This window comes from Halichoeres trimaculatus, unplaced genomic scaffold (assembly GCF_033239565.1).
Source record: "Halichoeres trimaculatus isolate MK-OKI-2021-1 unplaced genomic scaffold, fHalTri1.1 fHalTri1_scaffold_8, whole genome shotgun sequence".
NCBI lineage: Eukaryota > Metazoa > Chordata > Actinopteri > Labriformes > Labridae > Halichoeres > Halichoeres trimaculatus.
In genome coordinates, this window is record NW_027437186.1 from 8,106,396 (window position 1) to 8,370,851 (window position 264,456).

Below are 264,456 nucleotides of genomic sequence, written 5' to 3' on the forward strand. Positions count from 1 at the left end.
GGATGAGATATTTTGTCAGGAACTACGGTGTGCATTTCTGTCAACAGGGCGCGCCAAAGTTAACACAAAGCCCAAGTTACAGTGGCCCTGAGAGCTCACAGCACTGCAACTTAAGAAACATATGCAAAAAGACACATGCGCAGCATTTACAAAAGGTGCTCCGCAGATGTGCACCAGTTTTAGGTGTCCTCTGGAAACACTTTCGTGTTGTGGTATGTGCAGCATGTTTTCTAATGTGTTGAGTTGTGGTCTTTGTAGCGCGTTTTCTAAATGCTGAACACGTGTTGTCAAATTGATGAAGATGTTTTCTTAATTTGCTTGTGTTTTGTCTTTTTGCATGTGGTTTCACAAGTTGCAGTGCTCTGAGCTCTCTGGGCCACCGTAGTGATGTCATGTTTATTACGATTACTGAAAGTGCTCCAAAGCTTAATATTTGCTAACACTCTATCTAAAAAAAGTTTCCCTGGAGTATAAACTCTTTAGCACACTTTTTATGTGTCTTTAACCCCGGAGTATCGGTTCTCTCATCTGCCAAAGCCTGAAGAAGACCGAAGTAAGAGGCTAAGTGGATCCTAAACAAGATCTGACCACACCAATGCTCCAGTCTTTACTGGCACACTTTGCCTTTTTCTGGGACCCTCCTGTCCTGTCACTTCTCCAGCTACTCTCTGGCTGCATCAGCTCCTCCACCCTGCTGGAGGGCTGGAGCTGGACTAAAGTGCTCAAGGGGCTTGAGTTTAGAATTACAGAAGTGCTGATTTTCCCTCATCTGCCTGAAATTCAATGTCCATATCCAGCTTTAAAGAGCTATATGATGCAAAATCCACTTCTACATGCTTGAATAGCAAAAATATGCATCTATGGCACGTCTACAGCACCCCCCAATATAAAAAGGATCCATCCTCCGTTCTCACATTTCAGGGGAATTTTCAAACTTGGTCTTGTGTTCCTAAATTCAGTGGGCTGGAAAGAGACTCCAAGCATCCAAGAAACTCTCTTCTATTCCAACCTGGCTTTCCAGAGGTGTGGATCTACTGCAAACTATGGTCTTTGTCAAGTTGCTGTGCTTAGTTTGTCTGATCTGACTCAAAACTAGTCATAGTCAATGCAAGGCCTCTGTGCTACTCGCAATGTGGACAGTGTGCACTTACAATAAATTTTTGCAATAAAAAGAGATGCGTGCACCAGAATTAGCCAAAAAGTTACATTCCAGCTGTAGTCCATTGCTACTGAATCATAGGTCTAGTGTAACTGACAACCACAACTTAAAAATGTGAAAACACAGGACTGTGTGAACAAAGGCACACTTATTGTCATGTGGTTCTGGTTCTGGCTCAGCCTTTGCTGTTACAGACACTTGGTCTCTGACCATCTCTTACTTAATTTCTTACTGCTGTATGTTGGTTGTTTTGTTGGTTAGACTTGCCCTGTGATATTTATGAAAATAAAGCTAGCATTGCAACTGCATGGCTCCCTGTCAAATAGTGTAGTCCCTTTTTTATGCTCTTGAAAATGTCATAAATTTCACAATATTTTACTTTTCAATTTTTTTGAATTCACAAACCAAAATTTTCAGTTGCTTCAAAAGGTTCTCAGGTTTTAAGTTATAATTCAAGTCCTTTATTGAATCAATTCTTTTAATCAAAGGCAGAAATGTATGTATGTATGTAATTGTATGTATTTATATACATATCTCTTTATATGCCTGTATATAATATTTTGTACATTGTACATATTTATGCATAAATTCATATATTTTTATATAAATATGTATATTTGTGTACTTGGATGTATGTACATATACATGGATGTAGACCAAAACGCTATTTAGATACCTATATTGAAGATATCATATTGTTCCTATTTATGAATGAGCGAGAGAGTATATATATATATATCTATCTTTATTTTTTTTCGTTCTTTTTTTACTTTTTGAGATAAGGGTAGGCGTTATAAGCTCTGCTTCAGCCTACACCTTTTCGGTCAGTCTCTGGTTTTTTTGACGACTCGATCATTTTCTGTTTGTTTTTGCCTTTGTATTTCTACTTTCAGTATTTATTTTCCACTGTTAAATTGACCGAATTAAATCAAATCAATTAATTAAAAAATAAAAAAAAATGCATCAGTTCCATGAACTTTTATAACATAATTTTCCTTTCTTCGAGGTAGAATAGTTTACAAATTATATTTCTGTTTTTTTTCTCTTTGTTGTGATAAAAGTATTTTTCTGTATAATTGTTGTCTTTTCTCCTGTATGTTTTGCATGTTTTATCCATACATGGTCTCTACTTCCTGTATATGAAGCCTCACTGTTGGGGAGGGGAGATGTTAGAAAACAGGGAGGGATCTAGAAACCGAAAGTGTTTAGAGAGTTCATTCCACTACACTTCGTGGTGGGGGAACAGGAGTGAAAAGGTGAGCACGGTGAGTGTTAATCCAACACGTATAATTTAATTTGTCAAAGTTTTTGAGGCACTTTTCGACCTATGGACGAGTTAGACTGAACTCAACGGTTTGAATTACGAAAATCACAATAATAACCCACCTTTCTGGGTCGTGACAGAGTCGTGATGTTTAACTCGATTGATTTTACTTAATAAAGTCAAATGAGTCACTCACTAAAGTGAATTCAGCATTTCGGTTATTTGAGTCACTGAGTGAGGGTGAATCTCAAAGCGTTAAACTCCTGTCTCCGTTACCCGTCACCGGAAGTGTGTTCTGATCCGCCATCAGCGTCCTACTTCAGCCTTTGGAGCACCAGGCCTGCGTGGACATTTTTCTTAACCTTTGATGAAAATCTAAAGAACATTTTACAAAATACAAAATCTCAATGAGGATGGAAAGAAACAATGCAAAACAAAAACAGAATGTACTAACAACAAACACAAGATACAGTGGGTTTCAAGTCAGTCAGGCATCCATAAACAAAAAGTGGAATCGAGCAGGGGTATAAACAAACCAAAGTTCCGCATAGAAAAATGTTAACAGTCTAAAATTTGGATTTAGATACCTACAACTATGGTGGGGGACATTTGATATTACATATCATTGGGGAAAGACATGAAAACGTGTTTATCTAAATGTATCATACAAAAATAGATATATACTGTAGGTACAAACATGCTTACACCAATAGTTAAAAATCATATACACCCATAATTTAAAATTAAAATATACGATTTTGAGCTAGCTTACAACAAATCCTTTTAGCTTTTTTTGTCTGTAGTTTATTCAGGGCATAAAAGAATACTTTAAACTCATTCATAAAGCCATGAAAGGAAGGTTTATGATTTTGCCACAGCTTCATTATTGTTATTGGGGGGCAGACCTGTGTAGACTTCAAAGGCTGAACTGATTTGAGACAGCCTGGTCTTTGGAGCATTTCCTGTTTGTCACTCTCGGCGATGCTTATCACAGCCCTGGCCTATCATGCTTACACTACTAACATGACATAAATCACAACTATTTCACCATTTATACTTTATCAATGCCCTTTCCCTTACTAAATTCTGTATGGAAAGCTTTTAGGACAATAATAAACCAAACCCTTAAAACAGGAGTTTTTTTAGTGTTAATAAAGTATAAAACCACAATGTACATTCACATGTAATAAAATCGAACTAAGCCAAAATATACAATTCAAACATCTGAACAAAGGCTAAGGGGGATATTACATCAAATAGAAATTTTGTGCAAGCTGTTTCAGACACAGTTGCCGTTTGTCAGAGTACTGAATTGATTGAATTTGTTGCTTGAATTCTCTGAAACACTTTCAAGTTTCCTCTAATAAATCCTGGCTCAATTAAGTAATTACTACTAATTAAATATTTTACATGATTTAATATGAAGCTACATTAATCAAGCTGTGCACTGAAGACAGAATCATTTTCCAGTTGAAGCTTGAATAACTCACATTGGACACACTTCAGACACCAAGCAAGGCAACAAGGTCTGTTAGTTGGAGATGTAAATATCACTGAACTCCTCTATGGAGTTCACCTCGGGTGGCCCAGGTTCATATCCAGCCTGTGGCTTCTTTCCCACATGTCACTCCCCACTCTTGCCCTGTTTCCAACACTATCCACTGTCCTCCTTTATCCTCCATAAAAAAAGAGCTACAGCTGCATTTGAATATTGCTTCCTCTTTAGGTGAACCAATGCAACACTGCAACTTTACAACCAAGCTATGACCTTAGTCGGGCCTGTGCCTGTGGGGGGCTGGGCTATTGAGAGCTTTGAACTGAGTATTTTCCCTGTGTTCACTGCTTATAGCAAGGAGGGAAATAGTGATGGCCCAGAAGGGAAGTGGGGAGTTTAGCTAAGAAACGCATGTTGTTGCTTTAGAATAGCAGTTACACAACAGTGATACCTTGTTTGGTCCTGCCACTTAGTCTGCAGTTAGCTAGCTAGCTAACTGCAGACTAAGTGGCAGGACCAAACAAAGTATCACTTGCTAAATGCTAGACATAATTGAAATAAAAATGCAACAAAGGAAATAAATTTTCATTATCAACTTCAAGAAGCATGTTGTGTGACATAAACCAATATCATTTGCAATTTTAAACTTGACCTCAAACCATCTTAAAAAATGAAATAGAAATGTGGACTACCTGGTTGTACATCATCTTCAACAGTAGGTGGTAGTGTGCTCTTGCTTCACTGCAATAAACCCAGGAAGTACGACAGTTGAAAAAAAAAAAAGCCCCCCACCCCCCAAGTCCAGTGTACTGAATCATTAGAATCAGTGCATCATAGTGGTGCGTTCACTGAATCATTCAATACTCCCTGCAACTCAAAACAATCCAAAACAATCCAGTTCCAAAACCTTTCTGTTAATTGCCTTCAGTAAATAAATCATTCACTGGCTGACTGGGGCAGAGCTGCCATTCACTACAATCTAGGGATGCACTGATCACAATTTTCTGGCCAATCACCAATCTATAAAAGCCTGACCTGCGGTAACCAATTTGAGCTGATACTGATTTTTATTATATATTTTTTTAATAACTGACAGCATATACCTTCAATGTTCCAATCTTATTTTATTGAAAATTATTTAACAATACCTGTGAAACAATAAAATCTTTATGTTTTAACTCAAACAACCAATTAAGTGTCCTGAGTTTTAGGTCTCAGAGCAAAAAGCAACAACAGCTGGCTGTCAGACCTTCCTGGAGGTATATAAGATCAGTTTCATATGTAAGGATGGGTCGATCACTGATCCCCCAAAATTAAGGAAATTGGCGTTTAGAATGATCAGTCGGGAAACCAGTCAGTGAGTGATTCTGTTGGAGCAGTAGTACGACCACTAGGACACATTTTCATAAAACAATCATGACAGACTATCTTAACCACACAGTCCCTTTCTACAGGCTTATAGTGTGTGTGTGTGTGTGTGTGTGTGTGTGTGTGTGTGTGTGTGTGTGTGTGTGTGTGTGTTTTCATTCAACTAGATAATGGATATCTCTATGGAGGAAGAGGAAGCGTCTCCAGTTTCTGGCCATTTCTCTCCGCCTCCACTCTTAAGAGATGAACCTGGACCTTCAGAAACAAGGTAAGATGACTCATACTGATCAGTCACATCCTGGCTCAACAGTGTATGACAAAAAAAGAGAGATCACACATAATCTCAAGGTTTTAACATGATTTATTAAAATATTAAATCATGGCACAAAATTATTTACCTATGGTAGTCAGTGTGCATGCTGTGTTGGATGTGTGTGAGTGTTTGTGTGTCAGTCAGTAGACCAAATCAACAAACAAAGAAGTGGTCTGAGTCAGCAGGCCATGGAGAGGAGCAGAACTCAGTGAGAAGAGCTGCTTTATAGCCTTTGTGTCCAGCCGCTCAGGTTGCTGGGTTGATGGGTCTGGTTGACTCCTCCACCATCACCTGCAGCACAGAAACACAGCCAGCAAGAAATGCACCTGTGCATATTACACATCAGTTGACTGTTAATCCTCCTCACACTCCATCATGAGTCACCTTCCTGCTCTCTCTCAGACAGAAGTTTAAGTTGGGCTGTTTTTTTTTTCTTTCTTTAAAAACCAACAGAGGAGTTTTCCTCATGTTTTTGTTGAACAGACCTGAGTAGCCCATTAGCTTTCATTGCACACTGTTATTATGTGACTCTGTGCGGTCCAGACTCTAAGCTCATATCCGCACGTAGCTGGGTATTTAGGATATTTTTTTTACGTTTAGGCCTGTCGTCCACACAAAACCGCAGCTTTACGTTACTGAAAACGATGTTTTCTGAAAACTACAGGAAAAGTTGGAAAACTCCGGTGTCATGGTTTTCACCGGGGAACAGAGTTTTTGGTTCCCCAACGCCACAGCTACATTACAGGGGTTCCTTCTGATTGGATGGCACGGGTTTTACATCGGTAAAATGCTGCTAATTATGGGTTTGGCATGCCTTGCGCAGCACTCACTGCCGGATTTGCCCCGCTGTGTGGACAAAAGTATTTTGAATGAGGGGGGATATTTGTCTTTGAAAATACCCTGCTACGCATGGACAAGGCCTTAAACTGAGGGGACAAAATGAGGGCACTGAGGAGGCTAAGGGTGTACGTACACATATTGTTAGTGCTTATCCTCTTTCACTTCACTCTCTACTTTAACAGCTATCAGTTTAGTGTTGTCCGGACTTTATGTTCAGTGTAAGATTAAAGTATAAAAATTATATTATAAAGAAATATGCCTCTGTCAATACAATCAAAATGTTTCTTTTTAGATAAGCATTTCAAATTAAGCATTTTTGAGACAACAAGGAACTTTGTTAAACAGTAATCACAATAACATATTTGATGAAAAAAAAAAAGAAAAGAAAAACTGGAGCCAAAAATGTAAATCTCTATCATTCAGTACTGCAGCTCAGCTATAAACTACATGTGTGTGTGTATTCTAAGATTTTAGTTGTGAAAGTTTCAGATCATAAGACGTCTTGTCTTGATTTTTCTCTATAGACCAATTTACAGTTAACGTCATCAAAAGTATACAGGCAATAAAAGCAGTGTTTAGCTCCATTCATCCAGATGAGTATGTGTTCTTCGAACACTAAATCAAAGCTTGAAGTAGCATAAAAATGTCTGGTTGTCTACTTCTATCAAGGAGCAAAGAGTGAAAGTGCTAACTTTAGACTTTGAAACGTGTCAGTGATTGTAGGCTGATAAGTCACCAGTTAAAAGGGTCACACTTTACACTGAAACACCAGCGACGTCTGCAGCTGTGTTAGTAAATTGCCTTCTTTATCCAACCTCAGATAACAAGGTTTGACCACAAATGAATAGTTTTAAATGCTGATATTCAAAATCTAGTTTTTATTTTGTGTGTTTAAGGAAAAAGTGAACCTTTATATTAGAGCCCGACCGATATGGGATTTTTGGGGGCGATGCCAATACCGATACTGGGGGCAAAAAAAAGCCGATATCCAATATATCGACAGATATCCGATATATCAACCAATATTCAATATATCGGCTGAAATATGTAATAAATTCATTGATATACACAGGATATATACTGTATATAATCACAAATCATTATAATACCCATATGATTCAAGACAGAGACAGAACACTATTAAATTAAAACAAGGAACTTTAATTATAAAACTGTCAACATAAGAACTGTGGTGTAAACCAATGATAAATAAAAACAAGCTGTAAACACAATAATAAAGTAGTCAAACTTTAAACACAAAAAGTAGAAAAAAAAATGTAAACACACAATGAGCAACTTAAACAACGTTAAAACGCCGAATTATAGTCTTACATTAGATAATGGTGGACTTGTAAATTAACAGTAGCATTTAGCTCTGTTTATCTCACAAAAAAGCAACTAACACAACATTAAAACGTCGTTCTATAGTCTTACATTAGATAATGGTGGACGAAGAGGGCAGGCACTGGGGCAGTGTGCAGCCCGACACACAGGAGCAGGAGCCACAGAATCTCCACAGAGCAAAAATTTTTATAATCTGCTACATTTTGGCCGATGTCGATTAATCGGTGACAGGCATAATCGGCTCTACTTTATATTAACAACATGGGTTTTAAGTTCAAAGTGAAAGTATGGTATACTTTTTTTTTAAATTTGAGAGGGTTTCTAGGTTACTGACACAAGTTCGTGTCTTTATATTTCAGTCTGGTAAGTTTCCTCAGATAACGCAGCCACAAGCGTTGAGTGACATGTGTTGAAACTCTTCTCCATCCACTGAATGTCTGTCCACTTGTTGATGTTTTCCATCTGCTCACTGATTTCTCACGAGCCTGTGAGTTGTTTACCATCTGTCAAATTGTGTTATCCAGGTAAAAAATGTGCTTTTTGGTGGTTAAATCCTAATGCTGCTATACACTGCAGTGAGCTGTAACAACATTATTCATGTGAGAGGATTAAAAACATCTTGTGTATTGCAGAGCTGATGGCATCGGACTGAGGGCAGTGTCAGTACGATCCGACCGTTCTGTAAGTCTAAGGAGTTTTTTGTCCAGATTACAACCTTCGCTCTTCAGAGATGGACCTGGTTCCTCAGACTCAGGGTAAGATATGGTTTCTAATCATTGCTTTAATGGAACAATTCATTGAAATATTGCGCAAATAGATTTTAAATAATCATGCACAATGATTACATAATTCAACGTGCTGACCGTGTTTACAGAAAAAAAAATTGTGTGTGTGTGTGTGTGTGTGTGTGTGTGTGTGTGTGTGTGTGTGTGTGTGTGTGTGTGTGTGTGTGTGTGCGCGCGTGTGTGTTCTAAGACTTAAGGTGTTTAAGTCACAGATCCTAAGGAGTCTTCTCTTGATTATTCTATATTAGTTACAGGGGTAAGCATGGGAGATGAATAAAAACATCCTGTGTGTTGCAGATCTGATGAAAACAGACAGAGAGTAGCGCCTGCAGTACGTGCAGTTACTGGCTGTTTGTCTATGAGGAGTGATCAGTCCAGAAGTGAACCTATCCACTTCAGAAATGAGCCTGGACCAGTTGACACAAGGTAAGACCCTGTTTGTGCTCTGAAGTGACCTGACAGTCTCTATTTTTTTCTCCTCTTGTTCTGATCATGGATCACTGCACATCAAGCTCAGACTTCACTCAGTTACACGTTCTGGTGGTTTCAAGATGTGTCAGGATGTTTTAGGCAGTAATAAGTGTTTTCAGGTGGGTTCAGGTGGTTTAGGGCTGCTTTTAGTTTTCATCTATCACGAGGATAGATGTGAGGGGCTGTACTGTTACTGTTATTAGACCAGTGATCTGTGTTATCCTCTCAACTGGATTTACTAGGGCCAGAGCAGATGTGGTGAAGGCCTTCTGTAAACCTTAATGAGTATTTTTAGGGTCAAGGCCTATGGCTGGGGGATATATATAGAACCAGAGGAGGTAGTGGGTTGATATCTCTGAGGCAGAGATACACCTCTGCTCAACAGTAGAGGCCATAGATTGTGTGAACCACCTCTGGGTGAAGGCGCCACTCCCCTGGTGGATGATTGTGATGGGGATGGGAATGAACAAGCTGATTCTGACTCCCTGGTAAATACATTGCCTGCAGCCTGGCCAGACAGGGGGATGCCCAAGTCAGAAGGTTCTGGGATACCTGCAGTAGCTGTGCAGACTCGGTACTGCCCTGATTGTTGAGGTGTAAGGCGGTCGAACACTGTTTAACCTCAGCCTACAGCCTTACTAGGGGTAACATAAAAGGTCCAAACTCAACAAACAAAAGAAACAAAAATGCTGTTTCCAAAAGAGGGTAAGATGGTTGTCACAACCTTGGAGGATGAAAACTTCGCTGCTGTGGCCAATGGTCCCAGGGCTGCTTGTGACTGTTATTATGTTGTTCAACAAATGGTCTTTTTTTTAAGGAAGTTTGCCACAGCTAGCTTCAGCCAATCCCACACCAGCCACAGTGAGGCTGATGAGAAACTCCAATCCACCATCTTTGTTTCAGCTTGTCGTGCAGCTCTGTGCTGTGAGAATAAAGAGAAGTGAACCTGTCAGAGAATTACTGGCCAGAGTACGGACTTAATCTGGAAACATTTGGTTAATGAAAACTTATTTTCTTCGTTGCATTGTTACTTTACCATTTCCCGTGTCGCAGAATGTGTGACTAATTTTGATTTCTGTCAGTCAGCGTATTTGTCTCTGAGTAATTTCTGTCTGTGTTAAGGGTTTAGTTTATCTCCTGAACAGGGTCAGTAGATAATGAAGGTGATGCCCAGTGGAGCAGAGCCGGTGCACAAAATTTACTGCCAGTGATAAAAAAAACACCAAAGCCAAAAAATCATTGAACCTCCATGTTTTTTCTTACAGTGTGTTTCGGGATGTCCCCGGGGATCCAGTTTCTACCAGCACAGGATACTGGTTCTGCAGGCAGTGCCTCATGTCATATGAGGACCAGTCTGATTCACGTGGACTCACCCTCTGCCCCCAGTGTGGAACCAGATCTAGAGTAGAACTTGAATCTCAGATAAAGAGTCAGGGCTGGACATCACAAAGTAAGACCATAGTGACTGTCTACATCTTGTTTCAGTTTTTTTTTTTTTTTGGCGGGGGGGATCCTCGTGCATTTCAGACACACAGAGTCATCATGAATTGGATGTCAAGCCAGTGATTCCCTTTGTGTGATTTCTGTGAAGTGAAATGACCAGGGATAGGTACCGAATTAGTTACTTTTATGGGTACCCACTGAATTCTGCCTTAGGTACCGGGTACCAATTCACGTAAAATCAAAAGGTACCATATCTAGGTACCTAAATGCATCATTGTGACTGTGAGGGAGTGAAAGAGTTGGTGATTTTCCATACTGGACGTGAAAATAGTAGTACAAGGTTATTTATTGAAGAATAAAAATATTAAATTGAAACAAAATTTGATTTTGTTATTAAACAAATTGCTATTTTTTACCACATAAACACAAAAAAGTACCGAAAATTGGTACCGTTGGGTACCGGTACCATCTGCCAGGTACTGGGCATCGGTACCGAATCGTTTGTGTGAAAGGTACCCATCCCTAGAAATGACTAGAAATGCAGCTGAAAATGCTTCTTTTAGAAAAATCAAAAACCACGTGCTCCCTTCACTTCCCAGCCTGTGTTGAATCCCAAAATGTTAAACTGAAGTCTCCTCTCTCTGTGGAACCACAAGTACTTTCGAAGCCCCCATATTGAGTGGCATCCCAAAGCATTAATTGTGCTCAAAGGGGAGAGGAGCAGGGAGACGCAAGCAAGAGCTGGCTTTGTAGAAGTCTCCACTGAAAGACACCCCCATATACTATGTCACATTCAAAAACCCCATTTCCACCAAGGTCTGGTTTTGACCAGGACCTGTAAAATCTGATCCTGTTTGCATTTCCACAGCCAACTTTGCCTCCTCTTGGTAGGCAGCTTGAAGGCCAGATGCCAATAGCAGCATTAGCTACGTAATAAAGTGACGGCATCGCAGCATGACACAGTGTACCCCGCTAATAAATCCAGCGAAGAAGAAAACAAGACTGTTAACAAAGACTGTTTTCCCAACCTCCTACTACAGACTACATGTGAATGTAGAATGTCCTAGGCACTGCATACTGCCTGCTGCTTTTGCATGTAGTATGTGGTGTGACTGTTTTGTTGGGTCTGTTTTGTAGTATACTACTCTGGTTTCAGAAGGCTGAGCTTAAGCTGATGATTTTTTTTTTACCTTTGTCATAAATGCACAAAACAAACTATGGGCAGATCTTGACATTTTATTAACACGTCACCGTGTGGGCTATTTTGTTAATCATATCACAGCAAAAACATCATATTTGATTTTTAATCTTACACCAAAAGTTATATGGTTTATTTAAAAAAAATTGGAAGGGATTGAGTTATTATTTTCACAGCTGGTGGGAAAAAGCACTTCCATTTAATCCATGTACGGTTTAAAAATGTGAATTAGTGATTTATGTGAGCTTTAGGTAAAAACCTCTTTTACAACTAGAAGTGACAAGATTTACCAGTGTTTCTTTAGCATCACTTCACTTCTATCTCTCGGACAGTATAACATTAATACTGCTGTGTTGTTGTAATAATGCCGTCTCATTTCCACAAGATGGCAGTAATTTACCATAACCTGCCACCGGCATTGACAAATAGCATTAGTGCCGTGCATTGTGGGGAATAGATACGGACCAATATGGATTTTTCAGGGTCGATACCGATTATTTGTAGTCAAGGAGGCCGATATCCAATATTTGAAGCTGATATTAATTTGCAGTCAAAGTGAGGATATTGGTGTCAAAATTATGAATAATAAAAATCAAACACTTAACATAAATGCCTTCAAGCACATGTTAATTTAACAGCTCCCAGGCTCAGTAGCACGTTTTATTAAGTTAGATGAAAATGTGAAAAAAAAAAATAGCTTAAGTTTTCTACAGTAAATGAAGTTTTCCAAAATTTCACTGTAATTGCAATAACTGTTATTGCTGCACTGCTGATTGGCTGTTTCCCGAGCCATGGCTCTGCTTGTGGCCAATCAGATAGTACTGTGGGTGGGACAGTGCTGGGGACTGAGTACTGACTGCAGACAGTGGAGCGACTGCATCAGAGCCGCAACAACACAGTTTTAAATTTTTTTTCTTATTGGCCAGATTTTAAAAAAGGCAGATGCCGATATGCCTCAAAATGCCAAATATCGGCCCGGCCGATAATCGGTCTATCCCTAGTGAGAAACAGTATGCCAGGTAGACTGGTCCATTGCAAACTGAGGAATTTTCCTGGATCAGTAGGACATCCGGGGATTTTTCGTATACTGCAGATTTTGCAAGCTTTCACATACTGACTATAACAGACTGAATTTCAACCAAAATAGTAGGCACTAATGTAGTAGGTGGTTTGGAAAACAGCCAAAGACTGGAAGAATAATGGATTGCAGTGTCTCTAGCTCCACCTTCTGGGGTTTCATTGGTATGTCTGGCACCCCAACAGAAGGGCACCAAAAAGTGGGACGGTACGGCTCTGTAATTTTGGGACTTGGGATTAGTCAACAGAAATTCCACAAAATGTGTGCCATACAAAGACAAACCAAACTGAACCAAACTGCTTGGTTGAAACGGGGCTAAAGGTGTACATTGGCACACAGTTTGAGGTTTAGGGGGTTAAAGAAGTTGTTGACAAGGACTCAACTTTTTAACCTTGAACTTTTTTCATGGTTTTGTTTCCAGTCTTTGGTTTTACAGGAAAATGATTAAAAGACTGACAGCTGTTATCTTTTCTCTCTTCTTTGATGAAAGGTGGTCTGCTCGAGGTTTTAATAGAATACAAGATCAGTCTGAGGAGGAAATGTGAACATGTGACTGAAGGAAGTGATGAAATGGGAAGTAGAACCCTCCTCAAGAAGATTTTCACTGAGCTTTACATCACAGAGGGGCTGAGTGAAGAGGTGAACACGCAACATGAGGTGAGTCAACTGGAGAAAGCCTTCAAGAAGAAGATCCTCCAGGACACTCCCATCAAAGTCCAGGACATCTTTAAAGACTTCATTGACCAACAGAAAGTCATTAGAATGGTTCTGACAAACGGCGTGGCTGGTGTTGGAAAAACCTTCTCAGTGCTGAAGTTCACTCTGGACTGGGCAGAGGGCTCGGAAAACCAAGACCTCAGTCTGGTAGTTCCGCTTACATTCAGGGAGCTGAACCTGATCGGAGAGAAGCGCTACAGTCTCCTTAAGCTGCTCCATGTTTTCCATCCAACGTTACAGAATCTGACAGCAGAGACGCTGACTGTCTGTAAACCGTTGTTCATCTTTGACGGCCTGGATGAAAGCAGACTGTCTCTGGCTTTTCCCATCACTCAGCGCGTGTCTGATGTCTCACAGGAGTGCTCTGTAAACGTGCTGTTAACTAACCTCATCCAGGGGAATCTGCTTCCCTCAGCTCTGGTCTGGATCACTACTCGACCTGCAGCAGCCAATCAGATCCCTCCTTCACGTGTAGACAGGGTAACAGAAGTACGAGGCTTCACTGACGCGCAGAAGGAGGAGTACTTCAGGAGGAGGTTCAGTGATGAAGATGTGTCCAACAGGATCATCTCACACATCAAGACGTCCGGAAGCCTCCACATCATGTGCCACATCCCGGTCTTCTGCTGGATCACTGCTGCAGTTCTGGAGCAAATGATGAGCACAGAGCAGAGTGAAGAGCTGCCCAAGACCCTGACTGAAATGTACTCACACTTCCTGCTGGTTCAGACTCAGAGGAAGAAGCTGAAGTATGGTGAAGGACGTCACATGAGTCCTCAGGAGCTGATGGAGGCTGACAGGGGAGTTCTCCTGAAGCTAGGAAAGCTGGCGTTTGAACATCTGGAGAAAGGAGACATCATGTTCTACCAGGAAGACCTGGAGCGCTGTGGTCTGGATGTCACTGAGGCCTCGGTGTACTCAGGAATTTGTACAGAGATCTTCAAAAGAGAGAGTGTGATCTTCCAGCAAACAGTCTACTGCTTTGTTCATCTGAGCGTTCAGGAGTTTCTGGCTGCAGTCTACATGTTCCACTGTTTCACACACAGAGACACAGCCGTACTGAAGGACTTTCTGAAGGGACGAGATGAAGTTTCAGTTCTAGATGACCTCCTTAAAAAAGCAATGCTAAAATCCCTGAGCAGTAGAAACGGTCACCTGGATCTGTTTGTTCGCTTCCTTCATGGACTGTCTCTGAAGTCCAACCAGAGACTCTTAGGGGGTCTGCTAGGTCGCACAGACAACAGTCCAGAGATGATCCAGAGAGTCATTAACAACTTGAAGAAGATGAACAATCACAGGGTCTCCCCTGACAGAAGCATCAACATCTTCTGTTGTCTGACGGAGATGAACGACCGCTCAGTCCATCAAGAGATCGAAGAGTTCCTGCAGTCAGAGGACCTGTCAGAGAAGAGACTCTCCGTCTTCCACTGCTCTGCTCTGGCCTACTTGCTGCAGATGTTAGAGGAAGTTCTGGATGTGTTAGATCTGCAGAAGTACAACACGTCAGTGCAGGGACAACTGAGACTGATTCCAGCTGTGAGGAACTGCAGGAAGGCTCGGTAAGTCCATCAAAGGACAGATCAGGGCAGATTGATTGATGGTTGACTTCTCTAAATACCAACTGAACTGTATCTCTGTGAACACTTTCCCCACCACTCAGGATTAGCGTGATGAATTCAGAGTTGTATATGAAACTGTTTCTCTCTCATGCAGGAAACACACGTCCTCCAACAATTTTTATTATGTGGTGAAAATCTATAACCTTGCAGAGCAGATGGACCTGCCTGCCAGGGAAGAGAGGCGGGAGCTGTGGGAGCAGACTTTCGTACTTGTCAGCGTTCCTTTGATTCTTAAGTTAAATTTATAAAAACGGAAGCTGTCGTCTAACGCCTTTTTCACAGCTGTTTCTCATGATTCAGTAGTTGTTCATCTATTGTTTCTTAGAAGCATCGGCTCACGTAAGCTACGTCATACCGTGGCTTGATGTGAATTGGTCCGTGGTGAGTGTGTTAATCGGAACGGTCGTCCAATCACCAGCTGTGGATTTTTTTTAAAGTCCCGCCTCTGAAAACAAATCGGAAGAGCTGCTACCCAGATGGACTTGTGAAATAATTCCGTGGTGGCTATATGAAACTGTTCGTATGCCGTGTCAGGTTATCATTATATGGCTCAATTTGAGATACAGACGTGGGATCAGATCACATGAACAGACTGTATGATAGTCCATCTGTTCACACTCAACAAGCTATCAGTAGATATTCAACATGACTTTTTCAACAGACAAGTAACACACATTCAACTAACTATCAGTAGACTCCAAGGACCATTTCAAGGCATAAGAGAGTTGGAAGACACTTTTTGTAAAACCTTGAAATGCAAAGTATTGTCCACTAATAGTTAGCTGAATGTATGTTGCCTGTTTGTTGACCAGTTTGTTGACCAAAGATGAATGTATTTCAGGGACAAAGTAATGAGAAATGTTTTTACCTTGTCTGAGGAAGATGAGGTGCTCTGAACCCTGATGGGAACAAAGATGATTAACATTTTCAACAGGATGTGTCAAACTGTTCTTCAGTCTATGAGCTGAACTCAGCATCTTCTTTCAGAGTAACATCTTCTGTTTGGCTCTTTACAGACTCACCAACTGCTCACTGTCAGAGACGCACTGTGAAGTTGTAGCCTCTGCTCTCAAGTCCAACCCCTCCCATCTCAGAGAGCTGGACATGAGTAACAACAACCTGCAGGATTCAGGGCTTAGGCTCCTGTCAGCTGGACTCGAGAGTCCAAACTGTCGACTGAAGACTCTAAAGTAAGTTTACGGATTGGTTTATTGTTTTTTTTTTTTTTTTTCTTTTGAGAGAATGATTGATTTCCTTTCATTTCTCCTAAGCTTTAACTGACTGGGGTTATGAAGGTTTCGTTTTGATCTCTTTGTCTGGTCTTAGATCTGAGGATGTTTGTGAGTCTCATGTAGACAGTTTTTGCTGCTCTCACATCCTGCTCCTTTAGTGGGTAGAGATGATCCGAGTCTTGGTGGGGCTGTGGGGTGTGTGGTAGTGTGTGTGTGTGTGAGGAGGATGGATGTCAATAGATTGAAAACAGGCTGGTGAGACTTTCAGTTTTTCTGCTGACCCCTGCTCCAAAGGATTCATAAGACCATATGAAAAGTCTTTTACATTAATAGGAACACCTGAGTGAAGGAGAGCACAGAGATTTCAAAGTTGAAAACATAAACACATGATATAACACGAGATGAATTCAATTTTCTTTTTCTTTTTTTTCAGACTGAGGTTCTGCAGTTTGTCAGAGGTCGGCTGTGCCTCACTAGCCTCTGCTCTGAGGACCAACCCCTCCCGCCTGAAAGAGCTGGACCTGGGTGACAACGATCTGCAGGATACAGGAGTGGAGCAGTTGTGCAGTTTTCTGGAGAGTCCTCTCTGTAGACTGGAGTCTCTGGGGTCAGTTACCATTTGTTCCCTCTGTGCTGAGATGTATGTGATGAGACAGATCAGAACTCGATTCATTTTTTAGCATTTCCCCACCTTCGTGCTAGTGGTGTGATTAAATTTTGTGGCACAAAACCAACTTTATGTAACATTGGAGTTTGAGAAATGCTAACCATCCTCCTTCTAGTCAGCTGACTCTTACATGCATCACCAGAATCTCTAGCATCCACACAGACTTTCACTCTCCTTGCACACACACCACCTGAGGATCACTGTGCCTTAACACACGACAAAATGAAACCGAAAGTAAAGGGAAAACATACCCAACTGGTTACGCTCACTGTACAGTGGAAGTAAGGCTTGGGGCACTGTTTGACAGAGGCTGTTACACTATAAAAGCCTAAAGTCATGTCTGCTCTGTACTATTGTGTATGTTCTCAGGCTTCCTTAAAAGCCTAAGTGAAATTATTGTAAAAACCTCAAATTGGATTAAAATCCAACGTTTCAGCTTTCACAAACCATTGGAATTTTTCTGATTGTGAAAAACGTTTGAGAAAAATGGTCCTTCAAAGTGCACTAGCAAATGTGTCAGCACCGACACATCCAGCGTTCAATGAGCTAGCAAACATGATATCAAACAGGTTCATTGTTTTCTCAAGCATTATCATTTATTCCCTCTCCAGACTGAAGGACTGCTGGTTGTCAGAGGTCGGCTGTGCCTCACTGGCCTCTGCTCTGAGGACCAACCCCTCCTACCTGAAAGAGCTGGAGCTGAGTGGAAACAATCTGCAGGATTCAGGAGTGGAGCAGCTCTGTGGTTTTCTGGAGGTTGCTTTGAGCAGACTGGAGACTTTGAGGTTTGAGACCAGCTGTTTCCTCTGTGCTGAGATGGATGTGTTGTAAAAGTTAAGTGGAGACTGATGGTCAGACATAAGGCTGATACTCTGCTGCTTCACATGGAGAATCTTTCTGCTAAAGTTAGTTTCCCTCGCTGCTATAGTCCACTGACTGTGGCCGAACAATGCCCAGTTCCACATGTGAAACTTGAATATTAAAGTAAACCTCCTGCACTGGTTTCTTTTCTCCTGAGCCTCTGAAGCAGCTGTTTTTATAGTTTATTCCCAACATACAGACAAAATTTGTTGACGCTCCTGACTCAGCAGTCTAACAGAGAGTATTTGAACTCCATGACTCCTCTTTGTAGATAAATTGAAACAGCAGCAAAATGTCTTTTGTTTCAATAAAAGCTCTTTGTAAGTGTTCACAGATTTGAACCTGCATCCTGTTGTGTTCAGGTGTTTGGAGTTTACATCTTATAAACTTCTACATTGTTGACCGTCTTCAGCTTCCAGCACATTAACACACATGAAATCAAAAACAGGTTCATTGTTTTCTAAAGCTTTATCATTTATTCCTTATTCAGATTGAGGAACTGCTGGTTGACAGAGGTCGGCTGTGCCTCACTGGCCTCTGCTCTGAGGACCAACCCCTCCTACCTGAAAGAGCTGGACCTGAGAGACAACGAGCTGCAGGATTCAGATGTGAATGTACTGTCTGATCTCGTGGAGAGTCCTCTCTACAGACTGGAGACTCTTTGGTTTGTATTTTGTTTATGTCAGTTCATGAGGGTTTGAATGTTTTTAATCAAATACAGAATCATCTGCTGGATCACAGGTGGGGGTCTCAGTTGTCCTGCCTTGTAGAAACATCCAAATTAATTCATGGTTCCTGTGAGAAGTGAAGCAGTGAGCTGCTTTCCTGTTGGTGGTCTGGTTGGATCAGGATTGTAGTCTCTGCTGCTCTTTAAACTGGATGTGCCGTAGACACTGATGAATGACTTCTGCTGTTTGTCTTCTCTCCTCAGGTGGAAACTGTGATGGAACTAGGGTGACTAGATGTTCTGCTTTGTGCAGGACTGCACAGCATTTTAATCACTTTACCCATGCCCGGCTAATTGCAACGGCGTCCCACGTTTGATCAGCTCTGGCTCTTCAAAGTGCAGGCAGTCAACTTCCTCAACACATGACTTTCATTTAATAGCCGAGAGACGGCTTCTACCAGCACCTGTGTCTGCTGTCAAACAGTTGACGTACATGTGGGACCAGGAATTCATCAACCTGTCACCGCCTGCATTCTCCTGACCTCCGCCCACTGACACCAAAAAACAAAGGCAGAGCCTCGGCCACCTGGATGCAGATTTTGGTGGAAAAACAAGGAATTCCCACAGAGAAAATGGGAATGGGAACATCGAGTGCTTTGAGAACTTGATCAGTTATTTCTAGTTGGCCATCAAGTGCAGGGGTTCTCAAACGTTTTAGACCACGGACCCCTTTCAGGTAAGACACTTTTCCAAGGACCCTCTCATTATTGTAACATTGATTAGTCTATTATTGATGCTGTGTAACGGTGTACTATCTATTACCTTGAATCAATAGAATTACGCTACATTTATACTTTCCAAGTTATCAATTTTTTAACTTTGAGGAAAATGTTTGCCGAGGTGTTTTTTGTTTTCAAGGTTTTTTTTTCTTTTTTTCTTTATTTTTTGGGGGGGACCTTGGGACCCCCTTTGAGAACCACTAATCAAGTGTCTCAAAATGGTTGTAGCAATGATTTAAATCACAGCCATGAGCCTGCACCCAACTTTTCTTTTTTCCTTGTTTACAGAGAGTAATTGTGATTTGTTTCTGTGTTGAAAGTTGAAAATCTGATTCTAAACCAAAGTTTTATCATTGTAGGCTAACCGCTAGCATATAAGTTTTATATTTTTATATAACAGAGTGCACTTCAGAGCACATCAGAGCTAAATAGAAATAGATATAAAAACTAAAATTAAAAGCAATAAGCATTGGTCCAAACTCTGAAAGTTGTCTTTGGCAATGTGTAGATTATCATTTTTTAATGGGTGATGATGTAGAGGAACATGTTTATCCTTCAGTTTCTTCAGGCTTCTTATACTTTGAATGTCTGGAATTTCACATCTAGTCTTGAGCACTCCCAATATTTGTTGTTGTCATGCAAACAGGCACTTTACATAGGCTACATAAAAATTAGTAGCCTAAGTGTAAAATATCAATGAAAAGGAAACCTCATTTTCAGCGCAGTTACTTATCGTACTCAGATCAACCAAAACACAACCAAAAAACAACCAACCCAATGTTGTGTGAAGGTAGGGGTGCAACCACAGGACAGTGTTTCAGTTGGTACGTCCCCCTAATCCTTAGGGAACATTATGCTTTGTCAGGTTGCAGTTAAAGCCCGACCGATATGGGATTTTTGGGGCTGATGCCGATACTGATACTGGGGGCAAAGAAAAGCCTATATCCAACATACCGGCCGATATCCAATAGACTAGCCTTGAATGCTCTCCTTGTCTTAACAGTTAGTTTTTATCATGGAGCACTCAAGTGTAGAGTTACATTTTTTTGTAAAGTTACAGCTTACCATGAAGTAAATCAAATTGTTGCCTGCTGATTAATCGGTCAGGCTCTAGTTGCAGTATAACCAAGGGGGACCGCTCTCTGATGTTAGTTCTTGGTTTGGTTCTAACTAACCTTTACATAACCACAGGCTTACATATTTTTACATTCTGTGTTACTCGGGAGGGACAGCCTTCCAGTAGATGTGGGACAGTGTTAAATCCAGACTCACAACAGTTCTGTTTAGCTTTGCATTCAGTAACTTGAAGTATTTTTCTACACTCCTGGATTTAATTTGATCAATCAATGATTATTTTCATGTTTTATGGGATGATTTTATTTTGCCTTCTTGTGATTTTATGGAGCAGTAAAGCACTTTGAATTGCCTTGTGCATGAATGCTGCTCTAGAAATTAACTTGCTCTTGTCTTTCTCATAAAATGAGGCAGTTTTTAGATTTATAAAGTTTATCGTTTAAAGGTTTGTTTTTGGTTACATGAAAATCAATGTGATCCACAAAGATTATTTTACCATAAATCTCCTTTTGTCCCTCTCAGAGAATTTACAAAGATAAATGTGAACTCTCCTATTTTCTTTTCAGAGAGAAATGAGAGTAATGCAGTCAATCAGCAGATACAGACACAAACACAAACTGTTAAATCTGTGAGTTAGAGCTCCAGGTTAGAGGTGTTCACTCCTAGTTTGTTTTCTCCTAACTACAGCAGCCTGTTTAGCTAGGCATGCTGTGCTTTTCCTCTTCTGCTGTCATGACAGTTTGAACTGTTAATCATTGAGGGAGTTGTTCCTACTCATATGTGAACTTTCTTTTGATTTCTACTCTGAAATAAATTCATTATTCTGGTTAATTTTGTGTTTGTCTTTGTCACTGGTAGAGAGACTCGTCATAAGGTAACTGAAATGTATTCTCCATGTTTGGTTCTGTCTCTGGGAACTGAAAGCCAGACCTGTCCCAGTCTCTGTCCTTCAGGTAAGATTTAAACCAGTTGAGAGCAGTGTCAGAAAGTCCCACTCAGTTCTCTAGTCTGTTAGGTAGTATGTCCTGGACCCAGACCCAGTTTCCTCACCAGAATATAGAGGTGTCCCAGTCCCATATTGATATTGGGGATCGGTCCGACATCAGCAAAAAAACAAGTATCGGTATCGTATCGGAATGCATCTAAAATCTCTGATATAAGCAGTTTCTGTTCCCCATTGGTTTACAATAAACGGGTCAGTTTTTCCTCATACCTACTGTTGCTGACTACTGTTCTCTGTTTGAATAATATCACTTAATCAAGCCTTTTCTAACATGACAGACAAACTACAAAATAAGTAATAAAATTATGCATGTTTAATGCTGATATCGTATCGGATTAATATCTGTATCAGCCAATACTCAATGCTGCAGTATCGGTATTGTATAGGAAGTGAAAATGTCATATCGGGACATCCCTACCAGAATAGTTCACTTTCAGCTTGGAACGAGGTGAGCTACTCCTTCAAAAGCACTTTCAAGGCCTTTTTCTAACCCATTAGTGGACATTTTCCAGCTGCTTGGATGTTTACACTTAATCACAGGGCAAAAAGAGGGAGAATCATGTTTTAAAAACACTACCCCGTTTCATGTTGGTACACTGATTTAATAGTGTTATTGCAATATAGCGTTCACGAAACACCTTCCAAATTTAAAAACTCTTAATAGTTACACATTTTATCCCATATTTGAAAACAAAAACAAAAAAACAAGGGTTGACTTTTATATATAATCATACAAACAGTAAACGCTTGATCTGTTTTCCACATTTTTTGTTGAAGACCCCTGAGAACTAAACCAAGAATTTAGACACAGCAATATGTGACAGTAGGTTTTTCTTAATTTCCACAGATCAGTAAATTAAAGTATCCTTGGCCTTCTTTTTTAATCTGGATTGGCCTGTTGGTGTGTTCACACAGCAGGGGGTTACTGGTATCTGGCATTGCTATTTTGTGGGGCTGCAGGCTGAAAAACCCTGGTCTAACATCTGCCTCCATGGCAGCAGGTACAGGCTCTTAAATTCGAATTTGTGAAGAAAAGTCACTCTTAATGTGGATGGTCTTGTTTGGTTTCTAAGTTGTTGTTTTTTGAAGCATTAGAAATAATTTAAGTCTGTTCATAAATGATAAAATTTCCTGCTGGACTTCAATGAGTCTGTAGCACTTTCAGATGCTTAACATTGTGACATAAGACCTATAGCTGTAGGTTCCTCTTCATGTAAGGGATGGAAAGAGAGATGTCATGTGTGCCACAGACAGGAGGGTCATCTGAGGCTAACCTCTGATGATCCTCCACAGAAAACCCTATGAAGGACACCTGGGCGTTTGGTAAAGTTCAACTTCAGTGTCAAAGTTCAGTAAGATGACCCCGTCATCATTTGTCAACAATCATTTACCAGCCTGACATCACACAGCAGAAACACCAGGGGCTGACTAATGACCTGATTCAGTAGCCAATCAGAGGAAATGCAGGACCACCGTCTGTCATCATGTAGACCTGTGACTCGGCAAAAATACCCACCAATACTCAGGCCTGATGCCGAGCCATGACTCAGCAGAAACACAGGAGACATAATGTGACAAACGGCCTGAGCACAAACTTCAGACAAACAGACATCTTTTATAAACAGACATAAGGTCAGTGCTCTTTGTTTTCAGATAAGTGTGTGTGTGTGTGTGTGTGTGTGTGTGTGTGTGTGTGTGTGTGTGTGTGTGTGTGTGTGTGTGTGTGTGTGTGTGTGTGTGTGTGTGTGTGTGTGTGTGTGTGTGTGTGGAGAGAGTATAAATACTGATAAGCTCTCTGTGGTCTTTAGTTTTTGCAGTGAGTGGAGCGTCAAAGACAGAACGACAGAATCATGAAGGTTTACCTGCTTCTGCTGCTGCTGGTGGTGCCTCTCTGCTCAGGTACAACACTTACACACACACACACACACACACACACACCTTTCATTTGTTTCCAAGAAATAAGGACTTTGGCCAACATACAAGGTTCAGGAAAAGGTCTCTGTGCTCTTTGACGCCTAAGTGGCTGACTGGATGTGTCTGTGAGTAGAGTAAGGGAACCATCAGTGCAGAGGTGCATAAGGGAAGTTGTCATTTTGATGTGTTTCTGCTGAATCAGCTTCACCAACTTAGCAGCTCAGCACTGATCTGGTCATGCATGAGCGTGTAGTATCAAATAGTGAGCATTAACAACTACACTGTAGTTGTATAGCAAAGTATTTATTCATTATTTTGTTTATTTATTTATTTATTTGGTACGCAAGGATGTAGAGCATATTTATAAATTCGAGAATAAGGGCTTGAAAAACCTCAGGGATCTAGTGCCACCTGCTGGATGTTATTATTCCTAAGCCCCATCGACCCACCACCACTCTCTGCACAAATGGAACTTTCCAATTGGGGTAATCCATTTAAAAAGGTTTTTTTTTTCTTTTCTTTTTTTCCTTTTTTTTTCTTTTTGTATTTTTTGAAATAATTTCTCTTCTTTTTGTAGTTTATTATTGTTTTTTTCATTATTATTTCGTTTATTTATTTATTTTCTATTTATTAATTTAATTTAATTTAATTTAATTTAATTTAATTTATGGGGGGGGGGGGTGTTTTGTTTCGTTTTGTGTGTTTTATTTCTAAGACTTCATGTATTTCTAAACCACTTTAAATATATATTTTTTTGAGTCCATGAAGCACTCCTTCCTTCAGAGCTAAGAGCTCTGATTTAAAAATGCGAGCACTGTAACAGATCCAGATGTGTAGCAAGATCAAATTACAATTTATCAGTTATGTTTTAATTTTTTTTATTTTTATTAAGACTTTAAATACAATGTGCTTGTGAAATAAGAGACAACATAAAGGACTCTCTTACTGTGAGCTCACTTTCAGCTCTGGATCTGGACTCTAAGTGCTCGGATAAAGATTACCTGGTTGTTTCATGTCATAAAGTCAGCTCAGGCCCCAGATTGAGGTTTTATCTGTTTTGCTAGCAGTAGTGGACAATAATATATATATATATATATATATATATATATATATATATATATATATATATATATATATATATATATATAAATCAGCTAATTAGTTTTCTCTGTACCGTTCTGTGTGCAGTGTGTCAAAGTGGTCGAGATGTACTTGCACACCTCTCTTACACGTATTAGTTGAGATGAGCCACATTTATTATATTTTGTGATTTTAAAAGACCAAAAGGAAGGGGGAAAAAGTTGAATGTTTCTTGTATGTTGAAGAATTCTTTTGGGATCAGCTAATTCAAAAACAGCCATTGATTGATTGATTGACTGTCCAAAACAAAGATGGCAGCCTCTTTGCTGAACCATCAGCTAACAAGGATTATCATATGTCACTCATCTTTATGAATAAATCATCACAGATTGCCTTTGTTTTTGGACAGATGGGGGAGTCTCTGAAAACATATTGATCTTCTCTGGGTCATAGGACATTAAATGAGAACCTCTGATAACCACAATCTAACAATGTCTAGTTGAATTATTCTCTGTGACACAGGTGTGATCTAACCAGGTGTGTTTTTATTACAGCTAAAAAGCATACCATCCATTGTTACGGTCATGACCACCTGATGCTCACCAACCTGCTGATGGAGTGCACTAGCGACGTCGAACAAGCCTGCTTCACTAAAGGTGAATTTTCTACCTGTTCATGGACCTTGTCTCATTTAATGTGTTAGTGAAAACTCTGGAAACAGCGTGGGTGCTCCACCAATCAGGAGCATTCACCTTGCAGATCCCGCCCCCATAGCTCCTGAATAAATGGAAAGTAAAACTCCAGAGGACATTCCCAAATAACTTAGTTCTCTATCAGGACAAACTGTACTGGGTTACAGTTTTTAACAAACAAAATTTCTCATCCTAGCATGAACAAACTTCGACTTTCCAATTTATCACCCATCGACAATGGGCTTCAAACTCTATGTAAGAGACATCGCAGAGACTACATCCATACAGTATTTTACAGGTCACTGAGAACAGAACAGGGGTCGTTTTCCCCAACCTCCTCTATTCTACTATTCTGTTCATCTTCTTTTTCTGTATATTGCTGACGACAATTAGCTTTAGGCGACCCTGAAATCTCCCCCTGAATTTGTTGTTTTTCTAGATAAATGTAAAATGTACCGTAAACCACTGGAAATAATGACAAACACCTCAGTGTCTTTTCTGTTCACACTTTGTTAAACCTATACTCAAGAGTTATTCATGGGTAAATTTTTTAATTTATTTCTGTAAAGCACTTTTTGGTTATTGTAAAGAGCTATAGAAATAAATATTGATTGACTGATTGATTTTATTGCAGCCAATGGTGAAAAAGGCTGCATTCAGACTCCCTACTGTTCAAAGCCTGAGTGGAACTGCTGCTACACAGACCGCTGCAACCAGTGAGCCAATGACAGCCCAGGAATCCTTGACACAGCCAAAACAAATGTTGTGAAATAAAAATGAGATTGAGATTTCCCAGAATGCCATTTTGTGTTTTCCTTTGTTACGAGTGCAAACAGAGTTCATACGCTCAGTGGTTCTGTTTCTGGACTTTGTATCAAGTCTGAGTATCATGAATAAAGCCAGTACCCCCAGGATTATACAAACACCACAGAAATGATAGGGTACACATTCACAGCTACACGTCAGACAGGCCACATCAGATCAGAGGGAGGTCAGTTCATTCATGTTTGTGTTATATAAGTAAGGTTTTTTTTTTTTTTTCATCAGATAAACCAAACTCCAGTCAACAAACCACTGACGTCAAAAGATCTCTTAGATATTCAGTTTTACCAATCGTGATGTAAAAATGTCACAATAGAAACACAAGACACATTTTAAAGTGGTTTGACTTTTTATTTTTAAGACTTCTTTCATGTTTGATCAGGTTAAAAGTCGGTGTAAAGACAATGATGACTGATTCTAGTGAAAGTTAATGCTGATGTTTGGGGTTTTCATTTCTTTTCTCCTGTCTCCTCTCCTCTCCTTTCTTTCTTTCCTCTCTCTGCAGGAAAAAGAGAAGGTAACAGGTTTCAGTCAGGAAAACACATAAATCACAGACACATTATATTGATTAATTTATAACTTGCTGGAAATAAAATAAACAAGAACTGGTATTTACCTTTTGTTTAGGGAGAAGTGACCTATGGCCCTCCTACCTCCTCCTTTTCTCTTTTTTCCTTCCTGAAAGAAAAAAAATAGCAACAGTAAAACATCAGTGAAGAGATAAAGTCTGTCTGAACTTGTGTTGTTAATCTGCCCATTTAATGAACACTTACCTGTTACAGTGAAAGAATGACACCTTTTATAAACTCCTCCCCTTTTGTTTTCTCTTCTGTTTCTAACCATCTAATGTTCTTCTTTTATTGTTACTCATTTAACAGTGGTTATTTATTTATCTTTCTTAAGTTATTTTTATTTTATTTTATTTTATTTTATTCTATTTTACTTTATTTTATTTTATTTCATTTTAATTTATTTTTATTTTATTTTATTTATATTTTGTTTTTTTATGACTCATTTTTCTTTTCCTTCTTAACAAAAGAAAACGCGCAGAAAAGGCCATAATCTGGAACTGTGATTTGAAAAGTGAGGCCCTACTTTCCTGCCAGCGTGGATCTAGACCAGGGTTTTCCAACTCCTACCCTGGAGGGCTGCAGGTTTTCTTTCCAACCAAAAACTCCACCAGCTGATTTTACTGATCGGTCCTTGCTCTCTGCTTGAAGGTGAGGTAATCAGTGAAGTCAGCTGGTGGAGTTTTTGGTTGGACAGGAAACCTGTAGCCTCTCGGCCCGCCAGGGCAGGAGTTGGAGATCCCTGATCTAGACGTATCTCTGCTCCCGTATACATATTTTCCGCCTTCACCCTCCTCACTCAGACCGATGCCTTCATTGGAGCTTCATTGCTCTTAATTAGCTGTGCCACTCCAAGCGGCAACCTTCAGTCTAAGAATATGAGACAATGCGGAAGTGCTAAAATCTGCTGTTTCTCGAGTGTCTGCTTGAGGCTGGCTCAAAGCAGAAATTAACCTATTTACAGCCTGGTTCAAAAAGCGTCTCCTGTCTGAGTTGCTGATTTTACTACCGGCCTCTTATTGGGGAAGCTTGCGATCTAACATCCTCTAAACGGCCGAATTAGAAAAAAAATCAGCCCCTGTACAGTGGATGTCCATGGTAAAATTATTCCAAGGCCGACCCCAGCGCCTCGCTTGGCTGTGTCCAGGCCAATCCCTGCTCCCTGGACTTGAAGAGCTCCTGCTTACCTGGAGTCCCACATCCGGATCTACACTCCCTCTTGCGCGCTACAAAAACTGCTCCCCCTGGTGGCTGGCTGTAGTGTAGGTCAAAAAATCCGGCTCCCCAGTCATCCCCCAGTCATCAGAGCTGTGGTCAATCTTTTAAAAAATGAATACACCTGGTAGAAATGTTTCTCAAGTCCGATTGTTATGGTGATTTGAAGATATCATTTGGCTGCCTTGTATCCAAGTCCTCTTTTTTTCGGAAAAGTTTTGTTTTCATTAGTTATAAGAGATTAAAAACAAGGTTTTACGTGATGTTTAACGATGATTGACAGCTGCTGTTCTTGTGTATTTTTTTCAAGGATTGTAAAATATGTCAAGAGGTAGAGCCAAGAAGTGATAAGACTCTCAAAAGAAAAAAACAATTATTAATTTTGTCACCCGGCTCCACTCAGACTCTCCCAGAATCCCTCACAGTCTTAACTGCGCAGACTCTGGCTGTACAACTGCTGCCAATGGCTGCGCCTGTGACGGGGGAATTTTGGCTTCAAAACTGTACAAAGGTAAATGGTGGAGCCACGCTGTCCACTCTATAAACAGTCTATGATTAATATGAGCATACACACATTTTTTGGTTGTACGCATGTTTGATGAATGAGGGCCATTAGCTGGAGGAAGATGACTGCGGAAACTGGACTCATCTCACCACAAAGTCTTCTTCCAGTTCCTGGCTGTCCCTCTTGTGCGCTTGGGTGATGCTGGGCTAATCTCTGTCTCTCATTGGTCTGGAGCTTTTTGACAGCTTTGAAGGACCTTTAGCCATGATCTCAAAGTGGGCCATGTACATTGCAGGTTAGGGTTAGGACACTGGACACCAGTTTGGTTGGACCACTTCTGCTGAAGCTCCTGTGATGTCATTCATCTGTTTTCCCTGCACACATGGATCAGGATGCCGCCATTTCTTGCTGAAGAAACTCTTGGATGAACAGATCTCGGTTTGTTTTTCAAGCTGTTGGTTGGTCAGTGTTTCTGCAGAGTGGATCCAACTGCTGAAGCACTGTATCTGCACTTCCTCTCGATTTGGTGGCAGCTGTTCCCTTCCTGGCAAAGAATCTGTATCTTCAGGTGTGTTCGCTGCGTTTAGGTTCCTAGTTATTTCTGGAGAACTTGGTAGAGCTTTTCAGTATGCTGGCTTTATGTTGACATGAAGAAAAGCAGCAAAATTTGTGTCTACATGAAAAGCACGACCTTCATTCATGGATCACTGATGCTAAAATGACTACTAATGACTACTTCTGATGTATTTTTATAAAAAAAAATCAGTTTTAAGTTTTGCATGGCTTTTGTGTGGATTTTTTCATCATTTCGGCTGTGACTTTACTAAAAGAATATGCAGTTGCTGAAGATCAAAGGGTGATTGTTTTTGCAATATTTCACGATTGTATGGTTGTTTTGAAACTTCTTACCACCACTGTACATATCACATGATCTGTGGGTTACATTTATTTCATACTCTTTGAACACATTATCATATCCAGAGCTTGAAAAAGGACAAATATGATTCCTTCAGAGTTAAAAAGCCAAAATATAAAACTTTTCTCGATTTGATTGTTGATTGATGTTTTTCCTTGTCCCTGGATTCCTACATTTTCCAATAATGTGATGGCTGCAGAAAAAAAACTAAACAAACCCCAAAATGAATCAGTTTTGACAACTTTTATTTTTGCATTTTTTTGTTGAAATCTTCAGTACAGTCTGTCGTCTGACAGGAATGCATGAAAGAAGACATGATTGGCTCAAAACAGTCACATGAACATTGTCATCATCATCATCATCATTAATCAGTATCATTGTCTTATCTGAACACTGAGACACTTTAATCCAGAAACTCCTAAAAACCCGACCCCCCTCCCCCCTCCCTGAACATCCAGGAGTGTCCCTGAACTCTGTACAAGCCCTTCAGAGAGACGAGCATAGAAAATACTAATGTTAAAGATTAACAGTATTAAAAAGGCAAAAACATGAATGCCCCCCCACCCCTGATAGGCCCTGCCCCCAGAGTGACATCATCATGACATTCAGAAAACATCTTTTAACAGAAATGGTCCAGAAAACATCATCAGCAGTCATCCAGTGAGTCACTGAAAACCAGTCAATCAGAAGAGAGGATAGCGTGAGTATCCTGCATCCTTATTGGCTGAGAGATGTGAGTGTTGGATATGAAAGGTGGCTTTGAATCTTTACAGTGTAGCTGAGGAGCTGCTGCCCCCTGGTTGTGAACAGAAATATACACACAGATTTCTGCAGTATATACAAACAGAGCTGCAACAGAGAGGTCTCACTCTGATCAATTCTTTCAACTCTAGATTCTGTTTCAGAAAAACACTCGAGTCACAGTTTTCATTCTGGAAGTCAACTTTGTGTTCGCCTTACGTCCCGTTTGCTTCCCAGGTACGTTCTGCTTAACTTCAACTTGTTTACGTCAGTGAAAGGTTTGTTTCAGGACCACACCAGAGCCAACACGTCTGCTCTGATCGACAGCTCACCTTTCTCAGGTGAGGCTCTCTTGAAACAGGTCCTTGATGGGTGTCTCCCAGACCTCACCTGAGATGAAAGCACTGTGGTTGGCTGTCAAAAATTCACCTTGGGACATGAGTTAGATTCCTCCACAGGCTTCTTGTAGCTTACATTTTTTACGTAAAGCCTCTCTGCTATGCACTATAAACTTCATATTCACTGCGTATATCACTTTAAATCCTCTGTTCTCCTGAAGGCCTTCACTGTGAAACATCTCTAAATACAAAAGAGGGGAGATTAACGACCAAAAGTGGCATAAAATAAATTTCCTCAGTGTCGCTGCTTGAGGATTTGACACATCAAATTTGACAACTAATTAAACCAGATTCTTCTGATCAATCATCTTTTGAGATTATAAAACATGCAGAGAGGGAGTTTTTTCTCCCAAAACTGTTGCTGAAATTAAAATACGAATTTATAAAACACACTTAAGACTTCTGAACTCGAGACACTTCCTCTTTTACCTGCTTTGTTCTTATTGGAGGAGAAATGTTTCTGTGAGCTCGTGTTCTCAAAGTGTCTCCTCAGATATGATCAGGCATTCTCACCTGTCCTCTACCCTCTGCTGCTCTGATAAATCATGCAAACCAACCCCTCCATCGCACTGTTAAACTATGACACGTTTGTTTGAACATCTGATGGTTGAAAAAGCGTGGAGCTGAGCAGCCACAGGCTCGAGCCCTGACTCACATTAAAGATTCTCGACTTGTGAGGGCCCTCACCTCCACAAACCTTTAAGTGTGACCACTTAGAGCTCTTGGTTTCATATGTTCACATTTAGTTACCAATTGCCTCCATGAACAGTGTGCTCAATGAGCTGAAAGAAGCTCCCGTTACCATAGAAACACTCAACGGTTACTGGATTACTTTGATACTGAAGCGCACTTAAAGACGGTCTTAAGTGGATTTATGAATGAACATCAGAGAAAGTAAAATCCTCCTCACTAATTAACATCAATACTTCTGTCCTGTCTGTGTGTTCACATTTGATTTTCGATTTCGATCCTTTTGACTCTTGATTAACCGTTACAGCTTCATGCCAAACTGACTCTGCAGACTCAGACAAAATGACCGCAGTTTGTCAAAATGTCTTCACAAGGTATAAAAAGCCTGGTCCTCACAAAGATAGCTGTACCGACATCCAACACACACTGACCCTCTGTCTATGAGGGGGGAGTGAGGGGCGGCAGGCCCTCGTCGCTGGGCGTAGCCGTGTCGTCGCTGGGCTCCAGGCTGTCCTTCAGACTCACTGTGCTGTCTGAGGGCGGAGGAGTGGACTCGGAGTGTGGTGGGGTTAACTCTGTAATGGGTGGGGGGATTTCTGTGGGAGGGGTGGTGCCCCAGGAGGGTTCCTGGGTGCCGTTGGCAGTTGGGAGACTGGCAGGTTCCTGTGGGGGTGTCGCTGGGGCGGGAGGGGGCGGAGTGAAAACAGGTTCTGCCCGATGGGGGGCGGAGTTAGAGAGGAGGCCATCAGGCAGGGAAAGGGACGCCTTCTCCACCAGACGCCACTGCATGATGCTGGTGTCCTTCCCCCCCGTGGAGATCAGGTGACTGTCGTTGTACAGGAAGCTGACATTTGTCACGTGACTGCTGTGGGCGCTGTATTTATGACTGGGAGCCTGCAGACACACATGATACAAGTTATTAACTATTTATCCTCAGGTGAAGGCTCTGTTACTTTTTATAGTTTGAAAAGATCCTTCCTGTCTGATAGACTCCGCTTTGGTGCCTTTTCTCACAAATGTGCCTCCATTAACAGGAGTTATAAACAGGAATTTTCAACTGTATGAAGATTTATTACCAAGAAGCAACAAAGAGATAATCTACTCCACACAAATGTCCTTACTTTCTGGCAACCGTATTTTCTGCACTATAAGGCGCACCTAAGAGCCTTCAATTTTCTCAAAAGCTGACAGTGAGCCGTATAATCAGATGCGCATTATATATGGATCAATATTGATTAATCATGGCTACCACGTTCAGGGGGCGTCACCGGAGTAACGGCAGTAAGAACTGGTAAAGAGGAATTCTGCTAAGTGCTAATGTTAGCTCACAGGCTGGCCCGGGCTTCTTCTCTTGTTATTTGTTAGAGCAATACAGCGCCCCCAAAGGTCTGGCATGTGAAATGATCTCTGGAAACTGTTTTTGTGGACGGCAGACACGGTTTTGTCTTTACAGCGCACGGCACAGATAATAGTAGGATAGGAAAATGTGCGGCTCCGTGTGGATGTAGCCTGAGTTTGACTGACTGTTTTGTTGACATTCCCTTTAGCGCAGCTCTGTCTAGCAGATGCATAACGCAACCCCAGCCACTACTATAGCTTCTATCCTATGCGCCTTATAATGCTGTGCGCCCTATATATGAAAACAGTTTTCATATAGGCCATTCATTGAAGGTGCGCCCTATACTCCTAAGCGCCTTATAGTGTGGAAAATACAGTACATTTAGATTATTTTGCTCTCAGCAAATCTCATGGAGATTATGTGTGTGTGTGTGTGTGTGTGTGTGTCTGTGTGTGTGTGTCTGTGTGTATGTGAGATCTTTACCTTGGGAGTTGAGCATGGGTAGGCAAACAGGTGGACTTTACAGAAGTCGTCAGCCAGAGCGATCACTTTCCTGTTGTGAGATCTGATCAGAGCGTTGATGTCGGTCCCATCTGAACCCTCCGGCCACACACCTAACACACACACACAAACACACACACACACACATGGATATACACAAACAGACACACAGTATGTAAATTGAAAGGCATGCACACACTAAAAGCACCTTGTTTTGTATTTGTCCTGGGAAACAAACATTCATAGAAAGTCCTGTTTGCCTTTAGATAGTTAAACTTGTACAGTTGTTGTATTTGATCCAAGTCTCACTTCTAGACACAGCACAAGCACTGGCATCAGCTTCAGTGGTAATACATTAACCAAAGAATAGGCTTGTTGACTGATAATTGGTTCCAAATGTCTAAGGCACTGGTTCAAGTTCAAATGTATGTTTTTAGAGGTGAGCAGGTGTAAAGATCTGAAGATGTAGCGTGACGTATACTAACCAAACACATGGTACCCCAGCACACAGGTGTAGGTCGCCCAGTCGATGTCTTTACAATCTGAACGGTTTCTGATCAGCTTGCATCCGTTGGGGACATCCCCTGAAAAAAAAACAGTGTTCAGTTACTATGCAACATTCACACACACACACTACATTCACTCAGTAACACAAACAGACAGGGGCTTAAGTACTCACAGTAGAGGATCTCATAGTCTCCAGAGTTAGACATGATGAAATTGTTGTCAGGTGACCAGTCCAGGTGTGTGATGTAGCTGGAATGTCCCTGCAGAGATAATTCAGATTTAAGATCACATTTACACACACAGCCCAGCACACAGCAGCCTCTCAGTAAACACACACTGGGACTTATAAGGTCCTTTTTGACTATAAGTTCCAGGAACTAAGTGGTTCCAGTGGCCTATTGTTGTCTGTGTTTCTCATAAAGACTGTGTGAATCAGGCCATTGACTAATAAAGAAAAGATAGAAGTAACTGCACTACACTTTTAGACCAGTAGAGGGCAGTATGACAACAACAAAAGTCATTCAGTAAGAATGACACCATGAAATGCATCGTGCAGCACCACAGTTAGCCTGTTAGCTAAGAGGACACATATGTTGAATTGACCCTTCTCAAACAGCTTTAGATCATCATTCATTACTTGTCTGATGAGCAGATTTAAACAGACACATTAAAGGAATGTAAACTATGATGCGTTCCTGAGGACTTCTTCTGTGTTTGAGCAGCTGTTGTTAACTGGATATCCACTGACACGTTCAGCTGAAGGTCTCCAGTTTACAGGGTCACTCTTTAAACTGGAACACCAGGAGCTGACAGAGACACATTTACACTATCAGGCTCAGAGAAGACCACTGTTTAGGAGGTACTAAACCAAGTCCATCACAGCTAAGGGTCATGTTATTGTGGACGGAGGTAGGGGGAAATAAAAACGCTTGCTGATCCACGAGTGCCTCTGGTCAAAAAGCACCTAATATGGTCTTCTAAATACAGAGACTAGTTTAGTTTACTAAAACTGTGTATCAAGCTTTCAGGAAACTTTCACTCAGTGGTAAAATTAAAGAATGAATAAAAAAGGAAGAGCAGCAAACAGACTTACTGTGCACTTCCCGTATCGGCTGTACTTCCGTCCTCTGTCAGAGACAGTGTACAGGTAGATGAAGTTATCATGAGATCCAACAGCCAACAGAGAGCCATCTGCAGACACACAAAGATGAGAATTATCATCAGGAAATCATTCTGACCCTGTTCTTTTCATAAATTTAATCTGGTTTAAGGCAGAATACTGAGGTTTATTCTCACCCAGTGTCACATTGTTTCAAGTGTGAACCAGCTTAAGAGTTTCATTCAAACTGAACCATCAGTTTTCTTCTTCTCAACAGCAGGTGACATTATGCCTCTTTATTGGCAGGTAAATGCGTTCAGATCAGGACACAAATAAGGGTGCATGTTTGCGTCACCACCACTTCCTTTTTTCAGGGTAATATGAAGGAATAGGACGACGATGTTCAATAAAAACTTCTCTACAAAGCATCATCAAGGTTTCCTGGCCACATCTGAGGTGGATCCCCTCAGTCAGATCAACATCCACGCGTAAAGCAGTAATAACCCAGCCACTGTGTGTCACCATGACTGCAGATAAATACTGACACATCCTGTCAATGTTCTTTGTGTGGGAATCTTACCAAATATGGGCAGATTAAACTAGATCTGAGCCTGTATTGCACTTCCTGCCATACAGAGAATTACTGAAATGTGATGTGCAGCCACCTCCGCTGGGTTCACTGGAATACCACAGACTTAATGAAAGTCATATTATAACAGTACCCACATGCTGACATTGGTTGCCTGTTTTTTTTTTTATTGTTTTCATTGATCAAAGATTTACGTGATAACTTTCAGAGCTTAAAATAAACTTTCTCCTAAGAGATCTTTGGACCCTCAGTGTGCCTTGGGGTGTGCTCTTAGATCAGGAGATGCAGTCTGCTGGATGCTCCAAGATCCCGGCTTATAACCAAAGGTGAGCGACCTGCTCATTTAGAGCCCACAGACTGTGGGACTCTGTGACATTAACAGTAAGAGGGTCCACATCTTCAGCTTCTTTTGAATCTTCTTTCAATTGAATTTTCTGTCTTCTGGTGTCCTACTCTTCTTGTCTGTCCTCCTGTTCCAGTTTTGATCTGGTTTTTCTTTATTGACTAGGAATATGGAAAGTGCTAACAATACACAGGGTTTCCGCTACCTGTAAATGACCATGGCGCACCGCCACGCCAAAATAAAAGCTGTCATGCCTTTAGAGTTGTGATTTTTTTCACCAAGATGTTTCAAATATGAATTAAACTGTACAAGGCTCTTTGGATGCAACCAAAATTGCCTTGACTAAAACTCACACCACGTGAAAGGATCATCGTGGTCAAAAGTGAATTCAGTCGTGCATATTACGCATCAGCTGATCGTTAATCCTCCTTAGTGCTCCTCCAGGAGTCACCTTTCTGCTCTCTTTGGGACGAAGTTGCAGTACCTTCATTCTTTAAAAATCAACAGAGGAGTTTTCCTCCAGCTTTTGTTGAACAAACCTGAAAGCCTGTTAGCTTTTCTACCACTCTAACCAGTGTTACTATGTGCCTCTGCGCAGGGGCGTGTCCAGACTTTTAGAATGGGGTGCAACAATAATGGCAGTGACATAAATAGGGGTGGCCAGAGTGTGCATTATTACAAATTATCACCATTTATCTTCTTTAACTTCACTCTCTACTTAAAAAACTATGAATAACTATGCTTGTTTAACTGTATTATATTCCAGTGTAGGATTTTAGTATGTGCAACAGCCGGCCTTATAAATTTTAAGTAGTTTTTAACAATAAAGATGGATCTCAGCATGGCTGCAAACTTTGTCATTAGATAAGACAAAATTATTTTTGTGTTGAATAAATAATTATTCAAGATCTTAAGGCCTTCCTGACGGCTCAGGTGTGGTAGATCTGCCTAAATATCTGAATAAACATACAAGATGTTTATTTTTGTCACCACTGGGATGTGCTTTAACTACGGATGATTATTTGCATGTAGCTGTGTGAAGGACTGGGTCAATGCCATCACGTAGATGCAGCCGGAATCCCCCAAAACCATCACATCTGGTTTTGTGTCCTTTTGTATCATAAACAAACTAAACAATCTGAATTTTAAGTTTTATTTCAGAGAAAGAAACAGAGCTGAGGAGGAACACACTGAGGCTGAAAGACCTTCACCGTCTGATCCAGAATCCAAACATTTGTATGACTTTCATCAGCACCTAAGTTACCTAAAGATTTATTGTGTTCAAACAGAGTAAGATTTTGTTAAATGTTTGTTTAAGAGTCAGAAGTAAAGTGAACTGCATCCCACTCTTTTAGAAGCTACTCTGAGAGAAAATCCCTGAGTGAAAAAGCTCATAGATCAATAATAATGACAATTAGGGGCAGGAACACATTCAAACAAGCTTGTCTATTTAGTGTTGATGAAAATATGTTGAGTTTGATTGATTTAACAAGGTAGTAAATGTTATCTGTGTGTTCTTTATGTGGGATCATTTGTTCAGTCTTTTCCAACTTAATAAAACCTTAGCGTTTGCAGCATTAAAGGGGATTTTTCCCCAGAGCTATGACGTGAAGCTGATTGTATCAGAGTTATATTTGAGGCAGACTGAGCACTGAACGTTGACTCTACTTCCTGTTATATGATGAAATTCTGACATCCACTGAAATCGACCTTCAAAGCTTTTGAGTATGAATGATGAAATAATACTCATAGTGACTAGCTCAAGCCCTTAACCCTGATCTGTCAGCTTGTCTAGTAAACGGACTTCACCCACCTAAAGAGAAGCGCATCACAGACAGCTGCTCATTCCCATCAGTGTGAATCGCAACCAGGTCAGTGGTCTCAGCGTCCAGAACGTACCACCTGAGACGAAACAGAGAGAGCATCGTGAGACAGACGGACCAGGCAGGCAACTATTATCAGACAGGTGTATGGAGCTATTATTACAGCAAAACTATATGTAACTGTGAAAAATGATCAACAAATGCCTTAAAAGATTCGCAGCTGTCTACTAGCAGCCACAAATATGAGTGAATTGATCAGACATTACAACTCTGGCTCAGAACAATATGATTCTACACATGAAAATAAAACCTGCTGTGGAATTAGTTTCTGAGGTTTAAACGGTTTTAAGGTTTAAAACTCAATCACAGAGAGGAGGAAAATACCTAAAACAATGGAGTCTGAATGTAATCCTCAATCAACACTTCTTCATCAAAACCTTTCCAATGAAAACCTCTCTTAATGAGGAGCGAGTGTGTGGTTTTATTCACTGTTCTCACACTCACTTCTCACACAGGCATCATGCGGAGCGAACAGGCTGTTTGTATGGTTGTTGGGGGATAATTTCAGGGATAAAGTGTGGGAACCCACAGAGTCAGAATTTGCCTTGTGTGTGCCATAACACTGAAGCCCTACCAGCTCTTTCTGACAGCAATAACACATCAACCGCTCACACATCACCAAGCAGTTCAGATTTTAATTTATAAGCTCCAAAGTTGGCAAATATCCGTTTGATCTCAGTGCCAAATGTGCTCGGTTGGAGCTCAGCGGTGGACCTGGTTAGTCATAGTTTGGCAGCACACGTAGTGAACCAGGATTCTTTGCTATAATTGAGTTTCCCACAGGAGCACTTGGGCTTGGAGAGCTCTCTGCATCATACACGTCTGTGATCGCCAGTTCAGCGCAGCAGCATGCTTCGTCATGTTGCACAGAAATGCCAACCGCAGTGCAGGGGAACTGCTGCTTACAGGTCTCAATTTGCAGGTTCGCTTTCATAATGATCAACACTTTCTCATTACAAAGTGTTGCACAAGAAACAATGCACATTAAAATTACAGTCATTAAAGTAATAAATTTACCGTCACCAAAGGGACGGTCAGTAAAAGGAATTCTTAGACCAAGCTCTTTGACAGAGGCTTAAAGTGATACTCGGGGATGGAACAAGTTGGGTCCTATCACAAGGTTTAGGGCAGAAATTACCCCCACAGCAGTGTTTTTGTGCAGCAGAAGCCCAGGGCGCTCACACCAAACACCCCCTCCATGCTCGTCAGACGGTTTCCTCTGCACTCAGACGAGGCCATATTTTACTTGACCAAAAACACAAATAAACGGACTCCCACCGCGAAATCTGATATCGGTCTGCATTCACGCTTTATTTAGAGAATTTTCAGCGCGTTACTTTCACACAAAAACACCGCTAAATAAGGCTCTAGTCCTCATCGTGTCTCTTCGTCCTGGCAGACTTCCTGTGTTTGTTTATATCTGGCACACCGCGCGCGCGGACTGATACACTAAGTGGCGAGCGCCTCGTAGCCAGCTGTGGCTCTGCAGCGGAGGTAGCGCCGTTTTACAACAGGATGAGAACTAGAGCCTTATTTAGCAGTGTTTTTGTGTGAAAGTAATGCGCTGAAAATTCTCTAAATAAATCGTGAATGCAGACTGATATCTGATTTTTTCGGTGGGAGTTCGTTTATTTGTGTTTTTGGTCAAGTAAAATATGGCCCCGTCTGAGTGCAGAGGAAACCAGCAGAGGAGCAGGGAGGGGGTGTTTGGTGCGAGCGCCCTGGACTTCTGCTGCACAAAAACACTGCTGTAGGGATAATTTCTGCCCTAAACCTTGTGATAGGACCCAACTTGTTCCATCCTGGAGTATCACTTTAAAGAGATGTCAAAGTGGTCTCTGAGTCTGTTAACCTAATTTTTTAAAGCAGCGTGGACTACAGCTTCAGGGCTTTAACTGTCACTGCTCTGTCGCTACAAATTTTTAGAGATGCTTCAGGAAAACACGACATGTCTGCAGGACAATCTTAAACCTGAGTCAAACAAACTTAAAGCCAGCACAGGGAGGCTGAAACTGGCGTAATCAGCACATTTTTTGTGGTTTAGCATCAAAATCTGGCAGCTGAGCTGTATACAGCAGAGATATTAGGAGTTTTGTTGAGGCAGGTGGAGAAGCTGTTGCAACGATCAAGGCCTGAGGAGGTGAAGGAATGTGAAATGGTTTCTGTCTTTAAATGATCAAACAGATCAGATTGCAGTAATGTTTCTGAGATGGTAAAAACAGGACTGCACTTGTTTCATTCTGTAAAATGATTTCTTGCAGTGTAATCTGGGACTTGTAGTCTACTGTGAACAACATAAATTGGAGGGTCATGATGGTACTGATCTGTACTGACTTTCCTGAGTGTGTTCCTATGGCCACCACAGCTCCACTGGGATGAAAATCTGCACAGTGTCCGTGTTCCTAATGCAAAGGGAGACAGCTGTCAATCATCCACCAATAATCAAATAACCAATCAGAAAGCAGGGACTGAGTCCATCTTCCTCACCTCCAGTGTGCGGCTCCAGAGAAGACTGTGATTCACAGAGTTCCAGACGCACACCATCCGATCCTGGGCACACGTGAGGAACATCTCCCGGGATGGGTGGGAGGCCAAGCCCCACAGCTCGTCAGTGTGACCCTGAACACATCATGACACACAAAAATACTAAGCGCCTGAACATATCACAAAAAAGACAAGAAGACCTCAACCACATCTCAGGACAAAGAGGCCGAAAAAACAAACAAGGAGAAGAACATTTTGCACAACACAGAAAGATACCCAGAGGCCCTGAACGCATCACAGCATAAAAATAAAACACTGACGCTAGAAAGCACAAAAAGAGGGCTCTCTCATCAAAAGCAAACTAAGATGACTCAGAGAGATCACAACAAAGACTCTGAACATTTCCACAGGAAGCTCCTGGCAGGTGGACTGAAGCAGCCTGTGAAACCACCTACTGAGTCGCTGGAGCTCATCCCAGCTGTCACCTGGTGCAAGGGGCTACACCCTGAACAGGCCACCAGCCTGTCATAGGGCTAACATGTACAGACAGACCAGCTTTCACACACACACTCACTCCTACGGGTAATTTAGAGTGACCAATCAACCTGATGAGCATGTTTCAGGACTGTGGGAGGAAGTCAGGGAAAACAAATGCAGTTACCACTGCAGCCACACTCCTTCACCTGCTGGTTTCTTCCTCTTCTGTTAGTTTAAGTTTAAGCTACTTGAGTCAAACTCTTTCAAATTATCCATAAGTAACAAGAGAAGAGCTCTGAATGTTTAATCCACAACAAACAAAACCCTCAACTCTAGAAAAATCTCTTTGATTCAGCTACAAAATAAACCTGAGGAAGCTTTAAAGGTGTCTGAATGTCTAATGATTCACACAAACGTGACACAAGATGAATTTAAGGACCTGCACACTTCCATTAACTGTGCTCTAAGAGTCTTGTAATAACAATGAGGGGGAAGAGGCTGAAAATCCAAAACAGACACTCACGGGAGGATTTGGTTAAATAAATAGTGAGCTGTATTGTAAATCTTTTATCCTACGTTTTCTTTCAAAGTGGTCCCTCTGAGATCAAATCAGCCTGAGGTGTTACACTGTTGTAGCTGCTTGTAAAAATCAACACCATTAATCAGGGATGTGTTTTACAGTCTTTCTCAGAGCTAGCATAGCTAATCAGTACTGTGATGATTCAGGAGACAAAATGCATTTTTTAATATGAAAACACAGGAAAAGTCCCAGTTTTACTAATATATCATCAGGGCCTGTGTGTACGTCCAACCATTAACAATGAAAACAGACTGTTTATACTAACGGGGAAAAAAACAATTAGCAGGATGCACAAATGAGCCAGCAACAACAGAGCACTGAATTTAATGGTGGTGACCCCACCATTACAGGCGCTTATGGCAGGATTACTGTTTTAAATTATTGTTTTAAAGATGGCGGACATGGTGCTAATGTGTTACCATTTAAGAGAAAACTTGCAAAGAGAATGGGATTAAAAGAATCCTTTGGAAAAGTATGACCGTGTTGAGATACACAGCCAATTTAGATTCTGGAGCAAAGGGCAGCATCCAGTTAGTAAAAATGAAGCCTATGCAGAAGAGCTTTAAGTCGCTGTTCATCGAGAATCAGCTTGAGCCTGGCTGCAGAAAGACTGCAAGTCACATACACACCCAGCCATAAAAACTGACTTTTATGGCATTAGAAGAATTTAAGAAAACATATTTACAGCCTGGTTCAAAAAACAGCTTGGGTCTAAAACGCTGATTTCATTATTGGCACAAACTGTACGGTGAATTAATTTTTTTCCGTCTCTGCTGTTTAGAAGTTATTAGGATCGTTTGATTTTCCAATCAGAGACACAACTCAGGTCATGTGACCGCCGGGCACCCTGTAGCTGCTCGGAGAAAAACTAACAGCCGGGGTCATATCTAATGTGGCTGCGTCTGTTCAGATTGGCTTCAGTTCACGGTTTTAGGAACAGACGGGTGACGTTGCAGAGACTACGTCCATGTTTTATACAGTCTATGTTTTGGAGACACAACAACTGAAGTCTAAAACTGACGAGGCTCACTACTGTTGGTTTTGCAAGCTGCTTTGCTCTCTACTTTTAGACGTCTGGGTCATTTCAAGATGTGTGTGGTGAAATGTTGGAGCTCTTTAAGCAGCTGTTTGTAGAGTCATTCATGGAGTTACTTGGGCATTGCTGCAGTGCTTGTTCTACACCACATTCATTTAATCTGTTCAAGATCTTGAGCCAAACGTGAGGCATTCTTCTTTGTTATCTTATTGACTTACTGATAACAGCTGTTTGTTTTATTCTGTATTCTTACAATTAAATGTCAATTTCTTCAACTAAAAGAAAAAAATTTTTAATCTTCTCTCAGTTACACTGTTACAGCTCGCTATGTTTATCACTGTTTATGCACAGTAGGCACGCGCAATTAGAAAGTATTGGGTAGGGGGTTTCCAGAAGGTTCCCCCGAATTATGTCTTCATCTGCACCTGCCTCGCTTTCATGGTGACATCGTCATGCATGTGGTTAACACCACAGCCAAAGGGCTGCTCCATAACAGTGCATTAAGACTAATGGTCCTGTTTGTGTAAAGACTGGACGTGCATATGAGCCCAGATCATCGACTTTTCCGAAGACTGAAACAACGCATGCCTCTTCACTACAGAAGTCTCTTTAGTTGATGCTTCACTGGCATGCTATGTAAACTCACACCAGAGGCTTTTCTACCTCAAACAACATGATGGAGTCATGATCAGTTCTGCGGTCTCACCTGGACCTCCACCAGGAAGCCGTCATTGAAGGTTCCCCTCAGGATGAAGTTACGAGACGTCCCGACCAGAAACTCCTCCCCCTTCCCCTCAGACACCGCTCGGATGGTTCCATACTGATCTGGCATCTGTGGACACAAGTGGGACCTCAGTCATGTGACCTCTCTTAAAGCTTCTGTAACTGATTTGAGTGAAACTGTGAGCATTATAAGCCAGCTCTTAATCTCAGATCAAAGTCTCAGGTTGATGTCTGTGAGTGAGTGTGTTTATCATTCAGAATCTGACCTCGATGTCCCGGTCTGCTCGCAGCTCGTGGTCCCACAGGATGATTTTTCGGTCCTTCCCTCCTCCTGTCAGTAGAGTGCCGCTCCTCATCTCACACATACAGAAAACACTTCCCTCATGAGCCTTGACCTGTCGGCTGATCTGGAACGCTGCACACACACACACAGACAGACACACACATAAAACAGTATTAAGTGTACGTGTGGTCATCACTGATGTCTGGACTCTACTGGTCAACGTGCTGCAGCCGCCAGCAGGAGGCAGCAGATGTCTCAGAAAAGACTTCCTGTCTGTAAAGGTTTCCTCTTAAAAAAAGGTCTTTTTTACTTCCTGTTTGAACAAATGTGCAGGCGGGTTTGGCTGGGCTGGCACAGACGGTTGTTTCTGAATCACTTTCAGTTTGCTGCACCTTATTGTTCCAGCAGCAGACGAGCTCAGGGTGCAGCACTCCTCTGGAAAAACCTTTAACTCTTGGCACGAGCATCGTCGCTCTTCAATCACTTTCACAACATGTCACCAAAACTATTACTCAAACTGTGCCAGCATGCACGCTTTCTTTGACGTGCTGGACTGGTTTCAGTATGAACAGAGCTGACAGGAGTTGGTCTTCATTTTGCACAGTGTGTTTCAGGCAGTCATTAAGAGATCAGGTTTGACTTCAGGTGAATTTTCTAACCAGTCTGAGTCACTGGAATTGGTTTTGGCGTGTTTTTTCACATGTGAAGCTGATTTTTATAATTCTTATGACATAGGGTAAATGAAAAACAGGACATATTGTGTCCAGTTGGAGGACTGTATTTCATTTTGCAGCTGGGGGCAGCTTGGTGCAGGTCAGGGGTGTGATACAATCAGAGTTTTTCATGCAGCACAGTGAGGAGACATGTTTTAATAACAAGATGAGCAGGTGTGACATGTATCTGTCCGTGTGTTCATAATGCAAGAGTCCTAGATTTCCAAGGAGCCATATTAGTGCAGTAACAACATATTTCTGCTTCCTCAAGTTTTCTGACCACTCAAAGCACTTTAACTCTACAAAACCTGAAATCTAGAGACATGTTTATGTCATTTTTTTTGTTAAAAATTGCCTTGTTAGACTTAAATGAGCCAAATTTACCCGACAAATCCAGAAAAATGTCTTATCTCAAGACAGTTAAAGAGAAAAATGATGTGCAAATTGCTTGTAAAGAGTAAAAAAAATATGTTCATTCCAAGATGAGAAAATATAACCTTGTCTTTAAAATGATTTCTCATCATTTTTCATTTTTTCATTGTTTAACCAGCCCCTGCTTGTGATGTGACATAAAATCCAGGTGGTGTTTGTAGGGTATCTAAAGTCTGTTTTCTTTTTGACTTGCATGAGAAAACATCAGTGTCAGTTGCTTGTAAAACAGGTGTGGCCCTGTGAAAGTTCTGGGAGGAACTTTGACAAAAGAAGAAATAAAAGATTACGTGCAAACTTTGCTCTGTTAAACTAGAAAACACTCAAAGATCATATTTATTTGTGTATCATATCTCACGAGTGCACAACAACTTAGCACAGTGATACATGGATCTCTGTCTCACCTCATGTCTGCAGGGGAAGGTGGGAACTGTTTGAATAATAGTTGGCATTGACTGTTGAAGAGTATTCTGGCTTGAAACGCCCTTCCCTAATGTAATGGTGCATCCAAAAGAACTGCCTCATTGCTTTGTACCAACACACAAAAAACCAGTCCAGGTCTCCTCACCTCTGGGTCCTTTCCCAGTTGGAGTCTCGCCCAGGTGCCTGGTCCAGACCAGCAGGATTCCTCCAGAGTCTCCAGTGAGGATGTCTCCAGTACTCAAGAAGGCCAGACACTGAATGAACTTTGGCTTCTCGTATTTCTGTAAAGAGAAAGGAAACAGAGTGAAGATGCATTCTGCACTTAAAGTTGTTGTAGAGGTTTCTCTCAGTCCCCATTAAGACAAAGGTTGAAAACAACCAAGAGTGAAGTACAACTGTTAATAGCACCAAAACATGTGCATCATTTGTCCTGAAATCTGCTCTGTCTTAATGTCTGATCTAAAAAACAAACTGCTCTGATGATTTTCAAGCACAAAAACACCTACAGAGTTCTGTTTGCACATGATGGTGTCTGTTAGCATCTCCACCCTGTGCTGCGTATGGCTGTGCTGTGTGCTCTCATCCTGACTAGGGCTGAACGATTTTGGAAAATAATCTAATTGCAATTTTTTTGGACCAATGCGATTGCAATTTAGCATGCGGGGAAGGATGTTTGTCCGCTGCATTATTCACTGAACACAAACAATAAGCCATTCTATAGTATGACCAGCACAACAAAGGATTCGGTCAACATATAAACAAGTCTTTCCTGTAAGCCAGACCTACATGTTATGATGAAATGAGATGAACTGAAGTAAGAATTGATAGGAATAACATATCTTTATTTAACTATTAAATTCACAGTATTTTATTGACTGACTGATTTAACTTCAAACTTTGTAGATGTGTAATATAATTATCATGAATTACTTTAGATAAACTCAGAGATAATCAGAGAAATATGTCAACATGTGGAATGCACTTTTTTATGAAATGAAAAAGAAACACCGGTGAGCAAAAATATCAATGTTAATTGTATAAAAATCTTGCTGATCTTTTGTAAGTTTACTTCAAAATTTCTTTCTTCTCTTTTAAATAGCAGCCCATGGGATTTGAAAATTGTATTTTATAACATTGCAATGTCGGTTTAAATTCGATAAATTGTTCAGCCCTACGCCTAACGCTGCTAAACTGCACCAATATGATGATGAGCTAGATGGAGAGAGTAAGTCTGTACTACTATTTGGGAGTTGTGTCATGACAGACGGGAAACAAGTTCCACTTTATAGTACTCAGCTCTCTTCGTGGAGCAAGCTTGCAAGAAAATCGGCAATGATCCTGAGATGGCTCCAGACTGTTTTAACTTCTGATTATTATAAACACAGTAATGTCAGAGTGATATTAAGTGACTCAATGTAAAAGTGTGTTATTTTTTAGCTTCTCCAGTGAGTTATTGTTTTGATCTCTGTTAGAAGTATTTAACCCTTTGTCTACTTAGTGAATTTGAGAACGTATTTTTGGCCTATTTCACAAGTGCAAAAGCTGCCAATCCCTCAGTGAATCAGACCCATTAAGACTCAGATGTGCACTCACCCCAAAGATCCCCTGTTTACGAGCCAGTGAGTTCCCAGACCAGGTCCAAAAGAAGATGTGGGACTTCCCACAGGTGACAATGGTGTTTGCGTCAGTGGGGTGGAACTCCACCGACAGGACCACCTCGTTCGTGGTCTGAAACAAACAGACATTTGTCAACATACTGAGCACCACCATGAAAAATGACCTAAAGTCACAAAATGTTTTAAAAGATGACATCAAAATAGAAATCATACTGATGTGTCATGGCTTGAGTACGCACCTTAATCTCAGCGATCTTCGACTTCTTCTGCCAGTCCCAAACCGTCAACATGTGATCGTTACAGTCATCAATCACACTCAGGTGCTGGCCAGAGTCCTGAGAGAGGGACAGACATGTAAGACAGGGTATAAGAGGAAGACTGGAGACATGACGGAGCCTGAGATGAGGTGAGGACATGATGGAGGAGGAGAAAGAGATGAAGTCATGGAGAGCGAATGATGTGAGGAGCAGATGATGTGAGGGAGAGATTAGGACACTTTTAGAGATGATGTGAGACATGATGTGAGAAGGCGACGAGCTCGTGAAGATTGAAACATCACACATTTGATACTCATCATGTTTTCAGTGATCAGAGGACATTTAAAAACCTTCAGCAGAGTCTGACTATGAACTGTGCAGTGTGGTGTGATACTCACAGCTTTAGAGAAAGCCAGAGAGCCGACCCCTCGCTCGAATGTTCCCAAACCAACAACCTGCAGAGTCGATAGACTGACGCTGTCCCAGATACGAACGTGAGGCTGCAGCGCCTGGAGGAACCAACAAAAGGACAATTTCAGTAGAAAACCAAGAGGAACACGACTATTCAGTGTGTGGAGACTTTTCTGTGCTAAAAATATCAAAGCTGTTTCATCCTTACCCGTCCGTCTTTGTCAACTCCTGCAATCTGTCCTGTAGCAATCCGGATCTTATCAGGATGGATGGCTAGACTGAAAGACAGGGGCAGAAAGGTGATGTCACAGATCTGTCATGACAATCAGCCAACAGGAGACCCCCCCAGCGATCTTTGTGTGTGTGTGTGCTGTCTCACCACTTGACGCAGTCTGTGTGTCCGAGGTAATGTCTCTGAGTTCTTTCTTCGTAGTTAAACAGAACTACGACGGAGGCAATGAAGTAAACAATCTCTCCGGTTGGAAGGAGGTAGACGTTAGCTCTGCAGTCTCTGCCGCGGTAACCATAACTGAAGGTGGGTCAAGGAGAACACCTAGAAAAAACACCATAAAGAGGGGCTGTCCTGGATTCCTATATTATAAACATGTGGATATACAATAACAATACTGGATGTTCAGACAAAACGTTTGCAGATTTTCAAACCTCTACAAACTTGTATGTTGTGGAAATCCCTGAATCCGTTGGTGAATGGATCAAAAAAAGCTATGTTCTAAAACTAGCACGAGATTTTAGTGAGGTCTTCATGAGACTTGCTGAAATGATGATGTCATCCCATAAGGATCCCCTGACTTGTTCATGACACGTTGGAGGGGTGAGCCTCAAACATCAAGGTCTGCACCAAGCTCAGGCCTCCAGAGGGTTGGCCAATCAGAAAGAAGGGGGTTGTGGAACATAGAGCCTTAAAGAGACAGCAGCTAAAATAGAGGCTGATATAAGAGTTTTCTAAAACACCAGTGTGAGAAAAAAGGAGATTTTTCAAACTGAATATCACATAAAAATACTATGGGGGCACCATAGGGCCAGAAAAATACTAAAGAAAAAAATCCATAACCCCTCTCTAAAAAGACCTTTCAAATTCCCCCCGTACAGCCTTAAATGAGCTTCCTGATCCCTATGATCACAAAGCCCTCAGTAGCCCCACCCCCTCCTTAAGGCCTGTCCAGTGAGTAAAGGATACACCCACTCCAGCTTGAGTCTTTCTGGAGGGAGTTCTGTCCTAACATCATCGTAGTTCTCCACGTCTGAAGGGATGAACATGGTGATTGGTCGACCACGCATGAACATCTTCAGGTTCCCCTCTGTGAAGGCACACAAACACAAGGAGATGAAAACGTGTTGAGGGAGAGCCATCTAAAGAGGACATGGTAACTATGACATGCCAAAAGAATCACATCCTAACAGGAACTTTTAAATAAGATCTGGAAACTCTTCAGATATTTATCAAAGACTGATATTCTTCATTTTTCAAACAGGTGTCAGAAAATTTAACTCAACAGGTCTCAACAAATGAATCAAAAAATGTCAAAAATATCAGTCAGGTGCAAGAAGGTGAGGAAGGGACAAACTAAGGGCAGCTGAAGAACAGGTGAAAGACAGGTGAGGGGTCGGTAAAGGGCGGGTAAGGGACAGGAGAGGGGCAGGTTAGACAGCACTGATGACATTCAGGTGAAGCAGGTGAAGCAATTGAAGCAGATCAGACGGAAACACCTGCCCTGTCTGTGTTTACCTCCTTAGGATGGATACAAACATGAAAACTTCAAACTGAGTTCACATGAAATTACTTTTCAATCAAAGGGTGATAGAAGTGTCCAATCACAGGATTTACATTCAGAGGTGGGCGGGGCTTCTGTTTGTATCTGTACACAGGCCTTAAATGCATTTTCAGGTAGCATCTGTTCCGCCTTAAATGGAGGTAAAGGAGAGCAGGGGGCGGAGCCACAGTCAGGTGTGACATCACCTGATCAGTCTGAAGGAGAGCTAGCAGTTGAGTGAGCGAGGCTGACGATGTAAAGCAGAGAGACAGAGAGATGAGATTGGTTCAGAGCAGAAACAGGAGGTCATCAGCCAATCATCCGCCCTCATGTTAGCTCCATGTTAGCTCGTTGTTAGCCTGCAAGCTTACCCTAACAACAGATCAGGACTTACCAGCTAGGCTGTTTTTCTCTCGTGTTGACATTTTAGCTGGTTTGAGACAAAGACATCATCAAAAACACAAACAGAATCCACAAACATAAATAATGAAAGTAACTATAACAAACATACGCATAAACATAAAAAACAACTTAAAGGACAACATAATCTACTCTATCACAAACAAAACCAACTGCTGAACAAAAATACTGAAAACTGAACACTTAAATACAGAAATTGATGAACAGCGAGTTCAGGGAGGTTTTCCATCCGTGCATCTAACAAAGCCCAACAACACAGCAAAAACTGAAACTTTGGTGTTTGTCTTTTTATTAGTAAAAGCATTTATTTATAGAGTTCACATCATTTTTTCACATTTATTACATCCCAGTAGCCCATCTATATGTGTAAACACCTGTAATTACTTTGTACATAACATAGAATGATTGTACTTCTGCTTATTGCACTTCTGCTGAGATGCCAAACCTCAATTTATTACTCATTACTTGTATGTGTATGATTGTGTGTAAAGACAATAAAGTTGAATCTCATCTCATCTCATCTCATCTCATCTAAAAACTTGTCTTATCACCTCAAAAGTCCAGAAAAATGTCTTATTACAAGATATTAGAAGACAAAAAGACACATGAATTTTTGTAGAGAGTAAAAGATCTGCCAATATTTAACTTATTTAGTTTCTAGCATCAAATTATTGTTATTTCAATAAATCTAAACAAAAAAAAATCCTTTTAGTTCCACAGGTGTCTTCTTTGTCTCTATATAATAAGATGTTTTTCTGTGCCTTTTTCCCCCTAGAAAATAAGAAAGACTGTTTTGCAGTGTTGAGTTATCAAAGCTGTCTTTTTGGTTGAGGCTGTATCAGCTGGAGTGCTCTAAAAGCTCCAGTCTCAGTTTTTTTTATGTCCTACAGGTTTGTATTTATGTGCTCTTTATATTAAATGACTCTTGAGAACTAATCTAAAACATCCTGCTGTTCTGTCCAAAAACATAAAATATTTCTGACAGCTTCACATTTGTGTCACCGTCAAACTGAGCTTGACACTGCAGCTGCTACAGAGCCTCGCCAACTCAATCAAAATGAGATGGACTGGATGGAAAACCACGCTGAACTTCCATTACTTGGATTCGTCTGAGATAAATATTCAAACATCACAAATGAGTTCAATCACATGAAATGGGACTTAAAATAAAACAAGAACTATGAAACCAACAGACCTTATGGAATAAGATGCAGTAGGCAGATCATGGTTAAACACGTTTCCAAATGTTATAACTGTAATTCTTAGAGTTTAACACTACACACATCTGCATTTCATGATCGCCTGAATTTAAACTCTTCATGATCATTGTCCTGTCATTACGCTGAGTTCCTTAGTTATCATGGCGGCTTTCAGGCTATTCTCGCATCATGGGGCACCACCACCATCATCATCATCATCGTCATCATCACATCACATGAGTCATGACTAAAGAGGCTTGTTTAAAAATCAAGTAACAATCCTAAATCACACCACGAGAGGCAGAGTAGGTTGTTGCTTTCTTAGCTCCAACACATGGTGACGATGGAGATGAGGATGATGATGATGATGACAACCATAGCACCTTCCAGATAAAGATGAGGGTACCTGTGCACTTACCTTGACTAACCACCAGGTCTTTGTGTCTGAAAGAGAACAGAAGAAAACAAATGAATAAAGTCATGAAAAGAAAACCCAGTCTGCATTCAGAAAACGTAGGAATGTTATGCACCATGGTTCTGAAACAGAACATTGTTTAAAGTCAATGTTTAACTGAATGTAGTGCACAGACTGTGTATGAAATGTTGGAACAAAAATTGGACTTTTTTTTTCCTTAAGTGTTAACTCATTTTGAATTTGATGCCAGAAACAGACATGACTCTGAAGCAGAAATCACTGCATAGAGTCAAAATCACTTTAAATAAAAAAAAAAAAAAAGATCTAAAAGCTCAGCCAGACTGAGAAGAAACTAGAAACGGACCCGTGATTGAAATAAAAATATCTGAAAATGGTTTGGGGATTATGGCAAAAATAAAAATCACCATCCCCCTTTCAAAACTAAAATGTAAAACTTTTTTCCATTTGATAATCTAATTGTTCAGTTTCAACATATGTTGAAATCTATAACTTCTATTTATTACGCTCAGCTCTAAATGACCTGCAAACTTTCAAATTTGTTTTTATGAGCAGTTTAAACAACATCAGATCTTTTTTTTCACTTGGTTGGAGTAAAAGTTTAAAAAGAAGACCAATTAAATCTATTTAAAAAAAAAACATTAAAACAGAAAAAAAAGACAAAAGTAGAAGATTTGGTCATTTCTTGAGCCTAGAATCACTGCAAACAACACAGACAGGGGTGTGAATCCTCTGCTGTCAGTGTATGAATGTGTACGGCAGAGAAACTGAAGGAGGTGGGTGAGCTACTGGGTGCGTTAAATAATGCAGGGGTGAAAGTGTGTATGTGTATGTGGGGCAAAGCCAACTAAAGGTTGAGTTAACAAATTAAAGCCATCACTGAAACTGTGACTTGAATAAGGCCGACTAATAATCTAACCAGTGAGTTAATAATAAACCTGGAAGCAGATTATGGTTTTATGTACGTCTCAGGGTTGGGCACCATGTGTGTCTGCTGAACCGACGGTGTTTACACTCGTCCTCTTGTCGTCTGACCACTCAAAGCACTTTTTCATCACGTCACACTCTTACAGCCACAGCTCTACGGCAGTGAGCCCACAGCACACCAACATCTACGTCTGACTTTACCTCTCTGCGTTCTTCACCACTTTAGAAAGCAGCTTTGAGGTGGACGCAGCTTTCACCAGTTTGTTCCTGGTTTCCTCTGAGGAGTCCCAGGTGCTGCTTTGAGAGCGCTCCATACCTGAGGACCGCTTCACACTTGGTCCCCTGGAACGAACACACACAGACACACACACAGTATGGTAATGTTAACTTTAGGAAGGAGATAAAAGTGATGATCAGGAGGAAGAAAAGTCACTGATGTCTAGATCTAGACTGATCACTGATAATAAATGTTTTTGTGTTGTGTAATTAAATTCCCACAATGAAAACTGAAATCTAATCAGTTGTTCGTGTCTATTTCCAATTAAAAAAAAAGTCTTATAATAAAAATGAGCCACATTCACCTGACAAGTGCAAAAAAATGTGTTTAATTTCAAGATTTTACAGGGTGGGCCAGAGGGATTTACCCACCATATATCTCTATCATGTTTTGATTTTCAGACTAAGGACACGAGCTGGGCTGCACATCTTCAGCAGCACAGTGAAGCTGCTGTGGTCCTCTCCTGAGCTGTGCAAGTCTGCTTTATTGTAGCACAGCTCCTGTTGTCTGCCGCAGTCCAACTGTGAATTTTAGCCGCCCTCTTGTGTGATCCCTCGGGAAAGTTTGTCCGAAACGAGACGTGTTTTTCAGTGTGGTGTCTTTGGACATAATAAGCTTTCAGGTCTGCAGCGAGTGTGAAGCAGAGCAAACACATTGGTTTGATTTTTGGACTTGGTGGTAAAATAAAGAAATACTTTTCAATCCACGTAGGAGTAAACTGATGATTTTCCTTGACGATTTTTTGTTTTAGGGTAGAAGGAGACATGCTATTTTCACCTGTGTGGCACTGGTAATGTTAAGTTTCTAAACACGCCTGCTGGGTAACAATAGGTGTTGTAGTCAATATTTGTCATAATGTTGCAATTTTTGTTAGAACTTGTCAGTGTTAGTAAAAGATGTTTTTCTCTCAGGACCCAAGTCCCAATCACTCAGCAACTGCTTCAGGGCCACGTGAGGGCTGCTTCCAGGCTGCTAGTTAACTAGAGATGATGGGTGGCATTGAAGGGTTAGCACGATCAGATTGATGCCTCGGAGGAGGCTGGACTGACAACAACGCAAATCGTGAAAAAGATGAATGTTTGTCACAAGACTGTCTACAATGTCATGAAATGATACAAGGAGACAGGAAAGACCACCAGCAAGCCAATCCCTGGAAGAAAAGGCTCAGTGATGAGGAAGAGGGTCCAAAGAAATCCTTTTAGAAGCACAGAGCAACAGCAAAGGAAGTGAACATCTCAAAAACTTCACTGAAGAATTGTCAGAAGCAGGAGCTCAGAGAGCACTTGTAATGCAACGGACAACTGAATTCAGCTGCTTTGAAGTTAAATGGGTTTGAAGGGGAAAATGATGCTGCAGGAGATCCAAATTCTCAAAAACAAATTCCTGGTTTGGTCTGATGAGAAGATCTGGTCCGTTCAGGCAGTGTTTAGTTCCCAGGGTGCCAGGGTTTATCAATGAAGTTTACAACACCAACCCAAAGGCTGTAGAAGCCAGCTGGAGTCATGGTGTGGGCTGCTGTTTCGTCTGACGGCTCAAAGTCTCCAGGATGTCTTCACACAAGATGCTGCACCAGCTCACACACCCAATGTCGCTGGTGCAAGCAACACTTTCCAGCTTCTGGGACGAGAACATGTGGCCTCTGTCAAGTCTGGACATGAATCCAATGGACTTTTCTATCTGGTCTACCCTGGAGATGGAGGTCTCAAGAGTTTGTCACAGCAGTGTCACCGCTTTTAGGAGAGCTTTGATGAAGAAACGGTCAAAACTTGATGCAGAGACTGTATGGTCATCTCCAGGTTACGATAAAGGCAAAGGGTGGAGATGTAAATCTTTTTGCTGGCTGAGAATAAGGTAAAGAAACTGCGTTCAGTGTTTTTCATGTTTGTCTGCATACGTTTCTGAAGAGAGCTTAAAAAACTATGGGTACACTTCTTCTGGTCCACCCTGTAAAAGACAGAAATATCACCTAGTAAAGAGAATAAACAATCTTTTTCAAGCAATTGAGGTGATATTTATGTCCTTGAATGTCTTGAATTTAAACATTTTTCTGGACTTATCAGGTAAATGTTGCTCATATTTAGTCTGATAACACAATTTATATGAGAGAGGAGATAGATTCCAGTTAAATCTGACGTGTTAGCAGCAGAAAGTCTTCAGAAACGAGGACCTGCCTCTTTTTACAGATGCACAGTTCATGAACACTTCATTTACACAAAATTCCTGTTTATTGATAAGTTAAACTAGGGCTGCACAAAATGGCCAAAAATCCAATATCTTGATATTTGTAGGCTATATCTCGATACACTGATTTCTCCTCTAAATCACTATATTAATGTTAAATCCAACCCTTTGATGCATAAAATGACATCAGTGTAATGATTCAAGAAGACCTTTTAGTTGGATTTTTAAATTTGGAAGAAAAAAGGGGAAATCTCAATCAGGTTAAGTTTAGCAAACCTTTTATTTTGGCCAAAGTTGGAGATAATATTACTTTCATTTCCATAAATCAGCTTCCTGGATACTGTAGGTCATCCTTAAAGGACTCTAGTGACTTCTGTCTTTGAGCCTGGGGTCTAGTTGAATTGTGTTGGATTTGGGTTTGTTTTCTGATAATATCCCAGTTTGCAGTATTTTGGTATTTAGCTGTAAAATAGCATTAAACTCCTCTGCAGTCATGTTTCCAGCAGTGCACAGCTGAGTGCCGTGACTGAACGGCAAGCAGAGAGGGGGGAGCAGAGTGCGCAGAAAAGCGAAAGTGAAAGTTACTAACATTCTGTTTCTCGTGGAGAGTTGGAAGAGAATCAGGGATCATACGGACAGCTTAGCGAGCCCAAATATGCATCTAAACTTTAGAAAACAGGCCCCACTGATGAGGACTGACGTGTAAGCGATATTTTTTCCTCCCCTCCTAATACCAAAACACAAATGGGCAGGAGATTTTTTCTGGGTGGGCAGGGGAGCATGTGCTCGCTGTGAGAGGAGCACCGGCTGAGCAGCAGAGAGTGAAACGAGCGAATCATCGAAGAGACTTAGGACGCGGTCACACTGGCCAGTCATGCCGTGCCTAAGCACGCTTCAGCCGTAAAGCACGTTTGGAATGGCCAGTGTGACCGCAACTGTACCGTGCTTAAGCATGATTCCCTTCCGTGCTTCGGCACGCTTCGAAGAGGTGGGCTTCGGCACAGTTTAGTTCATGCACTAGCACAAGCACGCGGACAGCGCGTGCGATCCATTACGTATAATCACCGCGAGCGCATCTCTCGACAATCATTTTAAACAAAGCGGGGGCTGTGTCCGGCGAAAACGACTTAATATAAGTCCAAAAGTCTCTAAAGTTGTAGCAGTGCTCTGTGTCTCATTGTGCTGACGCTGATGAGGTCGCGCTTCATGTAAACAGACGCTTCACGATGACGAAGGCGGGTCATGTGCGTGTCTGATACCTGCTAAAGTCTGGTTCATATTGGGGTAGTGTGACCGCCGGCAGTACTCTCCAGCTGGGGAACAGCGCTGCAGGGGGGCAATCGTGCTTAGGCACGGCACGATTTGGATGGCCAGTGTGACTGCGCTATTAGGTTGTGATGTCTGAACATTTAGGTTACTGGTTATACTCGCTGAGTGTGATATAGTCATTTTATACATCTCAAGTGTAAAAACCTGCGATACATCGTGTATATTCGATTTATCCCCCAGCCCTAAGTTAAAGTCTAGTTTTCACTGACAAACAGATTTATGTTTTATGCTTTAGACAGCTAAACCCAAACAAACCCAAACCACCACACAGGAGACGGTAAACTGATGTGTCTAAACACGGTCATTATCCAGCTCAGTCTCCTGTGTGTTTGTGTCTTTGTTTGTCATGTGACGTCGGTGCACATGGCTACTGGCAAACAGGAAGAATGACAGAGCAGAGAGGATGAGCTTGACCAGCAGACGCAGTAAAATTGAATCATCGGTCAGAGATGATGGTGCCCATAAATTGTGTTAAGTGAAACTGATCTCTTAACGTGTTCATCCGGAGGCTGCTGTGGTTTAACTGCTCCTGGTTGGCAATTTGTCTGTGTGTGTGTGTGTGTGTGGGTTTATGTTAAACTGCAAATTCAGTCTGTGATACTAAACATTCAAAATGCAGTGACTCATTTTCATCCTCCTGAGACAGAAAACACAACAGGAAGAAGTCAAACACATGACCCAGGAGGACATTAGTGAGCTGGGGTATGTTAGAAAATTTAGGCCCAGGCTGCAGGAGGCCTGTGTGAAGAGGAAGGGAAAAAGAAGAGGAGGAGAAGACAAAAGATGAGTTCCTGAGGCAAAGCTGGGAGAAGAAAATGTTAGTAGACTTTAAAAACCACTCGCAGCCCAGCCATAGCTTTCTGTTGGTTAAAAAGGAACCAGAGGAGACTCAGTGACCTCCAGGAGGCCTCAGCAAACGCAGGTAGAAAAAGAGAAGGTTTAGAGGAGCAGATTCATTACACACTGGAGAGTAAAAACACACACACACAAAGCACAGTCTGAGCTTTCAACCAGCAAAGTTTACACCTCCATGTGGAGAAACTATAAACTTCAGGAGCTCTGAGAGGACTTCAGGAACTCTAGAAAGCTCTACCATCTTGGAGTCGCCTCAGATTTCCAGAACACTCAGTCAACTTTTGGACACCAGAGGAGGATCCTCAGGTGTCCAGGGGATCTGAGGAGACTCCAGAAAGTAGCTCTCAAAAGTTATTTAGGCCGACGACTGAGGAGCCACAGTCCTGGTTGTCTTTCCGTCTGCCCACACCTGATTAGCTGCTCCTGGTTTAGGGTTTCAGGTGCACCTTTACTTGTCCCAGTTACCTGATACGGTTTTGGCGGGGCAGAGGAGGACTGTGGTTCCTCAGGGGCGGGGTTAGTAACCAAAGGCAGAGAGTTATCAGAGCAGCGTCAGCGAGAAGAAGGGTTAGCTCCAGCTGACAGATTACAAAGTAAAACCTTTTGGGAGGGGTGTGGCCTTTACTGGTGTCAGCACACTGGGCAGTTCTCTGCGGCTGGGGGTTCACAGGGGTCTGGGGGGTCTGGGGAGGGTGGGGGGAAGGGGGAGAGGGAGAAGGGGATGAGTTCTTTAGGCGAGGAGGCTCCTCACGTTCCTGGATCTCCTCCATCTGAGACCGCTGGCTGCCGCTCTCCTTCTTCTTGTCCGTTCCACTGTGGATGAAACCAGCACCGTATGACACCACAAACCACTGATCGGACTCCTTCTACTGCTGTCTACCACTACATCTACTTATTCTACTTTACTTCTACTGATTCTACAATTATACTGCAGCGACTCAAACCACGAAAATCCATCTGAGAGCGCTGGCTGCTGACATCCTCCTTCCTGTCTGCTCCACTGTGGACAAAACCAGGACTGTGTGAGGCCAAAACACTCGTATTCTACTGTGACTCAACTTAATCTAAAGATTTCACTGATTCCCCTCCACATGTGGGACAAGATATTACTCCTGCGCTGCTCAGGCAGCTGACCAACACCTGTATGACCCCCTGATTTTTATCAAACAAAGAATCAAAACAAGCAGCAGAGTCATGAGTGGATCATTAACATTTATCAGATCTGGTCTGCAGGAACTCAGGAGGCTGAAATCAAAGAATGTGAGGACATAAAAGTTCACACAGAACAGAGAGCGTGTGTGTGTTTAACCTCTTAGCGGCCGATGACACCGTCTCCTTCCTCGTGACGGAGGTGGAGTCTCTCTTTCTTCCAGAGTTTCCTCCGTTAGCGATACAGGACATGGAGTAGGCTTCCCGCAGTGCAGCTCCTCCTACAGGTAAGCACACGTACCATCAGCAGCTAACATCTTACATACATGGACTGGATAAAGCACACGGGATTAAAAACCAGAGCTGTACCTTTTCCTCCATGCTGCTTCTTGCTTGAGGAGGAGGCAGAGGTTTCAGAGGCAGCGAGGCGGCGAAGGACATCAGCGAGAGCAGCTTTCATCACCGTCAACTCGTCTTCCTGCTGCTGGACTCGGAGCTCCAGAGCAGAAAGGCGGTCGTTGACATCAGAGACACTCGCTCCAGACATGCTGTCATCTATGAGGAGGCAGAGACAGGAGATCTCAAATATCCGGTCCTCTACTGAGTGACATCACTAAAACGCAATGTACTGTAAGTACAGGTGGCAGAAAGACACAGTCATCAAAGGGAAGCAAAACAAAGAGTCATCAGCAGAGAGAGGAACTGTGGATCTCTGCACATCACATCACATCACAGGACGTCAGTATATGGTCATACACACTCAGCAGCCACACAACAGAATGGAGAAGAAAAGTGACTTAAAACATTGTATGACTGCTGATCTACTGGGTTTTTAACCCACAACCATCTCTAGGGTTTACAGAGAATGGTCCCAAAAAGAGAAAATATCCAGTGAGCAGCAGTTCTGTGGACCAAAATGCCTTGTTGATGCCAGAGGTCAGAGGAGAATGGACAGACTGGTTGGAGCTGATAGAAAGGCAACAGTAACTCAAATAACCACTGGTTACAACCGAGGTCTGCAGAAGAGCATCTCTGAACACACAACACGTCCAACCTTGAGGCAGATGGGCTACAGCAGCAGAAGACCACACCAGGTGACCCTCCTGTCAGCTAAGAACAGGAAACTGAGGCTACAATTCACACAGCAACACCAAAACTGGACAATAGAAGATTGGAAAAACATTGCCTGGTCTGATGAGTCTGGATTTCTGCTCCACATTCAGATGGTAGGGTCAGAATTTGGCTTCAACAACATGAAAGCATGGATCCATCCTGCCTTGTATCAATGGTTCAGGCTGCTGCTGGTGGTGTAATGGTGTGGGGGATATTTTCTTGGCTCACTTTGGGCCCCTTAGTACCAACTGAGCATGGTTTAAAGTCCACAGCCTACCTGAGTATTGTTGCTGACCATGTCCATCCCTTTATGAGCACAGTGTACCCATCTTCTGATGGCTACTTCCAGCAGGATAACGCTCCATGTCATAAAGCTGGAATCATCTCAGACTGCTTTCTTCAACATGACAATGAGTTCCCTGTACTCAAATGTCCTCCACAGTCCACAGATCTCAGTCCAATAGAGCACCTTTGGGGTGTGGTGGCGCAGCAACCTCCAGTCTAAGAATATGAGACAATGCTGAAGTGCTAATATCTGCTGTTTCTCAAGTGTCTGCTTGAGGCTGACTCCAAAAGTATCAGAAGTCACATACACACCAAGCCAAAAAAAGCCATTTACACAGCAGAAATTTATCTGTTTACAGCCTGGTTCAAAAAACTTCACCTGTCTAAGTCGCCAATTTCACTAATGGGCACAAACTGAACGGGGGGTAAATTTTTTTAAACTCTGCAATTTTTTTTAAACTCTTATATGCGGCCATATAACTCTGCAACTCTGGCCGCAATAGCCTATTTGCTTCAAAAATATGTTTCAGAAATAGATGGGTGACGTCAGGGAGACTACGTACATTGATCAAACAGTCTATGGTTGGGACGGGAGATTCTCATCATGGATGTTTATCCTACAAATCTGCAGCAGCTGTGTGATGCTATCATGTAAATATGTGGCAAAAGCTCTCAAGATTATCACCAAGGCACCTTGGTGAATTTATGACACCCAGAATTGAGATGGCTCTGAAGGAAATTGGTTACTTTAAAGTCTGGCTAAAATTGGTTGAAGGTTGAATTTGTTGAATTCTCTGAAACACAACCCAAACCTCTCGATAGATGTTAAACTGACCCAGGTCAAGCTACTGCATTTTGCAGTAAGAGACAAAAAGCTAGGCAGGTTTTGATTTTTGTGTCTCTGGGAAAAGAAAAGTCAATCTGATATTAGATTAGTGCTATCCTCAACAGACCATGGCAAAGTGATCACACAGCATGTAAAGTCTGTGTTGTCACAGATAATGTCGACTGAATGATTGAGGCCACCATTCAGTTAGTCAAAACATCCAGTTATCTGAACGGAAGCAGAAACAGTAGATATGAATATGCTGTCATCTCCAGTGAGTCAGACACTTGGTAAGTGGCACCGCTGGGGCAGAGAAAAGCCACCATGTGAGAGTCAGACTGCAGCTAGTGGAGTTCAAATGGCTGACCCTGAAGCCAGTCCTCAACTTTGCATCAAAATCAGACATTTACTGGGCTGGCACAACCAACAGTTGGACTCTTTGAAGCCAATTTCACTGCTCAAAACAATGTTTTTATTTTATCAAAGATATAAATCATCAAAGGCACAGTTACTCTGCAGATGGGGGATGCTGCTGTCTAAATAACGCTGCCGTGGCTCTACTTCCTGGTTTATACATGTGCATCCAATCATTGGAGGAACCTATGATATAGGTCTGCTTAGTCCCTTTTCTAATGCAGTAACCTCTATGTGAAGCCTGAAGTAAAATGTAACAACTCTAAGCCTGTGTCATAAATGAAGAGTCTCTGTGATGTCAGTCATCTGTTTCTGTAAGGAAGTTTTGAAGCAAATCGTTGACAGGGGCCATATTGAAAACGTGGCAGGCTTTGAGCCTCTTCTCTAACAGGGCGCCCCACCTATTGATCAGCTGAGCTGTGCCTTTGATTGGGCAAATTTATGGTCTCAATATCTTCTAAACCAATGAGTAAGTAAAAATAAATCCCCCTGCACGGTGTGTGCCATTAAAGAAATTAGCTTTTCAGACAAGGGACGTGTTTTTGTCCCAGGCTGTAAACATGTTCATTTCTGCTGTGGAAATGCCTTTTTTGGCTTGGTAGGTATGTGGTTTCTAGTACTCCTGGTACCAGCCTCAGGCGGGCACTCCATGGACCACAGATTTTAGCACTTCTGCATAGTCTCATATTATCTGACTAGTTGCTGTTTGGTAACGACACACCAAAACAACACAGACCGAGAGTGATTGGTCTCCTGAGTAGGATCCTCTGCCGATATTTACAATGTTGATAAAATGCTTTATATTTCCTCTCCTCTCTAAACTTTTTTGTGATAGTTGCTGTGTGATAAAAAGCAAGTTATCTGCTTTGATATAACATTATAATCAAAATAGTTGCATAAAAGCAAACAGAAAACATAGCCAGGGGCCAGAAACAGGTGATTTGACGATCATATTAACCACACTACCTTCATGTGTTTTGAATGAGTACTGCAGAGTGAAACATTAACCCAGAAGTATGTAGTAGTACTCATGACTGTGTCTGCCACTACAGCGTACAGTCAATTTACAAGTATAACCAAGCTTTAGACTTAACATCTCCCTCCTGTTTGCGTTGCTTGAATCTTTTCAGGATCATGCATAGTCAACAATCAGTGTCATTTTACAAATGATCCAACAGAGTACTGCGTTGATAGAGTGTTTCATGCATTAATCTACCTGTGCAGCCTTTTCATAGGTGTCAGGTCTGTTATTAGTTATATCCTTGTCACTCATTTTGTGCAACTTTCAGCAACTTTATTCACTGCTGTGTTAAAAAAACAAAAGTCTTCATTTTTCAAGTTTACTTTATAATTCAACCACTTTGATCATCAACAAACGAATAAAGGCGAATAAAGATGTAGTTCATCTGCAAGCCAATCATTACATACAGACACAATCCAAATACATTAACAACTACAGATCTTATCCAGGCCAATCACCTCGTCCATATACAAAACGTCCACAACAAAACTCTCCAAGTTCACATTGAAAAACCTCTGAATTCAGACTAGAAATCCTCCAGGTTCATCTACCAGTTCAGACTGAAACACTTCCAGTCCAAACCACAAACTACAAGTTCAGACTGAAGATTCCACCCAGTCCAGACCAAAAATTCTCTCACTAGTTCAGACTTGAGAATCTCCTCTAAGTTCACACATGAGACCCTCAAAGTGACGATCAGAAATCTTTCAAGTTCAGAAAAGACTATTTCCCGCCAGAGAACCAGAGAGCTTATCTCCAGTTCTCTGCAGAAACAGATTTATCAATGAGAAACTGTCACACTCCTGGAAACTTCTATCTTCACACTTTGAAGATTTGTGAGCACCTTCACCCACGTGTCTGTAGTAGATCAGAGCTCAGTGTTGACCTTTTTCACAGGTAGATAATATAATACTTTCCCTAGCAGGCAGATATGTACCTGTATGTGCTGATGAACACAGGTAAAATGATCAGATACATAAATATGTGGATTTGATTCACAAGCATGAACAGTACCAGAGGGACACTGTCTCCCCGCTCCTAAATATGTTCCTGTTTGATGCTATAAACCAAAGTTCAACATGTTAACAAACCACTCTAAGACTGGCACGCGCACACACTAGTGCACACTTGTACACACACTCACGCACACGCGCGCACACATACATACACATACAGCTCGATCCTGAATCTCGCAGCTCGTGCTACAGACACATCAGATGCATCAGATTCAGTTTTTTCTTGGTAAAAGGGTCCCAGGGTCTGAAAATTCTCCTTCCCTTTTGAGAGGAGCTGTTAGTTTTGAGGCCCTCTCACCGCCGCAGGGGCGGTGCAGACCTTTTAGATAAATACAGCAGTGACACGTGTAAAGCCGTCACAAGCGCGTGCGGCTCTGAACGTCCCACCGGTGCACGGGCTGGTGACCGGTTGATCTTTGAGGTGCAAGCTACGGCTGGGACTCACCTAGGCTGCCGGTGAATCCGTCCATTTTCCGGGAGAAAAGCGGGAATCCGGGCCGGAGGCCTGCGGGAGGCTGAGCGCACACTGCGGGCCTCCGTCCGGGGTTTTCCACCGCAACTGTCTGAGGAATAAGCGAACCGTGCCGGGTATGTCCCCGCCGCGCTGCCCGCAGTGTCCCTTACGTCCGTTAGGCCGAGGATCGGACGCTTGCCTGCGGGCTGGAAGCAGAAGCCGCTCCTGGAGAATCCAACAGTCGAGACACAGACGAAGGAATCCGCGGAGCCGCAGACACGACGGACCGACGCTGCTGCGCGCTTCCGACTCCGCCTGCTCTGGCAACGCGCGCTTCCCCCGGAGAGGAGGTGCGCGTGTGTGTCTGTGTGTTTGTGTGTGTAAGTGTGCGTAAGTGTGTATGTGTATGGTTGGAGAGGAGGGGGTGAAAGAGAAAAAGAGGGCGGAGGCGAGTTGGAGGGCTGAGGGGGACTCAGGGTAGGTAGGTCAGGTTTCAAGAAATGGTCCGTCTGAGGAAGTGCAGCGCCGCCCAGTGGACACCAGCCCTCATTACACAAACATTGACAACAGGACATGACGTACAGTGAATGATTGTACAACCTCAGTTCCATTGGACTGTTTATACTGGATAATAGTTGATAAGTGATGATAAGTGATTACTTATACTGAATTATATTAGAATGAATTATGCTAGTCAATTATTTAGATATTAATTATACGGTCCATGGATTTAACGGCCATGTGTGTTTCTCATGGAGTACAGTCATCCAATCTTGGTTTTGGTTCTTGTCCCTTTTTTACAGAGATTAATCCAGATTCTCTGAATCTGTTCATGGATTTGTGTACTGTAGAGGATGAAATCTAATAATCATTTGTATTTACTTTTTTTAGACTCTATTTAGGAGTCATTGAACTAGTCCTCGCGCAGCCTCTCGGTGGTGAACCCCTCTCCCATCATCCTCTGTTATGTTAGTTACCCATTGCAAATTAGCCCAATTAGTTGTGATTTTCCTTTTGGTGTTACTTACATTTCTTCACTGTTTTTTTTCAGTGTTTTGTTTCTGGCATCAAATTAAAATTAATACTGTAACTTGGTTGATTAATTGTGTCATTTCAATCATATTTAAACTTTTAAGGATTTGCAGACCACTAAACTGTTTACATCAAAACATAACACAACATCCCAACACCCTTGGAAATAGTATTGTAGAAAATTTGAGTTAAACATAGGATTGAGCAGTAAAACTGGATGAATAATAATTAAGAAGAAAGTAAATACATTTGCTGTAGTGATTTACAATTGATTTTTAACAGGATAGAACACAAGGAAGAATACAACAAAGTGAAAGCAAATTCTTTTTTTTAATTTGATGAATACAAGAAAAAACAAAGAAAATACTTTTTTATTTAAAAACAAAACAAATTAAACGATCCCTTAAAAGAATAAAAATGGTCTGAGTAAAACTCCCAGAACAACAAAAACACAGAAGGCAAAGCAAACAGAAAGCAATGAAACTGCTAAAGCAGGAAATGGAACAAAAATTTGGTTCTTATCGGCTTTATCACCTCAAAATCTTTACTCGTTCGGAAAATATCATGAAATATGAATCCAGTGTCAACACAGGTTTCAACATTTTCAAAGTGGAGTCTGCCCTTTAAACAAAACAATTTTCATGTTTCCTTCTCTGATTGTTACATAGTGTGGAGTTAAAATTAGACAAATAGCCCGATAAATCCAAGAGCTGCTTAGTTTCTTACACCACAGGACGCTGACATTAATCACAGCCACTAACAGTTCAATAGGAGTTTCAATCATGCACAGTTTGGACCATCAGTCCAGAGTTCAGAAAGTGTTGAGTCTGATTTAAAAACAAGCTGCTTTTTGGCAGCTTAGGTTTAATGACCTGTGTGGGGTTTTAGATTTCATTGAAATGAGCTGATAAGTGATGTAGACCAGGTGATGTCTGCAGTGGACAGAAAGCTGTAAGATCTTTGTAAACTTCCCCTGCAGTCTTACATGAGGATGACATCACTGATTCATTCACCTCTCTCTTTGGCTCAGCTGGATTAACAACCTACAGAGTTGTTGTTTTTACATCCAGGGCTAAATTTCTTGTTTGACATTTATGAAACAAACAGATGACGAAGGAAGACACGACTACAATCAATCAGAAACTATTTTAGATAATCAAACCTCTTTCTCACTGCGCTCACTTTCTAGTTTTTCACAGTTCTTGAATAAAAAAGATATTTTTAAAGACTTAGTTGTGTAAATATAAAGGAAATAAGTGTCAAACAAGTCAGACACTTTGTGTCCTGATCACAGGAGAGGACCTGAGAAATACCTGAAAGAGTAGTAATGATGATGATGATGATGATGATGATGATGATGATGATGATGATGATGATGATAAGGATGGTGATGTTGAGGCACTGGTTGGTAAACGACTTCTCATGCCAAGGGTCAAAGTTCAGTTAACATTCACAGAGGGAGTTTGCGTTCATCTTTAAACTGCAGAAGAAGAAAAAACCGTCTGGTGTGGAGCAGTTTCACTTCAGGAACAAATTACGCTCTGCAACACCAACAGATTATCCAGGAGAAGAAGGGAACAACACACGTTCTCTGTCCAGGCTGTTGATGTTCCAACGTCTTTTTTGGTAACAACGCAGCGATGTGATCATCAGAGCAGGACTGCACTGACGACACATAGTGGGAGTTGATACGGCAGAGCAGCTGAAGAGGAAAGATAAAGGGAAAAGGAAGGGAAGGCACATCTGACTCAAGAAACTTGGTCCATGAACTTCGGGTGGAGGCATGTTTAATATTTAAGGCTCATCTCCTGCAGGTGGTGCTTCAGTAGCTGAATCTGGTCTTTAAGATGTCTGCGATCAGAGTCCTGGCCAGGTAGATCCCCACCATCTGTTTATTGGTAAACAGAAAGAAAGGGTGAGCTAATTGAACCGCTAAATAACTACTGAGCCAAAAGAATCACAACACACAGCTGTTTGTCCTTTTCTGATTTAAGCTAGTTCTACTGATTTATTCCTCAAACACTGTCAGGTAAGAGCTTAAAGCTGTACAGTGAGCTGATAAATGACAGAAAATGAATCACTTCTTTTTCTATATCCGTATTTATCAATTTTTTTTTATTAAAATTAAATGAGTCAGGTCTGACAACATTAGACAGTTTGTTCTGCAAGCTTTAGAAAGGAGTTTTTAATCTGATATAAACATGCCCATTAAAGTGTTTTATAACTTGATCTTTTAAAGAAGCAGGTAGTCACTGGGTAAAATAACAGATGTTTTGTTATTTTCTGTTAAATGCAAAAAAAAAAAAAAAAAACGTAATACCAGCTGACTTGCACTCAAATTATCAGCAGTTGGAAATCTGATACCAGTTGACCACTACTTTTAAAGATTGCTTTCTATTTCTACCAAGTCTGTTCTGCTCAGTGCAGCTAAAAACTACACACTGCTCCTTTAGAGGACAAAGGCCATCTAGCCGAGCCAGCCCTTCCACCTCCCTGATAATGCTTGATAAGAGCTCACTGTCATGGACACTCCTCCTCTCAGGTTCTACTTTTTGTTTGTCTACCTCTGACTACCGTCGTCATAGGCAGCTCAATCAACACTTCACAGTGTAACAAACTCCAGTTATACCTGCAGCACAGAGATGACGATGAAGACGATGGCGACCGTATAGAGGTTTCCAGGTAACCAGTCCTCCAACGCAGGGATACAGCCTTTAACGTAGATATGATCACTCCACTCTCTCTGTGCAGATACAGCAGACACCATTAAAGAACATGTTCTGCTGGATGATTTAAAGTTTAAAGTGTGATCCTGTTTTATAGCTATGAGTATTGAATATAATCAACTTCTCATTGAAGCATAAACAATATCTGTAATCCTTAATGACAACTATAAAATCCTGCTATATATCAGATAGTGAAGCTACAACTTCAAGTTCACTAAAAACAAAAAAAAAGAATATGAAACTTTTTAAAATCACAATTCAACTTTTGAATAAAGCAGATTTTTTCAGTTGAAGTAACTGAATCATACATATATATTTTTTTCACAAACTATTGATTACTTCAGTTTATTCAAAGGCCTGACGCAGGTTTTATCATCACGCCTGAACTTCACAGAAACACCAACTCCCTGACCCTCAGACTCAATCAACCATCTCTCCAAATGAAATCTTACCTTTGGTCGGATTCTCACATCATAGCCACACTGAGTGTTCACCACCAAGTCCTGAAACAAGCAGGCTTTTAGCATCCAGACTCAGCAGGGTTAAAGCACTGACATACAGCAGATGCATAGACAGAACCAGTGATGTGTATCAATTATTACTGATGATGACTCACAGCAGGATCTTTAATGCAGCAGGAAAAAGGAACTCCGCATTTCTCTCTGCTGCGATGAGTTTCGTTACAACTGAAGTACACATTCAGATCCCAGTCGTCTGGCTCCTGAGCTCCACAGCAGTGGTTCTGTGAAAAATACAGAAACGTCAAACTTAGTCAGGACCTAGATCTCAATGGTTCATCTCAAGGTTCCCAGACTTCTGGTTAGACAGATGACCAGTGCATGACTCATCAAAGGCAGTAAACTTGTTTCTTCATTTTATTTTGGAATCCACCCAAACGTTGGCCTGACCGCAGGTTGCGTGACTGAACCACAGAGCTTCTCAAATACAGACTTCACTTTGGTAAGACAAGGCTGGATTGAACAAAGGCTGCCACAATATATTTACTCTTCACTCTGTTCATTTCTTAAGTTTCTTAGAGAATTAAAAAATCTTCAAACAAATTAGAGGTGAGCTCCCCACAGACCACACACACGCTGTGCAGAAAAGGAGGAAGTGAGAGCGTAAGAGACAAAAGGGAGAGAAAGAGATTGTCTGCAAATTCTGATCTCTGTTTCATTTAACCCTTCCCCGTGTCATGGTTGAATGATTCACAGCTGTGCTGACAGTGTAATTCAAAGATACTCCACCCTAACACGGCTCATCAGCTTTAGCAAAACTCAGACCTGATCTGACACTTCCAAAAGCTCAGTTTTAGTTTATGGGGTTAAACCAAAGCTAGCCATATCATTCATGCATTTCTGAAATTTCAATCTGAAGTTTTGGAGATACTTGGTGAGGCATCTTCCTGGTAGCTGGTTAGTGAGGTTGAAGTTTAGGTCCCTGAGGTACCAAAGGTCAATAAATAGTTTAACCACAATGTAAAATCTCTACCAAGCTGTTGAAGCTACACAGTGTCTTGTTTCTTTTAGCTTGGTAGACATAGAAAATCAGAAAGACCATTCATTGTGTTCAGAACTCCATGAATGTGTTTACCTGGGAAATGTACCAGACCAGTCAATATAATGAATCAACACAGGAACACGATACTCTTATCAACCAGAAACAGGATCTCTAAGGTTAAACTAAAGGTGCTTAACTTCCAGGAAACTCTTCACTTAGGTGACAATAGCAAAATTCAACCAAACTCAACATGTAGCACTTAAAAAAACATGACACTAAATATTGTTTTTCAGGTAGAAACAAAGTACTCATCATTTTAATGTTAAATGGAAAAGCAGCATAATTAATATGACATATCCTAAAAAAATAAAAGTGAAGTTACCATCCTCTGCAGAGAGTCGATGAGGTTCTGCAGGTCAATGTCGTCTCTGTAAGCTTTGATGTTTGCGAGGAAGAAGTCGTTGATCCACTCTCTGACCTGACTCTGGAAAACCACGGCCAGGACTGCAGCAGTCAGCTCCAGCATGAATATGAAGCCAATCACACCAGAGAACTGGATGAAAACACACACAGAGCAGGTCAAATACAAACACATCAAATGCCTAAAGTTCACAGCTATTTGTAAAGCAGAGTTTCAGCGAACAGGAGAAACAAACATGAGGGGACAGATGTCTTATCGTGAGAAACATCAGCACATCAAAAAGTGTGTTCACAAAAAGTATTAGACAGAGATTCTTGACGTACAAACTTGAGCAGGCAGATGTTTTCTCTTAGGGCTCCCACACATCCAGCAAAGCCCAGGATGAAGGTGATTCCACCGACTGCCAGGACCAACCAGACCGGGTCAAACCCATGGAGCCGGGTCACCTGGGTAAGATCTGACAGGACTCCCTACAAACCATAACACACCAGAAAACCCAAAAAGAGGTCAGTCCAGTCCCATAAATGATATAATAATATTCATTATTATACATCATCTGAAGGTTAAACATTTAAATAATTTAGTTAAATGTTCAGCACTTCTTCTGACAGTATGCTCACTATGATAAACTATGGCACATGTTGTTTTTTCACCTTTTCACTCCATGCCCAGAAACCAGCTGCGATAAAGAGAACTCCGGCCAGCTACGACATAAAGATACAACGAGACCACAGACTGTCAGATCAAATTACAGACATGAATCAGTAATTATTCATTTATGAATAGACACAGAAAAATGAAGGGTCAGCATCAAAACTTCAAGAGTCACTTATTAACAGTCAGTCTAACTCCAGTGTTTCCAGTGCTTGAATTATCACTTTTAGTTAGAACTTTCGGTGTGAACTTCATTAGCGTCAAAGTTACTAAAGTTTTCTGGTTAACAGAAGCAGAGAGGCGCCTTAAGTTCATCCAAACTGAACTGGTGAGTCCAACACAAACTGTGACTCATTTCACAGGAACAAAGATTGTGAAAGATTTCCCTGCTCACTCAACCACAGGATGCAACAGACACTCTTCCTGTTAACGCAGACAGGAAGTGGCTCTGTCTCAGAGGTTCTAAAACACAGTTTATCACCGTCATAAAGAAAATGTAAACAGGTAGCCTGGTCCTCAGGTGTTTTAGGAGATAACTCACCCAGAAGATGATGTTGTAGCTGAACATCAGATATTTGTAGCAGCAGCTGACCTCTGCGTTCTCATATCGGTAGTAGTACATCTGTCACAAAACACAGCTTGTTAAACACCAGGCGCCTTTAACTATGCGCTTTAGACTCTTTTTAGGGGAGTTAAATGTCCCCCCAGTACCCCATAAAAGAATAATTATAGAGACATGTCCCTGGGTATTATGTAAACATGCGTAGTGTAAGTAAACCAGAAGCCCTCATGATCAGACTGTGCATACAGACACAAGAAGCAGCAGGTTTTAGAAGCATTCAGCAGGGAAGACAGCCATTAAGATATTAGACTATTAAATAAGTTGTAAATACTTCTGCAGCGGTGTAAGATTTTAGCGTTCCTGTGTTAGAGTTTAGCATCCAGAAGGGGAGCAGACTATCTGTTTAGTGTTACTTACAGCCTGGAGCATAGCAATTAATGAGACGTGACATAAAGGTGCTGTGAGGACTATCTGGAACAGCTTGTCTTTTTTAGAGATAAAGACTCCATTTCCCATGAGCACTAGCAACCACTGTCATGAGAATATTACTCCTATCAAGGCGTGTGTTTGTTTTCAAGAGCAGCTCTTCTTTCTAACTCTACTTTTCTCTGTTCAAGACAACTTTTCCCAAGATGCAAAGCGATGAGGTAATGTTTTTTATTCATAGTTTCGAGGGGGCAACAACCAACTTTGTAAACTCAGTTTGTAGTTTAGTGTCATGAAGTATCTGAGACGTGTCTGTAACATGTAACGTTAGTGAATCCAGGTTATATCCTACCAGAGCTCATCTACCAACTCCAACCTCACCAATCAGAGCTAACGTAACCTCACTCTTCATTTTATTGATAGACTCTCAAGTTTGAACAGACCACTGCAGAATAACTGCTGACTGTGGGTTGGAATGATGAACATGATCACAAACAGCTTAGCCTGTGTTTTAGCTTGTGCTCTTTTACTCTTCTGTTTAGCCTTCTTTTGCTCTGACATTGTGTTTCTTCTTGGCAGTTCAGTTTCAGAGTCAGCCATTAAAATAGCCCAAGAAACCCCTTTCTTTAAGAAAATAATAGCTCTGGCTTCTTACTACTAAACTTTGCTGACTAGCGTTCAGTTGACAAAGACACTTTGTGCAGTAAACGGATCAGGCAGGTTATCCACAGATACTGAGAAATAGCATTTAGAAATAACAGGCATGAGCGATAATCTTATTTTAAATCATGGATTATGAACAGGCAAATGTTTAAAAGTGAGATTATTCCAACATAATTTAAGTCCTAACTGGAAATTTAAGTGAATGAGTGGTTTATGCTCCAGCATTTGCAAGAAACTCGCCACATCCCTCTCCCTGGGGCTGAGCACCCCTAAAAGCCAATCCTTAATTCGCCCCTGTTACATACCAAGCATTTTTAATTTTCATAACCTCTATAACAACACCTACCATCAACCTGCAAGTTAATATTAACTTGAAGGTTGCATATGCAGCAGGCGGTTCTGCCCTGACTGTTATGACTTTGTAGGGGAACGCATCACTTCCAGGCTGTTTGCGGTTTTACACTATGGGTGATAAGCGGGTAGCAGGCAGACGCTAAACTGTTAACCTTTAATATTAACCGTTGCCTGCCAGTCTTGAAACAATACCAGGAGTAGTTTGTTTGATTACAGAAAACTGGTTATTAGCAAGTAACGAGTGAAAATATCAATTCAACAACAAAATGACACAGAATTTAGTTTAATCCCAAGTTATATGCCTGAAACTACGAAAATAAGTCAGTTAAACACTTTCTGACTTGGACCGATGATAAAATCACACCCTCCCTGTCCGTTAGTCACATCAGCAATCTATAAATTTTCTGTTATAAACCGTTAATGGAGAATTCTAGTTGTGATCAGAGCTAACTATACGACTGCAGCTCAGATTACTGTAAACAAACGGTATAAAGAGCGAACATAACTGGAGGGGTGAGTCTACAAAAGATTAAAATATCATAAAATAGTTAAAATTACCTCGGATCATTTCTTGTTGACACATTTAGATGTTCTTAAACTTTGATAGAAAAAACGCATACACACCCTTCTGCTGTTTCCGCCAGAAATAACAACAGAGCCCTTCTTCCTTTGTTTTATTGTGTGCTGACGATCAAGCCAAAATACGCGCTACCGCCACCTACTGGAGAACGAGTGTGCAGAACTCAGAAAATTAAACCGTGAAATTACTTTTAGATTCTTTTCGATGTTTATTATTTTTATTGATAAGACAACCATTGCGCATCGGCTACATTGCTCTTTTTTGCATATATTCTAAGCTTATGTAGAAGTAGATACATCTATGTTAAAGCCTGCTACAGTTTTCGAGAATTCATTCACAAACAAACTAACAAAAACAAAAAAACAACAATAAAAAAGAAAACAAATTATGTCATTAGAAAACACTGTGTAAATCTGGATACATTTCTCCTTTGTTATTTTAATAATGATAATAATGATATTATTATTATTATTATTATTATTATTATTATTATTATTATTATTATTATTAATAATAATAATTATTATTATTATTATTATTATTATTATTATTATTATTATTATTATTATTATTATTATTATTATTATTTTGTCTATTTATTTTTTTATTTTATGTAAAATTTCTGTTTTATATATTTGTTTCATAGAATGACTGTTCCACCACTAACACAACTTATGGTTCAAGTGTACATTTCTTTCACTAAAAAAGTCAAATGGTTTTTCAACAAATCAAAGTGATTCAAAGTAGAATGAACAGGTAAAACGAAAACCAACAACTTTACATGGAGAAAAGTGTGTCATAGTATCACAAGATTAAAAGGAAATAAAGGAAATAAACATTTATTAAATTTATGTTTTTTTAACTTTTAGTAAAAAGGGAAAATCCCTTTTTTTCTTTATACAGTGTCACTGCTAAAAACAAGATCAATGATGGATGGATGGATAGATGGATGGATGGATGGAAATGAAGAATTACATAAACCAAATTTAAAAAGAAGTTTGTAAATGGGATAACAGAGTAAATGAATGGGCAGCTAAACTAAAGATGTTTGTCTCAGGTTTTACATTGTGATGAATGAATTGTATCTGAATGGAAGGCTGGAGGAACAGATGAATTAAACCAAACTTGTTTATGCAGTGTTTTTGTCTCAAGTTATCTGTGATCTCTCGGATAGACGCCATGACGGCTGCCTGCCTGCGTGTTTATGACTCAGCTATCAGAGATGTGAGGAACTTCTGAAGTCACACCGCCGCTTTTAACAAGGGAACTTTGTCCTTATCAGCTTCCTGTTGGACTGCTGAGGTCACATGTTCACATGGGCAGTAGGTTCAGTCCAGGTAACCCTTGGGAGGGCTCCTCCAACGTGTAGTGCTCTCCTCTTCAGGTTCTCTTACAGTTTTGTGTGTGTGTGTGTGTTGAGGAAACAGTCTTGAGCATGTTGTACTGGTATTAACACAGACAGTCACCATCACAGGAGACTCCTTCTGCTCCTGCATGCAGCACCCATCTGCTCCACCAGACCTCCACATTTATACAGAGTATTTCAAGAACTGAAAGCCAGGAAAGTGTGGATGAACTTGTACTTATAAAGTACTTTTCTAGTCTTTCTGACCATTCAGAGAGCTTTTACATGGTTAGTCACATTCACCCATTCATAAAGTGATGTCAAGAGGCTGCCACAGTGAGGGATTATCAGTACCCTGCATACTGGACACTTGATGTAGGGAGCGTCTACAAAGTGCAAAATAAAAACAAAGAGAAAAACTCAAATGTTCAGGAACTCAAACTTTACTCTTACTGACATCTTTTCAGCCCCCTTCTCTCCACACCCCCTGATCCAAAAACAAATTCTTAGTGTTCTTTATATCCTCACTGTCATTTAGGAGCATATACATAGTTTGTTTCTTTTCTGATGATTTCTTTCATATTTTAACCACAGAAACAGCTTTTGATTGGCTGAAATTGAACAGACACTTGGTTCTTCTTGATGGGGGAAACTTTTTCTGACATCAGACACTTGGGATCAAGGTGGAGAGACAGCTGTTTATCCATAGAGAGACACCAGACACGGCACATTCACTTATCTCTCTCTGTGATTCAGGATCTCACCTGAGGACACAGAAATGCAGGAGACAGGGATTGTGTGCTACGTATTCCCTCCTGAGCCTCAGCCGTCCCATTCAAAGTCCTTTTCTGTTTCCGTAACCTTGTGCTGCTGTAACCATGGAGATGGTGACCCTCTGTTCTCTGTCACCATGGTGATGGAACAGACAGAATTCTGGGTCAGACTGATGTTCAGCTGCACACTTAGTGTTGTGACAACTCCGCAGACACTGTGTGGAGCCACAAACTTCTGAGGACCACGCTCTCTCCACTCAGGGCAGCTCAGTTTGTTCATCTCACACAGGTGTTCCATCTGATTGACCTTTGACCTCTTCGCAGTGCACCAGGTGACACAGAGAGGAGACTGTAGACTTTCTTTCACCTGAGAGGCGATCGATATAAAACAGCTTTGTGCCTCTCAAACTTGTGTGTATGTGTGAGATCTGTTACCGTGACGCCTCACCTCCAGCATCCCGTCACTGTCTCCATGGAAACAGGGCCAGTGATATGACACATTACACAATATTTGGATCATTTTTGCCAGAGACTGTGTGTATGTGTGTGGATGTGGGTGAGTGTAGTGTTTCTGTTTTTTTTAAACACTTGAATCAGTTTGGACACTTTGATGGACTGGATCCTATCCCAGCCGTCATCGGGCGAGAGACAGGGTTCACCTGAACAGGTCACCAGCCTGTCACAGGGCAAGCACACACCATCCACACACTCACACCTGAGGGCAAGTCAGAGCGACTGATCCACCTGATGAGCATGTGTTTGGAGTTGTGTTTAACATGTGAAGGGAGAACATGCAAACTCCACGCAGCTCTTGCTGTGAGGCAGCAGCACTAACCACCGTGCAGCCCGCGTGATAAGATGCGAAGCTAAATCTCTGTGACCTACATAACTGAGCTTCAAAAGAAACGGGACCAGTAGGAACTGCAAATGACCACAAGGTGGAGCTGCTGAGTGCCACACATTCACTGCTGCTCAGACACCCTGCATGCTCCAACAGGTGAGCTCAGGTGAATGTCTGAGAGCGTGTTTCAACCAGCTCAGTATCACTGCATCACATGATTTCACTGCAGATTCACAGCCGCAGCTGAGAGAGATCAGTCAGTAGATATCAGACGACATAACTCTGTGTTCACTCTGAAATAAGATCCATGGACTGCAAAAACATCACCACTCTGGTTCATTCAATCAAAAACATCCATTTAATGTAACATTTGTTTGAGGAATAGACTTCTGTTGAAGGAAAGATGATCGCAGGTCTGTTGCGTAAGAGTTAATAGAACATGTAATCCTCAATAATCCTACAAAATCCTTTCATTAGATGAGACTAATGAAACATGATAATAAGAAGAGGATCAGGGCTCATAAAGAGTGGATTCCCTGACATGAAAAAGCATCTTATCTGTTATTAGCTCAGTAAACAGAATATCAAAGGCTTGTAAATCCAAGTCCTTCAGATATTTCCCCCACAGAAGCCTGAACTGAAACAGAACTCAGACCAGTATGAATCAGAGAGTTCAGTGTTTACCTGTCCTGTATACAGGTGTGCAGGGACTGGACACTGAGCACAGTATGGCAGTAAAAAAAAAACCTATTTGGCAGACTGATCATGAACATGTAGCTCACGGACAGTGCAGCACATCCCCATCAACAGATACACATTAAACATTAATGAACCCAGACATGTTGATTCTGTTACAACAAAATAAACTTTACTGTTAGGATTTCAGATCAATAATATTTTTCTGTACAAAATGTTTCCTCTCTTGGTTTAGTGTCTCTGAAAGCCTAACAAGAACCACAACTGGTCCCTGAACGCCTCGAAGATGGTCCACCCAGCTCTCAGAAACCGCTCCCCACATCTGAGAGCAGCAGCTCAGCTGCTTCACTTGTTGCTGGGCTGAGCGGCAATGTAGAGAGCCACCATGCAGTAGAGCGCTCCCCCCACCGTCAGGCCCATGGTGGTCCGGTAGAGCATCTTATCCATGAGACCCCTCTTCAGGTGAACTGGAAGGCCGTCTGACTTCTGACAGAGACAGAGGAAGGAAAAGGTCGCTATGGTTATTATTTCCTCACTCTGAACGTCACATGATGCTGATCAAGAATACATGAGGACAGATCATTTATAGTGCTCACCCCAGGACCCCTGCAGGATGCCATATGTCCTATCTTTAGTGCTGCCTTATAGGGATGAGTGTTGGCAAGAAGCTCACGATACAATATGAATCACCAGGGTTGGAAATTAAATTGGAATATTGGTGAAAAACATGAGTTTTTGGACGATTAATGCAGTTTTAGGAGCAGCGCTGTCTATGCCCCGATGGATCCCATTATACGGATGTCAGCTGCACGATTTTGGATCTAAATATCTCCCGAAGCACTGCTTGGATCAGGAAAACCTTCTGGGTGAGTATTTTGTTCTATTTCATTCTATAAACAATGTAAAAGCTGTATAAACTGAACTTATCCTTTAAACTACTGTGACATTAAACTGATGCTGCAAAAATATATTGGGTGAATGACATGGTCAGTTGGCAAAACTGCTAAATATCACTTTGTGTAACCACTGTTACTCATAAAAAATCTAATATTGCGCAAAACATGACTATGATTATTATCTTATCAGTCTACTACACTGTAAAAAATTAAACTTAGAATGATTTTGAACCAACTGACCCAAGAATAGAGAGAAAACATTGAAGTCTACAGCATCAAAACCCACATCATCAAGTTTAGAAATAAAATATTTTGAAAATACTATGACATTATATTTGTTATACAGTTTATGAGAAACATACAGCGGGGCAGCTCTTCAGTGCCATCTACCACAGTGGAGGTGCTGAAGATGTTTTCTACTCTTCAACTAACTTAAAATATGAGTTTTTCTTTTAAAAAATATTGCTATCAAGATTTAATATTTTATCACAGGTCAAAGTATCAAAATACATTTCATATTAATGCCCCCCCCCCTTCTGAAAAAACTTTGGAAATTTTGCAGGTAAATCCTTACCCCATTGGCAGCTCTAGTCTCATTTTTGTCTTTTAATATCTAGAATTAAGACATTTTTTTGTACTTGTAAGGTTAATGAGGCTCATATAAAGTCTAATGAAAGAGTTTTTTAAAATCAGAATCAGATAAACGCTTGCCCAGATTTCAGTTTTTGCAGAGTGGTGCCTTAATACCAGAACCCCTTAAGAGCCTTTAAAAACTTTTTGAGGTCACATGAACCTTTATTAAGAGCATTTTGAATGTTTTTGATACCAATGGAGCCCCCAAAAACCCTCCTTTAAACTGATCCAACTGTTCTGAATAATATTTATTTGTTCATTATCCAGAACAAGTTCCCCCTCTGACCACTTTGCCCACTGAAGCAAATTAGTTTTAGTACTGACATAATAACTGAAACCAGCTTTGATTCAGCAGACAAAACCTCTTATTTGTGTTTACAGATCACAGGCAGGGGAACAAAATCCAGTCTGTGTTTTACACCTCAGTAACTCACAAATTAAGCAGCATCACACTTGAGGTCGTGATGTGGTGCTGAATATCATCATGGCTGTGATTCGGTCAGACAAGTGTTGGAGATAATCACGACTACAAGTGTGAGGCTGCTTCTCCAAACAGTTCTTCAAGCTGCCCTCGATACTAGAAAGTTAAAACCAACAAAAGATGTTTTATTAATTCGCTGAATATTAATTTGGCTCCACAGTGAGTAAGGGAATATGAATGGGACGGGAGTGTTGTCCACAGGACACGTAATGTCTGATTGAGTCAGTCACTCTTTTGTGGCCTGTGTGGTCTGATCAAATCCAGATACAAGTGATGTAGATTAAAGCTGTTCAGAACATGAGGTGAGGTTGAGTGAAGCTCAGTTTAATTCAGGTCTACGTCTTCCTTCATATCAGCTTTTATAGAAAGCTTTCAAAGCTCCAATCAGAAAGACCCGTTTCATCAGGTTACAGATTTGTTTGTCTTTCAATGTATTAATGGTAAGATGAGGAGTCTGACTTAGATTAAAAATTAGGGATGGGTACCTTTCACATTTGAAACGATACGGTACCAATGCCCAGTACCTGGCAATAGGTACTGGTACTCGGCGGTACCAATTTTCGGTACTTTTTTGTGTTTCTGTGGTAAAAAATACCAATTTGTTTAGTAATAAAATACTTTTTTTTGGACTACACATATTTATTCTTAATTAAATAACCTTGCAATGCTGTGTTCATGTCCAGCATGGAAAATTGGCCACCCTTCCACTCCCACACAGTCACAAGGATGCATTTAGGTAACCAAACATGGTACCTTTTGATTTTATGTGAACCGGTACCCACTACTTTTGACAGAATTCGGTCGGTACCTATAAAAGAACCTAATTCGGTACCCATCCCTATTACAAATAGAAGGGGACATTTGAACTCTTTCCTTTAACAGCTTTCTATTCCCTTTTCAGTCACCTCATGTTTAGTTCATTTATTTTGACAGGGGCGGAGTTCAGTCATTCAGCTGTACCAGAGCTAGCTATTGGCTCATTCTCATCTGTAGTCCCTGTGCAGCAACACGCCACTCATGATCACTAGACAACAACAACAGGTACCTTCATAGCAAAATGACCTGTTGAGATCAAACTATTAAACACTGCTCAATAAAACAACTACACAACAGTACACAATCACACTACAGGCGTAAAGATCTGTACCACAAAGGGAACAACATAACTGAAAACAAAACATAAAGAAGTTACTTGATAGCATCAGACATTTTGGTAGTAACATGCCATCAAAGCAGTGATAGAAACAGTGTTTAAGTCAGATGAGTACACGATTGAGTTGATTTTAGCCTAAGTTTCCTCAGATCTAAACTAAACAAAGCTGTAGAGCTCTCTGATTTCACTCTGCCATTAGTTCGAAGAAGCTGTTACTCTTACGGAGAGGGTAAGATCTGTGGGGTGTGACACAGCCACCTCTGTTGGCTGTCCCAGTTGTTCTTCCACTATCTGCATGCAGTGATATCAACTCTTTTAATGGGGCAGAAGCCAGATTACTGATCAATTTACATGCTAAACAAGCATCAGTGAAACCCACAACACTTTCAAAAGTTTTGAGGTTATGCCTCTAAATGATATTGAGTATCGGTAACTTTCTGGCTTCTTGTCCAGAACCATCAGTGTTGTAATAGTAATTTTATTGCCTTTGTTTTCAATGCTTGAGATGCCCCATATCCTGCTTCTTCAATAAGCTTCCAGACACTTTTGTCATCACACCTTCAGGCAAACTTCTAGGCCTCTGTCTCAATGTGGATTCCTGCAGCAGACAGAGGGCGTGAAGAGTACCTTAGGGGGCGTTTCTCTCAAGCATAAATGTTTAGCACGAACTATGTTCGAGGTCTTTCTTTACTTTGACCGCTCGCGTATTGACTGACCTTTTTCTTTGTAAAGGAAAAAATAAAACCTTGCTGGCCGGCAGAAGTCTCTATTTCATTCTTCACCAGAAACAGGAACATTTCCACAACAGTGTTTGCCTGCACAGTGCTTTGAACTGTTGAACTGTGTTGTTGTTGTTGTTTCAGGGCGCTTAAACACTGATTTAATTATCTTGGAGGTCAAGTAACTGGTGATAAAATGAACAAGAGATTTGTTGATTCTTTTAGGTTTTTCTGACAAATATTTTTAATATATGTAATAAATGGCCACAAGAGCTGAGAGAAGAACTGGCGCCTGTGTAAGGCAGTGTTTATGCCAAACACAGTGGATAAGGTAGCGAGTGGCTTTGCCCGTATTTGACCAAACTCCTGCACCTTCCTGTTGGTCAAAGGGTGTATTTATTTGTCAAACAGAAAACGTAAACAACATTTTTTTTCAGCATATGAACACTGCAAGCTTCAAATTGTGCATTTTCTGCACCATTTTATGATTTGAGAAATCCATCCTGTCGTCTGTTTCAGTGAATGTATTTTAACCTCTAACCTGAACACCTTTGACCAATCACATCAAAGAAAAATCCTTTTTTCATAATCTATCAAGAAACCATTTTATTCCGACAACATGTCAATATAGTTTCATTTAAATGATAAATATGTAGTTTTGGATAAAAATTACTTAATTTAATGTGGAAAAAGAAGCTAACTGACTCAGACTGACCAAATCGGTATAATCAAAAAAATTATGAAGTGAATTTATTCATATCTTAATCCATTTAATGAGAAACCGTGTGGCTGACAGGAAGTATACAGAGTTACCCCCCTCACCTGTCTGTGTGTGTTTACTGAACGATGGGGGAGGGTTACTCTTCTACTACTAACTGTGTTTACTGTGATCATACACAGAAACAACAACATACACCTGTGTCCTGATTATTTAGCAGAATTTTACATTGCAAATTTCCTGGAAAGACGTTGTCAGGCAGCAGTCAATGTTTGCTCACCGAGAGGTTTAAGCGTAGTGCAGAATATAAACAAACAGCTGAGTTGGCTCACAGCTCTCTGCTTTAAATATCTACAGGTCACAGCACAGCAGCTGTGACGTTTATGTTTACAGCAGCTGATATGTAGCTCTGCTGCACTTTAGTCTCAGGTTGTCACTCCATCTGCAGATAAAATAAAAGTCAATCCTTCCCTCACCACATACACAAAAATATACACACTAAAACAGGCAGTTGGTAACAAATCTCTTCAACATTTACATGACATCAGGGAAAAGAAACGAGACCTACCCACTTTCCCATCCAAAACAAACAGACTTAGTCCTGACTCCTGTTATCTTATAGAGCGGGTCCTGACTTTAAAGGAGCTGCACATCAGAATCTTATGCATCAGAATATCAAAAAAGACACACTCCTTTAATCCTGTTCCCTTTTCCGTCCTCTCATCAGTCTCCCTATCAAGCCCTCTTCTCACCCAACTTCTCCTCACCCTCCTACCCTCCCCAACTTCTTATTCTCCTGACTCCTCTTCTCATTGTTGCCAGGTTGTTACTTAATCGTACCCCACTGCTGATGACATCAAAGTTACCTGGAAGACTTTCTGAAGATCTGGGACTCGGTTGGCTCCCATGTACTCTGCTTGGCTTCCTCCTTCCGTCGCCAGTTTGGTTGGAGACGCAAAGGTGATGGGAGGACTGACAGGTGGGACACCTGGACGCAGACCCTGAGAAGGACAGATGGGGAGTGAAGTAAGTAAACATCACATCGGCAGATACCTGTGGATATGGTAAATACATGCTGCCATGGGTAAGTGGGTAAAATTATTAAAACTAGCAATGGTTATCCTAGAACACAAACAGACTACAGTTGATCATATTGACTAATCTGGAGGTGATCATATTTACTGAGCTGCTATCATTCGAAAACAAAGCGACCATAGCGTGTTGATTTATCACTACAGCTTAGATAAGCCTACCTCATCTGATCAATGAATAAAATGATCTATTCCCGATTATTTCAGACCCCCATATCGTCAGTCAGGACTTGTTTCTGACTGGATTAGCATTAGCAGCTGTCCTCCTCCCGCTGCTAACAAGGTCATGCGGTGTGTACGGCTCACCTGCGGGTTGTAGGCGGCAGCAGGAGCTCCAGTGAGCCGCTGCGTTACTCCGTTCAGTTTGTAGTACATGTCTGACTTCAGAGAAAACGCTTTAAAACACGGAAATTAAACCTGTTACTGTGTCACGGGGGCACAGCGGTTTACTGCTCAGCTTCCTCCTGCTTGCGGCACAGCTTTGCGTAATGACGTCACAGCAGGGCATAAAGACCCGTCGCTGGAAGGTGTCCAATTGTTTGCCTGTCTAGAATATGATAAAATAAAATAAAATAAAATAAAATAAAATAAAATAAAATAAAATAAAATAAAATAAAATAAAATAAAATAAAATAAAGCTATTGATAACTTGGTGGGGTCAAAAACATTCAATTCTTGTTGTTGCTGCACCACTTAAAAACCTAATACTGAAGCCCTGTTATCATTCTTTGAGTTAAATAAGTAAATGTATTTAGATAGTTAAGTCAAATTGAAATATTACGAGGGTTAGTTTGAACAAATTTTATGGTTTAAACATGACCTTGATTGAGGAATTTGCCTATAATTTTGCTTGTAAGACATTAAATATCTTAGCAGTAAGTTCATCAAAGTTGATTTTTGTCTGTTTCTCTGAATGGTCATAGAAATGTCAAAAACTCTGATTAAAGGCTATGAATACACTTTAGGTTCATTATATTAACATGCTAAATCTCAGATTACCTGAAACGTGGTGATCCAAATTAACAGTACCCTTATTTGAAAGATTTAAACAAACCTGAATTTCTTTTCTTCATTATGATACATGCAAACATCGTTCATATTTGTATGTATTATTTAATTTACAATATATCATGCATTAAAATGTATGCCATTATTCTAAAATAGCACTCGCGCACTCATTTAGAAACAGACAAACAATGAATAAAAAGGCTAAAGATATTTAATTTAACTGATCAAAAAAAAAAATAAATAAATAAAATACAGACTTCCTATGTGAGCATGCTGCTGTGTTCCCTAAATTAATCTGGCGGCACTAATAATTTTGTTACCCTGGCTTGGTAACCCCAGGGGTCTCATGGCAACTAAGAAATATGGAAAACGGATAGTTAGTGCACTTCTGTACAAAATGTCATTTCATGCAGGCTCAGAGGAAGGTGCATATCAGCACAGTGGCATATAAAGAATACATACTACACTAAAATATAAATAGAAATAATAAAATAGCATACTGCATGTTAGAAATATACTGTACAGTAACATATAAACATATAAATATACAAATATAATTTACAATAATGAAGAGCTGGCTTTAAAACTCAAGAGTAAGTGAGGGAGTGTGTTACAGTGAGCTCAGCAGTCTGATGGCATGGGGGAAGAATAAAGCCACTACAAAATCTTGCTGTCCTGGTCCTGATGCTGCAGAACCTCCTCCCAAAGGCCAGCACAGACACCAGTCCATGGCCGGGGTGAGTGGGGCCTCTGATAATGTTCTTGGCTCTGGTCAGGCTGCTTTTGTGCCATGTCCTGGATGGGAGGAAGTTAAGTCGTAATGATTTTCTCCCCTGTCCTCACCACTCTGTGCAGGGGTTTGCAGTCCAAGATCCTACAGGATCCTGACCAGACAGAGATGCAGCTGGTGAGAATGCTCTCTATGGTGAAAGCACAGTGATTTAAGTAAGTATCTCACAGGTCAAATCTGCATTTCAGTTCCTTTTTTGCTGCGTTTGTGGTCTATTTTGAATGTGCAGTGTAAGTAGAATGATTCTCATATATGAAAACATCATGGCAGTAAAGTTATGGCAAGGATTTAGCTGTTCAAAGACCACAGTGCTCAAAATGAAACATTTTTCCAGCTCCATATGATTGGAAACTGAATATGAGGATAAAACCGTCTTTTAAATCTGTGGTGTCTTAAATGATAAAATTAAGAAGGAAACACTGCTGTCTGCGAGCAGTGTTTCACACGTGCCGCCTACTCACATGGAAATACTTCCAACATGACAAAACATCTGCATCTCCTTCACTCAGCGATATCACCGTCTGGAAGCAGGATAGCCAAGGCGGTAACGACCTCATCCAAAGCTACAGCCCTTTGTTGATGCCCTCCATCTCACTGATTACGAGGGCAGTGTTTCATTGGTGTCAGTTGTTTCCAGCAGCAGGCTTTATTCACTTTATGAAAACAGTTTTTCTCTGTTAGAAAATATTCCCTCACACTTTCTTCTGCACCTTGGCATTTCACGATCTCACCGTGCAAAGGTAATGAAAACAAACACAGCACTAATGCACAGAGAGGTGTGCCCTCTCTTCAGAGAGTGAAATCTCAGAGTTTCCTCGCTGTGACGGCTCACTGTGAGTCACATTGGTTAATGAGGAGCATCGTACTACAAACCTGTATCCTGTAACAGTCACACTTGCACTCATTTAGCAGAGGAGTTGAAAACATAGTGAAGACATGGAAGGAGAAAATGCAACCCCCAATAACCACACACATTTTAATTGTACGTTTACTTGTTTATTTTATGTTGTACAGTACACAAAGAATATTTATAAATAGAAAGGGTTTTTTTTGCTTCAAAGTGAAAGTAAAGGAATGTTTTTTTTTATTATTATTTCCCCTCAATTGCTTGTCCTGTAAAATTAAGCTGAAATGCTAAGAAGCTCTCTGAGTTAAAAGAGGAGAGCTGGGGTGTCATGGGTCATATTTAACGTGTGTATACATACTCATGTCCAGAAACTGCTATAGGATGCGATTTTTAATCATTAAAAACAGTCTTAAAAAATCTCATTCTTTAATGAAAATCCTTCAGTTTGTTGAGGAAATCTAGAGGAACTAAAGTACTGTCTTATAGTTCATTTAGAAAATGATGTTGGAAAAAAAAACAAGAAAAAAAGGAGAGAGAATCAATGAAAAAGAAAGAATGAAGGAAATAAGGAATGGCAGAAGCAAAATAAATAGACAATACAAGGGAAAAGAATGAAAGAGAGAAAAAAGACAAGAAAAATAAAGAAATAAAAAAGAAAATGTGAAATAGACAAATATGAATAAAGAGAAAGTACCATAGAGACAGAAAGAAAAAGGAAAAAAAAAAATAAAATAAAGACAATTATTAAAAAAGAAAAAAAAATGTGATAGAAATAAGAAAAAATTAGAATATAAGAGAAGTAGAGACATAATAAGAATGAAAAACAGAACAGGAGAAAAGTTAGAGAAAAGAAAAACTAAAATAAAAGAACAGAGTTATTGAAGAAAGAATAAAAGAAGAGAGATGAATGAAGGAGAAAAAAGAGAGAAAACAGGAAAGAAAGAAAGAAAGAAAGAAAGAAAGAAAGAAAGAAAGAAAGAAAGAAAGAAAGAAAGAAAGAAAGGAATTGGGGGAAGAAAGTCATAAAGGGCAAGAATCAGACTGTTAATGGGAGCGTTGTCTTGGTTGTGCTTCTCTTTAAGCTCTGCTGTATTTCACACTGAAGAAGAAGAAGAATAAATAGAAGAAGAGTTTAAGCGAGAGAAGTCACACTTCAGCTTTCTGACATTCAAAACCAAATGTTTCCAACACTTTCACTTCCTGTCTTCAGTCTGTGGTTGCCTTGGAAACCACAAAGGGTGTTTGTCAGTGGGAACAGATCCAGTTTCAGCACAGACTCTGAGTGGTCAGGCTGGATTTAACCCCCTGAGGATCTGGGGGTTCAGAGGAAACATGAAAATGTATGGAGTTCTTTGAGGAGCAGGAAGGAGCTGATTCTCCCCCATGATGAGTCCTGACATCATATAAAAAGGGGAATGTGCACACTTTTATGATGTTACTGCTTATAGTGATAACCACATATCACATGTCTCCAAAGACAGCAACATAACCAATAAGAAATGCTTCCAGGAGTGTATCTGACTACAAACCGGTAAAAATTAAAGGATAGTTTCCACATGATGTCAGCCTGTTGAATTCATTTTTCCTTCCACTACACATGTTGGATTAATTAGTTTTGGTGAGGTTGGCAGAATCACCTTTCACTGCCAATTTTGTCCTGAACTTTGGGAAAGTCCCAGAGGAGTGTCCTCAGGAAATCCTCAGAGGGGTTTACTTCAGACAGGCTAAAAGCACTCTGCAGGAACAAGCCTCATGGTGCCTTAATGAACAAACCTCATGGTGCCTTAATCCATGAGTGTGGAGATTAGGATCAGGTGTCTGACCTGCTTGTGGTAAGCACTAAATGTCGCCCTTTCAGAAGCAAAGGTAGAGGTGAGCAGACCAGTTTGTAAAATCACTTGTTTCTATGACCGGGAAGTGAGTCTGCCATCTCTTTGTAGTCGATGTGGTGTAACACACCCTCAGCATGCTATCACAATGTTGAGACATGAGGCTAGTGTGCACAAACTGCAGTTTTCTATTACTCACATGAATCTGGCCCTGAAAGCCTCAAAATCTCTGTTTCTATTTAAATTCTCATTTTCACACACCCCTCTTAAATCTAAGATATATAATTATTTCTAAACATGTTTGGCATAATGTTATACCTAAAAATTTAAACAACTTCACTCTAATAGCCTATGTCATACTGGTCTAAATCATAGACTGTATAAAACATGGATGTAGTCTCGCCGACGTCACTCGTCTGTTTCTGAAACGGAAAATGAAGCACATCGGCTATAGCAGCAGGTAGTGGCAAGGGCGCTTCGCGTACGGCCATAGGGCGCCTGTCGGTCACTTGACACTCAGCTGTGCCTCTTGTTGGGGGAGCTCGCGGTCTTAATAGCCTCTGGTAGAAAAAAATTCACCCCCCATACAGTGGGTGGTAGTAAAATTAGCGACTCAGACAAGAGACGTTATTTAAACCAGGCTGTAAATAGGTTCATTTCTGTTTTGAAAATGGCTTTTTTTGGCTTGGTGTGTTTGTGACTTCCGCTACTTCCGTAGCCAGCCTCAAGCGAACACTCGAGAAACAGCAGATTTTAGCACATCCGCATTGTCTCATATTCTCAGACCGGATGTTGCCGCTTGGTCTAGATCTAAATCTAAATGTTGATTAAACGTCTAAATCTGAGCGAAATCTAAACTATAGAGTTTATTGATCAATGGCGATTAAAGTTATTTAAGTCCAGTATATGGAAAGTTTGTGCGACTGAGATTTTTTTTCATCAGTATTAATCATTCAATGTATTTAAATCAATTGTCTAGATTTGGTCTAAAAAGAGACGTTGATATGAGGTCCTGCTTTAGACGTCTAAATCGAGTCTAAGTCTAAACTACACTGTACAATGATCATTGACTGTTGAAACTGTCTTAATCCAGCATTTCAGCATCATTTATACTATTTACATCTGTTTTTTTTTTAAATTAATATTAAATAATTAAAGGATTACATTCTCTCGTATAGATGCTGGCGAAATTATAGACTGATTATAGACGGGTAAATTTCTGTCTAAACTTAGACGAGACGTCTATTTGACGTCTAATGCTCGGTGGGAAGTAAGTGTTTATGTGACTTTTTTTTTTTAAATCTTCTCATTAGATTCAATATGAGCCACATTCATCTAACGAATCAAAAAAAAAATCTCATTTAAAGATATTAAAAGAGGTTAAAAGAGGACACCTGGATTAAAAGTAGTTAGGAAAAAATCTGCAAATGGGGACAGAAAAATGTACTTTATTCAAGATGCTTGCAAGGAACTCTTTCTTATCCCAGTGTGATTTGGCATTACTCCATTTTTATTCTTTTAGAAGCATTTCAGGTGCTTTGTCTTTAAATGTCTTGAATTAAAAAAAATATACTTTTACAGAAATTCCAGTAAATGAGGCTCTTATTTTTTTAAACACTGGCTTAGATTTTGTTTTTTTGCAGTGCATCTGTTCAGGGGACCAGTTTTTATACAACTCTGGGCTGTTGGTCAAAAACTATCATCAAACATTTGGACAAAGGTTTTGGCTTTCTGTGCAGCTTCTGGCTGCCCAAAGTCTGCGTTTTCAGGGTGTGAGATTCCAGTAATGTTCATGTTGTTTTATGTATCATGCCATCGCTGGCCTTTTCCTGGTGAGATCGGGATAACAGCCATCAGGAGATTATTGTTTTCACTTGTGTGGTGTGTAAGTCACCCACTGCTCATCCATCAGAGACTTTGGTGAGCCAGCAGCAAGTCTCCATAAGTGCTTATTGAGTCTGTTTGATAAACAAATACTGCCAGCCAGAACAAAAACACAGTCCACAAGTGAACTGGCTCCCAGTGAGGGTGTGGACTCTTTTCCTGTAACATCCTCACACCCATTCAAGGAAACATCTGGCTCCAGAAAACCATCATGGCTGCTGGACCAACTCTACAGCTACAGAGAAAAGACAAAGGGTAAAAAATGAGGGCTACATCTACCATATGTACTATTTTTTTTCTTTTGTTGACTACGACAACTTGTTTGAGTTATATTCTTTAGGGGCTTTTACACCTTTATTTGGAGATGCTAGGACAGTGAGAGCAGGAAACTAGGATAGAGAGAAGACGGGGGAATGACATGCAGGAAATGGGCCTAAGTGTGAGACCTAGGATGCGGCCACACTGGCAAACCGTACTGTACTTAAGCCCGCTTCAACCCTAAACGTCTCAGAGAGGTGGGCTTCAGCATGGTTCACTTCATGCATGAGCACAAGCATGCAGACATGAGGAACGATCCGTGTTGTAAGATCGCTGCGACCGCTTCTCTCTAAAATCATTTTAAACAAAGCAGGGTGTTAGGCCATGTTACCACGAAGCAGACTGGTTTGGTTCGTCTTGGTACGGCCCTCATTTTGTGGCGTTTCCACTGACTTTTCCCAGGTAAGATCCCAAACAAACCAAGACGAGCTGTCCCACTTTTTAGGACCCTTTCGTATGGGTGCCAGACTGAACCGATCCACTCTCGGAAGGTGGAGCAACACACTGCAAACCGTTGATTGGTCGAAAGAATCGTCACTTACCCCACGACAGCGGCTGCATTTCTCCTGGCGGCACACAGTCTTCTCTAAAACAAAGCTTGATTACACTTTGTATCAAAGAGCTACATGCCAATCACAGAGAGGACGGAATGCTGCATGTCTTCCATCTGTGCTCTTTGTTTACTGTGTTGCATTTTTCTTCTTTGTTGGATTTATTAGCGGTGTGAACTGTGGTGCGCTGCTACAGCGTCACGCTATTGTTTAACAGCTGCAGCTTTCAGCATCTGGCTTACACGCCGCCTACCATGAGAGGGCAGAGTTTGCTGTGGAAACACAAACGGGATCAGGCTTAACTGTACCAAACATTGCCAAACCGTACTGAACCGAACCAGACTGCTTGGTGGAAACGTGGCTTCAGAGGGCTTTGTGGGACCAAAACAACTTAAGACGAGTCAAAAAGCCTGGCTCATATTAGAGTTGTGTGACCACTAGCCTTCAGCAGGGAACAGCGCTGCAGGGGGCAATCGTGCTTGATTACGTCACAGTTTGAATGGCCAGTGTGACCGCGCCCTCAACCAGCAGGTCAAGGCCTCACCCTTCAACAGCTCTTTGATTGAAAATGCACAACATGTTTTATAGATAACTCCTGTCAGATGAACTTCAGAGAAACCAAAACTAAGACTATTACAACTGTTGTCTATAAAGAAACTAAAAATCTACCATTTACTGCCAAAACAAACTCAGACTGTAAAGATAGAAAAGATGAAAAAGCTTTAAACTTGTCAGAACCAGTTTTCTCTGGACCTAATGTGGGGTTGAGACATTTTCAGGACATACGTGTCTTTAGGATGCATCAGAGTCCAGTTAAATGAACTCCATGTCTCTTGTCCATCTCAGTGCTCAGTGGTTGGCGTCCATGTCACCTCTCCAATAAGCATTAATTAGAATAAAGTCCATGTTACTCCAACATCTCTCCAGCCGTTAGTTGATAAACTCAGCAGACAGGCTGTGGGTGCAGCGTGCAGAGCGCACCTTGAGCTCGTGGTAGCACTGGACAAAGCTGTGGTAAATGAAGGTGATGGGCAGCGCCAGCAGCACGATGCCACTCACCACACAGAGACCGCCCAGCACCCGGCCCGCAACCGTCACTGGATACATGTCCCCGTAACCCACTGTGGTCATGGATATGATCACCCACCAGCAGGCGGCGGGGATGCTAGCATAGTCCTGGTTCCCAGCCTCCAGATCCAGGCCATGCTCCAGCAGCTGAGCCAGTGCGCTGAAGATCGCCATGGCCACGCAAATAAATATCAGCAGCATCATCATCTCCCGGTAGCAGCGCCGCAGAGTCAGACCCAGCGTCTGCAGGCCCAGGAAGTGACGCGCAAGCTTGATCACCCAGAAGATCCGCATGATGCGCAGGACGCGCAGAGTGACGCCGGCTCGCTGCAGTTGGGAGTTTTCCCCCGTGAGGTTTGTCACAGTCACAGAGATGTAGTACGGGGTGATGGCCAGCAGGTCTATGATGTTCAGAGGACGACGGACAAACTCACATTTATCTCGAGCGATGAGGAAACGGATGATACACTCGGCTGTGAACCAACCAATACACACCGCCTCGATGATCCTGCAGAGGGGACAACCAATCAGAGAGACAGAGGGAGACAAGAAGAATCAGAGGGTGAAGAGAAACACAGTCAAAGAGGGGAGGAAAATAACATGATGGGTGCTCAGAGGCCTGGCCAATCAGATGCCAGGGGGTTTGTGAAGTGGGGAGCCTTAAAGAGACAGCAGCTAAAATGAAGTGTTTCAGACACAGGCTGAAATAAGAGTTCTCTAAAACACCACTGAGAGAAAATAAGATTTTTATAACGCTGTTAATCATGTAAACCCTCAGGGGCACCAGAGGGACAGAAGAAGATCTTTAAAAAGCCCCAAAACCTTCTCTTTAATCTGTATTTCTGACTCACAGTCCTCTTCAGTTCAGCTCAGCTCACCTCAGTTGAGTCAAGTCTTGATGGCTCAGTCTTTCACTCCAGTCCAGTCATTTCAGAACCATCTTGAGAGCAATAATGTATCATCTGACATCAACAAAATCTCCGACAGTGCCAGTTTTCAAGCCTCTGGTGAAATCAGTGGTTCACTGAACTGGCATTAAGGTATCTTTTTTTTTTTTTTAACTTAACCAAAGATAAATCGTCTCTATGACCTTCATGGAAGGGACAGGGTGACATTTTAAAGCAGTCGTTGTTCAGCTTATTGTGGTCTACTTCTCTTTGCTCTGATTCAAGTCTCCTAATAAATCAAGTTGAGGTCATTCAAGTTCAGTTTAATCAGTTTTATTTGATCCAGTTAAGCAGAATTAATATTTAATATTTCAGTTCGGTTACATTTCTGTTTCAGTGGCTCATTTCTCGACACATCCTTTCATCCCTGCTTTTAAATCTCCTCCATTGGGCCTGAACATACCAAAGAGAAACTGCAGACAACACAATCAATGCTAACAAAAGACTCAAGGCTGAAGTCTCATCTTTTTTTTAATCACCAGTTTATTATGACAGAGTCTCTGAACAGTGTCAGTAAATCTTTTCATTGCGTGTGGAATTATTGATGCTGCAATCTCTGACGGGAAGAGTTTTTATTTGAAAACAAAACAGGTTTCAGTAAAAATCAAAGTGTTTGAGGGATAAGCAAGAAAAATGTAAATACACAAGCTGTCAATCTTAAAAATGTTCTGTTGTTGTGGTTTAATCTCACTTAGATCGAGAAGTTACTGCAGCAGTTGTTGCTGATGACACAAGAAGTATTTCTTAGTGTGAGATAACTGCAGCACCATCCACAGGTTAGGATGGCTCTAAGCGGCGTGATATCATCACACCATTTATTGTTTTGTTTTCATGATGTCATTGCATGCGTTCAATCAACCTTCTTCCTCTTCATTTTTGTCATTGTTTACATATTCATTTCATTTTATTTGTATTATTGAAAAAAAATTACTTCCTATTTTAATGGTGTAATCCCATAAATGTTTTTTATGTTTAACTGACTTTAATGCCTCAATATATTATATTGCTTTTAATTATTGTTATTATTATCATTATTTTTTGTACTTTACTCTCTTTTAGATTCTTCTATCTGTTTCTATTCCTGGGTCCTCATCAAATTTAATTTGTATACTGGACACCCTGGTGTTGAAAAGTTATCAAAGTATTTTTTGTAACTCAGTGGGTGTGGCTTGGATTGACACCAAAAGTTGATGATTTTTTCGGCAACACAAATCTTAAAAGCTCTCATGTACACTGTTGAATCTGCACTTTAGGTTTTGACACGTGTTAAGTGTCACAATCACCTCTTTAAGTGTGTCTATGGTTCAGCGTCAAACCCTGATGTCTTCCCATGAACCAGGAAGTCACTGAAGCCTCTTCATGGAAGGTCAAATCTGGTTCGACTTTCTCTTACATCATCAAGGTCCACCTCCTAACACCTAACACCTCCTATCTGCTCAATTCTTAGTGACTGCAATAGCGCCACCTTCTGGAAATTCATGGCCTTATATTACCCATACATTGTCCAATCTTTAATACATTTAACAAATATGTTTACAGCAACAACCTGAATTTATCTACATACACATTTTAGTCATAGGAAAAGATCCACCGATTGGACACAACCATTAATTTCCCCCATAAGCACCTTCAAACCACAGACTGTATATAGAGTGGACAGCATGGCTCCGCCATTCACCATTGTACAGTTTTGAAGCCAAAATACCCCGTCACAGGCCCAGCCATTGGTAGCCAGAGTCTCTGCAGTAGAGGCTATGAGGGACCCGGGGAGAATCTGGATATTTTTATATATTTTTATTTCTTTCGAGAGTCTAATCACTTAATCTTGAAGCCTCCCTCGGGAGGTGTTTCGGGCATGTCCAACTGGGAGGAGACCCCGGGGTAGACCTAGGACACAGTGGAAAGATTATATCTCTTGACTGGCCTGGGAACACCTTGGTATCCCCGAGAGGATCTGGTGGAAGTGGCCAGGGAACAGTGGCCATTGGTCTTCACTGATGGCACTGCTGCCCCCGCGCCCCGGACCCGGATAAGCGGAGGAGGATTAGATGAGATGAGATGAGTCTAATCACTTCTTGGCTCTCCCTCCTGACAGATTTTACAACCCCCCCCCAAAAAATACACAAGAACAGTAGCTGTCAGTCATCGGTAAATGTGACGTAAAGCTTCTTTTTTAACCTCTTATAACAAATGAAAATGAAACTGCCCAGAAAAAAAGAGGACTTAAAAACAAGGCAGCCCAATAATGTCGTCCAATCACCACAACAATCAGACGTGAGAAACATTTCTAGGAGGTTTATTAACTTTTTAAAGTTTGACCACAGCCCATCTGGAATGACTGGGGAGATGGATTTTTTTTTACCTATACTGCAGCCAGCCACCAGGGGGAGCAGTTTTTGTGGCGACATCACTCCAAGCTGAGCAAGATGACATCCATTTTTTTTTTCTTGTTTTTACAATTTATGCTTCAAACATTCTTCAAATCATATCTTTGATTATCATTCACCACACCTTTAATGATCTCTCACCCACATTAATGAAGATATGTTAAAACCATGTCCAACCTAGTGGACAAAAGCAGTACTGCAATGTACTTTAAGGTTCAAATTACTCATGCATGCATGCTGTAGGAGCTTATCCTCATCTTCATGCATGGCTATTTGCCAAGTCAGAGCTTGCTGCACACGTGGTGGATGCAACATCCCCCGACAGGGGCATGGAGGCGAGGGTCTGATAATCATCGCTTCCAGCTTTGATTTATATATGTACGGCTCCTCTCTTCCAAATTCTTCTACATGCTTAAATCCTTGCATCTCATTTAATTTAATTGATTAGTTATGTCATTAATTTTATATTTCATCAATATGTTGCCAAAGCTCCTGAACTGATGGGATAATATGTCACCTGTGTTTTCAATATCAGGGATTTTGGGTTTGGGGTTTGTGCCTTTACATTTTTGCTTGTGTGTCAAAGAACTTTGTTAAACCCCTTTCTTAAAGGTGCAATATAAATCTATTTATTATTATCATTTCCATTATTATGATGTATGATTTAAAGATTTAAACCTGTCTGAGCTCCTGCATGTTAGACTGTCCTCATCAGCGCTGTTAAAAGCTCCAAATGAGGGGATTGTTTTCAGAATGAGGTGTTAATTTATTAAATGGCTTTCAGAGAATTTTTAAATCACCTGGAAGAAACACTAAAGCTTTTCTGGTGCCACATGCTGAGCCAACAACTGATTAACACGCTGTGTGTGAGTTACCTCTGTATGTGTAATGAAATTTGAGTCGTGGGGACTGTCACAGTTTTATTGATGATATAATGAATAGAACATTAGTATTTTTCCTAAAATGAGAATACATTAACACCGTGTAATCATTTGGTTTATAACTGGGGGTAGAGTCTCTTTTCTCTTAAACCTTGTTGGCACCCAGCATACAATGGGTAACAAACAGCAACAGAGGCAGATTGAGTTACCACTGAGCTCAAAGACAGATGAACGTGAGGGACTGTACGCCCCCCTCCTCAGTTTGGGAGTTGTTTGTGTTTGTAAAATCAGACGTGGTGTTTGTGGACACTCCAGTCTGCAGGAAAGCAGAGGCACACAAGCTCTCTGTCCCTGCACCTCGAGGTGTTTTGATATATTTGCTGTGTGGTTGGCAGATGTTGGGCCGTGTTGTTGTTTTGTTTTTCAGTTTTCACTCTTCATCAGTGTTTTTGTCTGCCTTGTAAATGTTTGTACAGTTATGTTCCCAGAGTCTCTCTCCACCTCCTCATACTCCTGTTTGGAGAAGAAGCCAAGCAGAGATGAACAATAAAGTTGAAGATTAATTGGACTGATGTCTTTTTTTATCTGTGGGTTTCTTTGAATTTGCCAAGATTTTGGTCACGATAATTGTGAGTTTGGAAATCTGATCTTGTGTCAGCGTCGGTGTAGGTTTGTCTTTGTGTGTGTTTGTGTAAACCTGTGAATGTCAGAATGGGTCTTCGTCCTGAGGTGGGCTCATGTGGGTCCTACCTGTGCTGGTCCAGGGTCTCTGCATTTTTCCAGTCTGGCAAAGTGCTGGCACACAGCATCACCATGGAGATGACCACAAACAGCACAGACACTGAGGCAAGGATCTGTGCTGCCAGCGAAGACGTGGGCTCCTCAAACGTCCTCCTCATCCTCTCCAGCCAGCGGCTCTGGGGCTCCTCGGGGCCCCGTGGCTCCTCCTCTGGAAAGAAGTGGACAAAGCAGTCGGAGAGGCGGTCATCAAGGCGTTTCTGGCAGCAGGGCTGCAGGTCACCACTTTCCAGGCCCCAGTAGAGCATCTCATTGTAAAAGGACAGCTCACACATGTGGGGCATGAAGCGCAGCTTCCCGTGCTGCACGTACAGCATGATGAAGCTGAAGGCCTCAGAGTGACGATCGAAGAAAAATTCATTTCTGTCACGGTCATAGTCGTCACAGAGCTCCAGCAGCTCGCTCTCAGACACACAGCGATGCAGACGGCTCAGTCTGCTCAGAGGAAGGCGCTTCATCAGCTCTGCTGAGAAGGAGAACCTGCGACCGCCCACGTTCAGGGTGCAAAAACTGCCCCCAAACTTCATCTTCACTTCTCAAATGGTCAGCCCAGGTCCACACTTTGTCATCTGTGGGTTAAAAAGTTAAAACTGCTTCCAAACTTCATTTTGATTTTCTTCAGAAATCCTTCCAGGCTCCATCCTGTTGATCAAAAATCTGGAGCTGCTTTAAGACATTGTCCTGTGGGAAAAACAAACAGCTCCAGCTTTTTGTCACCTGCTGATGTACTGATTTACCAACACCCAGGGAACAAAAACTCCTGAATTCAGAATCAACTCCTTCTCATGAAGAACTCATCTTCCTCCAGTACTGGAAAACGCTTAGAGAAAAGAAAAACATCAAACGTGAATTTCTTTCGCACTTTGATTTGAAACCATTTCTAAATTGTTCCAGAAATTTCCTTCTGAAAGTGTTGAAGTTAAATTTGCAGAATAATCTCTAAAACAATGAAAACTCACCAGATTTCTGTGCCATATCTGTCTCATCTGTCCTGAAACACAGATATGTGTTCTCTTTGACTCCTGGGTTGCTTCTTGTCGCTGAATCTGAGACTGAAGAGCAGCAGCACATCCTCCTCCACCTCCTCCTCCTCCTCCTCCCGTCTGAGAGGAGGAGGATCAGAGTCGATGATTCAAGCAGCTCTTAGTCTGAGCCGGAGAGAATATGATCCTCCACAAACCTCCTCCGTGTCTCACAGAGTGAACAGAAACATCTTCCTCCTCTTCCTTCATTTCCACTCGTCATGGTTCAGTTTGTCCTCCTCCCTCGTGACAGATTTTCATCAAACACAGTCAAACATTTGATCTGCTTCATTTTAATTTAATGTTACAGTGAACATCAAAAGCAGCTATAAATAATGAATTACACTTTATTAATTTATCCACCCTGCTGTTGTCCTGTGGTGGAATGACTCCCCCTACTGGTTCATTCTGAAAACTGCAGATAATTTGTGACACCACTCCTCACTTGTCACATCCATCATAACAAATATGAGTAGCTACAGAGAGATGCTCTCAGATGTGGTCAGTCGTTTCACACTAACTGTGAGAAATAAACCCTGGTCAGGAAGACCAGTGACATTGAACTTCAAGTTTAGAAAAATAATCCTTACTCAATTTTATGTTTAACTTCAAACTGTGAGTTTGCAAATAGAACATAAGCTCCATGTGTTTATAGTCACTTGTCATACATGAGGTATTTCTGTGCATGAATCTCTGTGGTCACTGGGCTGAAACAAGTTGATTTCTAAAGTAACTGAAAATAAAGTAAAGAAATACTCTTACAATAAAAATGTACATGCAGACAGAATTTTAAAGTACAAAATGAAAATGTTGCTGAAAAATCTGAACTCAGTTTGCTGTGGGAAAACATCAACAGTCACTCAACCTATCTGATCCATAGACAAATAAGCTGCCAAAGTGCATGAATGATGTGTTGCCTGAATCAATTTGTCTCCACTGACACCATTGTTATCCTGGTTTAGCCACCTCGATGGTTTTTACTAATGAATAGTGAAAACAGAGCAAACATTTCTGTTTGTTTAGTTTATATTAAACTTCACTCTTACTTTTGTTCATATTTTTACATTTATGGATGAAATAGGAAATCGTAAACAGTTTTTTTTCCATGTTTGATGTGTTGATGTTCCATCTTTCCTTTCCTTTTCCTTTCTTTCCTTTTGCCCCTTCCTTTCCTCTCCCTTCCTTTCCTATCATTTCCTTTCCTTTTCTTTCATTTTTTCCTTTCTTTCCTTTTTCGCTTCCCTTCCTTTCCCTTTTCCTTTTCTATTCTTAACTTTTTTCTTTTCTTTTGTTTCCCTTCCTTTCCTTTTTTTCTTTCCTTTCCTTTCCTTTCCTTTCCTCTCCATTTTTTCTTATCTTATCTTTTCTATTTTTTCTCTCCTTCTCTTTCCTTTTTCTTTCCCATTTCCTTTCCTTTCTTTCCTGTTCTTTCCTTTCATTTCTTTTCTTTTCTTTTCTTTTCCTTTCCTTTCCTTTCTTTCTTTTCTCTCCTTTTTCCCTTTCCTTTCCATTCCTTTTTCCTTTTCTTTGTCTTAACTTTTTTTCTTTTCTTTTCTTTTATTTCCCTTCATTTCATTTCGTTTCCTTTCCTTTCCTTTCCTTTCCTTTCCTTTCCTTTCCTTTCCTTTCCTTTCCTTTCCCTTCCTTTTCTTTTTTCCTTTCCTTTCATTCCTTTACTTTCCTTTCCCTTCTTTTCCTTTTGTTTTTTTCTTTTCTTTTCTTTCCTTTCCTTTCCTTTCCTTTCCTTCCCTTTCCTTCTCTTTCCTTTCCTTTCACCTCTTTTCCTTTTTATTTTCTTTCCTTTTCTATTTCCTGTCTTGCTTTTCTTTTTTTCTTTTCTTTTCTTTTCTTTTCTTTTTTTTTCTTTTCTTTTTATTTTTAATCTTGTACCAATCTGGAGGAAAATGAGTTCTGCGTGAGGAGGTGTTTACACTGAATGCAGGAGTTGTGCCTGGGGACCACTCTGATATTGGACAGTAAAATACTAGGATACCTTTTCTACCTTTTTACCCTGAATGAATGAATCCACAACATTTGTTTGTAGGACTTTTTTGTTTCTTTTTTTCCTAACTGATCTGGGTAAGAAAGCCTTTTGTGCATTCTGCACCATTTGCCTGAAACAATCCGCAGTCTGACTTCATGCTGCTTTATATTCCTTAAAGTCTGAACACAGGCTTTCTATATGCAAATGTGTGAGTTGATTTCCGTCCTCGAGCTTTTTCATTTTGTGTGGTTCTGATTATCCTGCTGGTGAAACTTGTGTTGCTGCCGAGCTTGGCCAGGTCTCCCTTAACGAATAGGTTCTGAAGGTTGGATAAGTAGATACATGATTTAAAATAATAAAAACAATAATAAAACAAACAGTACTCTTTTATTAGATAAGCACTGAAGCCAAAAGGATGTGTCAAACCATACCACTACAGATGTAGGCTTTTACCTTTTGTACATGTGTGCATGTGTTTCAGCCTCATTCCCTCCCCCTCTTCACCCTCATTCAACCATAAATGCTTAATGCAAAGTGCAAACAGATGAAAGTGTACACAGATGGACATCCAGACTAAAGGTCACTTCCACTGGATTCAGGCAAGAAACAGGACGAAGATGAAGAAAATCTGAGAAAAACTCTATCACTGCTGAATTCACACTCACTGTGTTTTTAGTATGCCCTGTGAAAATTACAGTATCTTTATTTAAAATAAAAATCCTCTTGGGTGAAAAGCAGAGTATCAGAAGGTGTGAATAAAAAGATACCAACACCCTGTTATGTAACTGTGTCTTGCTATTTGATGCTATTTCGGGTTTCTACATCAAACAGGTTTTGGGTACAGCCTGGGTCTCGCCTCTGCACTTTCAGATGTGAAGGTCAGACAGTGTTGATGGAATATTTGGCAGATGCTCCAATCTTTTTCTTTTGAAAACACTGAAGATATGAAGGATGACTAACAGCAGCTACAAATATACTCCTGATGAGCTTGATCAGAAACTATCTCTGAGTAATGTTTTCTCTGCGCTGCTATTGCTAGTTTAGAGACTGTATAATGCTCAGTTCAAGAGGGTTAGGGTGCTTTCTCATAATGTAAACATGGGTGTAAAGTAAAAACTGTTTCTTCAAACAAAAAATGTGCAGATTTTAAACCTCTGCATATTCTGTCGTACCAACCAGGTGTTTTTTTCCAGGGATTTTACCGGTGTTTTCTCAATGGCCAGCAGAGCTAGACTACTTAAACGGCCTTGGCTTATTGTGTTGCGGGCGCAAGACTTGAGCCGCTTTAAACAGGAGAAGCTCCTCTCTACACCTGCAGGCTGTAAGTGTGAGGGACGGGGGGAGAAGCTCCACAGCTGTAGCTATAGCTGTATTGGTGAAAAGAGGGAATCTTTAAACACAGCGCTCGTTGTTTCTGAGAAAGGTAAATTCGCTGGGGATTGATGAAGCCTCCGGATCAGCCCAGAACAGCTGCATGTAAAACTCAGTAGATGCTCCGGTGGAGGGTTATACTTCAAGATCGCTGACTGGCTCATTTCACTGTCAATCATAAAGGGATTCAGCCTCAGACAGATCATCCAATCATCATGCAGAAGCCCAGCGTCCAGGCCAGCCCACTGCCTCATAGACCCCCAGAGACGCTCAGCGTCCGATGGGCGGGACAAAGCCCAGTGTTTATCCAATGACCAAGTTTCCACAATGGAACAACCCACTCTACGCTTCACCTCTGAAGTCAGAAGACGCTTAGTGTCCGACTGTGTGAAAGCGCTGAGACGCTGCGGAGATGAATGAGAAGGAGGTGGAGCCAGTTACCTGTGATAGGAGCTGATTCTGAACAAAAGATGAAGGAATTCTAGCGCATATTTTGTCAATGAAATGTACTAAGTCTTAGAGCAATCGCCACTGCAGAGGACATATATATATATATATATATATATATATATATATATATATATATATATATATATATTAGTAAATCTGTAAGTCATACAAAAGATACTTCAGAGGCACCAGAGAGACAGTATGAAGCCTAAAACGGCACAGCACTCCTTCTTTAAGCTTGTTAAAAACTTTCAACATCATTAAAAGCTGATCTTGGGTTCAAGAAATCTCACTAAGCTGAATTAATACAAACATCAATTCACTCCTTGTGTTTTCACTCTTGCATGCTCCTGTGTTATTCGGACTCTGAAAACCTGCATAAAGATCACTACTGGTGCATCTCTCACTCTATGTGCCTTACTATTTTACCATGTATGTTCAACACTCCACCAAAGACGAAGGATGTGAAGACTGTGGAAGGTGAGAAGATGCTTCTTCAGCCCCCTCAGAAATTACTGCGAATAAAATTGGGATAAACACGTACTGGGAGCTTGGTGTAGAGCAGGACTCCTAATTCCAGAGGACAAAGAGCCGTAAACATGTTTTGAGTTGAATCCTTTAAGAATGTAGAAAGTACATTTTGATGAAATGTATTGTCTCATAGATTTTTGCACAGAACACACTGAGGCATGACATGGCAGCAGATTCAGGCAGCTGAGATAGAGAAGAAAACTTCATGTGTTATTTTTAGATCTGGCAAATTGTTCAGTACATAGCCTTAGGAGTGATTTTGACTTCTTCATAGTGTCAGGTGTTATCCAGCTTCTCTCTAACTCTGTAGTGCATTAATACTTTGTTAATGTGCAACTCCTGAGAACTTTTAAAGCAACCTTTGCATCGTAATAAATACTTAAAAACTATACTTAATTCTTCAATGAGATGACTCTACATGTCTCCATGACCTTCTGGATGTTTGTTCTGAATTACTGTGGCTGGCCTTAAGAGATCTCGATGGTTATGTCGCATCGAAGCTCCGTCCTCTGGGTGATGATTGATCTTTGTTTTAGTTCATTTGAAATCCTTCTTTTCTAGTCCCGCAGGTTTGCCGTGTCTTTGACCCTCACCTGGTCTGCAGTTGGAAGTTCAAATAACAATAAAGTTTTATCTTTAAACTCTCTTCCACTGGGTGTGACTTGAGTGGCTCTGCAGGACCACTGACTAATTATCTCAGACGGATCAATGAGTTTGAAACCCCATGTGTAGTAGTCTACACCTGATCAAAGTTTTAAGACCAGCTGAAAAATTGCACAAATCAAGCATTTATTTTACTGGTGGATCTAGAGAAGGTTCTAAGCAGAGTTTCAAAATGCAAAAAAGAAGAAATGGAGTGCAACCCAAATTAATGATTAAATAAATAAAATAAACAAACAAATAAATAAAGAGTAAGCAGTATATTGAAAACAACAGTTAAAGTGAACCTGCATAAAGTGTTGATTAAAGTCATTTTATGCCGTTATCTCCTGATGGCAAAGGCTTAAAAACTTCCGTGCTTTTTTTTTTCCTTTAAAGATAGGGTCTGCAAAAAAACAATAAAATTGTCTCCCACGGGCCTCTATACATGCGTGTCAGTGTCTGTGTCTGCATCAACCCCCTCCTCTGCCTGTATGTTGATGGTTTGGTTGTATTGGGACGTTTCTGTGCACAGTGCACCCAGTGGACAAGTGACTTTGCGAGTTGATTCGCGAGTGGAAGAAGCTATTCTGAGCATCTTCGATAGTAGACATAGCACAGAAAAGGGAAAAAAACAGGGTGAAACAAAACCCCAAACAGATAAAGATTTTTACTACTTGGCTTGACTTTCACTCATGGGACAAAGAGCGACATGAGTTAGCTTTCTGCTAACCAGGTATGTGTCCTGTAACCAGGATTAGCTTGTGCTAACATGCCAAGTCAGGTGCACGGGTCTCAAGTCTCTCCCACATAGAAATGTGATACCACAGGTGGTTGTTGGTGCATAGCTCTGGTCAGAGGCTGTGGGTGTGTGCTGCTGCTGGCACTGATCCAAGGGGGAGGAGCCCAGTTTGAATTTTGTGTTCATTAACAAATGACAAAAACTCTTGCAGACTTTAAACCTGATTAAATCCTCGCTGCAGCTCTGTTGTAATTTTCAGCGGAAACTTTCTGGGATCTGGTCCAATCCCCTAAAATCAGACAACAATTATCAGAGTTAATTTCCCTGAATGCTGATGTTGGATCAAGCTTTCTGAAATACGATGCATCAGTATCACTGTCTGATTGTTTCTCCTCTTGTTAGAAGTTTGAAGTTTTCATTTTTATTGCTCTGAGGATCCATGCAGACACTTGGCTGCTTTCCAATCTTCCTGTCCACATTGATAGGCGAACTATCGACTACCCACTCAGTTGGCTCATCAGTCTGTTCATTTTCAAACTCTCCATCCTGTCTCACTCTCCTCTGAGCAGCTTTCAGAGAGCAAATGAAACTTGAGACAAACATGGATGCTAGGTGGCTCACAGTTATCCACCCTGGTTCTCAAAGGCAGACAGGTCGCTGTTCAGTCACACGTCCAACCTGGTTGGTGGTTTGTAGGTTTGGTCTCCACTGTGACTGCAAGTGTGTGCTGTGTATTCTCCATCTCACTTCCACAATGCATTTTCATTTCACAGCCATCCCTGCAGCTGAGGATCCTTTCACTTTCATCTTTGTTGCACACAGTTCAATTCAGAGCCTGCTGTTCTTGAACAAAGCCCCTGAAATCACATCATCTGGAGCTCCTTTAACTGGTTTTCACGCCAGTTGAATTTCATTTTGCATTTGGTATCATTGCCCAGCTCCTGTCATTTACTTCATGAATTTTGTGTTGATGAATCTTGTCTTTCACAGAAAAATGATTATTTTGAATTGCCGAGTACAGCTGTGTGCTGCATCATCACCCACACACACGTCCATGTGTGTCTCTGTTAGCTCATGTTCACTTTGTTTGTTGCCGCAGGACCAGCACTGAAGCTTGGGACTCTGCCAAACCAGACTTTGAATTAAACAGGTATTTTGTAAAGATCTTAGTTTTGTTTTCTTGTTATTATTTTGAAGTTAGTGAAGTTATGATTAAAATATTGAAAGTCTTCCTGACATGTTAAAGAATTTGGCTACAGCTGCTCTCATACCCCGAGTCAAACCACTCCTGAAGCAGAGTTAGCAGAGTCAGAAGAGTCTTACCTGGACTTAGGAGGAAAAGAACTGGACTATTGCTCAGTGGTCCAAAGTCCTTTTTTCAGATGTAAGTCATTTTTATTACTTTTGTAAATCAAGGACCCAGAGTCTCAAGGAGGAATCGAGAGGCTCAGGATCCAAGCTGCTGAAATCCAGTAAAGCTTTTACAGCCAGTGATGGCTTGATGGTTTGGGGGGGGGGGGGGGGGGGGGGGGGGGGGGGTGTCTGAATCTTTACCAGGACAGTGTAAAGCAATTCGTATTTTTTTTCCTGTTGACAAGCCTGATGGAGATACTGAGTTCATTACCCAGCAGCACTTCACTCCTACCCACAACGCCAAAAGCACCAGAAACTGGTTAAATGACAGTGATGTTACTGTGTTTGACAGGTCAACAACCTGAACTTCAACCCAAGAGACAATCTATGAGATGTTGTCAGTTTGAGTGGCACCTTTCCACAATATTTTGATTTATTTATGCCATTGAGAGTATAATTAACAGACAAAGTCTCTGTGACATCACCCTTCTGTTTCTGATGTCGAGTGTTGAAGGAAATAGTCGTTAGAGCTCATATTACAGATGGGGTGGGCCCTGAGTCTTCTGTCAAATTTTGCTGCTTTGTTAAATTTTGCTGTCGAAGCTTTTTTTAATGTTAACTGCAGCATTGAGACAGGAAGCAAAAAATTATGGGTGTTACAGTATTGATGTATGGCGCATGCCTTCACCCACAAAGTAGCAATTTTCAATGGGTAGCAAAATCTAACTGAGAGCATGTTCTGTCAGATTTTGCTGCTTCGTCAAATTCTGCTACAGCTGTTTATTTTTTATGCTAGCTGCTTCTAAAGCTGAGTCCAACGCATGAATATAACAATAATATCCACCTCAATAAAAAAAAAAAACATCCCCTGTACAGTTTGTGCAGTTGTTACATAGACTAAAAAAACGAACATCATCTTGCTCAGCTCAAAGTGAGGTCCCCACAAAAACTGGTCCCCCTGGCGGCTGGCTGCAGTGTAGGTCAAAAAATCCATCGCTCCAGTCATTCCAGGTGAGCTGTGGTCAAACTAAAAAAAATTAATACACCTCGTAGAAATGTTTCTTAGGTCCGTTGTTGTGGTGATTTGAAGATATCATTTGGCTGCCTTGAATTCAAGTCTTCTTTTTTTTCTGAAAGTTTTGTATTCATTAGTTATTAGAGGTTAAAAAAGAGGCTTTGCGCCACGTTTAACGACGATTAACAGCTACTGTTCTTGTGTATTTTGTTCAAGGATAGTAAAATATGTCGGGAGGGAGAGCCAAGTAGAGATTAGACCCACAAAATAATAAATATATACACATTTTTGTCACTTGGCTCTACTCAGATTCTCTTTGAATCCCTCTGGCTGCACAACGGCTGCCAATGGCGGCACCTGTGACTGGTTATTTTTTGCTTCAAAACTTTACAATGGTTAAAGGCCGAGCCATGCTGTCCACTCTATTTACAGTCAATGGGTTATCAAATTAGAGATATTTGAATAGATATCAGGAAATATCTTTTAATCCAGACAGTAAATATATTTGTGTCTGCCGTGAAAATGGCTTTTTAGATTGGGTGTGTATGTGGTTTCTTTTACTTCAGGAGCTAGCCTTGAGCAGACATTTTGCTGAATTGTAGCTTTAAGCACATATTGATTCCCTTGTCTTTTTAGACTGGAGGTTGCCACTTGATTGAGACCAACCTGTGGAGGTGAAAGAGGAGGAGTCTAGTTCTGATCAGTTTTAGCAGCTTTCCCGGTGTTCTTCTTGGTGGTTTTTCTCACCTGCAAACCTCTGAGGCCAAGAAGTGTGAGTGCTGGGTGAAGAGTCTGCCCTGGAAACCCCCTCATTCACTGCCTCTGCAGGTTGTTGGGCCCTCTTTTTTTTTTAATAAATATGACTTATGTCATCAAGCCTCATCATCCGACAGCTGGAGTAACACTGAACCTTCTTGTTTGTATCAACAGTCACTGTGGAGAAAGAGTCTGTCTTTAAATAAAATAATCTGAAAAAGACACAACCTAATTGTTTCTTATTCAAAGTTGTGATTTATTGGGAAAACAGCAGGAGTCAAACAGTTCCTACTAACATCGTAATCATAACTTAAACAACAATCTCTAAGCAATGCCCTCTGGGTAATTGGTGGAGACATGACAGCGATGACTCAGTCCAGCAGCGGGCTTCTCGCAGGCTTCAGCCATGTGTAAGGCATATGGTTGCGTAAAGGTGGAGCGCTCCTTTTACACCTTCAGGAGGCGTGTCTGAGGAGCAACGTAGGGGCGGGGCTCCACTGGCCATGAGGGTGATGATGTGGCATGGGTGAGCAGTCGCAGGAGCAGGGGTGGGCCGGCTTACCTGATACCCCACCTGAGTCCAGAGGATACTCCAAGATGGAGGCCGGAGCTGCCAAAGCATACTGGTAATCGTATGGGGCTGCATAGATGAAACTGGACTCAGGCCCTGCCCCAGGCATGAGAGCTGCAGGGTGAGGCGTCCCATTGGGGAGAACAGTCTGGATCTGACGAATCAGAGGCATGAGGGCGGGGCCTGTGGGGGCAGGGGTACGCAGGCCAGTTGGAGGAGCAAAGACAGGGGCGGGGCCAGAGACGATACGAGGAGACTGAGAAGACGCTGCAAGACAGAAGGCAAGGGAGGCTGAGGGAGACAAGGGAGGAGACAAAGGGTGAGGAGAGATGCAGAGGAGACAGGGGGGAGGAAGCAGTCAACACAGCAGACAGTGAATTGTTGAGTTAGTCTTCAGGAAGACTGAAGACTGACACGGTCTCAGAGCAAAGCAGAAAATCTAGTTATGTTTTTGTTCCTTCTAGGGTGGATTACTGTCCCAAGAACCCTTCAGTTGGTCCCAAACTCTAAAGCGACTTATGGGGGACTGCCGTCCACATCTCGTTTATTCATTCATCCATTTTGAAAATCTGCAGAAAATCAACCGTTTGCTCTAGCTCAATTCTGTAAAAAACAGATAATTCTACACTCTTTACTGCATTAAAGAAGCCCTGAATGATCAATATTTGTCCCGTATATAAATCTAAAGAATTCTTTGAAAATTTGCTTCCATCTTCCTGGTGTCATGTTTCAGCTTGGGGCTGCTCTGCACCAATGAGCAACAGTTTGTGTGTTCAGAGCATATAAAACTGAAAATACTTCACTTTTCTTTGATCCAAGACTTGAAAAAAGTGTTTTGTACATAGTTCCTCACAGTTTTTAGCCTTTAGCCCTGGTTCTCCTGACCTCATAGAAGTATAGAAGTTCATATTGCAGTGAAAATTGAGTCCACATTGAGTAAAAATGTGGCAGAAGCAAAAACCTTCCTAACCTTTATTTTGGGACCTTAAGCAGATATGAGATTAAAATGCGATTAATTAGATTAATTAATTACAAATCCTGTAATTAATTAGATTATTTTTTTAATCGCCTGACAGCACTACTTTGTGATTTCCATGTGGCTCTTTGTTACAAAGAACAATCAAGCTTTGTTTTAGAGAAAGCTTTGTGCTTCTGGGAGGAATACAGGGGCTGTTGCACGGTAACAGTAAGTGATGTTTCTTTCGACCAATCAATGGTCTGTAGTGTTGTAGCTCCACCTCCTGGGATTGGATCAGTTTGGTCTGGCACCCCTACGGAAAAGTCCCAAAAAGTGAAATGGCTTGTCTGGTTTTTTGGGGATCTGTCAGTGGGAACGCCATTGAATACATGTTGAGACAAACCGAACTCAACCATTTGGTGGAAACGAGGCTTTACTAAATAGTCTCTCCTCATAGTGGGCTAAGATGAGATCAGACTTCTTATCTTGCCTTCATGTTGTGTCTCTGTTAATAGTGTACCACTAGCAAATCTAGATCTGTTTGTGTTTTTGTTAAGTGTGTTGAGATTACAGTCAGTACTATATAAATAAAGAGTTATAGCTTCTTTCATACTACAACTAAAGTATGACACAGGTGTTATATTCAAAATCAGGACTCAATGAGAAGATGTTAGTTCAAATGTACAACTGAGAGAACTGTCAAATTGCCAGTTAATATCACATGCTATCACAACAATACTGAAAAACTACCAATACGTATAATTTATCAGTCAGACTGGGATGAATCGATTCCCCTTCTGTGCAAGTTCTGATAAAAGCAAAAGCAAAGCCAATAGTAGCTCAGGATTTTGTGCTACCACATGTCAGAGGAACTCATGTCTGACCCTCCGGACACGACTGAAAACTTTAACTGAAAACCCAGTTCCCTCATCAATGACATGCTCTCTATAAAGTCTATGAACCCAGTGATGATGAAGATGAGGTGCACTCTCAGGGGGATGTAGTCTCATCCACACCTCAAAGGGATCAACCAATGGACAACCGTTGGGACTCCACCTACATGCGTCAAAGGTCTGCCACTATCCCCTGAAATCTGAATGATGTAAACCACAGCACAGAACCTGATTGGTTGATCTCTTACAGGGTTTGATGTTAGCGTCTCTGTATGTCCCATTCAGGATGGCTAACTCCATCAGCTGCATCTTCTTCAGGCTGTCCTCCCCCTCTGCCTGAAACACACAGCAGCAAGAGTCATCTTCTTACTCAGACAGGTGAGAGCAAGAGGAAAGTCATAGACAGGTGAGAGTAAGAGGAAAGTCATAGACAGGTGAGAGTAAGAGGAAAGTCATAGACAGGTGAGAGTAAGAGGAAAGTCACAGACAGGTGAGAGTAAGAGGAAAGTCACAGACAGGTGAGAGAGGGTCAGAAATGACTCACAGCAGGGACCAGCAGCCTCTTGACCTCCTCTACGGCTCGTTTCAGTTTGATCTCAGCTCGATTCTGTGCATCCTCCACGGTGATGAGGACATGGAGGTCCTCATTGAGATGCTCCCAGTTAGGCTTCCCTCTATTCTGCTCCTCCTCCACACACACAGTCAGAGACAGGGCAGACAGGTAGACAGAGGTGGAGAAACAACGAGAAAGAAAGAGAAATAGACAGAGGAGGAGAGAAGGCAGGGAAAGAGAGACAAGCAGAGAGAGTAAACGTATTTGTTGAGAGTGTGGTTCACAGGTGCATGTTACAAAAGATACAGTGCTCATAAAATTAATTCTCTCTCAGATTTAACTTAAAGATGCTATGAGGAGGATCTGTTTTAATTGGACTGTCTCGCCACCTTGTGGCCTGGGGTCTCTGCACACTGTCGTAAATTACTTTTAGTGAGGTGTGTGTTTGTTTTGGAGTTAAATGGAGATCAGATTGAAACAAATTTTCTTTGTTCAAGACAACATTTTACTGGATACAACACACCAAGGTTAGATGTTTATCAGTTCAGTTACAGTTTGAAACGTGACATCAAACAAATGTAGCAGCCGGCTATAAAGTACATAGTGCTATCGTCAGCCTGGTGCTCCGACGTATCTGTAGGCTAACGTGACAACAAATAAACTGTCAGTTTGTATGTAGTTTAGTAGCTGTTTATATTTATCTCAGTTGACAGTCCAGTGCTCTAAGAAATGACTGTAATGTGTAACATTAGTGACTCCTGGTTATGTCCTGCCGGTCATCTACCAATCAGAGCTAACGTAACCTCACTCTTCATTTTATTGATAGACTCTAAAGTTTGAACAGACCACTACAGAATAACTGCTGACTGTGGGTTGGAACAGTTTAGCTCCTGTGTTATAGAGAGATACAGGCTAAAGGCTAATTAGCTTTTAGCTTGGGCCGTATCACTCTCCTGTTTATCTTTCTTCTGCTCTTCTGTCCTTTTTCTGTCTGACAGTTAGGCTCCAGTGTCCACCATCACTACAAAATTAATCACAGAAATCATTTTCAGCAGAGAAAAACACAGATCTCTCTTCTCACTACTAAACTTTTATGGGGTGTTTCATGATTTTAGCTTAAATTCAAGAATTATAGATATAGGAAACTTCCAAAATAATAATCTTGAAAAAACTTTTCGTAAACGAAAATGTCTATCTTCTGAAAAGTGTTTCCATTGCTACACTTAGTTTGTGCTTCTTGGGCACGAATCACTGCATCAATATACTGAGAAGTGGAGGGGATCAGGGGTGTAAAGAGAACTTAAACACTCTACTTAAGTAACAGTACAGTCATGTTGATAGCATGAGCAATGAGGGGGGGTTAAAATATGCCAGTAAGATCTAAGCTCCAAATGCAGTCAGATCATTTCTTCCTGTGCTGATAGTTGAAGTCTGACCAACAGGAGAGCTTTAAGGTGACAACACATATTTTGGTTGAAGTTTCTGAATATTTGAGTTTAATTTTTAAAGCTTTTAGCACTCCTTGTGAGGTTTTCCAGAGGTCTCCAACTAACTTTTCTTGACAATCCCCTCAGACTGCCATTCTCCTTGTTTCCCATGTAACTTTTCCTGCCACACCTTTTTTGGCATTTTTTTTTTATTTTTTTATGTAAAGTATATTTGAGATTAAAACTGTTTGTAAAACATGAAAACATAAAACACTGTCCCAGGAATACAAACATAAATGTGTGTTCATGTGTGTCTCTGTGTGTGTTACCTTCTTCCTGTCTCTCATTGAGCCCCTCCCTCTCACCATGATCTTACATCCTGTCTCTGTCTCGAGCTGCTTTGCCGTCAGACCACGAGGACCCAGAATTCTCCCTACAAAGTTAAACTGACAGAGAGGATGAGATCACACTCTGGACACCAAGAAGATCGACCACTCAGGAGTCATCTCAAACAAAGCCTTTTCTCTCATTATTACCTTCTATTCATGTCTTTAGACAAACTGCACCAAACCTGTGATATAATGACCCTCACAAAGGAACACTTTTCTATCCACCCTTAAACGTCTTTCCTCTCTCGTTATACGTTTGGGTCTCTCCAGTTGAATGAAATGATTAAATACTGCCATCTTGATTATTTTTTTGGTTTCGTGATAAGAACTTTTTCTGTTTCTTAACAGATACTAGTTTGACTGTCTCTCTTCAGGCCTGCTCAAACCCTTTGTGCTGTTTAATGTTTGCTTGAAAACAATAATTAAGGCCTACAGTGACATTTGTAGACAGCTCCATACATTCCCTTTCTGACGTTACCTGGGAGCTCTACAGGAACATTGCATGCACACAGACACACACACTTACACACTCACATCGGGATGCTCCTTTGTGGGGACGAACAGTTTCTCCTGAAGACTGACGTTTGGACCAACGGCCTCTGGCAGCTTGCTGATCCTCTCTGAACCGTTCAGGGTGTCAATGTACATGTCTTTCCTCACACGGCTGATCTCTGATAGAATCATGATAAAATAATAACACATTGGTTATTTAAAGAGCTTTTTTTTAAATACTCCGAAACACTTTAGAGACCATAATAGCACACATCAAAAGACAGATTTAGTAAACTATGGTGAGCACATCATCAATAGTTTGAAGAATCTTTCTAAAAAGATGTTTTTGAGCTGAGAATTGTGCTTTGGAAAATAATGCAGTCACAAATGTGTGTGGGGAGAAAGTTCCAGAGGTGACTGAAAAGGAGAGGAACAAGCACTGGATCTATACATGTAACACATTTAATCAAAATGATCCAGCACACTTTGACACACAGTACATGAAACACAACCCAACGAGAACACCCCCAGTATTCACGACTTAAGGAAGCATGACTCAACAACTGTCTTCTTAAGCACAGCCTGAAATGAAAAGCAGCTCTCTGTAGACTGTTTAGTGTTGATTGAAGTGGCACCTGTGGTCAGAATTGGTCATATTTTTCCCAGATAAAAACCATGGCTGTTTTCCAAACCGCCTACTACACTAGCTGAACGATGAGGGCAAGGCTGGATACTCTCTGCTAACTGACTGTCATCTAAAAAACATTGTGTTGCCTAAAGAGGCCATAATATGCTCAGATACAAACTGTAAGGATTTGCATCATGCAGAGCTTCTCTGTGCCATGTTTGATGATATTGTGAATTGTCTTAATGATTCCACTGAACCTTTTCTTGAACAAAAACGTAAAGTGCCCAAGATCAGAGCTGGGTGGAATGAGTTTGTGGCTGAGAAACATATTGCTGCTAGAGAGGCTTTTGCAATCTGGTCAGAAGCAGGTAGACCTAGGCAGGGGGTGCTTTTAGAGAAAAAAAACCTCTCAAATGCCAGGTTTAAAAATGCACTTCGCTTTATTAAGAAAAATGAAGATGCAATGAGAAAGGATTCGCTTGCCAAGAAGCTTCTGAATAAGAGCTGCACCGACTTCTGGAAGGAGGTCAAGGTCATGAATAACTGCGTGACCTCCTTGCCTTCCGATATTGAGGGCGTCAGCAGCCCAGATGGCATAGCTGAGGTCTGGCGGTGGCACTATTACAATCTCTTTAACTGTATTCCAAGCAACAAACTTGTTATTGATGTTGACCGTGCTGACTCCACAGCAGAAATGCTAGTTAAGGCAGAAGATATTTACAATATCATTAACACGCTGGAGAATAATAAAGCTTGCGGTATGGATTACATAACTGCAGAACATCTAAAATACGCTAGCTATAGACTCAGTCCCTTGCTTTCAATGTGCTTTACTGGTCTCTTGATTCATGGTATTCTGCCTAACTCTATTATGACTGTCCTGCTAGTGCCAGTGCTTAAAGACAAGGCTGGGAAATTGAATAGCATAGACAATTATAGACCTATTGCGTTAGCAAGTATCTTATCAAAAGTACTGGAGAGAATCCTGCTAACAAAGTTAGAAATGTACATACGTACCTCAGACAGCCAGTTTGGCTTCAAAAGAAAACATGGTACTGACTTCTGTCTCTATGGTCTCAAAGAGATTGTATCTAAATATACAAGCCTCAATACATCTGTTTTTCTTTGTTTTATTGATGCGTCAAAGGCATTTGACAGAATCAATCATGAAAAATTGTTCAGGAAATTACTGGGAAGAGGTGTCCCTAAATTCTTAGTGAGAATTTTAGCGTTTTGGTATGCCCATCAAACTTTTTATGTAAAATGGGACAATGTTATATCTGCGCCTTTTTGTGTGTGTAATGGGGTCAGGCAAGGAGGCATATTGTCTCCTATTTTATTCAATGTTTATATGGATGACTTATCCTATCAACTGAATAGGTCCAATACAGGCTGCTGTGTGGGCAGTACCATTGTGAACCACCTTATGTATGCGGATGACTTGGTCTTAATTAGCCCATACTCAGCTGGGTTGCAACAGTTGCTGAAGGTTTGCTCTCAATATGGCATAGATCATGATATTAAATACAACCCTAAGAAAAGTCGCATCATGATAGTAAGAAGCACTGGAGACAGGAAATTGAGGTTTCCGACCTTTTATCTGTCTGACAGCCCTCTTGATGTGTGTGAGGACATTAAATACCTTGGTCATGTCTTGTCTAATGACTGGACGGATGACAAAGACATCTATAGACAGCGTTGTAAATTATATGCTCAGGCGAACATGCTGATTAGGAAATTTTCTATGTGTTCTGTCCCTGTTAAGTGTGCACTGTTCAGGGCTTACATTACCCCACTATACACTGCTCATTTGTGGTCTAGCTTCAAGGCACTGAGTATGCAGCGGTTCAAAGTAGCTTACAATGATGCTCTGAGGCTTCTGCTTCATGTCCCAAGGTGGCATAGAGCCAGCCAGTTATTTGTGTCCAATCAGGTGCCAACATGTGAGGCTCTTCTAAGAAAGATGATGTTCAGTTTTATCTGTCGACTTGATCAGTCTGAGAACAACATAATAGAAGCCTTAGTCAGCCCAAAGAAAAGCTGTTATAGATTTACTTCTAAGCTGAGGCGACATTGGTGTAATAGTTTATATAAAAGCTAATAGCTCTATAACCTGTAACTTATGTATCTGGGCATCTTTTTTATGTATTACTGCCTACTTTTATGTCTGTTTTGTTTGTTTGTTTGTTTGTTTGTTTGTTTGTTTGTATATGGACCTGTGTCTGCAATAAAGATTTATATATATAGCAGTGCCTACTATTTTGGCTGAAATTCAGTATGTAGTAGTCAGTATGCAAAAACTTGCATGCATGCCAAAAATCCCTGGATGTCCTACTGATCCAGGAAAATTTCTCAGTATGCAACGGACCAGTCTATCTGGCATACTGTTTCCCACAATGCACGGCGCTAATGCTGTTTGTCTATGCGGGTGGCGGGTTTTGGTGAAATACCGCCATCTACTGGAATGAGTCGGCATTACAACTACAATACGACAACACTAACGTGAGACTGTTGGAGAGATAGAAGTCAGATGAGAAAGAAACACAACTACATCTTTTTTAAATCTTTCTATCATTTCTAGTTGTAAAATAGGTGTTTACTTCTACAAATTCATTAAAGCCCATATAATCCAACTGTTAACTTTTCTTTTAACCATACATGGATTATATGCTGGAGAGACATCTCACCAGCAGCGGAGTGGAGCGGTGGCTCATTTACATATGAAGGTCACGCCCACTAAATTCTAAATTAAATAAAAATTAAATTAACTAAATTCGTTCTGAACAGAGGGGCTATGAGAGCCTGGAAACAATGCTGCTGTGCTTGATTTATTGGCTTTTTGGACCAAAACATGTGACTACCATTTCATGAAGACATCAATGATCCATATTAAACTGCAGAAAAGGAGCAGAATATGGGACCTTTAGGTCACTACAGCTCCAGTGTCCACCGTTAGTACAAAACTAATCACAGAAATCTTTTCTTTGAGTTAAAGGATAAACCTCGTTTTTCACTTCTCAACTTTGTCAGCGGGCATAGTGTCATCAAAGGGTTTTTTGGTTTACATGTTGTAAATTGATTCATGTTCTGCAGGAAAAGTCTGACCTGTCCACAGATACTAAGAAATCACATTCAGAAAGAACAGATAGTGGAGCTGATAGTCTTAATTTTAAATCTTGTGAACAGGAAAATGTTTAAAGGTAAAACTATTTCAAGATCATTTGTAAAACCTTCACAGCACCTTCAAGTTTTGTGATAGTGGTTTGAGATTGGGAGGCATGATGGAAACTTTTACACATGCAGTGATTTTCTCACAAACGTCTCATTGTGTCATGGTGAGGAGTTAAGCCTCAGACAACCGATCGGTAAAACCACATCTTAAAGATAAGGGATAAAAACCCAGGAAACTGAATCACTGTCACAAACTGAAGCAGTATCATTTACTAAATTCTCAAACTGTTTTTAAATGTTTGCAAAATCTGGCAGCAAAAGATTTTGTGAATCTTTTTGAATAGGTGAAACAGTGTTTGGAAGAGCAGGGGGCACAGCTTATCAGCTACAAGAGCACACTCCCCTAAAGAACAAACCACCAACTAGAATAAAATGAATACAAGACACAAACACTTTTAGCTAAAACATGACTAAAGCATAATCAGAGAGCATTTAAAATTTTTCATTGAAGATCTGTAATAAAAATCACACAAACTGCTCTGTTGATGCTTTGCTTGCAGTGAGGGAGGTGAAGGTTCTCAGGGTTCAGTTCTCTGACAGGCGGGTTCATGCTGTGTCAGCAGTGATGTGGGTGTTGTTGTACCAGACCGTTATGGTGAAGAGGGTGCTGAGCTAAAAGAAAAAACTTCAATTTTACCAGTTGGTCCATGTTCTGACCCTCACCTTTAGTTATGAGCTGCTGGTTCTGACCCAGAGGATGAGGTCACGAATACAAACAGCCGAAAAAAGTTTCCTCTATTGGGGCTCAGCCTTTAAGAGGAGCTTGGCAATCAGGAGGGAGCTCTGGGCAGAGACTTCTGGACGCTTCTTCATGTTGAACGGAGTTGGTTAAGGTTGTTTGGGTGCATCCAACAGGGAGGACGGGTAAACCCAGAACCCTTTCACAGATTGTACACCATACCTAGGAGGAGCTAGAAAACTCTGCTGTGAAGATGGACTTGGACTGCTGCCACCATGACCCTTCCCCCATATAATTGGATAGATGGATGCTTCTTTCTACCACAGTTTTTGTTGTCTGCATGTTGTTTTGTATTATTTTAAAACATTTCCTTCTTTTTTCTTTTAGTGTACTAAAAGCCTGATGAGGGACAAGAGCTGAAAACTCACATTGGCAACAATCTCTACATGCAAAACATCAATTAATACGACTGTTTGAATCAGGCACAAGTTGTACCCGGTAATTTGCACTGTTCCCAATAAAATAACATAAATAATAACAATAAAAACGTTTTTAAAAAAATACTTCTAACCAATAAAGAAGTCAGCCTCTTGTAGAGTCTTGAGGAGCTGCAGGTTTTTACGCTTCCACACTGGCTTTGTCTTCTTTTTACTTTATTTCATTTAATTACCTCCGCCAAGGAGGTTATGTTTTGGGGAGAGTTTGTTTGTTTGTTTGTTGGTCTGTGAACAGCATAACTCAAAAAGTAACAAACAGATCTTGATGAAAAGTTCAGAAAATGTTCAAAGTGGGATAAGGAATAATTGATTAAATTTGGGAGGTGATCTGAATCACTGTCTGGATCCAGGAGTTTTTAAAAGGATTCTTTATCATTGTGAGATAGGGCCATTTAAATGGTTTGATCGCTTTTCAAAACAATACAAGACGAGGTCACCATAATTGGTGACTGATGTAAAAGTACAATCCAGGTCCTGGTAATATTCTGGATACTAAGATCTGGAATATGAAATATGTACAGGGTCATCATAATTTTCAACACTGTCAGGAAACAAATTATCGTACAAACCTGCAACTATCACCAAATTGTAGCAGACAGTCTGCTGAAAGGGAGTATAACATTAAAGTAGGACTAAAGTGTTGGTGACAATCATGATATGCTTGGTGGAGGTCTGAACTCTCTAAGTGCTTTTCTAGTTTACTCACTCTTTCATTCATTCATTCATTCATTCATCTTTTTGCCAATGAAACTGCCTGGTCAATTGGAAGTTTTATAAAATATTAACTCATAAGAGCTAAGAGTGGACAATGACAGAATAATTAAGTCGCCTGAGGAGCTTTGAATGTTTCAGATGCTTAACAAATCATAATACCATATAATAGAAACCAGTCCTTTAATGCTGCAATTAACTGTTTTAAAAGTGTGGAGTTGTTTTTCTTTGTAGCAGAATGAACCATATATAAAAAAAACCTTTTTGCTTGAATTTTAAGAAGATGTAAAAAAGTTTTACCCTAAGTTTTATCACAATGTAGCTGGAATAATACAGACAGACAGACAGGTATTCAGACGGACAGTCCAGTGTCTCACCCTCGTCCAGGAGTCTCTCCAGGTGCTGAAATATTCCACAGAAATTAGGCAGACTGCTCATCAGCTTCTTATCGTTCATGAGCTGCATCAAGTAATCCGGACTTGGTCTGGTTTTCTCCTTCCCCTCCATCTCCCCCACCATGATCTGACACAGTATGAATACACAGAAGTGGACTCTGTGGTCACAACAGGCCTCCTGTCACGGTGCAGATCATGAAGAAATATCTAGAGTCCAACACAGACCTGATCCCAGAGCTGCTCCCCTCCTCTTGAACTCCACAAACAAGACAGAAAAGAGACTTTCAAGACTCCTCTGAAGCAGGTAAGCTGATCCAGATTTGAGGTGAATCTGGTGTGACTCCTGAGTGACTCCTGGTTCTGTTCCTGTGGCAGCTCCGGCTGTCCCCTGGCTCTGCTCTGGAGCTGCTCCACGCTCAGCAGCTGTCTGTCCCTCTGGTCCTCACACAGTCTGTCACTGAGACACTCTCACTGAGACTGACCGGAGGAGGTGTGTGTGTGTGTCTGTCCTTGTGTGTGTGTGTGTGTGTGTGTGTGTGTGTGTGTGTGTGTGTGTGTGTGTGTGTGTGTGTGTGTGTGTGTGTGTGTGTGTGTGTGTGTGTGTGTGTTGCTGGTTATACAACAGGGAAACAGATTGTTGATCACAGCTCTCAGTGAAACAATGTGAGAAGAAAAATAAATCTGATAAAAGTTACAGTCGCTCCATCAGCTCTATGTTTAGAGTCTGAGACAAGACAAGGTTTACTCCTACACACACCACTTTGAAAACACACAAACCTCTCATCACGCCTTCAAATCTTCATCAGTCAGCCTGTAAACATCAGTTTTATTCAGCACATTTAAACCCTCATCATTAAGCATGTTTGAGATTTCAACTCTTGATGTATTAATCCTTCACTCAGAGCACTTCCATCTTTATCACTCAGCGCTTCAGTGTGTGGCACATCATCTGATGCTGATGGTGATCTGTGTTTTCTCAGGTCAACACAGACGTGTACCAAGGACCCTTTAGAGCCCTTCATGCTTATTTCTGCTGACAAGCTTCATGGAGAGGCTGAATTTCATCTTCCAGCGGGACTTGGCTCCTGCCCACAGCGCCAAAAGAACTAAAAGCTGGTTGAATTGCTGTGATATTACTCTGCTTCACTGACCAACACCTGAGAGCTGATTATTCTGGTTCCTGTTGGTGACTTCCTGATTCCTTCATGTATTACTCTCCATTCCAAGAGTCAGGAAAAAAGATGGTCGCCTGTACAGCTCAAGGGGAAATCATTGAAATTGATTATGAAATTATGAACTTAGCTGAAGCATTGACCATTCACTACAGATAATTAAAACAAAGTCCAGCAAGTTAGTCCTCGTTGACATGTCTGCTGTACCTTTAACTGATCATTTACACGTTTTAGAATTTGATAACAATCTGCCGAAGAACATGAAAACTTTCTCTAGAGAGTGTCTCGAGTTGGTTCCCAGGGATCAGTGATAGTAAAGCTTTAGTTTGGATCTGTCGCTTCAGATACTTTAATTGGTTTAATGGTTTTTACTTTTTTTCTTATGGAAATGAGTCCCCCCTTCTCTCCATCCTGGCAGCTACAGAAGAGAAGAAAAGCCTTGAAAGGAGAGGAAAGAGGTCGGAAACAGAGGGGCTTGGGGGGTGACAACAAAACTTCTTCTTCTTCTTGTGTTTTGGCTGAGAACTGGTTTCTCTGAGCACGAAAACACCACACAGAAGAATGTGTGAACCACCATAGTCACAGTTTGACCCAGACTCTGTCTGCTAGGCTGCAGAGCATTGAGGAGGATACCTACAGACTGTGAAGAGGCCTGCAGCCAATACTCAGGGCCGCAAAACACCCAAATGTTAGAGTCTTTGTAGTCCTGGTTTAAATATCCAGACATCAGTTCTAACATTTTAACATTTAGTTTCCTTTGGTGTCAAAGTAGTTCAGTTATTGTGCGCACAAATGCAGTTTGTCTTCAGCTCTCTGCTGAAGAGGACTTCACATATTTCAAATCTGGATCCATTTCTGTGAGTGTCTTCTTGGTTTAACACTCTGCCGTCTTCTCAAAGATTATTTTGGTCAAAAGTTTGTGATGGAGGGTTTCGGGCCACTACAAACAAGAAAGTAAACTCAGTTAAAGTGAAGTGCTGGCTTCTTTTTCCCCACATACAGGGTGAAGCTGTTATTTTTTACACAGTGTGAGGAGGAAACGAGCTGTGCTCCCAGAGAAAAAGCTTGAAAGGACACACAGCAGTCAGGAGGCTTGCTGCAGGGAGAAGTTCGAGCCCCTCTCATGAACACTACCCCTTAAAATTTTCAGACATTATGCAGGTGCGCTGTTTACCTCGACTCTGTGCAGACTCTGTCTGTCCAACCCAATTAACATCAACCGGCACTTTGGAGCTTTCCATTTCTCTCCCTGAATATTACTGAAAAACACCCCAGTGAGGAAGACTATGCTACTTTATTTATTTATTTATTTATTTATTTATTTATTATTCATCTGTTTATTGATTCATTTATTTAATTATTTTAAATCAGCCCTCTGAAAAGTAGTTTGTGCCATCGCCTGTCTTCATTTGAAAATAACAAAACTTGTTGAACGCAGACTCTGTTTGTTTTGAAAGAATCACACAGCACTTCTAAAAGTTGGCTCTATTTAACAGTCTAATCTTCATTAAAGCTGAGCTTCTCTGTATCAACTTTCCTCTTCAGTGGCATTTCATAATATTTAAGTATATTCAGGACGCCTTTATCCTGCCACTGTGCCACAACTTACGATGCAGCATCTGATGCTGATTGACAGCATAACAGCCTCACAAAAATAAAACCTAAAATATTCACTCGCCCCCTGGAGGCTTACTGCAGTACTGGTAATATGAGTCTGTTAACTCTGACAGATACAAAACAAAAGATTACATTTTGCATGAAAATGAATGTATCAAATAATAATATATCACTTAAGATACAATAATTTTTATCATTTTATCATTTTTATTCATTTAGCATCTGGCCCCTGCTGTAAAAATCAGTGAACTGCATTAGTAAGTACACAGTGTATGCAGTCTGATTAACGTACGATGGTAGCGTCCAGATCGAGACAGGGACTTTATCTCACCAGCCCTTACTGGAAGCAGCAGGTAAAAATGAGTGGGTGGAGTGATGTTTGTATTCACACTGGGCCTTACACTCCAACATCTTCCTGAGTTTTAGAAACTAGTTCTTATGAAGAGTTTAGAGCAGGGGTCACCAACTTGGTGCCCATGGGCACCTGGCTGCCCTCAAAAACCACTTGATGTGCCCGCGAGGCATGTTCCAAAAAATCACTGGTCACAATGGAGCTACTTCCTACAGTCATTGTTCTGCAAATCATTAATAATAACTGTGAGAAAATTAACATTGACAACAGACAAGTAGCCCTTCATGCCACTCATTTGCCGTGAGGTATCCCTCAGTCTCAAAAAGGTTGGTGACCCCTGGTTTAGAGAGAAGTCTACGTGAGATTCACGGCCAGTCGCTTCTCAAAGATGTCATTTGGTGGTTTTGTTTCCTTGTTGTCTGGTGCCTCGTTTGTTATTTAAATGTATCAGTGCCTCCCTGTGTGTCTGATTTAATTTCACCTCCTGCTTATGTGTTTCCCCCCTCTTCCACTGCACGCATCACTTTCACCTGTTTCTCAGTCACACATGTGTCCTGTTACTGGTTATCTTTGGCCCAGTTTCCACCAAGCGGTCCGGTTTAGATCAGCAGTTTGGTACGGGTTTGGATCGGTAAAGCCTGATTCTGTTGTTTCCTCAGCCAACCGTGCCCCCTCATGGTAGGGGGTGTGTAAGCTGGATACCGTTAGCTGTGTCTACCAGGTAACAGTGCGACGCACTAGCAGCGTGACACTGTTTACCCCGCCAATAAATCCAATGAAGAAAAAAAACACGACACAGTAAACAAAGAGCAACGATAGAAAACATCCAGCAATTCGTCCTCTCTGTGATTGACATGTGGCTCTTTAATACAAAGAACAATCAAGTTTTGTTTCAGAGAAGAATGTCCGCCATGAGGAGGAATACAGTAGGCACTGTCACACGGTAAGTGACGATTCTTTCAACCAATCAACGGACTGCAGTGTTTCTAGCGCCACCTTCTGGGATCAGATCAGTATGTCTGACACCCCAACAGAAGGGCACCAAATAGTGGAACAGTGTGGGTTGATTATTTGGGGATCTGTCCTGGTTTTGGTCAAAGGAAACACCACTAAATGCGAGCTGTACCACACAAACCAAACCAAACTGAACGGCTTGGTGGTGCTTTTGTGTATGAATAAAACTTCTTCGTCCAAAGAGCTCTTGCCATGTCAGGCTCCTAAACACTTTCACTCAGTTGGAAACCTTCCTAACTAAAAGAAGATGATTGCACCACTTCTCCACATGTCACCTGAAAGAGTCATGTGACCCGGTTTTGATAAGTCAGATCTAAAGGGTTGAAAGTGAGTAACAAAGGCGCCGTTCTTTGGGACAAACAATAGAACAAGATGTCTGCAGTTCAGCACAGTCAGCGATCAGCCGATCAGAGCAGAGGAGGATTTATTCTGTTGTTCTGCTGAAAACTGCTCACAAAGTTCACATTGTTGATTCCTCGTCTGTGAAAGTGAAACGGACTGATGCATCTCTCACTCTCTCCTCTCTGAATGATAACCACAGACACATCACCTTTACAGGATCCACATGAGTCACAGTTTATTCTGTGTTTCTGGGTACACGCTGTTTGAATGCATTAAAGACTGTCAGAAGAAACAGCTGACACTTTAAGCTGATTGGCTACTTAACTTAACCAGTTCCTGGGAAACAGATGAGACAGCCTTTCATTGTGGACACATTTGTATGCATCATGTATACAAATAATGGCTGGTGCCAAATGAACAGAGACAAATGTTTCCCTGACAGGCTCTGAATGTGGCCAGATCCTCATTGCATCTTGGATCCATTTACACCAAACGGCAATTTTCGGTCCAACGATATCAAACCCATGAGGAAGTTCTTTGAGAGTCCACTTTCAGAGCCCAAAAGATGTTTTTCACAGCAAAATCAAACATGCCTGGAACAAAAATGTCTCAGTCTGAATGGCTCAGTTCTCTAGGCTAAAGGCCTACCTCTTTACCTCATCCTGACTGGAACAAAGCTAGGTTGAGTATGTGTATGTATTATACACTCTATGGTTAACACCTGTTAACACCTCGATGCTGAGTATCTAGCGGAGGATACCTCAGAACAGACAGTCAGGACTACAGGCAGTCCAGTTTACCAACTGGACTCTTCTACTACAGACCCATACTGTTTTAATCTGTGCTAACATATGTTAGCATGTTCTTGCTGTGTTAGGTAAGGTCTTACCTGAAAAATTATTGTCTGGATGACAGCACACACTGCTAAATCAATGTAATTTAATTTTTTTCTGTAATTTTTTTTTTTTTTTTTTTTTTTTACAGATTTTTGCAATCTAATAAAATAACAAAATGCTCGTAGATTTACAGATATTTTCAGTAATTTTTCACAGTCAAAAAAAACGAAAACAGAATTTTACGGCTTTTATTAACCCTTAATTTTTAAAGTATTTTTTCTGTTTTTCAAAAACATTTTACAAAACTGTAAAATTACAGAAATTATCTGTAAAATGACATCCAGAATATATTTTTTTAGGTTCACTGAAAAAAACAAAAACAAAAAAAAAGGCTGTAAAAAAATGGTAAAAGCACTGGCAGCAGGTGTTTCCAGACATATGCTGTAAAAAAAAAAACAGTCAAACACTGTAAAAATGCAGAAAAACATAGAATTTTTGTCAAAATACAGGACTAGATTTTACAGTCAAGATACATTAAAACACAGTATTTCATAGTTTATAAATGTTCATTATACTGTAAAACAACATATAAATTCCCTCAAAACACATTCAAATCAGATTTCTTTAAGGTTAATCTCTGTTATTTTATGGTATAAACTATTTAGTGTTGGGAACAGTCAAATCAATCTACAGAAATTTCCTGTGAAAATACTATTTTTCCCATGTACAATAACAAATTTGTGATGTATAAAAACAAACTAAAATGTAAAACTAAAGAATAATGTCTGCAGATTCACAGTATAAATATGTAATTTTAAAGAAAAATACCATTATTTAACAGATTTTTCCCAAATATTTACGGACTAACACCTTCAATGTAGTGACTATTTTACAGCAAAAAAAAATGTACATAATTTTTTTTTTTCAGTGCATGCTACTCCTAAACTTGTTTATATTGCTTATCATAAAAAATCAGGTGGTCCCTCTACTCTTTAGAGTGGGGGGCACAGTGTCCATGATTTCCTTAAATGTCTCTGAAATGTCAAATTTTGGTTTGTTGGCCTACAGGAAAGTTTTTCACTTTGCCTCAGAGAAGTGTCTCACGTTTAACGATCATAAGTTTATAAAGTCCTCTTTGCACATGCACAGGTTTACCAGATTTATCAATGGTTTTTGGAAATAGTTTCCACCCTGTTTCCACCAAGTGGTTCAGTTTGGTTCGTCTTGATTCATCATACATTCTGTGGCGTTTTCACTGACGAATCCTGGGACAGATTCCCAAATAAACGACCAGATCCGTCCAACTTTTTGGTACCCTTCAGTTGGGGTGTCAGACTAAACCAATCTGACCCCAGAAGGTGGAGCTACAACACTGCAGACTGTTGATTGGTCAAAAGAATCGTCACTTACTGTGCGACAGTGGCTGCATTTCTCCTGGCGGCACACAGACTTCTTTGAAACAATAGCTTGATTGATCTTTATGACAAAGAGCCAATCACAAAGAAGACCAATTGATGTATGTCTTCCATTGCTGTGTTGCGATTTTCTTCTTCATGGGACTTATTATTGGGGTACACTGTGTAGCACTGCTATGGCGTCCCACTACAATGTAACTGTATATACCGTAATGAAACCTTCGCATTTTTGCGTGCATCAGGGGGTATTCTGCTTTCCCATAATTTAAACATGGCAACAAGTAAGGATGCTGGATGTTTATGCTAAATGTGTTGTGCTTGTTAAAATGACGAGGTCATCACATAAGGATCTCTTTACTGGTTCATGACACATTGGAAGGAGGGGCCTCAAACACCAAGGTCTGCTCATACCTCTTCCCTAGATATACCTCTGAAGGGACCAGGCTGTGTTTGAGGAGCAGGGAGTCTTAAAGAGACAGCAGCTAAAACAGATAAAATCTTATCCTTTCTCCACTTGTAAGCTAAATCATCCAGATTCACACCACGGCACCACTGTCGCTGGTGGTGCCTGCACTTCAGTGTGTAGAAAGATTTAACCACAAAGCTTCTGGATGCCAGCTCAGGGTATAGATTTTTCCAGAGTGGAGAACTTCAGGGAGCTTCATGAGCTTTAGTTGAGGGATGCTGAAGAGTTCACTTCTCATCTCTGAGACTTTGGTCTCCAAGTTAAAAAAAAAACTAACCATGCAAGATTGAGTGAGATCAAATGGATCATGTGGCAGCAATGAATCCAAATCTGATGATTGTTTGATTTTATATCTGGATCAGATCTGCTGAGAGATGCTGTGGTTAAATCCAGATCTTGGTGTTGTAAAAAGGAGGGAGCTGACCCCTCCCTCTCTGCTGGACTTCCTGAAACAAGGCGTCCTCCTTTATAAAGACAATCAGCTATTCTTCGCTCCTGAAAGACGCTCTGAGGGCTCAGCTGCACTGCCAAGGACAGAGACAAAGACACCAGGCAGTGTGTGTGATGGGGAGGAGGAGGAGGAGAAGCAGAATGTCAAGGCGAGACTTTTCATGTGTGCGTCTGTGTGTGTGCGTGTGTGTGTGTGTGTGTGTGTGTCCGGTGTTTTCTGCCCCGTGACAGCTGATTCATATTCAAATGGAGCGTTTGAATGGTCAGTCCTCCAACACACACACACACACACACACACACACACACACACACACACACACACACACACACACACACACACACACACACACACACAAACACACATTTCAAAGAGGAATGTGGCTGAGAGAGTGATGTAATCCGTGGAGGTGGTGTGAAGCTATGAGAAGAGGAATCCAGTAAAGAAGAAAGAGAACTGAGGAGGTGAGAAAGAAATGAAGGAATAAAAAAAGGAAGAGGGAAAAAACAAAAAGGACTCACATCCTCAGCTGGGTTCAACAGGATTTAATAATGAGTGAGTGACTAATGTCGTCATTTATACAGCTAACAGGACAAAAAGGTACAAGTCAGTCAGAGTCATAACATGTCTGCAGCACAAACATACATTAAATGAAAATAACAAAATTACAAAGACTATCCTGGCAGAACGCTGAAGTTACAAAGACAAAAAGAGACGACTCTCTTTCAGTCTCTTTGTAGTCGTGTGTTTGCTGAGGTCTCTTTGTGGTTGTCTCTTTGTGGTCTTGAGGTCTCTTGAGGTCAGTTTGATTCCATGAAAGGTTTCTGGAGGCTGTCTGTGTTAATTTTCTTTGTATGTTGTTGCACTTTCTTTGAAGATGTCCCTCTGATTATTTTGTTTATTTCTTATAATGGATGTGTATTTATTGTGTCTTTTTTTTTGTCACTTTTGTGTTTTTGTTTCTTCCTTTGGCTTTTTCGTTCATGGGGATCTCGAAATATTGAGATATCTGACTCATCATGGATGTTTCTGGATGTTGTAGTTGTAGGTTTTCCTGGGGTCAACTTCAGGAAATGTACAAAATGGGATAAGGAAGCACTGATTCAATTTTGGAGGTGATCCAGATCACCGTCTGGATCCAGGATTTTTTTGAAGGATTCTTTATCATAGTGAGATAGGGCCGTTTTCACCATATGCGTATCTAACTCCACCATAAATGGTCGGATTGATTTGAAAAACAATACAAGACAAGGTCATCATAATTTCTGACAGATGTTAAAGTATGATCCAGATCCTGCCAATATTCTGGATACTAAGATCTGGGATATGAAATATGTACTGGGCCATCATAATTTTTAACACTGTCAGGAAACAAATTATGGTACAAACCCGCAACTACCACCAAACTGTAGCAGACTGTCTGCTGAAAGGGAGTTTAACATTAAAGTAGGTGCTTTTTTAGTTTTACGGTACAAATGCAAAACCCCTCAGTCGTAAGTATGAGTTTGGACCTGGGACACTGGTTAAGCTGGGCTGTTAGGTTGTGAGCTCCATGAGGCAAACTCAGGCAGGTGTCTCAATCCAGCTCTGTCCACTGCCCTGTCCTCTCTGAATTAAAGCCAAAAGCCCCTGAAATAAAAGAATTTGAGCCTGTGGTTCAAAAACAAAACAAAAAACAGACTACTTTATTAGTAACTACTGTAGATTACAACAGGTGAGTTTCACCTCTAACGAGAACACCTGAAACACTTTTCATGTTTTTATCAACAGGCCATACAACTGCTCAGATTATTTGCTGTGGTAAAGTAGCCATGGGTGAGATGGACCTTGTGGTACAGAAACACCTGCTGGGGGGACATCGTAGCATCCACTGTGGCTCAGAGGGAGAGTTTGAACCCAGTGGTCACATGCTGATGTCTTTTCATTCTCGTTTGAGTTTTTTTGTATCAAATATTGATATCATTGTTTACAGAAAGAAATAAAGTTCAACTTAACTAAACTAAACATTGGGCACAATACCAAACCCAAATTTCCTCCTGCTGTTGCACGTGTGAATGTGCATGAATGAGATGAACTAGTATTGATGTTCTGATGCTGAAGCAGCCTCTGAGCTCTCAGGCTGAGAGTGAATGAATGCTTCCAGAAAGAATGGGAGAGTACAATACAAGTAACTGCCATTGGTAAAATTAAATGTTGATGTAGAAATTTGAACAATGGTCCCAAATTGTCAAGGAGAACCAGTCCTAATCCATGTAGTGAATCCTCTATAGCGGTCTATGTGTAGTTATGTTTCAATGCTCCAGTTTTATGTCTGACATCCTTTCTTCTCATGTCTGTGTTGTTAGGGTCCGAGGCCTGAGCTGAGGACACCTTCTAGTTGTTTCTGTTCCTTGAGGTCAAAGGAAATTTTGTGACTTCTTTCTTGTCGTCCATTTTTGGTCGTTCTGTGCCCTTCGTAGTCTTGTCTCAGTCTCTGTTGTCATTTCACGTCTCTGTGGTTGTCTTTTTACACCAGTTTGAGCCTTCTTTGTGTTTACTCTAAATCTCTTTGGAGACAGTGCAGCCTCTTGTTTTGCATCCTTTTATGGAGGTCTCTTCCTGGTCTTCTCGGCATGGCCATCTGTCTGTGGTCATTTTGCATCTTTGTGGTATTTTTGAGTCTCTTTGAGGTAGTTTTGTGTCTTTTTGCAGACACTTGGTTTCTATTATCTGTAGCAGTTTAAATGCAGATTATTAGGTAGATACGGCAATACACAGCTGTACAATGGGTCACTGTGAACAGAGGTTTGGAATTGAAATGTGAGTCTGTCCTGAAGCTCCTCCCAGTCCAGCAGAGGAAGGCTGCAGTGTTCTTATTGGATGTTTTATCCGCAGGTGAAGCCATCAGGCTGTCCGTCAGAGAAACCGTGGATCACGACTGGCTTTGCGGGAGCGGAAACGGATCTCAGACAGCTTGGAGTTGATGCCAGAGCCAATGACTCCTCTCTTGGCAAGAGGAAATCGAGCTAAGATGGCGTCTGGAAAACAAAGAGAGATCTTTTAAACAAAGTCAAGCACAGGTTTGAAGACAGAGCTGCAGAGTGTCTGGACCTACTGAAGATGGCGTTGATCTTGTGCGGATCGAGAGCACTGCGCTGTGGGTGAAAAGCTGGCCTGCGGCTCCGACCGCCTCGCAGGTTACTGTTCATCAAGGTGTTCATATCAAACACACCCATCAAAAGTGTTCGTGCCATTGCAGTTGGAGACTGGGCCTGACTGGCCGCCTGCCAGGAGCGGGAATCACAGAGAACTCCAGAGCCAGGGTACACCTCAACCTGGCTCACCTGTTGGAGCAGGTGAAGGTTGTTAGCAAACAGCGAGCTGACTGAGAGCATGTTATTAAAAAATCTGTCAACAAGGACGTACAGGTGTTTAAAGGAGCTAACACAGGTGTTTACAAAATGCTTCAAATAGAAACAAACAGTACCTGTCCATTAATGTGTCCACTCGTGCACTGGCTCTCAGAACAGCTCCTCCTCAGCTCCTCCATGTCAGTTTGACTGCAGAGCGGCGCCTCCTCAGCCATGTGGCTCCCCAGGCCCAGGTCTGCTCCTCCACCCATTTCCTCACTGTCAGATCCAAGCGGGCCCCAGGACTCAGACATGTCCCCACTCAGGTCCTCCTGGAGCTGCTGGACATAGACCTGTGGGCTAAAGTCTGAGTCCTGGTTGTTTGTGGGGGGTTGGTGATGTGAGTAAGCAGCATAGCCGTCACTCCTGCCTGTTCCTGTGGAGATGGAGTGGTGACTGTTGGACTGGCCTAATGTCTGCCACATGGTCGACAGGAGTCCCGGGATTTCTTGAAATGAAACAAGAATAACAGTTGTGAAATCAAACGGTCTGCAAATTGAGCACCGTAAAAGAAGCGTTAACTTGTGACAGTGAGAATAAAAACATGGAGGTGTACCGTGAACCAGCATGTTCTTCAGCCTCTGGTTCTCAGCTGACAGCTCCACCTTCTCTCTCTCCAGTTCCCTAACCCGTGAGCGCAGGAAGTGAAGCTCAGCAGTGTGTGAGGGGCTGAGGAGCGGTACGTCTGACACACCAGACTCCACCTTCACCACCTGTAGGAGGACAGTTCACAGTGTAACCCATTTCCCTTTGAATGCTTCTGAATAAAGTCGCAGTCAGAAGCTGTTCCTCCTGTTTAAAGAAACATCTTGTCGTTATCTTTAGGGTTCTCTAAAGGCTGGTGCCTCTCAAAGCTGTCATGTGGTGCATGATGGGGAGTGTTAAGCATGTTTTTGGTCCATGGGACGAAGCCAGACTACATGGACAGAGATCAGCATACACAGGAAGAACATCCACACTCTGTTCAAACCAGGAACCTTCTTGCTGTGAGACAACAGTGCTAACCACTGCAGCACTGTGCCACCCTCGAGGCTGCTCTTCTGTTTATTTTTAGAATCAGAATTTTTATCAGCAAAAAGTTTAGTTTTAAAGAACTCCTGTGATTTAAGTCACAAAGCGACTGTAATTATCTAGATTAGCACCATTTTTATTTCTCTTTTATTTAACGTAATGTTTTCTTTCTGTTACCTTCAATCATTTAAGTTTATTCTATTCCTTTTGATTCTATATTTGTTGTTATCCATTCTCTCTGCTCTGTTGTAAAGCCCTTGAGGTTGCATGTTTTAATGAATGAAAGGTGATATATAACTGAAGATAAGTTTAAGCTTGATAAACACAAACAATGGGCCTCACTGGTTCAGGACCAATATTACAATGCTAAGCTGATCTGTTTCCTCTGCAATTATACAGAAATAAGTACACTAATTTCAAGTTTTGGTTGGTAAGGATCAAACAAATCTAATCAGAATTTTGGATGCGCAGCCCAGACAGCTGACTCATGATATCTTGTGCATATGTTAGTACATTCACTGGAAATAGAAAGGAGTGATGTGATAGTTTCATATCAACTCTTTCATGAATGATTGGATGCTCCATTTCAACATGTAGAGACTTCTTGAGCAGTGTCTGTTATCACTCACTATTCACCATATATAGTGAGAAGGGGATGAGTGAGTGATTTCAGACACAGCCCTTGTTTTATTATAACAGCATAGATTTGTTTATATGATGGTATCTCGTTTAAGCATATTTACATTGTAGTTTCAGTAGGGAATTGTAGTGTTTAAATGGAATAACAGAAGCCATAACATCTCCTGATTATCAACTCTTTGTTTGAAAAATTAATCTGATATTTTCGTGTGATTTTTAAAACAATAACAGAGTCATGTGCTGAGAACGGAAACTGTAACTACCCTCATGTTATAGTAAATACTCTACCTTTTTACAGATCAAAAACACAAGAGAGAGGAAATCCTGCAACCAGATGACATCACTGCTATACACAAAACACACACACACACACACACACACACACACACACACACACACACACACACACACACACACACACACACACACACACACACACACACACACACACATCTATAGCACAATAAACTAAAACACACATATCTATAAGCATATATCCTATGTGCAGATGCAATCAGTAACCCCCCGCAGGGGAACATGTCTCCGGTGTGACCGTCTCTCACCGTCGGCCCGGTGCCGCCGCTGTGTGTCCGCTGCTGGACGTTGCTGTCCGGACACTCCGTCATTAGAAGAGTCGAACCAGATACAGAACCAGGACTGGAAAGACCACTAAACCCCCTTTATGTGCAGGACTGTGGCCGCCAGCTGCACCATACAGGAGAACACAAAGGAGGAAAAAAACAAGTTTATTAAAATTCATAAACACATCAACTTCCGGTGCCGCTCCGCGCGTCATCTCCGCGTGACCTCTTTTACAGAACGACGTCAGTGGGACTACAGCTACCAGAGTGCACAGCGGCAAACAGAAACAAACCACCTCAGAATACAAAGCAGGTATTTTATTACAAATTCATCAGACAATATTAAAATAACAGTGCCATACAGAAAGGCAGAAATCAAGACAACTATTAAACAAATGATGAAGGGGAAATGTCAACAGAGGAGAAAGCATTCTGTGTCCACGGACAAACTGCTAGAAAAAACATAGGCCTAACACCTGTTTTAGTCCCCTTCACTGGCTCTTAGAAGTGACTTTAAGATTTAATAGTTGACTTTACAAGCATGCTCTGTACTTGCTCACAAGCACATTCTTGATCTCCTCGGTTCAAACACGCTCAGTTGTAACCTGAAGTCTAAGCCAAGGCCTTGCTCCTGCCCTGACATCAAGGCTGAGGACCAAAGGTGACTTTCGACCTTTTCTGTCAGAGCTCCCACCCTCAGGAAAAACCTTGGCAGATTGGCAGACTCTCTGTCCTCTTTTAAACGTCTTTTGAAATCACATTTGTAGCTATTTGCTTTTACAGGAGATGTTGTCTGAGCATGCTTCAGTCCTTTAGAAAAGAGGACTGAGGCACTTAGGCACCTCCACTGGCAGGATCTTTAATATTTATCTCATACTGTAATTTACCTTTTAGCCTGTGGAAGTATTTAGCATGCTTGAATTGTTTAATTCTCTTCTGTCATTTTTGTGGTTTTAATCTTGTCCACTCTTTGATATCTGTTTTACAGTTTATCTGTATTTTATAAAGCACTTTGTAACCCTGTTTGGAAAACCATACACGTAATGAGTATTATTTCTCTCTATATTATTATTATTATTTTTATTATTATTATTATTATTATTATTATTATTATTATTATTATTATTATTATTATTATTGTTGTTGTTGTTGTTGTTGTTGTTGTTATAAGGGGTAGTAGTAATAGTAGTTTTATATTTGTAATAGTATTACAAATATAAAAGGAGTACCAAAGATTAAACAGCACTGCATTCAGATAAGGGAAACATCCTACAAGTATGGGTGCATTGTGTATTGAGGAGAAAAAGAAGTGATAATGAGACTGAAGTTCCTTTTTTTATTTTTGAACATCTAAGTATATAGATTTGATTCAAGTGATGTTATTGTTAAAATACTACTACTACTACTAATACTACTACTACTACTACTACTAATAATAATAATAATAATAATAATAATAATAATAATAATAATAATAATAATTTCTGTTAAGTACCCAGTTCACACTCCATACCAGTAGGTGGCGGTAATGTACCGAAACAAAGAAGAGCAGCAGTCAGTCAGTCAGCAGACTGTAAACACTCATGGAGTTTGAAGGACGCAGAAACAGATGATCGGTGAGTCTGCAGGTTTCCACTGAACTAAAACTAACTTTACAGGACAGTTCAAAACTCTGCGGAACTCTTCTGGGCCCTTTGAATCCACTGTTTCCTATATTTGGCTGTGTTTGGTAGCGGTAGGGCAACATTACAGTGATCATTGAGGTGATCCTCCATGAGCTGATAGTTAAACAGATCAATAAGCTTTAACCCGCACAGTGAGTCTGAGCTGTAATGAGGACTGTCGGTGTATGAATGACATGTTTAAGTTTCTTTTAACAGTCAGTGATTTGGCTGAAAAGGTATGAGAGTTTACCTCATCCCTGTTTGTGTCTCCTGCAGTGTTTGTGCGCTACAACCTGGGGCCAGGTGTGGCTGTGGAGCTGCAGGAGGAAGCAAGTGTGGCCCAGCTGCAGGAGGTGGTGGGCAGTCAGCAGGGAGTCCGACCGGAGCACCTCAGGGTGCTGTTTGCTGGAAGGTTTCTGAGAAGCAGCGCTAAGCTGCAGGTAGGAGCTGAAAGATCTTAAGAGGATATAAATGTGTTCACCTTCTCCACTAAGTTTTATATTGTCATCTCCACTCTCCCTGCTCTGCTCTTGTTATCTTCTTTTCTCCCCTCCTCCAGGATTGTGATCTTCCAGATCAGAGCACCATCCATGTCGTCCTCCCTCCATCAGGTTCTTCCTCGTCCCAGCTGGGCCTCTTGCAGGAGAGACTGGCTCGAGGGGGAGAGGAGGAGCAGAATAGTCTGACCAGGCTGGACCTGAGCTCCTCACGCCTACCCTCCACCTCCTCTGGTCTAGCAGTGATCCTCGAAGGGGATGATGGAGGAAGAGGAAGAGGTGCTACAGGAGGAGAGGAGGCAGGAGAGGAGGGGCAGGCTGCAAATTTGAAAGGTCAGTGAAGGTAGACAATGTAGTCCTGCACACTGTCAGCACTTGTACCTTAAATCTGTGTCATCGTGGTTTCTAGGTTCACGTGTCTGCAGCACTTTCTTTGTGTACTGTAAGAGCTGCAGGTCCATTCAACCTGGAAAACTGAGAGTGCGCTGCAGCAGCTGCAAACAGACCACACTGACTCTGAGCAGGGTGAGCCCAGTACTTATATTACATTTATCTTTATTAGTCCTGCACTTCACAGTTCCACATGTCAAATCTATATTAGTTGAAAATATTGCAAAGACCACAAAGAAAATATTAAAACTGAAAAAGTTATTGTGTTAAACAAGATTTGATCATTTTTAATTTGATGCCAGGAGAACATTTCAAAGCAGACTAAAACTAACATTCACTGGAAATTGAAACAAAGAAAGAAGTGACAACATCTATGCTAGAAAAAAACCAAGGTATAAATAAAGCTATGCTAGAATTAACTAGATATGAAAGGAACAACAAAGTAATACAATAGCTTACTAGTTATCAAAAATCACTGTGCCAAACACCAAGGCTGAAGACTAAGAGGACATGAAGGGAAAACAGGGACGGCACATAAACAGTTAAAAAGAAACAATGGCTGTTTTCCAAACCGCCTACTACACTAGCAGTGCCAATTATTTTGGCCAAAATTTAGTATTTAGTAGGTAGTATGAGAATACTTGCAAAATCTGCAGTATACTAAAAATCCCCGGATGTCCTATTGATCCAGGAAAATGTCTCAGTATGCAACGGACCAGTCTACCTGGCAAACTGTTTCCCACAATGTACAGCGCTAACTCTGTTTGTCAATGTGGGTGGCAGGTTTTGGTGAATTACTGCCATCTAGTGGAATGAGTCGGCAATTTAACTACAACACAACAACACTAACGTTATACGGTCACAGGTTGTAAAAGAGGCGTTTACCTCTGCAAATTCATTAAAGCCCATATAAAAGATTAATTACCCCCTTTTTAACCCTACATGAATTATATGGTAGTGGTTTTTCTATCAGCTGTAAAAATAAAAATCAAGATTTATTTTCAGTGAACAATATAACTTTTAGTGTAAGATAAGAAATCAAGAATTGATGATTCTGCTATGATGTGATTAACAAAATAACTAAATGTCGAGATCAGCCCATAGCTTGTTTTGTATATTTTTGTTATTTTTATATATGAGGTAATGGGAGACAGGTGAGAACAATTAGGGACTGGGATTCTAGTTGCAACTGCAGGAAAACACCAGGGCAAGAGGTGAAACGCCTGAAGTGAGTGTAGAGCTGTAACTACAAAATGAAACCAGACATGACAAACATAAAAGACAAGACAAAAGTAAAATGTGAAAACGTAACATAACCTATGAGACAAGACATAAAGTTTGGGCTAAAGCTGAAAGCTAATATTTTGTGTTGCTAAAAGAAAAACTCCCATAGACACATCTTTCAACTTATTAGGTTAATTTTCGATAGGTATCAAAAGGTAGTTTAGAGATGCTGAGTCTTTCTGATGTCAGGATAAGGGAAGGAAACAGACATGACCCTGTAATGCTGTATCTGTCTGTCTGTCTCTGTCAGGGTCCGTCCTGCTGGGATGATGTCCTTTTGCGAGGTCGAATCCATGGTGTGTGTCAAACTGCAGACTGTCATGGTAATGTTGCGGTAAGGGACGTTGGTTTCTGTTTTTCAAAAGCTCTGTAATCCTGGATTCTTCTGTATTTAGTAATATTGTGTGTGTGTGTGTGTGTGTGTGTGTTTGTGTGTGTGTGTGTGTGTGTGTGTGTGTGTGTGTGTGTGTGTGTGTGTGTGTGTGTGTGTGTGTGTGTGTGTGTGTGTGTGTGTGTGTGTGTGTGTGTGTGTGTGTGTGTGTTCAGGAGTTCTATATGAAGTGTGGGTCCCATCCGACCTCAGATGATGACATCTCTGTGGCCCTGGATCTTATTATGAGCAACAGCAGGGATGTACCCTGTATAGCCTGCACAGACATCATGTAATACACACACACACACACACACACACACACACATACACACACACACAAACTCTTTGATCACTGTACAGTGTACCACTCCTGTCTGTCTCTGTCTCTGTCTCAGGGACGTGGTTGTGGTCTTCCAGTGTCTAGAGCGTCATGTGATCTGTATCGACTGCTTCAGCCGATACTGTCAGACACGATTAAACGAGCGACAGTTTGTCCATCACCCTGTGATTGGCTACTCGCTGCCGTGTGCTGGTAAGTGAATTAATGCACCTGTAAGAACAGTGTGATGTCAGTAATCTGCTTTCAAACATCATCTTGAGTGTCAAAATATTTTAAGAGTTAGCATCTGAGATCTGTACTAACTGGAAACTTCAGTGTTATCTCTCCAATTACTGGAGAATAAACTCATAGTTTCACTTTCATCAGTTCATAGTAGGCATAACAGTAACAGCAGCATGATGATGTAACAACCCAGAATGCATTTCTGATGGTAAAAACTTGTTAAATGGAGGATCATACTTTTCATGCATCACAAGAGCTTCTTGCCCTCAAAGGCCCCCGAAGCTTCACAAATAGTAGAAGTGAGCAAAGGAACATACAACCATTAAATGATTCCATAGCTGTTTTCGAATTTGCCTACTAGTATGACTGATTTTGTAGTATGCTACACTGGTTTTCAGTTCGAAGAAAACGGAAGTTGGCTACGGCTGACTTTTTTTCCCCAAAAAACTTTATTAAAAATGTAGAAAATAAACAAACCACATGTAACTGATCTGCAAATATATTGCCAGAGAGAGCATTTTATATTAACTTCCAGTGGTGGAGATGATGAGGATTTAAAGATAAAAAAGAAATGGCTCTTATATTTATATTCCTCTGCTACTCCGGTTGTTGTTGCTCTGCTCTCTGCCATTTTCACTTCTGATATGGGACCAGGCGCGTTGCATTGTGGGTAACAGTAGGTGAAGCAGACTGGTCCGATGCATACTGTGGATTTTTCCTTATTCAGTACGTCATCCGGGTGTTTTTCTCATACTACAACTTTGACATTTGTTTGCATACTGCATACTGCATACTGCATACTACATTTTGGTCGAATCAGCAGGCACTGCTAGTATAGTATGCAAATTCGAAAACGGCACATGTCTACACACTCTACCTTTAAAAGTGTAAATTACTGTGTGTTAATGATTTAGCTTGACTGTTTTTATTAGTTTAACAGGATTTACTTGTGTTTTGTTTCCTAATCTGGGTCTCTAGCTGGATGCACCGACTCCCTCATCAAAGAGTTGCATCATTTTCACATTTTGGGAGAAGATCAGGTGAGTGTTGCTCCTTCCTCTTGTTTTAACGGGAATCCCGTCACAAGCATCAAATTAATGTGAGCAATTTTATTTGCAAATTGTACACATCTCAGGAAGTTTCTACCAGTGCCAAAGTCTCAGGAGTTCTGTTCAGGCTTTTTTAATTTATTTGTGTCTGAAGAAGTGATGATAGCACTGGATTTAAGGAGGAATGGTGCCATTGTAGGCTTTATCCTGTCCCTCTGGTTCCCTCATTGTAGCTCAATATGATTTACTGCCCAAAAAAGGATCTTTTTTTCTCACAACGGTGTTTTAGAAAACCCTTATTTCAGCTTCAGTTTGAAACGCTTTGTTTTAGCTGCTGTCTCTTTAAGACCCCCCACTCCACAAACCTCCTTCCCCCTGATTGGTCAGTCACCTGGAGGCATATCAGGCAGAGCTATGGGCAGACCTTAGTGTTTGAGGCCTAGTTCTTCAATTTGTTGTAAACCAGCTAGGACATCATGATGTGATGATCTCATCAATTCAGCAAGTCTCATGAAGATCTCATAAAAATATTGTTTACCTGTTAACCTGACTCTCCATGCTGTTCAATGGCTTCCTGTACGTTTTCTGTGCTCTGAGCTGATCCCCTCAGCGCTTTGCTAGCTTCCTGCAGATCATAAACTGAATGCATGGGAGCATTAGACACACCAGCTTCTTATTTTAATGCGTTCTGTCTTTCTCTCTACCTGTCACAGTATGAGCGGTACCTGCAGTACGGAGCTGAAGAGTGCCTACGAGAGATTGGAGGAGTCATGTGCCCCTCACCTGGCTGTGGGGCGGGGCTTGTCCCCATTGAGGGCAGCAGAAGGGTGGAGTGCGACAGACAGCTGGGATGTGGCTTTGTCTTCTGCAAAGACTGCAGGGAGGAGTACCATGAGGGGGGGTGTCACGCAGAGCCAGCCCCACGTCCAGATGAAGCCTCACAGGTAAGATCGTCATTCAGGCCCAGCTCTTCCACCTCTGGAGGCTCCGAATAACTGTCTTTAACTTTCAGAGGTCAAACTGTTGAGATGCCAGAATGAGGGTCACTATGAAGCCTTTCAGTTTGACTTGTCTCCTCTCTCCTCCTCAGGGTTTTGTGGTAGATGAGGAGGCGTCCCTCAGAGGAAGGTGGGATAGAGCCTCCCTCCTCCTGGTGCAGGAGACGACTAAACGCTGTCCAAAGTGTTCAGTTCCTGTGGAGAGAAATGGTAAGAAACAAGCTAATTTCAAACAAACCTGATTTCTTTTTTTAGCTTCAGTGACCTTGTGAGAACAAGTGTGAAAAAACCTGATGATGCTTCACCGCCTGTTTTTTTCACCAAAAGAACAACACCTGTTTCTTTTTTTCCAAGCTGTTGAAACCAACAGGAGGGGTAGAAACCAGTCATTATGACAAAAAAAAACTTAGAAATATGCGATCACAGAGAGAGGCAAAGCTGCAGCACATGAACATGTTTCCATACAGGAAGTTTAATGTGTGTGTAATGAATGTGTGATCTGTTGTCTCCCCCTGCAGGCGGCTGTATGCACATGCAGTGTCCTCTGTGCAAAGCAGAGTGGTGCTGGCTCTGCAGAGTCCCATGGAACAGAGAGTGTATGGGAGACCACTGGTTTGGATAACACACATACACACACACACACACACACACACACACACATTCACAGGTGCTGCCTTTAGACACTTGTGCTGCTAACTCGGTGCCAACAATCAGACCATCATCTCTTCTTTTTGAGAGCTCAAATCAGAAACTCAGAAATACTAAAACTCCGATTTTACATGACTATGGCATCACTGTCAGGAGGATTCTGATCAGGATCAAAGTGGATCCAGTGTTTCCAAAATCAAAGTGTCAGATGTAATTTTTTATGAGGAGAATATTTTTTCTCATGTGAAATGTTGACTTTTGTTCCATTGAGCCATCACCTGCAGTGTCTGTAAACCTCAACGTATTGTCATGATAAGGTTTTGTGTTGAGTCAGTTTCACTCCTGGCACAAGAATGAATGGAAATCAAGGCTGCCCTGCAGAGCATTATGGGATCTTTCAGAGTGAAACTCTACAACTTCATATTTCTACACTCAATCAAACTCTTCAACAACAGTCTGTTCTTCCACATGTACAGCAGAAATATGTATTTGTGTAGCTAATATTTAATAATAAATTATAAAGGTTTAACAAACTTTATTTGTTGTTGCTGTGTTCTTCCTTATACTCTGAGTTAATGATCTACAGTGTTTCTGTTGAACGTTAAAGTTACTTTTTTAATATCCCAAAATAAGACATTTATCTGGATGTGTCAGGTGAATGTGACTCAGATGTATTCTAATAAGACTTTTTTTTTTTACCAAAGACAGAAATGTTTGACTTTTTTTCTGTATACTGGTTTAACAAACTAAAAGTACTGAGTGTTTTAGTTGAGAAATGACTAAAAAAAACTCAAAAATAATCAAGCACAAACATTTAAATGCTGTAGTGACTTACATTTGTCAGGCACCTTTCACAAAATTAAAACATTTCTCATTAATGACTATTTTTACAGTACAGTTATCATTTTGGTGACTGCTGCTCCTCTGGCACTTAAAGTATATAAACATATGGACTTTATTTCAAAACTTCATTTCAGAGTATTTTTTTTCTCCTGCACCTTTTTGAATCAAATCAAATCAAACTTTATTCATTGACCACTTTTCATACATTAAAGGTCCCATATTATGCAAAAATCACTTTATTAAGTCTTTTAGTGAAATGTGTGGGTCTTTGGCTTTCCTCCCAGTCCACAAAATGTGATATTTAATGACGAAACCTGTACTTAGTAGAGCTTGTGAATGTAAAATCCTGACCTAAAACGAGCTGTTTGGGTTTTGGGGATTTGCTGACATCAGCGATTCCCTTTTGTGACCACTCAGGAGCAAGTCTGACCTGATTGGTCCACCAGAGCAGATACCCCCTGCTGTTCAGAATGCTAACCTGAAGAGCTGCTCTGTTTTTGGCTGTAAACAGCCACATGGTTCCATGCACAAGCTTCCCATCTTGGAAGAAGACAAGACTGAGTGGCTAGAGTTCATTTATGAGGGAAATGTTCCAGCTACACTCAGTAAAACTGTGCATGTGTGTGCTAGTCACTTCACGGCCAACTGCTCCTCCAACTTTGGACAGTACAACAGAGGGCTAGAGAATAGACTGGTCCAAATTGTTCTTCTTCAGAAGGGGTGTCACTACTGCCGTTTTAAGGGCAGCAAGGAAAATACCCGTCTGAAGGGAACAACTCACGATATCCAAATCAAGCCAAATATCGTTTACCTGTCTACCTGACAAGGCAACTAGTAAATTAAAAAGCTCTTTTCCCATGGCAACAGACAGATTATCTATGTGAGGGTTAAAATCACCAGATATGAGGATGAAATTGTCAGTGGCATGTATTATTGATAAAAATCCAGAAGATTCACTGATATAAGCAGCATCATGTTTTGGTGATCTGTAGACAGGGATGCTAAGAATTAAAGGTCTGTTAAAAACAACTGTGTGATGCTCAAAGGTAGTGTACTGATCGAATTGTTTTTGTTTAATTGTAAGTGTATAATTAGCTATTGATGCAGCTCCACCACCTTTTCTGGGGCTACAGCACAATACATTGTTCCTAGGTTAGAAAAATCTGAGTGTCACCTCAGAGCAGGATCTGAGCCTGAACCAGCATGTCAGCCTGGTTGTGCAGCCTTGTATTAGTGAACTCCTCTAAAATTAGGTCATTTTATCCAGAAAAAAAGACCTTCAGACCATCAACCTGCTCTTATCTCCTCCTGTTTGAACTACTGTAACTCACTGTACAAGTGTGTAAACAAACAGAGCCAAACAAGCCCCTGGCTCCTCAGGAGGACTGAGAGGAGAAGCCATATCACTCCTGTTTGAGCTCCCCTCTAGCAGCACGTTTCAATCCTCTACACCCTGCCCTGCTCCCATCTCCGACATGATTTAATACGTCTGCTCTTCAGATCGTTTAAATTTTGTATCTTCTGTTGTTTTTACTTATTCCAACATTGTTATTATTCCTTCTGTCTGATGGGGGTTTTATTGCCTTTTATCATGTTTGAGATCTCTTTATCTTTGGTGGTTTTAACCTTTTTATCTTCCTTCTCAGTTTTATTATTTTGTGGCTCTTCTACTGTTTTTTTTCCAGTACCATTTCTCAGTCTTTTGTACTCTTTCCTTTTTTCTTGGAAAGCACTTTGTAAGTCACCACCAAAAACTTTTCTGTCTTGAGGTGAAATTTTTTATTTTTAAGTTTGAGTTTTTTCAGTCTGCTTCAACACTTTTCTCCACAACACAGAAGCCATCCACAAATCAGAAAGAAAACAAAAACAAAATCATTAAGTGAACCAGCGATCAGGAAAGCACATGAAGACATGCTGTACATAAAAACACAACACACACCTTCACATTTTTATAAATTAGTTAATCATAAGTGACTGAAAAAGGTGAAGGCTGATGCTAAAGCTTATCCAGCCCTTCCTTTCAGATAACACGTGCAGCATAAACAATCCTACAGCAGTCATTTAGGTTATGTTTTGAGTCTTATCTTTTATATTTTCATACTGAGTTTCGTAAAAACTGGATGTCTGCTGTTTTCACTGCAGAAACGTAAAACTAAGCAAGTCTTCATGTCTTGTTTTAAGGAAAGAAAAAAAATCATATCAGACTTACTATCAGCCACACTTGACAAGTCTGCAGAAATGTCAGAATTAATTATATTTAAAGACAAAACTCACACCTGAATGGCTTGTTAAAGAGTTTTAAAAAAATCTGCCAATGGGGTTAGAAAAATGTACTTGTTTAGTTTTAAGACATTATTTCAAAAATTGGCAGATTTTTTTGCTCTTTACACGTATTTCAATCCAGGTGTCGTTTTTGTCCCTTAATATATTGAATTCAGATTTTTTTTTTTTTAACTCATCAGGTGAATGTGACTTATATCAAGGCACAGTTTTCACTAAATATGTCATCAACACTGGCTTTGCCTTAAATATTTGCAGTGCAAAAGGATTTCTTTTTGAGTCTCAGCTCATGAGAGAAAATTGAACTTCAGTTATTCATCTGGATAAGTCTGTGTCATAAATTAAATCTGTTGAACGAATGAATTCATCCTCAGTGTCTGGACAAAAAAAAAAACAGCTTAAGATTTGTTTTGGTTGTGGTTTTGAGTTGAACCTGAGGCTGAACGTGGGCCTGAGCCCTCCACCCTGATAAGACAAACCATTAACCTTTGAGCGGGCAGATGTACTGAATGTTACTATCAGCTGACTTTATGGTTTTGTTGTGATCACCTGACACAAAAACCATGAGGTTAAGACTCGTCAGACGTGGATCTGCTCAGTCTTTCTGTTTAATCAATGTGCAGACATATCCAGACCAGAGACGCTTGTTTTAAGTTCTAGAGCTGAGGACTTACGCCTGTCTCAATCAAAACCAGAGTACATCTGGAAACTCTAACACCAGCTCAAGTTGGATTCAGACAAAAGAAGCCTCACTGGATTCAGGAGGTCCAACTGGTTCCAGGAGATTCAGCAGATCTGTCATTTCTGACGTACTGTACGCAGGATGAAGAAGGGGACCAAGTACGGTCTAACAGGCCTGCAGAATCCTGGACTGGAGCTGGAGATGACAGAAGGTACCAACACATCCACAGCCCAGGTAAGACTTGGGACAAGAGTCCACATGCATGGTTGGAGCTTTACACAGAAAACATCTTTTAATGGTGAAGAAAGTCAAGTTGCAGATTAAAGAGAAATGAAACAGAAGGAATACACAAAGGCAGTTGACTACACTAGTCTGGCTCACAGAGAGAAGTGAAACAAACACATCAAACTTTTACAATCCCACCGCTTCAGCTGGGTCTCTTTGGCAGGGGTGTATTTAGTCATTTGGGGGCCCAAGGCAAACCCAGTCAATGGGGCCCTCCATGTCCTTGTAACTCATCTTCCTCAGAGCTAGACTGGCCTTCCCTGGGTCCACTGTCTCTTTCTGAGATTCAAGGCATGAGGCAGTGCTAATCTTCTACATGGCTTAACACAACTAAATGCATTTCCTCAAGTTCTGTACTTTTGTTTGATTTTGAAAAAAGTGAATCCATCATTTAGTTCACTTTGTCCTGGAATTGAAATCTTTTATGGTCAATTGACAGCTTATTTATCCCACAGTGGGGAATTTACAGAGTAACAGTAACAAACAAGAAAGTATGAAGTGAAAATCATTACAATAGGTAAATATTGAATAAAAATAATAGTAAAGAAAAAATGTGGAAATATCATGAACAACACAAAACTGGAAAAAATCTACTGAAAGAGGTGGTATTTACAGTTACCATACTTTTTGGTACTATTATTTTAAAGTTAATGTATTTTTATTTGACCCCCTGTCCAGTGAGTTATGTATCCAAAAAAGAGATTTTGTACAATAATGTTTATCACCAACTCAAAAAGTTTGATTTTGAGAAAATTATCCTGTTTCCTGGGCTAGATAAAGTCCTAAAAATCCTAAAAGTCTTATATGTTTATCTCAGATCTCAGAGCAACATTGTTTTTATTTCCAACTTGGTTGAAAATAAGAAAAAAATGGGGGAAAAAAGTGTTTTTTACCACTTTCTTCCTGAATCAAATTTTCAGATGTGTTGTAACATGGAATAGCCCATTGAATAAGAAGGGAGGGGGAGTACCCAAAACCATCATTAAAGATTAAGCCTTTTGATGGATTTTGAAGCATGTGAAGTAAGATTTAGAAAAAAGAAATGCTTTAATTAAAAAGAACTTCATAAATCAGTTCTTAAGAGATGCTTTGGGGGGCCCCTGGGAATCATGGGGCCCCAGGCAACTGCCTGTGTTTGCCTAATTGTAGCTACGCCCCTGCTCTTTGGTGTCTTCAGGTCTCAAAGCATCCTCCAGAGTCTGGGTCCTCCATGTCACCCATAAAAAGTGCTGCAGTCTGGTGGGCTTCGTACTCCTGCAGCCGCTGGAGACAGAGAAGAAGAAAACTGAAAGGTAAGATAAGGTAAGATCTTGAGATGAGATAATGTCGGATCTGAATGATACTAAAGTTTCGATGATGTGATGAAATTCAGGCGTTAACGTGGAGATGAGGTACAAAGGTCTGGCTGAGGATGAGGAAGATGATGTGAAGCAGAGAGATGAGACTGACGCGACGAGTGGAAAACAGCAACTGAATAAAAAACTGCTCAATCACTTCAGACGGCTGGCTGCTACCAACCAGGACACAGACCAGGTAACAGCACCTGAAGCCAACAGGTTCACAGATCAGGTCATACGCACAGGGATTATGTCTCTAACTTTCTAAATGTTATCATCAGTGCTGAGTCCTCACCCAGTAATGCTCCCTGATGCACACAGAACCCGGAGTTTTGATTAACATACCTCGCCCAGTCTTTTTTACAATGGTGGACAAGGTACACGACTTTATCACTCAATTCAAGGTATAGATCCTCCTGTTCAGACATTCCTCCATTAGAAGTGAAAGCTGCTCAGTCAGATTACTACTTTGCTGGAATTTTCATGGAAGTTAAGCAGCTGTGATGATTTTTGTGTGTAACGAGCTATGCAAATAATTCCTACTGGCAAAACATCAAATATGGGCAAAAAATATGTTGATGGGTTGGTCTGCCTTCCCAACAGGGCTTTAAATCTTCTTCAGATTATGCCTTTCAGGCTGGTGACATATGGAGAAAACATAAAGTTCAGGTGCAGTTAGTCTGTTAGCATGGAGGATATTCAGCCTGTGCTGGTTTTGATGGGACTTTATTGCTCTGCAGATGGATTTGTTAAAACGAGACAAGCTCTGGTGGAAAAGCCATTTCAAACAGCCGACACATTCACACTATCAGGCTCAAAGAAGACCATCGTTTGGGAGTTAGTTAACCAGGTTAAGTCATCTTATTGTACATGGAGGAGCAAATAAAAACCCTGTGGGTGTTCCACCAATCAGAAACGTTCAGCGATTAGGCCCCACCCCCAAAGTTCCTGGACATCTGGAAAGAACACCCCACCCTGGCAGGGACATTTCAAGGAGCAGATTATTTACCCCAGAATTTAGCGCCTAGTTCCTGTGGTCAAGAAAGCACCTTTCAACGGCACACAGAACACCACTATTGTGTTTGGGATGGGAAGAAAATGCATCTGTTGATTTCAGAGCAAAAACAGAGAGTAACTAGAAAATCACTCACAGAGCTCAGACCTCCACCAAGCATATTGTGATTGTCACCAACACTTTAGTCCTACTTTAATGTTATACTCCCTTTCAGCAGACTGTCTGCTACAATTTGGTGTTAGTTGCAGGTTTGTACAATAATTTGTTACCTGACAGTGTTTGAAATTATGATGACCCAGTACATATTTCATATCCTGGATCTTAGTATCCAGAATATTTCCAGGATCTGGATTGTACTTCAACATTTGTCAGAAATTATGGTGACCTTGTCTTGTATTGTTTTTTTTGCAAAGCAATCAGACCATTTATGGTGGAGTTATATACACATATGGTGAAAACAGCCCTATGATAAAGAATCCTTTTTAAAAAAAACCTGGATCCAGACGGTGATCCAGATCACCTCCAAAATTTAATCACTTCTTCCTTATCCCATTTTGAGCATTTCCTCAAAATTTCATCAAGATAGTTTTGGAGTTATGTTGTTCACCAAAAAATCAGACAAACTCCCAAAAACATAACCTCCTTGGCGGAGGTAATAGGAGCGGTCATAGCGAGTAGACAAATCAAAGGTAGCCTATGCGATTTCTCTTTCAAATTTGGACTTGTAAGTCATAAGTGTTTCCCCAGAAGAATAAGAGGCTAGTAAACAGTGAAACATCTACTTAAGTTTAATTATCAAGTACTCTGTTACTGTCCACCGCTGATGTTTAATGTGACTCAAGGGGAGATACTGTTAAGCTGATTGGTGAAGGAGTGTGAGTATGAATCCTGTGTGTGTGTTTTGCTCAGGTTGACCTTCAGTTTCTGGATAAAGTGATCTCTGACGGGGGCGATCCGAACACTTGTGACAGATATGGACAAACCATCCTGCATGAGGTCAACAAATCATTTTTTTCACTTTGATTAATCCTTCATGTTTTTGTTGGTTATTTTAGAACAGTGCGTTTTGATCAGTTTACCATCAGATTCAAAGATTTCTACAACATATGAAAGTGTAGTTGTTTGAAGATCTGCAAACATTTGGTGCAAGTATCCAGCGTTGTTACTTTTTTCGGTTGTGTCTTTATGTGCCGGGGTGGGTGGACAGTACCACACCTCATTGTCTCCTTCAGTTTAAGATAAACTGAGTCGTGCTGATTGCTGTTTTAGTATTGGGATCTATTAAAGCTGTTTCTTTTAAATCACCAAACTCCTCCTGAGACTTCACTGAATCCTGTTCTCACTACTTTAACAATTTCATTTGACTTCCTTGTGTAATTTGATGTTATAGTTGAACCCCTTGTAAACACCATGTGTGTGTGTTCAGATCTCCAGGGCATGGAGTGTTGACGTGATGCGTTTTTTCTTGGATCGGGGCTCAGACCTCCTTCGGCCAGACCAGTTTGGAGTCACAGCTCTTCATGTGGCTTCAGCGCTGGACTACCAGGACATGGTTCAGTTCCTGCTGGACCACAAAGGTCAGTGTGGACAAGCTGAGCTTATAAGGATAGTCAGACCAGACCTCTCAGACCTCTCAAGAGAGCCTGAGAAAAACATAAGGAGTTACAAACAAAAAGCAGTTCAGATGGATATTTCACGTCTTTTTAAGTCTGACAGAAGAGATGGCAGAGCGTCTTTGGGTTTTTTTTTTTCCCCCGAATCTGCCCATAAATGATTGAGAGTTTCTGAATATTCTGAATCTCAAAAGTCTTTTCATTATTTTTTAGAAAGCAGTATTATGTTCGAGAATTTTCCATTATGCAGGCAGAAAAATTTCATAATGAGAACAAATGAATTTAATATTCCACAACAAACAAGAAAGCTTTTGATGATCAGCTTGGCAGAGACTTTCTGTAACTGTGACTGTGGTTGTTAAATTTGTATAACAGTTAAGGTTTACAGAGCCTGGCTGATATGGGAACATTTGCATCCTCAGCTGATCCAGAGGCTCGGACTTTCCTGGACCAACAGACTCCTCTTCACTACGCTGCCAAGAACGATGCTGCAGGTTCAATCAGACTGCTGCTGCAGGCCGGGGCGTCCATCAGCTGCATCGACTACAAACACAGGACGCCTCTGCAGCTTGCTGCTAACATGGGTAGTGCCGACATTTCCTATGAAAACACTACTGACACGACACAAAATGCCAAAAAAAAAAAAAAAAAAAAAAAAAAAACGTGCAAAAATGAACATTTTTTTAACAGCTTCGTTCAAAACATGATTTTGGTCTGAGTGCCTCACTTCCCTGTGAGCACACATTGTACAGGGACGTTATTTTTGAGGTTATTAAACTTACGAGATTTGCCCATATAAGGAGATCTCAGCAAATATAGGACGAGTGCAGCGTTGTCAAAGTGACCCCCACCAACAGTGGGCTTCAAAACTCTGTAACAGAAACAAATGGATGACATCACAGAGACTATGTCCATATATCATGCAGTCTATGGTCTCAACCCAGCTTTAACATAAACACAGCTACAGACTGATCAGTCATCAGAACAGACACTGACATCACTAAAAGAAACATCTCCACAGATATCACCCCTGAAACAGCTCCTGCTCTCCTGGATCATTCCTGCCTGTGTGTTTTCAGAGCGCAGTGAAGCTGCCCGGTTGTTGATGGAGCTCGGAGCCGAGGCTGGAATGATAGACTCTGATGGACAGCTCTGCATAACTGCTCTGATTGGTCGGATGAGCCCTGTGGTAACTGGTCCCACCCTCTTACAGATAACGATCAGCTGAATAGAATAGAATAGAATAGAATAGAATAGAATAGAATAGAATAGAATAGAATAGAGCAGGGTGTATCTTAAGGTTTCTAAACGGTGGTGTTTGTTGTGTCCAGGCCCAGCTGGCGCTCAGTCAGTTCCATGTGACTGACAGATTGACCAGACAGGAGTTCTTCTACCTGAACCTGCTGGAACCAGAACCTCAGTCACCAGGGACATCTGTGCAAGGTAACACTACAACCAATGCACTGATATCTATTTAGTCTTGACTCCCTTCTGCACGCCTATATCAACCCTCAGTGTGTGTGATGCGACACCTTCTCTTCCCGACACTCTTACCTTTTCCACATGTGCAAGTCTTTTGTTGTAATGGTTTATTATGTGCTTATGTGCTGAGGTGATTTTTTTCTGAATCACACACTGTGCCTCCCCTACAGGAGCCTAATCTGGTATCTGCTTTTTCCCCACTCCCTCCTTTTTGCACTCTTTTTCACATCTAATAAAACACGGCTCCACGCGCATTAGCTGCCCCCCAGCTCTCCTGCTCCTGTCCTCCCCCTGTTATATGTCACTGTCTTTTTATGTTTCTTGGATGAGATGACACTAAAATGTAATTTCTCTGCTCTGAAACGTGCAATGATGAATATCATAGGATGTCATCATCATCATCATCTTCATAGACCCCCTCAAGTTATTGTATTTCCAGTCTTTTTGCTGCCAATGAAACTACTGCAGTACCATGTACAGTATGTGCGACTTGAGTCATGATAACATGACGACTGCTGGTGTGCAGCTGCCTTCCCACACCTAATATTTCTGTGCTATCTCACCTAATGGTATAAAAGTGCATCTCAGTAAATTAGCATATGATGGAAAAGTTCATTAATTTCAGTATTTCAATTCAAACAGTGAAAATCATATATTACATAGATTCAGTACAGAGAGGGAATTATTTCAAGCTTTTATTTCATTTATTAATGATTGATGATGCCACTGTCTCATTCCTTGTGTCAAACCACTCCTGAACCAGTGACACTGTCATAGGAATCTTAACTGAGCTAAGAAAAGAAATGGACTGTTGCTCAGTGTTCAAAGTGCTCTTTATGCTTTATTCTGCTGACAAGCTTTATAGAGAGGCTGACTTCTTTTTCCAGCAGGACTTGAATCCTGCTTACTGCACCAAAACTACAAAAAAATACTGTCAAATGACCATGAAATTATATAAATAGACATACTTTTCAGAAGTCAAGCAATTCTGGGTTAAAAATTCTTTTTATTAATTATTGAATTTTGGTTTTTAACAATTGTAAGATATGATCGTCAGATTTAAAAGAAATTGCTACTGAAATATTCAGCTCTGTGTGTACTGAATTTATATAATACTATTAAAAAGTTTCACTACATGAACTCCTGAAATAGATTAACTTTCCCAACATATTCTCATTTATTGACATAATTAGTATAATTCTGTCTGTTTCTTTAACTGTTGATCTTGTTCCATCTTAAAGGAGGTGCCATGAGAGAGCCAACATCTCCTGTAAGTGTCACAAGTTTACTTGATTTTATTCAACTGTCAAAGAACGATATAAGTGTTAAATGTAGAAAGATGCTGTGCTCAGCCTACACTGGGCAGTAAACGGGGAACATGTTCAGCTCACAGTGCACAGTCAGTGTATCCTGAATGAAGTGTTTGGCACAGTGAGCATCAGACAGCATGTTGTGAACACTTCACACAGATCTCAGCTCTTCTGTGTCTGTCTGTTTGGTTCCTGCTCTCAGCTGGAGGTGGCTGTGCAGCAGGGGAAGCTGGACCTCATCATGCATCCGGTCTTTCTCAAACTGATAGAGATCAAATGGAAACTATACGGCAGGTAAACTCTGATCTGATTGGTTCAATTTACTGAACACTTCACTCAGTCAACTCTCAGGTGTCAAAGTTCCCACTCTCTGTTTGTCTCCATCAACCTCTCCATCTGTCTGTTGGAGCCAGACTGGGAGCTTGGCTCCTCCTCATCCTCAACATCATGTTCAATGTCTCCTGGACAACTGTGGCCATCTCTGTGTCCGTCCACAGAGACTCACCTAATCGCTACACACTCCCTCAGGTAATTTGGTTTTCGTCTGTACACAAGAAAAATTAAAATCTTATCAAGTGTTTTTTTTTCTTATTTCGAGTAAAAATTGTTTTATTGTACTTGATATTCGCTACATTCAACTGGTTGTCCAGAAAAATGAATTGCTAGTAACAAGTAAAAAATAATCTGCCAATGGAACATTAAAGGTTGCTAGAAAATGTGCTTGAAGCTAGAATAAAGTTTTAATACAAAAAACTTTTCTCTTGGTTCGTTGGCAGATTTTTTTCGTTGTTACAAACAATTCAGACCACATTTCTGTCTTTAAATAGAATAGAATAGAATAGAATAGAATAGAATAGAATAGAATAGAATAGAATAGAATAGAAAATACTTTGTTTGTCCCCGAGGGGAAATTCAGGAGTCGCAGCAGCATTCAAGAAAACAAAGTAAGAAAGTGTATAGAAAGTGCAATCAAGACTTTCTTCTGGACTGGTCAGGTGAATGTGGCTCACATTAGGTCCAAAAAGACATTTTCTACTGAAAATAAGAAAAAACCCTTACTAAGATTTTCTTTTTTTTAGTGTAAGTAAGTGTTTTTATCTTCTATTTTTCCGTAAGTATAATAGTTAGTCTACATATGAGCCACATTCACCTGACAAGTCCAGAAAAATGTCTGACTTTAAGAAATTAAAAGACAAATATGTTACCTCAAATGCCTGTAAAGATAAAACAACCTGCCAATGTGTTAAAAAAAATAGGTACTGGTTTAGTTTCTTAAATTTATAAATATTTTTGTTTCAAGAAACTTTACCCACAAATTTCTCACCCTGTTGGCAGATATTTTTTTATTCTATAAAAGCAATTTAGGTGACATTATTTTCTTATGACCTGTAAATCAGACAATTTCAGTTTCCTGAATTTCCCCTCAGGGATAAATAAAGTATTTTCTATTCTATTCTATTCTATTCTATTCTATTCTATTCTATTCTATTCTATTCTATTCTATTCCATTCAATTCTATTTTCGAACTTGTGAGGGATGTGGCTTGTATTAAGTCTAACAAGACAACTTAACTAAAAATGAGTGACAAACACTTGCTCAGATTTCAGTGTTTGCTGTGTACCTGGCTGTTAGTCTCTCTGTCTGCCCTTTCTCAGGACTGGTGGAGGATCCTCTTAGTGGTCCTGGCGCTTCTCCTGACTCTAGAGGAGGTGCTGAGGGAGGTGCAGGACATCCTGCGTTCAAGGAGGAAAGTCAGACTCTGGCGGCAGTGGGCAGAGCAACGTCTCCATGATGAGCTGCAGTGCTCTCATCCCATGTGGCCTCAGGTAGAAAGAAGCTGCTTAGACATGATGTGAACTGCACCTGAGCTAAATATGAACACCTTCTGTGTGTGTGTGTGTGTGTGTGTGTGTGTGTGTGTGTGTGTGTGTGTGTGTGTGTGTGTGTGTGTGTGTGTGTGTGTGTGTGTGTGTGTGTGTGTTTTGAAGGAGAAAGTTTTCCTCACTGATCAGAACAAACGGATTTACAGAATGAGAGGAAACTACCGCCGAGACCTGTGGTAACATATTTACACACAAACACACACAAAAACATAATATTAGAGTAAAAAGTTCAGTCAGACCATGAACAACAAAGATTTGTTGGAGTATCAGACAAAAAGCTACTGTCAGACATACAGTATACCAGACTTCAGTAAAGGTTTAACAGTGGTAAAGTTGCACTACAATGACAACAAAACTTGTTCTGATGTGAAACATTAAGTGAGGACATAATAGTTCAGGAAAGGACAAAAAATCATAAAAGGATTTCTACGTTAAAAAAAGAGATCTGGAATTATGTAAAAGTAATCTGATAGTAATTATATTTGTGTGGCATTTTCTGTTATAAAAAATGTAGTTACTTATTTTAAAAACATGATTTTCTTTTATTTAATCAACAAGGGGGTATTCTGTTCAGTACAAGGGGCGACATCTGGTTTAGAGAAATGGAGCCTATGAGAAGTGGTAAAATTTGCTGTTTATCAAGGATCTGTTGGAGGCTGTCTGCAGAAACACTGGAAACCTGGTACACACCCAGCCATAGTATATGGACGGCATTAAAAAACATAAGTACAGCCAGGTTCAAACAACAGCCGGGGTCTGAAACACTGATATTGCTATTGGTACACACTGAAGTGGGCTGAATTTTTATTTTATCTCAGCGGTTTAGAAGATATAGGATCAGAAACACAGCTCAGCTCATGTGACTAACAGGTGCCCCATCACTGTTTGAAAGGAAGCTCAAAGCTCACGTCACATCCAATGTGGCTGCATCCACAGACTGACTTCATCTCACTGTTTCAGGAACAGACAGGTGATGCCGCAGAGACTACGTCCATGTTTTTTTTACAGTCTATGGTTCAGTAACAATGCTGGATGTTCAGGCTAAACTTGTGCAGATTGTCAAACATCTACATATTCAAATTTTGTAGAAATCCAGTTCAATACTCCCTCTTCAATAATCATGACATGACAATCAAACCCAGAGTATTTTCCCTGTTGCAAAGATTTTTTCCTAAATGACTTAGGCTGAATGGTGCTCTCAGACTTGTAATGATGTTAAATCAAACTGATCAAATTGAATTAACATTTTCCCTGAGAAAAAACACAAATTATGTGTTAAAATAAATTGACATTTTAAAAAGAGAAACATGTACATACATACTTAAACGTATACTATCAAAAAAGGAGATCATAAACAAACTTTTGTGTGTGTGTGTGTCAGGAACGTGTCTGACTGGGTGGTGTACTCCCTGCTCACGGTGTCGTTTAGCGTCCACATGGTGGACGTGTTTCGTCCGTCTGTCAGTCTTCACACTATCAGCCTGCGCCTGTTCTCTGTCACCATTATCTTCCTGTGGCTGCGGCTGATGAAGCACGTCCGAGCCTTCAGGTAAACACACACCTGTTCAGTTTAACGGTGACAATCTGTTGGTTAAAGGAGCTTCATGTTACCATGATACTGTTTTGCCAAAGGGAAACTAATCCAATGTCTCTGGTCATGTTACACATCAGCATCACAGGTACAAAATAAGAAAGAAGAGTTGGTGTTGACCAGGTGTTCAAACAAAGATTGTCTATGATGGAGAGAGGTCCCACTCTTACAGAAGAGGATTAGTGCCACTGGAACCCACTCTAAACTGGTTCTTCCTTGTTATATTAATTTCCCTCTAAAATTCTGAAAAAGTCCAGTTTTAAAGTTTTTCTGTGTTTTGGTGACTCTTATCTTCTTCCACACACTTTGATGGGGATTCACACAGAATAACAGTCAAATGAGACTGTTACCAGGACCAGCTTTTAGGCAGTTGCTCAAACATTAGCAATTATTCAGGTCATGCTTACATCAACTTGTACTAGCACACGTTTAAATTATTATTATTATTTTTATCTATTTTAAATTAAAACAACATTAACATATGTCTGTCTGTCTGTCTGTCAGGCTGATGGGTCCCTTCATCGTCATGTTGGGGAACATTGTTGGGGATGTGATGTGTTTCCTGTTCCTGTACGCTGAGATCTTTATTCCCTATGCCTGCAGTTTCTGGATCATATTTGGAGGTTGGTTTGTGTTCAATTTTTTTTTCCACAAAAGCTGGTTTGACTGGTTTGACTTACTTGACATTTTAAAATTTCATTCCCTCTAAATTGCACTGATACTTTTACAGTGTTTTTATATTTTATTTACACCAATGCTTATTCTCAGTCAGGTAATCTTCTCTTGGAAGAGCAAACTATTCAACTCACTCAAAGTCTGAGAAGCTGAAATCATGGAAACACAACTTTTTGCACATCAGCTGCTATTTGTGTATCTATCATTCTGCCTCTCCCCTCTCCAGGCTCCTCGTCAGTGCCCAGCATGCAGTCTGTCTCCGGCTTGTTGTTCAGTCTGTACCGCATCACACTGGTGGATGAGTACGAGTACACTGCCATGTATAAAGTGGACAACGTCATGGCTCCTCTTCTGTGCGGGACGTTTTTGGCCGCGTCCTCCATCCTGTGTGTGAACATGCTGATCGCTCTGTTGACCGACACCTTCCAGAGGTCAGAGGTCACACTGCTCCATCCAAAAAATCTGTGTCACTGCTGTTCATTTTTACAAAAGGGGTATCGTGCTCTAGTCTTAATACCTTCCATTTGGTTCTCCTGTAGTAGCTTTACATGATTTACAGCTCAAAAAAATCCCTGTTTCTTCACACTGGTGTTTTAGAAAACTCTCATTCAGCTTCTGTTAGTTTTTTGTAGCCGCTCTTTAAGGCTCCCGCTCCACAAATCCCCTTCTCTCTGATTGGCCAGCCCTCTGGAGGCCTGTCAGGGGAAGAGCTGTAGGTCAGACCTTGGTCTTTGAGTCCTGCCCCATGTCCTTATGCAATGACTTCATAATTTCAGCAAGTTTTAGAAAGATCTCAGGCTATTTTAAGAACAGCAGTTTCCATCAGTTTACAGAAAGATTCAGGGATTGCTACGACATATGTATATGTTGAGGTTTAGAAATCTGCGCACGTTTAGTCTGAACATCCAGCATTAGTTTATATCCATGTTTGAAAAATGATGACGCACAATATCCCCTCTTCAACTACCCAACTGTAGCAGCCAGCCTGGTTTGCTCCTTTTACTAGTGAAAAAGGCGTCTTGTATCCATTAAATGCATGAGATTAACTCGACAGCTGCTGACTGTGCTGCCTGTTTGTGTGTGGGTGTGTATTGTGTATAATATTAGTAATGTTTATATGTATACATGTTATAGGGTGCACGATAACTCGAAGGCCAACGCTGTGATGCAGCAAGCCACCGTCATCCTGCAGGTAGAGGAGTCTATGCCCTTACTCCGCCGCTTCTATGACAACCAGTACATCTCTAAATACTGTGCACCACTGGCTGAAGCCTATGATGATGACATCACAACAAACCCCGGTTACCATAATGAGATGGGCCGCATCACAGCTCAGATTAAAGTGAGTGAAGAAAATGAAGATTTTATCTTGAATTAAGAACAGGGGGTAAAAGGTGTGTGTGTCTTTTGTGTGTCTGCAGAAGACCCTGGATCAGTTCCTGGTGCTACAGAAAGACAAAGACCAAGTAGAGGGCAAAGGGTGAGAAAAACGAGACAAATGACAAAACTGATTGTGTGATGAACAACCAAAGAGTCAGAAAACATTTTAAAAAAAGTCATAAGTTTACAATTTTCACTTCTATCTGATGTTGTTCTGGTGGCAAACAGCAAACTTCCTCTCATGTCTATCTGAAAAATATGGTTCAGATCAGCTGCAGCTTTTCTTTTTATCAGGGTTGAGACAGACCAGGACCAGGACAAGACCCCACTCAGCAAGAACAAGAACCTGCACAACCAGGAGCCTCAGGACCAAAACTTGCTCAAACAGGTGATTCAGGACCAGAGTGTGAACAACCAGGAGCTCCAGGCCATCAAAGAAGAACTGAAACAGCTCCGAACTCTGGTCCAGCAGCTTGTCCAGACCAGGTCTGAATCAGGTTAACAGATCTGAGACTAAGGGGCAAAAAACCCTGACCAACCTATCCAGACCAAGACTCATTAGATCCCATCAGAGCGGAGCAGATATGGAAAACAGCAGCTCTCTGTGGCCTGGAGAAGAATAAAAGTCAAAGACAACAAAGGGGAATTTTTGAAAAGTGAATGCAGTGTTAACATGAATTTTGTTGAAGTTGTAAATAAATCTGATCCTGTGTGATATTAAATAAAAATGTGAAAACAATGCAACTTTTATCTTTAACACGCATTTATTCAATTGAAAATATAGAAAGTCAAAATAGGTTGGAATTAGACTGCTGAGAGTTCTTCGCCTGAAAATCAACTCTGAAGTCCTGATCAACTAAGGTCAACAAAAGCACCAGAAAAAAAAACATTATTTCTTAACAGTCTTTTCAAATGCCTGTCCTCTCTGCAGGGAGCCGTAGAAAGAAATGAACAGTAAGCTTGTGAAACATCCTCTCAAAAATACATTTCCTGGTAAGCAATAAGTCCATCAGAGGAAGGGATTTCTGACTGGCACCTTACGGTGGCCAGTAAGATTTCACTGGACTCCCATGCCCCCTGGACCCCACTCTGGGATGCCTCCTGTCTCTGACATGACCCAAGTGTTTCTCACTAGCGCTGGTATGTTTTAATGACCTTGACAAAACTGCAGAATTTTTACTGAACAAATGTGATGTTGAGAGTATTTCATAGTTGTCTTTTCATATGTATCATTGAATTTATTGAATATTTAATGAAGGCACATTTCTGCCAGCACATTACAAGATGACAGAAGACAATAAATACCCCAATGCGGATAATTAACTCATGAACACTGACTCAAAAAGGCAGAATTATATGATAAGTTCTTTAAACAAGAACATGATAGTGAGTCCTGTGATACAAGTTCAACATTGGAGTAGCTTAATAAAAAACTTGACATGATACTGACTCATGTATACATGTCCTGTATTTTTGCTCATTATTTTTGTGCAACTTGCTTTTTTTTCTTTTCTTAGTTTTTGGTTCATTGTAAAGGTACATAACAAACCATGAGCACATCTTGACTTTTCAGTTATATGCATTTCAACATACAAAGAGATTGACGACTAAAGCATTTTATATGAATCAATCCGTGTTTAAGATTAGGGGCAGGGGGGGGAATTGAAGTATCTTCAACAATTTTTAATTGTGATTTTTATTATTATTATTATCTTTTAAAATATTACTATAAATATAAATTATAGCCTATAGACATCATCACCACCATACATAAGGGATGTATGGTAGACTGTTTCATGCAAATAAAACTAATAATAATAGTAATAATAATAACAATAATAATAATAATAATAATAATAATAATAATAATAATAATAATAATAATAACGTGGATGAACATAAATAAGAAAATTGAGAAAAAAATCCATTAGGCCATGCCCAACTTATCACGGAAAAAATGTTTGAACTAAAATTATTAGGGAATTTATTGAGTAGGGCAAGCCCATTTTCAGACACAGGCCATTTATTTATGAGAGGAAAATTCCAGTGCAAGTATTACTGCAATAAGTAATTTGGGTATTAGATAAATTGTAAATATTTTTGTTTTCAATTGATGTTTTTCTTTATTTATTATTTTATCCTATATTATTTATCAAATTTGTACGAAATATTATTTCTGTTCCATCGCATTCCTGGGATACTATTTTCTTCCTGTTATGAAAGTACTGGTACTGACATAAATAACAAAACAACAAGGTCCCGCCCCCTCAGCTGTTGACCGTTTCCGGCTCCGGTCCTTCTTTCTCTACAGCCACGGTAGAGGGAGGAAAGATGGCGGCGGCCCAGTCCGACAGAGATCTTCCGTCTGCTTTATGTTCTGAATTCCTGAATTTCTCCGCCAAAGACACCGCGTCGGTAAGCGGCTCCCCGACCTATACACCCCGCTGACCCTCTTCTATGCTGTCACTGCGTCACATTCACCTGTTACACCTGTTAAACGACACATTCAGCGTTTAATCTGCTTTCGTCTCGGGTTGTTTTTCAGCCCTGCTCAGTGCTAACGCTAATGCTAGCTCGAAGTGATCTGTAAAACATCTGGACGTGAGATTAGGCTGTCAGAAACAGCTGTCTGTGTCCCCGACTCTGCCCCTGAAAACTGGTTCACGGCGTTTTGTATTAGACATACCAGGCGGTTTTATGTCGTTAGAAGCTGAATAACGACCGCTATCGTTAACTGTCACAGTTACTAAATAGCCTTGGAGTTTACCACCCGCCTCACTGGCGTCAAGGTAACTTCAACTCGTGTCATCTGTGGACAGTTTCAGATGACACGACGCTGCATCCCATTCTCTCAAACTCAACAGGATTGATATTTGTGACCAAACATAGGCCCAAAGTTCTTATCATGAGAGATTAAAAAGACTGGACAGTGAAATTAGGTTAGTTCAGCATCCCTGGAAAAAAGCATTTCAGTATCTCACATGTGATATAACATAACTTTTAGTCTCTGGGAGTAAATGTGGATCTGTTAAGATTTCCAGCTTCTGTTTTATATGTGACAATATCCTGATGTCTGTGTGATAGATTTTTAAACTTAGTTGAACTATTTGTAGTGCAAATGTGAAAGTAGATCAGGTGTTTCACAGCCAACTGTCGGCTGGTTTTACTCATGATGTGAGCTTCTTCTGCAGGATGCCTCAGGTCAGGTGTTCAGGAGACACAGCCTAGTTTTGTTTGACCTGAAATTAACTTGATGGTCCATGCTTTAACATAAACTCATGTTTGGGATTGAGCATGAACTTTTTTTTTATGTTGAGTTACAAAGTCTGCATCCAGAGGGTGTTAAGTTTGTCATTCTCTGGCTTTCTTTGCTGGCCTTGTATTACATTACGTATTTTATGACAGGGATTTTATAAATTTGACAACTTAATTCGATGTTGAATCGATAAAATCAATGTTTACTGGTATTATTGTTACTAATTAGGTTAACTGGCTGAGTGGTAGGCTAACAGCCTCCTGCTGCAAGACATCCTCAGATCTATGATTCATAAACAAGGAATGATGTTGTAGAAGTGCAGGTGCTGACTCTATTCAAGCTCAGTGTAAGGATGGTAGTTTAATGTTATTTTTGTGCCATTGGGTTGTTAGCTTACTTTTCAGTGGATGTTAGCCTGCTGTTAGCGGCGAGTCAGTAAGAAATCAGGTTAGTGTGTCACTAAGACTCAGCAAGGTACTCTTTACTGACTGTGTCAAAGCTGATTAACCTGCTACAGATCACACAGACTACACACACACACTCCTGCTGTACTGAGGGAAAAGAGGACTTTAGCGTAGTAGCTAAAGAGTAAAAAGCAAAAATAATGCACCATTAAAAATTAATTGTATAGTTTCATCTGTAAAGCTTGTCTGTTATGTTAAACATTTAGTCCTGCAACATGTTTGTGTAGATTTGTGTCCCTGAGTTTAATTTGAAAGAAACATTATTTTATTGAATTGGTTTAGTGGTTTCACAATGATTTGCGAGTAAAGAAGTTATCCTCAAGTGATTTTTGTGATTCGATAAGTGTTGGTTCAACATCCCCTCGGTAAAAGTGAAGAGTTGAAGTTATATTTCATTTGTAAAGAAAAGTTCCCTTTCAATTCATAGAGAAGTCTATAGAAGAGGCCTGTCACGATAACAAATTTTGCTAGATGATAATTTTCTAAAATATTATTGCTGATAAGCGATATTATTGTCAATATTATTTTGATTTTTTTCCATTTTTTCATTGATGTAATTATGATAAATGGGATAATAAAGTGAGTACACCATATCAAAAGCAAGAAACTTTGATTTCTTAAAAGTATTTAACTGTAATTAAAAGGTCAGGATCTTTTAAATAAAATAAATTGAACAAAAAATATATTAAATTTAACAAACAAGAAAGACAAAAAATTACAATGAAAATGAAATGGACTCTCTTTTAGAAAAAAATACACGTCAATGAAAATAATTGATAATAATTAATACTAATCAAAAACAATAAAACAGACCCTGTCTCTAAAGAAAAAACGACCCCCCCCCAAAAAAAACAAAACAAACAAAAAACAAAAAAAAACAAAACAAGGATTGTCAAAGAACAAGGCTCCGCTGCACCTCCCCTTCTTCTTCTTCGTCGCCACTATTTTCAAACAAATGCGACATATCAGCTCGTTGGTGTTCATGAGCTCACACTTTGTTCATTCTGATAAAAAACAAAATGTTCCCACACTGGGACTGTGGCAGGCAGCTTAGGAACCGTATCTTTTGTGCCATCACTCATATTAGTGTGTTTCCTCCTTACCCCTCAGGACGCTCGCTTCAGCTCTCTCCGTGTGTACGCGCAAGCAGCCCCATCTTCACCCCAAAGACTGCATTTTTGACAGATGCTCACACCGCTATAAATCCGCTAAATCCGCTGTAGAACCTATGCACCCCAATGTTAGGAAAGATAGACGTAGTGAGCCATCTTCTCATTCAGCCTCTTTGGTCGAAAGAGAGGAGGAAAACAAACATGCATGCACGTGTCAGTTTACCGGCTGGCAAACTTACAGAGGACGATTTTATTTATCATTCGGTTACTTGATTTATTGATTATCGTGACAGGCCTAGTAACTATTCAATTTTTCCTGAACCTCCAGCCCCAAACATTTAGAGTTGCTTTTATTTGGATATGCTAAGTGTCAAGAAAAGGCAAATGGACCCTGAAGCTACAAGTTGTTGTTGTAGAGTTGTGACAACATTTCTTTCTCTTACAGTTCACATGATCCTGTTTTAGTACATTTAGATAAGATATAGGGTTGGAAACAGTCATAATGAAATTATTCCAGAAAACTGAAAAATAAAAAGTCTCAAAATTGAAAATCATCCCTAAAGCAAATATTGGCATAATCCCTGAAAAGCTTTATATGTTTCTTTTTGAATTTGTCAAGTAATCTTATCAGTTTTTCCTCAGTAACTGTGAGACCGTGTCAAACCAACCTGCTGCTCTGACGGAGAGCAGAGGAGAGAGACTGTGCTAATTTAATCATTTACCACTGTTTACATACATGTAGGGTTACTGGGCTATGTAATCAATTAACTGTATCTTATATAAGTTATTACAATGCACATTTTGTATCATCATCCCGTGAGTCGTGGAGAAAATACATTTTATCACTGTTCCAGCTTCATGTCCATCTGTAAAGATAGCAAAAGCAGCGGAGTCTTCCCTGTCAAGTGTGTCTCTAAGATTTGGTCTAAACTACACCCTGATAAGTTTGGAGGAGACTTCAGTGCTGATCAGTTCCAGACTGTCAGAAAATCAGAGATTTCTTTATGGGTTCATAGTGTTTTTAATGCAGCTTCTGTTCTTAGACTACAGGAGATGTTGCAGTGTGTTCACTGTAGTATTTAATCATGTAACCCTCTCATGATCCTTCTCCACAGCAATGGCTGGTGGCGCCCGACCTGCAGCAAGAGGTGTACCGTCACCTTGCCTTGTATGTACCCAGAGTCCTTTGCCTGGGCCAGAGCCGGGGTAGTACCAGGGAGGAGCAGAGAGAGGAGCGAAGGGAGGAGCTAGCTTGTCAGTTACTCCTCCTGGCTCCGCTGGAGTGGTTCCTGCTCGGGGAAGATCCAGCTGCTGGCCTCGCTCTGCTGCAGGAGAAGAACCTGCCATCCCCTCTGTGTGGACATGTGTTCAAGGTGGGAGAGCCCACCTACTCCTGCAGGTAATCCATTCACACTTATATTAACACACACACACACACACACACACACACACACACACACACACACACACACACACACACACACACACACACACACACACATACACACACAGACACACACAGACACACACAGACAAATCAAGTATTAACAGTTGTTTGTGTTTGTAGGGAGTGTGCTGCAGACCCTACCTGTGTTCTGTGCATGCAGTGTTTCCTGGGCAGCGTTCACAAAGAGCATCGATACAGGGTGAGTGTAAACACACATATACACAGACACACAGCGGCTTGTTGATGTGGCTGTAAAAGGTTGTAAATAGGGATGGGCACCCTCACATTTGAAACGATACGGTACCGATTCCCGGTACCTGGCAATCGGTACCGGTACACAACGGTACCAATTTTCGGTACTTTTGTGTGCGCTTATGTGGTAATAAATATCAATTTGTCTGATGATAAAATGTAAATTCTTTTCAATTCAACATATTTATTCTTCAATATGTAATCTTGCAATGCTGTGTTCATGTCCAGCATGAAAAATCGCCTACTCTTCCACTTGATTTTACCTGAATCGCTACCTGGTACTTCTGACATAATTTGGTTGGTACTTACAAAAGTACCTAATTCAGTACCCATCCCTAGTTGTAAATAGTTTCAGATTCTCTAAGAAAGCAAACAAAAACATCAGCATGTTGTGATATATTCTTGTATCATGCTGTGTAATGCCGACATATTGATCTGGAGTTACACCCACAGTAAAAGCCCATTTATGCTCAAGCCTTGTGTCAGTGCTCTGTGTTCACTTCACCCATATTTCTGCATGTGTCCAAAAAGCTTATGGATACGCGCCAAACTGTGCAGTACCACTAGAAACCGTAGGGGCAGTGTTGCTGTTACTGCCTTCTACGAAGCTTTAGTGAGACGTGAAGAAGAAATTACAATGGCAGAACTTTGGCAGTATATTTAACTACCTCACCGACACCAACCACCACCTCCTACAACGCTGCCTTCATTTAAATCTTTTGTCCAAGCACTACATTGGCAATACCTCCTCCACAGATGCCATGCTTATTTTTGAGTTTCATTGTCATAAACTTTTGACTCCGCTGCTCTCCTACGGCCGTTATTCCTCCTAACCCTGCCCTGTTCCTGGTCTCCATCTTTCCAAACAGGCTCATAATTATAACCCTGAGGACCATCAGGTGGATAGGGATTGAGATTTTCTTCCTCTTCATAGAATAGAATCGGGTTAGAAGCCCAAACAGAATGAAAATGCTCCATATTATTTGGAATAAACAGGCCGAATCTGAATGGAATTTCATTCCGATGCACAAGGGTAGAATTTTCCTTTTCCCATTCCAATTAAAAGCAAAATCCTGTTGTGTATACGGTGAATCGGAAAGTTGTCAGGCTGGGTTCTGTCTGCGCACACTCTGTCCTGACGTAAACAAGCAGTGACGTATGACGTTTACTCACATGGAAACATGGCGGCTTCCAAACAGAGCACACAGCACTGATCTGCGTCGCAAAGTTTGATTTTAATACAAACTCTCAAAGAACTAGACGCACAGACGGTAACTCTGCAACTGTAGCTGCAGAGCTTCTCCCCCTGTCACTTACACTTACAGCCTGTCGTTGTCTCACGTAGCAGCTCCAGCTGCGAGCAAGCTGACACGGAGGGTAGAATTTACGCTTAGACGGTAGGAAAACAAGAAATACTGAACTATTCAAAAAAGTCCACGAAGAACTCAGCGAGGCAGGGGTGGACCGTAACGTTGAACAAATTAGGAACCGCTGGAAAACACTGAAGACTCGCTACTATAAGGCTAAACAGCACAATTGCAAAAGTGGGTATGGCCCCAACAACTTTCTGTTTTTCAAATGAAAAATAAAAATAAATAAAATAGCTGTTCCGATTGTATGCCGTGGCACATGTAAACACCAGATTAGAATAGATTGCTTAACATGTCAACAGTTTGCCTGAGAGCTTCAAACGGAATGATTATAACCCAAATGAGAAAAAAGTCTGCATGTAAACGTGGCTAGTGACAGGAGTGACGGTCTGATCCATGTTTATTAATGTTAAAAAGAGTCAGAAGCAACAGGACTCCCGATCATGACGTTACGTTCAAATGCCGGTTTTTAATGTTGAAGTACAAAAACCAGTACTTTAACATCTCCAGGAGACCCAGTGGTTTATTAATTTAGGAAATTCTTTCAGGATATTGTTTTTAAGTTATTTTCCTATCAGTTTGTTAACAGCTGTTTCTAACCTGTAATATGCCCTCTAAACTTGCACATATTTCAAGTTTCTGCCAGAGCTGTTGGTCAAACAAGCGTGAAATACCTTCAAACTGCTGAGCTGCTACAGTTATCTTACTTAATGATATGTGACACATGCACTCACACAGTTGTTGTAAACGCTGGAGAACAATGAACTTAGTTGAGTAGATCTGATGAGAGCAATCAGATTGGTGCATCAGCATCGTAAATTTAAGCAGTGATTAGCAGTTAGCCCTCGTTTAGACAAAATTTAGAGCAAAATATTCAAATGTAATTTTTGGTGAGTTTCGACAGCCAAAGCTGACTGTGGTTAAATTCTGTCATCACTTCACTCTGTCTTGCACGCGTTTATATGAAAGATTGTGGGGCAGATTTTTGAAGAGCTGTGAGTCTTGAAGACTCATGTTGACTCCCACAACACATCACCATCACTACCTGCTGTCAGAGCGGTCCCTGCATTCAGAGTTTGACTCATCATCTTAAGCCACAGTTTTAAACAACACCTGGACGAGGTGCTGCTGGTAACAGAAGTGCCCACACAAATAAAGCTGCTCCTCGAAACAAAAAGCCTGCATAAGACATCCAGACAGAGTAATGTGTGACAGCAACGGATTGCACTTTCAACACATCACACAGCTAAAGGAACCCAGTGTGAGTTAGTGATCCTCACTCTCCTCTCCACTTGCTACCTAAAGACTATTTCACACGAGGCAAAGTCAGTTGAAAAACATCAGCTTGCTAAGCCTTAAGCAAAACCTCATCAACAATGAGCACGTGAACAAAACTTGCAAAGGTGTGTATTTTCACAAACACGTTCCTTGCCCAAACTTGTTTCAGGCTCAACCAGTTTCCTGTGGGGGCCTCCACTGAGCTCACAGGTCAAAGGTCAGGCTGTCAGCTGCACAAAGACCTGCTGAGATTCATACACTTCACCAAAGAGCCTGTCTGCTGCATGTGACGCTCTTACACACGCACACGCACACACTCAACAACACTTACTGCAGTGTAAGAGTCTATCAGACTTTGCCAATGCCAGCTCAGAGGACTCAGGATGTGTGTGTGTGTGTTGCGTTGGATTACACTTATCCTCAGTCTCATGTCTGTGGCCACAAAGCAGCTTTTTTTTTTTAGCTATATATCAAAACATTTTCTTTAAGTTTATTTGCATCAAAAGGTGACTATCTCTCATCTAGGTGTAACTTTGTGTGTGTGTGTGTGTGTGTGTGTGTGTGTGTGTGTGTGTGTGTGTGTGTGTGTGTGTGTGTGTGTGTGTGTGTGTGTGTGTGTGTGTGTGTGTGTGTGTGTGTGTGTGTATTTTGCAGATGACGACGTCAGGAGGTGGGGGTTTCTGTGACTGTGGAGATGCTGAGGCCTGGAAGAAAGGTCCTTACTGCCACAAACACACACCCACAGACAGCAGCAGGCACTCAGAAGAGGTGAGACACACACATGTCCCTCTGTCTGTCTCTACCTGTCTTTCTACCTGTCTCTGCCCTCGTCACTTTGTTCATACCTGTTTTTTCCTCAGCTGTCTTTCTTTATCTGTTGTCAGTGTAGACCTGAAAACACTTTTTTGTCCCCTCAGGATCCTGTAGCTCAGCTGCCTGCTGACTTGGTTGCTCGGGGTTACAGCATTTTCTCGATCATCCTGAAGTACGCTGTGGACATGTTGACCTGGGAACAAGAAGATCAGCTCCCTGAGGGACTGACTCCACCGTACGCATGCACAAAGACTACATACACACATACTACATACACACATACACTCACTGCAGTACTTAGTTACCCATATGTTCCTAAAGAACACAGCAGCGTGTTTCCTGGTGGGGCAGTTAAGTTGGAAAGTTGGACAAATTTCGCCATGGTACTTCTGGTTGAATAACAAAAAATGCAATTGAACAAATCGTTTTATTTTACTTGACTTACTTTATTTTACTTAGCAAACTCAGCTAGCCTAGTGGTTCCCAAAGTGGGGGTCAGGTCCTCAATGTCTTCATAATAAAAACTATTTACAGTAGCTTATTTTATCCCTTATTGTGAAATATAAACAAAAATATAGCCATATTTTTACTCCTGCGTTGACTCAATGCCACAGCTTCCGACGCAGTCCTGAGCACTACACTCATTTGTGTTAATGTGTGGCCGTAACTCTATATTAATCTTCCTTAATGAGGAAGCAGAGCAGTGTGAATGAGGGCCTGCTACATTTTCTGCTTTTTGAAGATGATGCATGTTGCTTTTTATAATATAACAACTGTTACAACAAAAAGAAAGATGTTCAGCGTAACGTGTAGTTACATTTGGGAGAAAGTACAATTCAGGCTGCTTGCATAGCTTTCTAGGTTTCAAAGGAGTTATTTGAAACAAGGTTAAGCCAGGATAACAACAGTATTAGTGACGGCAGATTAGTAATTTAGTAAACAGTAAAATGTGCACATAGGTAATTTAATTTTCTACACATCAGTCACATGAAGCATCATCTTTTTGTTCTGTTTTTGGATTAGTGAATTTCTACAAGAGGGAGCCGCTGGCCTCTGGCACCAATGTTTTGGGGGTTTAACAGGCTGAAAAGTTTTTGATCCCCTGAGCTAGCCCTTGAAAAATCACATATACCTCATACATACGATATTAACTCATTAGCTGCCAGCCATTTTCAGTGCATCTTGAATGATCTTCAAAACCCAAATAATATTGTTTTCTATGACTATGTAAACACCAAAACTACCTAAGAAGAGTGGAATCTCTGCTTTTATGTCTTTTAAGATCATGTTCATCTTGGGAGCTCCATTTTTTGATCCTCTCCGTGATCTCAGTCATCTTTTTACACAATTGTGCCGCTTTTTTTCTCTGAACTACTACAACACATCCTCAGTTGGAGCGTGAGCTGCCTGAACTTTTCTGACTTGCAGCGTCTCTCTTTGTCTCTGTCATCTCACATCTTCTCCTCATATCCATGCTGAGCTCTCATCCAAAGAGCGCACTGCTCTCACCCACAGTAGTTTACAAGCATGATTTTGATTGACAAGCTCCACCAGACCCTGCTGAAAAACATTATTTACTTCTATAGACGCAGTAAACGGTTGTAATCAAACTGACGACTATGGACAATTCAGTGAATGAGTTAAAGAAAAACATTACTTTTTCATTGCCAAATAAAAGAGTTGGTGAGAAGAGACCCTTCTCATGTACCTGCTAAAGTGCGTCAGTGCAGATCATCCATAACGGATCTTACGCGCCCTTACTTATCACGTTATAGTACTCACAGAGGCAGAGACACAATTTATAGACCATATGTTGATTTAATTACATTTTCATCCCAACACAGTTTTTTCTCCTCATCCTGTTGTGTGTGTGTGTGTGTGTGCGTGTGCTTTTCCAGGGAGAGAGAAGACAGTTTCCACTGCATGCTGTTTAACGATGAAGTCCACACATATGAACAGGTGATCTACACCCTGCAGAAAGCCGTTAACTGCAGCCAGAAAGAAGCCGTCAGCTTTGCCACCACTGTGGACCGAGATGTCAGTACTCGTCTCCTTTTTTAAACCATCTCCCCCTCATAGAAAAATGCAATGGTTTTACAGTGGTTGAATCTCATTAGAGGACACATTATTTACCCTCTAGTTTTTTGTCTTTGTATGTGCATGCAGGGCAGGAAGTCTGTGCGATATGGAGATTTCCAGTTCTGTGAGCAGGCCAAGTCTGTTATAGTGGTGAGTTTCCACCTCCTCATTCACGTGTTAATAACCTGCCCAAACTTCCAACTGTTTCACATTTTTCCTCCCACCAACAGAGGAACACCAGCCGTCAGTCGAAGCCTCTCAGAGTCCAGGTGATGCACTCGTCTGTTGTTGCTCACCAGTGTTTCGCTCTGAAGGCTCTTAGTTGGTTGGGACAGGTCATCCAGTACTCTGGTACGTCTGGACTTCTCTACCCACAATCCCATTGTGTATGTGTGTACATCAGCACTGATGACTGAGTGTTTACCTGCTATGTTACAGATGGTCTGAGGAGGATCCTGTGTCAGGTTGGTCTTCAGAAAGGTCCTGAAGAGGAAAACTCCTCTCTTGTTGACAAGCTGATGCTCAATGACTCCAAGATGTGGAAAGGTAATAAATCTTACTTCACTTTGATTTACTTATAAATGTAAAGATAATGTTGTTCCTACACACATAGGATACCTGGGAAAGCCTCCAGCTATGTTTTGCCCTCCCAACTATAACGCTTTCAGTTTTCTCATATTTTCTTTTTTGAATCCTTTTGAGGGAGCCCTTAGTAATCAATGTTGTAAACAATCTATCCTTGCTCTCTGAACCTCACATCTCATCACCAGTAGCGCCTGACACATGCTCTGAACACTAAATAATAAACACATCTTTTCCACACCTGGCTCACCTGTTTTCATAGAGGAACAGAGTGGCGCATTTGGAAATAAAAATTGTGCCAGCTTTCTTTATTTATAAAAAAAAGTCAAAAGATCAGACACAAGCAGAATTATGAAATGGTAGGAGGAGGGATTCAGACTATAATGTGTATAAACTTTAGACTTTATCTATTTCTGGAGCAGAGTTTTAAAGCCGATGAAAGCTTTAGTCTGCCCACCTGTTAGTCTACTCAGCTGTGCCTCTTATGCTAGGCTGCTACTTGCTATGAAGAGGTGTAGTTTTGCATGATAGGTAAGTGGCAGGTGTAGGGATGGGTACTGGTTTCGGTACTTTTATAGGTACCGACCAAATTCTGTCAAAAGTATCTGGGTACAGATTCGTGTAAACTCAAAAGGTAGCATGTTGAGGTACCTAAATGCATCCTTGTGACTGTGAGGAAGTGAACAAGTTGTTGATTTCCCATGCTGGTCATAAACACAGCATTGTAAGGTTATATACTGAAGAAGCTGACAATATGTTTTTATTTTATTATTGGATACATAATAAATATTTTTGAGCACATAAACACAAAAAAAGTACAAAAAGCTGGTACCGTTGAGTACCAGGTACCGGGCATTGGTACCATATCGTTTTAAATGTGAAAGGTACCCATCCCTAGGCTGGTGATGGGGGAAATAGTGATCCGAGCAAATTGAACTAATTTGTCAACACACACACCACAGTCAGTTGGGCAACAAAACACAAGTGATACATTAGCTTTATTTGAGATAAAATAGTGTGAATAATGAAAAATACATACATATGCATATATATTTGCTTATCTCTAAAGGCAACAAAACTAACCATCATAACCTCTCTGTGTAGGAGCGAGGAACATTTACCACCAGCTGTTGATGAACAGCCTCCTCATGGACCTTAAGTACAAGAAGATCTTCGCCATCCAATTCGCCAAGGTAACACATCCGATACTTGTCTACCTTTGTGAACACACCTTTTATTTATTCACCTGAAAAACACAACTGATGACTACATCTGATAGTTACAGGTGAACACCACAGCTTATCTCCGCACACCTCACATGATGAATACACGTGATTGATTGATACACACAGAAAATGTCTGTTAAGTAGTGAAGGAGTAAATTTTACTCTGCTCCTTTAAGTCGTTTGTGTTTGTCCAATTCAGATAGCTTAACTTACACCTGCTTTCTAACTTGAGAAATCACCTTACCTGACACGTTTTTCAGCTCTTAATAACATCATGTTGTCCATCTTTGAGTTTTAAATTTGGATGAGTAGCTTGTAAAACTCTATATTTTGGAACAATTATGTTTTCTGATAAAGTTCCTGGACAAGTTTTCAGAAATGAGTCAAAGCCCATTTGATGACAAGAGGTATAGAAAAATGTTAAATGATTCTACGTGTGTTTTTATTTATGATCCCCCTGATGTGATCAGTTGATGTTTTTAAAACTCTGTATGACCATTAGACATTAGGTCGACCGGTACTAAAACCACTTATAGTCATCAGTGTGCACAAAACCTCTCAGGAAGACTTGAAAAATGTTATAAATAGAAAAATAAAATGATGATATTCTTAAGACTAACAGAGACACTCTCAAGGTAATGGTGTTTTTATGCACATCAGCATTGTTGGTGTTGTTTTTGCCTTGCCAAGTCTCTTCAGGTGCTCAGTGTGAGTGGTTTGGGTCAGTGTTTGCTTTCCTGAAATAGTCCAGATTAGCCTCCAATCCCCATCAACAACAAAACGTGGTTGTGGCAGCTCTCAGACAAATTAAAGTTTTTTTTTCTTCAACCAACAAATACTGCAGGTGACCTAGAACGATCAAATTTAAGTTTTCAGATCTTGTTTTTGTAAAATACACTCACTGGCCACTTTATTAGGGACACCTTGCTAGTACCAGGTTGGACCCCCTTTTGCCTTCAGAACTGCCTTAATCCTTCATGGCATAGATTCAACAAGGTACTGGAAAAATTCCTCAGAGAGTTTGGTCCATATTGACATGATAGCATCACACAGTTGCTGCAGATTTGTCGGCTGAACATCCATGATGAGAATCTCCCGTTCCACCACATCCCAAAGGTGCTCTATTGGATTGAGATCTGGGGACTGTGGAGGCCATTTGAGTTCAGGGAACTCATTGTCATGTTGAAGAAACCAGTCTGAGATGATTCCAGCTTTATGACATGGAGCGTTATCCTGCTGGAAGTAGCCATCAGAAGATTGGTACACTTCTTAAGCATAATGAGTCGCTGCCATGTAATTTGCAGGTAATAAATTTGCGTTAACCAGCAGTTGAACAGGTGTACCTCATAAAGTGGCTGGAGAGTGTACATTTTCTTACAATATTTCTCTATTGGTTTTTAAATGATTCCATTCACTGAGTTTTGTAGAACTCTAAAAAACTGTTCAGATGAAGAAACAAAGATATGGGCAGACATTAATAACCTGTGAGGCGCTGCTGGTAGTGTTGGGTTGTTTTGAAGGATCTAATCGAATAAATAGCAGCCCATTAGCAGCGACCTCTGACCCAGAGGTGAAATGTCGTCCCCCCTCTAGAACTACAGACGCCTCCAGACAGATTTTATGGAGGATGATCACGAGCGAGTGGTGTCAGTGACCTCTTTGTCTGTTCAACTCTTCACCGTCCCGACCATGGTGAGTACTCCTCCTCTGCACCTCCACACACCTTTCTCTCTGCCTGTCTCTCTCTCTGCTGGTAGAATTATGAGCGCATGCAGTGCGACTACGTGAGAGACGACCACGACCGTGAGTTCTCCATCACTGACCTGTCAGTACAAATGTTCACCGTCCCGTCGCTGGTGAGTTCAATCTGACGTTCTGTTGAGGAGTTGGAGGTGGAAAGTGTTCATCACTGCAGCTGGATGGCTTCGCCTCTTAAACCACGACTGACCTCTGGATACATTCAGAGATAAAATGCACACTTCTTCTTTAGGTGCTGTTAGGTGCCTTACTTTTTATTAAAATAATGATTTAAAGTATTTACCTACTTACTTACGTACTTACTTAATTTTAAGTAATGGGAAACATCTAACACAGGTCTAACAAGACCAGTGATAAAAATGAAAAGAAACCCCAGAGCCCAAAACAGCCTGGGGTGATATCTAACAACAAAGTTGTCCCCTGTAAAATGTTTTATCTTCAGCTGGGATTATTTCAGCTTTCAATGTAATAAAGTACAGCAACGCAAGAGGAAGCGTTTTTGGAGTCAGAAATGATGAACAGAAAGACACTATTCAAAAGTGTTGGTGATTTAAATACTTGACTTGTAACAATACGACAAGAACTAGCAATCAGGCTAAGGACCAGTTTTTAGAAAAGAAAATTTACTTGTTTAGTTTTTTGTTCTTGTTCTTGTAGGTTATTTTTGGGTATTTCTGTCTTTATTCAGAGAATAGAGGACAGTGAAAAGGGCAGGAAACAGAGAATGGATAGTAGTGTGAAAAGGATGCCACAGGATGGATTAAATCCTGACTATTGGAAAAACTCTAGGTTTTTACCCTTTTAAAAAAGTATTAAATCCTATCCTGTATCTTTTTATCTACGTTCATACTTTTGCATTTGAATCCTCGCTAGTTTCTTCTTGACCTTTCAGAGCTTTTGTTGTTGAAATATGAAGCTGTTAAAATCATTTTATTAGTATAGTTGTGGGCATAACATAGGCTTATTACTGCTCTACATTTCACTAATAAGAGCTACCTTGAGGAAAATTGTATTACTTCAATCCTGTGTTGCTATTCTTGACATATTTTCTATTTTACATCAAGCTTCTTTACAAGCAGTGTGCAGTGCCTCTACTTTTACCTCTTTTATAATTTTAACATCAGTGTCTGGTTTTGTAGTGAGTAATTCTCACCAGCAGCTCAGTGAAGTATGTCCTCTGCCCTCATAGATTCTCATGTTTTGTGATGAGTCTTGTTGTGTGTGTGTGTGTGTGTGTGTGTGCACGTTGTAGGCTCGGATGCTGATGGTGGAGGAGAACCTCATGACCACCATCATTAGAACGTTTGTGGATCACCTTCGTCACAGAGACCTGCAGGGACGCTTCCAGTTTGACCGCTACACCGCTCAGCAGGCCTTTAAGTTTGGGCGGGTCCAGAGCCTCATTGGAGACCTCAAGTGAGGACCATACCATGCTTTTATATACCTGCTCATGTACCAGTAGCTTCCCTGTAATGTTTACCATTATAGAATCCACCTGTATACAAGCACAGACAGTCTTACACAAGTTATGTATCACAAAATTTGTACGGTAGTTAATGTTACTTTAGGTAAAGGTAAATGCACCTCTCACAGTTTGGACACAATATTTTAGACCTAGTTAATAAGTTAACTTGTTTACATTTTACTTCATTATTTTGTACAGTAGCTTACACATGACTTATACACAAAGTGTATCACAGTTGTAACCTCAGGTTCACACAGCTGACAGCAAAAGCTAGAAAAGCAGTCAGAGAGTGCAGACCTCCACCAAGCATATTATGATTGTCACCAACACTTTAGTCCGACTTTAATGTTATACTCCCTTTCAGCAGACTGTCTGCTACAATTTGGTGTTAGTTGCAGGTTTGTACGATAATTTGTTTCCTGACAGTGTTGAACCTCCTCCTTGGCGGAGGTAACACAAACAAAAGCACTTCTCTTTGCTATCCTTGAGTTTTCTGGCTGCATATTAGTTTCTCCATATTAGTTGAACAACCAAGTTTGTGTCCACAGATACGTCTTGATCAGTCGCCCCACTGAGTGGAGTGATCAGCTCCGACAGAAGTTTCTAGAAGGGTTCGACGCTTTCCTTGAGCTGCTAAAGTGCATGCAGGTAACAAACACCTGGAGACCCACCTGACGCTAATCCTGGACAGTAGTAGTGTGTGATAAGACAATTTTTTACTGTGAAGGCTCAGAATGTGTCCATGAAACACTAATTTAGTGTGGAGGAGCTGAGAGAATTGAGGGTTCAATCAAGCTGTTTTTAAAGAGGAGGCTTTTTGTGCTTTTTTATACAGTCCCACTGCAGCTATACACGATTTACAGTTAAAAATAAAACCTGTTCCCACATGGATACTTCCAACCTGTCTTTTATTCTAAGTATAAATCTGTCTTTAATCCTGACTCTGTGTCCGTCCTTGTCCTTCTCGTCTATTTCAGGGTATGGACCCAGTGGTGAGACAGGTGGGCCAGCACATTGAGATGGAGCCTGAGTGGGAGGCAGCTTTCACCCTGCAGATGAAACTGACGCACATCATCTCCATGATCCAAGAGTGGTGCTCAACTGATGTAAGACTCCTAAAACAAGTACTACGAGCAGTACAAGGACAAAAATGAACTCATATCCCTTTAACAACCTGATTTCAGTCACAGGGGAGAGGACTGTAACAGAAAACAATATCACTCTTCTAATGAAGCATCAGTTTTTAAGATCTCACCAGAGACATTTGACTTGTTGGTGATCTTTATAAATAAACAATAAATTGCAACAATAAAACAAATGATCCATGCAGTGCTAGTTTCTCTCACACTCAACCTGGTGAGACTTCTGGACACTTTCTGCTTGCATTTTTACACAAATTATAAATCCACTTGTGTGTGTTTTTTTTTTCCCCATGTACCAGGAGCTCGTGCTGATTGAGGCTTACAAGAAGTGTCTGAGCGTGCTCAGTCACTGTCACAGCAGCCTACCAGATGGCGAACAGCCAATCAGCTTGAGTCTGGCAGGTCACTGTGTGGAGACGTTCAGGTACCACGTGTCTCAGGACAAAGTGTCCATACACCTTCCTGTCTGCAGACTACTGGCAGGTAAACCCTCACACTCACAGTTACACACACACACACACATGCCCTTACACAAACACACAGCTACTGATAGCCTGGTCTCTGCTAACTGAACATTTATTTGCGATGAATCCTTTTGTTCTTTGAGGTGTAGCCTGAAACAGTTTAAAACAAGAGATGACATATGGGAAAGATTTATCAAACACAACATCTATGTGGATCAGATAAAGATTTGTCGTGTTTTTACCTGATTAATCCAGATCTTGGAGTTGGGCAGGAAACGTCTGCCTTAATGTTTTTATTACACCTTGTGACATCTCCTCTGTCTCCTCCAGGGCTGCATGTCCTTCTCAGCAGGACTGAAGTGGCTTCACGTTTCCCTGAACGCCTTCCTCTGGTGAGTAACTACTCTGCTGCCACTCCAACACATCTGCTTTAATATTCTGAAACAGATTGTTACACCTGTCGTTACGTTTGTGTGTCTTCAGGGGGAACTCAGCCCTCCTCTCCTGATTGAACTCCCACTCCGGTGCTTGGTGCTCTGTGCCCAGGTGCATGCTGGGATGTGGAGGAGAAATGGGTTTTCCCTCATTAACCAGGTAATTCAAGACCTGATGACTGGTTCTGAGGTGACCAGCTGATAAAATACAGGGAAAACTACTATATAGGTACCAGAGGGACAGTATAAAAAAATCCACTGTTCCTCTTTAAGCATTGTAATTTAAAGGATAATTTCGGTTTATACAGCTTTTACATTGTTTATAGAATGAAGTAGAACAAAATACGCACCCAGAAGGTTTTCCTGATCCAAGCAGTGCTTCGGGAGATATTTACATCCAAAATCGTGCAGCGGACGTCCGTATGATGGGATCCATCGGGGCATAGACAGCGCCACTCCTAAAACTGCATTAATAGTCCAAAAACTTGTGTTTTTCACCAATATTCCATCATGGTCCGCTCCGGGTTAGTCCTCTGCTGCAGTCTGTGTCACTCCAGACAGCACTGTGTGGCTGTAATGATCCCTGAACTGACAAAGACTTTGTTTACATTTGCCCCTCAAAGAAAGGAGGAAGTGGAGTCAGCTCTTCAGAGAGTACTTGCATGCGCGGAGGGGCAAACGTAAACAAAGTCTTCGTCAGTTCAGAGGTCATTACAGCCACACAGTGCCATCTGGAGTGACACAGACTGCAGCAGAGGACTAACCCGGAGCGGACCATGATGGAATATTGATGAAAAACATGAGTTTTTGGATGATTAATGTAGTTTTAGGAGCTGCGCTGTTTATGCCCTGATGGATCCCATTATACGGACATCCGCTGCACGATTTTGGATCTAAATATCCATCCATCCATCCATCTTCTTCCGCTTATCCGGGGTCGGGTCGCGGGGGCAGCAGCCTAAGCAGGGAAGCCCAGACTTCCCTCTCCCTAGCCACTTCGTCCAGCTCTTCCGGGGGGATCCCAAGACGTTCCCAGGCCAGCCGAGAGATGTAGTCTCTCCAGCGTGTCCTGGGTCTGCCCCGGGGTCTCCTCCCGGTGGGACGTGCCCTGAACACCTCTCCAGGGAGGCGTCCGGGAGGCATCCTCATCAGATGCCCGAGCCACCTCATCTGGCTCCTCTCAACGCGGAGGAGTAGCGGCTCTACTCCAAGCTCCTCCCGGATAGCCGAGCTTCTCACCCTATCTCTAAGGGAGAGCCCGGCCACCCTACGGAGGAAGCTCATTTCGGCCGCTTGTACCCGCGATCTTGTTCTTTCGGTCACTACCCAAAGCTCATGACCATAGGTGAGGGTGGGAACGAAGATCGACCGGTAAACAGAGAGCTTCGCCTTCCGGCTCAGCTCCCTCTTCACCACGACAGACCTGTGCAGAGTCCGCATTACTGCAGACGCTGCACCAATCCGCCTGTCGATCTCTCGCTCCATCCTTCCCTCACTCGTGAACAAGGCCCTGAGATACTTAAACTCCTCCACTTGGGGTAGGATCTCATCCCCGACCCGGAGAGGGCACTCCACCCTTTTCCGGCTGAGGACCATGGACTCGGATTTGGAGGTGCTGATTCTCATCCCAGCCGCTTCACACTGGGCTGCGAACCGCTCCAGAGAGAGTTGAAGGTCACGGCTTGATGAAGCCAACAGGACCACATCATCTGCAAAAAGCAGTGATCCAATCCTGAGGCCACCAAACCGGATCCCCTCGACACCCTGGCTGCGCCTAGAAATTCTGTCCATAAAAGTAATGAACAGAATCGGTGACAAAGGGCAGCCCTGGCGGAGTCCAACCCTCACTGGAAACGAGTCCGACTTACTGCCAGCAATGCGGACCAAGCTCTGGCACCGGTCGTACAGGGAACGGACGGCTCGTAACAAGCAGCCCGACACCCCATACTCCCGGAGAACCCCCCACAGGACTCCCCGAGGGACACGGTCGAATGCCTTCTCCAAGTCAGTAAATATCTAAATATCTAAATCTAAATATCTCCTGAATCACTGCTTGGATCAGGAAAACCTTCTGGGTGAGTATTTTGTTCTACTTCAGTCTATAAACAATGTAAAAGCTGTATTTACCTAACTTATCCTTAAACTCTTAATAAAATGATGTATCACTCTCCTATTTTATGAATGTCAAAAATAATCTTGATTTACTTGAATAATTTTGTTTTCTCTAAACAAAGATGCTGTTGTGTAAATAAGTTCAGTGTTTTTTTAACTACATTCATATAATTTGTGATTTTTCAGATTTATTACTATCACAACGTCAAATGCAGAGTGGAGATGTTTGACAAAGACATCATCATGCTGCAGGTAAAGATTTTTTTCTCCATTTACTCCACTGACACAGAGCAGGGCCATGCTGGCTCTTCATTGCTGTTTAAGTTAGTGCGTAGTCCATCTGAAGCTTCGCACACAACAGACAACAGCTTCAGTTTCTCTCACCTCTTTGCTCCACCTGGTTTCTGTCTGACAGCTGTGTCTGTTTCTGTTCAGGCGGGGGCATCCATGATGGATCCAAACCACTTTCTGATGATCGTCCTGAGTCGATTTGAACTGTTTCACATTTTCAGCTCTGCAGACTGCAGGAAGAGATACAGGGAGGCTAACAAGGTGAATACTGATTCTTCTGGCACTCTACTCACACTCCTTAACACTCTGCTCACTTCTCCTGTCTGTGTTTGGCAGGATGTGGTTCAGCAGAACAACACTCTGATCGAGGAGATGCTTCACCTCATCATCATGGTCGTCTGTGAGTCTCTCTGATGGAGCATTTTATAAGCAGAACACTCAAGAGGTCAAACAGGAAGTCAGGTTTTTAACAGCACAGTTAACATTGTACCTGTGTATGTGTGTGTGTAAAGGTGAGCGGTACGTGCAAGGCGTCGGCCAGGTGGAGCCCTTTGATGAGGTCAGGAGAGAAATCATCCACCAGCTGTCAATCAGACCGATGGCTCACAGTGAGCTGGTGAAGGCTTTACCTGAGAATGTAAGACACTTACCTGCTGGTCTCTTTTTGTTCTGCTCTGCCTGTAAACCTGTCAGTCTACTCATCTGTCCACCTACCATCCTGTTCGCCCACAGCTTGACCTCTGGCTGTTTCTTATTTCAGGGAAACAAGGAGACCGGTCTAGAGAAAGTCATCGACACCGTGGCTTCATTCAAGTCAGTCCAATTTCTTCATTACTTCCATTTTAAATGCATAATCACCTCAAAAAACCTGCTTCATCCTCCTGGACAACCATCAGTCCACCTTAAATATAAATGCACCTCAAGTCAATCCTAAAAACATCAAACCCCATCAGCACTTCTTCAACTTTATCACATGGCCATCTGTAACTGATAACCAAAGATCTCCCTTCGCTCTCCTCCTCCAACATGCATGTTGAGAGCAGCGTTAGCTCTGCTGGAAATCAGAGAGAGGGAGAAATGCCACCTCTAAATCCCTCCTGTAAATGCTCTCATTGTGTTGGGACGTCTGTTGTTAATCCTTCTTTTGTTGCTGTCTTAGTTTTCTGCCGCTGGTTTCTGCTGATCTTATTCTGTACTCTCAGTCCTGGATTATAGTGATTAAAGTTTTAGCAGACTTTTTACTACGGACAGTTTGTCTGATAGTGTTGCAGAGTAAAAGCCACATGAGAGATGCATCAGTGTACATAGCATGGGTAGTTCATTCATTTAGGAAAGGGACAGCAAATGCAGGGTAAGGAGTGACGTATGCAGCCATCAGACTTACATTTTACAGCAAGACCACATCCTGCACTCTTAACTAAAACATGGCTCTTTACTGCTGTTGTAAGAGCAGGGTTCTCTACTAAAATATTTTCGCTTGTGTGTCAGCAAGCAGAAGAAAAAGTGATGGAGCTTTGAGAGCTGCTTGGCTGTGGCATTGCTCTTTAATTAGTTATCCTACAAATAGGTTTAAACCAGTCAGAATCAAGTATTTTACACAGCTTGTTACATAAGTTTGGTTGTTGGAAAACTAGGTGATACAAATGAATTACAGCTGTCATGTGACCAGGGATGGGTACCTTTGATATATGAAACGATACAGTACTGATGTCCGGTAGCTGTCCATGGGTATTGGTACTCAACACTCAACAGTACCAACTTTTGTGTGTTGTTTATGTGATAATAAATATTAATTTGTTTAATAATAAAATCTCAGTTTTTCAATTTAACCTATTTTTTTCTCAATATAAAAACTTGCAATGCTGTGTTCATGTCCAGCATGGAAAATCTCCTACTCTTCCATTCCCTCACTGTCACAAGGATGTGTTTAGGTACTGAGACATGGTACCATTTAGTTTTACATTAATCAGTACTTAATAGTACAATGGAATTTGGTTGGTACCTATAAAAGTACGTAATGCAGTACCCATCCCTATGTGTGACCAACATGAAGGTTAGAATACAGTTTAATGGAGTTGACTTTATTTGCCAAGTAACTGTCCAGGACACAACCTTGGAATAAAAAAGCTGTATACTGTTGGTCTCATCGTACCCCTGTAACAGCTTTACATGACTGACAACTTAAAAAAAAATCCTTATTTTTCTCACAATAAACCCTGATTTTAGCCTTCCTCTGAAAAACCTAATTTTAGCTGCTGTCTCTTTAAGGCTCTCAGCTCCACAAACCCCCTTCCCTCTGATTGGCCAGCCCTCTGGAGGCCTGTCCTGTGTAGAGCTATGGGTGACCTTGGTGTTTGAGGCCCACTCCTCCAACCTGTCATGAACCAGTTTGATTATCCCTATGTGATTAAGTCATCATTTCAGCAAGTCTCATAAAGACCTTATGAACATCTTGCGTTATATTTTGAATGGACCATTTTAATCAGTTTATAGACAAATTAAGTCTTGAAAGGTGGAGGTTTGAAAATCTGGACACGTTTAATCTGAACATCCAGCTTTGTTACTTTATCTTTATGTATAAAATATGAGAAAACAGAAAACCCCTTCTTTAAAGTATCAGCAGTTAATTTTTTAAGCTAAATAAACTACCCTCAGGTAAACTGATATGTATTTAAGGTGGACTTCTGGATGTTTCAGTGACTTTCTCTACATTTACAGTGTAATCTCAAGATCTGACTCTCGTGCGGTTTCATTTTCCTTGTCAACAGGAAGCCAGGTGTGACAGGTAGAGGTCTGTACGAACTGCGCCCTGAATGGAACAAACACTTCAACCTGTACTTCCATCACTACAGCAGAGCCGACCAGTCAAAGGTACAAATTATGACAGGGGCACTAAACGTGTAACTGATGAGGGTGTTAAAGGGGTCATGGTTCTGGTATCCAGCAGGATAGGTCAGAGTTTTTAACCTCATGATCCTTCTGTGGTTACAATATGTGATGTGTGTTTCAGGCTGAGGAGGCTCAGAGGAAGCAGAGGAGACAAAGTGGAGAAGACACAGGTAAATATACCTCACTTAGTGTAACTGATCTGATGAGGTGTGACAAAATTTCATTAAACAAGAATAGGATCCAAAGAACTGAGACCAGCCCAGATCATCGGAAATTAGTCTGCTGATGTTATACTGACTCATGTTGTGATGTTAAACTCTTCTTAATATGATACTCTCAATAACATGCATTGTGTCTGTGTGTGTTTGTGTGCATCAGCCCTGCCCCCGCCTCTTCCTCCGTCCCTCTGTCCTCTGTTTGGCAGCCTGGTGAACTTGCTGCAGTGTGACGTGCTGCTGGCTGTAGAGGGCGCTGTGCTGCAGTGGGCTGTAGAGCCCAGCGGGGGGTGCTGGACGGAGTCCATGCTGCAGAGGGTGAGACTCAAACAGAAAGCACATTTATAAGTCCTTCAAGCTTTCATTTTCTTCTGAAAGTAAGATATATCAGCTGTTACCCTGGCATCACTGAGCTCTTTTTTAACAAGTGTGAGCCTTGACAGCTGCTCCACTGACCTCCCAGGGACATCACCCTCTTTCTGCTCTCTGTGTTGTCTACAGGTGCTTCACCTGGTGGGGATGGCTTTGCTGGAGGAGCAGCAGCAGCTAGAAAACAGCAGTGGAGACGATGACATCACCTTCAACTACACCTGCAAGATCACACGTCAGTTCACATAGCTGACAGTATTAATGACACCACACCCTCTAATAGATAGAAATGAGAGATGAGAGAGAAATGTGTCCGCTGTAATAACTCTGTGTGTATGTTTTCAGGTCCAGGTGAAGCTCCCAGTACTTCTGGAAGTGTCCTTGCCTTGTTGGAGAGTCTACAGAATGCTCCTCACCTGGAAGTCCACAAAGACATGATCACCTGGATCCTAAAGGTAAACACTGATGTCACAACTCCCTCACTATTTATCATCCATCTGTCATCAGTCTGAAGTCAGATTGATACTGCTAGGTTAACAGGTTACTCAGGTGTGTTACAGAGTGTTAACAGGGCTCTTTCTTCAGCCCAGCTTTGTTTAAAAGTCACATAAAGGAGGTGCTTGAAATAGAAACCTCTGTGATTCTATGGGTCAGACACAGAAACACACACAACACCTGCAGTCTCTTTTGTTTATCTGGATGTTTCTCTTGATGATGTGGAGCTTGTGTTTGCAGATGGTGGCGAACATCAAAACCATCAGGGAGCGGACGTCATCCACCTCCACTGTCACCGTCAGCCAAGGACAAAGCCTGGAGGAGGTGAGACACAAACTTATCACTGAACATATACGTTAAATTAGAATGAAATGAACAAGGCATTTCGAAAGTTGTTAGGGTCAGCATCAATCTTTCTTCTCTTAACCAACTCAGCATGTAACTTTAGATCATCATCTTTCTCCCTCCTCAACCCCAATGATTTGTTTTCTTATTAAAGACAGCAGTTATGTAATTTATATGAAAATAACTTAAATGAAGCCAAATTAACTTTGCTAATATGTGATAGATGATTGAAGTTGTTCACTTTCACTCTGCAGACGGTTCGAGACAAAGACAAGGCTGAGAGGAAAAGGAAGGCAGAGATGGCTCGGCTCAGGAGGGAGAAGATCATGGCTCAGATGTCTGAAATGCAAAAACACTTCATCAATGAGAACAAAGAACTGTTCCAGCAGAGTCTGGAAGAGCTGGAGGCCTCCACATCTGCTGCTGCAGACAACAGGTATCAGGGAGAATGAACCAGGTTTTATCAGTCTGTTCACAGACCTTTAATACTGCAGATAGTGTCCTGACTAATGTGTTTAAGAAACTATGAGATCTTGGTGATAAACAGTTGGAGAGTGTGGTCAGGGAGAACCACAGTGTGATTATTAATGAAAACTCAGACGTTTACAGTAAAGACTTTGGCAGTGTTCACACAGACTTCATCCCTCAAGGTCAAAGAATAATACACGGCTTGCGCTCTCCTCCTAGTCCTCCCTGTCTGGAGCAATCCTGTCACTCTGAAGTGTGTGTTGGTCCCAGGAGGGTGAGCGGAGCAGAGAGGCGCCAGCTGGTTACCTGCATATTATGTCAAGAAGAGCAGGAGGTCAAAGGTCATCGAAAAGCCATGGTTCTGGCAGCTTTTGTCCAGAGGTCTACAGTTTTGTCCAAAAACCGCCGCCGCAGTTTGCCTAACCCAGGTAGGTAAAGATTTAATTTAAGTAATCAGTACAGAGATCAATTACTGTGAATAATTATCAACTGAAAGTTGTTCAACTGCGTTTGCAGAAAGCCATGAGCCTCTGTTCATGCACCCTGACCTGTCTCTGGGGATTCACACTGCTAGCTGTGGACATATCATGCATGCTACCTGCTGGCAGAGGTGAGACACTGCAGCTGCAAACAAACCAGACAACTCCAACCACAGAAGTTCATGCTCAGAGCAGCTAACACAAAATGTGCTTTTCAACCACAGGAACTAGGGTCTTAATTTAGTTCTTGGGTAGTTGATCAACCACTTGAAACGGCCCTGCCTGGGGGGCACTTTCCAAAGGTCAAGGAACTTTAAGACACAGGGACCTGTATGCTGAACACTTCTAATTGGTTGATCACCCACAGTATTTTTTATTTCCCCCTTCCTCAATCCACAATAACATCACACCCAGCTGTGATCGACAACAGTGGTCTCACCATCAGGTGGTGAGCCTGATGGTGTGAATGTGTCCCCCGGTGTCACGGGTCAAAGAGTGATCCTGTAAACTGGAGACCTTCAGCTGAACGTGTCAGTGGATGTCCACTACTTGGGAACCCATCTTTGTATACTTTTTTAAAGATATACATGCTTGTTTCTACGACGGGGTATTAGGGCCATTAAAGAAATAAAATAAATAAATACATTATCGAGAAAAAAACTCAAAATTTTCGAGTTTCTAAAGTCGCAAATGTACGACTTTAGTAACTCAAAACTTTGCAAGTTCATTAAGTGGAAAATTTATGACTTAATAAACTAGTAAATTTGCGAGTTAAAAAAGTCACAAATTTACAACCTTGCAAAGTCGTAAATTTGCTGGTTTATGACAAGCCCCGGGTGTTAGTTGATGCACAGGCACAGGGGATGCCACGCTTGAGAGATTCAGATAGGCTAGTTAAAAAAATTGTATAAATTGAAGGTTGTTTTGTGACAGATATGGGAGATGTCAGATGTTTTCATGTGTCTTTGCACGATCTGTTTGTTCATCTGTGATCTACTGAGAAGTCAGAGTGGACTGTAAACTGTTATCGATTGCTCTGGTCTCCGCTGCAGAAGCGTGAGATCGGCTGTTTACTCTTAAAACCAGTGGTATTTCCTTATTGCTAAGATCAACTCCAAAGTACAATCTTATGAGGCTTACAATTCGGTCCATCTTGCAGTGAAGTACATGATTAGGCCGGCGTAGTATGGCCAAATTTGTGACTTTATTAACTCGCAAATTCACTAGTTTATTAAGTCGTAAATTTTCCACTTAATGAACTTGCAAATTTTTGAGTTTTTTTCTTGAATTATTATTTTTGAGTTTTTGTCTCTAGTGGCCGTCGAATGTTTCCTTTTAAGTGTTGAATCAACAAATCTATCTGCAGAGCATCAAAGCACGAACAAAACCAGTACAGACCAAGTCTCCTCTAACTTCAATCAAGTAACTAACAGGCTAACTGGAGCAATTACTATGTCACCTGTCTTTGCGTTCTTTGGAGTCGTCTTTGCTGAATGACCTTCACTTCAATAATTGTCCTCTACTGGTCTGGCGGTGTAGTGCAACTACTTTTATTTTATTTTTTCTTATATAAACCAATTTGCATAATCTCAACATTCAGGCCTTGGTAGCTGCTGTAAGTGTATTTCCGGGAACCTCTAGTGTGAAAAACACCCAAATAGTCCAAATGTCTTTCCAACACTAGAGACCTGTTTCACTGTAGCTGATGTATCTAAAAGTAACATGATAAGATGAAAGCAGAAGCTTGCTCCATGTGACTCTCCTGCTCCTGTGTTCAGGTACTTCGAGGCGGTCCAGTTGAAGGAGCAGAGACGTCAGCAGCGCCTGAGAGGTCACACCAGCTACGACGTGGAGAACGGAGAGTTTCTGTGTCCACTGTGCGAGTGTCTGAGCAACACTGTGATCCCTTTACTGCCTCACACACACTCACCTCACCCCTGGTACAAACACAAACATGCAGGCACATACACATGATCAAAAGTATACACACACTGATACAGGCACCTACACACAGGTTCAGACACGAGGTGAAGCTCACTGCCTGTCTTTCTCCTCAGTGTGGATCATCCCAGTCTGGAGGCCTGGATTAAAACAACCAGTCAGCAGATAGCAGCACTACACTCTGCTCACAGGAAGCAGTCTGACGGTCAGTCTCATTAAGAGGGGTCACATCATCTGTGTTGTCTTGTGTGTTAAGTGTTCCACACTGTTTGGATGAAACCAGGACAAAGCTGAAACACATCATGTAAACGTCACGCGTGTGTTTCAGATGGAGCAGAGATGACAGAGCCAGCTGCTCCTGAAGGATTCAGAGTCGACTTCACTCCACCGTGAGTCAGCGCTGTTTTTTTTTCTCCTCATCACTGTGCTGTTTAGTGGTAGCTGCAGGTGTGCTGCTGGGCCTCAGGCATACCCAGTTCAGTCACAGGAAGGTTTGCCACGGCAGAGGTAGTAACAGAGACATAACATGTATCCCTTTTCTACTAAACCAGTCTCAGAACTAGTTTGGAGCTGGTGTCTTATCAAGCACCAGTTTTTTGTGTTTCCACCTCCAAAGACCTGACCCTAAACCAGAAAAAAAACAGCACAAACTCTTGCTGGGCTCAAACAAAGAACCACCTACATCATGTGCTGGAGGCGAGGTCATCACAACAAAAATAACACCACCCAAAACTTTATTTGTGGCTTAAGACAGACAAAATAAAATAAAACACATCCAGTAAGTGTAATTGGTGGTTTCCTGTATAGATAAGTATCTTACCTGTGTTTCCAGACATGTAGGGTTAAGTGTTGTACTGTTTGATAGAGATGTATTAAGTGGACCAGAGCCACCTCAGTGAGAAGGAGGTAGCAACGGTAAAATGTCATCTCTGTGTGTGAGGGGGAACTGTCAGGAGTGTGTACTCAAAGCTGCCATCATTGTTCATACATCATACACGTTGTGCTCCTCCAACACAAGAACACTGCGTAATCAGACACTAGGACGCTGACGTTTGGGTGTTTGGTGTCATGTAAAAGATAAAAGCTCCTTGTCTCAAACTGTCGCAGCGTTTCTGTATAAAATGGGAGATTTTGTGTCATGAAAAGCTGCAATGGGTCGTGTTTTAGCTTGATTTGACTTTAATATTCAAAATTAATGATATACAATGGCTTTAATCTTAAAGATTAATAATACCGTATTTTCCGCACTATAAGGTGCTTCGGAGTATAAGGCGCACCTTTAATGAATGGTCTATTTGAAAACTGTTTTCATATATAGGGCGCACTGCATTATGAGGCGCATAGAGTAGAAGCTACAGTAGTGGCTGGGGTTGCGTTGTGCATCTGCTAGATAGAGCTGTGCTAAAGGGAATGTCAACAAAACAGTCAATAAGTCAGTCAAACTCAGGCTACATCCACACGGAGCCGCACATTTTCCTATCCAACTATTTTCTGTGCCGTTTTCAAAAAAAGTGCGCTGTAAAGACGAAGCCGTGTCTGCCGTCCACAAAAAACGTTTCCAGAGATCATTTCACATGCCAGACCTTTGGGGGGCGCTGTATTGCTTTAACAAATAACAAGAGAAGAAGTCTGGCCCAGCCTGCGAGCTCACGTTAGCACTTAGCAGAATTCCTCTTTACCAGTTCTTACCGCTGTTACTTCGGCCACACCCCCTGAACATGGTAGCCATGATTAATCAATATTGATCTATATATAAGGCGCATCGGATTATAAGGCGCACTGCCGGCTTTTGACAAAACTGAAGGCTTTTAGGTGCGCCTCATAGTGCAGAAAATACGGTACTCCACTTCAGTGGGCGGTAGAAGTTGTGGTGTTAGGTTTTGGTCAATAATCACGCTCTAGGTTTATTTGAGGGTCATAAAAGTAACAAAAAGCAACATAACAGAGTTAGCCCACTGAACACAAATCTGTAAACGTAGTTTTAATAATCCTTAATTACAGCCCTGTACCAATAAGTGTAAACCACAGTTCACCTGACCATAGGGATGGGCAGTGAATTGGGCGCTATAGATACCGACCTAATATGGTCTGTAGCATCAAGTACTGATTCACCTAAAATCAAAAGGTACCATGTTTCGGTACCTAAACGCATCCTTGTGACTGTGAGGGAGTGGAAGTAGGTTATTTTCCATACTGGACATGACATAGCATTGCAAGGTTATATACTGAAAAATAAATTTGTCAAATTTAAAATCTTTGATATTTTGTTATTAAGCAAATCAATATGTATACATAAACACACAAAAGTACCAAAAATTGGTTCTGTTGAGAACCAGTACCAATTGCCAGTTACCAGGCATCGATACTGTATCATTTCAAATGTGAAAGCTACTCATCCCTACCTGACCACACACCTGGATAACATCAGCACTGATGTGACTGTCTCCCTCAGGAACCCGTTCTCCAGCAGCATCAATGAAATGATCACCACGTTCAGCATGTCTACCTACAAGGTGGGGCTGAAGGTCAACCCTAACGAGCAGGACCAGAGAGTCCCGGTGTTGATCTGGTCCACCTGTGCCTACACCATCCAGAGTATAGGTATGTACACACATTCTCCTCAAAGGAACACACACACAACAACACACCTGAGGGATCAGGCCATGCTGACAGCTGTCATTTCTTTGCAGAGCGACTCCTCATGGATGAGGAGAAGCCGCTGTTTGGAAGTTTACCTTGTCGACAGGTAACTCTGTCTGATCAGACTGAAAGGACTGCTCGTTTGATCATTAACAATCATTTGAAAGATTTATTTAAAGATGTTTTAAACTATACGTTTGTTTGTTTTTGTCAATGCGTTTGTGTGTGTGTGTCTTTGTGTTACAGGACGACTGTCTGAGCTCTCTGGCCAGGTTCAGCTCGGCCTGTTGGACAGCAGCTCCACTGCAAACAATTCACTCACACTTTATCAGACTGTTCTCAGGTACAGAGAAACACACACACTTAAATACTGTAACACAACTTCTATCACAATCAATGAACAGACAACATCAGAACACACACAGCACATGTAGAGATTAACAGATGTGCACTGTGTAAAATGTGTGTGTTGTGTGTTTCAGCCCTGGTTCCTGACTCTCAGGTAGAAAACACTCCTTGTATCCTGGACGTCGACATGTTTCACCTTCTGGTGAGCTTTCCTTTGTGTTCATCATTTTTTACATCAGAGTTCACATTATATTCACTTCATTTTCTGTAAAAACAAAGTTCTGACTCTCTAAGCTCATAAACCTCTCCACTAAAATTTAGCCCCAGACTCAAACAGAGTGGGATTAATCTGACCAGGCAGGCCACATGTGAGGTGGTCTTTGTGCAAACTCTGTCAGACTTTCTGTCTCTCTGCCTGAACATGTGTGAATTCATCAAACTGTCTTTTTAAACTCAGTTCGAATCTGGTTAATGGTCTAAAAAGTGTGAATCCAGCAGCTGGTGTGAGTCCACTGAGTCAGTGAAGGGTCTCCCTCTCTTTGCAGGTGTACACTGTCTTATCTTACAACTCAGTCAGCAGTCTCGACCAATCAGGACGCAGCGGCGTGGACTCCGCTCACCTCCACATCCTTCACCTGGTAACTGTGGCTCACCTTGTCCAAATCCTGCTCACTTCCACCACAGGTAAGTCTCACATTCACTGACATGTTAAGAGTTCTCACAAACCCCTGTTCACCCCTTTTTGCTGTCTCACCTCTGTCTGTAGAGGACGTGTGTATGGATCAGGATGACGGTGGATCAGAGGAGGAGGAGCTCACGTGTAAGCTCTACAGCATGATCAGGCAACACCTGGGCAGGTGAGCACAACCACACTAATCTAAACAGCTCAGTTTTATGAATGACACGCCTGTGTGCATGTTTTATTCATGAACGTGTGTCTGTGTTTGTCTGACAGTGTCTTACCTGAAGTCACCTCCGGGTGGCAGCTGACTCATTGTGTTAAAGTCGGCATTCTGCCCTTCCTCCGGGCTTCTTCCCTCTTCTTCCACTACCTGAACTCTACAGCGCCACCTGCTGATCTGCTAGGTAACAACACACTTAGCAATAAAAGTCAAAAAACACACATGTAGGAGCTGATAAAATCACAGAGTTCACCTGCATTGTCAAACATACCACCTGAATAATAAAACATTTTATCAGGAGCAGATTCACAAAAAAACAAAGTGGTTATATGTCGATTTTACACTCAGTGTGTGTGGGTGTGTGTATTTTCATCTGTGTATGCACGTGTTGTCTCAGTTGCAGGTCCTGGTCAGTGGGAGGCACTGTGCAGCTACCTCAGTCTACCCTCCAACCTGCTGCTGCTCTATCAAAGCCACCACACACTACTGGAACCTCTGATACACAGGTAACACACACACACACACACACAGCTAACACACTCACACACACCCAGCAGAGTGAGTAGGTGCGTAGTGCCGTGTGTTTTGCCACAGTCCTTTAGAGCAGCTGTTGTCTTTGAGAGCCTGACCCAACAAACAGCTCGCACATCTCTGCAGATTCAGATGGTTTGGGGTAAATCGTGTCTTTCCTAAACAGGACTGTACACCCTGATGGTGAGTTTTGGTTTGTCACAGGTTCGTTAAAGTTTTTAGTGTAAGTTTTTGTGTCCTAAATGAAGTTTAAAGCTTCTGGATAAAGCTCCTCTCTCTGGCCCAAACAGAAACCTTTACGTTCCTTTCCTTCACGTCATCTCCAGTGATGCTGGAACCCTGAGATGACCATTTTTATCATCACAATCATCACAATTCACAATTTTGCTCAATCGTGAAGCTCTAAAGCTGAAGGGATTGTTGTTGGCAGCTGCTGAATGTAATTAGTAAAGTAACTTGTAGTCTAACTTAGTTACTTTTGACATCAAGTAATCAGTAAAGTAACCAAGTTACTTTTTAAAGGAGTAATCAGTTATCAGATGACTGTTTTAAGGTAACTATGGCAACACTGGTCATTCCCCACCGTGCTCTACCCACTGTCCTGTCCTCTGCAAATAAAGTTTAAAAATATAACAGAAAATAAAGACAGGTACCTCTGGGTTTCTCCTCAAGGGTTTTAAGTCTGCCTGACAGAAGCTTGAGCTCGAGGTTTGTTGGGTCACGTTGTTGTGGACGTGTGTGGAGCTCAAAGGCAGCGGTGCACCTGCTCACTCAGCCTGGACGCGCTGTTAGAGTGTTTTATAAACCACTTTCACTCAACACAAAATGTCATCTGCTGTCAGTAAGTTTCACAAAAGAACTGCAGAACTCAGTGAGGTGTGTGTACGCGTGTGTGTGTGTGTGTGTGTGTGTGTGTGTGTGTGTGTGTGTGTGTGTGTGTGCTCTACAGGTGGTGTTCTCATCCAAGTGTGAGACAGACGCTGCAGGGGGGCGGAGTCATAATCAGGTTCCCCAGGGTGTCAAATCGACTCATCGAATTGCCGGAGGATTACAGCGTCCTGATCAACCAGGCGTCCAGCTTCACGTCAGTACTGCGCACAGAGCACACAGAACTGAGCCGTCAAACCTGAACCTTTATTTCTCTGTCAGTTCATTCCTGTGTGTATGCAGCACCTGTTACTTCAGTTAGAGAGCATAATTAATTTTATCAGTTCATTTCCTGAATTTGTGATGCTTGCTCTCATACTTTCTTCTCAGTCACACTAAAGCCCCGGCTTCAGTCCTTTAACTAAACAGGTCCTAATTTTTCCTTATCGTGCTCAACTTTTTCCAGATCTGTGTTTTCCATCTCCACTCTGTCATGGCAGCAGAGCTTATTGTTTTAGGAAGCTCCCACATTAAAAGCCTGAATTCTTAGATAAGCAAAAGACAGTGATCCATGAATTTACGTGTTCATGTGTTTGTGACGTGTTTGTTCCATGCACAGGTGTCCACGGTCAGGAGGGGACAAGTCTCGAGCTCCCACCCTGTGTCTGGTCTGTGGCTCCATGCTGTGTTCTCAGAGCTACTGTTGTCAGACGGAGGTGGATGGAGAGGACGTAGGAGCCTGCACCGCTCACACCTTCACCTGTGGGGCGGGCCTGGGCCTCTTCCTCAGGTAAAACATCTGTGTGTCTGATATTCAGCTGGTGTTTTCTAGGCTGGCCAAAGCAAAATCAGATTCAGAAAACCTTATCAATCCCACATGGGTCAATTTGTGTGGAGCAGCTTGTACAAGGCAGATACACAATCAGAAACAAAGACAAGTTGGCACAAAAGCAACAATAAAAAAAAATACAAGGAGTTAAAAGTTAAGAACATAAAAAGACTAAAGGAGATGATGACACATGAAGAGATGTGGGAAAAAAAACACATAACGGTAGATTTATCAGTTTTGTTCTTGTAGTGTGTGACGTTCAATGACAGGGCAACACACCACACACAAAGCCACACACTCTTACCCTACGTTACCTGGCTGTCCTCAGGGTTCCCCCCACATGTCTAACATGCTTAATACTATCACTTCAAATCAGCCACACAATCCTCTCCAAGCAAACAGAGAGAAGTAAAATCCCTCTGGATACACCCTCCACCCTTCAAGATCTGGTGGTTTCATATTTAGAGACATCTAAAATCAGGACTCTGCTTACATTTGTCACAAGGGGGGATCAAACCCTGACTATTGTTGTGCAGTCGTCTTTAAAGTGATACTCCGGGATGGAACAAGTTTGGTCCTATCACAAGGTTTAGGGCAGAAATTACCCCCACAGCAGTGTTTTTGTGCAGCAGAAGCCCAGGGTGCTCGCACCAAACACCCCCTCCCTGCTCCTCTGCCCGTTTCCTCTGCACTCAGACGGGGCCTTATTTTACTTGACCAAAAACACAAATAAACGGACTCCCATCGGAAAAATCTGAAAAAATCTGCATTCACGCTTTATTTGGAGAATTTTCAGCACGTTACTTTCACACAAAAACGCCGCTAAATAAGGCTCTAGTTCTCATCGTGTCGTAAAACGGCGCTACCTCCGCTGCAGAGCCACAGCTGGCTATGGGGCGCTCGCCGCTTAGTGTATCAGTCTGTGCGTGCGGAGTCTGGTGCCAGATATAAACAAACGCAGGTAGTCTGCCAGGATGAAAAGACACGACGAGAACTAGAGCCTTATTTAGCGGCGTTTTGTTGTTGTGCAGTAGTCTTTGAAGTGGTTGTCTGGTCACACACACGGATAGGAGTTCATGAAATACCTTCCAAAATTCAAATCAATTTAAAACCATGCATTTTTATCCACCATGGAAAAAGAAGATGAGCGTGGCTAAATGTCTTGTTTAATACACACCTGTTTATGACACAGCCATTAAAGGTTCAGATCCAACCCTATGATGATATTTAGTGCTATGCTAACAGACTCTTTGTGTGTGTGTGTGTGTGTGTGTGTGTGTGTGTGTGTGTGTGTGTGTGTGTGTGTGTGTGTGTGTGTGTGTGTGTGTGTGTGTGTGTGTGTGTGTGTGTGTGTGTGTGTGTGTTTGTGTGTGTGTGTGAAGGGTCAGAGAGAGCCAGGTGTTGTTTGTAGCAGGTAAAACAAAGGGCTGTTTCTATCCTCCACCCTACCTGGATGACTACGGAGAGACAGACCAGGGCCTAAAGTAGGTGAACACACACACATGCACAAATGAAAAGTAATGAACAGACATATACACACACTACTGCCCACACACACTGATACAAGCTGCATGGTAGATGTGTTATATTGTCTAACCCTGCAGTCAGTAGACTCCAGTACCTGTGTTATAAATGGAATACTTATTTGTGAATGTGTGTGTGTGTGTGTTTGTGTGTGTGCACAGGCGGGGGAACCCCCTACATCTGTGTTTGGAGCGCTACAGGAAGATCGAGCGTCTGTGGCGTCAGCACGGCGTGGCAGAGGTCATTGGTCACGCCCAGGAGGCCAATCAGACGCTGGTTGCTATCGACTGGCAGCACCTGTAACGTTCTGCTCTGCACGCGCTCAGAACCCCGGCTGGTGATTGGCTGTCCACCTTGGCCCTGCCTCCTCTTAAAACCAACTCCTCCTCGACTAATCAGCTTCCCAGCGCTGAGCTCAGATCAGCTTTCAGGGATGTTTTTTTGGACTCCGGGCTTTTTGGTTTCTGTTTAATGGAGGCTTCTTACCTTTGACCTCTCATCAAGGTGGGAGAGGCAATAAAACTAACTCCACTTTTGCTGCTTCTGCTTAGAGTCAGGAAGTTACAGGAGTGTCTAAAGGAAGTTTTGAGGAAGTTTACTTTTTATTTTGAACTTAGTTTTTGGAAAACCAGAGATCAGCAGGAATATCAAGTGTGAGCAGCGCTGACCTGCTGCTGTCAGTCTGAGATGGACTGACGCTGAACTGTTTGTCTTTAGTTTATAATGAATATAACCTCTGTTTTCTATTGGCAGATTGGGTGGAAAAAGAAAAGGTGGCCTTTTGAAAACCTCCATGTTATCACACACACGTCAGCAGCTGCTGAGGCTTGTTGACTTTGGGGGGAAGGAGCTGAAACCTGAGAAATGATTGCTTTACATTGTGTTATTGGCCTAAAGAGGAGGAACTGTGGAGCATAATTTATTATTTAATTCCTTATTTAGTCTTTTTTTCATGTGTTGGTGAATTGAGACGGTCTGGAGACAGTAGGAATCTTTTTCTATGGCCGCCTCTGTTTTTATTCCTGAGTTTAAGTTTGAATAAGAGTTTGTTTTCAAGCATTTCCACAAAGTGCGTCCTGTGCAGCAGAGATGGAAGCAGGTGAAGCGACGAGTGGAAAGAGGAATATTTCTTACAGTCATATGAATCAGATGTTGTGTCTTATTGATCAGACATATCAGACGACATATCAGAGGTGTGTGTGTTGGTTAGGAATCAGGCAGATCAGATATCTGCTTCACTTTTTAAGTTTCATTGGTTGTTTTATTTTATTTTTTTTTTAAGGAGACTTGATGCTTTTGTTTGAGGTCATTGATGTCAAACTGGGTTGGATGTGTTTCTGTTTTCTTTTAGTTTGCGGAGTTCGATTCAGACATCCTGAACACACAGAAACACAGACATGTCCTCCATTTATTTATTTATTTATTAGTTTGAAATAAAATCTGAGAGGAAGTCTTCAAATCCTTTTCTTTCTCGTTTTAGACTTTCTGCTCACGCGTTTAGATACAAACATTTTCAGATCAGCAGACGTCTTCACGGCATGTTGCTTCTCCCGCTGCATCATCTCCCACAGCTGACTTGTTAATATGTGAATTTTTGTAAAAATGACTTATGTACATTATTGTATAAGAATAACAAAACAAATAAAAACTTGAAAAGAACTTTGTCTTTAATTATTCATTAGTAAAGTTTTACCTTTGGAAATCTTGGCACATGAACGACAGACACTTGCAAAAACTACATTTAATTTACAACAAAGATAATCATCAGAAACAAAACAGTCTCTGTAGCATAGTCTGCATCTATGATGTGGGCTTTATTATATGCTTCAGAAAATGAATAATATTATAGTGTATTTGATGGTTATACTGAAAAAAAAAAATTCACCCACTATTGACTGATCATACTTGAATTTTATCTGGAAGAAAAGAGTTCCTGCAAAAAAAAAATCAAAAATAGTTTAAGAATTTAAAGATGATGGCTTATAGAGAGTGACTTTGGTTTTGTCTTTTGGAGTGAGGAGTCAGTGAGATCTGAGCTCCAAATGCAGCCAGAAAGTCTCTTCCTGTGCTGATCGTTGAAGTCTAACCAACATTAATGTGAGAACAACACAGATTTATGTTGAAGTTCCTGAATATTTAAGTTTACTCTTTGTTTTTATTTCACACTTTGTAGATGCTCCCTACATCAAGTCGCAACCTGCTGTGAGTTCAGAGAGTTCACTGTGAAGTGTGTCCAGATTGCAGGACAGCTTGTTGTGATCAGAATCAGTTTATTCTCACATTTTGATCTGACTGTGGTTAGAAAGAGGAGTCAGCTTTATCAAATCTCTGTTTCTCTGGGCAGTTAGAGGGACCAACCTGAGAAAGAATTTGTTATGATTCCAGCCTGAGCAGCGTGTTCTTCTTCTCCTCTACGTTAGTTCACCTGATCACTGGACCAGAGACGTCAGCCAATCAGCTGCAGGAACACTGATGATGGACAGCTTGAATCATTTCTGATTTATTGTTTGTTGTTGTTGTTTTTTTTTGTTCTGTTGTTTTTTCATTTTACTTTTATTTTACATTGTACTTCTTCTTTTTTTTGAACTCTGACTGTTGAAACTTATGTATGTAGAAAAGTACAACACTTAAGTTAAAGTGAAATTACAGGTTTTATTTACTCGAAAAGTATACAAAGAAGGGCCTAGGGCACAGTGACTGGAGTAATAGTATTAGGTTACATCAGGGGTCACCAACCTTTTTTAGACCGAGAGCTACCTCACGGGTAATGAGTGGCATGAAGGGCTACGTGTCTGACAGAAACTTTCTGAACAAAATTGCACAGATCATTTTTTAACAACATTTATCAAAGCATGGTAATACTATGTGAAGAGACTGCTTACAGGTCAATGGTAATTATATTACAATGATTTACACAACAATGATAGTAGTAAGGAGCTCCTTTGTGACCAGTGCTATTTTTTGGATCACTCCCGCGGGCACCTTAAGTGGTTCTTGCGGGCACCCAGGCGCCCACTGGCACCATGTTGGTGACCCCTGGGTTACATCCTCCTAGCTGGGTATGACATTCAGTTTGGAGGGAGGTCAGCGCTAAATTTCATCCAACTTCCTACCCCGGGCTCCTCTCACAGGAGGCAATATTATAACTTTTGTTTGGAGAAAGAAAGAAAGAAAGAAAGAAAGAAAGAAAGAAAGAAAGAAAGAAAGAAAGAAAGAAAGAAAGAAAAAGAAAGAAATCCTCAAAATGAAAGAAATGCCTGAAAACTCTCATTGCTTACACTGAACTGAATGAATTTAAAGTTCTCTTTGAAGATGTCTGACTATGCCTTTGGACAAAAAATATTATCATGACATGTTACTAGGGATGGGTACTGAATTAGGTACTTTTAAAGGTACTGACCGGATTCTGTCTGTAGTAACAAGTACAATTAAAAAATATTTATTGCTACATAAACACACACATAAGTACCTAAAATTGGTACTGTTAAGTACAGATACCAACTGCCAGGTACCGGACATCGTTACTGAATTGTTTCAAATGTGAAAGGTGCCCATCCCTACATATTATCATAATACAATTTACTTTAACTTATCTGTACCTCTACATGCTTCCTTTTTCTTTTGTTTTTTTAATGATTTTCATAGTCATGTTTCTTGTGAGTCCCATATTTTATTGTTTTTTATCTATTTCCTGTTGTTGTGCCTTGTTGTTCGGTTGTTAACCATATAATATACTCTCACAGTGAACCAGTAAATACTTTAGGTCTGGACTTAGTGAGGTCATCTGTTGAAAACATGATCAGATCACATTCAGTGAATTCACTAAATGATTAATTATTTCCATCACACCACATAACATAATGTAACATAACAAACTTTACTTTCTTGGGACTTGTGAAAAACGTGCATAACCAACCTGTTGCTGAAGTATTTATCATCAGTTTTTCTGTTTGGCTGGCTCAAAGATTTTATTCATGAAATCTAAATCACTTGAATTGTGTTCATTTATTTTTTTTAACATTTCATAGAAAGAAACAGCCTCTTCTTGAGCCCATACTTTGATTCACTGCTGAAATGTCTGGAGTCCCCTTCTCACCTGACATTGAGGATGCAGGTTTCCCTGCAGTCACATCCCACCTTACAGTGAGGATGAGAACCAGAACTGTGGAGCAGTCTGAATGGCAGTCATTTCTTGTGACAACAGTAACTGCTTGTCCAGGTGAAAATGGCTTTGTTTTTACTGTGTGCCTGTGCAGACATGCTATAACCTACAGTTCTTTCAGCGTCTACTTGAGGCTGGAAACTGCAGGCTGCAGGAAACATCAGAAACTACTGACACACAAGTTTAAAAGTCAACCTCTTTTCTGTACAAGGGGTGGTTCCATAACCCTTTTCTTTCAAAATCATCAAACTTACCAGTTTTGGCTCTTTAACACAGCTGTGGCCTGTCTGTCTGAAGCTAAAGACCCACCTCTTTACCTCATCTTATCTAGAGTCAAGCTATTTCAATACACACCGGATCCAAATTTTAAGACCAGTTGATAAATTTCAAATATTTACATATTTCACTGTCGGATCAGATAGAGTATAAAATGGAATTTAAAAAAAGAAAGGAAAAAAAGAAATCTATTGCAAGCAACAATTAAAGGTAAATAGTTTGTTCATCAGCTGATTAAAAGTTTGAGACCACAGCCTTTAAAAGACAAAATCTGCTCTAAAATGTAAATTCAAAGTAATTTCCTGTCAGGTATTCTCTCCATCATGACCTCCTGATGGTAAAGACTAAAAATCTTTCTTTCTGTGAATGTGGTCAGATTGTTGAGCTTCATCAGCAAGGCCTCTCACAACACGCCATCACTGCTGAGGTTGGACATGTGGAGACCGCCATTTTGGATTTCTTCAAAGATCCTGAGGGTTATGAAAAAAAAGTCCAGAGGTAGACACAAAAAACTTTCATTGGCACCAAGCTGGTGAATCTGATTGGCTGTCCGTTAAGACCCAGGACTGTCCTTAAACATCTTCAAAGGCCTCGTCACCTTCAACGCCACAAACTCGCCGTTTGGACTTTTTCAGAGAGCATCAAACATAAGACACTGAAAGGTGAAGAAAGTTTGATTCTCTGAGGAGAAAAGACTGAACCTTGACGTCCTGATGGCTTCAACGTTACTGACATGACCAGGAGATCCCACTGGAGATGTTTTCACAGCGGCACAGTGGAGGGGGCGCCATCATGATCTGGGGCTTTTTCCTTCAATGGACCAATGGAGCTTCAGGTTGGTCAGGGGCGTCAAACGGCGGCTGGCTCTGTGGAGATGTTGCAGGGGGCCTCCTTCATGACTGAGGGCCCTGGTCTGTGTGGGAATGACTGGGTTTTTCAACAGGACAACTTTTGTTTCTATTTTAGAAATTTTCACTTTTTTTTTTTTAGCTTTGGTCTTGAGCTTTTGATCAGCTGGTGAACAGGCTGTTTCACTTTAACTGTTGACTGCAATTCATCTGTCTTCACATTTCTTCTTTTTGCATTTTGAAACTTAACTCAGAGCCTCCAACTGTACAAAAGTTAAACTCTTGAAAATTTTCAGCTGATCTTGAAATGTTGATCAAGTTTGTATCAAAGGAAATCAACAGAGTTTCTCCTCAAGGCAGCAGCAGTAGGGTTAATTCCTCGGTGAGACTTCTGTGAAACACTGTTATGTCACCTCTCGTTGGATGGTTGCCTCACTACCAAGAGGTCACGCTGCTTACTCCTCTTTCTTTCAGGGTCGAGTCGGCTCACCCTGCCAAAGATTTCTCAAAGGGACTGAGGAAAGTCCATGGTTTGAGTGACTCATCATGTTCACAGATGTAGAGCTGCAGAAATGAGGGGCTTTGATTGTTGTTTCTAAAAAAAACTAAGGGGAGAGAAAAGAGCTCTACAAAACCTCTCCCTTTTCAGCATGACTGACGTGTCTTCATTCAGCTCTTACAGCCTGAGAAGTTGACACAGGGATCAGCAACCATCCTCTTCATTCTGATCTTCCCCGTGATGATGTTAAAGTTGTCAAATCAGTCCGATCTTCACGGATCACCTAAATTATCGGAGGCCTTTTCTTGTCTGTTTGAACATTTGGATTCCCACAGGGAGCAGAAAAGTTTGTGTAAATCTTAGTGTATCTGACACTTTCTTACCACTCGTTGACTGCAGAAAGGTGTGACCAGGTGAGGCTTCGTGGTGTTCTGCTCGTCTTTTCCTGCTTTGTGCTGAGTGGACAAACCAGCACCTCACCGGTCCCTGTTCTCTCTGTTCCCTGTGTCTGAGGCCCCCCTGCAGAGCTTCCCTCAGGAGAAGTGAACTTTGAGCTGTGACAGGCCGAGAGGGTGAAAATGCTGCTTAACATCAAACCAATTAGCAGTAAGTCGGGGGATTAGAGGCAGCAGCTGATCTGCTGTTAATGGGATCAGAGCTGATCGGAGGTTTGGGATGACGAGTTGAAGCTCACTCTCAGTTGCTCCTTTTCTTCTGCAAGAAAAATATTAGCGTGGAGCAGCAGAGGGCTTAAACGGCACGTTTGTGCAAAAATTTCCTCTTATTTCATGGCAGACCGCTCTGCCCCCTCATCAGCATGGACTGTCCTGACCTGCAGCTCGGCATTATGGGTCTAAAACCGGGAGCTCTGGTGGAGTCACATTCAGCTGCTTTTCTCTGGAACCAATCAAAACTCTAAACTCGGACGGATTCTCGCCACGATCTCCAAAGGAAACCGTTTTCTTCTTCTTTCAGATTTTGAGTGTTTGCTTTAGTGAGTGTTGATTTCACACTAGGTTCAAGATGCCGTTCATGCCGGTGAAGTTCAACCTGCAGAAGCGGGTGAAGCTGGCTCAGGGTCTGTGGATGATCTACTGGCTCTCGGTGATCGTAGGGATCCTAATCTTCAGCCTCGGCATCTTTTTCAAGATCGAGCTGCGGAAAAGGAGTGAGATGATGGACAATAACGAGAGTCACTTAGTGCCCAACCTGCTGATCCTGGTTGGTTTGTTGGCCTGCGGGGTCAACGCCTTCGGAGGCAAGGTGTGCCACGACTCTCTGGACCCAATCAAATTCGCCAAGTGGAAGCCGATGCTGAAGACGTACCTGCTGCTGTGCTGCGGCTTCAACGGCCTGCTGCTGCTGACGGGGCTGCTCTGCTTCCTGATGCAGTTTGCCGTGTACCTGACGCTGGCTGAGGGCCTGAAGAACAGCATCAAGTTCTACAAGGACACGGACACGCCAGGACGCTGCTTCATGAAGAGGACGCTTGACATGACACAGATCGAGTTTCGCTGCTGTGGGAACAACAACTACAGGGACTGGTTTGAGGTGCAGTGGATCAGCAACCGATACCTGGACATGAGCAACGATGCGGTCAAAGAGTGAGTACACGGGGACAACTGAGAGACCGGGAACAGCCGGCACAGGTGGGCCACCAGGTGGTCGACTGGAGGGAAAGTGTTAGAGCGGTGATTCTGGTAGTAATCAACCTTAAACTCAGTCCATCCTCTCGTGTAGGTCTCTTTAAGAAAAGATACTAAGATCTGAATCAAGATGCTGAACGCAGAGACCGATGTTGTTTTGTTGATCTGATAAAAACTTTGGACTGAGCAGGACTCTCCAGGAAAGTTATCTAATATTTCATCTGCCTTCCTCGGAGCGTGGCCTCTTTTTCTACCTCGGGTCACTGAGAGCACAAACTGGGATCATCTCTGAGCTTCCTAATGAGAAAATCCTGATTCAAACCTCCAGCGTTGGAGTGGGGGGGAGTTTTTTCAGCTGAATCACAGAGCTCAGCGAGCCCACACACAGAGAGGGAGAGAGTTTTGTTAAAACGGGTCAGTGGAGGATAAATGAGGGAATTAAGTGGGTAAAAGTTACCGTGCAGGAGGTCGATGTACTGGCTTCCCCTTCTTAAGTCTATAATCCGTCAGGATCTTATCTCAAGCGAGCTGCAGCTTACATGAAGGTTAAACTTTAGTCACTTAACGTCAAATCTTCACCAAAACGTCTGACGAAATGACAAACATGATAAAAATCACAATCTGATCATGATGATAGTGTAATTTCCCACTGACAGTCAGAAACATGTCATGTTGGGTTTTTGCGTGTTTCCGTGTCCCGTTTCTGTGCTAATGCACTTAAAAGATATTACTCTGTCTCTGAGATGATTATTTCCCATCATCCAATCTTAACCTTGCTGTCAGCTTCAGGACACGCCCAGTCTTATTTCTGTCCGTCACTCTCAGGAGACACTTTGGACCCAGCGTCTCTGCTGGAAACTATAGACAAAGATGTGACTTTGAATCAGGTTTTATGATTTGTTAGAGTGTGATCCAGAGTCACAAAGGTCACCCTAACCCTTTAAGATCTTTGCTCATATTGACCTGCTGACCTCTGCTGACCCCAGGGTGCTGTCACTCTGAGTCTGCTGTGATGACAGAGGAAGTCTTTAAAACTGCCAACATGATGGCTGTGTCTGCTCTGAGGGTTTATAAGGCACAGAGGAGGAGGATGCTGCCATCATGTTTCCTCTGGCATGCATCAGGGTCCTATACTAGGACTTTATCATTTACATACATGTTTATAAGCTGTGACCTGTCTTTAATACTGATGAAAGAATGAATGCAGAACAAATCCATCAGTAGTTTTTTTTCCTGATAGACGTCCTGGTGGTACAGCTGTGATTAAAGAACTCAATGTGTGGCTTTTACGTCCTCTAAAGCTGAACTCTGAATGTCTGTCTGCAGTCGGGTCCTCAGTAACGTGGAGGGGAAGTACCTGATGGACAGCGTACCGTTCAGCTGCTGTAACCCCGGCTCCCCTCGGCCCTGCATTCAGCATCACCTGACCAACAACACCGCTCACTACGACTACGACCACCGCATCGAGGAGCTCAACATCTGGACCCGCGGCTGCCGGGAGGCTCTCTTCTCTTACTTCAGCAGCATGATGTCGAGCATCGGAGTGCTAATCTTTGCCACCATCATCCTGGAGGTAAGGATACGCCCACGAGCAGCGTCAGCCAATCAGCAGCCAATAAGCACCAACAGCAGCCAATCAGCACCAAATGTCGAAAGGGAGAGTTCTTCTAGTGAAGTAATTCGCTTTTCCTGATATTGTGTCTGTAAGAATTAGCTACAACTAGCATCTGTAAAAATTAGCTTAGCATAAAACAGAAGGATTGTCCCTCCCTCTTCCAAAAGCTCTTTTCCACAACACCTCAGACAGGCTGTAAACGATCAGAAATCTTCATATAGTGTTGACTGGAAAGTGATGAACCAGGTCTGTTTCTGACAGCCCCGCAGCCTCAGCCGGGAACACGTGACCACTTTTGTTCAGGTGAGCTGTGCCTCACCTGTCATTTCTAATTCGAGGGGAATTTGTCCTGGAGGTGAACACAGGATATATTCTCAGCTTAATCTTATGATTTGAAACAAGATAAAGGGAGCACACCTGCAGTAAATTAACTGAAGTGACCTTAAATGCACCAGGTTAACTGCATAATTGATTAGCAGGTGATTAGCATTAGCGCTGAAGGAGCTGCTCTTCATGACAAACACAGAAGAATAATCTTCAGACTTCACATAACTGGACTCCAAATGGAAGGTAGTATCAATTTATCACATGGTTTAAAAGATTTTTCATTTATAAACCAAAACCAGGATTTTTTAAGCCAGTCTCAAAGTTTGAACACAGTGAGACACTCCTCAGTTTATCCATCAGTTATAAACTCATGTTGCATCCATCCTTTCATCAGCCTGCACTCCAAAGTGCTCTGTCCAGCTCAGTGCTCAGGTCAAAGCATCAGGACCTGCTGTGTGGGAGGTTTCTGTGGGAACATCAGAAGACTCTCAGTCCACTCTCAGTCCACCACGTTAGAGTTGACTCAGGACTCAGCGGTGGATCAGCTGCCGGGGCGGCCGTGCTTAAGAACGTTGCTCAGGCTCACTGAGGATCAAGAACTATTTTGGGGGGTTTAATCTGCCCACAGCAGCAGCAGGTTGCATTCTGGGAAGATAAAGGATGAGGGACAGTTCCTGACAGTGAAAAGCAATTTGTTATTAGGGTCAGAACAACAAGTTTGACCTGAAGAGTCACGACAGGCAGCGGATTTAAGAACAACATCCTGAACTCAATCACTCTGTTTGTATGCTGCCACGTTCTCAGAGCCTTTGTTCATCTCAGCACAGAAACTTCACTTTCTCCACATGGACATAAATTTATATCACTGTATTTAACAGTTTGTGTCAGTCCTGTTATAACCTGATATCATCTCCTCAGGCCAGGCTTGATGAACTTATTACTTCTATCAAGAAAAATCTATACCCTAATATTTTTCCTTTATAGATTTTATTGGTCTGTGACATGAGATGACTTTCACTGCTGCTGAGATGCAAACAGCCAAGTTAAACAATCGCACTAATGTCACAGTGCTGAAAACTGCAGTTCCTCAAGCAGCCTCTATAGGCTGGCTCCAAACGTGACTGAAGCCCCACAGAGCTCATGTTAGACTCCAGAAATAATCAACATGTTTGCAGTTTGGTCTTTTAAGCTCCTAATTCGTGGAATCAGTTTGTGTATTCTTTTTTTTTTTTTTAAGTCTGATGAGTCAAAGACTCTGGTCACAGTTTACATGTGAGTTGGCCATATGTGCATAAAAAGCAGTTAAGCTCCATGCCTTTTTTTATTATTTAATGTGTTGTGTGGTCAAGAATATCCTGATGCGGCCATGTTTCTGTAAGGCACACCATCACATTCCCCAAACTCTGACTCTGTTAGCTCCTCCAGCTTATTCAGCAGAGATCACACTTAGTTTACAATGAGAGAGAGGAGAGAGGCACAGCTTATGTCTCCTCTTAGAAAGCCTCATCGTCTTACACCAGCCCCAGGTTTAACCTCCTCTGCACCCCTGTGTGTCTTAAACATCCTGAGCTCCATTGGAGTCTCAGCAGGGAGAGTTAAACGCTAAAAATGTGTGATTTCAGTGTAAAAAACAGTCCACAGCTCTCTTCAACTGCATGTCCAGAAAGTCATTGTTAGTCCTTTATTTGGTCACAGAAGGAAATAGCAAGAAGTGAGAGCCAGTAAGGTTCAGGTTCTGGTTCTGGTTAGAGTTAAGGTTAGGGTTGGGGTTCAGGGTTTAGAGTTAGGGTTAGTTCTCATTAGGTTTAGGGATAGGGATAGGGTCAAGTGTACGGCCTGTAGGTTTAGGGTTAAGGTTGTTGGGTTTGAGCTAGGGTTAGGGAGTTAAAGGGAGTTAGGAGCTCCTTCAGTGAAAGGTCTCATGTATAAAACCTCCTTCTCGATTGTTTCACTCACACGCATTTTGACAGCGCCTTCAAAGGGGGATGTACGGTTCACTCGCTCTGTCTCAGTTCAGCAGCCAGGAGAACAAATGTCATAAAAGACAAACACGTTGATCCTTGAGATTATGTTGGAAATGTTGGTGATTAGTATATATGTAACTTTATTCTATCAGTGGCTGTGATTGTGTGGGAGCAGTTGATGACTTAGAGAATCCTCCACAGACCGGACTGTTTCAATTCAGTTTAGCCTGACATCCCATCTACTCTGTGCACTGTAATCCACTTTACCTCTGAGCCACATCTGCAGCCAACATTTACAGGCTATCAACAAAACTTACATGTGTGTGTGTGTGTGTGTGTGTGTGTGTTCCAGTCCGTAGACATGGCCGGCTTAAAGTACCTGACCACGGCTCTGGAGACGATGGAGGACCCGGAGAACCCGGAGTGTGAGAGCGAGGGCTGGCTGCTGGAGAAAGGTGTGAAGGAGACGCTCACCGACTGCCTCACCAAGCTGAAGACTCTAGGAAAAGGAAACCAGGTGGAGGAGGGAGGAGACGCACAGGAGGCCACCTGAGAGCCCTGACCCCCAACCAAGGACTGAGGTCTCCCCCCTCTCCCCCCAACCTCTCCCACTGATAACAGGGAGCACGAGAGTAGAGGTCTCCTCCACCATCTGTTCATACGCCATCATACATGAGTTTCACAACATGTGTACTAGTCTTACACACACACACACACACACACACACACACACACACACACACACACACACACACACACACTCACACACACACACACACACACACACACACACACACACACACACCAATTCAAAGTGAACAAGCTGTTTGAAGTTACTGTGAATGTTTTCCATTCTGTAAATATGTTGAACAGAGTTTATTTTTAACCGGAGGAACAGAAACCTACTGCTGTAAATACAACGCCTGGGTTTTAAATTTGTTATTATCATTATTATCTTAAAACATTCAAAATCTAATTGACCTCTCCTCACATCCCCCTAAACGTGTGTGTGTTTCCTGTCAGACACCAACAGGCCTGAAAGAGTTCACAGCTGTCTCTACTTTCACAGCACAGCACTGATCTGTGATCAGCTGGCCGTCCATCGACTCACAGATATCAAACCCCGACTAAGTTACTTTAAACATTTATTATAAACAAATCTAAAGGATTCCTGCCAAACATCCTTACCGTCATGTGACTAACTTCTTAATCATCATCTGTTTTACATCACAGTTTGATATCTGTGGGTCAGACTATCGGTCTTCACTGACTTCTGCTACACCTGCTGACTCGGAAACAGACGGCCAAATATCTGGATAACCAGGTGAAGAAAAAAAAACAAAAACAGGTGTTTACAGAGTAAATACTCAGGGAGAAGAGGGTTTATACTGAAGTCAAAGCAGAGGGCGTACAGGTAGAAGTCCATGGAGTAGGAAGGCTCATTCAGCTCACTGTTTGTTTTTTTACTAGAGAGAAGCTTTTGTTTTTATGTCCACAGGAAACATCTCACAGTCTGTACTGTCAGGGTTTGTTTGTGTGCTTTGTGTACGATCACAGCCTCTGCTGTTTATTGGCTGATGCTAACATCTGTTACCTTAATGTGATTGGTAGAGCGTGTTGGGTCAGGGCTGAACTCGCAGACTGAGCTCAGGGACATAGAGTCCAGTTGTGGCCGTCTGGTTCCCTGTCAGAGTGACGCTGGTTCAGACTGCAACAGGAACTTTTTTATACTCTAACAACGCCACCGCCAAACCAACACACACACTTTGATGAGGAGGTTCATCCGGTACTCAGCGTTTACTCAGTGTAACTGACAGGAAGCTGCATCAGAGAGTGTGAGTGTGAATCTGGTGTGTGTTCAGTGGTACAGAGGTAACGTCAGATAAGCTGTGTAGGACTATCAGAGTATTTCAGTCGTCTGTGGCAGGTTGTTCTATTTGTATGTTTCTGTTTTTCTTGCTTTAAGGACAGTTGTAAAGTTTTCAGACAGTTGTTGTGGGTTGGTCGGAGCTTGTAGTCGCTCCGCTGTGTATGATAATACCTATAAAAAAGATTGTGAATGACACTGAACTGTCTGATTTCATCTTTTATAAACTCATCAGCGCCGTCTCTGGACGTGTATGTACAGATGTGTACACAGGTAGATATGCACATGAGTGAGAGCTATAATAAACAGGACTATACAAAGGTTTAAACAGATACAGGTGTGCGCACAGGTATATATTGGGTTGTATATAGATGTACTGAGGGGTAAAACTGTGTTCATAGTAAATGTAAATATAATAAAGACACAACTTTTAAAAATAAATCAAACAAATAGAGTTTGTTTTTGTCATTTTGTCGTAGTTCAGGAGAAAAGAGGCCCTGGACACAAACTTCCAGATACTTCTTCAGCTTGTCATATTTCTGTATTTCTGCTCATCAAACCCTGAGAGGTGTTTTACTCCCCGCCATTGTCTCACAGCGTCCAGCCCTCCCTCTGACTTACAGCGTGTGCAGGTGGTTAACAGCATTTGAGCAGATCAGCATCAAATGAGCTTAGAGGAGCAGATTAACTGCCCGTGTCAGCCGAGGGCCAAGGACAGTGGCCGTGACGCAGAGGGACACCCAGGGGGGCCGAGGGGTGGGGGTCCTTTAAAGGACAAGTTCAACCTGAAACCAGTGTCACGACTCGATAGATAGATAGATGATAGATAGATAGATAGATAGATAGATAGATAGATAGATAGATAGATAGATAGATAGATAGATAGATAGATAGATGGATGGATGGATGGATGGATGGATGGATGGATGGATGGATGGATGGATGGATGGACGGACGGACGGACGGACGGACGGACGGACGGACGGACGGACGGACGGACAGACAGACAGATAGATAGATAGACAGACAGACAGACAGACAGACAGACAGATAGACAGATAGATAGATAGATAGATAGATAGATAGATAGATAGATAGATAGATAGATAGATAGATAGATAGATAGATAGATAGATAGACAGATAGATAGATAGATAGATAGAAACTTCAAAAACTGAATCCTACCAAGTTTTTGTCTTATCTTTTTAAATTGTTTTATTAAACTTAACATGAAACTCATCCACCTGACAAGTCCAAAAAATGTTTTATTTTAAGATATTAGAAAAAAAAACAAAAACAAACGAGGACTGAATTGCTTGAAAAGAATGAAGAAAAACTACAAATGTAGTAGAAATTTGCACTTGCCTAGGTTCTTGTATTAAGACTTTATTTTTTCTTTTCAAGAATTTAGCTGTGAGAAAATCCAGGCTTCATTTTTTTCCCCCTTCTTTTAATGTCTTTAAATAAGACTCTTTCCTGTCCTTGTCGGGGAAATGTGGCTTATATTGAGTCAAATCAGTCTGATAGTACTGTTTTTCAAAATAAAAAGGCATAAACACTTGATTAGATTTCAGTTTTTGCTTTGTAGATGGATGAATGTGACCAAACATGTCGGTTGTGACATGTTCCAGTCGTATGGTTAGCCTCATAGCATAATTACCTTGGGTCATATCTTAAGCTTTCCAGAAAGATAAAACATATTGTTAATGTATTTATATACTTATTTTTTATTAATATTTATATTTGTAATATTATGTTCTTAAATAATGTTATGTATCTTAAATATTAGTTGTAACTTATTTACTTTAGATTCCTTTGACTCAGGCACTTATGCTATGAGGCTAACGCTAACAATACTGAACCGCTCTCTGTGAACAAAGGCTTTCTGCAGTGTGACACTGACTCCAGCAGCAGGACCAGGCATTAAAAAAGACTTTAAAGAATCACACAGCATCAGAGCCGGTGGTCTGGTTTGCCTGAGAGTCAGTATTTATCTGTTTTGTAATCAGCTGAAAACGTCTTACAGGAGCTTTGAGATATTTATTTTTCCTGAGGTGTGGTTATCTGCTCTGAGAACCTCCACCTCCACCTCTGGCCTACAGGATGAGATCTGAATCTTAACATGTCTGACATCCAGCGCCACTTCTGACTTCTGTGTGTGTGTGTGTGTGTGTGTGTGTGTGTGTGTGTGTGTGTGTGTGTGTGTGTGTGTGTGTGTGTGTGTGTGTGTGTGTGTGTGTGTGTATTCTTAGCAGCAGCTGTGATGAGATTAGGTTGAACCTGAGGTGATCCAAATCCTTTAAAGGCAGCACGCAACACACACACACTTATTGCACAGCAGTAAGAGCAGTAAGCCAATATTGTATTTGTCATTTGTAAGCCCTTTAAAGAAGAAGAAGGAAAAGATGAGGGACACGGTTCATTTCCTTAGTGTCCAAATGAAGACTGAAGACAGAGAAACTTCATAACCCAAGCCTTGAATCCGTACAAACTCTTTTTATTCCTGAACAACAGGTTTGAGGAGGTCAACTGATCACTGATAAGAAGAAAAGAAGACAGAGGTGAAGATGAACAGATTGTTCAATTTTAGGGGGGTCTGATATCACATTACTGTGAGTCTGTGGTTTACTAAAGCTAACAGGTCGATCTGACAGAGAGGGAAACATCCATATGCTTTTTCCTGTTTGACTGGAGAGCCAGCTTAAGTTATGTCTTCTTCATGAAGTTTAGGTGAATGGTACCTATTTAAAGTTGCTGTAAGGACTATCTGAAAAAGCTGGTGTTTTCTGGGATAAAGACTCTGTTTCCCATGAGCACTAGCACCTCCTGTTGTTCATCTGTGACTACAAAGCCTACATCAGTTTTTGAGAGCAGACCTGTTTTATAAGAGACAATGCATTTAATTCAATTTCTCCTCCAGTTCAAGCTTTAAACGAGTAAACACCAAAAATCTAACAGACAACTCATTCAGCGGCATGTCTTTTTAAGAATGATAAATAACGTATGGCATTTCATTCTGTTAAATAAAATAATAAGGTATAGATCTCATCTATTAAAGGGGGGAGAAATCAGTGCACTGAAAAAGGGAATCTTCAATTAGTTGAAATGATGTAATTTTTTAAATCAATCCAAGTCAATATTTTTAGGTTAAGGTTTCCAATGTATTTTTGTGGATCATATCAACTTGAAATTCTGCGTTGCTACAACTAAAAAAAAGAAGTAGTTGGACCAACTTAAATGAATTGCTTCAATCGGTAACACCTAAATAAATGAAGTTCTTTGAAATGAAATTATCAAGTTCAATTAACACAACTCAATAAGTCAAATAAATTAAATATTTTAATTCTTCTCGAATCAATATTTTGCATTAATCCAACTTTAAATTTTAAGTTGTTTCAACTCAATATTCTGCAAAACCAAAAAAAAGAAAACCATGGGTGAGGAAGGAACACTGTGGATATGAGACCCTGATACACATTAAGATAACACGCGAGGACAGTGTGTCTGTGCTCCATGGCATGGACCAGCTGCCTGTCTGTGGTCCACTGCGCTGGCTGACTGGCTGTCTAGCTAGCTGACTGGCTGTCTGTGCTCCACAGCATAGGCTGCTTGACTGTGCCCCATGGCATTGGCTGCCTGGCTGTGCTCCACTGCGCCAGCTGATTTGCTGGCTGGCTGGCCATCTGTGCTCCACGACAGTGAGGGCTCCAATTAAATACTCTCAGTAATGATAATTTGAATATAACTGAAGACAAAACCCAGTTTGTCCTTTCTGATCATAATTTTAGCCCATCAACACATCTTATTTATTAACATATAAAATATTAAACACACTTAAAGGTACATGGTCCATGCCACAGATAGCAAGTCCATGCCATGTGGAGCACAGAAAGCCTGTGCCCTTGGCAGGTTAACATCTTAATGTACAGCTGGGTCTAATATCCACTACACTCCCTCCTCACTCACGATTGCTGCCTGATCTGTGGCTGATTTCAAAATCACCTTCAACATATTCTCTGACTTAAATGCAGTATCTACTGCATACTGCAGACAAGAGTTGTACGTCTACCAGATGCTGGTAGTTCTTTTCTTTTTTTTTTAAACTTCAGTGACAATAGTTCATTACAAATTTCTATCACAGTACCACAAAAATAGAAACTTGCCACATTTGATACAGTAAGCATAGAACAAAAGATTTAAAAAAAAAACAAACATCTGGAGTCTTATAGTTTTTACAAATTTCAAAGTGTTGAGTTTTTTTTTGTATTTTATAATTAAATTTAAAGTCTGTAACCTTAAATACTCGAGAGGAGTGTCCTTTTAATTCAAAAACTAGTTAGTACTTGCCTATTTTGGTGCTGGCTCACTTTCATTGACCTTCAGGTCACTTTGCTCTTCACAGGGTGCCTGAAATAGCAAAGAGAAAATGCACTGTCTCTCAAATACTATCACTTAGTTGAGATTGAGATAAAAGGAGGATTCAGTCAGGTAGAAAATAAATAGCAGGCTGACAAATTTCTACACATCTCAAAGTTTATCCCATTCAGTCTCATTTATACTTGGCAGAACAGCAGTTTGGGGTAAGGTATCTTGCCTAAGGACAGGACAGAATCTTGACTGTTGAAGTTGAAACTGAACTTGCAATCTTATCTTACAGTTACAACATGACTTACTACCAATTGAGCCACAGCCGCCCCATCTGATAAGGCAATAGACAATTCTTTTTACCAAAAAGTATACTGATGATTTCATGAAGGATCAACAGGCTCTGAGGCTCAGTAGAATTTGAGGTCACTCTTAAAATTAATTAAATTAAATTAAATCAAATTAATATAATTAATAATTAGATACATACAAGAGGGTGTGTTTCAAAGATCCAAAGTTTCCTTCCTTCCTCCACTTGCGTGGTTTACTTGCGTCTTAGTCCCTCCCACCAGAGATGCACAAGAGAGACGCGAGGAAAATGAAGAGAGAAGAGAGGAATACAAGAGATTTGTTTTAAGAGCATTGAGATTTCCTTTCCTCTGGAGCGTCACATGAAGCAATGTGTTTTAGTGATGACCGCGTCAACAGATCACCTCTGGATCATCTGGTTAAGAACAGGCGCTGATGAGCATTTTAACCTGCCACAAAGCTGGATCTGCAGACTTTGCAAGTGCAAAGGGACTGGAGGCACTGGCTGCAGCAAGGAAAACAATGAGAAAGTAGGCCTAATACAACTTGCCACCTTTGCAGCATAGCCAAAAAATGTCACTGTGGGTGCGTCTCAAAGTGATAAACTGCAGTCTCCACTCTCCTCTGCGGCACCAGAGGTACTTTCCAAGTCGCCATATTGAATGCTGTCCCGAAGCGATACTTGTGCACGGAGGAGAGAGGAGGGAGGCAAAAGGAGACTGATTGGAGGAGCTATGATTGAGGAAACAGGAGAGCTAGCTTTGCAGAAATCTTTTCACTGACACACACGCCCCTATATGGAATATCACTCTCTGATTGGACACTGCTGTGACTCCAACTTCTCTACATGAAGCTCCACAAGCACAGCAGAGTTTAATGAGAGAGAAAAGACGAGCTGAAAACAGGCACTGGGGATCGATCAGTAGCCACGTTTACATAGAATAGAATAGAATAGAATAGAAAATACTTTATTTATCCCCGAGGGGAAATTCAAGAGTCACCGCAGCATTTAAGAAAACAAAAGTAAGAAAGAGTATAGAAAGTGCAAAAAAGTCCATAAGAAATTAGATGACGACATCCCATCCACCACTCGTCCACCACTCTCCAGCCCAGCCAGTCTCCACCTCCTAAGGGTCCAGGACTGAGCCTCTCCAGCAGTCTGTTCAGTCTCTGTCTCCTGGATCCTGTCTGCTCACAGCAGGCGAAGCTCCTCCGATGTGTCGCGGCGTCCGATGTCTGCTCCGTCAGCCACGTCCGTGAACAGCACGATGCCGCTGGATTAGCACAGCTAGCTCATCCATCCCCCGAGGCTAGATCCCACGTTCCCAACAACGATGGATGGAAGGACAGGTCCACGTCGTCACCTCCCAGCTCACATCCGAGAACCAGCACGTCGTCCTCACCGCCTCCTCCTCAGCTCAAGGGAAATCATCAAGCCCTACACTAGTTAGCATTGACATGCTACAGGCTGCTAACAGCTAATTTCGCATGTAAACAATGCAGCCATGGTTACATGTAGGATCTCCAGACAAACAGGAGAAAAGTAGTAAAAAATACCACCGAAGCCACAAAAAGTTTGGTGTCCGTGACCGACAATGAACCCTACAAAGTGATGATCCACTCCAAATACAAAGATGATGAAAAAGAGACGAAAAAATTACAAGAAACGGACAAAGACGAGAGAGCTGCAGCAACAGGCAGCTACTTGGGTAGCGCCTAGCAACCGTTTTATGACATGGACCCAAATATTCCACTTGCATTCAGTTTATTTGCTCAAACAGAAAGAATTTAACCTTTGTATACACCTCATTCTGAAAGAAAAGTGCCAATCTGAATGGACATTTAATAGGTTTCACAGGGGTGGAATACTCCTTTCCCCAAACCGATTGAGGTATCATGTATCCACTCCAACGGAAAGTTGTACGTTCTTTCAGCGCATGCTCAGATATGACATAAGACGCAACTAGAGACGTTCCTCAATTCTAAAAATGGCGGCGAGCAGTCAGCACTGGACTGCTGCGGAAAGGTTGTTTTTGATCCAAACTTTGAAAGTAATGAACATAATTTCAAGACTGGACGAACGACAAACTCGCAATACGGAATATTGCAACACCGTGATTATCAAACTGTCGTCCTCCAGCTTTGATAAATCTTGTGATGTTTACGTTTTTCTACACATGCCCAATTGACTATTCTCTTTGATTACAGCAGCGCATGTAGACCAGAGATTGGAATTTTCCTTTCCATGTATACTTGTGTTTTTTGAAAAGTCATTCGGAAAGATTCCATTCAGAAAGACAAAAAACTCCTCATGTAACCGTGGCTAGTAACAGGTCATAAAGCTGGGATTAAAAAAAAGGGTTTGTTGTGAGTTTAAAACACAAAATACTGAACACAACCATCATGAGTTCACAATAATGTTCTTGATAAAGATTGAATAATTAATCTAAAAATGATGGTATTTTACTGGTAAAGTGATCTGTGAGCTTCTAAACAGCACACAAAATAAACAGAGAGCATTTTTTCTTCATGTGAACGTGTTAAACAGATCAAAGGAAAGGACAAAGCTCTGTTTACGTTTTATTAGAGTTATTACAGCGCACATGTGCAGACACACAAACAGCTGTTAGAGCTGACTGATATCTGGACTTGTCAGGTGAATGAGGCTCATATTAAGTGGAACACAGTTTTTACTAATAAAACAAACACTTGTTTAGATTTCATGATGCAAACACCAGCTCCTTAATGCATCCTTCACTGCGACCTAGTTTAGGAAAATCACTGAACCTTGGCCGAGGAAGAGATTTGGACATCAGTCAACTGTTCAGAGCCCCTAAAGAAATGTCTGTGAGGGTTAGTTCAAGCCAGAAAACACTGAACACGCTTCATTTCATCTCCTTCAATACCTGGCCTATCAACCCTAATAAGGTAATCTGTGGTTCTGATGTGGTTTCTATATGAACTGTTTGGTGCTTAGTTGATAGCAAGATTTCAGCCTAGATCTGTTCAGGTAGCTTCAAAAAGACTTAGAAAGCAAAGCCGCTCCCTTTGACCTATGTTACATTTTATACACAGTGAAAATAGAGAATATATAAATAAAACACAACAATAAAGCTTAATACACTATGTACACACTATTGCATCTCTAGAGTTTTATCCCTTTAACACCTTAAAGTCCCTCATTCTTTCATTTACAAAGCACACACAAAGGTTAAATGCTTCATGAACTGCAAATAGAGCAAATTATGTCTCTTGTTTTTTAAATAAATTTAAATGATCCATTACACATTTATTTAATGTAAAATACACCCTTTACTGCTCAAATGAGCCTCATTATAGATGAGATACTGATGCTAACAGTCCCACACAGTCAGTGAGAGCTGCTGCTAACTGCACCACAGTGTTTGTTAGAGATGCTACTCTCAGACTTTCAGAGATCAAAACAACAGTTCACCCCTGGGTGAGCTGAAAACAAAACTTCTGCTCTTAAAGTGAACATATCATGCTTGTTTCTCCTTTTCACTATGCCAGACTAGGATGCCTGTAAAGCATTTCTGCCCTCAGTACAAGTCATTTAGTTCCTTCATTACCCCACAATAGCGTTCTCAATATCCTCAGTTTAGGCCATTCTGAAGATCTTGTTGAAACGCTCCGTTTCGAGAATGACCTCCAGTAACCTCGCAACGTCACAGCCCTTTGTGCTCTGATTGGTCAGTTCTATCAGAGGGGTGGAGGGGGTAGAGCCAGGGGGGTGGGTTTTGCAGCATGTAGCAGTATTTACAAAATCGCCATATTGGATGGGGCAGACCGAGCGAGTTTGCTGTTTGCCAAAAATTCACCGTAAGGCATTGATAGCACTAATAAAATGGCAGAGTGTAGGATACGTCCTTTTGTATTGGACTCCTAGAGTCAGACCCGGACGGTTCTGCAGCTCAGGAGGAAGAAAATCCACCTCGACACAGATCATCTCAGGACGCTTCAGTGTGGTGAGTCAAACCGGTACTGTAACATGTAGAGTTTATATGAGGAAATATAGGCAGACTTCACCAATAAACTATTTCTATAACAGGGCTCCAACCTGCTCCTTCACTTTCTCTGTCTGTTTTATCCATCATGCTGAAAGTGTAGTCTAAAGATCGCCTCTACCGTCAGTTCGTCACTATGTTATTACCGCAGCATTATTGTTGTCCAGGTTCACAGTGCATGTCAGAACAAGCATGCAAATATCACAGTCTCACAAGTATTACGACGTCTGCTAAAACTACAGTGTTTTAACTGCTAATTCACCATGTAAAGCCAAGCTGCTCAGCAGAGCAGAGTACCTGCATCCAGTACTCAGTCAAGTTAGCCAGAGCTAGTAGGGAGCTGTATTTATACTTGGCTCTTGGTGGGTGTATCCCTTGGTGGCGGTTGTGTGACTAACTGACATCACAGAGGAGGGGCTGCTTTATCAGATTACTCCAATAAAAAGAAAGGATCCTCGTGTCGTCACGACGTTCGAAATCTCGTGACCAAATGGCAATGACCTGTTTTCAGAGGCATCAAATCTCGTTCTAGGATATCAGAAAAAGTACAATATCTCATTTTTTTGAAAATTCAGGGGGTGAAAGGTCTTGTTTTCAACTTTCTTATATTATATGTAAGTATTAAATCAGGGATCAGCATGAAATGTCCTCTTTAAAGTCTGTTACTGTCACTCTGAGTCCTCCTGAACCTTAAGATCAGCAGCGAGACAGTTGCTCGGACAGAGCTTCCTCCTCCTCCTGCAGATCACACAGAGATGCCGTAGAACCGAGCCTGTTAGACCAGAAACCCAATCCGAACCCAGGATACAGAGGTTGAGTGAAGGTGGTGTTTGAGGTGTAGATGTTGATCAGCTTGTCAGAGGAGACTCTGTAGAAGGACAGAGTGCCAGCAGGACAGTCCACATACACTGCTACTCTGTTTGACACAGAGGAGGAAGAGGAGGAAGAGGAGGTGCTGGTGACGTATGTTGCTTTGTTATTGTGCCAGAAACAGTACCCATCTTCAGAGCACTCCAAACTCCAGGACTGATCATTCCTTCCAAACCGCCGGTCATACATGTCTCCTTTCCTGCTGATTCCTCTGTAGCTCACCGACACATACACCAGTCCACTCCACTCCACCTCCCAGTAACAGCGGCCAGTCAGGCCAGTCCCACACAGCACCTGAGGACACATGTCAAATCTGTCTGGATGGTCAGGATACCCCTGATCCTCCTTCACATACGTCCCCATCTTGTTCCCATTGGCTAGCTCGACGTTTCCGTTGACCGTGTCCGTGTCAAAAGTGAGCTCGCAGGAATCTGATGGGGAAAATGAGATCTGTGGTTATTGTCACGACATCAGAGATCTGACAGAGCAGCAGGGTCAGATTCGATCAATGTACCCCTTCTTTTCATAGACTGAATCAGAATCACACTTACACTTCCTCAGACCTGGTCTCATCCACTGGACTCCAGCAGGCTCCAACCTGGAAGACAGACGCAAGTCAGACCAGAACTTTCTCTTTCAGCACCAAACGAACACATCTCATCACAACTTTTGACCTCTCAGGATCTGAGGCCAGTGACAGAAAAAAGATCAAAGTTGTTGCACTACACCAGGAGACCAGTAGGGAGCAGAAGACAACACCAAAGGCCAGAAAAATTATGTTGTAGAAAGTGATGACAAAACCAGAGTTAGCTTGTTAACATGGAGGATAATCGGCCTATGCTGGTTTTAATCATGATCTGTCGCACTGCAGATGGGTTTGTTGAATCAATACCTGAAATGAGACGAGCTGTATTATAAAAAGCCAGTTTCAAGCCCTTTGTAACGGCTTTAACTCACAAAACACAGATAGATCTCTGCCACCAAAAGCATAAAGTCGAGAAAGATCAGCCAGTGTCTTGGCTTAAAATGTGACCCTGCAGGATGGATCCTTCACAAACAGCTTTAGATTACCATCAAATCCTTACCTGAAATGAGTAATTTGACACGTTTATTTTTAAAAAACTAACTAGGATGAATTAGCAAGGACTGGATATCTGCTGATACGTTCAGCTGGGTGATGTTTTGTTGGCAGAGAGTGAAAAAATTACACCAGAGCTAAATTTAGACCCAACTTCCTGTAAAAAAGTGAATAGTTCCTCAAAAAGGCCCTAGTTCATGTGGAAAGTTCCTGTGGTTGAAAAGCACATTTACCGAGAGGTTGGTAATTTTCTGGAAAAATAAATCTACAAGATCATTCAGGAGTTTCTAGCTGAGATGTATCAACTGCAGTATTTATGATTTTAAAGTTCGACTCTTAGGGTCTTTGGTGTCTGACAGCTGGAGTGTCTTGCATTAGGAGAGAAATCCAGATCCAGATCACTCCTTTTGAAGTTTCAATTCTGTTGTGTTGACTCAATGTTGTCTTATTTGTGTACATTTTCATTGTCACCATTTCATGATTTATTTGCAGATATTTGGCCCTAATGCATCTATTTTTCAGTTTTGCACAAATCTGTTTCCCCTGTTTTGTGTTTGTTCTTATTTGCATGGCAGTGTGCTCTCTTTCTGCTCTGCCCTGTGTTTGCCTTCGTCTGCTGTTACAGCTTTGTGTGTCCTAAACAAAGCAGATAGTCATAGGTTGGCCTGTGACTCCAGTCTGATTCATCAGAACGCATTGGGCTCTAATTTCGTGGCGCAGCGCAGGGGGCGCAAGCCTGGTGCACCCTGCGCAGTGCTAATTTTGTGCGGCGCACTCCTGTGCGCTGCCAATTTGACAATTTGGTAGACCGTCTGCGCAGAGATGGGTGTGACTGTGCGCCAGGGGGAGTTGACAGCGCAGCAGGGGGAGGTGTCAGCAGATTCATGTTGAGGCAGTGACAATTTCGTGCCAAAAACAGTGCAGAAAGTGCGTTGAAAGCTCGCCAACTCCAACCTGGTCTATTCTCAGCGCAAAGCGGAGCGCACCCTCCACAGCTGTAATTTGGTGACAGGCGCACATGTGCGTACATGTCAACAAAGCCTCAGAGGCAGGTTTCCAGAGTGTCAGGCACATTTTAATGCAATAAACAATCACAACAATCACTATTTAATGTAACCGTCTGAACCAGCATATACATTTATATCTATATTAACTGTCCCGTCACATCTGATGTCAGATTAAAGCCGTTTGTCATAATGGAAAGTTAACCTGACGGCAGCTGGAAGTTTGATGCACATCTTACAATTAAACAATAAACAGCCTTAACATCAGATACTGAGTATATATCTGGTTCTCTCATTTCATTTAAGAAAAGACGAAGAAAAAAAGACACTAAATAAATGTGTGTCACTCAGGATTTACCCGTGATTTCCCATATTTCTCTGTTTTAGTCTTTATTTTTAACCTGATCTAAAAAGATGGAGTACATCATTGTGAGGAGGATGAGGTGGAGACACTGGGAGAGTATACAGTATATCACCAAAGGTTCTGCCACTTGGTGATGACAAACCAGGAGTGCAGGTGGATCAAAAGTATTCTGAATGGATAAGCCAGCTGTGTAACTGTCTCTTCATTTTGTACTCCTATTAATGACAAAGGAACAGATTAAATCTGTCCCGGGAGCTGGCCCACATGGAGACATGCTTCGTGTCCTCTGATGCACCCCGCTGTCCATTGTCCTGCTGCAGGGACAGCGGCTCTGACCGTCTCCACTATCGGGTCTTTCCAGCACACTTTCAGCGGTGCTGAGGATCACTCAGACCAATCAGACGCTGCGCCTCCGCTGCAGGGCATTTAAATGCAAGGAGAGGCGCTTGACTGTGCCTTGACTGCATCTCTCTTGGCACTGCAGGAAACTTGCAAAGTGCGCCGGTCACGCCCTGTCCGCGCGGCGAAGGCCGGCGCAGGGCAGGTGCGCCTGCGCTTGCGCTTGGTCTACGAAATTTGAGCCCCTGGAAATCAGCCTGGGGTGAAACGACACTGGTTCCTTCTGTAAGATCAAAGTCTTATATGTGTGGGAGATGTGTCTCTTTATAAAACAGAAGCAAACAGACCATTCATACTCACATTAAGAGCTTCTGTTTGGTCATTTTCACTAATTATAAACTCTGTTATTCAGAGTCAGTCACTCACACACATCATGAGAACAGTGGGTGATGGTCTGAGGTAGGCATGCAGTCTTCATACCATAAAAACAATCCTGAATCTGTCCAAACGAGTCACCAGAACTACAATGAAAACTCCTCACAGAGTCTTTAACCTGCTGACATGGTAACATACGGAGACCATAGTAACTCTGAGGACTCTGACTCTTCATAGTGGAATCTTGCTCATCAGTTTTGCAGGTTTTAGACATAGACTATAAAAATAAAAAAATATTGATGTAGTAGCAAGTGCCTGTCTGTTCCTGAAACAGTGTGAGCAAGGCTGTAAATATGCTTTTTAATGCTGTAAAAGTCCATTTTTTGTCTTGGTGTGTACACGGTTTCTGGTCTTTCTGTAGCCAGCTTCATGTGGCTTCTCGAACAACTTCCAGCACTTCCACATAAGCTTCATTTTCCTTAACTGGATGTTGCTGCTTGGTTTCAGCTCATAAATCAAAGTATTTGACTGTGGTTAACGTCCTGCTCTTATAGCTCTTAATAAAAGGAACACCATAGCAGTGCAGCCTACTGGTGCATCAGAGCGCCACCCTTTGGTCAGTACCATGGAGAGCAAGTGCAGGTAGCTCTGTCTGATGTACCAAAGTGTAATTAAAATGCCATTAAAGGTGTAAAAAGCAACCAAGTCTGTTTTAAAACCACACATAGTAACATTAGTATATTGGTATTTGTTTTTATTTATTAAATCAATGATCTACAAACTTTTGTAACTTGAGGCCCAGCTATAATCTGTTTGGTCCACCCAAAACTGAAATCCTGGCTCCGTCCCTGCTCACAGTTACTTTAATTTTCCAAAACGTCTTTCTAATTAAAAAACACCTGTACCAACCTTATTTTGAAAACTTCATCTGCAAACATCTTTACACATTTTTACAGAACATTGGGTCTAACCTTGAAATACATTTTGTTGCTCGACCCATTTTTCAGTATCCTAAGTATGCTTATACAGACCACAGTTTTTTTTTTGTTCACCATCTTCATACAACAAACACAGCATCATAACAAGACATTGAAATTGTTTTTTCTTTTTATTTATTTTTTATTTTTTTCATTTTTTAATTTGATTTTATAAATATTTTTAAGCTTCTTTGTGTGTGTGTGTGTGTGTGTGTGTGTGTGTGTGTGGTGGGGCTACACTTGAGAGAGAATTTTGCTTTTTTTCAGTTTTTTTTTTAAAGTTTTTTAATTGTTTTTTAATTTTTTTATTAGGAGAGAAGGAGAAGGAGAAAGAGGAGAAGAAGGAAGAAAAGGAGGAGGAAGAGGAGCGATGTTATTTTTTCTTCCACCCCTGAGGTTTCTTCAAGCCCAGAAAGTGTCGTGTTCGTTTCCAGACTGAGGGCGATGGTGTCTCTGGTGGGCCGGCAGCTCCTGCAGTCTCAGCTGGGTCCTCAGATCCAGGAGTCCCCTCAGGGACCAAAGTTAGAGCTGGAACCTGGGATCCAGAGGGTCCTGCTGTCTCCTCCATCATGGTGGTGATGGACTCCATGGCTTGCTCCTCCTCTGGTTCGTTGGGGAGCTGGGTGTTACGTGAGAGCAGGAGAGCACACTGACGTCTCTGCTCCTCCAGCTCTCTGCGGTAAGCGCTCTCCCTCTCCATGAAGGTCTGTTTCAGGGCATTGATCTCCTCTGCCATCTTTTCTTTGACCTCACTGAGCTCAGCCTTTGTACTCCAGATTTCCAGCTGCTCCCCTGCGATCTTATTGTTCAGAGACTGGATCTGGGTCTGGAGCTCCTGCTTCTGACTCTCGGCTTGATGATTCAGGGTCTGTAGATCGGTGTCATATCTTTGCTGGAGCTCCTGGTTGTAAACTTTCATCTGCTCCAGTTCTTCTCGGAGAAGCTTGCTCCTATCTTGTTCCTCCTGAAGCTCGGCTCTGAGGTTTTCTTGGACGGTTTTGTGGTCCTCTCCATACTCCTTGCTGGCTTCTTGGGCACTGAGCTGTGTTTTCAGCTCCTGCAGATCATTCCAGTACACCATCTCTTTCTGGAAAGCGTTCTGTTGAAGGGCAGCGACCTCCTCGCTCATCTTTTGACGAAGGAGGTCCTGTTCGGTTCTCAGTGCCAGGATAACCTGCTGGTCTTTTGTGGCTCTGTCAGCTTGAGTCTGGCTTTGCTGCTGGAGCTCCTGTTGAAGGTTTTCCACCTGCAGTTTGGCACTTCGGATGTCAGTGTCGTAGCGAATGTTGAGCTCCTGGTTTGAGGCTGTCACTCTCTGGAGCTCTTCTTGAAGGGCACTGATTTTATTGGATGCCTCTTTAAGTTCTGTGTCGAACTTCTCTGTGTTAACTAAGTGAGCCACCTGCAGCTCTTCGTAATCGGCATGTAGATGCTTCTTTTTCTTCTGCCGAGTGGTGTCCCTCACCTTCAGGGCGATTCTGTGCCTTGAGAGCGTTTCCTGAGAGCTGTACTTCTGCAGCATCTCCAGCTCTCTCTTGGTCTCTTTCCCTCTGTTAATAAACATCTCTTTGAGGGCTTTCTGTCTGGCCAGATTTTCTTTGGTCTGCTCCAACTCCTGGCTGAGCTGAATTTTCTGGTTTTCCACCAAACAGCGACGGGACCGCTCTAGCTCCAGCATTTCTGTGAGATCTCTCACTTCCCTGCGGAGTCTTTCCACCTCCATGCCCTGACGGTGGGCGTTCCTATTGATTATCACTCGGTTGATTGTTCGGTGCATCTTTTCTTGGACTTTGTAATAGTCTCTGAAAAAAGTTTGAGTCTGAGGATTGTCTCTCCCTTTGTGGCTCTACCAGATGAAAGATTCAAAATGGTCTGTCTGCCTTGAGAGCGCCCTCTATTTATAGAAAATATGAGAGCCTTATGACATCACAGTGGGTGGAACTGGAACATTCTAATGAAACAATGCACTGTCTGCTTCTTGTTTACATTCAAACTACAAATCTGTGGATCAAATGAAAAAATGTCTCTATTGGTAAAAATATACACAATAACCATTAATCAAACAAACATGACTGTAAAAAATTAAATTCTCTCAAAATAAGGTTACAGTTTTGTCTCTGTTTGTGTAACTGAGTCAGTTCTGGTGATGCCCAAACTGCCATCAAAATTTTTTTCTCCTTACTCGACCACCGCACACTCTTCCTCCCCATTTTCCTAAACTTCCTGCTCATTTTATCAACTCAGAACAAGACCCACCAACCAGTAATGACATTTTCTGAGCTGGGTCCAGCCTTTTTTGGCTCCAGCCTAGGGATGGATACTGAGTTAGGTACTTATTTAGGTACCAGCTGAAATAGGTCTGTAGTATCCAGTACCAGTTAATGTAAAATCAAAAGGTGCCATGTTTAGGTACCTGAACATCCTTGTGACTGTAAGGGAGTGGAAGAGTAGGCAACAAGCATTGAAAGTTAATATAATGAGGAATAAATACGATTTAATCGAATTTTATTATTAAAAAAATTGATATTTATTACCACAATAGCACACAAAAATTGCCACTGTTAAGTACCAAGATCAGTTGCCAGGTACCAGGCATTGGTACTGTGGATTTTCACTCCTGTCCCATCCCACTCCCACAGAAAAGAATCCTGTCCTGTCCCACTCCTGGTAAAATGACCCCAACTCCCACCCTGCTCCCATGCAGAATGACTCCCACATACTGCTCCCATTTTTTCCCTCTTTTCAGGCAATACATTGAATTTGATCTGATTTTTTGTCCCATTTTTTTTTTTTTAGATTACTTTGTGTTATGCAGCTTTATTTCAAAAGATATGGCAACAGGTTCAGTTCATCTGTGGGAAAATTAGGAGCCATTTATTGCCTCAATCAAAAAAATACCTACCTTTGTGTAATAAACCCAAAAATAAGAAGTTTCATTTCACTTATTTTTTGAGCTATTGTTACCATGAAGCATTGACAATACTTTTTATGTTTTAATTGTTTAAAAAAAAAAACTACAAAAAGCAAGAGAGCCGTCGATTTCCTCATCAGCTCAATAGATCAGTCCTTACTTCTTACTTTGTGTTAGTCAGTCTTCAGCACATCTGATTCTACGACAGTATTTACTCAAGCTATGGCTATTTCTCAGGCAGAAGACAGCAGCCGGGAGTACTGCTGGTTTCTGGAAAGTGTAGTTCTTTTCACTTGCATTACACTGTAGGCTTATTAGAAATAAACTACAAAATGGTGGTAACTTAAATAGCGTTGTGCTTCTAAACATCTGGGGCTTCAATTTCGTGGCGCAGGGGGCGCAAGCCTGGCCGACCCTGCGCAGAGTTAATTTAGTGCTGCGCACCGCCGTGCACTGCCAATTTGACAATTTGGTAGACCGTCTGCACAGAGATGGGTGTGACTGCGCGCCAGGTGGAGTTGACGGCGCACCAGGGGGAGGTGTCAGCAGATTCATGTTGGCGCAGTGACAATTTTGTGCCAAAAAAAGTGCGCTGAAAGCACGCAGCTCCAACCTGGACTATTCTCGGCGCAAAGCGGAGCGCACCCTGCGCAGCTGTAATTTGGTGACAGGTGCACATGTGCGCACATGTCAACAAAGCCTCAGAGGCAGGTTTCCAGAGTGTCAGGCACATTTTAATGCAAAAAACAATCACAGCAATCACTATTTAATATAACCGTCTGAACCAGCATATACATTTATATCTATATTAACTGTCCCGTCACATCTGATGTCAGATTAAAGCCGTTTGTCATAATGGAAAGTTAACCTGACGGCAGCTGGAAGTTTGATGCACATCTTACAATTAAACAATAAACAGCCTTAACATCTGATACTAAGTATATATCTGGCTTCTCTCATTTCATTTAATTCAAAGAACAGAGGAAGAGAAAAGACGAAGAAAAAAAGAGACAAAATGAATGTGTGTCACTCAGGATTTACCCGTGATTTCCCATATTTCTCTGTTTTAGTCTTTATTTTTAACGTGATCTAAAAAGATGGAGTACATTATTGTAAGGAGGATGAGGCGGAGACACTGGGAGAGTATTCAGTATATCACCAAAGGTTCTGCTATTTGGCGATGACAAACCAGGAGTGCAGGTGGATCAAAAGTATTCTGAATGGATAAGCCAGCTGTGTAACTGTCTCTTTATTTTGTACGCCTATTAATGACAAAGGAACAGATTAAATCTGTCCCTGGAGCTGGCCCACACGGTGACGTGCTTCGTGTCCTCTAATGCGCCCCGCTGTCCATTGTCCTGCTGCAGGGACAGCGGCTCTGACCGTCTCCGCTACCGGGTCTTTCCAGCACACTTTCCGCGGTGCTGAGGATCACTCAGAGCAATCACACGCTGCACCTCGGCTGCAGGGCATGTAAAGGCGAGGAGAGGCGCTCATTTGATTGGTGAAAACAGCGCTCGGCTGTGTTAAACCCACTCACGGCTTTTCTCCTCCCTCTCTGCCATTTTGATCGGGGGGAGTTGTGGACACGCACCTCTGCGCTCCTCTGCCCCTCTCTTGGCACTGCAGGAAACTTGTGCACAAAGTGCACCAGTCACGCCCTGTCCGCCCGGCGAAGGCTGGCGCAGGGCAGGTGCGCCTGCGCTTGCGCCTGGTCTAACGAAATCAGAGCCCATTGTCTTGCTCCTCTTGTCGGATTACTGCTCATGTCAGGAGAGGTGAGACATGTAATCTCTGGAATCGCTTGAGTCTTGCCCTAAAATCTGCTGGCTTTAAGTGCAAAACTTCTAAAGGAGGAAACCCTCGTAATATCTCCAAACTACTGCAGCCGGTTTTTAATGGCTTGGAAAACAGAGCAAAGAAGAGCAAACAATGCAGTGTCTTCTTGAGGCTGGCTCCAAAGAGCCAAGGCGTACACTCAGAGCAGAGTCTGACTATGTGGGTTAAAATGATCTGCCTCTGAGCTCTGAGTCATACAACAACCTGCTTAACTCACAGAGGAGGTTTAGTTTTGCTGTAAAGTAAAACAGAAGCTTGAAATAAAACATAAACAACAAAAGAAGAACTTGATTCCAAATGAAAAATCTCAGCCTCGACTTACTTGAGACTCTCCAATCTCCAGACTGAATCCTCTAATCCATCAGACAGCAGCTTTGGTCCTGAAACCCCTGGATGGTTGTAGCTCAGGTCCAGCTTCCTCAGGTGAGTGGGGTTGAGGCTCAGGGCCGAGGCCAGAGAAGCACAGCCTTCTTCTGAGATCAGACAACCGGACAGTCTGCGAAAAGATTTGACATCAGCTCAGAGGACTGTGGGAAGTAGGGATGGAACGGTTCACAAAATCCACAGTTTGGCTCCTATCAAGGTTTTGTGGTCACGGTTTTGGGTTCAGCTCGGTGTACACTGTTGTTGTTTAACACCTTTATTTGTACCATATACCCCAATAATCCACAGTTAACAGGTTATTTTTAATCAACTCTCATGTATAGTCATGAAAAAGCTAAAAGAATGAGACTGTTTCCCTTTTCAAACATCATTAAAGCTGAGTGAAACATTGCTAGTTTCAACATGCTAACTCCTCAGTAAGGAAAGCTACTATTGGCTGTCACGGAAGTCACTAAAAGTCACTGAATGACGCTGCTGTCTGATTCGAAGAGTAATGCATTTGCATGTAATTTTCATTGACTATGTAAGAGAGAGAAATAATGTGGGAGAGACAGAAAGCAGGAAAACACAACATCATAAATATTTTTCGAACTACAAATTAACTTTCTTCATTCATTTCTTGTTTTTTTATGTCTAAATATTGACCCTCCTCCTTTATCTTGGCTGGGGATCAGCAGGGTGACCATAATGAGACACACACTTGAGTGATTTCAGGGTATATGCTAAAATCCTGAGGTTGATTTCAATACATTTTTAAGACTTTTTCAAAAACCTTTAAAAAAGTTTTGAGACTTTATCACAACTTTCAGTTGTTGTTGGCATCCACTTTTTAACAGTTGTAGTTTACATTTTTACAGAAATGATGTAAGCTAAAGAGGGATAAAGCTTGAAAGAACAAATTAAACTTAAGGCAGGTTTATCGACACTCCCACAATTAGAAACAGCAGTTATTCAAGGCCAACTTGCTGAAGAAAATGAGAAATTATTTAATCATTTTTAAACTTTAGGACATGTGCCGGAGATTGTGTGATTTGCTTTAATGTTGTATTTAATTTCTCTTTATGAAACTAGAAATGGCGTTAATTTATAGCTGGTGTTTATACCGCTCACAATCCTTATTGTTGTATTTTATTGTAACTAGAGTCTTCATGTTTTTTTTTATTTTATTCTTTTTTATTTTTGTATTTTTCTACTGACTCCATCAATTTCTGCTGTTAACACAACAATTTTCCAGTTTGGGATCAATAAAGTAACTCTATTCTTTTCTATTCTATTCTATTTTAGAACTTTATCAGCTGAATGTTTAATGTCCCAATCAGGGGACAGTTGCAAGGAGGAAAATAAATATTCATGGATACTTTTTGGGTCAAAGCTTGAATACCTATGAAACTTAATACTTCATAAAACCACAATTAAGACTTTTTAATACTTTTTAAGGCCCCTAATTTTCCCAAAATTGATTTATCAACTTTTAACACTTTTGAAGACCCTGCGGACACCCTGTATTTCATCTGCAGTGAGGAGGACTGTCTGTGTTTTAGATAGGAAGGGGCTCATGATGGCACAGGCTGCTCATTCAGGCGATAAAAACACGCTTCAACAGACTCCAAACTCCAGAAAAGTTGCAAGACATATCGTCATCTGAAATCTAATCTAAAGCGCTCACAGACAGCAGAACGTCTCAACGCCACAGGTACACCCTCTTACTCTGTCTTCGCCTCCCCTCATCTGTTTTGCTGTATCCTTTGCCTTACGTTCTGCATACATATGATTGGAGCTACATACTCTCTTCAAACTGAGCAGTAAAACAAAGAAAAAAAGAAAAACACCAGCCGAACAGAGCACACAGGCTTGAACCAAGTGAGGAAAACTGAGCTGTTTGGGTTTTCTTCATAAACCGTCCCATCCCTACTAGGAAGGTATCCTTGTGAACAATTAAATGATCACAGACTGTATCAGAATACAGTAACTTCATTTTACTTCAATGAGAACACTGTGAGCTGAAAGGTGAATCTCTGGTTTGAGGAGGAGCCTGTACCAAAACAAACTAAGGCTGGCAAAGAAATCCTGACCAAAGGTGGCAACAGAAAAATCAGTTCACCAGAAGCCAGTATCATGGACAACTTGCCTCATGTCACTGTGTAATGATCAATGTTTGGACAAAGGAGGGGTATTTATACTAAAACAGGGCTATAAAGTAAAAACGCTGAATGTTCATGCTCAACATGTGAGGCATCATTCTGCTCCCCTGGTGCCACCGTAGTAGCTCTCCATGATTTACAGCTCAAAAAAGTCTGTTTTTCTCACACTGATGTTTAAGGCGTGGTCACACTGGGCCATTCGTACCGTGACCAAGAACGTTCCAGCCCTAAGTCCAGTTTGTTTGGCCAGGGTGACCGCTCCATTTTGAGCTCCAAGCATGGGGCTGCTTTGGCATGTTTCAGAGAGGTGTGCTTCATGCATGACCACAACCAGGCGTATACAATAAGGAAAAGACATATAATCCACAAATATGATCCCTCCTCTTGATGATCGCTTTAAACAATAGGGGGGGTGTTGGGGAGCTGTGTCGGACGAAAGCAACTTGAACATGAGCCAAAAAGTAACTCAAGTTGTATGTTTTAAGTTTGGTTCACTTTGGAGTAGTGTGATCCCAGACCATTCAGGCGAGTGGGAATGCGGCACGGTGACCGCACCCTTTGAAAGCCCCTTTTCCAGCCTCTGTCGTAAACACTTTAGTGTCCCAAATCGCATACTTCCATACTCAAATACTCAAAATTTTGAGTATACTGCGTCAAAATGAACAACAGTATGCATAGTATGCGAAAAATGAGTATGCTAAAGTACCCGCATGATGTACTCAAATTGGCCCGGATTTTGAGTATGCAGCTGTGGACACTCAACGCACTCATTTCCTCCTCTGGCAGCAATGGCGGAAGAGAGCTGTGGCCATTCGCTCAGCACGGTAAAAATACAAATAAATACATACCGGGACATCTTCAGCCAGTAGGAGGAGGAGGAGATGTTGTTGGCGCCGATTACGGCGTAGCAAAGCACGATTGAAATTCATTGTAATTACAATGAAAGATGGTAAGATCTTTATATTTTAAACGTGTTATTAGCTGTGTTTAACATACTACTGAAAAGGCTTTGAAAATTTGCGGGCAAATAGTGGCGGTATTTGGCGGAAATGCGCTGGAAGCCGGTCACAATTAGACATAGAAGAAGAGGTCGACATCATGTCTTCATTTCCGGTAAGTACGGCGCTTAGCAGTATGCGATTTGAGACAGCACTACACCCTCAAAATTCGCGCACTAAGCCAGTGAGTATGTAGTATGCTTAGTACACTCAATTTGAAAATTTTGAGTACACAGTATGGAAGTATGAGATTTGAGACACACTGTTTGTTTAATCTGCTGTCTCTTTAAAGCTCCCTGCTCCACTAACTCCCTTCCCACTGATTGGCCAGTGAGCAGCTCTACAGGTAAACCTTGGTGCTTGAGGCCATGATGAAGTTAAGAGATCCTTATGTGATGACCTCACGATTTCAAGTCTTGAAATGATCTTGTGCGTTCTGATCAGTTTATAGACAGATTCAGGGATTTCTACAACTTATGAATAAATAGAGGTTTGAAAATCCAGCATTTACTTTACATCCATGTTTGATATATGGGAAAGCAGCACACCCCCTCTTTAAATATGATGATTACCAAAGGAATTCAACACTGCAATATACTAGCAGACACCCATTTGCATGGGAACCGTTTGGCTATTAATGTAAATCAGGATTCAAGCAGTCATCACCTGATGGTTTCCAGTGTGCAGTGCGGACTCTTAAGTCCCTCTAACAGAAGCTTCACCCCTGAGTCCTGCAGGTTGTTGTTGCTCAGGTCCAGATCCCTGAGACTGGAGGACTGGCAGCTCAGAACTGAGCACAGAGCTTCACAGCTCCTCTCCGTGAGGTTACATCCGCTCAGCCTGCAGAAGAAATCATGAGAGCTTTCTGTTAACCTTTTAAAGCTGCAGTGTATTTACCCAGCTCATTAAAAGATAAGTTCGGTTAATACAGCTTTCACATTGTTTATAGAATGAAGTAGAACAAAATACTCACCCAGAAGGCTTTCCTGATCCAAGCAGTGCTTCGGGAGATAGTTAGATCCAAAATCGTGCAGCAGACATCCGTATAATGGGATCCATCGGGGCATAGACAGCGCCGCTCCTAAAACTGCATTAATCATCCGAAAACTCATGTTTTTCACCAATATTCCATCATAGTCCGCTCCGGGTTAGTCCTCTGCCGCAGTCTGTGTCACTCCAGACAGCGCTGTCTGGCTGTACTGACCTCTGAACTGACTAAGACTTTGTTTACGTTTGCCCCTGAATGAAAGGAGGAAGTGGAGTCAGCTCTCCAGAGAGTACTGCGCATGCGCGGAGGGGCAATCGTAAACAAAGTCTTCGTCAGTTCAGAGGTCATTACAGCCACACAGCGCTGTCTGGAGTGACACAGACTGCAACAGAGGACTAACCCGGAGTGGACCATGATGGAATATTGGTGAAAGACACAAGTTTTTGGACGATTAATGCAGTTGTAGGAGCGGCGCTGTCTATGCCCCGATGGATCCCATTATACGGACGTCCACTTCGCGATTTTGGATCTAAATATCTCCCGAAGCACTGCTTGGATCAGGAAAGCCTTCTGGGTGAGTATTTTGTTCTACTTCATTCTATAAACAATGTAAAAGCTGTATAAACTGAACTTATACTTAAAATGTAAATACTGTGTGCTTACAAAGCTTTGTTTGAAACTTTGACCACCGGCAGCAGCCTCAGAAGAGCCTCCTCTGAAGCAGAGTACTCCTTCAGGTCAAACACATCCAGATCTTTGTCTGAGGACAGTAAGATGAAGACCAGAGCTGACCACTGAGCAGGAGACAGTCGATCTGTGGAGAGACGTCCTGATCTCAGGGTCTGTTGGATCTGCTCCACCAGAGATCGATCGTTCAGTTCGTTCAGACAGTGGAACAGGTTGATGCTTTTCTCTGCAGACACATCCTCACTGATCTTCTTCTTGATGTACTCCACTGTCTTCTGATTGGTCTGTGAGTCACTTCCTGTCTGTGTCAGCAGACCTCTCAGGAGACTCTGATTGGTCTGCAGAGAGAGACCCAGGAGGAAGCGCAGGAACAGGTCCAGGTGTCCGTTAGGACTCTGTAAGGCTGCGTCCACAGCGCTCTGGTAGAAGTGTGCCGTGCTGTTTGATGCTGTTTCTGCTCCGGACAGCAGGTTGAGTCCAGACTTGGTGAAGGTCAGGTGAACGTGAAGAGCAGCCAGAAACTCCTGAACGCTCAGATGGACGAAGGAGAACACCCTGTCTTGGTACAGTCCTCTCTCCTCTCTGAAGATCTCTGTGAACACTCCTGTGGTCGTTGATGCCTCTGTGATGTTGATGCCACACTCTGTCAGGTCTGACTCATAGAAGATCAGGTTTCCTTTCAGCAGCTGCTCAAACGCCAGTTTGCCCAGAGACTCCATCATCTCCCCATTTCCCTCATCCCAGAGTGAATTCATGTCAGATCCTCCGTTGTACTTGAGGTGCTTCCGTTTGGTTTGAACCACCAGGAAGTGGATGTACATCTCAGTCAGGGTCCTGGGCAGCAGTTCTTCGTCTCTGGTGTTAAACACGTCCTCCAGAACCGTGGCAGTGATCCAGCAGAAGACCGGGATGTGGCACATGACGTGGAGGCTTGGTGATGTCCTGATTTGAGAGATGGTTCTGCTGGCCTGCTTCTTATCACTGAACCTCTTCCTGAAGTACTCCTCCTTCTGAGGGTCACTGAACCCTCTGACCTCTGTCACCATGTCAACACACTCAGGAGGGATCTGATTGGCTGCTGCAGGTCGTGTGGTTATCCAGAGGCGGGCAGAGGGAAGCAGGTTCCCCCTGATGAGGTTTGTCAGCAGCACATCCACTGAGGTGGACTCTGTACCATCGGTCAGGACCTGATTGTTGTGGAAGTCCAGAGGAAGTCGACACTCATCCAGACCGTCAAAGATGAAGACAACATTCAACTCCTCAAAGCGCCGTAATCCTGCTTCTTTACACTCCGTGAAAAACTGGTGAACAAGCTCCACCAAGCTGAACTTTCTGTCTTTCAGCACATTCAGCTCTCTGAACGTGAAGGGAAACATAAACTGGATGTCCTGGTTGGTTTTGTCTTCAGCCCAGTCCAGAGTGAACTTCTGTGTTAGGACAGTTTTCCCGATGCCGGCCACTCCCTTTGTCAGCACTGTTCTGATTGGTCCATTTCTCCCAGGGGTGGGTTTAAAGATGTCTTCCTGTCTGATTGCTGTCTCTGGTTTGCAGGGCTTCTTGGACACTTTTTCAATCAGGCTGATTTCATGTTTATCGCTGATCTCTCCAGTCCCTCCCTCTGTGATGTAGAGCTCTGTGTAGATCTGGTTCAGTAAAGTCGGGTTTCCTGCTTTAGCGATTCCCTCGAACACCCGCTGGAACCTCTTCTCCAGGTTGGATTTCAGTGTACGTTGCACAGATGCTTGATCGGGATATCCTGATGAGAAGAGAGCCAGAGAATGTTGAAATCAGTGACTCACATTTCCCAGCTGTTGTGATAAAATCAAAGACCAAAAATAATCTGCTGCTGCTGCTGGCAAATCTTAATAAGAAAACTGATATTTCATTTTTAATTCTGAATTTTAAATGTGTCAAATGTTAGAAGAGATTTTGTCAACAAAGATGCATATACACTCCCCGGCCATTTTATTAGGCACACCTGTCAAACTGCTCATTAATGCAAATTTCTAATCAGCCAATCACATGGCAGCAACTCAATGCATTTAGGCATGTAGACATGGTCAAGACAATCTGCTGCAGTTCAAACCGAGCATCAGAATGAGGAAGAGAGGTGATTTAAGGGACTTTGAACGTGGCATGGTTGTTGGTCTGAGTATTTCAGAAACTGCTGATCTACTGGGATTTTCACACACAACCATCTCTAGAGTTTACAGAGAATGGTCCCAAAAAGAGAAAACATCCAGTGAGCAGCAGTTCTGTGGGACAAAATGCCTTGTTGATGCCAGAGGTCAGAGGAGAATGGACAGACTGGTTGGAGCTGATAGAAAGGCAACAGTAACTCAAATAACCACTGGTTACAACCGAGGTCTGCAGAAGAGCATCTCTGAACACACAACACGTCCAACCTTGAGGCAGATGAGCTACAGCAGCAGAAGACCACACCGGGTGACCCTCCTGTCAGCTAAGAACAGGAAACTGAGGCTACAATTCACACAGCAACACCAAAACTGGACAATAGAAGATTGGAAAAACGTTGCCTGGTCTGATGAGTCTGGATTTCTGCTCCACATTCAGATGGTAGGGTCAGAATTTGGCCTCAACAACATGAAAGCATGGATCCATCCTGCCTTGTATCAAAGGTTCAGGCTGCTGCTGCTGCTGGTGTAATGGTGTGGGGGATATTTTCTTGGCTCACTTTGGGCCCCTTAGTACCAACTGAGCATGGTTTAAAGTCCACAGCCTACCTGAGTCTTGTTGCTGACCATGTCCATCCCTTTATGAGCACAGTGTACCCATCTTCTGATGGCTACTTCCAGCAGGATAACGCTCCATGTCATAAAGCTGGAATCATCTCAGACTGCTTTCTTCAACATGACAATGAGTTCACTGTACTCAAATGTCCTCCACAGTCCCCAGATCTCAATCCAATTGAGCACCTTTGGGATGTGGTGGAACAGGAGATTCTCATCATGGATGTTCAGCCGACAAATCTGCAGCAACTGTGTGATGCTATCATGTCAACATGGACCAAACTCTCTGAGGAATGTTTCCAGTACCTTGCTGAATCTATGCCGCGAAGGATTAAGGCAGTTCTGAAGGAAAAGGGGATCCGACCCGGTACTAGCCAGGTTTCCCAATAAAGTGGCCGGTGAGTGTAAATGCAAATACTGTTAACCAAAGTAAAGGATGTGTTTTAATTCACCATACAACTGAAAAAGTGGAATCCTCCTCTAAAACATCCACATGTTATGCCATTTTCACCCTCCCATTGAGGCTGCACCTTATCCAAACAAATATGTGCCAATATATACTCTGCATCCCCAGTTTTGGTGTGTAACCACCGTCCTTTTTATTCGGCGTATTTCATATTAATAAAAGCCCTCTTACTGCTCTGCAGACAGTCAGCCAGCTCCTCCTGCTTCATACTCCTCAGGAAGTTTAATGTCATCTTCATCAGAGCTGCTCTGCTCTGATTCCCCTTCTCTCTCAAACCCTCTGAGTTTGCTGCGCAGCCTGAGCTCAGAGTCTTTTTGAACTCCTTAAGTTCATCTTTAACAAAAGTGATGATATTTTCCTCCACAGTCTGGAACAGATCACATGAAGGACACGATTAAGAACAATCACACCAAAGCTGCAAAGATTCAAAAATCTGAGAAACTGCAGAAAAAAGGAATACTGGTGGCTGTGGAGGGGAAAAATGTGAAGTTGTTGCTCACAAACAGACCTTAAATATGGAGTCCAGGTGTGACTGACCACTGGGAGCCTTTGCACTCTGCAGGTCAGCTCTGTAGAAAAAACACAAAGAGTTATCTCATCATGTTGTCTCATCATCACTAAAGCGCTTTTTCAACAATGAGTCAGACATCTCCATGTAGACAGAAAGCTTCACCTGTAACCAACAGCTCTGTCTGTCTGTCGTAGGAGCTCCCTGTCTGTTTATCTCAGGCTAGTTTAGTGGAGCTGTTCACTACTGAGTTTTAAAAATTAAAGCGGGAGTAGTTTGCTTTTCTACATTTTTATATTGTCCCTCTGGTGTTCCTGTAGTAGCTTTACATGATTTACAGCTTGAAGTAATCCTTTTTTTCCTCACAGTGGTGTTAGAGGAAAACCCTTTTTTAGCCTCTTCATTTTAGCTGTTGTCTCTTTAACCCCTTGATGCCTGTTGTTGCGAATTCGCGACACATCCTGTCAGGTCTCGATGCAGTTGGGATGATCTCTGTATCCCACTCACACATAGAGAGAGGTCAGTTTCTGATGGACTGGATTCAGGCAATTAAGAGGCTTAAATAACTGTAAACTTTTTTCCATCTGCTGGCCGACTAAATTTTGTAGAGGATTTCCTGACACTCTCTTTAACAGTTTAAGCAGCATGGATAAAAATCCAAATCTTGGAATTACATCAGCTCATATTCATGCTGCCAGCTTTAGCTTAGCTTAACTTAGCTTAGCTTAGCTTTAATACCATAAAAATCAATTATAACTGGTGTAATATTTATGTACTGGCTAAACCAATCATCTTCCTGTCTGTTACCTTTCATCTGCAGATTGTCCAAACTGAATGGGATCTGACATAGACTGATCACTCTTCACAGACAAACAGCTGGGTCCAGGTCCAGCGGACTCTGGTCTGTGATGGATCCTGCCAGAAGGAAATCAATTTAACTTCAAACATTAAGAAAACTTTTCACTGAGTTAAATAGTTTTAAAGAACATGTAGGATTCAAACAGTTGGAATCAGGAATACTTTGGTGAAATTTGGTGTACTGAATACTAGGGATGGGTACCTTTCACATTTGAAACGATACGGTGCTGATACCCGGTGCCTTGCAATCGGTACCGGTACTGAACGGTACCAATTTTCGGTACTTTTTGTGTTTATGTGGTAAAAAATATCAATTTGTTTAATAATAAAATATATATTTTTTTCAACTTAATATACTTATTCTTCAATATATAACCCTGTAATGCTGTGTTCATGTCCAGCTTGGAAAATTGCCCACTCTTCCACTCTCTCAAAGTTACAAGGATGCATTTAGGTACCTAAACATGGTACCTTTTGATTCTATGTGAACCAGTACCCGGTACTTTTGACAGAACTTGGTCGGTACCTTTAAAAGTACCTAATTCGGTACCCATACCTACTGAATACTGAGCTGGTCAGGAAATGCTGATAAGAGTAAAAAAAAGAGACAGGTGGACGACCTTCTGTTACTTAACTGTTTTAAAGCAAACTTGTTATACACATTAACTATTGCTTCACTGGAGCTTTGAAGAGCACTTAATTCAGCTTGGCACTGTTTTTCTTTACCTTTCATTGGTGGATTTCCCAAACAGAATAGGATCGGACATGGACTGATTACTCTTCATGGGTAAACAGCTGGATTCAGGAACAGGTTCAGGAGAGTCTGGTCTCTGATGGGTTCTGTCAAAAAGAAAGTTAAGGTATTTAGAAAACTCGACACAGGGGCTGCTATCTTTCACGACTTTCTCTCTACAGCAAGAAAGACTGGACAAACTAGTGAAAAATGAGGTGTTTTATTTAGTAAATGAATGCACAGAATGCACCAGCTGGGATACGGCCAAGACGATTAGAGTGTTTGTTGTTGTTATACAGTTCTTGTTGGTTGATTTTTTTATGGTAAAAATTCAATGAACTTATATTGCATTAGAGCAGCTTTTCCTCATTTATGGAGCTTCACCAACAGAGAGGAGGAAAGCAGCATTTCAAACCTGACTGACTGCTGGAGATGGTTAAATATTCCCTTTTCTTCACATAAAAAAACTAAATACCAGCCATGAACTGTACGTACCAAGATGAAAATCACATCTAAAATCTCCATCTAAGGTTGGATCAATGCCATGATTTCCCCTCAGCAGCTGTTTAACAGCAGAAGAAAAACTTTGCTCGGTCCGGATCTTTTTGAGTCTTACCATCAGTCATAACTTACATCTGCTGCTGTGGTCTGAAACATGCACAGCTTATAGAAGCATTCAATTATAACATGAGGTTACAGGAAATGGGTTTAATATTTAAAACAAACTAAAACTAATCTTACCTTTCATCTGCAGGTTTTCCAAACTGAAGGGGATCTGCCATGGACTGATCACTCTTCATGGACCAACAGCTGGGTTCAGGTTCAGCATCTTCTAGTCTCCAATGGGTCCTGTTGGAAAGAAATTGACCTCAGTTTGATTATTTAGAAAACATTTTAATGGAGTAAATCACTTAATTTAAATACAAAGTGTCACAGCTTTGAGACTTTAAAGAGGGGTATTCTGCTTTCCCATATTTCAAAAATGGATTTAGAGTAACAATGCTGGATGTTCAGACAAAACCTGTGCAGATTTTTAAACCTCTACATATTCATATAATGCAGAAATCCCTGAATCTGTCTGTAAACTGATTAAAATGCTCCATTCTAAAAATAGCACAGGATCTTCATGGGACTTGCTGTAATGATGAGGTCATCACATAAGGATCTAACTGCTTCATGACACTTCTGAGGGGAGGACCTCAAACACCAAGGTCTGACCATCCCAACAGGCCTCCAGAGGGCTGGCCAATCAGAGAGTAGTGGGTCTGTAGAGCAGGAAGCTTTAAAGAGACGGCAGCTACAACAAAGTGTATCAGACAGAGGCTGAAATAAGGGTTATCTAAAATCTTAATCTGATGTTATAAAGTATTTAAAAAAACAGCGTATTTACTGAATATCAACTACTAACAATAGATTTAAATAAACAGCCTTTAATGCGTCATATTTGGTCTATGAATGTGTCACAAAAATTTGCCACAAAGCAAAACGACATGGGCCAACAAAAGTTCCCAAATTACACCGAACAGGCTCGTGGACATTTTACTGCAGTAAAAATAAAACAGTAATTAACTTTATACTAAAAAAAAAGTACACTTAGGGACAAGTGACAACAAAAAGCCATAATTTCAGATACATTTTGCAGCAAAATTTACAACAGTATCTTTGTTTCATATACAAGCTGTGAACAAAACTTAACGTAGATTTAATTGCAAACAGGCTGGCTTCAGGACCTTCCCCCCTAACATATTGGACAACGAGCTACATCAGGATGTGTGGATGTGGCATCAGACTGTCAATAGCTGTAGTACATTTTAGAAGCCACAAGATGTCGCTGTTGTTGTAGAGTTTGAAGCTTCTGCCCTACTGTGGGCTGAGCCAGTGTTAATTTTGACAGCAAATTCTGATTTAGTCTAAGTCTTCTGAATAACACACTATTTTAGTTTTAGTCATCTAAAACCTTTACGTCGTTGTTGAGTTTTAGTTGACCAAATGTTAGCAGATTTTAGTCAAATACAATGTAAATAACCTGCTGTGAAAACGTCCTGCAAACTGTGTGAAGTTCTGTAAACTGGTCTTAGTTCTCCTCCTGTGTAACTGCTGCTGCTGTTACCTGTTAAGCCGGCCCTGCATCATACTGTAACATTTGTTATGTGCTAGTGTGGATGTTCCTACAGTGTCAAGTCTGTGAGTGCAGCAGGAGGGGGAGCAGAGGTGTGAGTGTGTGAGAGCTGGGAGAGGTTAGTAGACTCTTATGAGCCATTCATTTTCATTTTTTCTCTATTTCTCCAACTTGTCGGTTGGCGTGGTCAAAGTCGACAGTGACCAGTTTAATAGAGTGTTGTATTACAGCTCGTTTTGATGAAAAAGTTACTGAGTTTGGCACATATGGTGGCGTCAGACTGTAACGCTTTTCTTCTGTTATTTCTCGCCTTTCAGCGCCAACCTTGGTATTCTTACTGTCCATATTCTTGTGTTTTTCCTTTCCATAGACCGTGTAATAATAAAGGTTTGTACTCTTTGTCATGATCCTCTGACACGCACTGCTGCACATGCGCGTGCTCATATTATGTTGTCAAGATAACTGGCGGCTGCATACGCGGGAAAAAAGAGCTGCTAGTGTACAGGGGCGTATTTAGTCATTTGGGGGCCCAAGGCAAACCCAGTCAATGGGGCCCTCCATGTCCTTGAAACTCATTTTCCTCAGAGCTAGACTGGCCTTCCCTGGGTCCACTGTCTCTTTCTGAGAATCAAGGCATGAGACAGTGCTAATCCTGTACATGGTAACTTAACGCAACTAAATGCATTTCCTCAAGTTCTGTACTTTAGTTTGATTTTGAAAAAAGTGAAAACATAATTTAGTCCACTTTGTCCTGGATTTGAAATCCTTTATGGTCAATTGACAGCTTATTTGTCCCATAGTGGGGAATTTACAGAGTAACAGTAACAAACAAGAAAGTATGAAGTGAAAATCATTACAATAGGTAAATATTGAAAAAAATAATTTAGTGAAGAAAAATATGTAAATATCAAGCACAACATAAAACTGGAAAAAAAATCTACTGAAAGAGGTGATATTTACAGATATCATACTTTTTGGTACTATTATTTTAAACTTAATGCATTTTTATTTGACTCCCTGTCCAATGAGTTATGTATCCAAAAAAGAGATTTTGTACAATAATGTTTTTCATCAACTCAAAAAGTTTTATTTTGAGAAAATTATCCTATTTCCTGGGCTAGATAAAAGTCTTTTATGTTTATCTCAGATCTCAGAGCAACATTGTTTTTATTGGTTGAAAATAAGAAAAAAAATGGGGAAAAAGTGTTTTTTACCTCTTTCTTCCTGAATCAAATTGTCAGATGTGTTGTAACATGGAATAGCCCATTGAATAAGAAGGGAGGGGAAGTACCCAAAACCATCATTAAAGATTAAGCCTTTTGATGTATTTTGAAGCATGTGAAGTAAGATTTAGAAAAAAGAAATGCTTTCAATTGAAGAGAACTTCATAAATCAGTTTTTAAGAGATGCTTTGGGGGCCCCTGGGAATCTTGGGGCCCCAGGCAACTGCCTGTGTTGGCCTAATTGTAGCTACGCCCCTGCTAGTGTAGGCAGCCCAGGGACATTTCAACCCACATCAGGCCTGTGTCCCTCCAAAACATTTTTGTCTTGTCTTTAGTTGATGACAAAAGTTCCTGTTATATTTCATCACTGTCTTCATCATAATGTCTGACTTTTATTTTGTTTTTGTTTATTTTCCCTCTGTGAAAAACGTTTGTTGAAAGTAGTTCTTCGTCATAGTCTACGTCACCGAAATTAATACCCAGCTGTGCTCACCTGAAGGACCCCTGACATTCAACTGGTGGAGGGAAATGTGTCAGCCCATTGGCTCTGCCAGCCAGATCGCTTATGTGCATGGTTTTGTTTAAAATATTTCACTCTGTGCGTACTAAATTGATATAATGTATGAGTTTAACTTTTTGTATTTATATAACTAAGAGCAGCTACAGCAACCTATGAAATCTCATCACATGGTTAACCACACAACCAGCACCAGCACAGTCCCGAAGACCAGATTCAGGAAGTGGTCAGACATGCATTAACAAAGTCAGGTGGAGGAGAGAGCCAGAGAAGCAGAAGTGGAGCATGGGAATGGGATGATTCACACACACATTCCTGTTCACATTCATGTCTGAGTTCATCATGATGCTAATTACAGATTACATTGTCCTGCCCTGTTCCACTTCTTCTGATGACACATTTTTCTTTGTCATGAATGGAGACAAACATTTTGTTATGTAAAACAAAAAGTGTTGCACAAACTCACATGTGGGCTTCAGCTCCTCTCCAGCACAGGCTGGTTTTAGAGCACAGGATGTCCTCCACTGTGCCCCGACTCTTATCCACGGAGTAGGGCCCGCTTTCACACAAACACAACATCTGCAGAGACAGACAGCACATACCACTATCATGACCAGCAGCACGCAGAGGAACCCTGTCAGTACATGCCCTTTACCTTTAACAGATACAAAGAGGCTCTACAGAAGAAGAATCAGTCTGACCTTCTGGAGAAAAAGCTTCACTTCTCTTTGACAAGCTGAAGATAAGTTATCACAGGGCCACATTATAACAAGACAAGTGGTAAAAAAGTGTAATGTCTTAACTTTGTGTTTGTACTACTGTAATAAAACACAAGTTCTGTAATACTAATAACAATAATAATGATAATAATAATAATAATAATAATATATTTTTAAAAAATTTTCCACGTGTTAAGTCTTTTGCTGTCCTGGTGGAGCTGCTTTAGGGTCAAAACGTGACAAAAAAGAAATGACCTAAAATGCTCCTAATTTACGCATGTTATAGTTTTACAGTTTCAACATGAGTTTCAAGAGAGGCTTGTTTTATTGAGGTGGGCCAGTTTTATGCTTAACTGTCAGTCAGACCTGGCAACCCCAGACCCCAGTACTTTAACAAGTAATTTGACCAAGTAACTTTTACTTTTACAGGAGGTATATTTGATAGAGAGAACCTTCTGTTTTGTTTTTGTAAAATATGTCTGCTGCAGTCCTGGCTGTTTTTTTTTTTGGGCGGGGGCTTATGATAACAAGTAATGACCAATAACACAAAGCTATAACTAATGACCTAAGGTGTAGGAACCAAGAGGGATGGGTGGGACGTGTTTGGGAGCAGAAATGCAGCAGCATGAAGGAAACAGTAAAGGAAGAGGTTGTCACGGGGCTTCAGGTGAGGTCATAGAATAAATTAGTGAAATCTTTTCTGACTTGCAGCGTCTCTCTGTGTCTCTGTCATCTCACATTTCTCCTCATATCCATGCTGAGCTCTCTTCCAAAGAGCACACCGCTCTCACCCACAGTAGTTTATGAGCAGGATTTTGATTGACAAGTTCCACCAGACCCCGCCTCCCTCCGCTAAAAAATATAATTTACTTCTGTAGATGTAGTAAACAGTAATTAATGTCAATGGCAGGGAACACAGACATTTTAATTAATACTGTCCAGTTGAAAAAAAAAAGATTTACAAATCTTCTCTTTTTCATGTTTTCATTTGAATACATTCATTCACTCATTAGTCATGCTCTATGATTTTGTAATGCCTTAGAATTTAAATTCTTTATGTGGGGACCTTAAGCAGATATAAGATTAAAATGTGATTAATTACATTAATTCATTACAAATCCTGTAATGAATAAGAATATTTTTTAATCTCCTGACAGCACTATTTACCACACAACGGCTGATGAATATGCTTGAAAGTAGTCCTCAAAATTTAATTACGATTAATTAATTACAAATGGCATAATAAATTCGATTATTTTTTTAATCAAGTCCCACCACATATATGTATATATATATATATATATATATATATATATATATATATATATATATATATATATATATATATATATATATATATATAAATATATATGTAGAGAGAGAGAGAGAGAGAGATTTTTTGCTTGTTTGTTTTTTCAGTTTTTCCACAGCAGGCCAGAGTTGCATGAATTCCTGGCTCAGGCTAATACAACTGTATAATTTTCCCTCGCTGTGGATGAATTTCACCAAATATAACCCCAGTTTTCAGTGTTAGCATAACTACAGCCTCGATTACATCATCACAACAAGGCGTCAGCCAGGAGTCAGTTCACACGGTACAGTAGACAAAACCGTCTGATGCAACAAAGAAAAGTTACTCATAGTGTCACTAACCAACACGACAGAGCGAGCTCAGTGTCACTGAAAGGTAAGAAAAGAGTAAAATGTGGCTTACATTTCCCTTTGTTGTCGACGGTTCATCAAGTGCTGTGTAGTTGAAGCCGTGTGCTCGACATTGCTCATGTGACTGACCAAACGAAACTAAACTCAGCTGCCTGCCTGGTGGGAGGGGCCGTATTTTTCCTGGTCAAATAAGCTTAATTAACAAAACGCGGGACAAACGTGTCACCATTTCATCTGCGATAACTAAACAGGATCATGTGCTCTAGGATTTTACATCATGTTAAATCCTCCCTGGAAATAGTGTAATAGGCTGCTGCACAAAAACGTGAAGCTCTGAAAACGAAAGCTTTCTGTGAAGGACTGAATTTATAATTTTTTTATAAATGTTTTATTTTACCTTATACAGTTCTTTTGGTTTATGTAGAGCCCCTAAATTCTTCAAAAATATTTACTGTTTTCTTTTTTTTTTTTATCGAGGGCCACTGTCTAAATAATTTAGTGTTTTCATGCTATCAGTGTTTTTCAACCTTTTTTGACCCACAACACCTTTTTAACATTGAAAAGTCCCACGGCACACCACCAACCAGAGGTATGATAAAATAACACTCTGTAGCCTGATGACAATGTAGTATCTTCTACTCACTTACTGCAAAACTTGGACCACAGCCAAGCACCCCCTTAACAATGGCTCTGTTGATGACTCTGTCACAGTGTGCCACATTTTTGATTGAGCAACAAGTTGAGCAAAGTGGTAGCTAGCTTTAAGGGCTTGCTTATTCACCTCTGTGGTTTGTCCCACAAAAGTTGGCTGTTTCACCATGTTTTCACCCAGGCAAACATGATAGTCCATCTGCTTGTTTTAAAGCATCAGGCAATGGCATTTTATCAGTTTTTTTTTTTTAGACTAATTAAGTGAAATTGGATAATTCCCCATAGCACACCCTAAGGCAGGGATGTCCAACTCGTGCCATGGAGGGCCAAGAGGCTGCAGGTTTTCTTTCCAACCAAGAACTCCACCAGCTGATTCCACTGATTAGCCCCTGCTCTCTGCTTGAAGGTGAGGTAATCAATGGAATCAGCTGGTGGAGTTCTTGGTTGGAAAGAAAACCTGCAGCCTCTTGGCCCTCCATGGCACGAGTTGGACATCCCTGCCCTAAGGTATCTCACGGCACACTTGTGTGCCAAGGCACAGTGGTTGAAAGACAACCACCACGCAAATATCCGTTATTTTTGGCGGTATGGCTCTGGTCTGAGAGCCCCTTGCCCCTCAACATGCTCAGCCCTAAGGTGGGGAGAGCACAGTGTGCTCTCCCCACCTTAGTGCTCAGCATACCGCTCCTCTCTTTCATGTGCATATGAAGAGTCAAGGCAGGAAGAGCAGCAGCAAAGACCCTGTTAATCAAAAAGAACACAGTGACCACACATGTGACACTGATAAAATCAGTGTAAATGAGGAGCTGGGCTGGAGGTGTGGTGTAAAGTGGTATGCAGGGGAAGTAGGAAGAGTAGGCAGAGTAGAGCAGTCAAATAGAGGGCACATTATATAATCTGCCAAGATATGATCAGCTGACGGCGCTGGCTTAAAGAGCTGCTGATGTTCTGTTGGTCTGACATGTGTAAACTAATGCTATGCTCAACAATCCTTGATCACAGTGAAACTCGATTTGATGAGTTACTTTCATTTTCATTTCAACAAAATGAAATGTGCTTACTAAACGACAGGCTCAGCTGGAGGAAGGACTATGCAAATCTTGGACATAACGTAAAGCACAGGTGAAAATGGATGCTAACAAAGCTCTGTGAAAATGGGAAAAAGGACAAAAAAAGAGAAAGAGGAAGTAAGGGTCATACTCATCGAGCTGGATCCTCAAGGACTGAGTCTCAGCAATAAAAGCAAAGGAGACTTCACAGGAGGCAGGTCTCTTCACCAAAGGACCCACACATTAGTTCTTATTAGCTTCATTCTTTTGGTGTGTGTATTTATGTTTATTGATGGTTTCTCTTGGAAGATAATTTGTCCAAATGACAAAAAACTTAGATTATATCCTTTATTAATCCTCATGGGGAAAATATTTATGTCACAGCAGCTCACAGTCAAAGTGCAAAAAATGTAATCACAAAAATAGAATAAAAAGGAGAATACGAAATTAGAAATTAAAAAAAAAAAAAAAAAAAAAAAACTTTTTTGGGCTTCAGTTCCCCTGTAGGTTACACAGTCTATCATTGGTGTTAGTTTATTATGTTATGTTTATTGTTGTATGTGTTGTCTGTCTCAACATGTTATCCCTGTGATTGGCTGGAGACACTGTCCAGGATGAACCCAATGACAGCTGGGACGAGCTACAGCACCTCCTCCCTCTGAAAGGTAAAAGCAGTAGAGATGTTAGTCATTAAAAAAGAAAGGCCCTTGTGAAAAGTAACATTTGTGTCTGTCTTAGTAACATTTAAAATTTAACAATTATGATTTGATTAGCCTAAAGAGAGAGCATCTGAGGTTTAAACTGAGGTAGCCTACCCTTTTTTCACCCCTGGAGGATTTCACATAAGCTTTATAAATTAGAGCAAAAGTAAACCCTAACTAACCTGAGCCCTCATCTACAGAGAGCTCTGCCTGAGCTGAGAAACAGCCCCCAGTTCCTCAGAAGCTGACCGGTTTGACAACATTGTCTTAGGAACACAGAGTGAAGAGCTGAAATATGAGAAAGAGGGCACCCACCACAAGCTCTGCGCTTACAGGAAGTGAAACAGGTGGTTTGAACTTTAGTCCACAAAGACTTTCTTTGTGTTTTCTGTCCTGGTTCAGATGAGTTGTAGTATGTACTTCTTAAAGGGGACAGGAGCTTACGTGAAAGCTAGATACCTCAGCTGATCAGAGTGGTTTCAAAGACCACTTAATTTTGCCTTGAGCAGAACCAGACTCATGTTAGGCAGACCTCTGCTGAGATGGGGTACAGATTTCGAAAATTAACATGGATTTTGTAGCAGTGATGATGATGATGATGATGATGATGATGACGATGACGATGATGGTGAGACTGTAAATAGCCTGAGCAGCTGGAGTCTGTTAGGTCCACAGCAGCAGGCCGTCTACAGCAACAATCCAGAGGAACCTGCGAGACATGGGAGGTCAGGGACTCACAGAGACCTAAAGATCTCTTACCAAAAGAGAGATGGAGACCCTGATGCACAGCAGTGCAAGAATCCAAACACCTAAGAGTGTGTTGTTTTGTGCCGCTGTTATTTCTTGTTTCTTCTTTCATCCTAACCTCCTGACTACCAGGAAAAAAAATATTGTCCAATCACAAAGATTTTAAGATTCCCCAATTTTTTGTGAGGTTATTAGAATACTGAACACATTTTTTTTTTGAAAAAAATGTGTTTTATATTTCAGATATTATGTATATTACAATGCATATTACAATGCTAAAATACAATAAAAAATATTCAGACAATGTTCAAAATGCACCAAAATTTCAAGCGAAAATTTGCTTATTAAAAAGTTTTATGCACTTACTTTTCCTCTTCCCATAAATTGCACTTCCACTGATGGATGCCATTTTCCTTAATGAAAAAGAGAAAGGTACCAAAGCCCCACCCCTTCACATTTGGTATCATTGAAAAGCCCTAAATGTCCTCTGTAGATGGCATTAGTTAGTTATTCAGTAGTGTGAAGTAAGTGGAAGATATTTAGGTTTACAAATGTCCTCCACAAAGGACAAATTTGAACTACTGGTAGTCAGGAGGTTAAGGCAACATTTGACCTCCATACCTACCCAGCTCCTAACCCCTGGCACCTGGAGCCTGGCTACAAAAGCCAGGGCTTAGCTCCTCTCACTCCCTCTCATACTGCAGCCAAGGACAGCAGCATCATTCAACCACATTTTTTTCTTGTGTTTAAGTCCCTGTTAGGAGTTTCTAATTGATCTTGAAAAAGTCTCACTTCTAGCCATATGCCTGATTATAATCCAGAACTTGAAATGAGGTTATCAGTGCCAAAACAGGTTATTTTTAAATTATATTCATCTGATCCTGTCAGACAGGAAAAGGTTGATGTACACCATGCAGGCCGATTGAGATTAAATTTAAGACAGATTTGTGTTTTTCTGTGGCTTTCAAAAGGATTCCTTGAATAAATCTTGTTGTAATGTTAGACACTGGAGCTGGACTGTCAAAAAGAAAAAGGAAGTCAGAGTAGAAGAAAGCTAAACAGGAGTGTGACAGAGCACAGGCTAAAACACAGGTCCCTGATCCTTCATTAGTGAATTCAGTCTGTCTGAACAACGCTCCTGTAAAAACAGGGCTGGCACCTCCTTTCAAAGGAAAGTGTTGGTTGGAAAACTGGGCAGCCTTGGTAGACTTAAAAGCAGATGTCAGCTGACTGTGATTACAGTTTCACTCAAAGGAAATCCCCTGAATAACCAGCCACTCCCACTCCCTGTACAATCAGGCAGTATGAGAGGCATGTGCCCTGGCATGTGGCATTTACTTTTTAAATGTTACATCATGTCATTGGTTTGAACATTTTGTTCAGCTGTCTTCTGGATCACCTGATTCAGATAAACACAGGTTTCTGACTTTCCTCAAACACATTAAAGGAAAGGGTTAATCTTCTTCACCGCTGGTTTTATTTTGAAAGGGCTCACTGGAAATGGTGCTGTGCTGTTTATGTGGACCAGAGAGGGTGCAGCAGTTACTGACTTTGACCAAAGGGGGGAAATGTACACTAAGTTTATTATACTCTACTTCCAGTGTTTGCTGCCCTCTGGTGTTCATTTCAACTAACTACGGCACTCAGGAACTCAAACATCCTAGGATGAGGTTTCAATTTAAATGTAGACAAGATTGAATTGTTTACTAAAAAGAGTCGTTAATTATAACTTGATGGCAGCAACATGCTCCAAAACAGGAACAGAAACAACAAAATACTGACAAAGTTCTGCAAAGTGTTTAGAAAATCTGGAGGAACTTTCCCTTCCTGGAAAAAAATGTTTGTCTACAACAGCCTCGAAACATGATTGAGAATGGTAAGAAAGCCAGAGGCAGACTCTCAGAAGTAAAGGTGGGGAAAGGTTCACTTTTCTGTGAGAGACTACATAAGCAAATTGTTTAACAGCGTCCAAATGGAAACTCATATCATCAGGGATCAAATGTTCAAAGATAATCTGATCAGGTTTTGGTCATCAGATTGGATCAAATTTTTAAAATGGGTTGTTCAAAAGGGAAAGAGAAAGGATTTTGAAATTGGATTAAATCACCCTTCAAATATGGAGCAAACCTTCAGTTTGTGTTGTTTAAAACTTTAAAGTCATATCTGGACAACTTTGATCAAAAAAATCATTATAAACATCAGCACAGACAGGGACATTGCTCCTGGTAGCCATGTTGTCTAGAAAATTACTCGCAAGTACTATGTGTATCATGTTTTTCCCTGAACATTTGTTATTTTGTTAACTAGAGGACATGTAGCCTTTTTTAATTTAAGATGTTTTCAAAATATCCATGATGAATTTGTTAATGTATTTGTTTTTATTTTTCGTTGTGGCTCAGATAAGGGCTCATAAGAGAATGTATAAATTACAGTGGATGTTTGTTGTTTTTGTGTTTTATCTCAAAATTAGAAACTCTTAAAATGACCCCACGTTGGCTCTTCTGCCTGCCGTTCTTTGCAGAGCTGATTGCCCACATTGTGGTACTTTGTCCCATTTAGAGCAGTGGTAATCCAGATAATGGTAAACTTAAAAACTGAGTATCTAGATCAGGGTGATCCAATCCAATGGTTTTTTTTTTGAAAAAAATAAATAAATAAAAAAGCGTAAAACTAAGATGGATTACCGGATTCTAAAAATAGGATTTCCAAATCTAGATCATTTTGATCCAGATTAAATTCTTTTTGCAAATGGCTACAGAAAATTCAGACAATCTAGAGTTATCTCTGCTAACTTGGTGACCATGATTTCAAGACCCTCCAGCAGCACTGCATTAAAAACAGACATGACTCTGTAGTGGAGCTCACTGCATGGACTCAAAATCTCATCAATGTCTGAACAGTTTTTCCACAAACGCTTGTTCAATCTGTACCATGCAAAGATAAGATCATAAATAAACATGATCCTGAAATACCAGACTTCTCTGCACATGAGTCCTTCTAGCTGTAAAGGACTTCTTAATCTAAATGTAACATTCTTTTTGGAAACCATTGACGCGGTGTTCTTTGCTCTAAAGAGGAAAGGGATCAACCAGCTTGTTATCAGCTCGGTTCAAAGTCAGAATCCCTGAAGGTGTGAGAGTCAGAAGAGTCAATGTCATTAGGAGCTTACACATCCGTGAGGACTCCATTAATGCTGGACAATATCTACAGGTTTAGGAACAACATTTGATGCCAAACCACATTCAGCACTTCTTACAACAGCATGGCTCAGAAGTAGAAGAGTCCAGGTGCTAAACTAAATATCCTGCAGCCCTGACTTGTCATCTATTAAAAACATTAAGAGCATCATGACATGAAAAATATGACAAAGGAGACCGTGAACTGTTAAGAAAATGAAATCCTTTTTCAGGCAAGAACGTGAAGAAATTTGATTTTCCAAACCTCAGAAACATTTTAAATTTTCAACATCTGATACATTCTCTCTGCAATATTTAAGTTAAGAGCTAAATTATCTGCAACCATCAAATTCTTCTTTTATCAACACTCTACATAGCACTGCTGACTGATTCAGAGCTCACTGACACACACACACATGCACGCATTGGAAACTTCTTTTAAAGGTTTATTACAAAACGCAAGACAGTACATGTCCACTGGGTTTATTCTATTGGCAAACACAATACAATGACGAACAACCTTCTATCTTGGGTGAAGCTTTGCAGGAACCACGACATGAACAGAAAACAAAGCAACACAACATGGATCAAAATGCAAAACTGTGGACATAAAGAGGAGAACAGCATCTTTAAGTCCCAAAAATGAGAGAACACAAACCAAAAGGATGAAGAGCAGGAGGGAGGAGGAGGAGGAGGAATTTGTTTTTTTTCTATTTTCTTGGGGAGGTTCGTAGTGCGAACACACATTTATAAATAGGCAACAACTAAATTAAGTTAAATCCAATTCACACAGTAAAATTCACAAACTCAAAGCGTCTGCTGTGGGAAGACGATTTGTCGAGCAGGAGAAAAGTGAGGGGTGGTATTTTGGCTGAAGCTGTTCCATCAGTGGGGAAAGAAACTCATCAAAGGATCGATACTTCAGCTCATCCACAGATCCAGGGCTCTTTCTGTGGATCAACACTCAATGACGTCTGGATCATTCACAAATTTAACGCTTTGGGAACAACTGCTGAGTGTTTGTGCCTGCAAACTTTTCAAACAGCCGATAGAGATAACGTTAGGTTTCTTTTCTTCCTTAGTCCGTGTTGGTCCAGATGTTTCCTCAGAGGAATGCCTCATGTGTCCAGATTCTCTGAAACCTCTAACGTGTCATTTTGTGGAAACAGCTCACATTATTCAATAAATAATTCTCATTAATAAGTTATGTCTATGTTAGCCCAAATGCTTTAAAAAAATCCCCTTCGTGGGCACAGCTGGTTAGTTATTATTTATTGTTTTGTTGCAAATAAACAGGGGGGTTACTTTAGAGGCCATAAACTGTCTTATCATCTCAGCCTTGTTTCTACCTTTCCTTCTTTTGAGGCTTTCATGATGAAAATCTGGGGTTTTATGGTGATTGGAGTCTTTTCCTGTTGATGAGGATGCAGAACAATTAAGGTGGTGGTGGTGGTGGTGTTGGTGGTGGTGTTGTTGCTATGATGACGAGGACAGCTAAGCCTGGCTAGGTGCTCTGTTGTTTTCTTTATTTAACTGGTCAATCACATTTAAATACTATTTATATTTATATATTACAACATTGTTCCAGATTCATAAATAAGAAGTGCAGTTTCTCTTTGACCTCCACGAAACGACTGCTCTGTTGGTGCGCGACAAATCAGAATGCCGCAGATCAGTCATCAACCACAAAGCCAGAAAACTACAAATATGGCTGACTATCTGCAGGTTAAAGTCTTCATGCAAATGCTAATGTGTAGGAACGCCAGGTCTGACCAATCGGCTTGTCCGCTCACATTTCACATTTTCACCTTTTTCAAATATCAAAGTCACTAAAATGGAAACCAATCAGAACGGCGCGTCAGAAAGAACTTCAGCCAATCAAAATCACTCTGTTAAAAAGAACATAAACACAAAGGAACCCGAAGAGTCACGCCCGCAAAGACCAGCAGGAGTCTAGTCTGGATCAGATCAGTGCTAAACCTGATCAGACCTGCGGAAGTTTACAAACAACAAACCTGTTTTCAGCTTTTCAAACTACCACTGATGCAGAGAGAGGCGAGAACAATAACAGCTGGATTGATTTGACCATCAAATTTGAATGAATCTAAAACTCTTTAGGTGACTGGTCAATCTTTGGGTTAATATAGGAGAGGACTTTTTATATCAAAGGGAAGTAAAAGTGTGAAGGACCTTTCCCTTCAAAAGTACCAAAGAAAGCAGAAGTAAATCATCTTTACCTGGAGTTTTTGACTGAGAATGTACCGCCAGGTCATATTAAGAGACAGTTTGCAAACAGAATAAATCTCTTTTTACAGGTTACACAATTTAGAGAAAAAGCTATCACATATATTTGTCGTGGATTTCACTGACTGCTTGGCCGTCGCTTTCTGATGTCGATTAGCTCATTACATTAACCTTGGGTAATTTTGTAGTTTTGTTGTTGGTAAACATCCTTGAATTAAACTGGTCTTCCACAGTCTGATCTGAACGTCGAGTTTGATCCAAACTCAATCTGCAGGTTGTGCTGTTGTACTAGTCTGTGCAGACTAAATGTCCCATGATGCTCTGCATGCTGACTTCTGACTGAAAGCAACCAGATGAACGCCTCCCAGAGAGTGTGGCAGGTTGGCAAGAAGTTGACTCTGGTGCTCAGTAGCTCCCAGCCCTCTCCCAGGTGGCTGATGGGAAATGGAGTGTGGAGCAGAATCAAAGTGAAGAGGTCTGTTTGTAACCTAAATGATCAGTGAGGGCGGGGCAGGGCAGGGCGGGGGTAACACTTTAAATCTGATCCCATCCTTTAGAGCAATTATCAGGTTGGTGATGACCATAGAAGGAGTGGACCATATGTGGAGTTCCCCTCAGCATATGACCATATATGGATGTCCTGCTGATATCTACACCAGATAAGAATCAACCAGTTCCAGTTCCAGAACCCTAGCTAAACAACCTGCCATGAGCAGCCCAGAATCTGTCCCAAACTGGTCCAGAACTGGGGGGAACTTGTCCAGAACCTTGTCAAACTAGAACTCTACCAGAACTGGTCCCAAACCAGTCCAGAACCAGTAAGTGCTGATTCAGAACCAACCCAGAAATGGTCCAGAACTGGGTCAGCCCCAGTCCAAAACCTGGTGATGTCACTCCGAGTCGGACTCGAGCGGAGCGGTTTCATCTAAGACAACCCTCTTCCGACGTTTTGCAGCGGCAGCTCGGGCCCTCTGCTCCTCCTCCATGTGTGCCTTCTTGTGGCGGGAGAAGCTGGATGAGTGCATGAAGGTCTTGTTGCACGCGGCACAGGTGTAGGTCTTGGTCTTGGTGGCGGGGAGTCCGGTCTTGACTTGAAGCTGCTTCTGGTGCTGCTGCAGCTTGCCCGCTCCAATGCCATCCATGGCCCTGTGGGTCTGCTGGTGTCGTGCCAGGCTGGAGGCATGGCTGAAGCGTTTCCCACACTGGTTGCAGCCGTGGCGGCCGGCTCCACCTCCTCCTCCAACCACATCGTCTCCTTCAGAGATGGCGGGGCCCCGTTTGTTTGCTCGTCCCCCTCTGCGGCGACGGTTCTTCTTGCAGAGGGTGTAGAAGTTGGGCTTATCACGGGAGCAAAGCTTCAGGCGGATCTTGAGGTCGGATGAGGTCTCACCTAAGTTCTCCTTGCCAGGGGTGTAGTTGTCCAGCAGCTCCTTCACGTGAGTCACCTGGTGTTTGGACAGCTGCGTGGACGTCCTGAAGCTCATGTCACACTGCGGGCAGGCGTAGAACTTATCCCCACCCTGACTCTGGATGATGGCGGTCGCCACATGCTGCTGCTGCTGCCTCTTGTTCTTCTTGTCCTTGCCACCGGCCTTCAAAGAGTGGCGCAGAGAGGCCATGTTGGGGCCAAGGGTGACTTCCTTGGGGAGGCCTTTTCCTTTCTTGTGGATGAGGCGGTGGCGTGACAGACTGGAGCTGTGGTTAAATTCTTTCCCACAAATATTGCAGGGATGGATCCGCCGCTTACCGTGAAGTCGCAGGTGACTGCCCAACATCCTGAGGGAAACACAAAGACACAACAAACATGAAGTTCAATATTTGTCACAGCAGGTCTTTGCTTCATTCTGAAAAAGAGAAGATGATGTTCCTTTGGAGAGACCCTGTTCGCTGATGCAGTTCAATGACCCCAAACAGGATAAACATACTGTTTGTACAGTTTGTCTGAAAGTGTTGCATGTGTGAAATCTTGGCTTAATCTAATTCAAAACTTTTATTCAGGTTCAGATTTTTGGGGGTCTGAGGAGTGATAGACAAGGATAAACACGAGCACAACTGACAGACAAACCCCTGAGCCAAATATCACTCACTGATTGGACAATGCAGCAGGTTACACTCCACTAAAAGCAAGATTGACACTGATCACAAACACATCAGTTTCTATACAGTGGATAATAAACTGACAATAAAAATAGTAATGATCTGACAGTAATTAGTCTTGCCTGATATCTTCAGCATAACATATTTGTTACTTAGTACAATTCATAGCGTCTTGTTTTACTATGGCGGGAATTAAAACCTAAGATAACAGGAATCCTTCATGTCAAAGGGGATTCAGACAAGGCCTAAAAAGAAGAACTTTACCTGATTTCTTTAGTTCTGACAAAATAAAGATGTGTGTTCATGAAATTCAGAGTTCAAAACTAAAGTTGCACTACAAGTAAATTAGAAATGACCAATAAATAATTCAATAATGGAATATTTTGCTGGTAGAAATGCTCTGTAAGCACGGCACAGAATGAACGGACTGCAGGTTGTTCTCATGGGCAGGTGTTTGTTAAACAGGCGACGCAAAGGGGGCGAACACTGTTACTGTGTGTATCTAATTATTATTACACTGCACATGTGTGCAGACACAAGCAGCTGAGGATCAGCTGATACAAGCATCCCAAACGGAAGATACTTTACATGAAGCTTCAGAGTAAAGAGTGTCACGTGTTTCCACTGTGTATCTGGTGAAAGGGGCTCAAACGCAAGTGAAAGATGCAAGTGAGGGATGCCTGGATGCAACTTTATAAACCTTGATATGTGTTTTTCCTGACACATCTGAGGGACGTCCTGGCTCCCCCTGTCCAAACTAACTCCCAGTTCCTGATCTCCTCTAACAGCTCTCGTTATTGTACTTTGAACCTCCTAATCATGAAGAGTTGAAAAGAGACCTTCATTACTTTAGAGGAAGTCTCGGAAATGTGTTGACAGTATCTCACAAGGGGTGCCAGTCTCTTGTCTCTTGAAGGGAAACTGTAAAGGAGGCTTGGTGATCATACTGTAGACTGTGCAAGCTCCAAACACCAATTTTAGTGTGAGTGTGCAAGAAGTTCTGGGAGATGGGGCTTTTTAAAGTCATTATATTGTCCCTCTGGTACCTCTGGAGTAGTTTTACATGGTTTACAGCTCAAGAAAGGATCCCTTTATTTCGCTCACTGATGTTGTAGAAAACTCTTATTTCAGCCTCTGTCTGAAGCACTAAATTTTAGCTGCTGTCTCTTTGAGACTCCCTGTGCTCACATTGGGGAGCCCTCTGAAGGCCTGGGGGCGGGGCTCAGGGTAGCAGTTTGAAAATCTGCACGTTTAGCATGAGCATTCAATACAGGTAGTTTGTTTCCAAATTTTGTTTTAAAACATTTTACTTTGCTGTCAGAAATTACTTTTGTTTTTGCACTGCACAATTATGTTTTTCAGGCTGCAGCGAACTGATCAAGAGGAGTCAAGAGGCGTCGCAAGTGAGAAAAAGCGACAGTGAAGTTCTGTTTAAGCCTTGTTTCCACCAAGTGGTTTTACTTCACCAGAAGGTTGAGCTGGGAACACTGCAGTCTGTTGACTGGTCGAAAGAATCATCACTCACTGTGTGACAGGGACTGCTGCATTTCTCCTGGTGGCACACAGTTTTCTCTGAAACAAAGTTTGATTGCGCTTTGTATCAAAGAGCCACATGCAAATCGCAAAGAAGATGAATTGCAGGATGACTTCCATCCTTGCATCTTTGGATTTATTAGCGGGGTATGTTGTGTCACGGTATTACACAGCTGACATGGCTATCGGCATCCAACTATCACACAGCCTACCACGAGGGGAAGCAGGGTTAACAGAGAAAGGAGAGAGGGGAGGAACCTCTCAGCTACTAGTGAGTAGGAGAGATCCAGAGTTACCTGGTGGTGCAGGTGTGTAAACTGTGAGCCTAGAGAGCTCCTGCAGTCAGGAGTGGGACTTGGTAACAAGATACTTCAGGATCTTTGTGAATCAGTGAATACCAGAGGCTTACATACAGCCTTAGTCTGCATCACTCACTATCCAAAGTCCTCTGACTCACTGAATACTGACGCTTTTTCAATTTTACCATTTTATCCAGTTAATTGAGAAAAGCAGAAAAGTGGAATGGATGTGTGCTTTTAAACGGAGTGCTTGGCTCTCAAGGTTATTTCACGGCATGAAGACAAAACCACATGGTCTGGATGATGTGCTTACCTCATCAGAGTCAAAGTGACTAAGTAAGCTAAGAAACATCTGTGTGTTGTATTAATAGTACAAAAAACAAAGTGTATTTACTATAAACATGTAATTACTGTCATATAATGTCACAATACAGATATGACTCTGGACAGACAGACCTGAGTCAGTCAGTATCAATCATTTCTACAGACCTGCTCCCTTTGAAGCTCATCCCACAATGAGGGCAGGTGTAACGTGCATCCTGGTGAGTTGGCTCCAGTGCCCGTTTGGCGGGGGGTGCCATCCCACTGCTCTTCCCGGTGTGGGTCTGCTGGTGGCGGTACAGGCTGGAGGCATGGCTGTAACACTTTCCACAGTAGCTGCAGCGGTACTGCCTCTCGTCTGGCTCGTAATCCGCCTGGTCCGAGTCCATGTCACCGTCAAGCCGGCTGCTCCCCGCCTCCACCAACACCTCCTGCTCGTCTTCATTCTCCTCATCTTCATCTGAATCTGTCTTTATCTCCACGCTCTGCTCCGTCACCTCGCAGGGGTATACTTCCTCGTACGGAGCGAAGAAGGCCTCGTCTGTTTCGATCTTCAGATGTTCAGCCGTCAGTTCGGATGGATCATCCGAGTCCTTCTTCACACAGGAGATGGTGAACTTAGAGCCGACTTCTGCCCACTTCACCACATATTCAATGGGCTGTGTGTCCAACTCCACAGTGATGAAGTCTGCACCAAGAGCGTCTGACTCTGAAACCACCAGCTCTGTTTCAGAGTCCTCCATCCTGTACAGAGTCCGGAGGGCAGGGATGGAAATGAAGAGGTGCAGCTACAGGCCTGAGGAGGACATAAGAGAAGAAGAGATGAAGGACACGCACAAGAGAAACAAAAGGAAGGAAGAGAAAAGGAAGAAGAGCTGAGGAGAGAGTGAATGAGAAAAAGAAGAAAAGAAGTATGAGGACATGAAAGAAAGAGATGAGAAACCCAGCTTCAATGTGAAAGTGCACTGAGCTTATTAAAAAAAGTTGATAAGCACAGCTGTGGTGACTGTTTTGTCTCACTAAAGCTTATGGTTATACTGTCACTGAGGCAGACGTTTTGTTTTCAGGAATAAGAAGGGGAGTTTGTTGCTTTTAAACAGCTGACTCATTCCACAGACAATAAAATAGTTACATTTTTAATAATTGATGGGGCGTCTGTCTCTCAGGCTCAAGTCCATCAGAGTGAATTTCTCATCTAGTTTGTATGGATTTTATATTTACATGTTTGAGAGATACAAATGATTAACGGACAGACAATAATTTCCTGCTACATGAACAATAACTGCAGCCCCGTGTTGTCTTCAGCTTTCTGAAGTCTGCAGTCAGCTGAATATTGAGGTAATAAAAAGCAATTTTCCATAATCAAACCTGATACCTGCATTAACAAAAACATGAAAAAAACACATTTCTGGCAAAAATAAGTTGAAATGGAATTTGTTTTTAAATTGGTGTATCATATGTAATGAAAAATAATATCAGCTTTCTAATTAATAGAATCAGCCTTGCAAAAGTTGTCAGCTACTGATATGCAGTACCTACTAATATCACATAAAAGGGTTTCACAACCTTCAATCCCAGTAACGTTATCGTAAAGAGGGGGTATTATGCTTCCTCATATTTTGAACATGGATATAAAGTAAAAATGCTGGATGTACAGATTTTTAAACCTCTACATATTAATATGTTGTACAAATCCCCGGATCTGTCTGTAAGTTGCTCAAAATGCTCCTGTCTTCTTAAAGAATGAGATCTTCTCGAGATTTGCTGAAATGTTGAGTTTATAAGGGCATCATGGCATAAGAATCACGTAACTGATTCATGACATGTTGGATGGGTGGGCCTCAAACACCATGGTCTGCACTTACCTCTGCCCTCAACAGGGAGCCTTAAAGACAAAGCAGCTAAAACAAAGTGCTTCAAACAGTGACTGAAATGAGGGTTTTCTGAAACACTGGTATTATTTTTTTAACTGCAATAATATGTAAGCTACCATTGAGGTGATAGTGAGTAAAAATAACGAGCTATTGTTGGTAAAATAAAAGTTAAACCACGATGAAAGGTGAGCTCTGACCTCCTGTCAGTGAGCAGGAAATGACGTAAAACCTGCCAGTTCGGAGCTTTGACAGATAAACTGCTCGGGGCACAGGGACACTTTCATTATCTGTTTTAACACCGCCAAAGCCAAACTCCGTTCAAATATCTGCCTACTCACAGAGAGCCTTCTGGAGAACAGACGATGCTTTGTGTCGTTTCTTTTGGAGACTGTTCACTCACTTTACAACCAACAATGGTTCTAACAAAGCACGAAGCATTTTTCACCAACTGAACATCGGCAAAAATGACAGATTTCCTCATTACAACCGAGCTGACTTCCCACTTATAACCCCGCGGAGGGCGGGTTCTGGCAGGGCATCCATTACAAAGGATGGTATTTTATTTAAATTAAGAGATTTATACTGATTATCTATACGCCGAAATTGTTTCAAGATTCATCTATCTCTAAAAATGTCCAGCACCGATGTAATTTTTTAGTCTTTGGGGTGCAATAAGAGCAAGTGTCAAATAGCGCAGCTAGTGAGTGAGGTTCGGGGCTCGGCCGTGTCTGTCAGTGAGGAAGCAGAGGAGGGATTTACTCTGCACCGACCGTTAACTGTCAAAATAAAAGAGCGAATCGGGGAAATTCACCACAGCAGTCGGTGCTGGAGGTGAAATATCTGGGGATGCGATTACTCACCGAGCCTACGGCGGGGGCACAGCGGCGTTACCGTGAAAATTTCACCGGTGGACTCGGTCACAATAAACAGGAAGCAGGGGACGTGGAAACAAAGCATTGTGGGAAAGGATTAAATGGTAGCGAACAACGGAAGCACGTCGGATTGTCCTTCAAAATAAAATACAACGTGATACAAAATAAAATAACTAGAGGCCAAAATACAATGACATTTTCAAACGAACAAATAAAATAAAATAAAATACATAGAAATAAGGCTTACAGATTTGGGATCATTTTTTTTAAACATCTTCTTAAAACTTTAGATTTTATGTGATGTCTTCATTTTCTTCAGGTCTAATCTCTGTTGATTAATTTAGAGATTTAAATCCCTTGATTTTATCATTTACAATATTGTTTTTTTTTTCCTTCCCCCTCCTTTTTTTATCCTTGTTGTTATTTTTATTATCAATAATATTATAAGATCACCCTGCCCTTGATAATTATAATTGCTTAAACCTACTTTAATGTTTTTATATTATCTCATATTCCAGTTGCTTTTCCTTGTTTATCATGTTTATATATTGTAGTGGCTTTAGTACTCGTATATCATTTTCTCTTCCATTTAAATCATACATCACTTTACATCTTTTGCACTCTTGGGCCTGATTCCTGGGCTAATCATACTGGCTGGGTTTTCCTTTTGTTTGTTTATGATATTTTCTTTTCATGAAATAGTTTGTGTCCTATGAAATTTTTACGTTTTATTCATAACTTCATCTGCCTTGCTCTGTAGTGCACTTGTCTCATCTTGTCTTGTCTCATCATGGAAGCACAAAGCTTTTGGAGCACCAGACAATACTTTCCCCTAAGGGATTCATACAATAACTACTTAATGTAAATGTCTGTATGAGTGTGTCTATCATGGGTTTTTTTTAAGCATACATTTTATTTCATATCATATGTGTTACCTTTTTATTACCTCTTTACTTTTGCACTGATTCTGGATTGCACCTATTTTTTTTCCATAGTAACAATGTGAAAATGTGATAGGTTGAGCTGTTTTATAGAGTGTGCTGGTGAATGTCCTTCCCTTATCTTAAATGGTGACACATTGAGTGACTGGCTGACATGTGTACAGTAGAAGCTCGTGTTGACATATAGGGGTAATTCAGGTTTACCTCCTGATCAAACAAATGTTCTTCCTCATGTTGAAAGTGTGCTTCGTATATTATATGAAACAGAGCAAAGTGCTGGTAAATTTTCCAGTTATGATCACATCTACAGCAGATTTAAGAATGTGGACAGGCCAGTACAAAGAAAAAAAATTACAGCGTCTACACCACATTTCAGTTCATTTCAGTCATAACTGGGCGGGTTTTGTTGAAATAACTCACCTGTTCAATTCAATCATGCTTATAAACTACAGATATGTGTGGATCAGGGCATGGCTGCTTTGAGTGACACGTGAGTGAGGCTCAAGCTTCACGACAGGTCATTCACTAAGTTAAACCTGCCAGCCTGGTCTATGCTGTTGGTGCCTTAGAAATATCAGCTACATGACAGTTCTATTTGTATTGCATAACTATTATTAAATATAACACAGAATTTAGTGGGTAGCTGATAACCTGGTGTGACATCATTTACATATTAGCAGTAACTAACAGATGTTGATGACTGCCACACCCCACTGATCAGCTGGTGCAGTTTGTCTTTTATCGTGTCAGCACTCAGAATTGTTGGTGACTCCTCCCCACCAAAGGCAGAGTCTTAGTAATGAGATGTTTGGTAATTTTCGTTCTCTTGTGTGTCATGAACATACACCCCAAACTCTCACTGGAGATTTTGTCCAATGAGCTGTGAGCAGCCAATTTCCACAAGCAAGCTAAGCTTCCAAGCTAAGGGTCTAAAACATGGATGAGCAGCCCTGTAATGCCTTATTCAACCAGGACCTCTGTCATTCTCAAGCTGTGAGTAAGCCACCGTCACAGACTGCTCAATGGGTGTTTGCTAACTCTTTGTTAGTTTTAAACAACACCTTCTTATCCTAATACATCACCAGAAAACCAACATGTGAGCCGCCAGGTTCCAAAAGACAGTTGAAAAACCGATGCAAAACCTTCAAATACATTTCCGAGGGGGTATTGTGTTTCTTTTCACTCTTTACTCTGTCCCTCTGGTCCCCCTGTTGCAGCTGATTTTTCTCTCTCGCTGGTGTTTCATAAAACCCTTAATAAGCCTCTGCCTGTAACATCTCCTTTTGGCTGCTGCTTCTTTAAGGCTCCCGCTCCACAAACCCCCTTCCCTCTGATTGGCCAGCTCTCTGAAGGCTCATCAAAGGCAGAGCAATGCTATGGGCAGACTTTGGTGTTTGAGGCCAACCCCTCCAATGTGGCATGAACCAGTTACATGAGCCTTATGTGACGACCTCATCCTTTCAGCAAGTCTCACAGGGTGCGTTCAAAAACTCCTTCCTAACTCCTTTCTTTTCGACTTTACCTCAACCCCGATGGAAAACGTCACAGGGTCAAGGAAAGGAGGGAGTAAGAGGAAAGGAAAGGAGAACTGCGGTAAAAGAGGAATTCGACTGCACTTTCACTTTGATGTCATATTTATGCGACGACGGCTTCTTGTGACGTTGTAAGCCATGACGAACTACAATGTTCCGAAAAAGAGATCTACAACAACCGCCCTTGAGATCTGCTTTACCTCACTGCGATGTTTTGTGACCTGTTAACATCAACAAAAGGTGTTTTTTCTATGACCATGTCTTGTCTTTTCTGCTCACAGCTGTAAGGTTAGGGTAAATAATGTAAAATGTTTACATATTAAAACCTTAAGCCTGCTAATACATGTTTATCTTTTTTTTATTTACACATGATCATTGAGAACGATTGTAAAACACCAAATGTGTCTTTCTTTCATTGGTTGTTTCATAATAAACATTACTGGAGACCCCATTGTTCTGTCTTATTATTAGAATGATTAGCTTCATATATTAAGACAGATGAAAAAATGTTAATGAGTATATAATATTAATATAGGAAACAAGTAGCACAATTGTTTGATATCCATCAACATTATGGGTAATTATGGAGAAAAGTAAATGTTTGAAAGTAACTTCTTTATAAATAATAACATGCAATCATTTATCTGTCCACCAATAAATTAAATATTAAAGATATGAACAGAAGGTTATCTTTGAAGCATATATTTTTCTTTATGCCTGCCCAAATGTTTACTCTGTATTGTCTACATATCTTCATTGTCCCTCAAAACTAAAACATAAACAAAGTTTATAAATACAAGTGACGTATTTATATACGTCAGCTGCCGCAATGCATTATGGGGCGTCCTTTCTCCTTTCCTTTCGTAATGGATGGTCCAGTGTTTCCTAAGCTAAAGCAGCTAATAAAGGAAGCAACGACCATCCTTTCCTTAAGGTTTGGAGAATTGGAACAGCCTTTATCATGGCAGATGCTGAAATACTTCCAGGTCATTCCTTCAGTAAGGAAGGTTCCTTACCAAAAAGGAGTTTTCGAACGCACCCACAAAGTTCTCATACTACCTTTTTGAATGGACTGAACAGTTTACATAGAGTTTTAAGGGATTATTAACATAAGACTATCTAGCAATTTGAAAATTGATATATATACGTCTGGTATATGGAAAAGCTGAATACCCCCTCTTTAAGCATAAAGACACAATAAAGCGTGAACAAAGTCTCTCTGATGTCACCCAGGGGTTTCTGAAGCTACGTTTTGGAGCCTTTCCCTGGTACATTGAAAACACTGACTAAGCCTGACTCTCTGACAACCTTTAAAAAGCAAAAAGCAGGAGTTTAGGTGGGCCTTTAGTCTCCCTACAAACAGCCATACAACCTATGGGCATCATGAGGACCAACACTGAGGACGCAAAAGGAGCTTTAGCAGCTTTAACAAGAAAGGTAGACAATGTGGTAAAAACAAAAAGAGAAAAGAAAAGAAAAACAATAATTAAAACATGTTTCATGGTCTGCCATCTATAGAGCCCTCTGCTGGGAAGAGCTGAAGAAAGGACATTGTGATCTGTTGATGTGTCAATGTTAGAGTCCTCTTTAATATCAAACACTCATGAAATCATATGTTATTACAGTTAGCTAAGATGTCGCTTTCTGTGTTCATGTCATTATCTTTTGATAGAGTCAAAGTGAATGTTAACCCTGATTCAAGATGTGTACACATGATCACAATGATAACCTTCCAGGGCTTTAGAGCTTCTCTGGTGTCAGACTTAGATTGGACATGAAGCTTCAGTGCTGCTCTACAGACTGATAATCATTGTGGCTTCTCTGCATATAAGAACTGACTTTAAGATTGGCACTGCATGTGTGACTGTGTGATGAATCTTATAACAAGGGAAATGAATCACTAAAACAAAGACTGCCCTGCAATAAAGAACATGCTTCATGAATGCTGGCAGCAATTAATTTTTTAAGGATAGACACAAAGTGCTTTAGGGCAGGACAGGAGAAGAACAGTGGGTTGGAGAGGAAAGTAGAGGATGAGGAGGAGATGATAAGAAGATGGTGAGAGGATGGGGATGCAGAGGATGAGGAGGAGACTGAGAAGAGGAAGGAAGGAAGAAGAAGAAGGAGGGTAGAATGGGAAGATGAACAGCAGCAGATATTAAGGCCTTCTGTGTTTATCAAACCACCGCAGCAGCGTCATCACTTCCCACCGAGCGGTGCCGCCTCTGTCACGGTGCAGCTACCGGGCCGGTGTGACTGCTGGCGGACATCTGCGGTGACTCTGGGTGGATGTCGAGTCACAGCAGATTTCCGTCACACATACACACAACCACACACATATACACACACCGTGTTCGACACATACACATTTGCTTCGCTACAACCGGACTCTTTTTATGCCGTTATCGCTTGCCTTCAATTCAAACACTTACCGGGAACAGAACCTGCTCGTCCCGGTTCGGCCCTCAATGAGAATTTGAGTCGATAATTCCTGCCGCACCTCTGTCACATCCCAACCAGAGAGCAGCGGCAGCCTGTCGGCTAGCAACCGCTGCAGCGACGACCCTGATGCAGAGCGGCACGAAGCGGCACGGAGCGGAAAGTAACCGGGCAGAGTGAAGGAGACACCGCGGCGCATATGCGGCAGGTGGCGTACAGTCCGGATGTTCTCTGGTTTGTGATTGGTTAAGCTGCAGCGCAGACTTTTCGGTAAATGAAATCTGATTGGCCGACGCAATGGCAACCCACACTTTGCCTCCAAATGTCGCGATGTGTCGTGAAGCTTGAGAACATTGTGTTTCTGGTGAAAAAGGGACTGGAGTTTTAAATATCCAATAAAGTTTATGTTCTAGTTTGTCTTATTCTACTTAAAAGCTAAAATTCTCTACGTCTTGTTTATTGTCCCACTGTTTTTTGATTAACAATAAATCCTGTTGTGCATAGTGGCCACTGCAGTGTAAGGCTGTTAAAGTAATTTTCTCCAAAATGCAGTTTTCCCTATGGTGGAACTATATATCAGCATAGATTTATAACTTTATATATATATATATATATATATATATATATATATATATATATATATATATATATATATATATATATATATATATATATATATATATATAGATAGATAGATAGATAGATAGATAGATAGATAGATAGATAGATAGATAGATAGATAGATAGATAGAATATTTGAAAAATAATTTAAGAACATCTTTTTTTCATACCCTAGGAATAATAAAAACACTCAATGAAAGCACCTTGGCATAGGCGTTCATATTACACATCAGAGGGTTAACTGAACTAAATAATCTCCCATTACACGTTGAATTCATAGATTAAGCCATGGTTGAACTGGCAGACCTTGGCTGTGACACAAATCAAGATTTTTAACGACAACAACTTAACAACTTAATGATTATAAGATACATGATGAAATGGGCTACATCCTCCAATTCCTCTTCTCTTTGTCTTCTTCTTCTTCTTCTTCTCTTTATTATTATTATTATTATTATTATTATTATTATTATTATTATTATTATTTTATTATTATTATTATTATTATTATTACTATTATTATTATTATTATTATTATTATTATTATGTATCATATGTTTTTATTATTATTATTATCATTTCTATCATTAACTTAGTTTTCTCTGTAATTATGCATTGTGTTCATTATCCCATTTTTTCTTTGGTTGATGTATGGATATACATGTGTGATTTCTTATTTGTATTTTGAAAAACGACAAAATACAAGGAGTTACAGTATACTATATTCTTTTTTAGATAGTCTCTAACTATCAGAGTTTATCTTCTTATTGCTTAGGATACATGTTAAACAAATCGTATATGACAGGATCTCACATGTTGGCCAGGCTACAAGTTAAGCTCAGGATTTTGTTTTATTTTTATCTAACCCTTATTTTACCAGGAATATTCCAATTGTGATGCATAATCTCTTTCATTTTATGTGGGATTATTGTGTATATTCTGGGTTAATGTTCTTTGAGATGCATGAAGCATTTGGGAGCATTTGCTCTGTGGTTTAGTTAACGTTACAATAACAACCTAGTTAATCAAGACCACTGCCTGTAAGAGTGGAGCGCTCTGTTTAAACAACAACCTATGGTTTATATTAGAATACAATCTGGTTATTTAAATTATCGGGGTTAAATTTATTCCAAGTTGGTTTGATTGAAGCAAGTTAGAGCGCACCCTTGTTATTTGGAGGGCTTCCACCAGAGGGCAGTACAACACAGTTAAATATGTTTGAGTTGGACAAGCGCCTGTTCTTGAGTATTTATCAAAGTTGTTGCCTTATCACTTTAAATGTATAGAAACAATTTCCATAACGATTTATTATCATGATCAGCAGCCTTTCATTATAGTGTAACGAGCATGATTAGTATTGTTTTATTTTTCAGATCTGAAAATATGCAGCTATCCGGACCAGGAAAATCCTGTTTGACAGGTTTTTCAGACCCCTGACTGAAACTGACGTAGACCAGGAGATGCTTTACACACAAGGAAATCCGCCTGTGCGAGAATACTTCTCAAAAAATGTTCATGCGAGTTGCTGAGAAGAAAAATGTCAAACAAAATTCTCAACCTTAGACTAGCCTACAGAATATAATCTAGATAAAATCTAGATTATATTGATGGGGATAAAAAGTAAAAGAAGAAATAAAAAATGATGAATGATGGACTCCGTTCTCGTTTTACTTTTCAGATTTAAAACACAGTTTTCAGTGTAAAATGTAGTTATGTAAACTAAGAACTGGGGAAATTATTTACATTTTAAGGAAGTTACAGGTATTGTAAAATATTCCAATGGTAGAATTTTTAAACACAGACTTCCCAAAACCATCACTCTTACAGCACTTCCTATAGTTGTGTCACACCAGTCAATTTTCTTTTTTTTATTGTAAATATCAGAGGTGGTAGCAACTAATTTTTACTGACCCAAGTTACTGTTAGTTTCTAACAGTTCTACATTTACACTTCATCAGTTAGTGAGTAAAACAAAAGCAGATATGACTCAAGCTGTCCATCGTCAGTGTTCCTGTAGCTGATTGGCTGACATCTCTGGTCCAATGATCAGGTGAACTAACGTAGCTGCTCATGCTGAAATGAAATCACAACTGAAATCCTTTCTCAGGTTGGTCCTTGAAGCCTTAAGAAAATAATCTGAGTTTTGTTTTTGCATTTATTTAAGGATGGGACAGTGGATACAGTGGGAGAGAGTGAGATCTATTGTGGAAAGAGCCACAGGTTTGGATCAAACACAGCCACAGTCTCATGGGCCCCTGATTCAACCACAGAGCTAAGCTGAATCCCTGAGTCTGTTCACCATAACAGAGATACAGTGTTCTTCTCATGTCAATGTTTAAGAATCATGTTTGTTAAAAATCAATCCCTTATTTTTTTAAGTGTAACAGAGTTTAATAAAAGCTTTTAATGGATGTGTAGTGATAAAAGTTGTGTGTTGTTGGCTTAGCCTGTGGCCTCTGTTCAAGTGACTCATTTTGATAGGGCCCAAAATCCTTGACAATATCTATTTGTTTGGTGTTTGTGTGTGTTTTGTGTCCTCAGATCATCAAAACACGCAGCTGAATCCACTGATCCTTCACTGCGTGTTTTCCTGGTGGCTCAGAGCTTCACAAACACAGCTGTGTAAATGGAGCATAAACAGGTGAGGGTCAGAGGTCATAACCAGATAACACGTTGAAATGTAACAGATCTTTTTTGGTTCATGTGAATTAACATGTTTATGTCTCAGTGGAGCTGCAGACTGGAGCTTGAGTTCAGGCTGAGATGTAGCAGCGAGGACCCGGTTTGACTGGAACAAGATAGGATACTGACTTCTAGGAGGTGACCCGAGGTGACCTGGATGGGTAGTTTTTCATCTGAGGACTGTCATTGGATGTGACTTGACACACATCTTACTTTAGTAATCTGGCCTTTTTCTTTGTAAAGGTGGATGTGAGTGTGTGGGAAGATGTATGTACTTTAAGTATGGATGTGTGTGTGTGTGTGTGTGTGTGTGTGTGTGTGTGTGTGTGTGTGTGTGTGTGTGTGTGTGTGTGTGTGTGTGTGTATATACATACTGTACACTTTGTTCTGTACACAGTGTCTACAGTATAATGTTCCGCCCAACCTCCTTTCTGGCATACATGTATTCTTTAAAATTATTTTATTATAGCTCAGTTATATTCTTAAGTTTTATATATTTATCGTTGTTTACTCAATCTGGCCTGGCTGTATTTACATTTTTTAATTTACTTTAGTATATATATATATATATATATATATATATATATATATATATATATATATATATATATATATATATATATATATATATATATATATATATATATATAATAAATGTGTTTTTTTGTTTGTTTGTTTTTTGCTTTTATCAGTTTCCTTTTAAAAATATATTATATATCATAATATTATAATAATTATCATAAATATTACCCTGAAATGCTAGAGAATATGACCACCTTAATTCTGAATAAAAATCTAAGTTAAAATTTTAAATCTTGAATAAACAGTCTCTAACTGGTTTGACTGACTTGACTCTTGTTGATGACTCTGAGGCATGTCTTCACTCGTCCTCTGTGTGTGGATGGTACGCTGTTGATGGGGCTCTGAGGATCTTGGGATCACCTGATTCACCGTTTCTCAGTTCTTTAAAACAATAAAAGGCCATATGCATTAATATAATCTTCCTAAATGATCTAATTCATACCTTAGTCTGAGAAAGATTGGGATTATTTTGATCCAAGGTAACGAAGATAACCCTGGTTCTAGCAGAGGGTTTCACTGCAAAAACTGAAATCTAAACTTTTTTTTTTTTTTTTCAATAAAAGTTGTCTTTTTAGACATAACTTGAGTTGCAGTCACCTGAAAGTTCAGGAAAATATATAATTTTAAGATTTAAAGATAAAAAATGACGCCTAAATTGATTGTGAAGAGTAAAAAAAATGCATATGTGGTAAAATAATAAATATATTTATTCATATAAGAGTGTCTTAACACAAGAAACTAAACAAGTGTAGTTTTCTATCTACAAGCAATTCAGGCATCATTCATCTTTTAACATCTTTGACAAAAAATAAGACATAAACTCTTTTTTAGACATCAATTTTTTTTCAGTGCACATGTGGAGCATCACTCTGTGTAGAAGATCTTTGACCTCCATACCTTCCTGAACCTGATGATCTTTTGTTGTTTCTTGTTTAAACCAACTAAAACAGTCATGAGTCAGCTGTTCTGACCCTATCTAGACCAGAGGCCTCCTGCGCTCTCTGGGCCCCTAGAGAAAACCTCTTAAGTTATTGCACAGAGGGATAATGGTCTGAATTTAAAATGTGAATTACTGAAGTAGAAGTAAGACGTAGCAAAAAATACAGAAAGAAAGAGTTCAGCACGCCAGGTCTTTCCTCTGCAGGTTTAAAGTGGTGGTGGCGTTTTGGGTGACGTAACATCTCTTTCTATCAGCTGACTCCTGGTGGAGGGTGTGACCTCTTCAGCAGTTTATCAGTAGGAGTGTGTGCGAGTGTGTGTGTTACATAAAGGGACAGATATGATGATACTTGTAATATGTGGAGTCATGTAAATTCTTTGAACTGGGACCTAAAGAGTCTGGTTTCCTGTCTTGAGGTCTGAGCACAGTGTGATCTCACTTTTTAAGTTTGCATTAGACTGATACACAAGACCAGGATCGGATCAGTTCATCCCTAGTGCTACATAAAAATATTCTCCTAACCTGCTGTCCGTTAGGAAAACTGTTTCTGTACAAAAGTTTAGCAGTGACTCAGATACAAAGCTGGGTAAGTAAGTGACTTCATTTTCCAAATCAGTTTTCTGTAAATCATTGACCGGATATGAACCCTGACAGGACTTCAGGCTACAGGAACTCTTTAGTCCACTGAAGAGTGATTCCTAGAGAGAGAAATTTACATGTTCTCTGAGCTTAGTATAACTTTATTTTCATCTTGTTTCTTCTAACACAATCCAGTTAGAGTCAAACATCTGTGGCTCAGTTTCCACTTAATCCTTTCACCTGTCAGTAAACCAGTGTTAAGAAGATAACGTCACCTGGTGCTGGTGTCTTTAATCCAGACACAAGAGAGGAGCAAAGAGTGTCAGAGCAAACATACATGTCCAAACAGTGGTCCTCAGAATGATCTGTCAAAGCCATTTTGTTGTTACTTCCTCTACTTGTTGCTCTGCACAAATCAACATATGAGTTCCCTAAATGTAATTAGTTTAATATTAGATATGGCCAAAAGTGATTTATTTTTGCTCATGTTCAGAATTATTCATACCCCTGAAAATATCACAACAAAAAATGTCCCAAATGTGTTAATCTTTGTCCAACAGAAAATTTTTAAGATGCGCCAGAATAAATAACTTTTTCATTGACCAAATGTTAAAAAATGATTTTTAAAAAAAAGGAAAAGAAAAAAAGCATCTATCCAGAAGAATATAAACTGAGGAAAAGTTTCAGGTCATTCTCACTTCCTGGTCACCATGGCCAAGAAGAAGAAGGAGCTCAACTAGGACCTACACTAACGTCTTGTGACAGCTCACAGCGAAGGAAAGGATTATGATGCCAATTCAAAGCACTATGATGACCAGAAAGAGCACTATCAACAAGCACAAGAGGTTCAGCACTGTTAGAAACTTCATCAGGTGTGGCAGGAAGAGTAAGGTCTCCCCAAACTTGCCAGGAAAATCTGCCTTAAGTTACACTTAACCAGGCAGGGACAAAGATGTCCCAGTCCACCATCAAACAAGTCTTTCACAGAGAAGAGGTCTCAATGGACTAGACCTTACTGCTCAGGAAGAAACATGAAGGCTCACCTGGCCTTTGCTAGAGGTCATCTGAAGCAAGATCCCGGCTTTTGGTCGACCATCCAGTGGTCTGATGACATGAAGTCTGAGTTATCTGAACACATGGATGCTGAAGCTGAAGAGCACTGCAGTCAAACACAGTAGAGGAAACGTCACGCTCTGAGGATACTTCTCTTCCAGTGGTGTAGGAAACCTCTTCAAAGTCCAAGGAGGTTTAGAAAAGAGGATTACATCAGGATACTTTGTGAAAATGTGAAGAAATTTGTAGAGAAACGAAGCTCTACCACAACTGGACGCACCAGGAGGACCAAGTTCTTCAACACACCATCTAGATAGAGCAGAAATGGTTCAAGGACAATGGCGTCAACAAGCTACAATGGCCAAGTCACAGTCCTGACCTGAATCCAATCGAGAACTTGTGGCCAGACTGGGAGTCCAGAGTGATGGCCAGGAAATCAACCAAAGGGACCCATCCAG

General features: G+C 41.3%; 15 protein-coding genes and 1 long non-coding RNA gene across 23 annotated transcripts; 7 read left to right on the forward strand and 9 right to left on the reverse strand.

Annotated features, from left to right (window-relative positions):
- Nucleotides 1–2,355: 2,355 nt before the first annotated feature.
- Nucleotides 2,356–20,779, forward strand: LOC141794822 (protein NLRC3-like). Of its 3 annotated transcripts, none has more exons than XM_074675360.1 (11): nucleotides 2,356–2,415; nucleotides 5,454–5,554; nucleotides 8,416–8,538; nucleotides 8,866–8,994; nucleotides 10,305–10,489; nucleotides 13,249–15,034; nucleotides 16,111–16,284; nucleotides 16,760–16,933; nucleotides 17,605–17,778; nucleotides 18,345–18,518; nucleotides 18,786–20,779. In XM_074675360.1, the coding sequence occupies exons 2-11, from the start codon at nucleotides 5,457–5,459 to the stop codon at nucleotides 18,796–18,798; spliced, it is 3,030 nt and encodes a 1,009-aa protein (XP_074531461.1). In that variant the 5' UTR covers nucleotides 2,356–2,415; nucleotides 5,454–5,456; the 3' UTR covers nucleotides 18,799–20,779. The 3 variants fall into 3 exon arrangements, with proteins under 3 accessions (XP_074531461.1, XP_074531464.1, XP_074531463.1); XM_074675362.1 differs by having other exon boundaries at nucleotides 2,404–2,424; XM_074675363.1 differs by lacking the exons at nucleotides 16,760–16,933; nucleotides 17,605–17,778; nucleotides 18,345–18,518; nucleotides 18,786–20,779 and having other exon boundaries at nucleotides 16,111–16,288.
- A 2,089-nt stretch (nucleotides 20,780–22,868) lies between these two features.
- On the forward strand, nucleotides 22,869–26,204 carry LOC141794839 (uncharacterized). The gene is made up of 4 exons (XM_074675385.1): nucleotides 22,869–23,009; nucleotides 23,186–23,276; nucleotides 24,926–25,027; nucleotides 25,698–26,204. Exons 2-4 carry the CDS (start codon nucleotides 23,228–23,230, stop codon nucleotides 25,781–25,783), a joined length of 237 nt encoding a protein of 78 aa, XP_074531486.1. The 5' UTR covers nucleotides 22,869–23,009; nucleotides 23,186–23,227; the 3' UTR covers nucleotides 25,784–26,204.
- A 3,169-nt stretch (nucleotides 26,205–29,373) lies between these two features.
- Nucleotides 29,374–62,781, reverse strand: eml4 (EMAP like 4). 3 transcript variants are annotated; one of them, XM_074675364.1, is made up of 24 exons: nucleotides 62,275–62,781; nucleotides 57,524–57,709; nucleotides 57,315–57,435; nucleotides 56,606–56,818; nucleotides 51,565–51,705; nucleotides 50,422–50,447; nucleotides 48,779–48,814; nucleotides 47,811–47,931; nucleotides 46,992–47,141; nucleotides 46,821–46,890; nucleotides 46,600–46,710; nucleotides 46,184–46,279; nucleotides 45,922–46,056; nucleotides 44,474–44,609; nucleotides 42,747–42,895; nucleotides 42,464–42,589; nucleotides 39,668–39,799; nucleotides 39,515–39,582; nucleotides 37,111–37,199; nucleotides 34,360–34,457; nucleotides 33,439–33,526; nucleotides 33,245–33,343; nucleotides 32,742–32,872; nucleotides 29,374–31,813 (listed from the first exon to the last, which is right to left on the reverse strand). In XM_074675364.1, the coding sequence occupies exons 1-24, from the start codon at nucleotides 62,297–62,299 to the stop codon at nucleotides 31,358–31,360; spliced, it is 3,003 nt and encodes a 1,000-aa protein (XP_074531465.1). In that variant the 5' UTR covers nucleotides 62,300–62,781; the 3' UTR covers nucleotides 29,374–31,357. The 3 variants fall into 3 exon arrangements, with proteins under 3 accessions (XP_074531465.1, XP_074531466.1, XP_074531467.1); XM_074675365.1 differs by lacking the exon at nucleotides 48,779–48,814; XM_074675366.1 differs by lacking the exon at nucleotides 56,606–56,818 and having other exon boundaries at nucleotides 29,376–31,813; nucleotides 62,275–62,780.
- An 845-nt stretch (nucleotides 62,782–63,626) lies between these two features.
- tspan14 (tetraspanin 14) lies at nucleotides 63,627–71,305 on the reverse strand. Its single transcript, XM_074675380.1, has 9 exons — nucleotides 71,246–71,305; nucleotides 69,158–69,238; nucleotides 68,616–68,666; nucleotides 68,286–68,432; nucleotides 67,924–68,094; nucleotides 66,658–66,783; nucleotides 66,494–66,544; nucleotides 65,945–66,058; nucleotides 63,627–65,203 (listed from the first exon to the last, which is right to left on the reverse strand). Exons 2-9 carry the CDS (start codon nucleotides 69,236–69,238, stop codon nucleotides 65,138–65,140), a joined length of 807 nt encoding a protein of 268 aa, XP_074531481.1. The 5' UTR covers nucleotides 71,246–71,305; the 3' UTR covers nucleotides 63,627–65,137.
- Nucleotides 71,306–75,006: 3,701 nt separating this feature from the next.
- Nucleotides 75,007–81,053, reverse strand: LOC141794838 (cytochrome c oxidase subunit 7A2-like, mitochondrial). Its single transcript, XM_074675384.1, has 3 exons — nucleotides 80,854–81,053; nucleotides 80,323–80,457; nucleotides 75,007–75,342 (listed from the first exon to the last, which is right to left on the reverse strand). Exons 1-3 carry the CDS (start codon nucleotides 80,920–80,922, stop codon nucleotides 75,202–75,204), a joined length of 345 nt encoding a protein of 114 aa, XP_074531485.1. The 5' UTR covers nucleotides 80,923–81,053; the 3' UTR covers nucleotides 75,007–75,201.
- Nucleotides 81,054–83,974: 2,921 nt separating this feature from the next.
- On the reverse strand, nucleotides 83,975–94,979 carry LOC141794829 (voltage-gated potassium channel regulatory subunit KCNG3-like). Its single transcript, XM_074675373.1, has 3 exons — nucleotides 94,815–94,979; nucleotides 93,808–94,675; nucleotides 83,975–89,350 (listed from the first exon to the last, which is right to left on the reverse strand). The coding sequence occupies exons 2-3, from the start codon at nucleotides 94,380–94,382 to the stop codon at nucleotides 88,705–88,707; spliced, it is 1,221 nt and encodes a 406-aa protein (XP_074531474.1). The 5' UTR covers nucleotides 94,383–94,675; nucleotides 94,815–94,979; the 3' UTR covers nucleotides 83,975–88,704.
- Nucleotides 94,980–103,950: 8,971 nt separating this feature from the next.
- On the reverse strand, nucleotides 103,951–115,606 carry qkib (QKI, KH domain containing, RNA binding b). Its single transcript, XM_074675375.1, has 6 exons — nucleotides 115,125–115,606; nucleotides 109,044–109,180; nucleotides 108,450–108,566; nucleotides 106,685–106,828; nucleotides 106,389–106,476; nucleotides 103,951–104,580 (listed from the first exon to the last, which is right to left on the reverse strand). The coding sequence occupies exons 1-6, from the start codon at nucleotides 115,264–115,266 to the stop codon at nucleotides 104,174–104,176; spliced, it is 1,035 nt and encodes a 344-aa protein (XP_074531476.1). The 5' UTR covers nucleotides 115,267–115,606; the 3' UTR covers nucleotides 103,951–104,173.
- Nucleotides 115,607–123,151: 7,545 nt separating this feature from the next.
- Nucleotides 123,152–128,287, forward strand: LOC141794840 (uncharacterized). The gene is made up of 2 exons (XR_012598560.1): nucleotides 123,152–123,268; nucleotides 125,679–128,287. It is a non-coding gene; the product is annotated as an uncharacterized LOC141794840 (long non-coding RNA).
- LOC141794833 (uncharacterized) lies at nucleotides 123,341–128,640 on the reverse strand. The gene is made up of 5 exons (XM_074675379.1): nucleotides 128,407–128,640; nucleotides 126,750–126,906; nucleotides 126,271–126,641; nucleotides 125,899–126,127; nucleotides 123,341–125,821 (listed from the first exon to the last, which is right to left on the reverse strand). The coding sequence occupies exons 1-5, from the start codon at nucleotides 128,467–128,469 to the stop codon at nucleotides 125,700–125,702; spliced, it is 942 nt and encodes a 313-aa protein (XP_074531480.1). The 5' UTR covers nucleotides 128,470–128,640; the 3' UTR covers nucleotides 123,341–125,699.
- A 1,265-nt stretch (nucleotides 128,641–129,905) lies between these two features.
- Nucleotides 129,906–136,403, forward strand: prkn (parkin RBR E3 ubiquitin protein ligase). Its single transcript, XM_074675372.1, has 11 exons — nucleotides 129,906–130,040; nucleotides 130,365–130,528; nucleotides 130,648–130,918; nucleotides 130,995–131,110; nucleotides 132,510–132,593; nucleotides 132,806–132,921; nucleotides 133,028–133,164; nucleotides 134,173–134,234; nucleotides 134,957–135,187; nucleotides 135,334–135,451; nucleotides 135,760–136,403. The coding sequence occupies exons 1-11, from the start codon at nucleotides 130,034–130,036 to the stop codon at nucleotides 135,861–135,863; spliced, it is 1,410 nt and encodes a 469-aa protein (XP_074531473.1). The 5' UTR covers nucleotides 129,906–130,033; the 3' UTR covers nucleotides 135,864–136,403.
- Nucleotides 136,404–139,835: 3,432 nt separating this feature from the next.
- On the forward strand, nucleotides 139,836–152,902 carry LOC141795244 (uncharacterized). The gene is made up of 17 exons (XM_074676059.1): nucleotides 139,836–139,928; nucleotides 141,157–141,271; nucleotides 141,352–141,512; nucleotides 143,758–143,908; nucleotides 144,367–144,528; nucleotides 145,024–145,133; nucleotides 145,276–145,387; nucleotides 146,668–146,696; nucleotides 146,939–147,030; nucleotides 147,150–147,264; nucleotides 148,392–148,588; nucleotides 150,001–150,168; nucleotides 150,715–150,833; nucleotides 151,112–151,316; nucleotides 152,020–152,227; nucleotides 152,307–152,365; nucleotides 152,560–152,902. The coding sequence occupies exons 1-17, from the start codon at nucleotides 139,836–139,838 to the stop codon at nucleotides 152,765–152,767; spliced, it is 2,304 nt and encodes a 767-aa protein (XP_074532160.1). The 3' UTR covers nucleotides 152,768–152,902.
- Nucleotides 152,903–154,551: 1,649 nt separating this feature from the next.
- ubr2 (ubiquitin protein ligase E3 component n-recognin 2) lies at nucleotides 154,552–190,282 on the forward strand. Of its 2 annotated transcripts, none has more exons than XM_074675357.1 (46): nucleotides 154,552–154,680; nucleotides 158,213–158,496; nucleotides 158,665–158,743; nucleotides 162,099–162,212; nucleotides 162,362–162,492; nucleotides 164,156–164,294; nucleotides 164,424–164,486; nucleotides 164,567–164,687; nucleotides 164,775–164,882; nucleotides 166,023–166,111; nucleotides 167,738–167,836; nucleotides 169,155–169,318; nucleotides 169,916–170,015; nucleotides 170,345–170,473; nucleotides 170,809–170,992; nucleotides 171,304–171,365; nucleotides 171,457–171,567; nucleotides 173,706–173,771; nucleotides 173,955–174,071; nucleotides 174,147–174,210; nucleotides 174,323–174,447; nucleotides 174,571–174,623; nucleotides 176,579–176,681; nucleotides 176,821–176,869; nucleotides 177,078–177,232; nucleotides 177,416–177,518; nucleotides 177,629–177,738; nucleotides 178,019–178,102; nucleotides 178,378–178,559; nucleotides 178,811–179,019; nucleotides 179,108–179,201; nucleotides 180,849–181,010; nucleotides 181,128–181,216; nucleotides 181,340–181,400; nucleotides 183,464–183,612; nucleotides 183,702–183,757; nucleotides 183,898–183,994; nucleotides 184,134–184,201; nucleotides 184,545–184,683; nucleotides 184,766–184,856; nucleotides 184,955–185,085; nucleotides 185,299–185,407; nucleotides 186,382–186,516; nucleotides 186,919–187,089; nucleotides 188,511–188,612; nucleotides 188,814–190,282. In XM_074675357.1, exons 1-46 carry the CDS (start codon nucleotides 154,597–154,599, stop codon nucleotides 188,953–188,955), a joined length of 5,277 nt encoding a protein of 1,758 aa, XP_074531458.1. In that variant the 5' UTR covers nucleotides 154,552–154,596; the 3' UTR covers nucleotides 188,956–190,282. The 2 variants fall into 2 exon arrangements, with proteins under 2 accessions (XP_074531458.1, XP_074531459.1); XM_074675358.1 differs by lacking the exon at nucleotides 167,738–167,836 and adding an exon at nucleotides 167,902–168,000.
- Nucleotides 190,283–195,460: 5,178 nt separating this feature from the next.
- Nucleotides 195,461–202,271, forward strand: prph2b (peripherin 2b (retinal degeneration, slow)). Of its 2 annotated transcripts, XM_074675378.1 has the most exons (4): nucleotides 195,461–196,041; nucleotides 197,410–197,656; nucleotides 198,434–198,457; nucleotides 200,366–202,271. In XM_074675378.1, exons 1-4 carry the CDS (start codon nucleotides 195,461–195,463, stop codon nucleotides 200,540–200,542), a joined length of 1,029 nt encoding a protein of 342 aa, XP_074531479.1. In that variant the 3' UTR covers nucleotides 200,543–202,271. The 2 variants fall into 2 exon arrangements, with proteins under 2 accessions (XP_074531479.1, XP_074531478.1); XM_074675377.1 differs by lacking the exon at nucleotides 198,434–198,457 and having other exon boundaries at nucleotides 200,342–202,271.
- A 6,832-nt stretch (nucleotides 202,272–209,103) lies between these two features.
- LOC141794821 (protein NLRC3-like) lies at nucleotides 209,104–237,217 on the reverse strand. The gene is made up of 12 exons (XM_074675359.1): nucleotides 237,118–237,217; nucleotides 235,151–235,263; nucleotides 231,567–231,674; nucleotides 230,819–230,932; nucleotides 230,042–230,149; nucleotides 229,235–229,295; nucleotides 228,898–229,093; nucleotides 225,487–227,266; nucleotides 224,502–224,675; nucleotides 220,635–220,808; nucleotides 211,977–212,023; nucleotides 209,104–211,856 (listed from the first exon to the last, which is right to left on the reverse strand). The coding sequence occupies exons 2-12, from the start codon at nucleotides 235,261–235,263 to the stop codon at nucleotides 211,252–211,254; spliced, it is 3,480 nt and encodes a 1,159-aa protein (XP_074531460.1). The 5' UTR covers nucleotides 237,118–237,217; the 3' UTR covers nucleotides 209,104–211,251.
- Nucleotides 215,936–217,966, reverse strand: LOC141795164 (uncharacterized). The gene has a single exon (XM_074675954.1). It carries the CDS (start codon nucleotides 217,337–217,339, stop codon nucleotides 215,936–215,938), a length of 1,404 nt encoding a protein of 467 aa, XP_074532055.1. The 5' UTR covers nucleotides 217,340–217,966.
- A 6,605-nt stretch (nucleotides 237,218–243,822) lies between the features above and the next one.
- Nucleotides 243,823–257,688, reverse strand: LOC141794827 (uncharacterized). Of its 2 annotated transcripts, none has more exons than XM_074675370.1 (3): nucleotides 257,535–257,688; nucleotides 250,052–250,679; nucleotides 243,823–247,409 (listed from the first exon to the last, which is right to left on the reverse strand). In XM_074675370.1, the coding sequence occupies exons 2-3, from the start codon at nucleotides 250,624–250,626 to the stop codon at nucleotides 246,524–246,526; spliced, it is 1,461 nt and encodes a 486-aa protein (XP_074531471.1). In that variant the 5' UTR covers nucleotides 250,627–250,679; nucleotides 257,535–257,688; the 3' UTR covers nucleotides 243,823–246,523. The 2 variants fall into 2 exon arrangements, with proteins under 2 accessions (XP_074531471.1, XP_074531472.1); XM_074675371.1 differs by lacking the exon at nucleotides 257,535–257,688 and adding an exon at nucleotides 252,618–252,716.
- Nucleotides 257,689–264,456: the final 6,768 nt, after the last annotated feature.

Coding starts and splice junctions, on each gene's coding strand:
- tspan14 (XM_074675380.1), bottom strand. CDS start 69,238: ATGTACTACTACCGATATGAGAACGCAGAGGTCAGCTGCTGCTACAAA. Junction 68,433..68,615: donor TCTGGGCATGGAGTGAAAAG/GTGAAAAAACAA, acceptor TATGGTTTGTAG/GGAGTCCTGTCAGATCTTAC. Junction 66,784..67,923: donor TCGACTCTCTGCAGAGGATG/GTAACTTCACTT, acceptor TATTTTTCACAG/AACCACTGCTGTGGAGCTCA.
- prph2b (XM_074675378.1), top strand. CDS start 195,461: ATGCCGTTCATGCCGGTGAAGTTCAACCTGCAGAAGCGGGTGAAGCTG. Junction 196,042..197,409: donor AGCAACGATGCGGTCAAAGA/GTGAGTACACGG, acceptor GTCTGTCTGCAG/TCGGGTCCTCAGTAACGTGG. Junction 197,657..198,433: donor TTGCCACCATCATCCTGGAG/GTAAGGATACGC, acceptor TGCACTCCAAAG/TGCTCTGTCCAGCTCAGTGC.
- qkib (XM_074675375.1), bottom strand. CDS start 115,266: ATGGTGGGGGAGATGGAGGGGAAGGAGAAAACCAGACCAAGTCCGGAT. Junction 106,829..108,449: donor CAATGAGAGACAGGAAGAAG/GTAACACACACA, acceptor GTGTGTGTGGAG/GAGGAGCAGAATAGAGGGAA. Junction 104,581..106,388: donor AGACGCTAACATCAAACCCT/GTAAGAGATCAA, acceptor TGTCTCCCTCAG/CCTCCCTTGCCTTCTGTCTT.
- LOC141795244 (XM_074676059.1), top strand. CDS start 139,836: ATGAAGAAGGGGACCAAGTACGGTCTAACAGGCCTGCAGAATCCTGGA. Junction 143,909..144,366: donor GTTCCTGCTGGACCACAAAG/GTCAGTGTGGAC, acceptor TTGCATCCTCAG/CTGATCCAGAGGCTCGGACT. Junction 150,169..150,714: donor AAGCACGTCCGAGCCTTCAG/GTAAACACACAC, acceptor TCTGTCTGTCAG/GCTGATGGGTCCCTTCATCG.
- LOC141794822 (XM_074675360.1), top strand. CDS start 5,457: ATGGATATCTCTATGGAGGAAGAGGAAGCGTCTCCAGTTTCTGGCCAT. Junction 10,490..13,248: donor TCAGGGCTGGACATCACAAA/GTAAGACCATAG, acceptor CTTTGATGAAAG/GTGGTCTGCTCGAGGTTTTA. Junction 15,035..16,110: donor AGGAACTGCAGGAAGGCTCG/GTAAGTCCATCA, acceptor GGCTCTTTACAG/ACTCACCAACTGCTCACTGT.
- LOC141795164 (XM_074675954.1), bottom strand. CDS start 217,339: ATGCACCGAACAATCAACCGAGTGATAATCAATAGGAACGCCCACCGT.
- LOC141794833 (XM_074675379.1), bottom strand. CDS start 128,469: ATGACGGAGTGTCCGGACAGCAACGTCCAGCAGCGGACACACAGCGGC. Junction 126,907..128,406: donor GCGGCGGCACCGGGCCGACG/GTGAGAGACGGT, acceptor GTCCTCCTACAG/GTGGTGAAGGTGGAGTCTGG. Junction 126,128..126,270: donor GTGGACACATTAATGGACAG/GTACTGTTTGTT, acceptor CTGCTCCAACAG/GTGAGCCAGGTTGAGGTGTA.
- ubr2 (XM_074675357.1), top strand. CDS start 154,597: ATGGCGGCGGCCCAGTCCGACAGAGATCTTCCGTCTGCTTTATGTTCT. Junction 170,474..170,808: donor AAGAGTGGTGCTCAACTGAT/GTAAGACTCCTA, acceptor CCCATGTACCAG/GAGCTCGTGCTGATTGAGGC. Junction 174,448..174,570: donor TGAAGGCTTTACCTGAGAAT/GTAAGACACTTA, acceptor TTCTTATTTCAG/GGAAACAAGGAGACCGGTCT.
- LOC141794827 (XM_074675370.1), bottom strand. CDS start 250,626: ATGGAGGACTCTGAAACAGAGCTGGTGGTTTCAGAGTCAGACGCTCTT. Junction 247,410..250,051: donor ATGAGCTTCAAAGGGAGCAG/GTCTGTAGAAAT, acceptor TGTTTCCCTCAG/GATGTTGGGCAGTCACCTGC.
- prkn (XM_074675372.1), top strand. Junction 130,529..130,647: donor GAAGCAGCGCTAAGCTGCAG/GTAGGAGCTGAA, acceptor CCCCTCCTCCAG/GATTGTGATCTTCCAGATCA. Junction 132,922..133,027: donor ATAGCCTGCACAGACATCAT/GTAATACACACA, acceptor TCTCTGTCTCAG/GGACGTGGTTGTGGTCTTCC.
- LOC141794821 (XM_074675359.1), bottom strand. CDS start 235,263: ATGTTGTGTTTGTGTGAAAGCGGGCCCTACTCCGTGGATAAGAGTCGG. Junction 229,296..230,041: donor GGACAATCTGCAGATGAAAG/GTAACAGACAGG, acceptor TTTTTTCTACAG/AGCTGACCTGCAGAGTGCAA. Junction 229,094..229,234: donor ACCTGGACTCCATATTTAAG/GTCTGTTTGTGA, acceptor GATCTGTTCCAG/ACTGTGGAGGAAAATATCAT.
- eml4 (XM_074675364.1), bottom strand. CDS start 62,299: ATGGACGGATTCACCGGCAGCCTAG. Junction 56,819..57,314: donor GTGTCATCGGCCGCTAAGAG/GTTAAACACACA, acceptor TTTCATCCACAG/TGGAACGGACAAGAAGAAGG. Junction 31,814..32,741: donor ACCCATGCTCAACTCCCAAG/GTAAAGATCTCA, acceptor GTGTGTCTGCAG/GCTCCCAGTCATAAATACAG.
- LOC141794829 (XM_074675373.1), bottom strand. CDS start 94,382: ATGAAGTTTGGGGGCAGTTTTTGCACCCTGAACGTGGGCGGTCGCAGG. Junction 89,351..93,807: donor GAGACCCTGGACCAGCACAG/GTAGGACCCACA, acceptor TCCCCTCTGCAG/GATCATCGAGGCGGTGTGTA.
- LOC141794838 (XM_074675384.1), bottom strand. CDS start 80,922: ATGTACTACAAACTGAACGGAGTAACGCAGCGGCTCACTGGAGCTCCT. Junction 80,458..80,853: donor CTGCCGCCTACAACCCGCAG/GTGAGCCGTACA, acceptor TGTCCTTCTCAG/GGTCTGCGTCCAGGTGTCCC. Junction 75,343..80,322: donor ATCTTCAGAAAGTCTTCCAG/GTAACTTTGATG, acceptor TGTCTCTGTCAG/AAGTCAGACGGCCTTCCAGT.
- LOC141794839 (XM_074675385.1), top strand. CDS start 23,228: ATGAAGGTTTACCTGCTTCTGCTGCTGCTGGTGGTGCCTCTCTGCTCA. Junction 23,277..24,925: donor GGTGGTGCCTCTCTGCTCAG/GTACAACACTTA, acceptor TTTTTATTACAG/CTAAAAAGCATACCATCCAT. Junction 25,028..25,697: donor ACAAGCCTGCTTCACTAAAG/GTGAATTTTCTA, acceptor ATTTTATTGCAG/CCAATGGTGAAAAAGGCTGC.